The sequence below is a fragment of the Hyperolius riggenbachi genome, chromosome 6, assembly GCF_040937935.1.
Source record: "Hyperolius riggenbachi isolate aHypRig1 chromosome 6, aHypRig1.pri, whole genome shotgun sequence".
Taxonomy (NCBI): Eukaryota; Metazoa; Chordata; class Amphibia; order Anura; family Hyperoliidae; genus Hyperolius; species Hyperolius riggenbachi.
In genome coordinates this window covers 99,052,720-99,296,512 of record NC_090651.1, presented here as the reverse complement: position 1 = coordinate 99,296,512, position 243,793 = coordinate 99,052,720, and the positions used below count along the sequence as shown (strand labels likewise).

The window sequence follows — 243,793 nt, the reverse complement described above, 5'->3', positions numbered from 1 at the left end:
GTTGGTGTTGCTGTACACACACTAGATCCTCAAACAAGGTGACCCCAAGCGGCTGACTTGTGTGTGTTCATTCAGCTGTTTGACAAACAGTCCAGCCTGTCCTAGGCAGGGGAGGATGAGTAGGTGGTGTTCCCTGCCACTCACATTGGTTAATGAAGGATGCATGAACTTGGCAGGTTGCTGAGAAAGGGCTGATGTCATGGAACACCTGTGTGTGTCACCTGAAACCACTAGTCAAGAATGATAGTTTTGGGGCGATAAAAACCTAGGATGTGTACATGGCTTTAGAGGAGCAGTAAAGTGACTGGTCTCGTCTGATTACAAATTATTACCAGATGGAGGTAAAAATGGAGCATCAAAAAAGTGAGATGTTTGCTTACATACAATTTAACTATTTTTTTATTATTAGATGTGTTTAATGGCAAACACAGTGATAAAATGCTACATTTCCTAATATATTAGTCTAATACCTAAGGCTTTGTTTCTACAGTACTAATATTGAAATTTGAGAACTGCGGTTTAAACAGATGTCTCTCTATTTGAGTTGAGGATGTTTTCTGAAAGTTTAGAACTCGTGTTGTAATTATGTTATGCTTGTTTCTTCTCAACACCAAAAAGCACTGTAGAATATTGTGTTCAGTTATTTGAATCAAAATAAAGGAATTGTCAGTGCAAGTAAATTAGAAGTGCTGTGTGAATGCAAGTCTCATTGGAACTTTCGCCCATATAAAGTAGCAAGAACGAGTATGTGAACCCTTTGGAAATATATGGATTTCTGCACAAGTTGGTCATAAAATATGATCTGATCTTCATTTAAGTCACAATAGACAATCATAGTCTGCCTAAACTAATACCACACAAATAATTCAATGTTTCTGTGTTTTTTATTGAACACACCATGTAAACATTAACAGTGCAGGTGGAAAAAGTATGTGAACCCTTAGACACGTGGTCCTCAAACTTAGGCCCGTGGGCCGAATGTCGCCCCCTGAGGCTTTTTACTGGCCCCCACACACACAAAATGTATTACTTATAGATGCAACTACATCTTCAAATATTGGTGGTCCGCATATACAGGATCTTCTCAAAAAATTAGCATATTGTGATAAAGTTCATTATTTTCTGTAATGTGCTGATAAACATTAGACTTTCATATATTTTAGATTCATTACACACAACTGAAGTAGTTCAAGCCTTTTATTGTTTTTCTTATTGATGATTTTGGCATACAGCTCATGAAAACCCAAATTTCCTATCTCAAAAAAATAGCATATTTCATCCAACCAATAAAAGAAGTGTTTTTAGAACAAAAAAAGTCAACCTATAAATAATTATGTTCAGTTATGCACTCAATACTTGGTTGAGAATCCTTTTGCAGAAATGACTGCTTCAATGCGGCGTAGCATAGAGGCAATCAGCCTGTGGCACTGCTCAGGTGTAATGGAGGCCCAGGATGCTTCGATAGTGGCCTTACGCTCATCCAGAGTGTTGGGTCTTGCGTTTCTCAACGTTCTCTTCACAATATCCCACAGATTCTCTATGGGGTTCAGGTCAGGAGAGTTTGCAGGCCAATTGAGCACAGTAATACCATGGTCAGTAAACCATTTACCAGTGGTTTTGGCACTGTGAGCAGGTGCCAGGTCGTGCTGAAAAATGAAATCTTCATCTCCATAAAGCTTTTCAGCAGATGGAAGCATGAACCCACTTTTGAACCAGAAACGGCGGCAGAAGCGCCTGACCTGGGCTACAGAGAAGCAGCACTGGACTGTTGCTCAGTGGTCCAAAGTACTTTTATCGGATGAAAGCAACTTTTACATGTCATTCGGAAATCAAGATGCTAGAGTCTGGAGGAAGACTGGGGAGAGGGAAATGCCAAAATGCCTGAAGTCCAGTGTCAAGTTGTGACGGAACCACTTGCTAGACCCCGACCCGGGCCACTCCGTCAAGACAACGCTTCCAGAACCTCAGGAACCAACTCAGCTGCAGGACAGTACTGGAATAAACCCATGCATTGGGAAGAACCAATGTCATTAAGCAAGCCCGCACAGAAGCAAGAGACAGCACTCTGAACTTCTGTGATTCCAAACAGTAACTCCTTTATTTAGTCAAACAAGACAATTTATACACTTAACAACACCAGAGCCCCCACCTTTGGGAAGGATTGCCCATCCCATCCATGTGGTACTCACTATACAAGGTTAAACAGTTTATCTTCTCTATCTGTACACAACAAGGTCCAGCACCTGGAATACACTACTGTACACATCACAATGGCTCCCCACAGAGATAATTCAATCAGGTGATGATATTCCTGGACTGATAGTCTTTTGAAGACGTACTGTCTCTAAAGGTGTTAAATGTCTCCAGCCATGTGGGCACCTTCCAAGGGCCTGTGACATCACAGGGCTAAGTAAGTCCGAGATAGCCTGGTGCCAGTGTTTAAGTGAGGACACAGTCTATAATACAGTCTGTAATGTAGAAGCCTGCTTCTTTCCAACCCATGCATGCTTCTCAAATGCATGGGCTGGCCGGTGCATCAGAGGAACACTGTATATTTATGGGACCCCCAAATGTCCCCCAATCCATTTGGTCATGGCTCACGTGACACAAGTACTCACAGTCAGTGATGGTCTGGGGTTCCATGTCAGCTGCTGGTGTTGGTCCACTGTGTTTTATCAAGGGCAGGGTCAATGCAGCTAGCTATCAGGCGATTTTTGAAGCACTTCATGCTTCCATCTGCTGAAAAGCTTTATGAAAATGAAGATTTCATTTTTCAGCACGACCTGGCACCTGCTCACAGTGCCAAAACCACTGGTAAATGGTTTACTGACCATGGTATTACTGCTCAATTGGCCTGCCAACTCTCCTGACCTGAACCCGATAGAGAATCTGTGGGATATTGTGAAGAGAAAGTTGAGAGATGCAAGACCCAACACTCTGGATGAGCTTAAGGCTGCTATCGAAGCATCCTGGGCCACCATAACACCTGAGCAGTGCCACAGGCCGATTGCCTCCATGCTACGCCGCATTGAAGCAGTCATTTCTGCAAAAGGATTCCCGACCAAGTATTGAGTGCATAACTGAACATAATGATTTGAAGGTTGACTTTTTTTGTTTTAAAAACTATTTTATTGCTCGGATGAAATATGCTAATTTTTTGAGATAGGAAATTTGGGGTTTCATGAGCTGTATGCCAAAATCATCAATAAGAAAAACAAAAACGTTTGGGGACCCCTGGAACTTAGACTAATGACATCTCCAACAGCTAATTCAAGTGAAGTGTCAGCCAGCTGGAGTCCAATTAATAAGATGAGATTGGAGGTGTTGAGTACAGCTGCCTTGCCCTATAAAAAAAAACGCCAGTTTTTGGTTTGCTTTTCCCATAAAGCATTGCCTCGGGGATGATGCCTTGCACAAAAGAGCTCTCTAAGATTAAGAATTGTTGACTTGCGAAAACTGGAAAGAGTTATAAAAGTATTTTTAGAGAGAACCCGAGGTGGGTTCTGACAGTGCTATCAGCATACAGAGGCTGAGTCTGCTTATACTGCCCTGCCTCTGTTGCTATCTCGATCCCCCCTAAGTTCCCCCTGCGCTCTTCTATGCCCCCATAAATCATCAGCCAAGCTGTCGACACACAGCGTCTTGCAGCCGGCTGTTTACAACTGCAGCTGTCAGTCTCTAGCTCTGGTCCCCGCTCGCGTCTCTTCCTTCCCCACTGATTGGAGTGAAGGGACGCGGGCGGGGACCGGAGCTATGGAGGAGGCGGGGGAGTGCCGAGACTCACAGCTGCAGGTGTAAACAGATGGCCTGCGACACGCTGTGTGTCGCTAGCTCGGCTAATGATTTATTTGGGCATAGCAGAGCGCAGGGGGAACTTAGGGGGGACCGAGACAGCAACAGAGGCTGGGCAATATAAGCAGACCCAGTCTCTGTATGCTGATAGCACTCTAGCCTTGTAGCACTGGGCCTCTAGTTCCAGTCAGGCCCTGGATGCTAGCTGCATGGAGATTGTATGTTTTCCTTGTGTTTACAGATGTTTCTCCCACATCAGGGCTGTCCAACTGGTGACCCCTGGGCCACACTCACTTTCCTGGACTGTTTGTGTCAGGCCAACCTCTTGTTTGCATTTGGCTTCACCACCCGAAGCCAGGACATTGATGCTTCGCCCCCTCCAGCTGAAAAATCCAGTGCTACACACACTGCCCATGAAGTTGGATAGTACTGTCCCACATCATCAATTTATCTTGGTCTACGATAGGTACATAGAACTATAACTGGTAGAGAGCGAGCTCCCAGCAACATGACTATATAATAATCTCTAAAGCACTAACAAAGTTGCCAGTGCTATATGAATACACATTACTCATGACAATCACCTCATTGACCATTTACTGTCATAACTAGAGAATACCCAAGCAGGTTTGGGTGACACAAAAACACTATGAAAGTATAGGGGACTGAAAAGGCCTCCTACTAAAAAGCAACACTCAAGCCGGATCCACACTATACGGACTACATACGGTAATAACATTGCAATGCAATTTAATTATATTTGAATGGTACATATGACTACTTAATATGCAAATTATTTCTTTATGCCGCTTAAGCCAGGCTTACATCCAGAACTGCTGTTGTATAGCAAAGCTATGGCTTATACGTTTTTACAGAGCATGTTGGGTTGAAGTGATTCTGTAAAATGTATAAGCTATAGGCTTGCTATACACCAGCGGTCTTAATGTAAGCCTGGCTTCTGGGGCATAGAGATACATTTTTTTTTTTATTATTTTTTTTTTTTTTACAAGCGCTCATAAAAGTACTTATAGTGTGGATCCGGCCTCAGAGTGATTTGCCTTCTTAAAACACAAGGTATTTGCGATAACTTAAGTTTAAGTAAGCAAATATGGTTACCCACAATGCATCACAACTGTATATGCACATTATCTCTATGGCCCAGAAGCCAGACTTACATCCAGACTGCTGGTGTATAGCAAGCCTATAACTTATACATTTTACAGAATCGCATAAACCCAACATGCTCTGTAAAAATTATAAGCCATGGGTTTGCTATACACCAGCAATTCTGGATGTAAGCCTGGCTTCAGCAGCATAAAGAGATAATGTGCATGCTTAGTAGTGATATGTACCATTCAAATATAATTAAATTGCATTGCAATGTTATTACCAAATGTAGTCGGTAAAAAAGTCTATTCAGGCAGGCACCACCATAAAAATATAGCTCATTATTTAACTACTTCCCGACCGCCGTATAGACAAATGGCGGCCGGGAAGCTGACGCCGCAAGGACCGCCGTATAGACAAAATGCGGCGGTCCTTGTATGGGCGTGGGCGGAGCGATCGCGTCATCCGTGACGCGATCCTCCGCCGGGAGTCGGAAGCCTGGCATTTTGCCTCTGCTCGCCGGCCACTTAGCAGAGCCGGCGAGCGGAGGAATCCGTAACAATGGCCAATCAGAATGTATAAGGCACTTTGTTAAGTAAACAAAGTGCCTTATACGTGCTTCCTCCTCGCCTCGTGGTCTCATTGTTGCAGAGACCACTAGCGAGGAGGAAGCACTTTGTGAGTATACAGCACACACGTTTTTTTTTGCCTACAGCCCCCCTGATCTCCCACCCCAGGCCTCATACCCCCCCTGATCACCCCAGCAGACCCCTGCCAGCACCCTTGCACCCCTTTAAAAACCCCAACCCCCCCACCTATCACTAACTTTAAACGCTATCCCCTGCGTTAGGTCCCTAACTGCCTCCTAGTCACCCCTGATCCCCCCCCCCTACCTTTAGATCACCCCCAGACTCCATCCCAGACTACCCCCCTGTATACTGTATACATCTGTATACAGCTACCTTACCCTCTGATCCCCCTCTGATCCCCCTCTGATCACCTGTCTATCACCTGTCCATCACCCCTTGGCACCCCCACCCATCAGAGCAGACCCTAACTGCCCCGCGGGGGTAACCGATCACCTGCCCAGGCCCTCGATTGCCCTCATACCCCCCTTCTGATTACATCCCCTGCTCTTTGTTTACATCTGTCCTCCCCAGCAATCACTAACTGATCTGCGATCAGTAACCCCCTGTGTCTGCCTCTCATCAGATCAGGACTCAGTTTGCCCCGTGCAGGCTCCTGATCAACCCCCCACTCCCTCAAATCGCCCTCAGACCCCCCCCCTAATCACCGTCCAAGTGCATTGTTTTTGACTGTGCTGCGCTTGTATTCGATTGTGCTGCGCTTGTATTTGATTGGGCTGCGATTGTATTTGATTGTCCCGTGATCTGCTTCGATTGTCCCGTGATTGTTTGATTGCCTGAGACCCCACTTCCCACCACACCCTCCCCCCCCCCCCCCACCACACCCAACCCCACCCTCCCCCCACCACCTCCAACCACCACCTTCCGAGTGCATCAGATTTGCTTGTGCTGTGATTGGAGTCGATTGTGCTGTAATTGTATTTGATTGTCCCGTGATCGGCTTCGATTGCCCCGTGATTGTTTGATTGCCTGAGACCCCACTTCCCGCCACACCCAATCCCACCCTCCCCCCATCACCTTCCGAGTGCATCAGATTTGATTGGGCTGTGATTGGAGTCGATTGTGCTGTAATTGTATTTGATTGTCCCGTGATCGGCTTCGATTGCCCCGTGATTGTTTGATTGCCTGAGACCCCACTTCCCGCCACACCCAATCCCACCCTCCCCCCATCACCTTCCGAGTGCATCAGATCTGCTTGTGCTGTGATTGGAGTCGATTGTGCTGTAATTGGATTTGATTGTCCCGTGATTGTTTGATTGCCTCTGAGACCCCACTTCCCACCAACCCCAATACCTCTCAAATACTCCCTTTTTGCTAGGTAGGTGCTCTTTTTTTCTGGGTAGTCTCGGAGGAAAACCCCATAAATTTAGCAATCCAAAATGGCAAGAAGGGGGCTTTCCGATGACGAGGTATACAGGTATATGGACCAGTCGGATGAGTTCTTTTGGGAAGAATCATCCGTCGAATCTTCCAGGTCCAATTTTGAACCTGTAGAAAGCAGTGGTTCCCTGACCGATACTGATGACGAGGCTATGGTCCCGGCTACAGCCAGGCGTACCAGACCCCAAGTCGTTAGACCGCAGGTGGCGCAGGATCCGCCTCAAGGGCAGCAGGGTGGTGCTAGCGCTGTTGATAGTTTTCTTGGTGAGGCAGGCACCAGCAGCGCAGCATCTCCTGGACTTAGTGCCAGTGCTTCCGTAGACCCTGACGAAGTGGTGAGCGTCAGCATGGAAGTGGAAACTGGTACGGTGGCAAGTGCAGTAGTACCCCCGTCGCAGCCACCAAGAAGAAGACGGGCCCGTAGTACCCATAGACTCCCAGAGGTGCTGGCACAACCAGATTGGCAATCCCCTGATTCCGCCGCACCCGTAGTGCCCCCTTTCACCGCCCAGTCTGGAGTCCAGGTGGCGACAGCTCATCTAGGAACGGCCCTAGACTTTTTGCAGCTGTTCATCACCCAGGTTCTCCTGGACTTAATTGTGGTTGAGACCAATCGTAAAGCCACACAATTCATCACCGAGCACCCGGAGAGCATGTATGCCCAGCCTTTCGGGTGGAAACCAGTCCAAGTTTCCGACATTAAAATCTTTTTGGCCCTTATCCTTCACTTGGGACTAATGAAACAAAATGTATTGCGGTCGTATTGGTCTACGAACCCAGTACATCATGTTCCCTTGTACCCTGCTGCCATGTCCAGGACACGATTTGAGTCCATCCTGCGCTTCCTGCACTTCAACGACGACGAAACCTGTCTTGAAAGGGGAGACCCTGCTTATGACCGGCTCCACAAAATTCGGCCCCTCATAGACCACCTGTCCTCAACATTTGCAGATGCTTATATCCCTGAACAGAACATCTGCGTAGACGAGTCCCTCTTACGCTTTACCGGGCGCCTTGGCATCAAACAGTACATCCCAAGCAAGCGCGCCCGGTATGGGGTGAAACTGTATAAGCTCTGTGAAAGGGCCACAGGCTATACATGTCGTTTTAGGGTCTATGAGGGAAAAGACTCAAAATTGGAGCCGGTCGGATGCCCTGACTACCTGGGGAGCAGTGGAAAGGTTGTGTGGGACTTGGTGTCACCCTTGTTCCGGAAGGGGTACCATCTTTTTGTGGACAATTATTACACAAGTGTGGCCCTCTTTCAGCACTTAAAGTTAGAAGGAATCCGATGCTGTGGCACTGCGCGGCCTAGTCGCCAGGGCTTCCCCCAACGGCTCGTTACCACCAGACTTCAACGGGGGCAGAGGGCCGCCTTGCGTACTGAAGACCTGCTCGCGGTGAAATGGAAGGACAAGAGGGACGTTTACTTTCTGTCCACCATTCACACAGACACGACTGTCCAAATTCAACGGGCAACTAAGGTCATTGAAAAGCCCCTTGTCGTCCACGAATATAATGTCAACATGGGAGGGGTGGACTTCAATGACCAGAGGTTAGCGCCCTATTTAGTTACCCGGAAAACAAGACGCTGGTATAAGAAAGTGTCTTTTTATCTGATTCAATTGGCAGTTTACAACAGCTTTGTTCTCTACAGTAAGGCTGGGAGAACTGGATCTTTCCTCCAATTTCAGGAACAGATCATTCTGGACATCCTGTATCCAGGAGGTGCCAGGCCCCCCCCCCCAGATGCAACTAGCCGACTGCATGGTAGGCATTACGCCTATCAGATTCCGTGTGCCCCAGGTCAACGCATCCGAAGAAAACGTTGTCGTGTCTGCAGCAGGACTGGATGAAGGAATGACACCAGTTTTTATTGTCCCCGCTGTCCTGACCAGCCTGGCCTATGCGTAGGGCCGTGTTTTGAGAGGTACCACGAGCAGGTACACTATTAGAACCTAGGGAACTCCAGACACAGGAGTAGGCACACACTCAGTGGTCTTTTGCACATTGTCGCAGGGAGAGGAGAGGTAAGCTTGAAGACCAAACGGGTAAGCATAAAAGTCGGAAGAAGGATCGGTTTCCATGCTTGATATTGCTGATCTGTCCTGGGTTGGCGATATAAGACGGCATGTTTGAATTTCCCTTGAGTGTGGACACCCCCGGTTTATATGTGATTTGGGCCGATGATGATGCTTTAATGCCACACAGAGTCATCTCTATTGGCAGGCATATTGCTGTATCCTACAGGCATAATGCTGTATACTAAAGTTCTGAGGCCCAGTCACATAAGTTGGTGGCTCACCCTGAGTGCAGGGTGGCACGGGGTGTCTCTCTCCTGAGGTTATCACTGCCATTGATGTGGAGGAAGATCTGCCATTGATGGGGAGCAAGGTATGTTTGCCGTTCATTTTTCCTTTCAGCCCAGAGTGCATTACTTGTATACCCAATATAAGGAGTATAGCAGAAACTCCTAATACTGGCCATACATGTAATGATTGCAGAGACCCTAAAATGCCAGGACAGACTCCACAAATGACCCCATTTTGGAAAGAGGACACCCTAAAGTATTATGTGAGGTGCACAGTGAGTTCATAAAAGATTTTAATTTTTGTCACAAGTTAGCAGAATTTTTTTTTTTATTTTTTTTTAACAAAGTGTCATTTTCCGTTAACTTGTGACAAAAAATAAAATTTTCAATGACCTCACCATTACCCTCATGGAATACCTTGTTGTGTATTCTTTCCAAAATGGGGTCATTTGTGGGGTTTGTTAACTGTCCTGGCAAGTGGGCGGGGTGCTAAATTGTGAGCACCCCTGTAAAGCCTAAAGGTACTCATTGGACTCTGGGCCCCTTAGAGCAGTTAGGGTGCAAAAAAGTGCCACACGTGGTATTGCCGTACTCGGGAGAAGTAGTACAATGTGTTTTGGGGTGTATTTTTACACATACCCATGCTGGGTGGGAGAAATACCTCTGTAAATGACAATCTTTTGATTTTTTTACGCACAATTGTCCATTTACAGAGGTATTTCTCCCACCCAGCATGGGTATGTGTAAAAATACACCCCAAAACACATTGTACTACTTCTCCCGAGTACGGCGATACCACATGTGTGGCACTTTTTTGCACCCTAACTGCGCTAAAGGGCCCAAAGTCCAATGAGCACCTTTAGGCTTTCACAGGTCATTTTGCGGAATTTGATTTCCAGACTCCTCCTCACGGCTTAGGGCCCCTAAAATGCCAGGGCAGTATAGGAACCCCACAAATGACCCCATTTTAGAAAGAAGACACCCCAAGGTATTCCGTTAGGAGTATGGTGAGTTCATAGAAGATTTTATTTTTTGTCGAAAGTTAGCGGAAAATAGATTTTTAATGTTTTTTTCACAAAGTGTCATTTTCCACTAACTTGTGACAAAAAATAAAATCTTCTATGAACTCACCATACTCCTAACGGAATACCTTGGGGTGTCTTCTTTCTAAAATGGGGTCATTTGTGGGGTTCCTATACTGCCCTGGCATTTTAGGGGCCCTAAACCGTGAGGAGTAGTCTGGAAATCAAATTCCGCAAAATGACCTGTGAAAGCCTAAAGGTGCTCATTGGACTTTGGGCCCTTTAGCGCAGTTAGGGTGCAAAAAAGTGCCACACATGTGGTATCGCCGTACTCGGGAGAAGTAGTACAATGTGTTTTGGGGTGAATTTTTACACATACCCATGCTGGGTGGGAGAAATATCTCTGTAAATGGACAATTGTGTGTAAAAAAATCAAAAGATTGTCATTTACAGAGGTATTTCTCCCACCCAGCATGGGTATGTGTAAAAATACACCCCAAAACACATTGTACTACTTCTCCCGAGTACGGCGATACCACATGTGTGGCACTTTTTTGCACCCTAACTGCGCTAAAGGGCCCAAAGTCCAATGAGCACCTTTAGGATTTCACAGGTCATTTTGCGGAATTTGATTTCCAGACTCCTCCTCACGGCTTAGGGCCCCTAAAATGCCAGGGCAGTATAGGAACCCCACAAATGACCCCATTTTAGAAAGAAGACACCCCAAGGTATTCCGTTAGGAGTATGGTGAGTTCATAGAAGATTTTATTTTTTGTCGAAAGTTAGCGGAAAATAGATTTTTAATGTTTTTTTCACAAAGTGTCATTTTCCACTAACTTGTGACAAAAAATAAAATCTTCTATGAACTCACCATACTCCTAACGGAATACCTTGGGGTGTCTTCTTTCTAAAATGGGGTCATTTGTGGGGTTCCTATACTGCCCTGGCATTTTAGGGGCCCTAAACCGTGAGGAGTAGTCTGGAAATCAAATTCCGCAAAATGACCTGTGAAATCCTAAAGGTACTCATTGGACTTTGGGCCCCTTAGCGTACTTGGGGTGCAAAAAAGTGCCACACATGTGGTACCGCCGTACTCGGGAGAAGTAGTATAATGTGTTTTGGGGTGTATTTTTACACATACCCATGCTGGGTGGGAGAAATAACTCTGTAAATGGACAATTGTGTGTAAAAAAAATCAAAACATTGTCATTTACAGAGATATTTCTCCCACCCAGCATGGGTATGTGTAAAAATACACCCCAAAACACATTATACTACTTCTCCTGAGTACGGCAATACCACATGTGTGGCACTTTTTTGCAGCCTAACTGCGCTAAGGGGCCCAAAGTCCAATGAGCACCTTTAGGCTTTACAGGGGTGCTTACAATTTAGCACCCCCCAAAATGTCAGGACAGTAAACACACCCCACAAATGACCCCATTTTGGAAAGTAGACCCTTCAAGGTATTCAGAGAGGGGCATGGTGAGTCCGTGGCAGATTTCATTTTTTTTTGTCGCAAGTTAGAAGAAATGGAAACTTTTTTTTTTTTTTTTTTTTTGTCACAAAGTGTCATTTTCTGCTTACTTGTGACAAAAAATAATATCTTCTATGAACTCACTATGCCTCTCAGTGAATACTTTGGGATGTCTTCTTTCCAAAATGGGGTCATTTGGGGGGTATTTATACTATCCTGGAATTCTAGCCCCTCATGAAACATGACAGGGGGTCAGAAAAGTCATAGATGCTTGAAAATGGGAAAATTCACTTTTGGCACCATAGTTTGTAAACGCTATAACTTTTACCCAAACCAATAAATATACGCTGAATGGGGTTTTTTTTATCAAAAACATGTTTGTCCACATTTTTCGCGCTGCATGTATACAGAAATTTTACTTTATTTGAAAACTGTCAGCACAGAAAGTTAAAAAAATCATTTTTTTGCCAAAATTCATGTCTTTTTTGCTGAATATAATAAAAAGTAAAAATCGCAGGAGCAATCAAATCGCACCAAAAGAAAGCTTTATTAGTGACAAGAAAAGGAGCCAAAATTCATTTAGGTGGTAGGTTGTATGAGCGAGCAATAAACCGTGAAAGCTGCAGTGGTCTGAATGGAAAAAAAGTGGCCGGTCCTTAAGGGGTAGAAAGCCCTAGGTCCTCAAGTGGTTAACAGGATGAAAAAGAGCTTGAAACAGTGAGCTGTCGCTTGGGCCATTAACTTGACTGGAAGTCGTTTTAATGATATCTGAATAAAGAGCTATATTTTTTACCGAGGTGGTGCCTACCTGAATGGACTTTCCTGCTAAATCACTTGGTACAGTGACTTTGGGCATTGGCACACCTATATCCTGTGTTACACCAAGTGTCATATTGTCTGTTGCACTTCACCACAACTGATTAAATATGAAAGTACAGAGGCAGGGGTCACACTTGCAAAGATTTGCATGCATTTTTTGGAACACAAAAAATGCACATAATGCTTCCCTATGGAGAATCGCAGGGAAGTGGGGGGAAATGTGCGTTTTCCCACTGCGGGGAAAAATACTCATATATTTTCGCATACAGAGTGGAATTTCCTATTGCCAACAGTTGCTGTCGGCCAAAAGTGTACCAAGACTGCAGAATCGTATGTAAAAAAAAAAACAAGGCAGCCATTTTTTCTGCAGACTCAAATGTGACCCCAGCCTTAACCACTTGAGGACCCACCCTTTACCCCCCCTTAAGGACCAGCGCTGTTTGTTTGGATCTGTGCTGGGTGGGCTCTGCAGCCCCCAGCACAGATCCGCGGCCACACAGAGCGATCAGATCGCCCCCCTTTTTTCCCCACTAGGGGGATGATGTGCAGGGGGGGTCTGATCGCTCCTACCTGCAGGCATGTTGCGGGGGGGGGCACCTCAAAGCCCCCCCCTGCGGCGACATTCTCCCCCCTCCCTCTCCTACCTGCTCCCCCGGGTGATCTGGGCTGCACAGGACGCTATCCGTCCTGTGCAGCCAGTGACAGGACGTCCCCTGTCACATGGCGGCGATCCCCGGCCGCTGATTGGCCGGGGATCGCCGATCTGCCTTACGGCGCTGCTGCGCAGCAGCGCCGTACAAATGTAAACAAAGCGGATTATTTCCGCTTGTGTTTACATTTAGCCTGCGAGCCGCCATCGGCGGCCCGCAGGCTATTCACGGAGCCCCCCGCCGTGAATTGACAGGAAGCAGCCGCTCGCACGAGCGGCTGCTTCCTGATTAATCAGCCTGCAGCTGGCGACGCAGTACTGCGTCGCTGGTCCTGCAGCTGCCACTTTGCCGACGCACGGTATAAGCGTGCGGTCGGCAAGTGGTTAAAGTGAACCTCAGGACTAAAAATCTTAGCAGAACTGAAAAGGCTTGGTGTTTCTTTAACAGTTTCACAGCATCAGAACTGTGTTTTTCTTAACAAAGCATCATTTTTAGCTGCATTTTTAGTTAAGCTCCACCCATCAAAGAAAACTGTCCAGGCTTTTTTCCTTGATGCTGTGCAAAGCATGATGGGATTTCCTATGATGTTGTCCACGTTGCCTAGCAACTGGGAGGGGTGATCAGTAGAGTTGGGCCGAACAGTTCGCCTGGCGAACCTCTCTGGGCCTCTTACTACTTCCGGGTCGCAATGACCCGGAGTAGTACGCCTGCGCTGCCCGGCGGAGCGCGTCCTAGATCGCGCTCCTGTTGCCGGGCGCTCTCTGCGCATGAGCGTGACGTCACTCATGACGTCACGCACATGCGCAGAGAGTGCCCGGCAACAAGAGCGCGATCTAGGACGCGCTCCGCCGGGCAGCGCAGGCGTACTACTCCGGGTCATTGCGACCCGGAAGTAGTAAGAGGCCCATGAATTTAGAGATGTTCGCCGGCCACATCTCTAGTGATCAGCACACAGGACGGTTGGAACTTTGTCTCATGCTCCCTGTCACCTCCTTTCAACAAAAAAAGATGGCTGCCCTCATGAAATCAACATTTGCCTGTTCTTTTAAAACAGGGTGGGTAACAGATTATATTACCTATCTATTTTAATTAACTAATGTAACTTAATGACAGTATGTTTGTTTAGGCTGAAGTTCCTCTTTAACCACTTGATGACCCAGCCTTTACCTACCCCCCCCCCCCCCCTTAAGGACCAGCGCTGATTTCGCTGATCTGTGCTGGGTGGGCTCTACAGCCCCCAGCACAGATCAAACACCAGGCAGAGCGACCAGATCGCCCCCTTTTTTCCCCACTAGGGGGATGATGTGCTGGGTGGGTCTGATCGCTCATGCCTGCGTGTGGCTGGTGGGGGGGGGGGGCCCTCAAAGCCCCCTCTACCGCAGGATTCCCCCTCTCCTCCCTCCCTTCCCCGGAGATCGGAGGCTGCACAGGAACGGATCTGTCCTGTGCAGCCTCTAACAGGCTCCTGCCTGTCATGTGACAGCGATCCCCGGCCGCTGATTGGCCGGGGATCGCTGATCTAGTACAACGCTGCTACTGTTAGCAGCGTTGTACAAATGTAAACAAAGCGGATTATTTCCGCTTGTGTTTACATTTAGTGTGCGAGCCGCTCACGGAGCCCCCCGCCATAAATTGACAGGAAGCAGCCGCTCGCGCGAGCGGCTGTTTTCTGATTAATTAGCCTGCAGCCGGCGAATGTGCGTCGCCGGTCCTGCAGCTGCCACTTTGCCGACGCGCGTTATGAGTGCGCGGTCGGAAAGTGGTTAAGGTGCATACATAGTACAATTTTTCATTTTTTTTCCGATTAGATAATTTAGTTCGATTATCCCGTTAGATGGAATATAAAGATTTTTCCAACATGTCTGATTGGATTTTTATAGAAAAAAACGGGATAATCATTTGTTTTTCTTGATCGAAAAAAAAAATATTTTCAACTTCATTCCATTTGATCGTTTTGGGCGAAAAAAACAGGAAAGTTGTTGTTTTTTGTCAGCAACATTGAAATTTCATTTCAAACTTATACCCACACCACACCACACCACAACACCATAAATACTGTAATCTGCACAGAGCTCAGTGACTTGTAAAATACTGTACTTCAAAATTAAACTATAATTTTTGATATTTTTTTTATTTGGTGAAAAATTACTGACTGATATACATAAACTGATATTAAAACATTCACACTTTAGTTTTTTAATTACAGCAAAATAATTTATTTGTGATGTTTGCCTTTGCTGGATTTGGGCCTCTTCTTGGAAGGTACAGCAAGGCTGACTTCTTTGGTTGTAGCTTCAATGTGAGGCGGGACTGACCAGGAAAAACAATAAAAACAGAAACAAATGAGCTTGTAGCAAGTCACTCTTGATAAGAAAAATATGTCTTCTTATGCATAGCATCGAATTGCCAATGCACATCTGAATGATCCAGAGTAGAACTGGGTAAAAGTGTTGTGGTCAGATGAGACCAACTGTCAGACCATGTACTAATGCAGAGAAATTATCTCTACCTTGCTTTAGGTTGATAATGTTTAAAATGTTTTGCAAATTTAAGTGAAGTTCAAGATTTTATGATTATGAGTAGTTATTATTTGATCGAGGTTAGAGTAAGGCTAGGTTCACACTAGTCCGTTGCAGATCGTATCCATTTTAAACATATCCGTTTTTGTAAAAAAAAATGGGCTTCTTTCCCTCAGTTTACCCGTACTTAACCTCCTTGCCGCTTATCCCGAGCTCAGCTCGGGGTAACCTGCGCAGGAGGATTTCTCCGGCCCTGCTGGGCCAATTTGCATCATTTTTCCCCTCCTCACAGCTAGTACTTTGATAGCTGTGTGTGGTACACGATCGCCGCCGATTCGACGCTACCCGCCACGCCGTGCCACCCCCCCAGACCCCTGCGCAGCCTGGCCAATCAGTGCCAGGAAGCGCTGAGGGGTGGATCGGGATTCCCTCTGACGTCCCACGTCATCCCGCCCCGTCGCCATGGCGACCGGGGAAGCCCCAGCAGGAAATCCCCGTTCTAAACGGGATTTCCTGCTTACTCTGATCGCCGGAGGCGATCGGAGTGGGTGGGGGGATGCCGCCGCTCAGCGGCTATCATGTAGCGAGCCCTGGGCTCGCTACATGATTTTAAAAAAAAATAAAAAAGGTGCTGCGCTGCCCCCTTGCCGGCGGGAATTGGACCGGCAAGGGGGTTAAGTGAAATTGAAGCATACATTTCCAGTCCATGGAAACGGTATGCCCAGAGAGGAGGGGGCTGCCATGCTGGAGGTGGTAGCAGCCGGGATGGGGTGACAGCGGCTGGTGGGGAGGGAGGTCGCCCCTCCCTTTCTCACCTGGGTCCCTCGTCCCCGCTACCCCTCCAGCTACATGCGCAAAATTAATTAAAATGTATGTATGCGGGGAGCTTACCTTACTTTCTCCGCACGCTGCTGCACTTCCTGCAATGTCGCCCTCTATACTTCGGAGGGCGGCATTGCAGGAAGTGATGCGGCAAGCGGAGGAAGTAAAGAGGGTAAGCTCCCTGCATACATACATTTTAATTACTTTTGCGCATGTAGCTGGAGGGGTAGTGGGGACGAGGGACCCAGGTGAGGGAGGGGGGGTGACCATCCCCGCTGACTGCCCCCCCTTCTGGCTGCTACCACCTCCAGCATTGTGGCCCCCCTCCCCACCCACAGGATGTGACACAGAAACTGGTCCGTTTCTGTGTCCAAAACTGCCTGTGTAGAGGGGAATCCGTTTTCCTATTGCCCTTCAGTACCCCTGTGTGTATCAGGATCCATATATGGTCCGTGAAAATGCAGCAAATCTGGACCTTCCATTCAGGTTTTGAAAACTGGTCCCCCTAAATGCAGACGGATCCGTTTTTGGTTTGGGTAAAGACCTCTGCTATTTTTAACATTGCTATCCTGGACTTCGGTTTTGATCAGGTTTGAAAAACAGAGCCATGGATACGTTTCTGGACCTAGTGTGAACCTCGGCTTACCCTTCGTGTCATTTTCTGCAGTAAGCTGTCTGTTCTCTGTACAAGGTTATGTTTATATTTAGATAGCCCTGTAGAAATATTCTGACATTTCGAAGTTCTGAGTGTAATGCCTGCTTAGCAAGGCTTGCGCATCAGAAATATACACTGCAGAAGCTAAGCCTGCTATATGATGATATGTTAATCGTGTAGAGATCATAGAGTTATTAATGAATGAGTTGATCAATAACAGACCTATATATTAACCACTTGCCGACCGCACACTCATAACGTGCGTCGGCAAAGTGGCAGCTGCAGGACCAGCGACGCAGTACTGCGTCGCCAGCTGCAGCCTAATTAATCAGGAAGCAGCCGCTCGTACGAGCGGCTGCTTCCTGTCAAATCACGGCGGGGGGCTCCGTGAATAGCCTGCGGGCCGCCGATGGCGGCTCGCAGGCTAGATGTAAACACAAGCGGAAATAATCCGCTTTGTTTACATTTGTACGGCGCTGCTGCGCAGCAGCGCCGTAAGGCAGATCGGCGATCCCCGGCCAATCAGCGGCCGGGGATCGCCGCCATGTGACAGGAGACAGCCTGTCACTGGCTGCACAGGACGGATAGCGTCCTGTGCAGCCCGGCTTACCAAAGGGGGCCAGGTAGGAGAGGGAGGGGGAGCATTTCGCCGCGGAGGGGGGCTTTGAGGTGCCCCCCCCGCCAGCCACTCGCAGGCAGCAGAGATCAGACCCCCCCAGCACATCATCCCCATAGGGGGGAAAAAAGGGGGGCAATCTGATCTCCCTGCCTGCACCCTGATCTGTGCTGGGGGCTGCAGAGCCCACCCAGCACAGATCAATCAAACTAGCGCTGGTCCTTAAGGGGGGGGTAAAGGGTGGGTCCTCAAGTGGTTAAGGCAAATACATTTGCATTCTATATATTTTAGCATGTATTAAAACAGATGGCTGTTTGTTATGAAAATAAAGCATGTGATCAAGACATTACAACCTGTGACCACAGGGGGTGTTCAGAAATCCCCGTTAATTAATGATGGACCAGAGAACATATTTTTAGAACATAAAACAAGCTTGAACATACGCATATATCTTGGTGTACATCTAGAAAGATGTCATAAGATCTAATTAAAGAAAAAACGTAGATTGCTTCCGTTAATAAACCAAGTAGTTTCATATATGTACGCCCCTCAGATAACCCGATAGTTTAAAATATCACAAAATGTCAGAATGTACCAGTTAAAAATAAGTATGAGGCTAAGTTCACAGTGGGACGTTAAAGTCGCACGTTAAAACAGCATTTAACGCAGAATAACTCACTGCAATGAAAAATCAATGCCCCGTTCACAGTGCACACGTTACGTTAGTGACTAACGCGGCACGTTAAGTAAAAGTACTGCATGCAGTGCGTTATACACGTTATTAGCTGCGTTGGACTGTTTGCACATGCTCAGTAATGACTTGGATGTATACTTTTCATTACCTGTATTTTTTACTGTATCTGCTGTATGCGACGGTAACGCTGCGTTGCCACTTTTTGGGCGCGTTGCGTTGTAAGCTTGCGGTGCGACTTTAACGTGGCATCAAAACGCAACGTCCCACTGTGAATCTAGCCTGAATTTTGTGCTTGTGCGTCACCATAAAATCCCACAGACACCAGATCAGGGACACTTTGGCGCAGTTGGTGAGCTTAAACGCGTTAAAGCGTAACCAAGAGCCCCTATCACTGTTTTCCTGTTGTGTGCTGCGGCCCCTCTGTATTTATATATTTCTTAATAAAGATTGAGGTTCTCCAGTGCTGCGTGCATGCTTTGCATAGTATTGCACAAAATGTGGTTTACACCTCTAGCACAGTTAGGGCTGGTTCAGACGGACGCTTGCGGAGCGTTTACTGCAAGCGTTCGGACCGTCGCGGTAAACGCTCCCATTCAAGTGAATGGGAGCGTTTACACCGAGCTTTTGCGCGCTTTTACCCGAACGCGGCGTTCGGGTCCCGATTTTCGCGAGCGTTCGGGCTGCCCCTGGAAGCAACATGTAGCTTCCAGGGAGCAGCCAACCGCGACGGCTAATGTTCCCCTACGGAAAAAAAAACGCGACCGCATCACGACGCGACCGAAGGCTACTGAAAGCCTGACCGCGCAGCCGCCGCAACGCCCCCAGACGCGACGCCACGCAGACGTCCGTCTGAACCAGCCCTTAAGCATATAAATGAGCTGAGCTCATAGTTCAGTTAGTAGCTAGTAGAAGGTGAGGTATTTTTAATTTAATTTCTCCCATTTAGTTGACCCTTGGGCTTCTGGCACGATTCCCACTAGGACGCTGATAAAAACTAGCATTTTTGCCTGGTTAGAGTAGGACTCACCAAATCGGGGACACTTTGGCGCAGTTGGTGAGCTTAAACGCGTTAAAGCGTAACCAAGAGCCCCTGTCACTGGTTTCCTGTTGTGTGCTGCAGCCCCTCTGTATTTATATATTTCTTATGGAGATTGGGGTTCTCCAGTGCTGCGTGCATGCTTTGCATAGTATTGCATAAAATTTGGTTTGTGCTGCTCATCCCCTGACATATATATATATATGCGCTTTATTGTTTATATCAATATGATTTTATAAAATTCAACTGATGAGTATTGCATATTTTTTCCAGCGGTAAACCTGTATTCCGTTTATAGTGAGCTACACACCCACTACTGCCTAATATTGATTATGACAACTTTTAGGCTGGCCCTTTAGTTAATAATCATTTACGGCAGATATTGATAAGATATTTGACTCAACATTGAGCTCTTTGGCATCCATTCAATTTGTAGGAGGCGGAATGCTGCCTATGACCCCAAGAACATCATCCCCACCATCTACTATGGAGGTGTTCACATTATACTTTGCGGCTGCTTTTCTGTTAAGGGGGCAGGACACATTTACCACATGGATGGGGCTATGTGGTGTCAAATCTTGGGTGTTCACCTCAGTCCCTTAGCCAGGACAATGGGTTGCGAATGAGTATTTGACAAGGAAGGAGTGGCTCAGAAAGAAGCACATGAAGGTCTTTACCCAAAATAATATCTGTGAAAGGAAGCCTAAAGAGAACCGGAGATGACCAATTAAAAAATTCATACATACCTGGGGCTTCCTCCAGCCCTCTTCGGCCTGACCCGTCCCTCGCCACCATCCTGTCTGCTGGATATTCTGGATGCTCCTTTATTGCTCCAAGCAACTTCGGGAGTCGGGCTTACTGCACATGCCCAGCTGTCCCCCCCCCCCCCCCCAACACACACACACACACACACACACACACACACACACTGCACCCTTGCCAACTGCCACCGGAACCAATTATGTGAGGATCCAGGAGGCGGGAGACGGCGACGAGGGAATGATCAGGCCAAATGGGGCTGGAGGGAAGCCCCGGGTTTGAATTGCGAAACATCAGCTTCAAAACTTTACTGACTTAAAGTGAACCTCTGGACTAAAAATCGACTCAGCAGCACTGGAAAGGCCTGGTGTTTCTTTATCAGTTTCACAGCATCAAAACTTTGTTTCTCTTAAACAAGCCTCATTTTTAGCTGCACAGAAGAAAACTGCCCGGGCTTTTTTCCCCTTATGCTGTGCAAAGCATGATGGGATTTTTGATTTTGTTGTTCTCGTTCTGTTGTTTTGGTGCAATTATTTTTTTTTTACATTTTGAATTTGGCATTTGAAGCCTAGCGTGTGCAGCTGGGAGGGGTAATCAGGACACAGGACAGTTGGAACTGTGTCTCCTGCTCCCTGTCCTTCCTTTCAACCAAAAAGATGGCTGCCCCCATAACAAAGATGGCAGCTCCCATGAATCACAAACATTTGCCTGTTCTTTTAAAACAGGGTGGGTAAGAGATTATATCACCTATCTATTCTAATTAACATAACTAATGTAACTTGATGACAGTATGTTTGTTTAGGCTGAAGTTCCCCTTTAAAGAACACCTGCAAGGAGTAGTGGACCAAAATTCCTCCTGAGACGTTTGCAAACTTTGTGGCCGTATACAAAAAGTCTGATCGCAAACAAGGGTATTGCCACCAAGCAGTAAGTCCTCTTTTGACAGGGGATCAAATATTTATTTCACTCATTACAATGCACATCAAGCTCTGACTTGGGCGCTGGGTTTTGAGTGTTCTTAAAGGAACACTATCGATTAACATGTTTTTTTCAATTTAGATAGGAATAGCTTGGGAAGTGCTGTTGTATGGTGTATACCTTTAAATGCTTATCTCTTTGTTTACTGTTATCAAATTCCTTTCACAATTACTGATGGCATCTGAGGCAAAATCTGAAGGAACTACTCATTCATGAAGGGAGGGGGGAGTCCCTCACACTGCATCTGTTAACCTGTGTGTGAGAGAAAGCTCTCAGCAGCTGCCTGTCTCTCTGAATGAGCTGTCTGCACTCAGCACGGAGAGCAGAGGAAATGTAACTTGTTTGTTATTGTATGTGACACCCCTTTTCATATGCAGTCTGACATGCAAAGAACAGTGTACTATTGAAGCAAACCCTTGCAAATGAAACATTCCAACTGAACTAAAATCTACACACAGTGAATTACTTCTACATCTTGGTACACAAATAAAAGCTCACACGTAACGGAGCATAGTGTGGCTCCTTAATCATAACTTACAGATAAATGTGCTTCACAGGTTATATAAACCAGAATTCAGAAAATCCTGTAGGGGTCTAAGCATGTAAAGTACAGTTAATAACGATAAGCTTCTAGATCTAAGTATCATATACCACATTAAGGTCTAGCCTAGAGGTAAGCCCTAAGGCGGAGCTTGTCCCCAATTTCCAGATCGAGAAAGCTTCACATTTCAATTCAATAACAATTTATAATAACCTTCTTCTTTTGGGCTCCGCATGTAGGTCAAGGCAAAGTAAGGGGGTGTATTTTGTCACCTCATATAGCTTGGAATACAAGCAGATTATTATTATTAAGAAATATTTGCCTGTCCTCCATTCGGATCCTAAGCTTCGTGTTGTTCTTTCGGAGGGCTGTGTTTTTTCTTCACGGCGCGCCCCGACATTAGGCACTAGTCTTTCCTCTAGTCTTTTTCAGAGTAAAGAGACACATGCCCCTACTTGGCTCACATATATGGCTCACATATAATGGGTCCTTCAAGTGAGAGTATGGTACTTGTCGATACTGTGGTGTTCACAACCAGATGCCTGAGATTTTTTTCTCTTTCCAAACAACAACAAAAAACTACGATATTAGACAATATATTAATTGCAAATCATGTAATGTAATATATTTGATCACGTGCCTGGCTTGTGAACTCCAGTATGTTGACTGTACCACCCGACCTTTGCATCAAAGGGTCTCAGAGCATTACAATGGAGCCGGTAGATGTATTAGGAATAACGCCTACAACACTAACGTTTCCAGTGTGTCGAGACATTTTTTTGTATATACTGTACATTCGGGGGACATGTCCAGCTTCAGGTTACAGGGGGTGGAATGAATTGCACGCTTGCCTAGAGGAGGAGATCTATGGTATATAAATTGTTATTGAAATGTGAAGCTTTCTGGATCTGGAAATTGGGGACACGCTCCCCTTTAGGGCTTAACTCTAGGCTAGACCTTAATATGGTATATGATACTTAGATCTAGGAGCTTATCGTTATTAATTGTACTTTACATGCTTAGACCCCTACAGGATTTTCTGATTTCTGGTTCTTTTTTCTACATATATACTATATATATATATATAGAGAGAGAGAGAGAGAGAGAGAGAGAGAGAGTTCTGCATGCAATTATATATATTACTTGATGTACATCTTACATCTTATTGTTCTATACATGATTGGATGTTAATGCTACCTGGTGATTGTTTTGTGCTTTTATATTGTTTTTTATCTTTGCTTAAAAACAAGAAGAGAATCGAGAGCCCAATATGGAGCAGTGTTGTTAGGTAAAATGAAGAGTTCAATACAATTTTATGTATACCGTATATACTTGAGTATAAGCCGACCCCCCAACTTTTGCCCCAAAAAACCCAAGAAAAACGATCGACCCGAGTATAAGCCGGGGGTAGGAAAACCAGCAATAGTGAGGACCTCCTAGGGGTCTCTGATCATCCCATTTAGCCCCACAAACACCACATTTGATACTGGGAACCCCTTAATTGCATCAACTTTTCAACAGTGCACATATCTATGCCAATGGCTGTCAATTAGTCTTTAATATGGGCCTTTAGTTGACACCAGGCATTAAATGAACAGTTCCATAACTTAATATTAGTCCATCACATCAAGCAATAAAAGTGCATGCAGAAAGTTTAAGCTTAGGCAAATTATTAGCAGCAAAGCACTGACATTTGCAAGCTGGGTTATGCAGCAGTATTATTCCATACTGTATCACTTCTGCAAGTAATGCAAAAAATCCTTAGAGCTATATACAGTAATAAATGAAATGTTCAACATTATCTGCAGGCATGTGCACATTTGAACACACCTGGCTTCATTCTAATTTTGCACCTTTACCCCTGGCACATGCCCCCCTGCAGAGCTGTATGTCCAGTTACATCCCTCCACCGCTGGATCCGTATTGTGTGCTTATTGTTTCCCCCCCACCGGAGCGGTATTGTGGTTACGTTACCCGTCATATGTGTGTGAGCATTCACTCACCAGTTCCCGCCGCCAGGTTTCATCTTAGCTCATCAGATTCTCATCTCTATGATTTCCTCCAGTGGGCACGCAATGTCAGGCGCCACTAGAGGGCGTTATAGAGATGCGACTGATGGTGGACAAGCTAAAGATGAACCCTGGAGGTGGAACCGATGATTGAATGCTCCGTCACTCACACTGCACAACTACCGGGTAACGTAACTACAATACCGCTCCGGCGGGGGGCACATAAACACGCAATACCACTCCGCGTAGCTAGGGGGGGTCGGGGTAGGACACCTGCCCTTGGGCGCTAGGTCCCCAAGGAAGCCCAGGGTTTGGGGTTTTTTCAGGGAGGGGAGCAGCGCAGAGAAGAGGAAGAGCTGTGAGCAGCGGTGGAGAAGGGGGGCCATCTCCACCCCCTTCCCTCACCTTAGGGGGCTCTCCCTCCCTCGCTGTCCCCTCCACAACTAATGTCCGGGTGGCTGGCGCAGCGGGCGGGAGTTACCTCCGTCTCACTCCAGCACCGGAAGTTCGGGTCCTGCAGCCGCTGCTCTGATCTGGACCAGACCAGAGTAGCAGCAAATCCATCCCGCGCTGCGACGAGGCGCAGGTAAGTTCTGCCCGCCGCTGCCAGCCACCCGGACATTAGTTGTGGAGGGGACAGCGAGGGAGGGAGAGCCCCCTAAGGTGAGGGAAGGGGGGGGGGAGACGTCCGCCCTTTCCCACTGTACACATAGCTCTCCCTCCACTGCGCTGCTCCCCTCCTGCTGGGGGGACACCTGGCTACCTATTCTGGCACATATACCCCTGCCTACATATACTGGGACATATACACCTGCCTACATATACTGGGACATATACACCTGCCCACATATAACCCTGACTACATATTCTGGGCACATATACCCCTGCCTACATATACTGGGCACATATACCCCTGCCTACATATACTGGGACATATACCCCTGCCTACATATACTGGGACATATACCCCTGCCTACATATACTGGGGACATATACCCCTGCCTACATTTACTGGGACATATACCCCTGCCTACATATACTGGGGACATATACCCCTGCCTTCATATACTGGGACATATACCCCTGCCTACATATACTGGGACATATACCCCTGCCTACATATACTGAAACATATACCCCTGCCTACATATACTGGGACATATACCCCTGCCTACATACACTGGGACATATACCCCTGCCTACATATACTGGAACATATACCCCTGCCTACATATACTGTGACATATACCCCTGCCTACATATACTGGGACATATACCCCTGCCTACATATACTGGGGACATATACCCCTGACTACATATACTGGGCACATATACACCTGCCTACATATACTGGGAAATATACCCCTGCCTACATATACTGGGACATATACCCCTGCCTACATATACTGGGACATATACCCCTTCCTACATATATTGGGACAGATACACCTGCCTACATATACTGGGACATATACACCTGCCTACATACACTGGGACATATAGCCCTGCCTACATACACTGGGACATATACACCTGCCTACATACACTGGGACATATACCCCTGCCTACATATACTGGGACATATACCCCTGCCTACATATACTGGGACATATACCCCTACCTACATATACTGGGACATATACACCTGCCTACATATACTGGGACATATACCCCTGCCTACATATACTGGGACATATACCCCTGCCTACATATACTGGGACATATACCCCTGCCTACATATACTGGGACATATACACCTGCCCACATATACCCCTGACTGCATATACTGGGCACATATACACCTGCCTACATATACTGGAACATATACACCTGCCTACATATACTGGGACATATACCCCTGGCTACATATACTGGGGACATACAACCCTGGCTACATATACTGGGCACATATAACCCTGACTACATATACTGGGCACATATAACCCTGGCTACATATACTGGGCACATATACCCCTGGCTACATATACTGGGTACATATACCCCTGACTATATATACTGGGCACATATACCCCTGACTATATATACTGGGCACATATTATACCCCTGGCTACATATACTGGGCACATATACCCCTGGCTACATATACTGGGCACATATAACCCTGACTACACATACTGGACACATATACACCTGGCTACATCTACTGGGCATATATACCCCTGGCTACCTGTTCTGTGGACATCTCTACCCCTGGCTACCTGTTCTGGGGACATCTTTACCGCTGGCCACCTATTCTGGGGACACCTATAGACCTGGGGCTACCTACTTTTGGGGAACCACTGCTGTCGGATTGAGTGTATTTTGGGGAACTGCTGCCAGGTGAGAGGTGTCTACCATATTAAGGGGGCATTCTGCCTATTTATGTGAAATGCTGTCTATTTATATGCCTCATGGCTGCTGAATTTGTCTTGTTGGAGGTCTCATGGTTACTGAATTTGTCTTGTTGGGGGCCTCATGATTTGTTGGGGGCCTCAAGATCGCTGAATTTGTCTTGCTGGGGGCCTCATGATTGCTGAATTTGTCTTGTTGGGGGCCTCATGATTGCTGAATTTGTCTTGTTGGGGGCCTCATGATTGCTGAATTTGGCTTGTTGGGGGCCTCATGATTGCTAAATTTATCTTGTTGGGGGCCTCATGATTGCTGAATTTGTCTTGATGGGGGGGGGGGGGCTCGTGATTGCTGAATTTGTCTTGGAACATGCTGGAAGGTACATATTGAGGGAGGGTGGGTGAGCGTGAGCCTGCTAACTTCCTGTACATTTGGCTCCACCCATAACCACGCCCACATTTATTATGTGGCCACACCTCTTTTTTGGCAGTCTTCACCTAAGGGGGTGCATGAATAGTCTTTGTCCCCGGGCGCTGAAAGCCCTAGCTATGCCTCTGCAGCGGGGACCACATTAGCATACAAAACCGCTCCGGCGGGGGGCCACATTAGCATACAAAACCGCTCCGGCGGGGGGCCACATTAGCATACAATACTGCTCCGGCGGGGGGCACATTAGCACACAATACCAATCCAGCGGGGGAGCACATTAGCACACACTACCGCTCCAGCGGAAGGGGAATGTAATTAAACATACCGTCCTGGCAGGGGGCACATGTGTGCGGAACCCAGGCGTTATCTATGTATGCTGCTCTGGTGGGGGGCACGCAGTGATGCGAGTATAAGCCAAGACCCCCACTTTGGTACCACTTTTTAGGTCCAAAAAACTCGGCTTATGCTCGAGTATATACGGTATATACTCGCAAACACTGGTGAGCCATAGGCAACCACTTTAAATGCAGATGGGGAGCATTAGGACCTGACCCCACTCAGGTTAAGAAGTCGCTCTCTGTAGATAGTAGATGGGGATGCACCCCTCCACCCAGGGTGGACCAGAAGATCAACAAAAACTCGGTATACAGAGGTGCCAGAGTAGAGTAAAACGTTTTAAAAACCGCTTAAAAGCAGAGGGGTAAGTTAAGGTGGACTCCCCTCCCTCTTACAAAAAAAGAAAACTCACTTGAGTCTCGATAAAACAGAATTGACAGATAATTTATTCAACTCCACAAATGCAACGCGTTTCACGGGCGTGACCCCGCTTCCTCAGGAAAAAATGGGAGCACAACTCAGTGGGTGAAGCAATAGGTTTGAGCGCCACTGTGCGACAAAGCATATGTATGCTTTTTCAGGGTCTATGGCTAAAACTATTAGAGACAGAAGATCAGTGGGACGGACTGCCAGGCTACTAGTATTGTTTAAAATGAAATAAATATGTCAGCTCAAAATATCCATTTCACTCAGGTCGCATTCATGGTGGGACGTTGCATTGTAATGCGACATTAAAGTCACAACGCAGCATTACAAAAAAATTTGGTAACGCACATTAACGATGCGTTACCGTCCCATACAGTAGGTATAGGAGAGCATACAGGCAATGAAAAGTATGCTTTCCTGCACAGTACCTGGTAACATGTGTGTTTAGACGTAATGCACTGCAGGCAGTGTTACCATAATGCAACACGTCACAATGCAACTCTAACGTCGCACTGTGAATGTCCCATAGGATTAGCATTGCAGTGCGGTAAGCTGCGTTATAAGACTTTAAAACACAGTTCCACAACGTCCCACTGTGAATGCGACCTTAAGGTTCCTTTTAAAGTGAAATGTTAACAGGAAGAAGATAGATGGATTCAGGGCCGAGGCAGAGGCGAGAGAGGCTCCAGCCTCAGGGCGCAGTGTAGGAGGGGTGCACAACTCACTCAGCTATCATTCCCCTATTGTGTTTGAAGCAGAGAGAAATAAGAAAAGGGGATACATGGCAGTGACTGCAAGCCAGATACCGTATTTTTCGGACTATAAGACGCACTTTTTCTTCCACAAAAGTGTGTGTGTGTGGGGGGGGGGGGGGGGGGAGTCAGTGTGTCTTATAGTGCGAATAGTAAATTTTGACCAGCACCTGTTTGTCCTCCGCCCGTGTTCTCCATTCTATGCCATGTGCGTCCTCAGCGCAGTGTCTGCCCCCTTTCTATGTCCCCATCTGGACTCCTATGTCTATACTAATGCTGCAGCCAATCACTTTGTACAGTGTCCGGTGTCCCCGTGTCTTACCTCCCCATGCCCGGACTGCTGTGTCCATACTTACGCTGCAGCCACTTTGTACTGTATCTGGTGTCCCCTATGTGCAGCGTCCTCCTCCGTGTGTCTTACATCCCCATGCCCGGACTCTCTGTGTCTGTACTCGCCACAGCCACGCAACTCTGATGATAAGGAAGTAAGCAGGAGACATCTACCTACATCAGGAGGGGGGCGCTGACCCAGACCGCCAATCACTGCCGCTAATTGCTCCTGCTCCCTTTTTAATAGGTAGCGATGGTCTCGCCGGCGGGACCAAGGGGAGTGCGCTGATTGGCTCCAATGGTGGAGCCTTTGTCCCACCCTCCAGACTGCGTTCAAGGCAGAGAGAGAAGGGAGGAGGAACAGCAGTGATTGGCGGTCTGGAAAAGCGGGCCCCTTTCCCATTGGTAGATGGCTCCTCTGCTTACTTTCTTTTCATCGAAGCGTGGCTGCGGCGAGTACAGGCACAGGAGTCCGGGCATGGGGACGTAAGACACGCGGACGAGGACGCTGCACACATGGGACACCGGGCACAGTACAAAGTGGCTGCAGCGTGAGTATGGACACAGCAGTCTGGGCACAGGGACAAGGAGTGTATGCTGCACACAGGGACAGGGGGCACTGGGCACGGTATAAAGTGATTGGCTTCAGCTGAGTGTGGACACAGGAGTCTGGGGACATAAGACACAGGGAAAAGGAGAGGACGCTGCACACAGGGACAGGGGACATCAGCTGCAGTATAATTATGGACACAGGAGTCGAATGTAGGGGGATATTGGAAGGAGGACAACGGAGGACATTGGGACACTTAACACAGGGACAGGGGACACCAGAGGAGACAGGAGGACAGAGCAGGACACAGGGCAACTCCAGGGGACACAATGGAACACCAGAGGATGACATAGGGGGAAACAAGAAGCACAAAGAAGGCTCAATGGGGACATAATAGTTGGGGGAAAGATCCATAAGTCACCCCTGCACTATAGAGGCACCAGGTTTAGTATATTTTTTCCCCTAATTTTTGACCTCTAAACCTAGGCGTGTCTTATAGTCCGGAGCGTCTTATAGTCCGTAAAAAACGGTAACTAGATATTAAGGTGTTGGGGGCAGGGGGGTTGGAGGCCCTGGGGCACCTCTTAGTCTAATAGCAAGCAGTGTGTGACAGCTGGGGTGGTAGGGATGGAGGGGCGCACTTTGGTGTCTCAGCCTTAGGTGCTGGAGGACCTTGTCCCCACTCTGCTTGGATTGCAAAGATGATTCAAATTTTCTGATTGCCATTAGGAAACCATACTCTGGGGCTGATGTCCTCCACTGCAGCTTGCGTGCTGAGAATATATTGGGAAGTATTACCTTCCTCTTTTGGTTGTTCATCTTCTGGTGATGCTATCTCCAGCTCTTGTATCCTCTGCAGCGCTGCCTTTAATTGTTCATCCAAGTGTTCTGTTCTTTCTTCAGCTTTCTGAGCTCGTTCTTCTGCATGTCTGTAAAGAGGCAAAAGCCTAGATTGTCATCATCTCAGCTAAACCATATACCAATGTACATACAAACATACCTCCCAACATTTTGAGATAAGAAAGAGGGACACTTAAGCTATGCCCCTGCCACACCCCTAATCACCCCTTACGCCTAATCACACACCCGGCACATCCCTAGACACACATACCATGAAGAAAAAAATGTTTTATGATTAAAACCACACTGGTTCTTTCAATCCTGGTTCATTTTCCTTCATATTAACATTTAAAAATAAGAAATATATCCATTTAAAGGATTAGAATAAAGCTTAGAGTCAATTAACGGATTTCTGCCCCGAGCCTGACTCTTGATTACTGCTAAGAAGGTTAAACACATTTTTCTGTAGAAAAATACATATATTTACATTGTTCTGTATATGAGCCCTCAAAGAGGGACAAATGAGGAGGAAAGAGGGGACAGGGTTCCCAATGAAGGAACGTTGGGTGCTATGATGCAAAGGTTTCAGAAGGCCAGCAAAGATTGTTCATCTCTTCCTGTTCAGTGAGCCAGCACCTATTCAGTAGGTGAGACCTTGGGCAAGACTCCTTAACACTGCTACTGCCTATAGAGTGTGCCCTAGTGGCTGGAACTCTGGCGATTTGAGTCCGCCAGGAGAAAAGTATGATATACTGTAAATATTCTGTCTTATCTTGTCTCTTGTCAGTAAATATTTATTTTTTAACAAGTCAGTAAATATTTCTAAATCCAATCTCACGGCAGATTATTTTGGAACGAGGTATTCTAGTACAGTGTTGTCCATGTGACATACCTAAAATAGCTGCATCCATTTTACAATGGAAATCATCTTTTCTTGTGTGTTGATCTGACCACAGAGTTTTATTCTGCTTTCCTCGGGACTAAACTGCACTTGAGATGAACTTTATGGGCACTTGTCTTAATTGTTTTACACTCAGTACACCCGATGGTGCTAGAGGATAGGAAACAGGAATATAGCGCAATGTTTCAGCAAGCTGCTGAATGCAAATGGCAACTTCCCAAGTACTCTGCAATGGTGCTACAAGTTCAAATATTTTTATGCGAACACAACTTGGGCATGTAATCTGTAAATAACAGCATAACAACAAACCTCTCCTATAATCAGATAAATCTACTAAGACTAAAATGATTACTTCAAAGTTGAACAATACATTTTATAAACAGCCATAAATACAATCCAGCAATATTACACCCACACATCCAAACCAACATACCGGTACATTTGATGTCACCTCATATAATAAAAATGATCTCTACAAAAAAATTTTACTAAAAACTCTCCAAAAACAAATGGCATCCCATGCGCTCAAACTTATAAACAATCCTCAGTGTATCCCGGTTCTTGATTCATATATCCTATCCACAAGACTTGCATCCTTCAAAACAATTCTACACTATCCAATGTATCAAGCTCTACCAGTCTGCGCTACACCATGCAAGATCACTTAAAAGTCTAACGATTAAAACAGAGCAGATCACAAGGTTTGCACCACCTAGTCCAATGTTTCTGCAGCCAAGCGCTCAGTCACCAACTGCTTCTTCAGGTTTGTGATGCGGTCCTCCTCTTTTCTACAGCCTCAACACTAGTTTTGCAATTCAAATCAAGTGAGGCACTTCTGTTGTTCAACAACGAAACCACATCGAAAAGCCCAGTGTTTGAGGGTCACAGCTAGACAGTTGTTAGAATCATGCAACTGAAATCAGGAGTGGCTACTAGGGATGGTCAATTAGATGCAAAAAAAATCCGACTTGTACAGCCTTGAAATGGACAAATGGAATCTCGGTAAACTGGAATTCAACTGCTCCATTTTCAAGCTGCATAAATTTGCATAGAAAATTTGCATAATCCTGCATCAACTTGGAATTATTTGCATCTCATTGACCATTCTTAGCGGCTACATGGTAACAGATGAGGATTTCGGCAAAACGCTCAAGCACTAGCGCTTTTTAACGCGCTAGTGCCATCATACCCTATGGGTCCGTTCTCACTTGGGCGATTTGCGTTAATCACCGGCGATTAACGCAAATCGCCAAATGCAAATTTGTATCCTGCACCATTTTCAGGCGATTTCACGGGAATCGCGTTTAGTGCTATAGAAGTGCTAGTTGCGTTTGCGAAGAAATCGCCAAGTGTGAATGGCGAATTTTTTTGCGTTAATCAACAAAAATCGCCAGAGCAAATCGCTAGCAAAAGCGCTAGCGTTTTGCAAGTGTGAATGGGGCCTTAGGCTGCCACAGAACAGCAAGCAGGGGATTTAGTTGTCTAGTTACTGTGGGAAATGGGGTGGTGTTGGTGGCACTAAGTACTAAGACGCCCGGACTGTGATGAAATCTCATAGGCACCCACCTGGGACCCGTACATTGTTTCTAGCTGGTAGCTGCAATTGTGTGAAGAGTCCCGGAAAGAAAGATACTGAATCAGCACAGTCTACTACAGCTTCTCGGTATTGTAACCCTTCTGATCAACAGATGAGACAAATAACATTTATATTGCGCTTTTCTCCGGGTCAAAGCGCTTGAGCTGCAGCCACAAGGGCGCGCTCAGTAGGCAGTAACAGTGTTATGATGTCTAGCCTAAGGGCTCCTTACTGAATAGATGCTGTCATGTTACAGGACATTTACTTCAACGCTTTTACTGAATACGCCCATTTGAGTTTATACAGTTTTAAGAATTTACCCAACCGGTTATTTCTATTGTTATCATCCTCTTAGTTTTCTGTCTGGATCTCTCCTAATTTGGGTCACTCCCAGTGAACGCACTATAATATGGACAATCTCATTGTGTGTACTCACAAGAGTCTCTTCTCTAGTTGTTCCAAAGATGCCAAGGACTGGAATGCTTGCATAGATCTTGGGGTAGTTGGCCTGCTGGCACTTAGGGTATTCTGTGGAAAAGATAAACATAAGTAGCCTGACCATGGCACAACATGAAGTGACATAAAACACTAGATGGAAGCTCTCACCTCAGGAGAGACTGGAAGTTCATGTTCTTTCAAGCTCTGCTTATGAATGTTGCCATCATAGCCAATCACCTTCATCACATCCCATCCATAAGCCATTCCACTGTGAACACTGTCCTCTGAAGATTGTGTTCTAACCTAGAATAACACAACATTTTAGGGGGAAAATACACCAAGTTGTTTTAAGCAAACCTTTAAAATTAAAAAAATAAAATGATATACTTACCTAAGTGGAGAAAGGCCTCTGGAGGGTCCAGAGGCTTTCCAAACAACCCTTCAGAAATTTCTGGGCCCCATACTTAGGTAAGTATGTAACGTTTTTATTTAACTTACAGGTTTGCATTAAAGTGACCCCAAGGTGAAAATAAACAGATGAGATAAATAATATCCTCCTACTCCTTAAAATGACCTTTTTTGATATCCCACAATCTGAGACAATTGAAAGACTGTGTCATTGAGCAGAGACAATAAAACATTAAATCTATTTATTAACCCCAGTAGCTTTATAATCAAATCTGGAAAGCAGCTACCTATGTATATTTTCTGTAAGTTTATTCTAACCTCAGAATGAAAAGGAACAATTTCAGCATTACTGTGGAGTTTGCTGGTATTGGTATCATCATCTCCTGCCACCAGAGGGACTGTTGCTATGTCAGACTGTGTTTTGCTGCACTGAAAGGAAGAAAAAAAAAACACAAATGAAAAAAAACGTGCAGCATTCAGGAAAAATAGTGTCATGTAAAGTTTCCCTTTAACCACCCTGCAACAGGATTGTGGCCGCAGAGTGGCTTCCTTGTTCCTCAGCCATGCCATATGGCGTGATCTTATGAGGAGCGAGATTAGATGGGAGCCCATCAGTAAACACAGCAGGAAACAGTGATCAGCCTGCCAGCCGCAATCGGAGCTGGCAGGCTGATGTTAACATAAAAAATGCTAAAATGTATGTATGCAGCAATCGAATACCTCCAAAAGAAAGCTTTGTTAGTGGGAAGAAAAGTAGGTAAAATTCATTTGGGTGCTAAGTTGTATGACCGAGCAATAAACTGTTAAAGCTTTGAAGTGCTTAATTGGCCTGGTCACTAGGGGGGTATAAACCTCAAGAGGTTGAAGTAAACTGAGCAGCATAACACTATAATATATTAAATGAGCCTCCCCCTATGGGAAATTCATAAATTATGTGGGCTGTTGGGAGGGCAGCAAGCACTGTATTACCTTTTTTTTTTTTTGGGGGGGGGGGGGGGGGGCTGCTCCCTAGCCCCCCATCTGAATCTGGTTTTCCATCTTGTCTGTCCTTGATGCAGGTCATTGTGGTGAATACTGTACAGCCCCAGAGCCATAATGCATGCCCGGGAGATGTAGTCCATTTATGTGAGTACATCTCAAGGCCTAGTCACATTTATGGACTACATCTCCTGGCATGCATTGTGGCGGCTGGTGCTGTGTGATAAAGATGTGATGGCATTAATGAACTATATCTCCCAGCATGCATGTGATGGAGATTATGACATTAACCACTTCACCAGGGGTTTTTACCCTTGCAAATCAGAGCAATTTTCGCCTGTCAGTACTCCTCCCTTTCATTCGCCAATAGCTTTATCACTACTTATCACACTGAAATAATCTAGACCTTGTTTTTTTCATTACAAATTATGTTTTTTTGGAAGTGATATTTGTTTTCAGTAATTACTTTACTAAAATGGAAAAAAATACACTATTTCTCCAATTCCACCCCTATAGTTTTAAAATAGACAATACTGTAAATAAAACCCACACATTGTATTTGCCCATTTGTCCCGGTTATTACAACCTTTAAATTATGTCCCTAGTACAAAGTATAGCAACAAAAACAATATTTTAAAAAAAAAATGTATTTTTTCTGTTTTGTGTTTTTTTGTACCGGATAAATAGTTACAAGATCTTATTTGCAAAAATAACAGCAATATACCCTTATGACATAAATAGTAAGGCAAACACATAGAAATGAAAATGGGGTTTTGACAACACAAACACTGGGATAAACTAATCCCTATTAGCCCCTTTGATAATGGTAATGTAACATCTAAAATATACCTTTTATTAAGTCTGGCTCTGACTTGGGCTATATCTGTTGTGTCACTTTTCAATGCACTTTTGAGCACTGCACCTTTTATTATTTTCCTGACGAAGATTCAATGTAATAATTAAGCGAAACATGTTGATTATTGGGTGATTGTATGCTAGTGAGGGAGGGGGGGGGGGGGGGTCTTAGTGTCTACCATTATCTAGATAGCTAGCCTGCATATGATAGTGGAGTTCTTATATGACCCAAATTGCATAGACTGAAGTCTAGGTCTAGATTGACTGCTGTATGGTGGACCTAATTTACCTATTATTGAGTGTAGAGAGGAGTACGGGATTACGCTACACCTGTATTCCTCTGGGGGTGCCTCATACCCGTGGCAACCCATGAATTACAGGTATCATACACTCTTCATTTTGTTACATCCCCTCCTTTGATGTATGTTGCTGGTGATGGTGTTAGTTATAGCCCTACATTTTATACTTAACCACTTGAGGACCACCCCCAAACGACCGCAATACGCCCATCGGCGCGGCGGGCGTGGTTATGCGGCGATCGCGTCATTCGTGATGCGATCAGCCGCCAGCGACAGGCTCCGCCCCCCCTCGCACTGTAACCCGCCGGCTGTTCGGAAGCGCCGTCGGGTTACTAGCGTCCAGATCGCCGCATACAAAGTGTATAATACCCTTTGTATTGTATACAAAGTGTATTATACAGGCTGCCTCCTGCCCTGGTGGTCCCAGTGTCCGAGGGACCACCAGGGCAGGCTGCAGCCACCCTAGTCTGCACCCAAACACACTGATCTGCCCCCCCCTGCCCCCTGATCGCCCACAGCACCCCTCAGACCCCCCCCCCCCCCCGCCCACCCCACAGACCACTGTTTGCACCCAATCACCCCCCTAATGACCCATCAATCACTCCCTGTCACTATCTGTCAAGGCTATTTTTTTTTAATTCCCTAAACTGCCCCCTGGGGACTCCTGATCACCCTCCCCCCACCCCTCAGATTTTCCCCAGACACCCCCCCCCCCTGTGTACTGTATGCATCTATCCCCCCTGTATTAACCCACTGATCACCTGTCAACCACCCATCACTCACCCCCTGTCACTGCCACCCATCAATCAGCCCCTAACTTGCCCCTTGCGGGCAATCTGATCACCCACCCACACCATCAGATCGCCCGCAGACCCGACGTCAGATCACCTCCCAAGTGCATTGTTTACATCTGTTCTCTCCTCTAAACACCCACTAATTACCCATCAATCACACCCTATCACCACCTGTCACTGTTACCCATCAGATTAGACCCTAATCTGCCCCTTGCGGGCACCCAATCACCCGCCCACACGCTTAAATTGCCCTCAGACCTCCCCTTATTAATTCGCCAGTGCATTATCTACATCTGTTCTTCCCTGTAATAACCCACTGATCACCTGTCAATCACCTGTCAATCACCCATCAATCACCCCCTGTCACTGCCACCCATCAATCAGCCCCTAACCAGCCCCTTGCGGGCAATCTGATCACCCACCCACACCATCAGATCGCCCGCAGACCCGACGTCAGATCACCTTCCAAGAGCATTGTTTACATCTGTTCTCTCCTCTAAACACCCACTAATCACCCATCAATCACACCCTATCACCACCTGTCACTGTTACCCATCAGATTAGACACTAATCTGCCCCTTGCGGGCACTCAATCTCCTGCCCACACGCTCAGATTGCCCTCAGACCCCCCTTATCAATTCGCCAGTGCATTATTTACATCTGTTCTTCCCTGTAGTAACCCACTGATCACCTGTCAATCACCTGTCAATCACCCATCAATCACCCATCAATCACCCCCTGTCACTGCCACCCATCAATCAGCCACTAACCAGCCCCTTGCGGGCAATCTGATCACCCACCCACACCATCAGATCGCCCGCAGACCCGACGTCAGATCACCTCCCAAGTGCATTGTTTACATCTGTTCTCTCCTCTAAACACCCACTAATTACCCATCAATCACCCCCTGTCACTGCTACCCATCAGATTAGCCCCCTATCTGCCCCTAGGGCACCCAATCACCTGCCCACACCCTCAGAACGCCCTCAGACCCCAGCCCTGATCACCTCGCCAGTGCATTGCTTGCATCTATTCCCCCCTCTAAACACACCTTGAGACACCCATCAATCACCTCCTGTCACCCCCTAGCACACCTACTCATCAGGTCAGGCCCTAATTTGCCCCGTGTGGGCTCCTGATCACTCGGCCAAACCCTCAGATCGCCCTCATACCCCCTTCCGATCACCTCCCCAGTGCATTGATTGCATCCATTTTCCCCTCTAAACACCCATCAATCACCTCCTGTCACCCCCCTAGCACTCCTATCCATCAGATCAGGCCCAATACAACCTGTCATCTAAGAGGCCACCCTGCTTATGACCGGTTCCACAAAATTCGTCCCTCATAGACCACCTGTCATCAAAATTTGCAGATGCTTATACTCCTGAGCAGTCATTTTGAGACATTTGGTTTCCAGACTACTCACGGTTTTGGGCCCGTAAAATGCCAGGGCAGCATAGGAACCCCACAAGTGACCCCATTTTAGAAAGAAGACACCCCAAGGTATTCCGTTAGTAGTATGGTGAGTTTATAGAAGATTTTATTTTTTGTCACAAGTTAGCGGAAATTGACACTTTGTGAAAAAAACCCAAGCAAAATCAATTTCCGCTAACTTGTGAAAAAATAAAATCTTCTATGAACTCACCATACTCCTAACAGAATACCTTGGGGTGTCTTCTTTCTAAAATGGGGTCACTTGTGGGGTTCCTATACTGCCCTGGCATTTTAGGGGCCCTAAACCGCGAGGAGTAGTCTAGAATCCAAATGCCTCAAAATGACCTGTGAATAGGACGTTAGGCCCCTTAGCGCACCTAGGTTGCAAAAAAGTGTCACACATGTGGTATCGCCGTACTCAGAAGAAGTAGTATAATGTGTTTTGGGGTGTATTTTTACACATACCCATGCTGGGTGGGAGAAATCTCTCTGTAAATGGACAATTGTGTGTAAAAAAATCAAAAAATTGTCATTTACAGAGATATTTCTCCCACCCAGCATGGGTATGTGTAAAAATACACCACAAAACACATTATACTACTTCTCCTGAGTACGGCGGTACCATATGTGTGGCAATTTTTTGCACCCTAAGTGCGCTAAGGGGCCCAAAGTCCAATGAGTACCTTTAGGATTTCACAGGTAATTTTGCGACATTTGGTTTCAAGACTACTCCTCACAGTTTAGGGCCCCTAAAATGCCAGGGCAGTATAGGAACCCCACAAATGACCCCATTTTAGAAAGAAGACACCCCAAGGTATTCTGTTAGGAGTATGGTGAGTTCATAGAAGATTTTATTTTTTGTCATAAGTTAGCGGAAAATGACACTTTGTGATAAAAAAACAATTAAAATCAATTTCCGCTAACTTGTGACAAAAATAAAATCTTCTATGAACTTACCGTACTCCTAATGGAATACCTTGGGGTGTCTTTCTAAAATGGGGTCATTTGTGGGGTTCCTATACTGCCCTGGCATTTTAGGGGCCCTAAACCGTTAGGAGTAGTCTAGAAACCAAATGTCGCAAAATGACCTGTGAAATCTTAAAGGTACTCATTGGACTTTGGGCCCCTTAGCGCAGTTAGGGTGCAAAAAAGTGCCACACGTGGTATCGCCGTACTCAGGAGAAGTAGTATAATGTGTTTTGGGGTGTATTTTTACACATACCCATGCTGAGTGGGAGAAATATCTCTGTAAATGGACAATTGTGTGTAAAAAAAAAATATCAAAAAATTGTCATTTACAGAGATATTTCTCCCACCCAGCATGGGTATGTGTAAAAATACACCCCAAAACACATTATACTACGTCTCCTGAGTACGGCAATACCACATGTGTGGCACTTTTTTGCAGCCTAGCTGCGCTAAGGGGCCCAAAGTCCAATGAGCACCTTTAGGCTTTACAGGGATGCTTACAATTAGGCACCCCCCAAAATTCCAGGACAGTAAACACACCCCACAAATGACCCTATTTTGGAAAGTAGACACTTCAAGGTATTCAGAGAGGAGCATAGTGAGTCCGTGGCAGATTTCATTTTTTTTTTTTCGCAAGTTAGAAGAAATGGAAACTTTTTTTTTTGTCACAAAGTGTCACTTTCTGCTAACTTGTCTCTCAGTGGGATGTCTTCTTTCCAAAATGGGGTCATTTGGGGGGTATTTATACTATCCTGGAATTTTAGCACCTCATGAAACATGACAGGTGGTCAGAAAAGTCAGAGATGCTTCAAAATGGGAAAAATCACTTTTGGCACCATAGTTTGTAAACGCTATAACTTTTACCCAAACCAATAAATATACACTGAATGGATTTTTTTTATCAAAGACATGTAGCACAATAAATTTGGACAAAAATGTATACAGAAATTTTACTTTATTTGAAAAATGTCAGCCCAGAAAGTAAAAAAAACATTTTTTTTTACAAAATGCATGTCTTTTTTGATGAATATAATAAAAACTAAAACTCGCAGCAGCAATCAAATAGCACCAAAAGAAAGCTGTATTAGTGACAAGAAAAGGAGGTAAAATTAATTTAGGTGGTAGGTTGTATGACCGAGCAATAAACCGTGAAAGCTGTAGTGGTCTGAATGGAAAAAAGGCTCTGGTCCTTAAAGGAGAACTTCAGCCTAAACAAACATACTGTCATCAAGTTACATTAGTTATGTTAATTAGAAGACATAGGTAATATCATTTTTTACCCAACCTGTTTTAAAAGAACAGGCAAATGTTTGTGATTCATGGGGGCTGCCATCTTTGTCATGGGGCAGCCATCTTTTTGGTTTAAAGGAGGTGACAGGGAGCATAAGACACAGTTCCAACTGTCCTGTGTCCTGATAACCCCTCCCAGCTGCACGCGCTAGGCTTCAAATGTCAAATTCAAAATGTAAAAAAAAAATTGCACCAAAACAGCAGAACGAGAACAACAACATCAGAAATCCCATCATGCTTTGCACAGCATCAGGGGAAAAATGCCCGGGCAGTTTTCTTCTGTGCAGCTAAAAATTAAGCTTGTATAAGAGAAACAAAGTTCTGATGCTGTGAAACTGTTAAAGAAACACCAAGCCTTTTCAGTGCTGCTGAGTTGATTTTTAGTCTGGAGGTTCACTTTAAGGGGCGAAAAGACTGTGGTCCTCAAGTGGTTAAGACTTAATAAAAGTTATATTTTAGGTACTATATTACTATCATTAAAGGGGCTAATAGGCAGAGCAGGGACAAGGTCCTCCAGCACCCAAGGCTGAGACACCAAAGTGCGCCCCTCCGCCCCTCCATCCCTCCCACCCCAGCTGTCACACACTGATTACTGTTAGACTAAGAGGGCCACAGGGCCCAACACCTCCCCAACACCTTAATATCTATTTCTCTGGCTTGCAGTCACTGCTATGTATCTCCTTTTCTTATTTCTTTCTGCTTCATACAGAATTAGGAATGACAGCTGAATGAATTGTGTGCCCCCTCCTACACTGCGCCCTGAGGCTGGAGCCTCTCCAGCCTATGCCTCGGCCCGGCCCTGCTAATAGGGATTAGTTTATCCCAGTGTTTGTGACATAAATAGTAAAAAAGCTGAGTCCCAAATGTAACTATTTACACTTATTTTTTAAATGCGGTCACTTTTTTTTTTTACTGTTTTTAATGTATTATATTAAATTTGTATAGTGTAAAATGTGTTTTTTTTATTTACCACCAGATGCCCCCACACACACTATTCTGTGTGCTCTGAATAGAGTTCAAAACACACAGGTAGTGTTGTTACAGAAAAGATCATTGGCTTCTTGTTGAAGCCATGATCTTTCCCTTACAGGCACTTTGATTGGCTCAGAGAACATGTGTTCCCATTCACCAATACAATTTACAGAAAAGCTGGAATTATCTGCATTTCATTGACCATCTCAAGTCTTTAGTGTATCTTTACCAGTTCTGGTTGTTGGATGTTACCTGGGGATCTGTAGTGTGTGTTTCCCCTGTGAGCAACGCAATGTCTGGCTCCTCAGGTGCAGCGCTCGTTCCATCAGACATTGGTCTCTCATCCTGGAAACATGAAAAATCCATCAGCCAAGAGGTCAGAGTTCATTTCTTAGCAGGACAAACTCACTACTTTCCAAGAAAAGAAAAAAGTAAAGAATGTAAATGTTATCAATATTTAGTGAATACTCCCCAAGCTTTCTAAGCTATTTGATATGGATTTGACAAGGCCTTTGAGTGGATCAGGAACTGGTTATGCATTAAGGGCCCCCTCACATGGCTATCTTTTTTGACTGTCGATGTGTGTGAGTTTGTATGTTAGGTATATACAGCAGCTGGCAGTGGTCACTGGGAAGGAGGGCCATTTCTAGTTATAATGAGCCCTCCCTCCTCCCCAAGCAGCATTGTAGGCCCTTTTGTTTCATTCAAATTCATCCAGGGCCCCCGAGCTGGCTGCCAAACCCGCCCCCCACCCAAGTCTCCCCCTAACAATTGTGGTCCTCAGGGGCCCTGCAAAGTTTTTAGCAGTGTAGAGACTCTCTCCCGGCTGGCGCGCTCTTCCATTAGTTAGTGGCTCCATGCATTCTCGTCTTTATCCACACAGGGGTGCCTGTCCTTCATGACCCAGATCACGTTATTATGTAATATGCCACCAGGTCACTGAGAAGATGATGTCAGGAAGAAGACAGGATCACAAGGAGCCATGTACTAATGGATGAGCATGCCAGATGGGTCATTACACTGCAGAAAACTGAAGGAGCCCCGGGAACCACAATAAAGTTGGGAGGACACCTGGAGGTGGCGGGTGGACATATTACCAGTGTACTCTGTAACAGACAGTATCTGGAAGCTGTACCTTAAAGGGAAACTGAAGTCAGCACTGCGTAATATGTTGGCGCTTTATAAATACAATAAATAAATGAGTGTGAGGTATAAGGAGGCTGCCATATTTATTTCATAGTAAACAATACCAGCTGCCTGGCGTCTTTCTGATCTCTTTGGCTGCAGCAGTGTCTGAATCACACACCTGAAACCACCATGTTAGTAATCTTGTCAGATTGTAAGAAATATCTGATCTGCATGCTTATTCAGAGGCTGTGGCTAAGGCTCCCTTTACACTTGCAGGGTCAACTTGCACTGCATTACCCTATTTCACCACAAGGGGCCGAAAGTCTGTAGAGACTTTCACACTTGTTGTGTTCTGTAATGTACAGTGATCGGGGTAATGGAAGTCTATAGGCGACACACGTAGTGTAAACAACGGAGCGCAGTGCATCGCAGCAGGCCTGCACAGATCGTCAGGAATCCCAGCAACCCCAGTGACGTACTTCCTGTCCAGGGAGGGAGGCGATGCTATGCATATGACCCTGTTGGCGCAGGATTGTCTTTTTTGCATGCGGTGGGATGTGGCAGGAGCATCGCATCCCCATATATGCAAAACATATATGTAAGGCCTGGTGCACACCAAGCGTTTTTGGTAGCGTTTTCAAAACCGCTGCCGCCTGTGAAAACGCTTGGCTAATGTATTTCAATGGGATGGTGCACACCAGCGGTTTGAGGTTTTTAGCAAGTCGCAAACGTGCCTCCTGCAGCATTTTTGCGGTTTGCAGATGCGTTTCTGCCTCAATGTAAAGTATAGGAATAGCTCAAACCGCTCTAAAAAACGCTAGATCAGAGCGGTTTTCCAGGCGTTTTTGTTACAGTAGCTGTTCAGTAACGGCTTTACTGTAACAATATATGACATCTGCTACACAAAAACGCTCCAAAAACGCTAGGCATGTTTAGAAAACCTCTCTAAAGATGCCTAGAATCTCTCTGAAATCTGCTTCAAAAACCTCTAGCGTTTTGCGGATCTGCTAGAGCAGGGATGTCAAACCGGTCCTATGATTGCCGAGATCCTCACACGTTTTTGATACAGCTCAAATTACTTGATGGGTCTGAATCAGGAAAGGTGTGGTCCATCAGGTAGAACACATTCCTCTCTTTCTCAGTCCATCCTAAACACTGGCATGGATCTGGCCCTCCAGGCCTGGAGTTCGACACGTGTGCTAGAGATTTTTGGTGTGCACTGGGCCTCAAAGTAATAGAGGCAGAGGATCAACAGGGTGGCAGTCAACTGATAACGTTTAAAAAGAAATAAATAAAGCAGCCTCCATATACCTCATGCTATATTTCATGGAGTTATATGTGAATATGCTGATAGTCATTTCTTCTGTTATCTTTAAAAATAAAAGTAAAAAAACCACAAGGAAACTAGTCTGTTTCTGCATTCACCTCGTAACAATAGAGAGTCTGCTGTAATCATTATTCAGTAAATACAACCCTTACATGACTTATTACACAAGATATTCTACCTTACTTCCACTGAGAGGTTGCAGTGTCTCTGAAGGGAATCCGTTATCTGTGACTTTCGATAGAAGCAACTGGCAAGTTTCAATCCACTCATCACATGAGCTCTGGAGAGAAGAATCAATAATAGTGTAATAATGATACAGCATTTAATTGTTAAACCTAAAAAGAAAAAAAACTAGAAGCAGAAGTTGCTCCTGGGCTGAAACCAAATTACAATGAGCACCTGTAGTTTGTTTACTTTCCTCTGGATATTGCCTATGGCAGCTAGAAGGCACATGTTACTTTGTGCATAACTTCCTGTTCATTCTGACAAAAAGGTTGTAGACCAATAGTTGTTGCAGACAGAGAGAGTAAGCGCTCTCTAAGGTCTCTTTTCTACTAGCAGCTGAAGGTGGTGAATTCACCATCTGTCACTGTCAGCTGCTTCTGTTCACCGGCCGGGGGCTTGTGAGCATTTGGCACGGGTTGGGGACAGGCTTTCCTCCCATGAAGTACCGTAGTTAGATTTAACATTATAACTTAAACTGCAGTATAGTAAAGCAACCACATGTCACTGTGTATGTAAAGTGCTGCAATGATCTCTATGGTTTTGTGAATATCCTTTATTCATCATTATGTGTCTTCCTCTCTGTTCTAAATAAGCTGCATTCCCTGATGGTGGTGTATGATTCATGTCTGCTCATTTTCTTCAGTAAAGAGTTCTAGCTTGTTATACCCGGTGCCTATGTCTGTGTACAGACCACATTGCTCCATCAGAAGGTCCATCTGAGCATGGCGGTTGCTGACTTTTGTTGGCTGCCAGGTAACACCGCTGTCTGTCAAAGGTAACGCATGGTGTTACCAAATGCTGCCATCCATCCAGCAGCATGTACCTGCAGCCAAAAGGCAGTTGTGGCCAGCAGCCAGGAGGCTGAACTGCTTGACAAGCATGTGCAGTTCAGCCTTCTGTGGAAAAGGCGTCTAGTGAAAAATGGCGCCGGCAAAAAAATGGCGCCCCCTTCTGCCCGATATATGTTTAAAACGATATTTATCGTTTTAAAGGTTAAAATAGTGCAGACCTTTTGAATGAAATTTATCGTTTTAAAACTTTTTTTTTTTTTGTCCTGCCTGAATGATATTTATTGTTTTAACCTCTGCTTTGCTGCCGTTTGGAAAATATCTGCCCGCCGGCTTTAATGTTTAATAGCAAAGCCCCCTTAAAAGCTAAAAACACCAAATTTGCAGGGAATGTTAAGAAGAAAATTGTGAACAAGAGGAAAACATTTTTTTCAAAAAGACCTTATAGTTTTTGAGAAAGGTTAATAGCAAAGCCCTTTTAAATGACAGAAACACCAAATGTGTAGGGAATGTTAACCTCTTGACGACCAGCTAACGCCGATTGGCGTAAACTGGTCGTCTGCAGGTTACCATGGAAACGGCCTCTCGATAGAGCGGCCTTTCTATGTCAGTTCACGGAGGGTGTCTCCGTGAACAGCCGTAGAGCCGCCGAACGCGGCTCGCCGGCAAAATGTAAACAGGCGGGGAAGAAATCCCCGCTGTTTACATCATATGGCGCTGCTGCGCAGCAGAGCCGTAAGGCAGATCGGCGATCCCCGGCCTCTGATTGGCCGGGGATCGCCGGCATATAATAGGCTGAAGCCTATCCTTCAATGCGCAGGACGGAAATCCGTCCTGCGCAGCTCACAGGGGGAGGGAGGGAGAGGGACGGAGCGCCGAAAACGCTGCGGAGGGGGGCTTTGAAGAGCCCCCCCCCCCGCAAAACGCAGCAAGGCGGCGGCGATCAGACCCCCCCCAGCAGGACATCCCCCTAGTGGGGAAAAAAGGGGGGTAGTCTGATCGCCAAGGCTCACTCCTGATCGGTGCTGCGGGCTGGAGAGCCCACGCAGCACCGATCAGTGCAGAAAGCCCTGGTCGGCAAGTGGTTAAGAAGAATAGTGGGAACACGAAGAAAAAAAAATTGTTCAAAAAGACCTTATAGTTTTTGAGAAAATCGATTTTAAATCTTCAAAGAGGAAAATGTATCTATTTAAATCGCGCAATGACATTTCCGTGGAAACAATTCCCGCCGACTTTAGCAGTTAATAGCAAAGTCCCCTTAAATCCTAGCAACACCAAATTTGCAGGATATGTTAAAAAGATACTGGGAAACATTATTTAAAAAAAATTGAAAAATTGTATTTATTTATTTTTTTAAATTTAAATTTTTGGGATATGTTCAGAGTGTGGGAATTTTTTTTTTTTTTAAATGACGTGGGGTCCCCCCTCCCAAGCCTCTGTATCCCCTTGTCCCCCATGCAGTCTGGGATAGCCAGAATGCGGAGCCGTGGCCGACTGGGGTTTCGCACCCTGAGCTATACCAGCCCGCATGGTCCATGGTATGGGGGGGGGGCTTCAGGGGGGAGGGGCAGCCAAGCCTTCCCCTCCCCCCCTGGAGCCCTTGTCCAATCCATGGACAAGGGGCTCTTCCCCACCTCCGGTGCCCCAGGAGGAGGTGGGGGCGACGACTCCCTGGGGGGGAGGGGTTCATGGTGGCATCTGGGAGTCCCCTTTAAGAAGGGGAACCCAGATGCCTGCCCCTCTCCCAGGAGAAATGAGTATAGGGGTGCAAAGTACCCCTTACCCATTTCCATAAAGGGTTGAATGAAATAAAAACGCAACAACGAGAGAAGTCCTTTAAAGAGAATCTGTATTGTTAAAATCGCACAAAAGTAAACATACCAGTGCGTTAGGGGACATCTCCTATTACCCTTTGACACAATTTCGCCGCTCCTCGTCGCATTAAAAGTGGTTAAAAACAGTTTTTAAAAGTTTGTTTATAAACAAACAAAATGGCCACCAAAACAGGAAGTAGGTTGATGTACAGTATGTCCACACATAGAAAATACATTCATACACAAGCAGGCTGTATACAGCCTTCCTTTTGAATCTCAAGAGATTATGTGTGTGTTTCTTTCCCCCTGTTCTCATGCACTGAAGTTTCAGGCTGCTTGTTTCTTCCTGCAAACAGGCTTGCCCTTGTCTGTAATTCTTCAGTATGTGAAAGCCCAGCCAGCTCAGAGGACGATTTATCCAGCTTGTAAAAGATAAGAGAGAAGAGAGAAGCTGTACTAATCCTAAATAACACACAGGCAGTGTGCATTACAGGGGCCTGGAAGGGGGAGTTCATAGCAGAACCACAACACTGAAGAACTTGGCAGCCTTCCAGACACAGGCTGACAAGTCTGACAAGAGAGAGATAAGTTGATTTATTACAGAGATGGTGATAGTAGAAAGTGCTGCAGTAAGCCAGAACACATTAGAATAGCTTTTTGAACTTGTAGGATGATAAAAAACAGAATGCAATTTTTGTTACGGAGTCTCTTTAATGTTCTAAATTAACCAGAAATACTTACCTGTACCTTTAAGAAAAAATTGCCACGCCAATTAGGTCTCACGACAGTATCCTCCATTTTGCGATCTTCAGAAATACTTACCTGTACCTTTAAGAAAAAAATCCCATGCCATTATCCTCGGAAAAGGTCCCGCGCTATAATCTGTTATGTCCCACAACAACAGTATCCTCTGTCTTGCGATCTTCAGAAATACTTACCTGTACCTTTAAGAAAAAAATCCCACGTCAATTAGGTCCCACGACAGTATCCTCCATCTTGCGACCTTCTGATACATCTTGATTGAAGATCTCCGCCGCCCCGCCGCCACACACGCCGCCTCCGCAGCACTGCTCTCAGCTATACTTAGTATAGCTAAGAGCAAAAAAGCATCTTTAAATTTTAGCTCCAATGGTCCCCATTGGTTCCTTAACCTATTTTGGTTCCTGGACGTAGAAACTACGTCCAGGAACCATGCGCGCTACCGCGCGCTCCCGCTGCCGATCGCGCGCGTGCACGTGCACTCCCGGCCGCGGATTCGGTAGCCAGGGAATCAATGTATCGGGCTATGGTGCCCGATCACTGATTCCTCTCCCCCGCTGAAAAAGCGACAGCTTCTCTCGGAAGCTGCGCCTTTTCTGGCCGTTCCCTCCCCGATGCGTCACTCTAAGCGTGTGTTACGCTTAGAGTGACGTCATGTAAACAAACTCATGGCCGCCATCTTGTGGCCAAAAAGTAATACTACAACTGAAATTAAAAATAAATTAAAATGAACACACATTTACATTATAAATCTATTGTTTACCTCCCACCCTCCCAAAACTACCCAAATAAAATGGGTAGTTGTTCACAATTTTCTTCTTAACATTCTCTGCAAATTTGGTGTTTTTAGCTTTTAAGGGGGCTTTGCTATTAAACATTAAAGAGACTCCGTAACAAAAATTTCATCCGGTTTTCTTCCATCCTACAAGTTCCAAAATCTATTCTCATGTGCTCTGGCTTACTGCAGCACGTTCTACTATCACCATCTCTGTAATAAATCAACTTCTGGCTTACTGCAGCACGTTCTACTATCACCATCTCTGTAATAAATCAACTTATCTCTCTCTTGTCAGACTTGTCAGCCTGTGTCTGGAAGGCTGCCAAGTTCTTCAGTGTTGTGGTTCTGTGATGCATCTCCCCCCTCCAGGCCCCTCTCTGCATACTGCCTGTGTATTATTTATATTAGTGCAGCTTCTCTCTGCTCTATTATCTTTTACAAGCTGGATAAATCTTCCTCTGAGCTGGCTGGGCTTTCACATACTGAGGAATTACATACAGGCAGAGCTGTCTGCACTCTGCAGGAAGAAACAGCCTGACACTTCAGTGGAAGATAGCTGCAGGGGGAAAGAAACACACAAATGATCTCTTGAGATTCAAAAGGAAGGCTGTATACAGCCTGCTTGTGTATGGATGTATTTTCTATGTGTGGACATACTGTACATCAATCTACTTCCTGTTTTGGTGGCCATTTTGTTTGTTTATAAACAAACTTTTTAAAACTGTTTTTAACCACTTTTAATGCGGCGGGGAGCGGCGAAATTGTGTCAGAGGGTAATAGGAGATGTCCCCTAACGCACTGGTATGTTTACTTTTGTGCGATTTTAACAATACAGATTCTCTTTAAAGCCGGCGGGCAGATATTTTCCAAACGGCAGCAAAGCAGGGGTTAAAACGATAAATATCGTTCAGGCAGGACCAAAAAAAAAAGTTTTAAAACGATAAATTTCGTTCAAAAGGTCAGCACCATTTTTTAACCTTTTAAAACGATAAATATCGTTTGATAATGTAAATGAATGGGGCGCCATTTTTATCTAACGGTGCTGGGCGCCATTTTTCACTGACCCGGTGGAAAAGAGGCCTAACTGATTATGTTCCTGTTGCTATATGCAGATGGACCTTCTGTCCTAGGACGATATCAGCTATTGTCAGGTACAAAGGGATGATTGAGTAGGATGTGCAAGCACAGTTTACGGGTATATTGTTACCGCAACTACCTACCTGCTAAAAGAATTGTGTACCAGGATTTAAACTGCATTCAAAAGACAACTATTGCAAAAAAAAAAAGTAAAATGTATGCGTACATATATGTATTAAGCCCCTGACACACTAAACAGCATTTTGAGCGTCGTTTTTTTATGTAAAAAAAAAAGCCTCCATCGTCTTACATTAAAATTGCTGCAAAACTGCCGCATTCACGATTTTTTACCACAATTTTATTGTAAGTATAAGTCAGTCAACGGAAATGTCTTTCAAAAAATGAAAATAACCCGCCAAAGCTATTTGGTGTGCCAGGGCCCTAAAATGCAATTGTTTTCGAGAATAAAATACACTATAAATTATTTTTATACTGGGGTGTGTTACATTGGAGGACGGACACTAGTATTTGAAATTAGGTGTGGTGCTGCATTCAGTGGTCAGTTGCATAACACATGTGTATGTGAACTGCAATGGAGACTAGACAGACTTCAATACAAAGCCTGCATGCAGCGAGTTAGAATAACGTGATACCTAACTCAGTACTGTGAACAGGCCCATAGAATTGTATGGGCAGTGAGTTGTCATACATAATTATTCTTCAATGCAACACGCACTGTGAAGTAGGCCTAAGGCTAGTTTCACAGTGCTCAGTTGCGTTTCAGAAAAATTCTGCTTGTCAACTTACTGCCCATACAGCTCTATGGACTTGTTCACAATAATTGATTGTGTTAGTCTAAGGGCCTGTTTCCACTACACGCAGATTCTGCATGCAGAAAACTGACTCCAATGAATGCCTATGGGCCTGTTTCCACTGAACGCAATTTTTCTGATGCAGATTTCCCATAGGCATTCATTGGAGTCTGTTTTCTGCATGCAGAATCTGCGTGTAGTGGAAACAGGCCCTAACTCGCTGCTTGCAGGCTTTGCACTAAAGTCTATGTCCGGTCTCCATTGCAGTTCACACACATTTTAACGTGTTATGCAACTGACCACTGTGAATCCAGCCTAAAGCTGTATTCAGAGTGGTCAGTTGCATAACGCACATGTTAAAATGTGTGTGAACTGCAAAGGAGACTGGACATAGACTTTAGTGCAAAGCCTGCAAGCAGCGAGTTAGAATAATGGAGTAATTTACTGTGAACAGGCCCATAGAATTGTATGGGGAGTAAGTTGACAAGCAGAATTTTCCTGCAATGCAGCTGAACGCTGTGAACCTAGCTGTAAGGTTTACAGTGGGAGAAGTTTGTAGTGATACTGAGCAGGAATAGTATGCTGGGGAAAGGAGTGTTATAACTGGTGTAGGGGGCAAAACTAATTGTCACCTTAGCCAACATTTACATTGCACTGTTGTGTACTGTCAGCTCTGATGCTCAACTATCTTTGCCAAACTGTCAAACTCCAATTCACACACAGCCGTGAGAGACTGGTTTAAGTAAATGACAGCAGGAACCTTATGGTGCTGGCTGTTTCATCCACTTTTGTCAACCTATCCAAAGAATTTAGATGTAATGAAGTTGATGCATTAGGACAGGTCATAAGCATTGTATGAATATATAATTTAGACATTACACACCCTGATCATCTGTAGCTGCCTCAACTCATATCCACCATCTTCATCCACAGGAATATTCTCCACCATCTCCTGGCAACACCTGAATAATAGAACATCTAAAAGTTTACAGTGATAAAAGCAGTATAAATTAAAGTTTTGTCAGTATATAGATTTTCTGTGCTACTGTCATATATTTTTTCTATTAAAAATGTACCATTTTAGTGAGTCGTTGGTCTTTAGATTACACAGGACATCTATTGCGAAAAATGTAAAATACATACATATAAAAGTACATTTCTCCCAGAGTATAAATGCACTATACATGACCTTTTTCCTATGTCACTGTCACTTACAGTAGGTTGTAAAAATATGACAGATCTGTCTGTCTTGGACTAGTCCAACTCCTTATGGGGGATTCTCGGTTATTTCTTTATTTACAAAAGCACTTACTGAACTGCAGTTTCTCAGTCCAATTGCCAAAGTAGCAAGCAAACAAGTAAGGAAGCTGGCTGACATCTTTCTATAGATCCTTTCAAGCATTGCTTTTGTAAAGAATAAAGTTAACCTCCTTAGTGGTAACCATGAGCCAGACTTGGGGTGGAAAACCACAGCTCAGATCGGTAACCCCAAGCTACACTCGTGGTAGCCGCTGGAAGGTCCATGCAGCGCATTGTGAGCAGCGTGCGATTTCACTCACCTCCCGGGTGATCCAGAGACTGGCGGCCATTCCTCTTCCTCTCCTCCGAGGCTTCGCATTCCCCTGGTGAGATTTCGTCATGACGACAGCTGGCTATCTCACTATAGGGCTACAGCTCCACTCGGAGGACGGAGGGAGAACTGCAGCGCTGGATCCCAGGGAGGTGCGTAAGTGCAGGGGCTGCTCCAGGCTTTCTAATGGTATGATTCTTTTACTTACTTTTAGGGTCCAAAAGCACCTGAAAAAATGGTACCGCTTTTAGATCCTAAAATCAGGAAGGGATCATACCGCCAGGGAGGTTACTACTCAAAATTTCCCATGAGGAGGTGGACTACTTTAGCACATCATGATCATCACTATTATTAATACATAAACCTACCCAATAATGTAGTTGGAGAAATTGCTCAATTTGTTGGATAAGTCATTGGCTTGCTCCTGAACATTCTGCACAGGTACCGGAGCAGATATTTCTTCCTCACCAAAGTTAGCAGTAATTGAGGTTTCTGATGCATCTGAAGTGTAGTCTGGAGATAACAGGATCAGAACGTTCACCATGTACTGCACCATTGCGGTATGAAGGTTAGTAACCTGGAGGAGGAGATAAACTGATTCAGTTTGTTACAAGAGTTTTGTTAGATTACATTTATAGTGATGCATTTTGTGGCATGAGTATCAGTTGTAAATGAATATTAGCAACCACATATAATATTTTAAGATATATAAATGAGTATCAATTAGTCCAGAAAGTGAAAGGGCTATAAATTAGTAAATATGTAACTGCATAAGGAAGATTGAATCATTTTCTTTGTACAGAATATTAACTAGAGATTCTAATAACAAAAAAGCAGGACACATCAATCACTTAATAGTAAAAGCAATGTAAGCTTATAAAGAGCAAACAAACCTGCTGGTTAAGCTGCATATCATCCCTTTCTGTTCCATTGGTGACCGTCAGAACCCAGTGCTGCAGCATCTTAAAAACATCTTCTGGCTCTAATCTAAATATACATGCATCATTGTAATTAATAGAAAAAATGTATACAATAGCATTGTGTAACTACTCCAATTACGTGCATGAAAACATTGCTGAATACAAGGGAATTGTAACAATAGTGTCAGCAGGATAACAGGTTTCCGATTATGTGGTGATCTGCAGTATCACCAATAATACAGATACTATATCTGATTATATGGTGATTTGCAGAATCACCAATAATACAGAAATAGTTAGCAAATGGCGTGTAAGACGTGACAAAGTCACTAGCTTTATTGCACAAAGTGTAGTGATTGGTGCAAACAGTAATTTTCTGATAGATCCTCAGCGGTAACCTCACCAGTGGCGATGGAGGTTACAGATAGAACCACAGCGGTAACCTCACCAGTGGCGAGGGCCCACTGGTGAGAGAGAGTAGTCGGACAGATCAGGTAGACAACAGACGGGCAGACAAGGTACAGAATCGGCAGGCAGAATCAAAGTGGAGTTCAGGCAAAAGTCGGCAACAAGATCAGACGGGCAGAAGCACAGAATCACAAGGCAAAAGGATAGTCGAGAGTTCAGGCAAGGTTCATACACATAAAGACAATAATATCAATTATAATTATAGCTATCAAACAATTCCTATCTCTGTGTGAAATCCCCGGTTTCCTCCCGGATCAAAGCACACCGGAACTATGTAAGGTCTGAGTGCTAACACGAAGTATTCGCAACAACAGACAATGAGTAAATGACTTCTCCCAGCTTAACAGAAAGCAAACTCAAACCGCCCGCCCAGAGGGCTGGACCAATCAGCAGCGTGTGATTGGCAGGTTGGTGTCAGCTGACTGCAAGATCAGCTGACCCATCTCCTCAGATTATAAAGGTCCTGCTGCCCCGCCCGCGAGCGTGCTGACCTAATCTGATGTGCAGAGGAGAGACCTGTCCTTCCAGGGGCTATGCAAGATGACTGAGAGGATGCGGCCACCGCTGGGGCGACGCCAGACGCGGAAGCGGCGGCCACAGCACTCTCCGCTGGTGAGGTAATACTGCTATACCTGACAGGAATACATTTCTTATAATTCCCATTCTCCAGACAGTACAATGGGGATTGTATTATTATTATTATTATTATTAACTAGCTGGTTGCCCGGCGTTGCCCGGGAATGTATTTGGCTAGTGTTGGCTCCGCCCACTTTTTCTAACCCTAACACACAATTACTCACTGACCAAGTTTGTGAGCTTTGCTGTCTTTGGAATCAATAATTTGCATTGAAATGAAAAAAAAATCTGATTGGCTGTTTCTGGCTCCACCCCCTTTTCTGAATTTGAACCCCAGTCACCCAATGACCAACTGTAGCAGGTTTGAGGCCTGTGCCATTAACAGTGCAAGAATGGCAGCAATTAAATATTCCCCTTGAGAAGCAATAGGTGAAGTTTGATTCACTTTTGTAGGCTCCACCCACTTTTCTGAATATTGAACCCCAGTCACCCAGTGACCAACTGTGCAAAGTTTGAGAACCCTGCCATTAACAGTGTAAGAATGGCTGCAGTATACATTTTCCCAGTGAAATTTGTATTTGTCTCCGCCCACTAATGACCTGGAACTGCCTGCCCGTGTATGTATTTGACCGGTTTTGGCTCCGCCCACTTTTTCTAACCCTAATGCACGGACACTCAATGGCCAAGTTTGTGAGCTTTGGGCAGTGACGTAGCTAAGGAGCTGTGGGCCCCGATGCAAGTTTTTCAATGGGGCCCCCCAAACACTCTATACATAACAATTGATACGGCGCACCAAAACCTACCAATGGCAACTACAGTGGCAGAGGTGCAAGAAGGGGATGGAAGAGGTGCAAGAAGGATGGAACAGTTTGTTAATGATAACCACTATTCAAAGTATCCATAGAAGTCATTATTATGAGCACAGGAGCAATAGAGATCTAATACTGTAGTTGAGGGAGGACCCTTCGGGGCCCCTCTGGCCCAAGGGCCCCGATGCGGTCGCAACCTCTGCAACCCCTATTGCTACGCCCCTGGCTTTGGGGTCTTTGGCATCAATAATTTGTATATTCCCATAGGAATTAAACAAATCAGATAGGCTGTTTGTGGCTCCGCCCCTCTCCAGCATTTGAACCCCAGTCACCCAATGACCAACTGTAGCAGGTTTGAGGCATGTGTTATTAACAGAGCAAAAATGGAAGCAATTTAATTATACCCCTTGAAAATCAACAGGTGAATTTTGATTGGCTATGATAGGCTCCACCCACTTCCCTGAATATTTATCTCTGTCACCCAGTGACCAACTGTGCAAAGTTTGAGATCCCTGCCATTAACAGTGAAGAAGGGCTGCAGTTTATATTTTCCCAGTAAAATTTGTTTTTGGCTCCGCCCACTTTTTGTAACCTGGACACACAGTCACTCAATGACCATGTTTGTGAGCTTTGGGTTCTTGGCATCAATAATTTGTATTTTCCCAGTGAAATGAAACACATCTGATTGGCTGTTTGTGGCTATATCCCAGGCATGGGCAAACTTGGCCCTCCAGCTGTTAAGGAACTACAAATCCCACAATGCATTTGCCTTTATGAGTCATGACTGTGGCTGTCAGACTCCTGCAATGCATTGTGGGACTTGTAGTTCCTCAACAGCTGGAGGGCCAAGGTTGCCCGTGCCTGCTCTATCCCCTTTTCTGAATTTGAACCCCAGTGACCCAATGACCAACTGTATCAAGTTTGAGGCTTGTGCCATTAACAGTGCAAGAATGGCAGTAATTTTAATATTTCCCTTGAAAATCAACGGGTGAATTCTGATTGGCTTTTTTTAGGCTCCACCCACTTATCTGTATAATAATCTGTGCCATTAACAGTGCAAGAATGGCAGCAATGTAAATATTCCCCTTGAAAATCAAAAGATGAATTTTGATTGGCCGCTGTACGCTCCACCCACTTTCCTGAATATTAATCCTATTCACCCAGTGGCCAACTGTGTCAAGTTTGAGAACCCTGCCAATAACAGAATGGCTGAAATCAATCTAAGAAATATGATTGGCTGTTTGTGCCTCCACCCCCTTTAGTGAATTTGGTCCCCATTCACCCAATTACTGACTGTATCAGGTTTAAGGCCTCTGCCATTAGCAGTGTAAGAATGGTAGCAATGTAAATATTCCCCATGAAAATCAATAGGTGAATTTTGATTGGCTGTTGTAGGCTCCACCCACATTTCTGAATAATAATCCCAGGCACCCAGTGGCCAATTGCGTCAAGTTTGGGAACCCTGCCATGTAAAAAATTAAGTTTCTGGCACCGCCCACTTTTTGTAACCTTGACATATAGTCACTCAATTACCAAGTTTATCAGCTTTGGGGTACTTGTTATCAATACTTTGTATATCTGATTGGCTATTCGTGGCTCCACCCCTTTCTGAATTTGAACCCCAGTCACCCAGTAACCAACTGTACCAGGGTTGAGGCATCTGCTATTAACAGTATAAGAATGATAGCAGTTTAAATATTCCCTTTGAAAATCAAAAGTTGAATTTTGATTGGCTGTTGTAGGCTCCACCCACTTTCCAAAATCTTAATTTCATTCACCCAACGACCAACTGTGCAAAGTTTGACAACCCTGCCATTAACAGTGTAAGAATGGCTGCAGTTTATATTTTCCCAGTAAAATTTGTTTTTGGCTCCGCCCACTTTGTGTAACTTTGTCACACAGTCACTCAATGACCAATTTTGTGAGCTTTCAGGTTCCTGGCATCAACAATCTGTGAATGGAAGCAGTTTATCCAGCAAAGAAATCTGATTGGCTGTTTTTGGCCCCGCCCCTTTAGTGAATTTGGACCCCAGTCACCCAATGACTGACTGCAGCAAGTCTGAAACCTCTGCCATAAACAGTGTAAGAATGGCAGCAGTTTAAATATTCCCCTTTAAACGCAATAGGTGAATTTTGATTGGCTGTTGTAGGCTCCACCCACTTTCCTAAATCGTAATCTTATTCACCCAGTGACCAAGTGTGGCAAGTTTGAGAACCCTGCGATTAACAGTGTAAGAATGGCTGCAGTTTACATTTTCCCATTTAAAATGAATGGCTGAATTTTGATTGGCTGTTTTATGCTCCGCCCACTTTTCCTGGATTTGTAACCTCAGTCACCAAGTGACCAACTGTGCCAAGTGTGGGGACTCTGGCTTGATTACTGTGAGAATGGCAGCCTTTTACATTTTTTCCATTGACTTGAATGGGTGAAATCTGATTTGCTGTTTGTAGCTCCGCCCAGGTGTGCAGGGGGGCCGCAAGACCCCCAGAACATATCATCCCAGGTAGTAAGGGATCTGTATACCAAGTTTCGTTCAAATCGGTCCAGCCGTTTTCGAGTGATCGCGGCACATACACACATACACACACACACACATACATCCAATTTTATATATATAGATTGTATTTATAAAACACCAACATATTACGAAACGCTGGACAATAAATGGGGACAATAGACAATAAATAGGTAGGAGGTAGAATAAACAAGTTTGAGTGTGGCTGTGGCTTGAGATAAGTAAGGCTATCAATAGGGGTGGTGCTCAGTGCAAATATCCAGTGATTATAAGGAGGGAGAATGAATAAAAGAACTCCTCCATTAGTCAAACCTCCATGATACTGGTCCAATAGAGTCCATATACCCCAAAAAATACAATACCCTGTCCTCAAGTACCACCAGAGGAAGGTAATCAGCTCTGCTGAGACACTAATAATTACCTCACCTGTGAATGTTTGTGGTTTTCTATAAAACCTGCACTGTTGGTGGTACTTGAGGACAGGGTTGGGAAGCCCTGCCCTATAGGTGAATCTCTTCTGTGCACTATAAATACTTCATCCCCTCACTATATATAATGTATACTTTCTTATATTTTTTTTTTTTTGTATGAAATTACCCTTAAAGTGAATGGGAACCGGATTTAAAAAAATGAGACAGATATTTACCCAAGGAGAGGGAAGGCTCTGGGTTCTATACAGCCTTCCCACTCCTCTCCTGGTCCCGTCATTCCGGTGCTGGCTCGACCGGTAGCAGTATTTGACTAAATTAGTCAAATACTGCTTTATCCGGCTGTAGGAGGCTTCAGAAGTCTTCAGGGAGCCCGAGTGCTCCTGAAGAAGGGCGGCCCTGTACTGCGCCTGCACAAGCACGCTCTCTTGCACGCTCACGCCTGTGCAGTATGGAGCCGCATGTCTTCTGGAGGACACGGCTCCCGAAGACTTCCAAATACCCTTTTGATGGGGGAATGAAACGGGGGGGAGCCAGCACAGGATAGAGGGCACTGAAAGAGGAGACAGAAGGCTCTATACGACCCAGAGCCTTCCCTCTCCTTAGGTAAGTATTTGTTTAATTTTTTTTAAAATGCGGTTCCCATTCACTTTAAAGAGACTCTGTAACAATATTGCAGTGGAGAGCAGCAAAAATGTCACAGAGGGGGCTAGGAGATGTCCCCAAACAGGCTGATATGTTTATTTATATAACATTTCTTCAATACAGATTCTCTTTAAAGTGCTGCATTAAAGGGGAATTGATGTTTTCACTAAAGCATGTCGTATGCACAGGGCCGGATTTCTGGCAAGGCCACATAGGCCATGGCCTAGGGCACCAAAAGTTTAGGGGCGGCTCAGTGAGGGGCAGGAAAGCTGTTCTATGCAGTCATCCCTATCTACAAGAACAGCTTTAACCTTTGAATTCTCTGTCCTGTACTTGTGCCGTCCCTGCAAGACCTGTAAGCTCTATCCTGCAGGTATACATCAGTCTAACGCTCATGGTGACACAATGGATCCATCATTAATGAGATGGCAAGCATAACATAAAATTTTAAAACATAACTTCTAATCTATACACGTATTACTAAAATAGCTATTGTCTTTGACACCAATGATGGAAAGTAAGGTGAATTCTCATTGGGGCACACAGAGATAACAACCATACAGATGGTATAGTTGGCCTTGGGCGGTAAAAAGTACAAATCCGGCCCTGCGTATGCATGTAATTGAGGTGCTGAGAAATTTGGGCGCAGGACAAAGCTAAACAACGGCTCACCCTGCTCCTGCAAATGTCCTGGTTGTGTTCATTACTAATTCCCCTCCAGGCCTCCGTGGGCTCACGGGTAAGACGTCATTTGCTGTTTTTATAGTAATTTAGGCTCTGTCTTTTGATGGCACCCAAATTACTGTCTGAGTGAAACTAGACCTGTGATTTACATTGTGCTCCTAAATTTTCTGTGCCGTATTTTACTTCCCCTCATGTTTTATTACATCTAGATTATGATATAAACATGACACTGAAACCTGTGCTTTACACCACCACATAAGAACTTCTATAAGACCCCACTGTTAAAGAGGACCTGAACTCTTGCACAGGACAGAAGGAAAACAGAGAGAAATGAACCCTGTATGTATTTAGAGAGTTTAGCCTGTCTAATTCCCCCTCATTTGTGTCTAATCACAAGTTGTAATTTGATCTCTCCCTTGTCACATGACTGCCACGACACATATGGCAGATAAGCTCATTTGAAAGCACAGGGTGTTAACAATATGTCTGCTTCCGTGTATCAGGAAGTAGAAACAGTGCACATTTATTTTAGAAGTTGTATCACCTGTAACAAAGACTTATTCTTATGTTTAAAGGTTACTATGCTGTTGCATATCTTCTAGAGCAGATGTTCTGAGTTCAGGTGCGCTTTAAGCGACTCCATTACAAACCTCCCCTATGGTTAGGCTCATTCAAAAAAAATCCTGGTGCTCAGTTCCTTTTAAACATCAGGGACAATACGATAAAACGGCATGTTATGACCTGGATAAATAAGAACTTTCACAGAAACTTTTCTCATACTTTTCAGTGGGACTTAAGCTGGAGTTGTCTTCTGAAATGGAACTCCCAATTAACTCCAATGATGTTTCTGCTTGAGTAGTCCATTCAGGAAGAAGATGATATAGGTTTGACCAATCAGATTCTTTTATCTCATGAGGTGCACTTTTAAGTCCTTGTATTGGTAACGACCAGTTCTGCAAGCTGCTCGTCAATGCCAAGAGACCTCTGGCAACTCCTGGAGGGAGGGAGAGTGAACAAAACAATTAGGACTCTGGGTTTATCAATATACATCTTGTCATATATCTGTTACCTACTGGTCCTCAGCAAAGTCATTAGTATTAAAAGGAAACACAACGGGCAGCACGGTGGCGTAGTGGTTAGCGCTCTTGCCGTGCAACGCTGGGTCCCCGGTTCAAATCCCAGCCAAGTCAACATTTGCAAGGAGTTTGTATGTTCTCCCCTTGTCTGTGTGGGTTTCCTCTGGGTACTCCGGTTTCCTCCCGCATCCCAAAAACATACAGATACGTTAATTGGCTTCCCCCTAAAATTGGCCCTAGATTACGATACATACATAGACATAGGACTATGGTAGGGATTAGATTGTGAGCTCCTCTGAGGGACAGTTAATGACAAGACAATATATACTCTGTACAGCGCTGCGGAAGATGTCAGCGCTATATAAATACTAAATAATAATAATAATAGTGATTTTTTTAAATTAGTAATGTATTAAAACTAGGGATGTTCAATGAGGTGCAAATAATTAAGAATTGATGTAGTTCTGCACATTTTTAATCAACATGTATTCAGCTTGAAAACAGACCAATCACCACCTTGGCTTCCTTTCGGCCATTTTCAAGCTGCATTCATTTGCATTACCATTTACATAATAAGGCTTCAAGGTCAGGAACAAGCCAGGAGTCATACACAGGAGATCAGTCAGCCAGATGGATGAACCAGGGAGTAGGCCAGAACCGGATGTGTAGTCAGTCTAGCAGAAGTCAAAACAGGCAGCAATCCATAACGTAGTCAAGGGTCGTTAACAATCAGCAGTGCAAATCACACCCAGCAGCTATAGAACTAGCGACCAACCACTATCAAAGGCAAGGAACACTGGACAGGGGCAGGCTTTTATTCAGGTAGCCAACCGAGTGGGACTACTAGTCCTGGAAGCCACTGGCTGCTTTAACAACTTATTGTCCAATTGCCATTTTCCCAAAAACTCTTTCCTCCAGCGGCTAGTGGTGCTGCTGGAATAAATAGGTATGTGGCCACGCGTGCCTGTGGAAAGGGACACACCAAGCAGCAGAGGGAGCTGGCTGCTTGTGGCGGGTCCAGGAAGACTTGGAGTTACCTTGGGAACCCTAGCAAGGTAAGTTCCTGACAAGTTAGGCAAATAATAGTAATCTTTTGGCTATTCTACCTTCATCAGACCTAAATCCTGTATGATTACAAGATGTTGGAGCACACAGCTATATACATGCAACATAAAAAGGGGATGCTAGAATTTTTTTCGTCAGCTTACAGGATTCAATCTGGGCAGAATAGCAGAAAGCTTATCGTTATTTTTGTAACCACTTCAACCCTTAGTGTATTTTCCCCTTATAGACCAAAGCAATTTTCACATTTCAGTGTTCCTCCCATTCATTTGCCAATAACTTTACCACTATTTATCACAACAAAAAGATCTGTGTCTTGTTTGTTTCTGCCACCAATCAGGCTTTCTTTGGGTAGTACCATTTGCTAAAAATTATTTTTTTCTAAATGCCTTTTAATGGCAATATGAAGGAAAAAAACATCATAAAAATCATTATTTCTCAGTTTTCAGCCATTATAGTTTTAAAATAATACATGCTACAATAATTAAAGAGACAGTGAAGCGAAAAAAAATTATGATATTATGATTTGTATGTGTAGTACAGCTAAGAAATAAAACATTAAGATCAGATACATCAGTCTAATTGTTTCCAGTACAGGAAGATTTAAGAAACTCCAGTTGTTATCTCTGAAAAAGCCATTAAGCTCTACGACTTTCAAAGTCGTGGAGAGGGCTGTTTTCTGACTTTTATTATCTCAACTGTTAGTTAATTTTTTACTTTTCCTCTGCCAGAGGAGAGGTCATTAGTTCACAGACTGCTCTGAAAGAATCATTTTGAATGCTGAGTGTTGTGTAATCTGCACATATTAGAGAATGATGCAATGTTAGAAAAAACACTATATACCTGAAAATAAAAATATGAGAATATTTTCTTTGCTGCTAATCTTCTAGTAATTATTCATAGTACACAACCAAATCATTATATCATATATTTTTTTCGCTTCAGTGTCTCTTTAAAACTCACGGATTTTATTTGCCTATTTGTACTGGTTATTACACCATTTAAATTATGTCCCTATCACAATGTATGGCGCCAATATTTTATTTGGAAATACAGGTGCATTTTTTCAGTTTTGCGTCCATTGCAAAGGTGACTATTTATGTTTTGTTTTGTTTTTAATTGTAATTTTTTTATGTAAAAGTTTTATTTGGGTATTTATGGGAGAGTGTGGGAGGTAATGGTTTCATTTTAAATTATGTATAGATCTCTTTATTAAAATAAATGAATGTAGATGTAATTTTACTATTCGGCCACAAGATGTCCTCAGTTATTAGCTTCCTGCGCGTGCTTTTAGTATGCAAACAGGAACTAATGCGTTTAAGTGTAACTTACAGTGTTTACAAATGACCGCAGACATCTAATTGATGCCACGATCATTGACACGGGGAACTAGAACAATGAATGGGAACTATGTTCCCATTCATTGATCTCCAGGCTAACGTGCAGCGGTGAGAACGAGTGTGTGAGCGTTTGCACAAGTGAGCGAGAGTGCGCACAGCAGGAGTATGAATATCTACTCCCCTGGACTTTAGATGAAGTTTTTAGAGGAGTAGATATACTGTACTGTAAACATTAACTGGTTTATGTTAGCCAATAAATGGTATCATCCTGATTCAAATTTTCTTGCTTTTACTTATGGCTAACACGGTACAATACTCTACCGCTATTCCTGCCAAGAAGTAAGAAAAGGATAGTTGATACATCATATTTAGTATCGGATATATATTTAAGTATCACTTAATAAAGTAAAGAACTATTTAGTTAGTGGTTTGAAAACACTGTATATGACATTAAAATGAGCATTAAGTTCTGATCTGAGCATTTCCAAGGCCCAAAGATTCCCTTCACTGTTATGCAGGTGGGTTCAAAAGTTCTGGAAGATTCAGAAAGACAGTACGCCCTGAATATGCTGCCCTGAATATGCTGAACGCAAACAAAATGTATAAAAAGTCTTAAAAACAGTCTTTGTAAAAAAAAAAATCTTAAAACAGACAAATTAAGGTTGGCCATAAGGTCTGTGAAAATATCGAATATAATCTGGATATAATAGTCAAATATCTATAAACTGGATGTAATTATTATTTTTTGTTTGTTTTATTACAGGTAAACAGCAGCCTTTTAAATAATGGTTCTGTTTCTATACATTACGTCTTTCTACTTTCTACAGTGTGATCGATTGATTGGTGACTGTTTGTGTCTATCTTACCATTTTCCCCCTCCACTCTTGTCTTGTACTGCTGACATAGCAGTTCTATGGTGTTGTTCAAGTCATCCATAGCCTCTTGCTCTGGGGCAGGTTTGCCATCTAAGCCCTGATGTCGTCTAAGAACCTTTTCTCCAAGCTGAGTCCACTCCTTCTGAATGTCAGCAGCAGCCTTCAGAGACTCCTGATTGCTCAGAACCTTATTCCCCTCATACTGCTGCTGTTCTTCACTCAACATCTGTGGGTACATGTAGGGCAAAACATGAACAGAGTGAAAGTATTTCCATAAGGTCATTACATGTACTTTCATGACTGTACAATCTGGCATGTCAATTTTTATTCACTGTCATTTTTACTCACTGAGCACTTTATTAGGAACACTATACTAATACTGGTTAATGCCTCCCTTTGTTCTCAGACTAGCCTTAAAGTACATACATATGCACAAATTCTATCTCCCTTCCACAAGAATTGGGAGTCAGTTCCCTGGGCAACAGTTTAGGGCTGAGTTCTGAACAGATGTGCCACTAGCCTTAAGGCTAGTGATGAATTCTGTTGCTATAATGGGAAAGGAGGGGCTATGGTGCAATGTAGTGGCTTCAAGTGGGAGGGTTAAGGAGGAGAACAATTAGCTCAGCTAGTGTTCAACGGAGATGATTCTCAGCGATGCTCTGTGAGTATTGAGCAGAAATCTCTGTCTCTGCAGATTCATTTAATTTTCAAGTCGGGGTCATCAATACTGTAACCTCCAGGATGACAATGGATTTTCACAACAATGGGGCAAAAAATGGTGTATGAAAAACTGGAGTTAATCTAGTGCAAAATAAGCACAGAAGTGGAGCATTTGCTTTGAGCAACCAATCAGAATCCTCAATCTGGACATCTGCTCCATTTTTGATCAATTTTCACCATGTGTGGAGTAGTAGTTGTACTACTTGTTAATAGTGTTTGTGCCAGGCAGTCAGAGTCCTCTCTTTTTTCTTGTAATGTTCAAGAGGACCTCCAGCGTTAATAAGAAAATCCGGCAGCCTGCAAGTAAAAGAAAGTTATATTTGCCTGAGAAGTCTTGTCCTGCGATGCCGTCCCAAAGTCCCTGCATCACCCGACTTCTGGCGCCTGGCCCCGCCTCCTCTCTCTCCCCGGAGAAAAACACCAAGCTGTAAATAGCTTGTCGTGTTTCTCTGCGGAGAGAAAGGAGGCAGGGCCAGGTGCCGGAAGTCGGGTGATGAAGGGAGTTCGAGACAAGGCTTGTCGGGTAAATATATAATTTTCTTTTACTTGCAGGCTGCCGTGTTTTTTTTATTTACTTTGGAGGTCCTCTTTAACCACTTGAGGACCTAGGGCTTTCTACCCCTTAAGGACCGGCCACTTTTTTTCCATTCAGACCACTGCAGCTTTCACGGTTTATTGCTCGCTCATACAACCTACCACCTAAATGAATTTTGGCTCCTTTTCTTGTCACTAATAAAGCTTTCTTTTGGTGCTATTTGATTGCTCCTGCGATTTTTACTTTTTATTATATTCAGCAAAAAAGACATGAATTTTGGCAAAAAAATGATTTTTTTAACTTTCTGTGCTGACATTTTTCAAATAAAGTAAAATTTCTGTATACATGCAGCGCGAAAAATGTGGACAAACGTTTTTGATAAAAAAAAAACCATTCAGTGTATATTTATTGGTTTGGGTAAAAGTTATAGCGTTTACAAACTATGGTGCAAAAAGTGAATTTTCTCATTTTCAAGCATCTATGACTTTTCTGACCCCCTGTCATGTTTCATGAGGGGCTAGAATTCCAGGATAGTATAAATACCCCCCAAATTACCCCATTTTGGAAAGAAGACATCCCAAAGTATTCACTGAGAGGCATAGTGAGTTCATAGAAGATATTATTTTTTGTCACAAGTAAGCGGAAAATGACACTTTGTGAGAAAAAAAAAAAAAAGAAAAAAATTTTCCAAAAAAATGAAATCTGCCACGGACTCACCATGCCCCTCTCTGAATACCTTGAAGGGTCTACTTTCCAAAATGGGGTCATTTGTGGGGTGTGTTTACTGTTCTGACATTTTGGGGGGTGCTAAATTGTAAGCACCCCTGTAAAGCCTAAAGGGGCTCATTGTACTTTGGACCCCTTAGCACAGTAAGGCTGCAAAAAAGTGCCACACATGTGGTATTGCCGTACTCAGGAGAAGTAGTATAATGTGTTTTGGGGTGTATTTTTACACATACCCATGCTGGGTGGGAGAAATATCTCTGTAAATGACAATTTGTTAATTTTTTTTACACACAATTGTCCATTTACAGAGATCTTTCTCCCACTCAGCATGAGTATGTGTAAAAATACACCACAAAACACATTATACTACTTCTCCTGAGTACGGCAATACCACATGTGTGGCACTTTTTTGCACCCTAACTGCGCTAAAGGGCCCAAAGTCCAATGAGTACCTTTAGGATTTCACAGGTCATTTTGAGAAATTTCGTTTCAAGACTACTCCTCACGGTTTAGGGCCCCTAAAATGCCAGGGCAGTATAGGAACCCCACAAATGACCCCATTTTAGAAAGAAGACACCCCAAGGTATTCCGTTAGGAGTATGGTGAGTTCATAGAAGATTTTATTTTTTGTCAAAAGTTAGCGGAAAATGACACTTTGTGAAAAAACACAATTAAAATCAATTTCCGCTAACTTGTGACAAAAAATAAAATCTTCTATGAACTCGCCATACTACTAACGAAATACCTTGGGGTGTCTTCTTTCTAAAATGGGGTCATTTGTGGGGTTCCTATACTGCCCTGGCATTTTAGGGGCCCTAAACCGTGAGGAGTAGTCTTGAAACGAAATTTCTCAAAATGACCTGTGAAATCCTAAAGGTACTCATTGGACTTTGGGCCCTTTAGCGCAGTTAGGGTGCAAAAAAGTGCCACACATGTGGTATCGCCATACTCGGGAGAAGTAGTACAATGTGTTTTGGGGTGTATTTTTACACATACCCATGCTGGGGGGGAGAAATACCTCTGTAAATGGACAATTGTGTGTAAAAAAATCAAAAGATTGTCATTTACAGAAGTATTTCTCCCACCCAGCATGGGTATGTGTAAAAATACACCCCAAAACACATTATACTACTTCTCCCGAGTACGGCGATACCACATGTGTGGCACTTTTTTGCACCCTAACTGCACTAAGGGGCCCAAAGTCCAATGAGTACCTTTAGGATTTCACAGGTCATTTTTGTTTCAAGACTACTCCTCACGGTTTAGGGCCCCTAAAATGCCAGGGCAGTATAGGAACCCCACAAATGACCCCATTTTAGAAAGAAGACACCCCAAGGTATTCCGTTAGGAGTATGGTGAGTTCATAGAAGTTTTTATTTTTTTGTCACAAGTTAGCGGAAATTGATTTTAATTGTTTTTTTTCACAAAGTGTCATTTTCCGCTAACTTGTGACAAAAAATAAAATCTTCTATGAACTCACCATACTCCGTACGGAATACCTTTGGGTGTCTTCTTTCTAGAATGGGGTCATTTGTGGGGTTCCTATACTGCCCTGGCATTTTAGGGGCCCTAAACCGTGAGGAGTAGTCTTAAAACCAAATGTCGCAAAATGACCTGCGAAATCCTAAAGGTACTCATTGGACTTTGGGCCCCTTAGCGTACTTAGGGTGTAAAAAAAAGTGCCACACATGTGGTACCGCCGTACTCAGGAGAAGTAGTATAATGCGTTTTGGGGTGTATTTTTACACATACCCATGCTAAGTGGGAGAAATATCTCTGTAAATGACAATTGTTTGATTTTTTTACACACAATTGTCCATTTACATAGAAATTTCTCCTACCCAGCATGGGTATGTGTAAAAATACACCCCAAAACACATTATACTACTTTTCCTGAGTACGGCGGTACCACATGTGTGACACTTTTTTGCAGCCTAGGTGCGCTAAGGGGCCCAACGTCCTATTCACAGGTCATTTTGAGGCATTTGTTTTCTAGACTACTCCTCGCGGTTTAGGGCCCCTAAAATGCAAGGGCAGTATAGGAACCCCACAAGTGACCCCATTTTAGAAAGAAGACACCCCAAGGTATTCCGTTAGGTGTATGGCGAGTTCATAGAAGATTTTATTTTTTGTCACAAGTAATGACACTTTGTGAAAAAAAACCAATAAAAATCAATTTCCGCTAACTTTTGACAAAAAATAAAATCTTCTATGAACTCGTCATACACCTAACAGAATACCTTGGGGTGTCTTTTTTTCTAAAATGGGGTCACTTGTGGGGTTCCTATACCGCCCTGGCATTTTACAGGCCCAAAACCGTGAGTAGTCTGGAAACCAAATGTCTCAAAATGACTGTTCAGGGGTATAAGCATCTGCAAATTTTGATGACAGGTGGTCTATGAGGGGGCGAATTTTGTGTAACCGGTCATAAGCAGGGTGGCCTTTTAGATGACAGGTTGTATTGGGCCTGATCTGATGGATAGGAGTGCTAGGGGGGTGACAGGAGGTGATTGATGGGTGTCTCAGGGGGTGGTTAGAGGGGAAAATAGATGCAATCAATGCACTGGGGAGGTGATCGGAAGGGGGTCTGAGGGGGATCTGAGGGTTTGGCCGAGTGATCAGGAGCCCACACGGGGCAAATTGGGGCCTGATCTGATGGGTAGGTGTGCTAGGGGGTGACAGGAGGTGATTGATGGGTGTCTCAAGGTGTGATTAGAGGGGGGAATAGATGCAAGCAATGCACTGGCGAGGTGATCAGGGCTGGGGTCTGAGGGCATTCTGAGGGTGTGGGCGGGTGATTGAGTGCCCTAGGGGCAGATAGGGGTCTAATCTGATAGGTAGCAGTGACAGGGGGTGATTGATGGGTAATTAGTGGGTGTTTAGGGTAGAGAACAGATGTAAACACTGCACTTGGGAGGTGATCGGACGTCGGATCTGCGGGCGATCTATTGGTGTGGGTGGGTGATCAGATTGCCCGCAAGGGGCAGGTTAGGGGCTTATTGATGGGTGGCAGTGACAGCGGGTGATTGATGGGCGGCAGTGACAGGGGGTGATTGATGGGTGGCAGTGACAGGGGGTGATTGATGGGTGATTGATAGGTGATTGACAGGTAATCAGTGGGTTATTACAGGGGAGAACAGATGTAAATATTGCACTGGCGAATTGATAAGGGGGGGTCTGAGGGCAATCTGAGCGTGTAGGCGGGCGATTGGGTGCCCGCAAGGGGCAGATTAGGGTCTGATCTGATGGGTAACAGTGACGGTTGGTGATAGGGGGTGATTGATGGGTAATTAGTGGGTGTTTAGAGGAGAGAATAGATGGAAACACTGCGCTTGGGTGGTGATCTGATGTCGGATCTGCGGGCGATCTATTGGTGTGGGTGGGTGATCAGTTTGCCCGCAAGGGGCAGGTTAGGGGCTGATTGTTGGGTGGCAGTGACAGGGGGTGATTGATGGGTGATAGGTGATTGGCAGATGATTGACAGGTGATCAGTGGGTTATTACACGGAAGGCCAGATGTAATTAATGCACTGGCGAATTTATAAGGGGGGGGGGGGGGGGGGTCTGAGGGCAATCTGAGCGTGTGGGCGGGTGATTGGGTGCCCGCAAGGGGCAGATTAGGGTCTGATCTGATAGGTAACAGTGACGGTTGGTGATAGGGGGTGATTGATGGGTAATTAGTGGGTGTTTAGAGAAGATAACAGATGTAAACAATACATTTGGGAGGTAATCTGACGGCGGGTTTGCGGGCGATCTAATGGTGTGGGTGGGTGATCAGATTGCCCGCAAGGGGCAGGTTAGGGGCTGATTGATGGGTGGCAGTGACAGGGGGTGACAGGTGGTGATTGATGGGTGATAGGTGATTGGCAGGTGATTGACAGGTGATCAGTGGGTTATTACAGGGAAGAACAGATGTAATTAATGCACTGGTGAATTGATAAGGGGGGGTCAGAGGGCAATCTGAGCGTGTGGGCGGGTGATTGGGTGCCCGCAAGGGGCAGATTAGGGTCTGATCTGATAGGTAAAAGTGACAGGTGGTGATAGGGGGTGATTGATGGGTGATTGATGGGTAATTAGTGGGTGTTTAGAGTAGAGAATAGATGTAAACAATGGATTTTGGAGGTGATCTGATGTCGGATCTGCGGGCGATCTATTGGTGTGGGGGGGTGATCAGATTGCCCGCAAGGGGCAGGTTAGGGGCTGATTGATGGGTGGCAGTGACAGGGGATGATTGACGGGTGATTGACGGGTGATTGACAGGTGATGGACAGGTGATTGACAGGTGATTGACAGGTGATCAGGGGGGATAGATGCATACAGTACATGGGGGGGGGGGTCTGGGGAGAATCTGAGGGGTGGGGGGTGATCAGGAGGGAGCGGGGGGCAGGGGGGGGATACAAAAAAAAAATAGCGTTGACAGATAGTGACAGGGAGTGATTGATGGGTGATTAGGGGGGTGATAGGGTGCAAACAGGGGTCTGGGGGGTGGGCAGGGGGGGGTCTGATGGGTGCTGTGGGCGATCTGGGGCAGGGGGGGGGAAAAATCAGTGTGCTTGGTGCAGACTAGGGTGGCTGCAGCCTGCCCTGGTGGTCCCTCGGACATTGGGACCACCAGGGCAGGAGGCAGCTTGTATAATACACTTTGTAAACATTACAAAGTGTATTATACACTTTGTATGCTGCGATCGTCGGGTTAACATCCCGCCGGCGCTTTCGTATGGCCGGCGGGATGTTGCGGCGGGTGAGCGGCGCCAGGCGGAGGCGGAGGATCGCGTCACTGATGACGCGATCGCTCCGCCCATGCCCCTACAAGGACCGCCGCCAATTGTCAATACGGCGGTCCTTGCGGGGTGCACTTCCCGGCCGCCAATTGTACATACGGCGGTCGGGAAGTGGTTAAGTTCCTGGAGCTTGGTCTGTAATACATCCCTTATATGTTTGTAGAGCTTAATAAACAATGATGTCATCACATCATGCCTCCTGGACCTGTTGGAAAGGCTCTTTTGTAGAGGTAAACAGCATCATGGGAGGCCCTTTTTAAAGTCAGTAGAATAAAGTTTGTTTGTTTTTTAATTTAAAAAAAGCATAAACGCATATTTGTGTAGCATATTTTTGCATGTAATCAGAAAGTTAAACAAACCTAAACCAAAAATGCTTTATAAAGATATGTGAATGCGCTATTTAACTTTTAGCAAGTTTATGTAACAAGCATGGATATGGCGGCTGCTGACTCGCAGGGGGTGTCTGCAGCCGCCTCTCTCCCTGGCTCTCAGGTGTTATCCGTTCCCTTGGCGTCTAGCACGTCGGGAACGGTGTTGTCTCCAGCTCATAGGGTTTCTGTCTTGCGCGGGCGCGCGCGGAGACGGGACCTTTATGCGGGCAGTAGGCGCGTCAGCTGACCTGCCGGTCGGCTGACATCAGGGATGACTCTAGCTGCTCGGATTGGCGGAAATCCAAGGTGGGAGTGGCTGGGAGTCTCCCTCTGCTTCTTAAGCCTCTGTCCGGCATTTGCTCGGGGTCTGCTGTCGTGAATACTTTGTGTTACCTCTTAGACCTTAGACTAGTTCCAGGCGTTGAAACCAAGGACTTCACACCAAGACTAGGATTATTGTTGTTATATTGATTACCTGTGTACGATTCTGGCTATACCTCTGATCTTGCTTTCTGCTTAAACGTTTCTGTACCTCTGCCTATCTGACTAGTTGCTGAACCTCTGCCTGATTACTCGTTATCCCTCTGTCTCACGATTCTGTACTGATATTTCCCTCTCTGTTGCCGAACCCAGCCTGTCTGACCTCTCTCTACTCACCAGTGGGCCTTTGCCACTGGTGAGGTATTACTGGTTCACCAGCTCCTCTGGTGAGATAGTTCTTACTGCTCTATTAGTGATTGTTAGCACCTTCCTAGCCCCTCTGGGAAGGTCTGTTCAAGTCTATACAGTCACTTATTTTACTAGTACCTTGCCAGCTCCTCTGGTAGGGACTAGTTTGTATATTTCTGTACTCTCTCTGTTTGTACCTATTCCAGCCCGCTGGAAGGGTCTTGTCTATTATACAGTCAGTGTACTGATAGTACCTTACCAGCTCCTCTGGTAAGGTCTTGCAAAACTATTAAAGTTACGGTTGCACCAATACACAACTCTCTCTGTATCTTTACCCGCTATACTTGTATTATTGGTGATTCTGCAGATCATCACATAATCAGGTATAGTCTGGGCCGGATTTACCATTAGGAACTGTAGGCACGTGCCTAGGGGCGGAGCCGTTTGTGAGGGGCGGGTGGATCAGTGTCCGCCCAAAGTGCCTGTTTCTCTTCCTCCCTCCTTCCCTCCCTGCAATGTGGCAGCAGGCAGCGGCTCCATCGTTCGGGAGCGGTGCATGTAAAATGCTTCGTCGTGCGTTCCAGACCCAGCACTGATGTCACTCTTCAGCAGCGCCCCCTGCGTCCCCTCCATGTCACGCTGCATGTAACCATGGAGAGGACGCAGGGGGCGCTGCTCAGGAGTGACGTTAGCTGCCTGGAACGCATGGAGGATCTTTGAGCAATGCATCCTCCCTGTTACCACCGACACTTGGGCGGCTGCCGCTCCTCCGGATCGCATTCGGTCTCCTCAGTCCTTCTTCTGCCCCCAAGTTCCCCTCAGCCGCTGTCCTGAGCCGCGCAGCATAATTGAGTAAGGAGGGACTTGAAGTTTCTGTGGCTCCGCCCCCTCCGTCTCCTAGGAAAGCTGCCTGCCTGAACTCGTGCACAGGACAGAAGGTAAACATGAAGATGTGCACTGCATGTAGTAGAGCGTTCAGCCTATCTAATTTAGCCTGTCTAATTCTTGCTAATCTGTGTCTAATCTCAATTCTCCCCTGTGTCACCTGACTGCCAGTGTAGGAGTCATTAATTAGATAATGCTACCCCCAGTACTACTTACCCAGGGCTTCCTCCAGGCCCTGTAGCCGCCTTGTCCCTTGCTGCAGCTCCACTTTCTGCCGCTGGACCCCAGTCCCAGACCTCCAGATCGTCCTCTACTGCACCTGTGTGAGCGCCGCTGTCGATCACCTCCACGTGGCCTGGGGTGTACTGCGCAGGGTCAATAATTTTGCGCCTGCGCAGTACGCTCTGGACTATGTGGAGGTGATTGACAGTGGCACAGTAGAGGACGCTGGCGAGGCACCGTCAGGGACCACGTGCCAACTGCGAAGAGCGGAGCTGCGGCAAGGGACATAGCGGATGCCAGGGGCTGGAGAAAGCCTTGGGTAAGCAGTACTGGGGGTAGCATTATCTGATTGATGACTCCTTTAAGCTCATTTGAAAGCACAGGATGTTAAGCCTATGTCTGCTTCCATGAAAGAAGAAAGTAGACACAATGCAGATTTATTGCATGTTTTGTATCAGCTGTAATGAATCTTTAAATGTTATTATGCTGTTGTGTATCTTTTAGAGCAGAGCGGAAGTTCTTTTCAGGTCCACTTTAACCCTTCCACTGACTGCTCTCAGCATGTTGCTCTCTTCACCTACCTGGCCTGCTGTACTCTCCCACCTACCTACCCCCACTGACTCCTCTCTGTGCTCTCCCACCTACCTACCCCCACTGACTCCTCTCTGTGCTCTCTATACCTACCTACCCCCACTGACTCCTTTCTGTGCTCTCCCACCCACCTACCCCCAATTTCTACTCTCTGTGCTATCTATACCTACCTCTACTGTATTCTCCCACCTGCTTCCCCCACTGACTCCTCTCTGTGCTCTCTATACCTACCTGCTGTACCCTCCCACCTACCTATCTAGATATCTACATTACATTGTGTGGCTTTATTAAATAAGAAAAGGGGGCGTGACATTAGGGGGTGTGGTATGTGTTAAGGGGCGGAGTTTAGGGCGCCAGAGCTTATGTGCCTATAGGCTCCTGAGCTGTAAATCCGGCCCTGGGTATAGTGTCTGCATTATTGGTGATACTGCAGATCACCTAAAAATCAGACGTCTGAGTTGCAGCACCCAACCATTACAGTTCATTTTTACATGAATGCACTGTATTTGTATTTTCTACGCAAATTTATACATATTGAATTATGAAACCTACATACATTTTCCCAGGTCTTCAGGTCTTCCAGTGCTGATACAGCCACCTCTTCGGGCACTCTGGAATACTTCCAGTCTACACTGATGCAAGAAGAGAACCAAAACTGAAGCCATTGTCACCACTGAAGAAAGTAATCAACGTGAGAGACAAACTGAGTACATAATTTATCTCTTAAAGCGGGATTGTCACCATAGAAATCACATTTCAACAGCAACTGGTCTGAGTGTATTAAGTGATAAAGATGCTAATCCTGCATTTAAAATTTTCAAAAATGTTTCTGCTGTTATGGTTTGGGGTTATCACATACCTTAGAAGCACTGGCCCTTTAATTGCCATTGCCAAACAGTTGCATGCTGGGGGGATCTTTTTATCTATAATATATTCCTCCTCCTCCTCCCTTTATTTCCCTCCTCCTTCTAATGACATAAGACAGAGCACTTCCTAGTATAGACCTCAGTGGATGTGTCTGAAGACTCTAGGAGGAGGGCGGGTAACAATACACAATTAGCAAGAGGAGAAAAGAGTGAGAGTGAGTGAGAGAGGAAATGATGTCAGGATTAGCTTCATTCATAGGTAACCAAGATGGAAATTGTCTAGAATAGGATACTCTGCTTTTCCTTTATAGAATTCAAAGGAATCAGAACGTGGACAGTTCATCAGTATGTAAGTAGAACTGGTATTTATCTACTTATATATGTGTTTTTTATTTCTAGGTTAGCCTGGGTGTCACTTGTTCTTTAAAAGCAGAGAGAGAGGCTACATTCCACAATTATTTGCACTGCAATACCCCCTGTCCTCCCCCAGCCTATTCAATGACTTGCCATATTTGCTATGAGTCACTAAGTTTGCACTTGCAGATTAAATACTTTAAAGAGAATCTGTATTGTTAAAATCGCACAAAAGTAAACATACCAGTGCGTTAGGGGACATCTCCTATTCCCCTCTGTCACAATTTCGCCACTCCGCGCCGCATTAAAAGTAGTCAAAAACAGTTTTAAAAAGTTTGTTTGTAAACAAACAAAATGGCCACCAAAACCAGAAGTAGGTAGATGTACAGTATGTCCACACATAGAAAATACATCCATACACAAGCAGGCTGTATACAGCATTCCTTTTGAATCTCAAGAGATCATTTGTGTTTCTTTCCCCCTGCAGCTCTCCTCCACTGAAGAGTTACAAGCTGATTGTTTCTTCCTGCAGACAGCTCCAGTGTCTGTAATTCCTCAGTATGTGACTCCTCAGTATGTGAACAGAGGAGGATTTATCCAGCTTGTAAAAGATAAGAGAGCAGAGAAAAGCTGGCTAATGTAAATAAAACACACACGGGAGTGTACATAGAGGGGGCCTGGAGGGGGACGTGCATCACAGATCCACAACACTGAAGTTGGCAGCCTTCCAGACACAGGGCGACAAGTCTGACAGGGGACAAGTGCTGCAGTAAACAAGAGCACATTAGAACAGGTTTAGGAACTTGTAGGATGGTAGAAAACAGGATGACATTTTTGTTACAGAGTCTCTTTAAGCTACAGAACCAGAACGAGTATGCAGATCCAGGTGCCCAGAGTAAACTCTAACCACATGTATTATGGTAGAGAACAGAGGCGCCAAAAGGATAAAAACAATATTTAAAAGTTTTAAAATTATTGCTTAGGAGGCAGTGGTGGACTCACCTCCCACAAGCAGACACAACAACTGTGTATTCACAAAAGGGACATTTATTGGTATACTCCAAATAAGGTCGCAACGCGTTTCGCAGGTCAAACCCGCTTCATCAGGCAATTATAGGAAGGAGCACACAACAGCAGTATGTCCAGATAGCACCTGGCGCCTCAGGTGCTGAGGCGCCAGGTGCTATCTGGACATACTGCTGTTGTGTGCTCCTTCCTATAATTGCCTGATGAAGCGGGTTTGACCTGCGAAACGCGTTGCGACCTTATTTGGAGTATACCAATAAATGTCCCTTTTGTGAATACACAGTTGTTGTGTCTGCTTGTGGGAGGTGAGTCCACCACTGCCTCCTAAGCAATAATTTTAAAACTTTTAAATATTGTTTTTATCCTTTTGGCGCCTCTGTTCTCTACCATAATACTGATTGTATCCACCTTTGGTGGAGGGGGATACCCCTTCTTGTTTTTCAAGCCTACAGAGAGCGACTTCTTATTCCTGAGTGAGGACAGGCTAATCTCCTCACCTGCCTATACAGTGGTTGCCTGGAGGTAACCCTGGTTTGTGAGTATACAATTCATACTCTTTCTAATTATCCAATTACCTTGACATACTACACCATATCGGGCTCTCGGTTCTTCTCTTCTTCTAACCACATGCTTCTTTCAGGTGTGTGATTCAGACACTTCTGAGGTCAAATGTTTAGCAAGATGGCCGGACAGCTGACATTTTTAAAATGAAATTAATATGGCAGCCTCCATATCCCTCTCACTACACGGTCGCTTTCAGTACAGAGAGAAAAGGTAACAACTAGGGATGATCAATGAGATGCAAATATCTTCGAGTCCATGCAGATTTATATACATGTTTAGGCAAATATATGCAGCTTGAAAATGGACCAATTATTTTAAACCTGGGTGGGACTTGATTGGTTCGTTTTTAAGCTGCGCATAATCGCATAACCATTTACATAAATCTGTAGGAACTCAGAAATATTTGCATCATACTGATCATCCCCAGTAACAAACCTCTGGCTGTCACATTTTATGCTTCCTGGGTTCAAAATGGGAAGATTCATGTTGAAGTGACATTACTCAAAACAGAAATTTTAAGCCTGTCTGTGTCTACTAAAGCAAATCCTATGGAGAAATATTTTTGAGGTGGATGATGGTTGGTTCTAGGGAGGGCAGATGTTAAATTGCTTGGCTTTTTAGTATCCCTAAATAATGTATCATATTTTTTAAAGCTAGGAAGACTATTAATAAACAGCTTACAAGACTTTCTCTTGAAAATATAAGTGCCATTTCTTCAGGTCGGTACAGATGATTCGCAGTTTCTCTCTGCTCGACTCTTCACTGCGCTTCACCTCTTGGTCAAAGCGGGCCATGTGCTCACGCCACTTCTCTGTGGTTTGCTGGATTTCTGAAAGGTCCTTTGTGTCCTATATGAGGGCGATGGTAATTGTAAAAAAATAAGGTTTAACTGTAACCGTTGGCAAGAAGAAAAGATGATGCACAAATAACTGAATCCAATAAAAAAACGAAAGGGGACCCAAACCATTCAAAATAATTAAAAGTATTAAAAAGGTGGATAAAAGGGGTCTGTAGAAAGCTGTACTACACCACCACAGTATAACATAATGCAAGCTTTATTGAACAACATACATCTATAATCCATAAAAAACACAAAGCAAGATAATGTATGCGGTGGGAATCAATAACAGAATCAAGAATAGACGGTATAAAGGTGGTCACTAATGATACAATTTGCTGAACAATCGTTTATGAACGATTCTTCATATGAAAGTTCGGAAATCATCATTTGGGACCACTAATGGACAAAAACTTTCTAACCAATCCGATCATATTAACGGGATCAATCCAAAAATCGATCCCTGATCCTGGCGTATCTCAAAAGAAATCAGTGATCAGACAGGAAATTCCCACTTGGTTAATTGTTGTTTTCCTCCTGTCCAGGCTCATGCAATCTATATCAGAGTAAGGCGGTGCCACAGAAATATACATTCATAACATCAGTCTTAAGATGTCTCTAAAGGTCTTTGTGGTCGTGGACACAGCAGGTTTGCGCGGTAGCAAGCTGGGACAGTCCGGATATATTTTTAGTAGTTTAGCAGCTATTTACTGCTTACACAAGAACTATGCTTTAAAAATAATATAGTCAACTGTGTACCCATATCAAAGTATTTCATAGAAAATGAATGTCGATAATACTAAGAAACACTATTTATATTTTGTGTTTACATGCTGATAGATCAAACATTAACTCACATTTGATGCAAGAAGCACAAGGAAATGCCTGACAACCTTAGTCCAGGCCTTTTCACTCAAGTACATCTTGCGAGCCAGTTGTAGTTGGTTTGCTTCTATCACCTGGAAAAAGGACAGATGAAAGTTGTTAAACACCGATAGGGTCATTTATTAAAAACAAAGAAGTAACATTGCACTTCACATGACTACAATACTTCCTTCTTCATGTTTGGAAGGAGGAAGCATCGGAGTAACATAAAACGCAACGTGACTCGCAAGGCAGTGAACTCCTCCAGACCCTGTCCACCTGTCTGGTGCTGAACAGTAGCAGACAGGAGTATTGTAATGTACCTCAGCTTAGGCTTCATGGCTTCTGTTCATCTTTAAAGCAATTGCGAGCCGGAGCTCGGGATCGAAGTAAGATACTTACCTGAAGAGAGGGAAGCCTCAGGTCCTATTAAGGCTTCTCTTGGTGGTCCGATGTCCCCTTTTGCTGAGCACGGCCCATCTCCACATCGGGCCGCGCAGCTCTTGTTCTTGCAGCATGACCATGTAGTAGACACGTGAGCTCGACCTTGCATGCACAGTAGCACGGAGCCCACAGCACTAGCTTACTGCACATGTGCGGGCTGGCTCGCACGGTCACGCTGCAAGAAGAATGCCTTGTCGCTAATCTTCTGGGGTCCATGCTCAGGGACAGGGGACATCAGAGCAGGGAAGGAAGCCTCAATTGAATCCTGAGGCTTCCTTCTGTTTTGGAAAGTATCTCAATTTTTACCCGAGTTTTGGCTCGGGTACACTAAGATTATTAGAGTTGTGAGTATTCTTCAGGTAGCAACAAAAGCAGAGCTGTACCTCGCACAAAACTCAGCTGCCTGTGCTGACATTATACTATTCATATTATTATTATTATTATTTTTATTTGTATGTTAACACACATTTTATCTGTATATCCTCAGCTGTGATCATCTTGGGGAAGCATTCCTTCTCCTTGGCTGCAGTGTTTTGGCTTAGTGGTGAATAGGGAGTCCATTTGGGGAATTCGTTTACATTTGGCGAAAGATGATACTAAATGGCACTAGGTTCATTATGTTTGGCTTGAGGGGGATAATATTGCTAGATAGAGGGCGGGGTTATGTTAGGTGTGACAGCTGACAGTTCGTTCACAGAAATACATTGTGCTGAACCATCAGCACCAAAGCCCTATTCACAAGTACATCACACCCGCCTTGTTGTAGAATTGTGAAGAACAGGCACAACTGATGTTTCTCATAATCAGTGTTCATAAAACTATAATTCATGCTTGCCCTTAAAGAACAACTGAAGCGAGAGGTATATGGATGCTGCCATATTTATTTCCATTTAAGCAATACTAGTTGTCCGGCTACCCTGCTGATCATCTGCCTCTAATACTTTTAGCCATAGACCATAAACAAGCATGCAGCAGATCAGCTGTTTCTGACAATGTTGCCAGAACTGACAAGATTAGCTGCATGCCTGTTTCCGATGTGATTCAGACACTATTGCAGCCAAATAGATCAGCAGGGCTGCCAGGCAACTGGGATTGTTTAAAAGTAAATAAATATGGCAGCCTCCATATTTTCCTCACATCAGTTGTCCTTTAAGAAAAGTTACCCCAGACTGGTAGGGGTAACAGCTAGAGTAGCTTACTGAGTGTGCTCTTAGTGGCCACTGATCTTCACTTCCCATGAGATTAGAGTCCCCTAGCAACAAAGCCCTTTACAAATGTGACCTCATTCATTCCTGCTTGTTTTTTTTTACTATTACTAGTTAGTGGATGGTGTTATCCTTTGAGTGTTTTATAGATAGATAGATATGTCTAATCCTTGGTAGGGAGTCTGTTTTTCTATTCACCAATATATTACGCAGTGCTGTACATAGAGTGCATGTAGCCGACAGATGTGAGACTAAAAACAACATGATACAGAAGAAAAGGAAACTGCTGTTTGCATTACGTATGAGACGTTTCATTCGAGTGATAGATGGGACATGGTTGGATGTGTATTAACCAATGGTTTTCTGCAAGCTTTGTCTAGTCACCTTTCTAGCCAGCCGATAAGTGGCAGAACTCCACAGATCTCTGTCCTCTGTGAGATGAGTGACCTGCTTCTCCAGCCGACCCCTCTGTAGTTCATACAATTCCCGATACTCCTCCAGAAGGCTGCAGAATTGGAAATGTGAGTGAGGATATGTGCTTTTAAGACAGGGATCATGCTTAGACGTTTCAAAAAGCAGTGTGATTTTTCGCTATTAAAAAAATTATGTGATTCTTTGCAAGTGTGATTCTTTATGAGCAAGATCGCAAATACAGAATCGCACTTTTGAATACATGGAAATACATGGAAAACTCTCATTGCCATTACAGGAGGTAAAGAAAAATCTCCTCGCTGTTACAGGAGGTGAGGAAAATTCTTCTCGCTGTTACAGGAGGTGAGGAAAAATCTCCTCGCTGTTACAGGAGGTGAGGAAAAATCTCCCCGCTGTTACAGGAAGTGAAGAAAAAACTCCTCGCTGTTACAGGAGGTGAGAAAAAAATCTCCTCTCTGTTACAGGAGGTAAAGTAAAATCTCCTCGCTGTTACAGGAGGTAAGAAAAAAATCTCCCCGCTGTTACAGGAAGTAAAGAAAAATCTCCTCGTTGTTACAAGAGGTGAGGAAAAATCTCCTTGCTGTTACAGAGGTGAGGAAAAATCTCCTCGCTGTTACAGAGGTGAGGAAAAATCTCCCCGCTGTTACAGAGGTGAGGAAAAAATCTCCCCGCTGTTACAGGAGGTGAGGAAAAATCTCACCCCAGTTACAGGAGGTGAGGAGAAATCTCCTCGCTGTTACAGGAGGTGAGGAAAAATCTCCTTGCTGTTACAGAGGTAAGGAAAAAATCTCACCAGAGTTACAGGAGGTGAGGAAAAATCTCCTCACTGTTAGGCCTGGTTCACACAAAATGAATTTGCTTAGGCCTTGTTCACTTTATAGGCGTTTTTGTAAAATTTTAAGGACAGGCGATTTTCAAAATCGCCCTGAAAGCGCTTGTGCAATGATTCTGTATGAGAGAGTTCATATCTGAGTGGTTCGTTTGCGATCCATTTAGAAAAGCGGTGCTTGAGCCATTTTTGAGGCGCTTTGCCTCAATGGAATGTATTGGAAAAATGCAAAACACTCACAAAATCGCTTTGGCAAGCGTTTTAAAAAAAAAAAAAAAAAATACATTGTATTTATTTTTTCCAGGATTCTTTTCCCGGATCAATAGATGGAAGTGCCCTGCAAAAGCGCATACAAAAACACCCACAAAAACGTGCGAACATGCAGAAAATCACCAGAAAACGTTTTTAAAAAATACCGAAAAAAAGCCAACCGCGGACAGACATGCAAGCCGAACGCAACGTGAACAAGGCCTGAGCGACTGCGATTTTGCAAAGCAATTTTGAGAGTGATTTTTAAAGGAATGTGCAATTTTGCACATTCCTTTAAGAAAAACAACGCTCTAAAAATGCTTTTGTCAAAATGCTTTTTTGTCCAAATCGAAACTCTACAGTGAGTACACCCTCATAGGGTGGCACTCCTGTAGCGCTTTGGCAATCACTGACGATCTGCAAACCGAGCGCAATCACTCATAGTGTAAACTGTCCCTTACAGAAGGTGAGGAAAAATCTGGCTGTTACAGAAGGAGAGGAAAAATATCCTCTCTGTTAGGAATGACGGTATGAACATAGCAACCAGCAAAATCCAGGTGATTTCTAGACAAGCAACTCACTTAGCTGACATAGTTTACAGACCCCAGAATGCAAATTAAAACAACAGTCAGCAATTTGTAAAGGAATTTGTATGTGTCATCTTCAATATGTTTATTGCAAACAACGTGTCTTGCCTGCAGGTGGCACTGTTGCTCAATATTCTGTTTATTCATCTATCACTATCTAAACTCTGCTGCTTGTCATTAGTGTTGGGCGAACAGTGTTCGCCACTGTTCGGGTTCTGCAGAACATCACCCTGTTCGGGTGATGTTCGAGTTCGGCCGAACACCTGACGGTGCTCGGCCAAACCGTTCGGCCATATGGCCGAACTAAGAGCGCATGGCCGAACGTTCCCCGAACGTTCGGCTAGCGCTGTGATTGGCCGAACGGGTCACGTGGTTCGGACCCGAACGCGCTCTGATTGGCCGAACGGTCACGTGGTTCGGGTAAATAAATACCCGAACCACGTCATATCTCCGCCATTTGTCTGTGGGTTTAGCTTTGGGTAGGCAGGCAGGGTAGTTCGCGCTCCAGCCACGCTAGCCAGGGTCCCCCCTGTCATTGTGTCACTGCTGGGAACAGTAGTACACCGCTTGCTCAGCCACACTATATAGCATTCTGTTTACTGCCACTCTGTGTACCTCGCTCAGCCACACTATATAGCATTCTGTTTACTGCCACTCTGTGTCTGCTGGGAATAGTAGTACACCGCTTGCTCAGCCACACTATATAGCATTCTGTTTACTGCCACTCTGTGTACCTCGCTCAGCCACACTATATAGCATTCTGTTTACTGCCACTCTGTGTCTGCTGGGAATAGTGGTACACCGCTCGCTCAGCCACACTATATAGCATTCTGTTCACTGTTCTGTGTCTGCTTGGAATAGTGGTACACCGCTCGCTCAGCCACACTATATAGCATTCTGTTTACTGTTCTGTGTCTGCTGGGAATAGTGGTACACCGCTCGCTCAGCCACACTATATAGCATTCTGTTTACTGTTCTGTGTCTGCTGGGAATAGTGGTACACCGCTCGCTCAGCCACACTATATAGCATTCTGTGCACTGTTCTGTGTCTGCTGGGAATAGTGGTACACCGCTCGCTCAGCCACACTATATAGCATTCTGTTCACTGTTCTGTGTCTGCTGGGAATAGTGGTACACCGCTCGCTCAGCCACACTATATAGCATTCTGTTTACTGTTCTGTGTCTGCTGGGAATAGTGGTACACCGCTCGCTCATCCACACTATATAGCATTCTGTTCACTGTTCTGTGTCTGCTGGGAATAGTGGTACACCGCCCGCTCAGCCACACTATATAGCATTCTGTTCACTGTTCTGTGTCTGCTGGGAATAGTGGTACACCGCTCGCTCAGCCACACTATATAGCATTCTGTTCACTGTTCTGTGTCTGCTGGGAACAGTAGTACACCGCTCGCTCAGCCAGAGTATATAGCATTGTGTTTACTGCCACTCTGTGTACACCGCTCAGCCAGACTATATACCATTGTTTACTGACACTCTGTGTACACCGCTCAGCCAGACTATATACCATTGTTTACTGACACTCTGTGTACACCGCTCAGCCAGACTATATACCATTGTTTACTGCCACTCTGATTCTGCTGGGAACAGTAGTACACCGCTCGCTCAGCCAGACTATATAGCATTGTGTTTACTGCCACTCTGTGTACACCGCTCAGCCAGACTATATACCATTGTTTACTGACACTCTGTGTACACCGCTCAGCCAGACTATATACCATTGTTTACTGAAACTCTGTGTACACCGCTCAGCCAGACTATATACCATTGTTTACTGCCACTCTGATTCTGCTGGGAACAGTAGTACACCGCTCGCTCAGCCAGACTATATACCATTGTTTACTGACACTATATAGCAGACTATATAGCATTGTGTGTACACCGCTCAGCCAGACTATATACCATTGTTTACTGACACTCTGTGTACACCGCTCAGCCAGACTATATACCATTGTTTACTGCCACTCTGATTCTGCTGGGAACAGTAGTACACCGCTCGCTCAGCCAGACTATATACCATTGTTTACTGACACTCTGTGTACACCGCTCAGCCAGACTATATACCATTGTTTACTGCCACTCTGATTCTGCTGGGAACAGTAGTACACCGCTCGCTCAGCCAGACTATATACCATTGTTTACTGACACTCTGTGTACACCGCTCAGCCAGACTATATACCATTGTTTACTGCCACTCTGATTCTGCTGGGAACAGTAGTACACCGCTCGCTCAGCCAGACTATATAGCATTGTGTTTACTGCCACTCTGTGTACACCGCTCAGCCACACTATATAGCATTGCGTACTCTGCCAGTCAGTGTGTATATTGCTGGGATCAGTAATACTCCACTCACCGTCAACCACTATATGAGCTCAACATGAGTTCCCCAGAGACCTCCGCTGTGAGCAGCACTCCCAACAACAGCAACAGCCAACGCCCCACGCAAGCTATAACATCCACCCCAGCAGCCAGTGGTCAGCAGCAGCCCTCCCCGGAGGAGAACGTTGTGTCCATCAGTCCGTCGCCAGAGCGATTAATGAGGGCTGCCATTGAGGAGATGATGGGGCCTGATGTGGAGGAGGAGGTCTGGCTCAGGCCAGCATCCCAAGTTAATGTTGAGGACGATGAGGGGTCTGTGTCTGGGGATGTTGGGGTGGCAGAGGTGGTGGGTGGGTCAGACTCAGGAGAAGAGTTGTATGATGAGGATGATGATCGGGACCATCTGTATGTGCCTCAGAGTCCGACCCCGGAAAACATGTTGTATCGTGTGTTTAGGTACTAAAATCTGCGTTCCCTCCCAGTAGTGTTGGGCGAACAGTGTTTGCCACTGTTCGGGTTCTGCAGAACATCACCCTGTTCGGGGTGACTATATAGCAGACTATATAGCATTGTGTTTAATGCCACTCTGTGTACACGGCTCAGCCACACTATATAGCATTGTGTTTACTTCCACTCTGTGTCTGCTGGGAACAGTAGTACACCGCTCACCCGCCACTGTATAGCATTGTGCTCTGTGTCACTGCTGACAATAGTGGTACACCGCTCACCCACCACTGTATAGCATTTCTGTACTGCCACTGTACTGCTGCCAGTCAGCGTGTACTTTAAGGATAAGTGAAATGAGGAAGAAATCCGGTGAAAGAGGGAGGGGCAAGGGAAGAGGTGTTTCCCCTGACGGTTCACGTACAGGCCACAGGGGAGCACCCAAGAAAACCCACTCAATACTGCCCATGTTGTCCAGGACAACAACCCTCACAGATCCAAAAGAACAGGACCAGATAATTACTTGGATGACCTCTCAAGCGTCCAGCAGTGGGTTAAGCAGCACCAGCACATCACGCACGAGGTCCGAGTCCTCAGCCAGTTAAAGTCTGGGCTTTCTTTGAAGACTGCACTGAGGATGTTACCATGGCGATTTGCAAGGTGTGCAAGACCCGCCTGAGCAGGGGGAAAAGTATTAACAACCTCTCCACCACCAGCATGAGCCGCCACATTCTATCCAAACATCCCACTCTGTGGGCAAACGCGGCAGGACAGGGTACCACCAGCAACACTGCCTCCCTTGGGTTCACCAGACTCACCACCAGACCCGCCTCAGCAGCAGCAGTAGCCCAGCCATTGCGTGGTTCACAACATTCACAAACATCAGACGATGCTGACACTGTCACTTTCCGGACTAGTGCTCTTGAGGTCTCCCAGTGTTCATCAAACACAACAACCAACAGCCCTTCGGTGTGCAGCGCTACGGTTGAGTTGTCTGTCTCTGAGATGTTTGAGCACAAGAGGAAATTGCCAGCAAATGACCCCCGGGCCGTGGCAGTAACAGCCAGCCAGCATAGCCAAGCTTCTGGCCTGCGAAATGCTGCCATATCGAGTGGTGGAGACAAACAGCTTCAAGGGCATGATGTCAGTGGCCATCCCACGTTACGTTGTTCCCAGCCGCTACCACTTTGCGCGCTCTGCAGTGCCTGAGTTGCATGAGCACGTGGTCAGCTAAATAACCCGAAGCTTGAAGAATGCCGTTGCCTGCAAGGTTCACCTCACCACTGACACCTGGACGAGTGCGTTCGGCCAGGGTCGATACATCTCCCTTACCGCGCACTGGGTGAACCTTGTGGAGCCTGGCAGCGATTCCTCACCTGCTACGGCGCGGGTGTTGCCCACGCCGCAAACAGCTGGATAACAACAGCAGCACCTACCTCTCTGACTCCTTCTCCTCCAACGCATCTCAAAGCTGTACCTCATCCGGAAATGCTAACCCAGCACCAGCAGCAGTAGGATCGTGGAAGCAGTGCAGCACAGCTGTTGGCATGCGTCAGCAAGCGTTGCTGAAGCTGATCTGCCTTGGGGATAAGCAGCACACAGGGGAGGAAATTTGGAGGGGAATAAAGGAACAGACGGATTTGTGGCTGGCACCGCTGGACCTGAAACCGGGCATGAAGCTAGACACCTGGCACGAACTGGCAATGTACGCAATAGAGGTGCTGGCTTGCCCGGCAGCCAGCGTTATGTCGGAACGCTGTTTCAGTGCTGCCGGAGGCATCATCACAGATCGGCGTATCCGCCTCTCCACAGAAAATGCAGACCGTCTGACTCAAATTAAAATGAATCAATCCTGGATTGGAAACGACTACGCAACACTCCTGGACCCCAACCAAGTAACATGACCGATGAACATCTGGGATGGTTTAGCGTTTCCGGTCCCTGTTTATTGAACCTCTCATCTGTATTACATTTATGACTGCATGGCGGCAAAAAGCATTGCTGCTATATCCGCACGCTTTTTGTCCTCATGCAAGGCCTGGGTTGTTGTGTCTCACAAAGCGTGGCCTTCTCCTCCTGCGCCTCCTCCTGTTCCATCACGTGTGCTGCTGCTGCTGCTGCTGCTGCTGGGTTACCGTTGCCGCGTGGTCCCTGTTTATGGAACCTCTTATCTTTATTACATTTATGACTACATGGCGGTACAAAGCATGCTATCCGCACGCTTTTTCTCCTCATGCAAGGCCTGGGTTGTTGTGTCTCACAAAGCGTGGCCTTCTCCTCCTGCGCCTCCTCCTGTTCCATCACGTGTGCTGCTGCTGCTGCTGCTGCTGGGTTAGCGTTGCCGGTCCCTGTTTATGGAACCTCTTATCTTTATTACATTTATGACTACATGGCGGTACAAAGCATGCTATCCGCACGCTTTTTGTCCTCATGCAAGGCCTGGGTTGTTGTGTCTCACAAAGCGTGGCCTTCTCCTCCTGCGCCTCCTCCTGTTCCATCACGTGTGCTGCTGCTGCTGCTGCTGCTGGGTTAGCGTTGCCGCGTGGTCCCTGTTTATTGAACCTCTTATCTTTATTACATTTATGACTACATGGCGGTACAAAGCATGCTCTCCGCACGCTTTTTGTCCTCATGCAAGGCCTGGGTTGTTGTGTCTCACAAAGCGTGGCCTTCTCCTCCTGCGCCTCCTCCTGTTCCATCACGTGTGCTGCTGCTGGGTTAGCGTTGCCGCGTGGTCCCTGTTTATTGAACCACTTATCTTTATTACATTTATGACTGCATGGTGGTACAAAGCATGCTATCCGCACGCTTCTTGTCCTCATGCAAGGCCTGGGTTGTTGTGTCTCAAAGCGTGGCCTTCTCCTCCTGCGCCACCCTCCTCCTGTTCCATCACGTGTGCTGCTGCTGGGTTAGCATTACCGGTCCCTTTTCCTGGAACCTCTTATATGTATTACATTTATGACTGCATGCCGACAAAAAGCATGTTACCTGTGCAAAGAAAACAGACATTTCCCGCATTTAAAAGACAGTTTTCCCTTTGAAACTTTAAAATCGATTTTCTCAAAAACTATAAGCTCTTTTTGCTAAATTTTTTTTTCCTCTTGTACCCACTCCCAAGGTGCACATACCCTGTAAATTTGGGGTATGTAGCATGTAAGGAGGCTTTACAAAGCACAAAAGTTCGGGTCCCCATTGACTTCCATTATGTTCGGAGTTCGGGTCGAACACCCGAACATCGCGGACATGTTCGGCCTGTTCGGCCCGAACCCGAACATCTAGATGTTCGCCCAACACTACTTGTCATAGACTCCCCATCATTATACTTACTGGAAAAAAAAATATCTTGCTAAGAATGGGGCAATGGGCGTAACTAGACTCAAAAGGGCCCCCTGCAAAAATGATTGCATGGGTCCCCCTTTGTCCACGAGCCCCATGAAATTGGGAGCCGGTGAATGGCAGCAGAGTGTTCTGGTGTGAAGCAGCCTCTGGAAGCAGGAAAAAATTAGACACACTCCTGCACATGGTTTTCATGAGTGAATGGGGAGGTTTATTTGCTAATTGGCTGCACTTGAGGTTGGGGGGAAGGGCCCCTATAGCCTCTGGGCCCCCCTGCGATAGCAGGAGTCGCATGGGGTGATTGCTACGCCCATGAGGCAATCCTTTCAGTTCAGCTGCATACAGTGCAGGCATTCCTGGAAAATACCATAAACCATATTTCAGCTTGCACACTATTCCAGAAGGTTCCTAATGGGGATTGTGATACAAATGAGATTGTGGTACAGAGGTGTTGAGTTTTCTTACAATCAAGTGATCAGTGAAAATAAGTAACAAACCCCCTCTCTGCACAGCTAGCAAGTACTGAAGCAAGATGGGGAGTCTCTAGGTAGTCATTTTTCTGGCTTGATGCACAATTTGTTTGTATTTGTATGCAGCTTGAAATTGGTCCAATCAAAATAAATAGCTGTATTTGGCTGGTTCCATTGCAAGCAGCATATAAACTGCAAACGATCACACTGGAAAAATGCGTATCTTAATGAATAATGTCTACAGGTTGGCAGCAGAGGCATCTGCCTTGGGTAAAGTATTAAGAGGGGGCACCTTAGGAATGGACAACTCTAGGCAGCACAAAAGAAGGGGGACAGTTTGGACCTTTGCCTTGGATAACAGAAAACATTATTCTGACAGTGCTGTGGAGACGGCAAAAACTTCATGAGTGATCTTGTGACACCAGATCAACAAGGATTACAAATGTGAGCGTTGTTTTACATACAGAAAATTATGTATTATAAATGTATCATTTTTCTTACTTGGCATTTCTCTTTGCACTGTTCAAAGCTTTAGCCAGTTCGGCTTGTGCCCGCGTAGCATCTCTGCTGACACGAAGGTCGTGCTCTCTCACTTGGCCCAACTCACTACGATGCATAAAGGCAACGCGTGAATCAATATAAGAACTTGAGGCAGATATTTACTCTACAAATACAGTACAGCAGAATCTCGTTAAAGTAAACTCTAATATAATAAGCCTCTGGATTTAGTAAACTCAGTCCTCACATCCCAGCAAATACGTCTGTATGAATATACATTGGGCATGATTCACAAAGCTTTTTTTTTATCTGTTTTCCTCTGTTTTCACCTTATCTACAGTATATTCTACTGAAAATGTGTTTAATTGACTCTATGCTTTATTCCCATCCTTTTAATTGATACATTTCTTATTTTTAAATGTCAAAATTAAGAAGAAAACCAATGTGGTTTGAATTTATCAAACTGCATATTTTTCTTATGAAGTCTTTATGGTGTGCGTGAGTAGGGGTGTGGTAAGGGGCGTTACTAGGGGTGTGGTAAGGGGCATTACTAGGGTGTGGCATGGACTTGGCGTAAGTGTTCCCCTTTCTCATATCAGAAAGTTGGGAAGTATGTAGAAGGGAACATTGCTGACTCTCTTTTATAAAGATGAAACTCACTTTGCTGTTGTCCTGTCTATATTTGTCTATATTTAAAGCCACTAGCCCAGAACCAGTATACAGATAACGTGTTCTGACATTTCCAGCTTCATGCTTGTTGCAGATGTATCACCCAGTCTGTAGAAACCAACACTGTATATATGGTAAGCTTCTAAAAAACAGTTGATACATTTCGAACGTTCTTTCCATGTGGTACATACAGCACTGATGATCTTCATCATGATCTGTCACAAGCACCTAATGCACACACCATACACAGAGACCTGGGGCCCCTAAGCTGCTTGGTAAACTGCCCACCTTGGCCCTCTGGTAACACTTGACTCTGCAGGTTATAGGACCTTGAAGGTACAAAACGAGGCTTTTGTCAGCTGTGTGGCACACAGGTCCACATTCCACCAGAATCTACACATATTCTTAAACTGCTAATGTTGGAGACCAAGAAATAAAAAATATTTGAAAAGAGACATAATAGAAAATGCTGGTCCTAGACTACAAACATGCTCGTCTGATGGCCCCTTGGTGGCTAATGATTGGCAATTGCTGTGTGTATACATGTGAAATCCCCTCTAGACAAGACCAGATGAAGGCAACATGGTTCACAGCTTACTTGGTCAGGTCTTCAATAGAATGTTTGAAATGAATAATCTCTTCGGTGAGACATCGGTCCAGAGCACGCTGAGCCAGGAGGTCATTGTACAGACTCAGCACCTGGCGTGGTACCTTCTCCAGCAACATCACATACCGCTTTCTGTAAACACAACACCAAGCAAGATTACACAAAACAAAAACGTGGACACCATCCCTTCGCAAAGTCACCTCTCAGGGCCATTGTGGCTACACTGCCATTGCTTGACATACAGTAAGGACCTGTTCTCACTATAGCAGAAAATAGACTTTTTGACCATCTTACCGCAGTTGACGGATCCTATAGTTATTATGGAATTCTGCATTGGATCAGTTGCGGTAAGTAAAATTCAAAATTGGAAACTGCATGATAATTACCAGACAACAGATACATTTCCCATAGAAGTCTATGAAAACACATCTGCAACCGAAACCACAAAGGACCATCCAAGCGGACACTACACTGTCCGCTCCCGCTGGCCATTGGCGATTTGGTTCTAGTGGAACCAAGCCGTAGTCTTTGCACAGTAGAATCCTTATCTTGGGGTATTTTAAGTTTCTACACGCTTCCATCATGACAACTTTCATACAGGTCAGGTGATCAGCAGACTGTAAATTGTGGGGAGAGATAATTTAATCTGACTCCTACACCTACTATTATAATGACAACCATATGGTCAGCAGCGGTTATGTAGATTTAGTTGAGCAGTGAGTTGAGAAGTAAATTGTACATTTCAATAAATAGATATTACATCTAGTGGTTAGCGGTATATTTTTCTTATCACCATGGCTCTAGAGGCACAAGAGAGGTTCGGTAGCTACAAGTGATTTCTTTGTTAGATCGAGTGACATGCCACCGCTACAGAAGAGTTCAGTGATCAAGACAGGTGTGAAAAGGAGTAAAAGTGGACAGCTGCCAAGAGAGGTAACAGGTTTCAGCTGTTAAATGAAACTTGGCATCTCATAGTTGCTCTGAGCATCTGCTTTCCTTTGGCTTCAATTTTTTTTTTTGGTATTTGTCTTTAAAAGCTATAAATCAAGTTTAGAGTCTGTGTGTTTGTTAAAAATGGCAAATGTGCTCACGGCTATAATTGCAAAGAAACATATTTATAAAGAAGTGGGTATCTGGAAAAAAGATCGCCAATTTATTTTTCTTGTCATTGAAAAACCTGATTGCCAGTTTCATAAATCCATTTTTACAAAAGTGGGAACAGCTATTGTTTGGTAGTGATCAGGCCTCAGAACTGTGGTATAACTTTACTGTAATTACCCTAAACTCAAACAGTTCATCGCTCACAACCATTAGTTGTAGCTGTGGCCATTATCTGATAATTAGCAGATCACGGCCCATTGACTTTTGTTGCAGCCACTTACAGTGACATTACTTTCTGCAGCAGTGGCAACCTCCGACCACAGTGACATGAATGCTGTATAAAACAATTGTTCTCCACTATTTCCTATAGGGATTGATATTATCTGAACGGACCCTTAGTGGGTTATTAAAAGTGCTGAATATGCAAAGCAGGAAAAATCGGGAAAACCACGATATGCGGCGAACAAGGTAAATTTTGTCACTTGGAGGCTTGGAGGTGCCTGATTAGCAGTAATGATTTGAAATATCCGCGCCTGATAGAATCCCGGGCACTGGGGCTTGCAGAAAAGGTGCAGAGCTCCTGATATGCAATTCTGCTATTTGCATTTCTGAAATCCCCGACAACCAGGATTTTATCGGGCGCCGATATTTCAAATCATTAATAATCGTCCGCCTTCGAAATGTACCTTGTTTGCCGAACCCTTGTGGCTTTGTGGTAGAGAGGGAAGTGATGTTTGGGGGGGGGGTTTAGGGTTAGGCCCCACCAGGGAGAGTCTTAAGGTTATGCACCACAGTGGGGGGGGGAGGATTTTAGGATTAGGCACTAAGGGGGGGGGGTTTAGTGTTAGGAACCACCAGGGGGGCTCATAGGGTCAGGCACCACCAGGGGGGTCTTAGGGTTAGGCACTACCAGGGGGGGGGGAGTCTTAGGGTTAAGCACCCCCAGGGGTGGTCTTAGGGTTAGGCACCACTAGGGGGGCCTTAGGGTGGGACATCGGTGAAATATTACCTGCTATTCAGCTGGGTGTGACTTTTCTAAATATGTAAGTGTGTAAAAGCATTTTTCAGGTGAACATCCTGTTTTCCCCTTCATTAAAAGGGCTCAAATATATAGTAACTGCATCACATCTCTGGTCAAACTCTGGTCTACAAACATGTTGTGGTGATATTGCAGCTACAAAATCTCTGCAGTGTCTGGGCATCGGCAGAAAATTTTCCAGGGGGGGGGGGGGGGGAGGAAGCCATGTGGCACGAGTAGCCGCGCCGAAATACAGGGGAGAAACTTGCGCGTGCTGTAATCAAAAATTAGGGTAGTAGTGCGTGGCCATAGACCAGGATGTGGGTGTGGTCACAGGTGGAGGAAAATTTACTTGAACTTAGCAATGGTGGGACATTAGACTAGGACTATAGTAGGAATTAGATTGAGAGTGCCTCCGACACAGGTGCCCCCCAGTTTAGGTAGTGACAGGAGCCCCCAGTTTAGGTAGTGACAGGCTACCTCCAGTTTAGGTAGTGACAGGTTCCCCCAGTTTAGGTAGTGACAGGAGCCCCCCGTTTAGGTAGTGACAGGTGCCCGCCAGTTTGGGTAGTTACAGGGCAACCAGTGAGAGCAGGTGTATGGAACTCCGTGAACACCACGCTGCATATGCGGAAGTGATGTCACTTCCCCATATCAGTGTGGTGTCTGCGAGGTCCTAGTGTCCGCACTCACTAGTCGCCGGCTGATTGGAGGTCTGATGCTGGGCTGCTGCTGTCGCTAGGCAGCGCGGGGGGGGGGGGGGAGCCGGGGGAGGGGGCAGCTGGCGGCCAGGGGGGGCGTCCACCCCATTTTGCCCAACGTGAGGTCCTAGTGCCCGCACTCACTGGTCGCCGGCTGATCGGAGGTCTGACGCTGGACTGCTGCTGTTGCTAGGTAGCGGGGGGCAGCCGGGGGGAGGATAGCAGTTGGTGACCAGAGGCCAGAGGGGGGGACGTCCGCCCCATTTTGCCCAACGTGTGAACACCCATGGTGTCACTGTTACTGGCTATGGTACTGTATGTGAACATTTCCATCACAGATAAGTAGCAAGTAGTCTCATAAGTGGCCAAGGGCCTTTATTGGTTACTGGAACACTGACAGTAGTATCTGAGCTAGTAATGGAGCAATATGGGTCCTATCTCTAAGTAGACAGAGGACTGTCAAGCTCTGTATGCACAGTAGATTGCAGTAATCGGAAAACAAGCATTTCTACGAGGTTAATGACGAGCGAACTACATCAGCACACATTTGAATTCAACAATGGCTTGTTTGTCTTCCGATCAGATCTTTATCAGAAACTGGAATATTGGCACCCAAACGTATGCATATTGCATATTTTGAATGGACCAATCATTTGCCATTGTGCAGTACAAACAATTAACACTGATTATCATCCGAACCGATCTGCCAAGATAGATCAGTCTACTGTCTTTTACCATCGTTGTGACACAATTTTTAGGCGATTCTCAGCCCCGGTCAACGTGTGTAGGGAGCTTAGTATAACTCATACATGTCAAACTCCGTCCCGCGGGCCAAACCTCAGAGCCATTAAATTTGGCCCTCAAGGGGTTTCCCCACTTTGCATTATGTTTGGTCCACTATCGACCACCAGGGAAGCTATATTGGAGATGAAGCCCTAGATCACCAGGGAAGCCATATGGGGGAGGGAGGGGCAAAGCACTTAACTCCAGGGAACTGTATAGGGGAGAGAGGGGGCCACCTGGGAACTTTATAAGGGAGGATGGTGCCCAATAGACACCAAGATTGGCCCGCGACTAGGTCACTAGTGTACAATTTCAGCCCACTTTGTATTGGAGCATGACACCCCTGGTATAACTATGCAAGAGATGACCTACTAGTAAACCTATTGTCTGGCAAAGTGCAAGTGTATCATGGGTGAGACTTCCTAGCTCCAACATGTGTCTATAACTCCTCTGTACCAGGGACTTGTCACAGGTACAGAGTCTATCTTAAAGAGAACCTGAAGAGATAATGAATTGTATGTGTAATACAGCTAAGAAATAACATTAGTAGCATAGAAAAGAGTTTCATATTGTTCCCAGTACAGGAAGAGCTAAAAAAAATTCAGTTGTTATCTATGTAAAAGAGCTTCTCTGAGCTATTCGACCAACTTGGTTAAATACCATCCTGTTTTCTGAAGCACTTAAACAGCAGAGAAACAGTGAGAGGCAACTTAAGATAAGGTTTTATTGTAGGAAAGTTCAAAGGATCATTATGTTATGTTTTATAGCTTAAAAGACAGAGTGTGGTTTTAACACTGGAACTGTAACAGTATGATGCAATGTTAGAAAAAAAAGCTATCTAGCTATATAGAAAATACAAAGATGAGACTCTTTTCTTTGCTGCTAATGTTTTATTCAGTATCCATACTACACATACAATTCATGATATCATAAGGGTTTTTTTGCTTCAGGTTTGCTCCACTTAAGCCCACAGGGTTGACATTTTTTTGCATCTGAACATCTTTCACCTCCCATTCATTTGCCAATAACTTTATCACTACTCATCACAATGAATTGATCTATATCTTGCTTTTTCCACCACCAATTAGGCTTTCTTTAGGTGATACATTTTGCTAAGAATTAATTTATTCTAAATCCTTTTTAACAGGAATATTACGAAAGAAATGGAAAAAAATCATTATTTCTCAGTTTTTGGCCATCATAGCTTGAAATGAATACATGTTACCATAATTAAAACCCATGTATTTTATATGCCTATCTGTCCCGCTTATAACACCATTTAAATTATGTCCCTATCACAAAGTATGGCGCCGATATTTTATTTGGAAATAAAGGTGCATTTTTTTTTCGTTCATCACTATTTACAAGCCCATAATTTAAAAATGTATATTAATATAGTCCTTTGACATGCATATTTTTAAAAAGTTCAGACCCTTAGGTAACTATTTATGTTTTTTTTTTCCTTAAAGGAATACTATCGATTCACATATTTTTTTCAATTGACACAGGAATTGTTTGGGAAGTGCTGCTAAGTACTGGTGTATACATTTTAGTAGCAACTTCTTTGTTTACTGTTAGCAAAATACTTTCAAAGTTTACTGACGCCAAAACTGAGGGCTGACTGAGCCATGAGGAGAGGGGAAATTCCCCTCACACTTGATCAGTTAACTCTATGGGCCTGATTCACAAAGCGGTGCAAACTTTTTCGTGGACATTTGCGCGCGCAATTTGCCGCGATTCGCGCGATCGCTGACTTTTGCACGCGCAATTTGCCGACAAATTGCGCGCACAAAAGTCCGTGAAAAAGTTTGCACCGCTTTGTGAATCAGGCCCTATGTGTAGCTCTGTGTGTGACAGAGAAGAGAGCTCCCAACAGCTGCAGCTCCTGTGTCCTGTGTTTCTGACTGAAGTGTCTGAAGACAGCAGAGGAAATGTAACTAATTGTCACAGCTTTTTCATACTGTTTTTGCTTTCAGAGTTTGATATGTTTGATATTTGCTTTCTGTAGTCTGATATGCAACTCTGGCTGTGCATTGAAGCAGACACCCCTTCTGCAATTGATTTGTCCCAATATAGCTAAATCCTACCCTCAATAAATTACAGTTTTTGCCTCTGATATTTAACATGAAAAGTAGGAAAATGTTTACACAGCTACTTAGGCATTATTTGCACACTGTCATTTTAGAACACTTGGGTAGCGATAGTATTCCTTTAATTGTAATTTTTTTTATTTTTTTGTTATAAAAAATGTATTTGGGTAATTTTTGGTGTGGGGAAGAAAACAGCTAATTTTTTAATGTAATTTATTGTATTTATTTATTAAAAAATATATGTGGGTGTAGTTTACTATTTGGCCACAAGATGGCCACAGTCAAAAAAGTCCGGGAAGCGTACAATGACGCTTCCAGGAACTAGAATGAAGATGGGAACTTTTCTTTTTTCAAAAATAATGCGGTCTCTGATGAGAGACCGTCGGTTTTTCTGCGGGGGAATTAGATCGGTGAATGGGAAGTATATTCCCATTCACTGATTGGGGGACTAACGGCGGGCGCGTGCGCGAGAGCACTGGAAGGTGCACAGCCTATCTGGACGAACATATTCGTCCACATAGGCTTAAGTGGTTAAAGTTGCCATAGACGATTCAATCTCCCTAAGATTTTGATCAATTAGATTAATGTATCAAACCTACCCTACACTATTCAATTTTTAAAGCAATCAACCTGATTTTTCCAACACATCAGACTTTTATCGAAAAACATGAATAATTGATCGTTTTGTATCGATCGAAAAAAAAAATATTCCTTTCAATTCCCCCTCTATTGCATTGTTTTGGTCAAATAAACAGGAAAATCAAACTATTTGATTGTACGTGTATGGGCACCTATACTGGCTGGATAGTGTAATGGTTAAGGGCTCTGCCTCTGACACAGGAGACCAGGGTTTGAATCTCGGCTCTGCCTGTTCAGTAAGCCAGCACCTATTCAGTAGGAGACCTTAGGCAAGTCTCTCTAACACTGCTACTGCCTATAGAGTGCGTCCTAGTGGCTGCTGCTCTGGTGCTTTGAGTCCGCCAGGAGAAAAGTATATAAGTGTTTGTCTTTGTCTTTTTACTAGTAAGCGTCTATAGGTGTGAGGCTATTAGTTCCTATTATAGTGACACAAAATCTGAGGCTGAGACATTGCTGAAAAGGAGACAAGTCACAGATACAAGACTTTTCTGTGTAATAGCCCGTTGTGACACTTAGAGGATGAACTGGGTGTAAATCTAATTCATTTTGCTTTAATATGCTACTACTAACCTGAGCTTGGCAAGCAGCTCTCCTCGCTCTATGCACTCCACACTGACCTGACGAATTAGTTCATGAAACACAATATTGTAGATGTTCTGCTCAGTCTTCAGCAGTTCCAACAGATTGTGTATCTAAATTGATACATACAAAGATAAGACACTTAAAAAAAGTTCAAAGTTTCATTTTAATTTCATCAGTTGACATAAGTCTTTACTGGACCCAGTAACATTTGGCAACAGTAACCTGAGCAAGCCTAAAGCAGCGGCGGCTCCAGCTTCAGATTTTTGGGGGGGTTCAAAAGGGGCACAATGGCTGGCAGGTGGGGCTCATGGGGAAATTTGCGCCGCAGTGAAAAAATGGGCGTGGTCATGACATCATGTGGGCGGGGTTAACTGTAATGTAGTTATACCAGCTATTGTAGTTACATAAAAAAAATATGAAGTAAATTCATGTAATGACAGACAGCGTTTCCCCAGTAAATGCACGTAATGAGAGACAGTGTTTCACCACTAAATGCACATAAGAGACAGCGATTCACCAGTAAATGCATGCAATGAGAGACAGCGTTTTACCAGTAAATGCACATAATGACAGACAGCGTTTCCCCAGTAAATGCACATAATGACAGACAGCGTTTCCCCAGTAAATGCACGTAATGAGAGACAGCCTTTCACCAGTAAATGCACATAATGACAGACAGCCAGTGTCCCCAGTATAGGTAGCCAGGTGTATAGTTGTCCCCAGTATATGTAGCCAGCAGTATAGGTGTCTCCAGTATATGTAGCCAGCAGTATAGGTGTCCCCAGTATATGTAGCCAGGCCTATAGGTGTCCCCAATATATGTAGCCAGGCTTATAGGTGTCCCAAGTATATGTAGCCAGGTGTATAGGTGTCCCAAGTATACGTAGCCAGGCGTATAGGTGTCCTCAGTATATGTAGCCAGGCGTATAGGTGTCCCAAGTATATGTAGCCAGGCGTATAGGTGTCCCCAGTATATGTAGCCAGGCGTATAGGTGTCCCCAGTATATGTAGCCAGGTGTATAACTATCCCCAGTATAGGTAGCCAGGCATATAGCTGTCCCCAGTATATGTAGTCAGGCATATAGCTGTCCCCAGTATATGTAGTCAGGTGTAAAGTTGTCCCCAGTATAGGTAGCCAGGTCTATAGGTGTCCCCAATATAGGTAGTCAGGTGTATAGGTGTCCTCAGTATATGTAGCCAGGTGTATAGCTGTATATGTAGCCACCTGTATATGTAGCCAGGTGTATAGCTGTATATGTAGCCAGGTCTATAGGTGTCCCCAGTATATGAAACCAGGACTTACTGTGTCGCCAGGGCCCAGTATAGCCAGGTGTATAGATGTCCCCAGGTGGGGTGGCAGCGGAGAGAAGAGGGAGCGATGGACACAGCAGTGGGGAAGGGGGGAGGTCTCCCCCCCCCCCCACTCCCTCACCTTAGGGCTCCCCCTCTCTCGCTCCCCCCTCCAGATATGAGCAGCTGGCAGCGACAGCAGAACACTTCCTCTCTTCCCAGTGCGGGGCAGAGATCTGTGCGCCACTACTCTGGTCTAGACTAGACCAGAGTAGCGGCGCACAGATCTCTCTCTCTCCCGCACTGGGAAGAGAGGAAGTGTCCCCTCTTCCCCACCGCTGTGCCCATTGCTCCCTCTTCTCTCTCCGCTTCCACCCCACCTGCTGCTTGGCAACCCTGCCTGGGGGGCTTTTGGGGGGCTGACAGCCTGGGTAAGCCCCAGTGTAGCACCGCCACTGGCCTAAAGAGAGATTCCATGTGCTGTCCTGTTACCTGAGTTGGACCTTCTAGTGTGGTTTCTTTCTCATCCGCACCAGCTTCCTTTAACATACTGTCCATCACCTTCATCAGCTGGATAACCTCTGCCCTCCCGCTAGGCTTCCTATATAGACAGAAAATAATGGCATACGGGGGATGACATATTGCATAAATCACTATTACGCAAGAGTAAGTCCAGTATGGAATAAACTTACATAGATGGAAACAGTCGCAGCCTCTTCTCATCATCTTCAAGTAGGGTTGTGTATTTACTGGTACCAAAATAAAAGGAAATACATTTAATACTGAAAAAATTTGGATGGCTTATAACCTACACAGCACAGTCCAATAATGTATTGTCTGCACAGGCTACCCCAACATAAAATAAAAATCTTTAGGCAGTCAGGACAGTGGGTGTATGCAAGTCTAATGGCCATATGAGCCCTGAAGGAAATCAGGGAGGTGGAATAGCAGGACAGCTCCTTCGGTGTTGCTAGTGTGAGCCAAATCATCTCAGGTACCCCTTGACATGTATAATGTTGTAAGGAGTACTCCATATTTTTCTATAAATGCATCTTAAACATTGCTTTGTTTTTAATTAACTAAAACTACATACTCAGCCATATTTGGTTATGATTTACCATTTTCTTTATCCCATAATTTACTGTAATAGATTGACTAACACTAATTCAAGTACCCCCTAAAACTATCCCAAGTACCCCCAGGGGTAGCAGCAAACAGCAGATAACATGCCCAGGAGGCCAAAGGCACAGATGTCCTGGCACCCTAGACTTTTCCCTCCATTAAAGAGAACCCGAGGTGGGAATTACTAATACTATTGGGGCACAGAGGCTGGTTGCGCACACTAAGACCAGCCTCTGTTGCCCCATCATGTGCCTCCATGTCCCCCCTGCTCGCCGCTATAGACCCCGCAGTGCTGGCGACATGCAGCGTGTCGCCAGCACAATGTTTACCTTAGCGCTGTCAGTCAGCGCCGCTCCCCCGCCTCCTCCGCATCGCCACTACCCGCCCGCGTCACTTCCCTCCTATCAGCGGGAGGGAAGGGACACGGGCGGGTGCGCCGATGCGGAGGAGGCGGGGGAGCGGCGCTGACAGACATCGCTAAGGTAAACATTGTGCTGGCGACACGCTGCGTGTCGCCAGCACTGCGGGGTCTATAGCGGCGAGCAGGGGGGACATGGAGGCACACGATGGGGCAACAGAGGCTGGTCTTAGTGTGCGCAACCAGCCTCTGTGCCCCAATAGTATTAGTAATTACCACCTCGGGTTCTCTTTAAACTACAAACACCCGAACCGCACCACAAGTGGCCGAGCTGTCACTTCTTCCTTACCTCCCTTGTCCATCATAAGTAGCTACAGGTGTCCCTTAGCACTAGGTAGCCAGAGCAATCCTCAGTATTAAGTAGTTAGAGGTGCCCCCAAGTATTAGGTAGTTAGAACAATCCTCAGTATTAAGTAGCTAGAGGTGCCCCCAAGTATTAGTTAGTCAGAGATATCCTCCGTATTTAGTAGCTAGAGGTGCCCCCAACTGAAGGGAGATCTGGTCAGTGGAATGCCGAGGCCCAGGTGAGTGACCTCTCATTCACACTTCATATTTAGGACTCTGCATAGGTAAGGTGGGAGGGAGGCACTTGGGGAGGGGAGTGAGCCGCCTTTCCATCATCAGGCGCCTGAAGGTACGTGCCTACAGTGCCTTATGGTAAAGCCAACCCTGAGCATGCCAATCTTGTGGCTTGAGTACATAGAACAAGCATGAAGCCAGTGAGTCTGATAAACACTGCGCTAACACCTCTTGAAGAGGACTGCTCGATTTCTACATTAATATTTCATCCACGAATCCCGGTGTATACTCACTCTTCATAATACTCCAGTCCCAAAACACCTTTGTTCTTAACAACATAGAACTCCTTTGGTATAATACTCTCCTCGATGCTTCCTTCCTATGAAATGAGATAAAATGCATACTTTTTTAATACATCTGTAAAATGATGCTATATGTATTTATGGTGGAAAACTAGTGACAATTGATTTTACATCTTTGGATGGAATAAGAAGGTGGAGTATCAGTTTTTACTTTATCCCCCTATACATTCCTAGTGGTTTGGATCACCCTGAGCTGCTTGGTTACTCTGTTGTACTGGTCCAAGCCCTATCCCATACAGCCATATCAATCCCTGCCATGTACTGATGAGGGCCACAAGCCCGAAACAGGCTGTCTACATGTGGGGTTGATATGGCTGTGTAATATTTAAAGCTATAGGCTTGCTATACACCAGCGGTTCTGCTTACAAGGGCAAAAAGGGATAATTTGCATATTCAGTAGTGGAGCATTGTGGGTAACCACCAATGTTCACTTATAACTGAATTATTGCAAATTTCCTTCTGTTTTAAGAAGGCAAATTTCACCTAGCATTGCTTATTAGTAGGAGGGCTTTTCGGTCTCTTTTATCCCCTATACATTCCTAGTGGTTTGGGTCACCCTGAGCTGCTTGGTTACTCTACTTTATATAAACAAATGCCTGTAACCTATTTGGGGAGGCATCCTAGGGGTGGCTGGATAGTGTGCAGGTTAAGGGCTTTGCCTTCGACATGGGAGACCAGGTTTCAAATCCTGACTAGGTTCAGTACTTATTCATTAAGAAGTCCTTGGGCAAGAATTCCGAACACTGCAGGGCGGCCCCTTGAGCGCATCCTTAGTGGCTGCAGCTCTTGAGCGCTTTGAGTCCGACAGGAGAAAAGCGCTATATAAATGTTTGGATTATTATAACTTCCTGTACCTATAGCTTTTTTTGATAACATTGCATCATTCTGTAATATTTGCAATTTAGAAACCACACTCTATATTTTAAGCTCTGAGAGCAAAGCTAATGACATTGAGATTTCCTGCAGCAAAACCTTATTCCTTATTTCAAGCTGTCTCTCACTGTTTCTAGGCTGTTTAAAGAAAACCTGTAACTAAAAAAAATTGGGGGGGTACTCACCTCATCTCGGGTGGGGGAAGCCTACGGATCCTATGGAGACTTCCCCGTCCTCCTGTGTCCCACGGCGGTCTCGTTGTGCCCCTCCGAACAGCGGGGATGTAAATATTTACCTCAATAGCAGTCTTTTTACAAGAGGTGCCCCAAAGTGGTAGCTCTTTTGTTCTTCACTTGTCACAATGCAGCTACTGCAAAGGCGTATCCTTATCACCACATGCAATATGTATCAGTCACGCAGTAGCGCTATGTGATCCACATCAGGATGCTACCATATATTTCTTCCACCTCCAGAGATCCCACATAGGCTCTTTGAGTACCAGCCTTTACTGCACCTGCGCGAGCGGCGCTGTCAATAACCGCCACATGGGCCGGAGCGGACTGCGCAGGCGCAGAACTACTGCAAAAACCTACTACACCAAAAGTGTACATGTTAATGTGTGCAAAACAAGTGGGTACATGCACTGGTCAAAAAACAGGAATAACAAACAAACACACTACCAGTATATGCCGTTCAACCACCTGATATTTAATATAGATCAAAAAGTTTTTTCAACCCTGATTAATCGTAGTTGGGTCTGTGAAAAAGGTTATGTATATAGCACACCATTCTTATGCACAATTTCTCATTAAACTGGGTGTTACCCCACAATGTCTCAAACAGAAGGTCTCAGGGGACCGTACACAGACCAGAATATAACCAGTTAATCATGTCATTCCTGCACGTGGGGGGAGGCAGGCACGGACACCTACAATGCCAAAAGATTAAAGCATCTAATATGCTAATTGCCTTGTCAAACGTGTCCGCATCACCCCCCGCGCTAACATCACAGTGGTCAACAGCAATAAAAAATGTGCCCCCCCAAAGCCCCCCTATGCCCCCCCGCAATCACAACACTATGCCCTGCATACAGACAATCACATAAGGTTACTAAATTGCATGGGTCGTCAGCGTCACCCATAGAAAAAATGGCAAAAAATAAGAAAACACAGTCCACAAAGGTATAAGTGAACAAATCCCACAGCAGGTCCTGCTTCCAAGATTCAATTGCATGAAACAGAGTTCCACATCCAAAAAATCGTTCTAGAGAGACTGTAGTGAGACACTGTATTCTTCCAAGAGTCTTTTCAGACCATATGGGGCTGGTGCACCTAGCCAAATTGCTGTAGTGTAAAGTTGTAGGCCTATGCTGACAAGACAGTTCAATATTCCAGCCAAGCCATATATCACAACATCAAGGATTCCATGCATGTAGTGCTTCACCATAGATGGATATAAACATAAACTTTGTGGATATAGATGCCGTATGCACTCTTTCTCATAGTTACCACCTCCTCCGGTGATACGAAATGCAGTATTCGCATAGACTGTTTTTCGCCTGCCCAGCTAACCGCAATACCATTGATGTGTATCTGCGGGAGTGTCAAACTCAGGGCCTCCGACTTATGTTACCCCGACCGAGCGGGAGTCCAGTCATAGAAGGTATACGCCATAGTTCCGGGCACCGTGCTCCGATCTGGCGGGAGGGCAGAGGAGGGCAGAGAGGCACATCTCAGCGCGTGACGCAGGCCTACGTCCGCTCCAGGCCAAGGGGCCATCTCTAGATCCTACCACACTCGCCAACTACCGCCCAGTGTCACTTCTCCCATGTGCATCCAAACTACTTGAACGCCATATACATGCAGAATTAAGCCATTATTGATCTGCTAACTCCCTACTTGATCAGTTCCAGTCTGGCTTTCGCTCTAACCACTCCACGGAAACGGCCCTTACCAAAGTAGCCAATGACCTTCTTACAGCTAAATCCAAAGGTCAATTTTCCATACTCATCCTTCTTGACCTGTCATCAGCATTTGATACTGTCTACCGCACCTTACTCTTACAAATACTTTCAAATGTAGGAATAAAGGGCCTCGCTCTCACATGGTTATCTTCCTACCTCTCTGGAAGGTCCTTCACAGTCTCCTACTCAGATCAGATCTCTTCTCCTCATGCTTTGTCTGTCGGGGTTCCTCAAGGCTCTGTCCGTGGTCCCCTCCTCTTTTCCATCTACATGTACGGTTTTGGTGACTTAATCAACTCATTTGGGCCACCTATATGCAGACGATACACAGCTGTACCTCTCGGCCCCAGACCTTAAAGGGACTCCGAGCAGTGCAGAAACTATGGAAAGATGCATATCATTTTAAAGCTCTCTTTCTCTTCTTTCCAATGATATATAAACCGTCACCCTACGCCTTTTAGTTTTTGCTATTTTCGCGATTGAAATTGCCATGGCTGCGATTTTGATCACGAAAATAGAGAAAACTAAATGGCGAGGGCGGCGATTTATGTTTCGTCAGAAAGAGGAGAATGAGAGCTTTAAAATGATATCCATCTTTCCATAGTTACATTGTATTACACAGAGCGACTTTTTCCTAAAGTCAGCAGCTCCATTCAGCAGAATGGAGCTGCTGACTTTAGGAAAAAGTCGCCCTGTGTAATACAATGTAACTATGGAAAGATGGATATCATTTTAAAGCTCTCTTTCTCCTCTTTCTGCCGAAACATAAATCGCCACCCTACGCCTTTTAGTTTTCTCTATTTTTGCGATCGAAATCGCAGCTGCGGCAATTTCAATCGCGAAAATAGTGAAAACTAAAAGGCGTAGTGTGATGGTTTATATATTATTGGAAAGAGGAGAAAGAGAGCTTTAAAATGATATGCATCTTTCCATAGTTTCTGCACTGCTCGGAGTCCTTTAACTCCCTCCTCCTCCTGACTGCTTCTCTGCTATAACCTCCTTCATGTCCACTCGCTTCTTAAAACTTAATATGAGTAAAACAGAACTAATAATTCTTCCACCGTCTCTGGCCACCTCTCTGCCTGAAGTAACAATAAATGTTAATAACACTCCCATAACTTCAGTTCCCAAAGCACGGTGCTTGGGGGTAATATTCAACTCATCTCTCTCTTTTATTCCTCCACTAGCTGATTGCCCGGCGTTGCCCGGGTATGTATTTGGCTGGTGTCAGCTCCACCCACTTTTTATAACCCTAACACACAATTACTCAATGACGACGTTTGTGAGCTTTGTAGTCTTTGGCATCAATTTGCATTGAAATTAAAAAATCTGATGGGTTGTTTGTGGCTCCACCTCCTTTTCTGAATTTGAACCCCAGTCACCCAAAGACCAACTGTAACAGGTTTGAGGCCTGTGCCATTAACAGTGCAAGAATGGTAGCAATTACATATTCCCTTGAAAAGCGATAGGTGAAGCTTTATACACTTTTGTAGGCTCCACCCACTTTTCTGGATATTAATCCCATTCACTGAGTGACCAACTGTGCAAAGTTTAAGAACCCTCCCATTAACAGTGTAAGAATGTCTGCAGTTTACATTTTCCCAGGGAAATTTGTATTTGTCTCCACCCACTCATGACCCGGCGTTGCCCGGGTATGTGTTTGACTTGTGTTGATTCTGCCCACTTCTTCTAACCCTAACGCACAAACACTCAATGACCAAGTTTGTGAGCTTTGGGTTTTTAGCATCAATAATTTGTATATTCCCATAGAAATTAAACAAATCAGATTGGCTGTTTGTGGCTCTGCCCCTCTCCAGCATTTGAACCCCAGTCACCCAATGACCAACTGTAGCAGGTTTGAGGCATCTGCTATTACCATTATAAAAATGGCAGCAATATAAATATTCCCCTTGAAAATCAACAGGTGAATTTTGATCGGCTATTATAGGCTCCACCCACTTCCCCTGAATATTAATCTCAGTCACCCAGTGACCATCTGGGCAAAGTTTGGGAACCCTGCCATTAACAGTGTAAGAAGGCCTGCAGTCTACATTTTCCCAGTGAAATTTGGTTTTGGCTCCGACTTTTTTTTGTAACCTGGACATACAGTCACTCAATGACCAAGTTTGTGAGCTTTAGGGTCCTTGGCATCAATAATTTTGAATTTCCCAAGAAACTAAACTGTTTGTGGCTCTGTCCCCTTTTCTGAATTTGAACCCCATTGACTAACTGTACCAGGTTTGAGGCTTGTGCCATTAACAGTGCAAGAATGGCAGCAATTTTAATATTCCCCTTGAAAATCAACAGGTGATTTTGATTGGCTTTTTTAGGCTCCACCCATTTTTCTGAATATTAATCCCAGTCACCCAGTAACCAAGTGTGCAAAGTTTGAGAACCTTGCCATTAACAGTGAAGAAGGGCTGCAGTTTACAATTTCCCAGAAAAATCTGTTTTTGACTCCACCCACTTTTTGTAACCTTGACACACAGTCACTACTCAATGACCAATTTTTTGAGCTTTTGGGTTCCTGGCATCAAAATTGTGTGAATGGAAGCAGTTTATCCAAAAAAAAGCAAATCTGATTGGCTGTTTGTGGCTCCACCCCTTTAGTGAATTTGAACCCCAGTGACTTGATGACCGACTGTAGCAGGTTTGAGGACTCTGCCATTAACAGTGTAAGAATGACAGCAGTTTCAATATTCCCCTTGAAAATCAATAGGTGAATTTTGATTGGTTCTGGTAGGCTCCACCTACTTTTCCGAATATTAATCCTAGTTCCCCAGTGACCAACTGTGTCAAGTTTGAGAACCCTGCCTTTAACAGTGTAAGAATAGCTGCAATTTATATTTTCCCATGTAAAAAGTTAGTTGTTTTTGGCTCTGCCCACTATTTCTAACCTTGACATACAGTCACTCAATGACCAAGTTTATGAGCTGTGGGGTCTTTGGCATCAATAAGTTGCATTTTACCATTGAAATTAAACAAATCTGATTGGCTGTTTTTGGCCCACTCCCTTTTCAGAATTTAAACCCCAGTCTCCCAGTGACTGACTGTACCAGATTTGAGGCCTCTGCTATTAAGAGTGTATGAATGGCAGCAATGTAAATATTCCCCTTGGAAATCAAAAGGTGAATTTTGATTGGCTGCTGTAGGCTCCACCCACTTACCTGAATATTAGTCCCAGTCACCCAGTGACCAACTGTGTCAAGTTTGAGAACCCTGCCAATAACAGAATGGCTGAAATCAATCTAAAAAATCTGATTGGCTGTTTGTGGCTCCACCCACTTTAGTGAATTTGGACCCCAGTCACCCAATAACTGACTGTATCAGGTTTGAGACCTCTGCCATTAACAGCGTAAGAATGGTAGCAATGTAAATGTTCCCCCTTGAAAATCAATAGGTGAATTTTGATTGGCTGTTTTTAGGCTCCACCCACATTTCTGAATATTAATCCCAGTCACCCAGTGGCCAATTGTGTCAAGTTTGGGAACCCTGCCATGTAAAAAATTAAGTTGTTGGCGCCTCACACTTGTTCTAACCTTGACATACAGTCACTCAATTATCAAGTTTATCAGCTTTGGGGTCCTTGGTATCAATACTTTGTATATTCCCATTGAAAAATAAACAAATATGATTGGCTGTTTGTGGCTCCTCCCCCTTTCTGAATTTGAACCCTAATCACCCAGTGACAAACTGTACCAGGTTTGAGGCATCTGCTATTAACAGTATAAGAATGGTAGCAGCTTAAATATTCCCTTTGAAAATCGAAAGGTGAATTTTTATTGGCTGTTGTAGGCTCCACCTACCTTCCAAATTCTTAATCTCATTCACCCAGTGACCAACTGTGCAAAGTTTGAGAACACTGCCATTAACGGTGTAAGAATGGCTAGTTTATATTTTCCTAGTAAAATTAGTTTTTGGCTCCACCCACTTTTTGTAACCTGGACACAAAGTCACTCAATGACCAAGTTTGTGAGCTTTTGGGTTCCTGGCATCAAAAATGTGTGAATGGAAGCAATTTATCCACCAAGGAAATCTGATTGGCTGTTTGTGGCCCCACCCCTTTTGTGAATTTGGACCCCAGTCACCCAACGACCGACTGTAGCAAGTTTGAAGTCTCTACCATTAACAGTGTAAGAATGGCAGCAGTTTAAATATTCCCCTTGAAAATCAATAGGTGAATTTTGATTGGCTGTTGTAGGCTCCACCCACTTTCTAGAATCTTAATCACATTCACCCAGTGACCAACTGTGGCAAGTTTGAGAACCCTGCGATTAACAGTCTAAGAATGGCTGCAGTTTACATTTTCCCATTTAAAATGAATGGCTGAAATTTGATTGGCTGTTTTGTGCTCCGCCCACTTTTCCTGGATTTGTAACCTTGGTCACCAAGTGACCAACTGTGCCAAGTGTGGGGACTCTGGCTTGATTACTGTGAGAATGGCAGCCTTTTACATTTTTTCCATTGACTTGAATGGGTGAAATCTGATTGGCTTTTTGTAGATCCGCCCACGTGTACAGGGGGGACGCGAGACCCCCAGAACATATCATCCCAGGTAGTAAGGGATCTGTATACCAAGTTTCGTTCGAATCGGTCAAGGCGTTTTCGCGTGATCGCGGCACACACACACACACACACACACACACACACACACACACACACACACACACACACACACACACACACACACACACACACACACACACACACACACACACACACACACACACACACACACACACACACACACACACACACACACACACACACACACACACACACACACACACACGATTTTAAACATATAGATAACCAGCTCCTGCCATCTCCAACTCAAAAACATATCTCGCATCCGTCCTTTTCTCACTCAATCACTCAAGACACAATGAAAATGTTAATACATGCCCTTATAATTTCTCGTCTGGACTACTGCAACATACTACTTTGTGGACTACCTTCTAACAGACTGGCCCCGCTCCAGTCGGTACTGAACTCAGCTGCTCGTCTTATTCAGCTTTCTTCTCTATTTTCCTCTGCTGACCCTCTCTGTCAAGCTCTTCACTGGCTGCCAATTAACCAGAGGATCCAGTTCAAACTCCTAACCCTAACCTACAAAGCTCTCCACAATCTCTCTACCCGATACATATCATCACTAATTTCCAGTTACAAACCCAATCACAATCTCAGATCTGCACATGATCTTTTGTTGTCCTCCTCTAGCATCACCTCCTCACATTCACGTTTACAAGATTTTGCACGCGCTTCACCCCTCCTCTGGAATGCCCTCCCACAACACATCCATCACTCGCCAACCTTTGTTACCTTTAAACGCTCTTTAAAAACGAATTTGTTCTGACAAGCATATGCGCTACCTTAGGCCACTTCCCTTTGTCCTGAGACCAAATTGCACTCCTACTAGGTATCCTAAAACACAAATCCTCTATATATTTTATCGTATACTACCTCTCCTCTTGTTCCCCCCCCCCCCCCCATTCCCTTTAGATTGTAAGCTCGCAAGGGCAGGGCTCTCTCCCCCTTTTGTGTCTTGGAAATCATTATACATTTTATTCATCATGTTACTTTTATCACTGTCATTACCAAGTCTATATTTTGTATTCTGTATTTTGTATACATTTTTGTATTTTGTCACTAATTATGTATCTTGTATTTTGGTGTACACCATTGTCTATATTATTATGCACCTCCTGTTTGTTTCTTACATTGTACAGCACCACGGAATATGGTGGCACTTTATAAATCAATAATAAATATTTACCTTCCCAGCTCCAACACAGGCGCAATATCGGCTCTCCGCTCGGAGATAGGCAGAAATAGCCGATCGCTGACGGTCCGCTCTACTGCGCAGGCGCAATTCTCCTGAGCCTGCGTAGTAGACGGTACCTGACAGAGATCGGCTATTTCCGTCTATTTCCATGCTGAGAGCGGCAACAGCGCCACCCACTGGAGCCAGGGAAGGTAAATATATCAAGCCTTGTCAGGCTTGTCGAGCGAGCATTGCGGACAGGAATGGGGGAAGCCTCATTGGGACCCTGAGGCTTCCCCCTCCCGAGGTAAGTACTGCCCAGGGGACTTTTTTTTGATACAGGGTCTCTTTAAGCTATTTAGAAAACAGGACTATGTTCAACCAAGTGGTTGAGTAGCTCAGAGAAGCTCTTTTTGCATAGATAACAACTTAAGTGTTTTAACTCTTCCTGTACTGGAAAACAACATGAGACTTTTTTCTTTGCTACTAATCTTCTATTTCTTAGCTGTGCTACACATACGATTAATTATCTAATACGTTTATTTTGGCTTCAGATTTGCTTGAAAGAGAACCCGAGGTGGCATATTATAATCCTGATAGGACCTAGAGGCATGTCGAGTGCACAATGACATGCCTCTGGGTCATTTTATCGCCGCTGCCAGCCCCTCCCCTGGATCGCGGAAGAGACCGGCGGCGAGAGAGCAGCGCTTGGAATGCAGGGAGGTATGTTGTATACAGCGCTCCCTGCGCATTACTCTGCATCTGAGGGGGGAGCAGGAGGGCGGCCCGGGACAGGAGAGGAAGGGAGAGGTCGGGCTGCCCTCCCCGCGGCTCCGGCTCCCCCCTCCATTACAGCGCCCCCCTCCCAACAGCGCCCCGGGCGGCGGCACGCCCCGCACGGCCCAAGAAACAGGCCTGGGTAGAAACAAGGAAACAAAGGAAGAAGAAGCCATACGAGGCAAATGAAGGTCATTTAAACTAGAGACTGATGGTCAAGGGATGAGTTCAGAAATAATAAGTATATAAGAACAAAACAGGGCCAGTTCTAGCTACAGTAGGGCCCTAGAGCAAAAGTCACTTGGGGGCCCCCCTGATGCCCCCTTCCAACCAAATCACCCCCAGGGTCCCTGAGGCAGCTGCCAGGCCTGATCCAATCCTCCCACCCAATTACATTAGGTGTCCATCATATGTTCCATTTTTGGTGTTCCCATTATTCAACTCCTTTTCCTACACAGAGTACCCACATAGCTGGTGGGGGGGGGGGGGGGGCCTTGCTGGGCCCCCACAGACTCTGGGCCCAGGGGCAATTGCCCCCTTTGCCTCTGTGGAAGCTCCGGCCCCGGAACAAAATTAGCGGTGTCCACCTGTCCTTGACTTTCCTTTGTGCTACTGACATTATTGTTTGGTTCTGCCCATAATCAGTTGCAGTAGTAGGAAGGAAACTTTGTATACCTCCCTAACTATCTACCATAGTCTACAAAGATGTGGGAGGGGAATAATTAACCTACCTTTATGTTTTTGGGATATGGAAGGAAACTAGGAAACTAGAAACTGGTGTTTATGGCCTGCGTGCTAACTAATATGGCGCAATGCGATTATAAGTGATATTAATGTGAACCTGGACTTTACGTAGAAACCTCACTTTTGCTGAAAACACACAATCCACTATGTTCACTTCTAAGATGTATATCACAATTAACAGAAAAAATAAATTCAGGCCAACTACTTTGTTTTATGTGCACAGCCAACCCCTTTACAAAGGGTAAAGGTGGCAGCCTCCAATTCCCTCTCACATATACTGTAGACTCCTTTTAATATGTACAGCTAGTGAATAATTTGGCATCTGGTTACAGTTATAGGGGAGTGTGCAATGAACTGCCTTAAAGGGATCCTAAACTGAGAGGGATATGGATGTTTCCTTTTAAACAATACCAGTTGCCTGGGAGTCCTGCTGATGTCTTTGGCTGTAGTAGTGGCTGAATCACAGACCTGAAACAAGCATTCAGCTAATCCAGTCTGACTTCAGTCAGAGCACCTGATCTGCATGCTTGTTCAGGGGCTGTAGCTAAAAGCATTAGAGACACAGGATCAGCAGGAGAGTCAGGCAACTGGTATTATTTTAAATGGAAAAATCCATATCCTTCTCAGTTTACCGTAGGTTCCCTTTAAAGAAAACCTGAACTGAAAATTAAAAGTCAAAATAAGCATACACAAGTCATACTTACCTCCCATGTAGTCTACTCCTCAGTGTCTTTTTCCTCTCCTGCGTCCTGTTCGTCCACTGTGATCAATGGAATTCTCTGTCCTCCATTTTGAAAATGGCCATTACACCATAACAGCTTTCTGGTCAGCACACAGTTAAACTGTAACATCGCCCACTTGAGCCATAGGGAAACATGGACACATCAGTTCTCCTCTCAGCTGTAACTGACAGCAACTGATATATAACCGACAGCAACTGATATATTTCAGTTCTGACAAAATGTTGTCAGAACTGGAAGGGATCACTGTCAGAAGAAAATGGTGAGTTTCTGAGAGAAACTGATGGTAAGGTAACTATGTAATGTTCATTTGAAGTTACCTCATGTGTTTATTTTAAATAATTTTACTCAGTGCAGGTTCTCTTCAAGCAGAATTGCCTGCATAAAGCCTTACCCACCGTAATGCATTGCATGCAATGTATTAATTTCTGTTCTGCTTATCATGCTGTAAAAGTCTACGCACGTAATTCTGCTTAAAGCCAGTGGGTACCACTTTAAAAATCAAAAAGTCAGATACTCACCTAAGGAAAGGGAAGGCTCGGTCCTAATGAGCCTTCCCTCTACTCTCCCGGTGCCCTCGGTGCTGCGCTGGCTCCCCCGCCGCAGGGACTTCGGAGGTCTTCGGGAGCACTCGGGCTTCCGAAGACAGGCCGCTCCATACTACGCACGCGCGAGTGCGTCATAGAGGGAGCTCGTGCATGCGTAGTATGGAGCGGCCCGTCTTCGGGAGCCCGAGTGCTCCCAAAGGCTTCCAAAAGCTCCCTTCGGCTGCGGAAGTGGCAGTATTTGACCGAACTGGTCAAATACTGCCACGGGGGATCCTGCGCGGGACCGGGCACCGGGAGAGGAGAGGGAAGGCTCATTAGGACCGAGCCTTCCCTCTCCTTAGGTGAGTATCTGACTTTTTGATTTTTTAAATGGTAAACATTCACTTTAACGCAGTTTGTTGCACACACCCCTTAGTAACATGTTCTCACAGGGTAATCTATGCATCCAACATACCATGGTTCTTGGTGTCGAGTCACTTCGGCATGTTGCGATTGCTGCATTCTGTTTCTCCACTGCCAAAGCATCACAGAGAAAAGAAATGTCCCTGCAAAAATGAACATAAAATTATAATGACATCTAAAAACAATGACATATTGATATTTGCTATTGTGGTTAATGCAATATGATTTTACATGCATATGCATGAGTTCCAAGACCTTGTTTATGTCATGTGATGCAACATGTCAATGACAAATGAGCAGAGAAATGGAAGCAGAATAAGAACCGCTTAAAGAGAACCCGAGGCGGGGTTCTTCCATCGCAATCCTTATACAGAGGCTGGGTCTGCCTATAGAGCCCAGCCTCTGTTGCTAGTTAGTTCCCTCCAAAGCCCCCCCCCTGCGCGCTGTCAGACCCCATAAATCACAGCCGCGCTAACCTCACTACTGTCAGTCTCGGCTGCTCCCCCGCCTGCTGAATCGTTCCGGTCCCCGCCCGCGTCCCTTCCCTCCAATCAGCGGTGAGGGAAGGGATGTGGGCGGGGACCGGAGCGATTCAGGAGGCGGGGGAGCGGCGAGACTGACAGTAGTGAGATAAACACAGCCAGCTGCGACACGCTGCGTGTCGCCAGCGCGGCTGTGTTTTATGGGGTCTGACAGCGCGCAGGGGGGGCTTTGAAGGAAAAGAACTAGCAACAGAGGCTGGGCTCTATAGACAGACCCAGCCTCTGTATATGGATTGCGATGGAAGAACCCCACCTCGGGTTCTCTTTTAAGGCATAGGTAGGGAACCTATGGCTCGGGAGCCAGATGTGGCTCTTTTGATGGCTACATCTGGCTCACAGACCAATCAGTAGAGGTTGATTCACCCAGCTACACTGCTCAACCAGCGCAGCTTAGTGTGACAGTGCAAGTAGAATTTGCAAAGTAGGCACGATACTGCTGTAGCGTGCACCACTACCTTACTTGCGCTCCCCCTAAAATTAACGGCCGCTCCAACTGTCAGGCAGCCTATTGGGCCAATTTGCGGCATCTCGTCCTACAAAGTGAATCTACCCCCAAGACAGCTAGCTAATTGTACAAGCTGTTAGTCGGTATTTCTCCTGTCTAGCAAATTGCTGCTGTTGCGGAAACCCAAGAGAATCTGAAGACATGTCTGACACTTCCGCTGCCCGGAGGATCAACTGTGTACACAACACCATGGCAACAGGGACATGAGCCCTCTGCTGCGCATGCGCACTGTCCCAGTTTGAAACATATTGTATGGCTCTCATGGAATTACGTTTTAAAATATGGCTCTCTCAGCCAAAAAGGTTCCTGACCCCTGGCTTAAGGGAAAGAGACTATACAGAATGAAGCAGAATAGGGGAGAAATTCTGAGATCAGAAGGTGTAACGCAGTTGGAATTCTTTCACACTATGCCTGCACAAATGTGATTTCATAATTTTTACAAGCAGCTACAATTGTCTTTATATTTACACTGTTAATACATATAAATTTATATTGTGTCACATGACTTACTTCCCAGCACCTGTCAAGCAAACAGGCTGATCAGTCAAGTGTTTAAATTTGCCCCTGCGAAGTGGATGATGCCAAACGGGATCTGTGACCCGGAGCCCAGCCTGAAAGAAGAATACTTCGTGTGAAATAATAAACAGGAAAAGTATAGTTATAATTGCATTTAGGCCTCTTGCACACAACGGGCTTGATTCACTAAACCGTGATAACTAATATCACGGCCGTTTTCGCATGCATTTTTGTGTTTGCGCACGATCACAAATTTGTGCATGTAATCGTAAATTTTCGTGCAAAAAATCTGCCATTCTCACATGAAAATTCTTTATTGCGTACAAAAAATTTGTGATCGCGCGCGCAAATTCGCAATCACATGCAAACTCAAAAACGCGTGCGAAAAAGGCCGTGATATGAGCTATCATGGTTTAGTGAATCAAGCCCCTCATACGATTCCGATTTGCGATTTGACGCGACTTTACATCCGATTCTGATTTGCGATTTTTAATCGGTACTGCATGCTGCGGTTTTACTGCATTTTTCTTCTTGTTTTGATAGCATCCAGGGAAAATTGGAATCGCAAATCGAATTTGCAGTGTGCAGGGGGCCTAAATGTGATTCTGTTTTGCGATTTTTAACCGGTACTGCATGCTGCGTTTTTATTCTTGTGCTGATAGCATCCAGGTAGAATCGGAATCAGATTTGCGCTTTGCAGCGTGCAAGAGGCATAAACCATATTTATGTTTCCTTTTTAACTTGAACTAAGTGCTCCTTGAAGTGTGTACATTTAATAAAGATGCCCAGTAAAAAAGGGAGCGAGATAATGCCGATAGTAGAATAGGAGATGTTCTGCCACCTACTCCTAAGGCTCGGTTTACACTGGATGGATCAAACACAGATCCGTGTAAAAGCTGATCTTTGTAAAAACTGATCCACGAAACGTATCAGTTTTTATTTGGCATCGGTTTTTGATCCGTTAAGTTAGCCAGCAGCCAATGTATGGGCCGTCCCTCTGAAATTATCGCAGCCCCCCCAGACTTGCGGTCCGTTTGGCGGAACGTGCCAAACGGATCCATTGTAACTGAGCAATGTGAACAGATCCATAGGTTAACATTGGATCCGTACGTATCCGTTAGGATGCGTTGCCTGGCAGCCGTGCTGATCTATTGGGTTGCAGTAGTGTCTGAAGTACACCAGAAACAAGCATGCAGCTAATCTTGTCGGATCTAACAAGAATGTCAGAAACACCTGATCTGCTGCATGCTTGTTCAGGGTCTAAAGCCGCATCTACACTCGATTAGCCGCCGGATCGCCTCTTGCGTGTCCTGGCGCGTGCCCGCCGCGTTCCCGCTCGCCGGATTCGATTCCCCGCTCGTCCCCGCCGGCGCCGCTTATCTTCCGCTCGATTCCCTGCCATTGTCCCCTCGCGGGGAGCGAGCAGGGAATCGGCGGTGCGGAGATCCGTCCTGTCGGATCTTATCAATCGAGCAGCTTCAGCGGCTCGATTGATAAGGAACATCGGAGCCGCATCTACGTATGTAGATGCGGCTTAAGGCTGAAAGTATTAGACACAGAGGATCAGCAGGATAGCCAGGCAATTAGCATTGCTTAAAAAGTAATAAATATGCTCCATATAACTCTAACAGCAGGTTCACTTTAATGGCATCCATAAAATACCTGTATTGACTTGGTTTTACAGAAGACTTGGTAACTGACAGTCGTCACAGTTTCCCTTGGAAAACTCAAAGTGTCAACAGCACTCTCCACACCACACTCTCGGGTAGCTTATTAGTAACTTGTAAAAGTAAAGAATTAATGGCTCATTAGCAAAAGGTGGTGCATCAGGTTTCAGCCAACATAATTACTAAACTCTTTCTGCGGGAAGAAACTTATACGTGAGGAGGAATCTCATGCATAATGTCACTCAGTCGTTGTGACTCGTCCTGTGACACAAAGGATAGAAAACTGTTTATACACTCACACAACAGATCAGTATCTTGTTATAATAAAGCTACTGAAGCAAGAAGGCCTCACCTACTGTATCTCGTTACACTGAAGTAAGTAAATAAAAATTCCATAAGTATTACCTTTCAATGTGAAGATGTTTAGTATGGTGATCAGCAGGTGTAGAAACATTCTTAAAATGATTTTATGTTAAAGTGAACCTCCAGACTAAAAATCTACTCAGCAGCACTGAAAAGGCTTGGTGTTTCTTTTACAGTTTCACAGCATCAGAACTTTTTTTTCCTATATAAGCCTCATTTTTGGCTGCGTAGAAGCTAAGCTCTGCCCCATCAAAGAAAAGTGCCCGGGCATTTTTCCCCTGATACTGTGCAAAGTATGATGGGATTTCTGATGATGTTGTTCTCATTGCCTAGCAACTGGAAGGGTTGATTAGGACACAGAACAGTTGGAACTGCGTCTCATGCTCAGTCACCTCCTTTCAACCAAAAAGATGGCTGCCCTCATGAAATCGAACATTTGCCTGTTTTTTTTAAAACAGAGTGGGTAAGAGATCATATTATGTATCGATTTTAATTAACATAACTAATGTAACTATGTATCCCCTTTTGATGTTGCATGTACAAAGCTGTCTGTACCATCAGCCTGCAAGCAAACAGGATTTAAGCCCGACGAAGGCTGCGAAGCCGAAAGCTTGCTTATTCTTATTCTTTTTAGTTGGCCAATAAATGGTATCATCCTGATTTAAAAACGTCTTGCTTTTAATGTAACTTAATAACAGTATGTTTGTTTAGGCTGAAGTTTCTCTTTAAGGTGTCCATACATCAGAAGATGTATGGGCAGATCGACCAAGAGACAGATCTCTCTCTGATAGGAGATCTGTTCGGCACCATAAACTGCAGGCCAATCCCGGATTGATTTCAGCATGAAACTTTTGGGAATTGGCCTACTGATGCCGCCTCACCGCCCCCAGCGCTGTCCCCCTGGTGTAAAATGTGACCCGACCCCCCTGCTGGTGCATGAATAGTTCATCTGCCGACTGCCGGTGTCTGCCATTATCTCTGTCCTTTCCTTTACATACACGCGTCCCACGTGGTTGCCCGCGTATATATATGTGGCCGCATGTGATATCACACAAGCACCCACATGCAATACATCGGCAACCATGTGGGGCGCGTGTGTGTGAGGAAGAGGATGAAGACAGCGGCAGACACCGACAGGTACAGTATTCAAGTACATGGCACTTTAGGGGTGACAGTGCCGGGGGTTCCGTCCCATTCGTTACTGTCACAGGAGCCCTAGTGGTCAGACCGCAAATTGCCTTCCAATCGGTTTCAGCACACAGACCATGCAAGCTTTGGTTGCGATGTTTGCGCAGAAACAGACAGAAATTTGGGCAGCAGCCTGACCAGAAGGGAGCCTGTGAGGTACAGTAATTACAACTTTACACACTATTTCAGGGTATCTGCCACCACCACTGGTATGGGCCAGTGGACCTGACTGACTGACTGGTCCTGCGAATAAAAACGGTTAAACACACTCTATTCTGTCTAGATATCAACAATAGTAGCGTCTCTTCAGAGACCTGAGTTCAGTTTCTGTGTATGCTGAATAATAGGGTAGCGGAACAGTGAATGACTTTGATAAAGTCTTTTATTCACGGGCAATATAAATAATTAATATATACAGACAATTATTAAAATCAACAATTATTAAAACAGTAATAGCCAGTATGAAAAATAAAAGCAAGGGAGAAAAATACTTAGTTTCATGGAAAGGTGTCCTTTTGTGGGAAGAATCATAAAGTCCTTGGTAAAATCCTTTGTTTCAGATCAAAGTTCAGAGTTCAGACCAGGTGGATGCCAGCATATCCTCAAGATGGCACAGATGAGATCAAGATGATGTTTCAGGGTGGAGGACACTGAGTTTGTCTCCTCTGCCATTCTTATGCCCCTGATCCAGTAGGCGGGAGTGAGGGCGGGGGCCACACACCCCCTTAGAATATGAGATGAGTCCTCCCCTTGTCCTGGGGACCAGAAATCATATCTAACCATATATGGGCTCTATCTCACAGAACCGTACAGGTCAGGGCAGATTTACTAACATTCTCAGGTCTGTCTCGATTTACATCAATAGTAGAGAAGAGACGGCACACCACTGGCTCTGCAAATTTTGCTGTGTATTGGCGAACAAAACACTACATGTTACGGATCATTGATCCTTCATCAGGTGTATAACAGTGAAATGTGTACAACCGCATATAAATACACAATCAGGTGTGAACCACCACACCCTAATCAGCTCCACCCACCAAAACATTTAACCCACTGGTCCATAGTACATAGTTTCCATGAGATATTGTCCCATTAATGTAAGCAACCTGGTCATATGGCACTCCAATTTGGCTACCAAAAAAACATCCATCAAAACTGACCGTACTTTCTGGCACTTCCCCTCAAGGACTGCCACAGAACCACCTGTGAAAAAAATTATGGTCTAAAAAACGCATCCTCTGCATTACACATTATAAAAAGCCTAATAATAAAATGTGTTATAGAAAACATTTTAGAGGCAATCTTTCATTCATGCCTCTTGGAGTCACTACATCCAAATTGTGGATCCACCTCGCCTCACGTTGTTTTAAAACAATTGTGGATCCACCTCGCCTCACGTTGTTTTAAAATAACGTGAGGCGAGGTGGATCCACAATTTGGATGTAGTGACTCCAAGAGGCATGAATGAAAGATTGCCTCTAAAATGTTTTCTATAACACATTTTATTGATAGGCTTTTTATAATGTATAATGCAGAGGATGCGTTTTTTAGACCATAGGTTTGATAGTTGATGGATTGGTATATGCAGTACTTATAACCCCATGTTTTTTCACAGGTGGTTCTGTGGCAGTCCTTGAGGGGAAGTGCCAGAAAGTACGGTCAGTTTTGATGGATGTTTTTTTGGTAGCCAAATTGGAGTGCCATATGACCAGGTTGCTTACATTAATGGGACAATATCTCATGGAAACTATGTACTATGGACCAGTGGGTTAAATGTTTTGGTGGGTGGAGCTGATTAGGGTGTGGTGGTTCACACCTGATTGTGTATTTATATGAGGTTGTACACATTTCACTGTTGTTATACACCTGATGAAGGATCAATGATCCGTAACATGTAGTGTTTTGTTCGCCAATACACAGCAAAATTTGCAGAGCCAGTGGTGTGCCGTCTCTTCTCTACTATTGATGCTTTACGAGCTGTATGGGCAGTCCAGCTGGGACTAGGCACCGGCCAATGTGCAGGTAATGAGATACCGTTTATCCATACATTTTGACTCTTCTATCTGTCTCGATTTACCCAGCAGCCTGATACCAAACATGAGGGGTGGGACCCCTGTGGTATCATCAGGGCACTTTCGAACTGCCTAACTGGCAGTCTTTACCTCAGAATGTTCTGAAACTTCCTCAGAACCAGCGCCAGATAGGGCCAAGCATGCTCTGTTAGTTTGGAGGGTCTGCCAGCCTGGCAACACAGAAAATATGACACATATAGCAGTTTATGGAATATGAGATACATCTGGGATTTACAGCAGGTCATTCCCAGGCAAAGGCTCTTTGAAGTTTGGGGCAGCCAGCTACATGTCAGCTCCCCTGCTGGGAGGGAGCCGGAATGTCTGACTTTTCCCCAACTAAATTGTTTCTGCCATTGTGCTTATCAACTATACCTGATGGATGGGCCATCAGCACAGCTTGAAGCCAGGGACACTCTGCAGCAGGCTTGTGCCTTTTGGTGGAAGGAGGGAAAGGACTGTCTTTATTAAAAAAAACAAAAACCAGGGATGTCGGTTTCTGATTACTGCAATGGCTGCACAAATTTAGCCAGAGAGCGATCAGAAATTGGACTGTGCGGATCCTTCCAATTCGCCCGCGTTTCTCACGGCTGTTCCGTGACAGTTACTTGTCCCGATATCGCATGCCGTTACCGCCACACGCCCGATCAAGTATGTCGGCCTGACATCTTGCAGCATGTCCGATCGATACATGCAACCAATTTCGCACTAAAATTAATTTCAACGTGGATCAGGCTTGCTCTTGGCGGCACTGATTTTCAACCAATTTTATTATAATAATCAAATCAGATGGCCGATCGGCCACCAAGTTACCTTATGTATGGCCACCTTTATGTTGATCCAGTTTTGTTTTTCTTTGTTATTTACCAAAAATAACCTTGTAAGAAATGTGCAATAAATACTATAATGTAATTTAGTACTAAATTTATGTACATGTGCTTTCTCAATTTTTTATTTTAAATACATTTGCCAAAACCTCAAGTAAACTTTTTCACGTTGTCATTATGGGGTGTTGTGTGAAGAATTCTAAGGAAAATGAATTGAATCCATTTTGGAATAAGGCTGTAACATAAAATGTGGAAAAAGTGATGCATTATGAATACTTTGCGGATGCACCGTAGCAAACAAGGTCAGACAGCAAAGCATTAAACTTGTGTAGAGCAGCTTCTGGACAAAGTAAAATCCCATTAAAGAGACACTGAAGCGAAAAAAAAATATGATATAGTGAATTGGTTGTGTACTATGAATAATTACTAGAAGATTAGCAGCAAAGAAAATATTCTCATACTTTTATTTTCAGGTATATAGTGTTTTTTCTAACATTGTATCATTCTATAATATGTGCAGATTACACAACACTCAGCATTCAAAATGAGTCTTTCAGAGCAGTCTGTGAAGTAATGACCTCTCCTCTAGCAGAGGAAAAGTAAATAGTCCAGGAACAGTTGAGATAATAAAAGTCAGATAACAGCCCTCTCCACGACTAATGCTGGGAATACACGTTTCGTTTTTGCCTTCGTTTTTGCCTTCGTTTCAATTGTGCCTTTTGTCCTTTTCGTTCCCGAAATAATCTAACGTACGGTTAATATCACCACCCACGGTTTCGTTTTTTTTTTTTCGATTCTGATGGTTTTGTTTTTCCAATGATCGAAGGCTGCAAAGAAACGAAACGAAAATCCCTTTTTACAGGGACGGACTAACATAAACGAACATATAATCGATCTGAACAGCCATCAAGCCTACCAATGGCTCGATTAGATGGATAAAGAGAGATAATATCAAACATGTTCGATCACTAGTCGTTCGTTTTTGGGGTCTATTAATCGAAACTATAATGAGATTATGACTATTTTCACATACGTTTTCAACACTCGATTCGTTTACTGAACGAATCGAAGGCTAAAACGAAGGCAAAACGAAACGTGTATTCCCAGCATTACTTAGTCGGAGAGCTTAATGGCTTGTTTGCATAGAGATAACAACTGGAGTTTCTCAACTCTTCCTGTACTGGAAACAATTACACTGATGTATCTGATCTTAATGTTTTTTTTCTTAGCTGTGCTACACATACAAATCATAATATCATGATTTTTTTTTCGCTTCAGTGTCTTTTAAACAATCTCCCAGCCTGCAACACTGAGAAGTTGTAGATACACACCTTGCCATCTTTAACTAGCTTTCCCTTCCTTACAGGTCCAAGCTCAGCCGTTTCAGCAGCTCTTGCCGTAGATGTGAGGACCTGGAGAATTTCATCTGGGATGAAGTCAATCTGCTCATGCGTAGAAAGCTGCTGTGATACTTCCAATGTATTGCTTCTCTCCTGTAGAGCTCGAAGCAAGTCTGTAACACAACACAAGAGAAAAATTCATTTACATTTAGGCTGGGAACACACTTAGCAGAAACGCTAGCGTTGCATAAAACGCTGCGTTTTTGCCTGCAATGTCAATGGGCCACATCAAAAAACACATATGCGTTTTTTATGCGTTTTATAATATGCATTTTTAAAAACGCTGGGTTTGTTGCATGTTTTTAAAAAACACATCAAAAGCACACATAATGAAAGTCAATGGTGACGCAATGTAATGCGTTTTGTATGCATTTTTTTATGCGTTTAAATGTTTTCTGATGTATTTCTGCTTCCTGTTTTCTTCCTAGTGATTTGTGCAAAAGAAAAACGCATGGAAAACAAATAAAAAAACGCATATGAGTTTTGTATATGCGAACCGCAAACTCGTTAAAATGCATGCAAAATGCAAGAAAAACTGGTGAGAGGAGCCACTCGGGGACACAGCGAGGCACTAAGTGGCCTCAAGGGGGCTTAAGAAAGCCCCAGGTAAGTATGGAACCTAAGATGCTTCTCATCTCAGGTTCCCTTTAAGGCCTAGATGTAACTGAGTGCTGAGACGATACATAAAGTAGGAGATTGGTGCATAGGAACTGAAAAGAAGGAACTGAAAAAAAAAATATCAAGTACGGTAGGTGACTATAACCAACATGCTCATGCCAGGCTCTACAATGAGAGTGGCTGCACAATAATGAACGGCTGTGTAATTACAGTACAACAGGTATATATAGTAAAGTCCCAGCATATATAGTAAAGTCCATGCTACCCGGAACTCAGGCATCTGGATGTCTCAACCAACTGGTGGGCCTAGAGGGGAGAATGGGGGCCTAACTTTCCTGTTTTGCAGAGTGGTGCGCAGTGAAAAGCCTCCAGGCACAGTCTTCTACACTTCCTGCAGCTCCCAACTACTTTGCTGCGTCCATGTACGGCTTCTGGAGTGTCAATTGACCCGCTTCAGTTCACATACACGCTTCAGAAGCTGTACCTAGATGACGCAGCAAAGCAGCTGGAAGCATCAGGAACAGTAGAAGACTGCGCCCGGAGGTTTTGTGACTGAGTCGTTGTTGTCGATGCGCACTGCTCTTCACGATGAGGGGGAGGTTAGTGCTAGTTTAGGGCCGGTGTTCCAACATTTTAGCATACCCGACAAAATAGCATACAAATGCTACTGAGCATGTGCAAAGTCATGCAGGTCATAAATTAACCCCATAATCCCCATCAGCAGCACAAGCAACCAGCATGCACACATATCCAGCATCAGACAATTATTTGCCTGTGCCAGATACTAGGGACTTAACTGTATAGTTAAGAGGCACAATAACATGCATTTTATCACAAAGCTCATCAATGTTAAATCTATGTGAAGATGGTGATTGCTTTTGGTAACAATCCACAAAAAAACTACTGGCTAAGAATCTGAGCCCTATTGGTACTCTAAACCTATCATTGCCAACATGAATAAAGATTATTAAATTAAATGATGTGTCTAGTCTAAAAGCTATAGCTAAGCCATTGTATTGTGGGTACTTTATTTAATTTTTTAGAGAAACTGCAAACATTTATTAACCCTGAAACTTAAATATATATACAGGTAGCCCCCAACTTACGAACGCCCGACTTACAAACGACCCGCCGATACGAATTCAGTGTTTCCATGGGAACAAGCCAAAAAAGATTTTTCTAATTAGGCTTGTAGTTTTTGAGAAAATCGATTTTAAAAAAATTCAAAGAAAAAATGGCTTTTTAAACTTGTATAAGCAGGTACAGAAGGCAGAGGTGGCACAGAGGGTGACACTGGAGGCACAGGGGGGCACAAAGGAGGTGCAGGTGACAGAGATTGCACAATGTTCCGACTTAAGAACAGATTCAGGTTAAGAACGTACCTACAATCCCTATCTCGTTCGTTAACCAGGGACTACCTGTATATATACCGTATATTTATTTATTTATTTTCAGGAAAATACTTTACTAGTAATATCGGGTAGTTCAGATAGTGCAGGGGAGAGCAGAGGGAAGCTTCAGGGGGCTTGCATATGTGAGTTCCAGGCACTCAGATTAAAGAGAAGGAGAAGCATGAGTGCCGACAGCCCCACTGAACACCTGTTAAGACCTGGACAGTAGTATAAGCACCCTTCAAGGTCAACATGAACATCTATAAATCGCTGAAAAGCAGAAACCACTTGACAGTTTAGTGCCAAGTGCTGTACAGACACGTCACTAAACTACAGTACACCCAAGAAGCATGTTCTATTGCTATGGCGGGGGGGGGGGGGGGGGGGGGGAAGGGGTAATGGTGTAAGCAAGGTAATGAGGGGAACAAAGGATTCTCCTGAAAACATCTGGCACTCAGAATCTTTCGATGACACATTGAGGTGGCTGTACACAGGCCAGATTCTTGCCAGACACAGCCCAGAATGACTGCATCTGCCAAGTTCAGACTAATGGTGGCCACTAATGATCCAATCTTTTTCATCCAATCTTACCATTTCTATGCAATATATAGAGACTGCCTCAAGTATCAATTAAGTACAACGTGCCCCTCACGCAGCGCATGTAGGTTATACAATTGGACATTATTTTGTACTACGTTATGTGACTCTTGGTGCGCCATTTTCGTTGCATACTGATGGAACGAAAACGGCGCATACGTTACACTTTAAAAAAAAATTACTGAGCAGGTTCAACAAACATAACGCAGCAAATGTATTGCTAAGCGCACAGCATGCAGCACTCTCTAAATATTGCTACACGTTACACACAACGCAATGTGTGCACTGTGAATGTTGCTCAGACTTTGTATTGCTGTGCGTTAGTCTACGTATAAACGTATAAAACTTTAACGTCCCACTGTGAAAGAGGCCTTAAGGTGGCCACTAACAGTCCAATTTCCAGCGAAAAATCGTTTGAGCGATCACAAATTCTGATCGGATTGGTTGTAAATAATCTCAGTTGATGGGCACAATCTATTACAAATGATTATAAAAATAGTCATCCGATTGGATTTTCATCAAACCAAAATTTGGATTTTCTTGTTGGTTGTGATAGATAGGAAGCAAAGGCTGGTTCGTTGATGGTGTAGTGAACGATTTTTCTTCTGATCAGAATTATCTGATTGCTCGAACGATTTTTTGCTAGAAATTGGATCGTTAGTGGCCCCCTTTATACTACATAGATTTGGTAAAATTGGACGAAAAAGATTGGATCATTAGTGGCCACCTTAACGTGGGTGCAAGGCTTTAGTCAGCCGAATTAAATTCAAACCAAACTGAAGCAAATCTAACTTACACTGCACATGGCTGATTCAACTGTGTGTACATCTGAGAGCAATGCAGTTAAAGTTCATCTGCATTAAAACATTTGGAAAACCTTTTGTTTTTACCAAATACCGTGTTCCTAATTCTATTTTAGTGCAAAAAAAAGCCAAAAACCAGGACATCACAGTGGCAAAAGTGTTCTTATTTTATTCTAATCTATTCTCATATTCATTTTGTCCCCTCATTTTAACAAACAGCACAGATTTCTGATTGCAGTGCTGTATGTAAACAAACCCAACCTATAATCTTTGCTACTTTTTTCCTGTAGATGTAGGAGAAATTGAAAACAAGGCATTGACAGTCTGCAGAAATTAAATGTAAACGTAGTGAGTAATCAGCAATAAATCACTGTGCTGGCTGTGCTGCCTCTATGGTACACTGTGGTATACATGGTGTTCTTACCAGGACTTTTCTCTCCAGCTTCTAGGATGCCAGTGCTGAGCCCTCTCCTGCCTGATGGTCTGGGCCCCGCAGGTGGTGAAGGATACTCAGCCACTGACATGTTCCAGTTCTAATCCTAATATTATGTGGCACTCATGATGTGACACACGTGCAGCTGAGCCTGTGCTGTGCCCTTCTGTGCTTGGAGTATGCCACGATCACTGGTCAGCAAGAAATATAGGCAGAAAAAAAACTGATCTTCTACTTTCTCTCTACACTTGTATAACTTCTAAACACTGTGAAAGAACGCCATGGCTGTCTCCATAGCAACGCCCCGCCCTGTTCCCTTAGTCACACAAGTAGTACACAAAGCAGTGCTAAGTTACTATTCTATTCCTAGACTCCTGTTCACTCTAGTGTTGAATAAAGCTTATTGAAATAAAAAAATAACACATAGGTTTCCTAACGTTTGATGTAAAACGAAACAGAGCAGCTTGTGAAATCAAATGTACAAGAGGGAATGGAATATTAAACACAGTATTAAACGACATGTATGAAAATGTCAGTACAGGGGAGGAAAGAGAGAGATTAGAAATAGAAATCATTTTTGCTTCATAATAAAGCTAGTTTAACTTTAATCCCATGCAAATGATGGAACTACTATGCCCAGCATGCTCTTAGCTTTATAAAGCAGCAAACTATAACCAGCATTTCTAAATGCATGTATGTTGCTCAGACCTCTCATAATACTTAAAGTGAACCATTAGTGACATGATGTGACATGATGAGAGAGACGTGTATGTACAGTGCATAGCACACAAATATGCTGTGATGCTTTTCTTCTTTCTCTGTCTGAAAGAGTTAAGTGTACCTGAGATAGGGCCAAAGGAAAAAAAATATACATACCTGGGGCTTCCTCCTGGCTGATTGGTACCTCGCTGTCCTTCTGCACCACCTGGATCCTCCGCAATTTAGGACATACTGCGCATGCGTGCGCATCGCTGTTGCACTCCCGTTGCCAGGAGCAGAACTGGCTGCGTGGACTGAAGGAATTTCTGGGGGCCGGGGCCAATTGTGGAGGATCCGATTGCCGAGAGAGTTCATGCTGAAATCGATCAGGAATCGGCCTGCGGTGTATAGACAGCCAACAGATTTCCCTCTAATCAGATTCGATCATAGAGAGTTTTGTCTCTTGCTCAAATCTGCACATCATCACCAGATGTATGGCTACCTTAAACTGGTTGATTTGACATGATATCAGCCACTTTTTATCGATTGGGTACGTATACTGGAACACATTGATTCTCCCAAATGATTGAATCAAGACAAGTAACATTTATATCACACTTTTCTCCTGGCAGACTGAAAATCCCAAAGCTGCAACCACTCAGATGCGCTCTATAGGCAGTAGCAGTGTTAGGGAGTCTTGCCCAAGGTCTCCTACTGAATAGGTACTGGCTTATTGAACAGGAAGAGCCGAGATTCAAACCCAGATCTACTGTGTCAGTACACCAGTACGCTATCCAGCCACTGTGTATCAAAAAGTAAGTGGTAAATGATCAATCTTACAACCAAATCACTAGATGTACGGACACCTTTAATATTCTACTATGCAACTGACAGTTTTTCTCCAGTCGGGGACCCAGTCAGACTACTTGAATTATAGCCATAAAATACTTTTCTCTAGAAAGCCCAGTTCTATTACAGGAGAGGGTAGATAAAAAAGGTCAATAGTTGTTCATATATTTGAGTACATTGAGACACAGAGAGAGACAAAACAATAAATCTGCTTTTTTAAAGGGAACCTAAACTGATAAGGATATGGATTTTTCCTTTTAAAATAATACCAGTTGCCTGACTCTCCTGCTGATTCTGTGTCTCTAATACTTTTAGCCACAGCCCCTGAACAAGCATGCAGATCAGGTGCTCTGACTGCAGTCAGACTGGATTAGCTGCATGCTTGTTTCAGGTGTGAGATCCAGATACTACTGCAGCAAAGAGATCAGCAGGACCAACAAGCAACTGGTATTGTTTAAGGCTACTTGCACACCAAGACGTTGCGTTAGGTTCTACGTTAAGGTCGCATAACGTGCACCATAACGCAAGGCCTGGCGCTCTTCGATGTGGACGTCAGGGTGAGCTGCGTTGTGCAGCTCACTCTGGCGTCCGTGATGCGTACTCTTGGACGCATGCTGCATCACGTGGTCCCGACGGCCAATCGCCGCACAGAGCGACCGCACCAGGAAGTAAACACTGCACGTCACAACGTGCAGTGAATATTAATTAGCCATGTGCCTGGCCGCTCTCCGCTCCTCCCCAACATGACTGCGCATGTGCAAACAGTCTAACGCGGCTTAAGCCGCTGTAACGCTGTAGCATGTTGCACTTTCGGAAGAACGTGCAGCGTTACATGTAACGCAACGTGGGCAGTGTGAACAGCCCACTTGTGTTACATTACTGTACGTTGGGGGAGCGTTACAGGCTGCACTAACGTGCGCCTGTAACGTCCCTGTGTGTAAGCAGCCTAAAAGGAAACAGGCATATCCTTCTCAGTTTAGGTTCCCTTTAAGTTTTTAAACATAACCTAAAACTGTAGGACATCTAAAAGTCATTTTTAGGAGTAGGAGGATAGATACAATTGTTTATCTTTTCACTTTGTTTTCACTTAAGGTGACATCTATCCACATCTATCCACTTGGTGGCCAATCGAACATCTGATTTGATAATTATTATCAAATCGGATGAAAATCGGTGCCACCAAGTGCATGCCCGATTGGTATTGGGCCGTGCATGTATATCAGACATGCTGCAAGATGTCGGGCTGTCGTGGTTGAATGGGTGCGCGGTGGTATCGCACATTGGACATTAGGGGAGGAAGGCGCCGGGCAGGTGAGGCGGCGGATGTGACGTCACAAAGCCGATTCTGGATCGATTACAGCATTGGCTCAGGGCCGGGCCGAGGCATAGGCTGGAGAGGCTCCAGCCTCAGGGCGCAGTGTAGGAGGGGGCGCAGAATTCATTCAGCTGTCATTCCTAATTGTGTTTGAAGCAGAAAGAAATAAGAAAAGGGGATATATGGCAGTGACTGCAAGCCATATAACTAGATATTAAGGTTTTGGGGAGGTTGTGGGCCCTGTGAATAGTAATCAGTGTGTGATGGCTGGGGTGGAAGGGAAGGAGGGGCGCACTTTGGTGTCTCAGCCTTGGGTGCTGGAGGACCTTGTCCCGGCTCTGCTGATTGGCTGCTGTGTATGGGCAGCTGACAGATCTCTCTCTAATCAGATTCAAGTAGAGAAAGATTTGTCTCTCAGTCGTATCTGCCCGTCATCGCTAGATGATTTTTACGGTCTATACACTGTAAAGGATGAGCCGCCCCCTCTAGCCAATGTCTCCATTCATCTAGAGCCAGTTTAACCCCAATAAGCTCTCTGTTACCAATATCATAATTTTTCTCAGATGAAGAGAACTTCCTAGAAACAAAAAGTTCGGTTCTGGATGCAAGCCTGGCTTCAGGGGCATAAAGAGATAATTTGCATATTCGGTAGTGGTGCATTGTGGGTAACCACAGATGTTCACTTAAAGCTTAATTATCACAAGTACTTTCTGTTTTAAACAGAACCAGAGATGAAGCACCCTCTTGTATTTTACCTTAATAAATCAGTGGGAACATGACAGTAAACACCTGATTTGCTCTTTGTTTCATTGTTCTCAGTTTAAACTGACTGTTATCACCTCTGATAAGAATCCCCGACTGAGCACTCAGTCTAGCTTTGCTACGGAAAGATTATAGCTGAGTCTGTCTTCTCTGGTGTCTTTTCAAGCCCAAGCCTGCCCCCTTGTGGCTCTGCTATAATGACTCAGCTATAATTATTCCCTGCAAAGCCAGACTGAATGCTCAGTCCGGGATTCTTATCACAGCTGATAACAGACACTTTTAGCAGTGAGGATGAAACAGAGAGCATGGTAAGTGTTTTCTCTAATGTTCTTACTGATATATATATGGTAAAATACACAAGGGTGCTTCGTCTCTGGTTCCCTTTAAGAAGGCAATTCACACTCAGAAAAAAGCAGAAGGTTGGAGATGTTCAGGGGGTTTCCTTAGGATTGAGAAAAGACTTCTCCAACTCCTGACTCTGAGACATCTACCTCAGCAATAAATGCCCTCTGCACATCAGGATGCACCAAGATAGGGGCAGACAAAAAGGCTTCTTTCAAACTTTTAAAAGCAAGAAGTTTTAAATCAGGATGATACCATTTATTGGCTAACTAAAAATGAATAAAATTAAGCAAGCTTTCGGCCTTGCAGCCTTCGTCTGGCTTATATCCTTCGTCTGGCTTTTAAAAGCGTGATGACTCAAATTAGAGGGATCTGCACCCTTCTTCGTGAGATCTGTCAGTGATGCCACCTTAGGAGATACATTTTTAATAAACTTCCTTTAGAAGTTAGCCAGTGGTGTACCTACTATAGGGCTGCGGATGCTCATAGCACCAGGTGTAGCATGGCAAGGGGTTCCACTGTGGTGCTCCGCCACTGTGTTCTTCCACCTTGGACCTTTTCTCATAGTTTGGGCAACATTCAGGAAAATAGCAGCAGGCAGTGCATAGGATTGTACTATTTCCTGCACTAGATGTAGCACCCCTCCCCCTTCCAGTCCCATGGGCAATGTGTCTTCTCGCTCGCTACATACAGCCAGCAGTGAGGGAATGTGCAGAGCAGCAGGATGAGTAGAGAGAATGATTGCTGTGCTGCAGCTGGGACATTAGCAGGGAGAGGTGGCAGGATGTGTTTAGTGCTTCAGAAGTTGCCTGTCATTAGTAGCCATGTGCACTGGCTGCTGCAATACCAGAGTGCTCTGGAATATTGATTATTTATCCTGATCAGAGTAATTAATCAATAATGCAGGGCACTCTACTGTTGCAGAAGCCAGTGATACAGGTGCTGACAGATGACTTTTGTAGAAGCAAGCTCCAGGCAATTTAGATTAGCTTGATTGCAGGTAGTCTTATCTCTTTTTTTCAGCCCCCCTCCCACCCTGTTGTCTTCCCCATGACCCTTTCCTCTTTTCAGATTTTAATGGCTTCTTTTAACAGCATGGCCCTGCCAAACAGCACTGGTGATGTCTGCAGTCCTGGTGAGAGGTCTTCCTGCCATGTTTCCTCTCCTACCAGGCTCTCTGTCTTGTGCCTCTACCTCTTTATACCCCCTCCTCCTATGCATCCTCCCCTTTCGTATGTCCCCCTTTTCTGAGTGTGCGAATGGTTAATAGTTTTTTGCTATTTTTCTAGCCACAACCCCTTCAGCACCTCCCTTTCCTTAATAACTTATTTAATGTCCTAACTAGAGGCAATGTGCCTGAATATATGTGTTTTTTTCTGACTGTCCTCAGAGGAGCTTACAATCTAATCGTACCATAGTCATAGTCTAATGTCCAACCATATTATTATTGTGTATTTGTATAGCCCTGACATCTTCTGCAGCACTGTACAGAGTACATAGTTTAGCTCCATCCACATGCTGACGACTCCTTTTCCCCAAAAATCCCCCAAAATGTGCAGTGACACGCTCAGCGCCCCAATCCGTGAACCCTCCCATGAAAAAAACTGGTTGTTTTTTTTTTGTTTGTTTTTTTCGGGCAGGGAGTGTCTGTAAATAATCAGCACCGGGTGTCAAATCTCCTAGGTACACCACTGAAGTTAGCAAATCCCAAGAAGCATTGTTGGGATTTTAAGTCATTGGGTTGGGGCCAGTTCATAACTGCTGACACCTTCTCAGAGTCCATGGCCAGACCAGAGCCTGAGATAACATATATCAGAAATGACACCCTTGGGGCCTGATTCACAAAGCGGTGCTAACAGTTAGCACGCTGGTGAAAAGCCCTTTATTACGCCTAAACTCAGTTTAGGCATGATAAGTTTAGGTGTGATAAGTTTAGGTGTGATAAGTTTAGGCATGATAAGTTTAGGTGTGATAAGTTTAGACGTGATAAGTTTAAAGAGGAATTCCAGTGAAAATAATGTAGTAAAAATAGTGCTTCATTTTTTACCATAATTATGTATAAATGATTTAGTCAGTGTTTGCTCATTGTAAAATCTTTCCTCTGCCTGATTTACATTCTGACATTTATTACATGGTGCCATTTTTACTGTGGGCAGGTTATGTAGCTGCTCCTAGCTGTTTTGGCTGTTAGAGACAGCTATAAACAGCTAATTCCTGTCTGTGAACCTTGTTACATTGTAACAAACTGCCAAAAGTACCGCGGTACTCAGAGCTTCTTGTGGGAGGGGTTTCAGAACAAAATCAGTCATACAGCGCCCCCTGATGGTCTGTTTGTTAAAAGCTTTATATTTCTCATGTAAAAGGGGGTATCAGCTACTGATTGGGATAAAGTTCAATTCTAGGTTGGAGTTTCTCTTTAAGCACCAACTGGGTTAGCACCGCAGTGCACAGCTGATCAAAAGTTTTGCGCTAGCAAAGTCTGGTGCACTTCGTATAGAGTTTAATGGTGCTGCTTTGCGTGCAGGACTTTGCGCATGATCTAAACTAATCTAAACTTTGCATGCCTAAACTTATCACACCTAAACTTATCACGCCTAAACTGGCTTTTCACCAGTGTGGTGCAATGGTTATCACGCCTAAAGTCTCTAACTGGGTCAGCACCGCTTTGTGAATCGAGCCCTTTGAGTCTCAAAAAAACATTTTTCAATTTTTGCATTCAGTTTTCCCTTACTTTCTGTAACACCATCTTATCATGACTACGATGCTCTGGCACAGATAAAGTATATTAAAATATCATCTAAATAAACTACCACAAAACAACCTAGGAAATCACAGAGAATGTAGTTGAGAAAATCATGGAAGACATTACATAACCCGAAAAGCATCACCAAATATTCATAATGCCTGTCTTTGGTGTTAAAGGCTGTCTTCCACTCGTCCCCCTGACGGATCTGAATAAGGCGTACGTTAAAAAGGGGCGCTGGGAAAAAAGGGCGCCGGGTTTTTAAAGGGATACTGTAAGGGGGTCGGGGGAAAATGAGCTGAACTTACCCGGGGCTTCTAATGGTCGCCCGCAGACATCCTGTGCCCGCGCAGCCACTCACCGATGCTCTGGCCCCGCCTCCGGTTCACTTCTGGAATTTCTGACTTTAAAGTCAGAAAACCACTGCGCCTGCGTTGCCGTGTCCTCGATCCCGCTGATGTCATCAAGAGCGCACAGCGCAGGCCCAGTATGGTCTGTGTCTGCGCAGTACACTGCTGGTGACATCAGCGGGAGCGAGAACACAGCAACGCAGGCGCAGTGGTTTTCTGACTTTAAAGTCAGAAATTCCAGAAGTGAACTGGAGGCGGGGCCGGAGCATTGGTGACTGGCTGCACGGACACAGGATGTCTGCGGGGGACCATTAGAAGGCCCGGGTAAGTTCAGCTCATTTTCCCCCGACCCCCCTACAGTATCCCTTTAACGATAAGCATGGATAACGTTTAAAAATGTATTGTACTGTATTTCGTTTAAAATTAATGTTTTATAAAGTTATAAATCATTAAATAATGTGCATTAAATCGGCAATTGTAAAAACGTTAATCTTTCGTTTAAATAGTGAAACGTATAATAACGTTTAAAAAAAAAAATTACTAAGTAACCCTCCCTGTACCTACCCCTAACCCCTAGACCCCCCTGTTGATGCCTAAACCTAAGACCCCCCTGTTGGTGCCTAAACCTAAGACCCCCCTGTTAGTGCCTAAACCTAAGACCCCCCTGTTGGTGCCTAAACCTAAGACCCCCCTGTTGGTGCCTAAACCTAAGACCCCCTGTTGGTGCCTAAACCTAAGACCCCCCTGTTGGTGCCTAAACCTAAGACCCCCCTTTTGGTGCCTAAACCTAAGACCCCCTGTTGGTGCCTAAACCTAAGACCCCCCTGTTGGTGCCTAAACCTAAGACCCCCCTGTTGGTGCCTAAACCTAAGACCCCCCTGTTGGTTTTTTCGTTTAAAAATAATGTTAAAAAAAAAAAAAAAAAAAAAAAAATGTACTGTTTTTCGTTTAAAAATAATGTTTGAAAAAAAATATTGTACTGTTTTTCGTTTAAAAATAAAATTTAAAAATGTATAAATCATTAAATAATGTGTAATCATGAGAAACAGTAATAAAACATTAAGTCTCCGGGCGCCGCTTTTAAAACGTTATTTTTCTCCGGCGCCCTTTTTTCCTATCGGGCGCCCATTAAACGATATTTATTATAGGAGTGAATGGCGGCGCCCGATTTGTCCACTAGCCTCAGGCGCCCGAATTTACTGTTACTCTGAATAAGTATGTAAGAACCTCTTAAATCTAACTTGGTGAAAACCTTTGCACCAACCACCTAACTAAATAAATCATCAATGTGTGTTAAAGGATAGCGATTTTTGATGGTCATTTTGTTTAAACCCCTGTAATCAATGAAAGGCCTAAGACCTCCATCTTTCTTTTCAACAAAGAAGAACCCAGCCCCTGCAGGAGAAGAAGAAGGCCTAATATATTTGATATATTCTTTCACGGCCTTGTCTTCAGGAACTGACAAATTATAAAGGTAGCATAGTACCTGGAAGATTATCAGTAACACAATCATAAGGCCTGTGGGGAGGAAGCTTTCAGAAGTCTGCAGAGAGAATACATGAAAAAATGATTGATATAATGATGCAATATTAACTTTATCCACAACAACACAGTACAGAGAGGAAGACCTTTGAAACAGTTGTTAATACAATATGATGACCAATTAATACGTTTTTTGGTCTGCCTATCAAACACTGGATTATGTTGTTTTAACCAAGGCAGCCCCAAAATAACAAGACAAGACAAGATGGTATTCTTAACAAAAATAATTTTAGAGATTCAGATACGTTGATAGGCTGACAATTTTTTAAGGCAGTGTCGTCTATGACTATTACATAAATCTTTTCAGACAAAGCTGAAGCCGGTATTCCCAACTCTTATGCAAGAGAAATATCTAAAATATTCTTGGTCACCACACCATCAGCAAAAGCTTGACAGTTATGGACTTTATCACCCCAAGACATTGGAACACGCAACAAAATACGCTCATTCTTTAGAGGAAACAACTGTTCGCTTAGGTGACTTTCCTCAACCTCACCTATGCGCTGGCTTCTTTTTGGCTGGACAGGTTTGAGCGAAGTGACCAGCTTCTCAACAGTACAAGCATAGCCCTTCTGCACGTCTCCTTTTCACCAGAAGAGAGTTTGGAGGAACCTCTCTGCATAGGCTCTTCAAAAGAAGCTGCAACAGGAACACTGGCAGCAGAAGAAGGAAGAACTGACATCATTCTCCCTTGGCGTCACTGGCGAACCCACTGATCAATGCAGATGGCCAGTGTGATGGCATCTTCCAGAAAAGAAGGCACTGTATGACTGACCATGATATCTTTAATTGTATCAGATTATCCAAACAGAAATTGATCAAGGAGTGCCAGATCATTTCATTTAGTAGAACCAGCCCATCTATGGAACTCCTAAGCATATTCCTCAGCTGGATGACGACCCTGTCACAAGTCTCTTAATTTCTGTACCACAGTGGTAGTCAGGTCAGGATCAGATTAAAGGACTAACATGGCCTTAAAACATTCCTCCACAGAGGAAAGTGTCATATGATCTTGGGAAAGACCAAAGGTCCAAGACTGGGGATCTCCCTGTAGCAAGGAAATAACTAATTAGACTCTCTGGGCTTCTGACCCCGAGGCAATAGGCCGAACCCGGAAATACATCAAAAAGTTAATTGAATGACTGAATTAACTTCTAGAACCTGAAAATCTTTCTGGAAGAGGAAGTTTCGGCTCAGTGACAGGCATGACAACTGGAGATGCAGGTGGTACAAAACAAGAGGAGCAGTTTGACCAGCTTTCTGGTTGTGTTGGCTGATAATCAGCTGGGTAAGCTGATTAACAGCTACAGACAGTGAGGAGTAGGATCTGATGTTGGAAATCTTCCATAATGTTTAGGGTGGCCCCTACAATGTGAGGCCTATCAGCAGGGCCGGATTTACCACTAGGCACTGTAGGCACGTGCCTACAGGCGCCATGTGATCAGGGGCGGGAGAGTAGCAGCTGTGTACATGCCGCTGATGTCACTGGCCGTCCCGCTCTGCAGGATATCCGCCCAAACCATGCCAGTGAAGGAGCGATCGCATCTGCAGTCCTGTCTTGGCATCCGCCCGCTTCAGGCCTGCTTCAGGATGTAGGAGGAGCTGAAGCGGAGGGCAAGGAAGCGGAGCAGAAGGGGGAAGTGCCGAGTGGTGTGTGAGTACCATGTGCGCCACGTGGAGGAGAGGGGACCGAGGTGATCAGCAGAGAGTTCTAATGCAGATGCTGCCTGTGATTACAAGCATCCACCAGCCAGAGAGAAGCTGCGGGTCAGACAGTGACTGCAGCGATCAGATTTGCCTACTGTTACTCTACAAGACTGCCGCTCCTCATGTGAAGTGACGCAAACCCTGCCGCTGCAGTCTGAATCACCGCTTCTCTCTGGCTTGTGGATGCTTGTGCTCAGTTACATGCTGTATCTGTGTTAGAGCTCCGTGCCGTTCGTCTCCTCTCCTCTTACTGTGCACTGCCACTGCATTCTTTAAATGCCAACAGCTTTCCTGATAGCGTTCCTTGGAATCATCTTCTTTGCATGTAAGCACTGGCAATGCTTGCTTTATTCACTTACTTCCTGCTGTTTGGCTATATTCAGTTACTTCATTGCTGCACTGGTGTTTACAAATTTGAGTACACTCAGTTTTGTTAATGTTTTGTGCACCTTATAACATGTTTTGTGCATCTTTTAAGGTTTCTGTCTGTTATGTATGGTAATGGTCGTCCACGCAGAATTTTTGTAGGGACTACTTTTAATTCATGGTACTGTGGCATTTTCGACAGTGTTGTTCACTTTCATTATTAAAGCTGCTCAGCTTTGCAAGGAGTTGCCAGATGCTGTATAAATGTACCTAATTGCTATATTTATATATTTCCATGCCCTGGCACCATTGGTGACTTTTTTAATTGTTTTTACGTGGTGTATACTTTTTCCGTACAGACTAATTATGTAAGATTGTCCCTTAGATCCCTCTCTGATTGAATCTGATCTTTTCCTGCTCACACACTGCACACAGATTTCCAATTGATTTCAGCATGAAATGTATTGGAAATCACCTTGCTGCCACCCCCCTAGTGTAAATGGTCCCCCCACACCCCCATGTGCAGTGTTAAAGGGTCACCTATCACATTGCAGCACAAGTCCTGGCTTCCGCTGACTAGCATCACTGCAAGTGCCTGTACCACGTGACACCAGGAGCATGTAATGACATCCTGCATGTGGTTTCAGGCAGGTAAAGGTGACAATGGGCACTGGAGAAGGCCAGGATTTGTGACTGCATGACAGGTGAGCCTTCAACACTGGCACAGGGGGGCATATACATTTTAGAGGACTGTGGGTTGTCGGGATATTTCGAATGCCATTTGTCATTACCGCCGTGCATGCAAATTGAGCCCCTGCAACCAAGATTTTCCAGCATGATTGCATGATTCCAGCATGATCGATCCTTTTGACCGGAAACCGATGGGCTGACTGCATTGCGCTACAGATTCTGATTCTCCTTCGATCTGATAAAATTATCGGATCAAAAAGCTGATCAGCACGCAAGATCAAATAGAGTATGGCACCTTTAGATGAACTGATTTTTGGTTGATGGTGTTAGGTGAAAAAATAGTGTTTACAGGTGTACCCTAATGTCACTGACCTCTCCTCCAACAACAGATTGAAACTGGACCAATCAAATGCCATTGCAGCTGATTTTGATTGCTCCACTTTCAATCTGCAAACTTACTGACCATCCATATTACTGACCGCCACCTTCCTATCACTAAAATCTACTTATTACTACCTGCCTGTGATTAGACACTATCACATTTTTTTGTGTTAATGGTATCATTTCCTTGTGATTTGTATTATCTGTTGCTTGTTGGTAATATTGGCCTTTGGTTCTTCATACTGTCATTGACAATGTGTGCATACTGTTGGTATTCTATACTTGTCTTAGAAATATCTGCATTTCCTTGTGTGGTTTTATTTAATAAGAAAGGGGACTATAACAAGGGGGTGTGGCCTGTGCTGAGAGGCGGAGTTTAGGGCGCCAAAACTTTTGTGCCTATAGGCTCCTGAGCTGTAAATCCGGCCCTGCCTATCAGACTCTCCATCCTCGTATCAGTCCTTATGCGCCAATCTAACTCTGCAATCTTCACCTTGCATTCCTGCTTGAACAGGAGAGAAAGCAGCATCTACCTGACTTTGGTTACACCCCCCAGGCCTTAACCTCCCTGGCGGAGGTAAGAAGTAGATGCTGGAAGCGTTAAGCCTGAGCTATGCTTGGGCTAGCTAAAATTAATGCTGCTGTGCTTTACCTGGGTCCCGCTAACGATTAGCGCTGTCCAACGTAACTCTAGGCGTCCATTGCCGGCCACTGGGATCCCCATCTCCTCTCTTCTTCCTGGATCCTGGTGGCCAATCAGCGGCAGTGCGGTGGTACGTGAGCAGTGAGACGTCATTGGGGGCTAAAGTTTAAAGTGGACCTAATCTCTTGCACAGGACAAACAAAAAGTAGGGATAATAAAAATTGCACCCTGCAGAAAGAAAACACAGAGACAACAGGAGCCCAAATGGTGCAGTATGTCACAGTACCAGAAGTATGTAAAATATGTGGATGTATTATACTCACAAAGGTGGGTTGCAGAAGGGCAACCGACCACTAGAAGCAGGTGGAGATGTATAACCCCGACTCCACTCGGGTGACCAGACGGAGCTGGTGATGGTCGCACTCTTGATAAAAAGCAAACCTCAAATGACCTAAATTGGTCAAAGAGGGTTGATTCCCCTCCAAAAGGAGGGTGAAGGCACAGGATAAAGGGGAAAAAGGCACCCAGAGAGGATAAAATGCGTTAAAAACAAATAAAATGAAAAAAGTGAGGTGGATTACCTCAATGAAGACAAATTCACGTATTGATAGAATTTTATTGCACTGGCAATGCATTTCGTGGGTGCATACCTACTTCCTCAGGTCAAAGTGAAGGCCTGAGGAAGTGGGTAGCACCCACGAAACGCATTGCCAGTTCAATAAAATTCTATTAATACGTGAATTTGTCTTCATTGAGGTAAGCCACCTCACTTTTTTCATTTTATTTGTTTTTAACGCATATTATCTTCTCTGGGCGCCTCTTTCCCCTTTATCCTCTTGCACAGGACAGAAGGAAAACATAGAAAAATGCAGCTTGCATGTAGAGAGTTTAACCTGTCTAATCCCTGCATCTGGACCCAATCGCACAGGACAGAAGGTAAACATAGAGAAAAGCAGCCTGTATGGAGAGAGTTTAGCCTATCTAATCCTCCCATCTGGACCGATCGCACAGGGCAGAAGGTGAACATAGAGAAATGCAAGCTGTAATTATGGAGAGAGTTCCGCCTGTCTAATTCTACCTCTGGACCCGATCTCTTGCACAGGGCAGAAGGTAAATATAGAGAAATGCAGCCTGTATGTATGTTGAGAGTTTAGCTTGTCTAATTCCTCCTCATTTGTCTCTTATCACAAATTGTAATTTGATCTACATTACTGCCAAGGCAGAGATGGCAGATACGCTCATTCTAAAGCACAGGATGTCAATATAGCCCTTTGGTTCCCAACTGCTTCTGAGCGAAGTGCTTCTGCTGATCTGCCTTACTGTTACCTATTTTTGCCTGGATTTTGACTACTCTCTTGCCTGCCTCCTGCGCCAACCTCTGCCTGGATTTTGACTACTCTCTGCCAGCCGTCTGCACCGACCTCTGCCTGGATTTTGACTACTCTCTGCCTGCATCCTAAGACTGATAGCAAATGGAAAAAAAGTCTAAAAGGAATCACGCTTCCATTGCCCCAATTGTGATGTTGCCCTCTGTGCTATTCCCTGTTTCAAAATATACCACACACAGGAGGTGTATTAGGTATATACAGTATGTACATACTGTATAGTCTGGTGCCTTATTTGTACAGTTTCACTGTTTTATAAGTTTATTCATAAATGTAATTATTTCAACAATTTTGTGTTTTAGACTTTTGTTATACGCGGGATGTCTACAAGACCTTTATTCTGACATGTTTTGGTGAGTTATTATGACTTAAAGCGAGATTGTCACCATATTTCAACAGCAACTGGTCTGAGTGTATTAAGTGATAAAGATCCTGCATTCAAAACTTTAAAAACTTTTTCTGCTGTTATGTGTTTGGAGTTATCACATACCTTATGAGCACTGGCCCTTTAATAGCCATTGCTATTCAGTTGCATGCTGGGGGTTCTTTTTATGTATAATATATTCCTCCTCTTCCCTTTATTTACCTGCCTAGCTGAAACATGATCCTCTGCTCACTTGTGTTTACAAGCAAGGCTGAAGTGATTCAGCGATTGGAGGAGAAAAGAAAAAGGTAGGGGAAGAAATTATATCAGTATTTAGCCTCAAACTGTGGGCAAAAGACATGGTTCCCACTAGGAACAGAATTCTCTTCATTTACTATATAAAATTCACTGAAATCAAAACGTGGACAGTACGATGCATGTGTTATGTAAGTAGATCAAGTATTTATCTACTTATAAATGTGTATTTTTCCCTAGCATAGTATGGCTAATCCTCCTGCTTTAAGCATTGAAGGCCTTAAATTCTTGAAAAAAATGCACCGCTTTTACACCCATAAATCCAGAAAGAAATGAACCACCAGGTAGGTTAATGCACAAGGTATAAGGACTGATGGAGGGAGGGCTGAGATACCAACAGTACCCACAAAACAGAACGCAGACAAGAGAGGTCAAATGAGCCAGAAGTCATTCACAGAAGATGCTACTTGATAAAATGGCAATCCAATCTCGTTGTCAAAATACAGGCAAAGGGTTGGTCCAGGCAGCAAACACGGAAGCAAAGTTCAGGCAAAGGGTCAATCCAGGTGTCAATCGAGAATAGTCAGGTTCAGGCAAAAGGTCAAAATCCAGGTAATCAATAGCAAATGTGAGGTCAAAACAAAGACAGGTGAGAAATAATCCAGCAGCTAGCAACTTAACGCTGGGCAAGGAATGAATGAAACAGCAAGCCTTTTAACCAGACATCCTCCAATCAGTGGTTGGCCACACACACCAAACAGCCAATCACCTGACAGTACCTGCCAGACAGACGTAAGCCACTAAACCTGGTGGCCTCTGAGAGCATACTAGGGGAGCGTGACTATATGCGCCCGTCATCTGAGATGCAGAGTGTGCCCCACCAGGAGGAGCGTTGGAGCCGCCATGGGCCAACACACACAGTGAGAACCCAGAAGTGTCAGGTTCCAGCCCAGCCGCATCGGAGATGGCAGCATCGCTGGATCTTTGAGTTAAGTTTCTGACAACTGGAGATTTAATTGTTTGTAGAGTATACAAAAGAACAGAGTTCATTCTTTGTCAATATACCTACAGCTAATTCAGTAGAATGTTATGGTTAATAAAATATGTTAGCAAATATTTATTGTTAATGTATGTTATGTGAGATATGTTAAATCAGAGATTGGTGGTTACATTGAGTGCCTCTTATCCACAGGCTCTTTTTTTTTTACATGATGAAGTAGGTATTCAAGCCTACGAAAATGCATTTTTGATTGAGCCTACACATTTCGGATTGTGTGATCATTGGAGGTCCAGCTCTCTTATCCTTATCAGTGGTTTTTCAGAGATAAGAAGGATTTTCTATGAACCCAGAGTTCCTCTTTAACTTATTGAAATTAAAAAACAATCCTGTTCAGACTTTGGAGGTAAAGCAACTGTGTGCAAACCCAGTTAAGAAAGCACATCCTTATTTGAATTGCTATAAACCTATTCTGTAAATATCACCAGATTGTTTGTGAAACAATTATTGCAGTAAACTTTATGCAACATCAAGGAAGTCAGATTCTGGTGTGAATAAGCCTTTGTTTAATGTTCTTATGTAACCTACTAATTATAATGTCTGTTTTTTTCCCTTAAATTTTACGATGTTTGGTAAGTCACAGCAGCTAAGCAAACAGAGCATTAACCTTGTACAAAACACTTCACTATCCATGATGTAGCAGTGAACAAAATACAATATGTACTGTTTTTATATTGTAAAGAAAAGTGATACATATGCAAGTAGAGCTACATAAACATCAATCACAAAGAAAAAAAAGCAAGTGCACATCTAATATTGCTGCCTTTACTGATACATCATAGCGGTGCAATATCCGGAAGATAATATGCAACATTGATGCATTCACTGAAGGAAAGGAATCCAGGAGCAACTCGCCATGTTATTGCATAAAACCTTTGAATCTTTAAAGTGAATGGGAACCACATTTAAAGAAATGAGACAGATGCTTACCCAAGGAGAGGGAAAGCTCTGGGTCCTATAGAGCCTTCCGGCTCCTCTCCTGGTCCCGTCGTTCCAGTGCTGGCTCGCCCGGTAGCAGTATTTGACTAAATTAGTCAAATACTGCTTTACCCGGCCAAAGGAGGCTTCAGAAGTCTTCAGGGAGCCCGAGTCCTCCTGAAGAAGGGCGGCCCTGTACTGCGCCTGCGCAAGCACGCTCTCTTGCACGCTCACGCCTGTGCAGTATGGAGCCGCACGTCTTCGGGAGGACACGGCTCCCAAAGACTTCCAACTACCCTTTCGGTGGGGGATTGAAACGGGGGGGGGGGGGGGGTGGGGAGCCAGCACAGGATAGAGAGCACCGAGAGAGGAGACAGAAGGCTCTATACGACCCAGAGCCTTCCCTCTCATTAGGTAAGTATTTGCTTCATTTTGTTTTAAATGCGGTTCCCATTCACTTTAAGTCTACTCTTCAATAAAAATGCTCAGCAGCACAAAACATGTAACATGGATATACTTATCGACACATGCAGAATCATTGGAGGTGTGGAGGAGGCATTTTTATTTAAATCTTGATTAAAGGTTGAAAGGTTTTATGCAATAACATGGTGAGTTGCTCCTGGATTCCTTTCCTTCTGTGAATACATCAGAGCTACATAAACATGTGGGATAAATGATGCCCTAAAAGGTCTATCTTGATCATTTTTTGTGATAGTTTACCCCTGATCAGTGAATCCAACACACTATCCAAGGGGATGTCAGAGAAAATAGAAGCATACGTTTCCCCAAAGGGTGACTTGATCCCAATGACCGTTGATAAAAAGTATACTTTCAATGGTAAAATTAAAATATTATATTGAGGGCATACACATGACACACTTGAGTATCCCAGGCCTCAGTATAATCTACTGTATCAGATATCTTGCTGAGTCTGAAAAACAACTAATGGATGTAATGACACAAAGGAACAGCTGGTAGGTATCTGCAATATAAACCTCCTTTGTGAAAGACAGAAGTCAGCTTAATCTGGGCAAGTCTGTATAAATCTGTCCATCTGCCACTGTTCCGTTATAGCTGGAAGCGAGACCCCACTGTATAGTGGCTAAGAGGTGAGCGAGATAAATGTTTACTAAGTAAAGTACATGTGTGTATACAAAAAACTGTTACAACACCAACATGTTTTGCCTAGAAATAAGCTTCGTCGGGATGAATAAACCTGACAGCAGTATGCATAAATACAAAAAAATACACGTTTACAAGTCAGCGCTGCCAGCCGCAATCACTGCTGCAACTTAAAAAGTCTAGGTCAGACACTCATCAGTAGCAGGATAATGCCATACAGCCCCTCTTCCCTCTCCCACAGTACACTCCCCTATAAAAGGCAGATAATTGAGGTGATCTAACCCTTTATGCAGAACCTGCCTGTATGACTGCGCCTGCCAACATCCACAGTAAGAGATGGCCCGATGGTTTGCCAGCGGACAGTTCCCGGCGAATTTCTGCTGTTCGCCTTATCTGCGAACTGCGAACAAATGGCATGTTCGACCCGCCCCCTATACATCATAATGGAGCCAAACTTTTACACATTACCTCACAGTCAGCAGACACATGGAAGCAAATCAGCTAGCACCTCCTCCTGGACCCCCTGTCAAAAAGCAGTTGCAGTGTCCATTTTGGATTCATTCTATGCTGGCTGCTGACTGTTAGTGAGATTAGGGTCAGACTTGCTGCGGATAGGTAGGGAAAGCATTAGCTAGGCCTGTGTTCTTGTTCCTCACTTGCTGTGAAAGCACCTCAAACAGCCCTTTTGAGGGCTAGCACATTGGACACCTGTGTTTTGTTTGTGTATGACACTCCACAGCCCACTGACACCCAGAGCTGTGTGCACACTACTGCTGTTGCTAAGTTGCATGCACAGTGCCACTCCAGTCCATTATTATTTCTCTGTATTCTGATAGTACTATTGCATTTCTCTGTGTGTGACACTCCACAGCGCACTAACACCCAGAGCTGTGCATAATGTGATTTCTGCCCTTTAGGGATTTAAAACCCTACTTTGCATCAACTCCGTAATTTTTGGTGGGACTTTTGGCATGGATCCCCCTTCAGCATGCCACCGTCCAGGTGTTAGACCCCTTGAAACAACTTTTACATACTTTTTGTGACCAGAAACAGTCTTTGTAGGTTTTAAAATTTGCCTGCCCATTGAAGTCTATGGCGGTTTGCATGTTTGCGGACATTAGCGGAAGATCGCGTTTGCTGTTCGCGAATGGAAAATTCTATGTTTGCAATATAATCCACATCAGAAAAGCCCATATGACAAACCACTGTCACCAATATACAAAACCCACATGAGAGTAACACTGGCTTGAGAACGGCCAGGGGGCATGCTCTTCTTCCATTGCTACATTTTATTTATTTATTTAAAGTGTACCCAAATTAAAAACACAAGATTTCAGAAATAAAATCTATTTTCTAAATTATAATAATAAATAGCAGCCTTTTTTTTTAGCTGCATCATGACAAATATAAAATATTTTACATTTATTGGTGGAACCCCTCCCTTCCTTTCATATTGCCGGGACAGAATCATGCAAACTGGTGGAGTAGATGTCCAGCAAAGGAGGAATTGCTAATGGCTGCCACCTGTATAACCCTAGTTGTGAAAAGAGAAAAGAGAAGGGTGAAAAGCATGCACTGAAATACTCATAGGCTTAAAGAGGAGTGTTTATTTATCCTTGTATGTGTCAGAGTAGTGCAACTAAATATTTTGAATTAAAAAAAATGTTTGGTTTGGGTCTGCTTTAAGTATTTCTATAACACTGACATATTACGCAACGCTGTACAGAATATATATTGTCTTGTCACTAACTGCATCTCAGAGGGGCTCACAATCTAGTCCTTACCATAGTCATATGTCTATGTATGTATCGTGTAGTGCATGTATCATAATCTAGGGCCAATTTAGGGGTAAGCCAATCAACTTATCAGTATGTTTTTGGGATGTGGATGGAAACCGGAGTGCCCATGTGAGGAAACGCGGAAAAGCTGCCGCTAGTACTCAAAGTAAGGCGGCTGATTCTGCGCTCAACATGGCAGCTAGCGCGCAGTCGGAGCGCGGAGAAACCGCCGCATGCCCAGACAACAGGGCGGCGGATTCCACGTCCGACGCGGCAGGTAGCACGCATAGGCCTACTCTTGTCAGTGATGCTGTATGCGGAGAAAACGCCGCACGCACAGACAGTGGTGCAGCGGATTCCGCATTCAACACAGCAGGAACATTACAACACATGTCTGGTGTGGCTGGGACCGATAGTCCACACTGGTTCAGGAGGACGCGCGCGCGCGCAGAGAGGCAGGGCCTTTATGACAGTCAGAGGGGAGTCAGCTGACCAAGCTGGTCAGCTGACAATTTCAGCAACTTCCATTGGTCCAGCACTTAGGGGAGGCGCTAGAGAGTGCTGGTGTATATATACTGGGTGCTGGTCATTTCTCTGGTGTCTGGCGTTGCGATCAGTACGTGGTAGCACACAGACCTTGTCAGTATCTGTGTTTATTAGACAGTTTCGTAGGTGTTGATGATCACGGAGCTCACACCTTAGCCTAGGAATTGTATTCTTATCTGTGTTATTATCTAGACCAGTTTCCAAGGTGTTGATGGCCAAGGAACTCACACCTTAGTCTAGGAATTCTGTCCCATCTGTATCATTATTATTATCTAGTCTAGTTCCAGGAGTGTTGAGAATCTAGGAGCTCACACTTGTTATAAACTGTTCTTATCACCTTGCTTCGACACCATCGTCTCACAGACTGTGAGATCACTTGACTCTCCACACCGCAAACAGGATATAGACTTTCTCAGGCTTCTTCAATGTTTACGTTATTTATTCAAGTCACAGAAAGACAGATAGATACAGTCATCATATCCTAGCTATGCCAATCTTCATGTTGCGTTACAAGCTCGTGATGAGACTCCCTGCTGAAGTCTATCAGGTACCTTCTTCCTAACTACGTTACACTAAACTACCTATGTACAGCATACATTATATCAGATTACAGAAAGGAAGAACATGCTTAGAAGTCGTCCCAGTCAGCCTTGCTAGCTAGTGCGGAAGGAAGAAGCAGAAGTGAGCTCTCGTAGCTCCCTCAGCCTTTTATACCGACTAGGAAAGAGTTAAATATGACATCATCTTCGCCACCCCCTAGACCAGATTATTGGTGGACCCACTCGTGGTGTCATCATACACACCTACTTGATTAATAATCAATGAGGCATTTGACCCATATGCAGGAACGTGGATGTTTAGTAAATATGGCCAATGTTTTATGTTCCTGTGGTGTAGTGTTAAGGTCAGAGTAGTCCAATGGCCTTCTTTTAGGAACATGTTCTCAGTATCTGCGTGTATCCTCTGCTACACGCAGACCCTGAGATGCCTCTGCCTGCATCACAAAACCTCTATTTATTTTAAAGGCATACACTGCGGACAAGCCTTTTACATAAAACTCAGGCCAAGTAACTGAGGCCTACTTAAATTATAACAATCCCCCCTAAAATGGCTTGACCCGCAGATCCCAGCGTCTGAACCTCCCAGTACCTGGTTTCTTTTCTTTTATGTTTCACTTTTCGATGTTCGTGCTCACACAACTTCTCTGCTCTAGGCGATTACCCCTGGAAGAGAGAGAGCAAGACCTCTTGGTCTTCCTGTAACCAGGCTCTCTGGGGAGGCCCTACTTCTAAATCCCTCTATACCACATACTCAGCATTTGCGTCACTTACGTATCACTCACAAACTTGCATGACCACAGAAAAGTGAAACTCGTTTGGTTGTTACAAAACGGAGCAATGCCAGGTGCCTTCTAAAAGAGCGCCTTTATACAATCAGCTCCATCACAGGTACTACTAAACCTATACCCGTAACCCTGTATATCCCTTAATTTAAACTATTGGTTCAGGAGATTGTTTATGAGGCACCAATCTCTGGACCAGGTTAATTTGTTTTACGTAATTTTAACACGCAACCTCACCTGGATAATGATGCCTAACGTTGTCATCCCCATCCAGACGACCAGTGGGTGTAGAAAGAACTTTGGAACTGCAGAGGCCCAGTCCGAGTGTCCCTGGAACATCACCGGAACCTTTGTCCACCAGGTCAGACTGGAACTCACCTGCTCATTTTTGTGTTCTACCTCGTTAAGATCACCTGTATCATGGTGAAATCTTACCTCTAACCTAGTGTACTGTTTGTTTAACCTTTGTAACAAAATGTGGTCGTCTTGGATCAAAACCTGTTCCCCTTTGTCCCATGTCGTGTTCTCTTTCAGGACGGGAACTACCCGTGAAACTTTGAACTTTAGATTTTTCTTACCAATTTGAAACACAACGTCATCCAACCTGGATGACAGGATCCCTATGGGATCTCCACTCACCCAATATGTTCCCCTTGGAAACTCCCCCTTATCGGAACAATTATGAGAATATACCTTGAATGTATCATTAGAACTTATGTTAATAAACCAAACCTTTCCTTCAGCCACCGGAACTATCGGTTGGGCTTCAGGGTGGATCTTTTGAATGGTAGCCTCACATTCTGCGTTATTGATCCTGCAGGCTTCTTCACTAAATTTGACTTGCCCCGGCCAACGCAGGTACTTCTGCAAGAATTGCCCGCATGATGACAACTCTACTTGCTTCACCTCCCCGTCTAGCACCAAAAAAGGTTGACCTCTCAGGTCCTGGTGTAAGACCCGGGTTGAGGTGGGAACTAAGGAAGTGGCGGTGCCTAAAGGAATGTTGCACCGTTTCCATTTGTTCACCCAAACATCTCGAAGCTGCCATGCAAAAGATCCTTCTCCAGAAAAATTAATATACCTCCCCTTGTCCAATCTCTCGCTGACAAAATATGTCCCCAGCTGTCCTGATTGGACCTCTTCCCCCCCTTATGTCCTGAGGCACACTATATACCTGAGGTCGGGAAGACTGTACTCTCTGCAATAGTTCGATTAAGAGTACCTCTTCACTTACCCAACTATCATGTGGATAAGCTGTTGCATATGGACTGTGTAATATCGTCCCCTGTTGTGACCCATGTGGTGTGAATGGGGTTCCCTGTGTGGGCTTTCCCTCCCCCGGGACCGCTCTCCCCACCCTCTTTGTCACCTGGAAATGTGGCTTGATCTCGATTTTTACTTCTTGTTTCGAGAACCACCCACCCTCGGCTTTCCAGTCTTTACGTGTGTATAGTTGTTTCAGAGGCACTCTCTGTTGGTAGCTCCAGAGTGTGATGTTGTCCCCTGCGTCTCTCTGGTAAGAGAATTGACGCCTCCTGCTCGTTCCTCTCCAATCTGGAACCATCTCACTCTGCATAACCAAGACAAGGTACCCCCGAATCACACACTCCACCTTTTGCACGTACCCATTGTACTGCAATGTACCTTTTAACAAACCTTTGGATCGGTGCGTCGATTCTGGGAGTGTGGTACTCAATAGCAGATTTATACTGCCATTCAATTCCCACTGCCCGCACACCTGACCCTTCAGACCTTTCACCCACATTGTGCCATGAAATTTGTTTTCTCCTGGCACAAGTGCTCTTTCCCTCCATCCCTGCTTGGTCCATCTGTGCCAATCAGAGGGAGGTGTGAAAGGATCAGTACCTTTGTCACCCAACATCAACATGTTTGGGCCTTGCATTCTCATTAACCCCTTATTATACATGAGAATGTCCTCTCTTCGTTCTCCTAGGACGGAATGGCAACCTAGGATCACCATCAGCACGGTACTCTTCATTATAAAAGCACCACCTTGGGAAAGAAAAACATTAGCACTTTGCATTATGCTTTGCTCAGACAGTTTTGTTAGTCTCTTTCCGATCTCTGAAATCTCGTGTTTTAGTCTCTTTCCAATTTCAGGAATCTCGTGTTTTAGTCTCTTTCAAATTTCAGGAATCTCGTGTTTTAGTCTCTTTCCGATTTCAAGAATCTCGTGTTCCTCCAAGCTTAGATTGGCATCTGGAACCTTTCGCTTATCCGCCTGACATCTCCATCTTTGCTGCCAGCACTGCAGCTGTCTCAATTCCATATTGCCAAACACCTGAAATCGAAATACAAACAAATCAATTCTTATTAATGATTTGGGATTCGCCCTGCGGCTTGTACTCTTTACCCTTTAAAATGATCAATATATACCGTAATTGATCTCGTTGTTTTATGGTTCTCATGAACTCTGTTTACTCTTATTGGTAGATTGGAGTTAAACTTCACCCCCCTACCTCAGTACTATCCTCAGTACTTACCTGTTTAAAATATGCAACACTCAAGCCTAGGCATTGTTGATTATCTGTTATGACCTTCGGCTTTCCTGACTATTCTTCTGATCTCTGATTCTGTATCTTTGTTATTCTGATACTCTGTTGCCAAACTCTGCTGGTCTTAGGATTCTGCCCCTGTATACTGTCTCTGTACTTTATCTGTCCGTGTGTTAACGACCTGGCCTGTCCGACCTCGAGAACTCTCTCTCCTGTTAAGAGATAGTTCGCAGATCTGTCAGTGACACTTCCTCATTGGTGTCACTCACGTTCTGTCCTTCCCACTCTCAACCTAGCTCCGCCCCTCGGTAAGCTTCAGACCTGTGGAAGGAACCTGATCTCAAGCATTATCTCCCACTGTTTAGCACCCTTCTCTCGGGTGCTCTCCTCAAAGTATTACTGTTGCACCAAACACTCTTATCACTCAGGTGTCCAGAGGTTAGAGATATATCTGATTATCGGTGATACTGCAGATCATCAATAATCGGGTATATATCTGTATTCTCGGTGATACTGCAGATCGCCGGTAATCAGACCCTCTCTGTGTTACACCGATCGTTACAGCCCAGAGGAAACCCACGCAGACACAGAGAGAACATACAAACTCCTTTGCAGATGTTAACCTGGCTGGGATTCGAAATGAGGACCCAGCACTGCAAGGCAAGAGCTCTAACCACTACGCCACCGTGCTGCCCATGGTGCACAATCAATGGATGTGGTCCACCAACATGGCACCTCATAACTCTAGGGAGCTCTCTGTGTCATGCCCGCCAGCCATCACTTGGTCCTCATGTGATTAACTGCACGACCCCTGCAAGGTAATGGGCAGCATTATCAGTGTGGTTAAGTAGCAGGGCTATCCTCCCTCCCAACGGAAGGGAACTGCCCCCGTCTCCCAGAAGACTATCCACATTAGTGAACAAGCTGTGAGGTTGGGCAAGACTTAGTAAATATGCCCCACCAATGCATCTATCAAAGTACCACCCACAAATGGGCAGCACTGGAGGGGAACATGTCCTGCCATCTCTGTAACAATAGTGACAGGAATGCCATCAAGAATTAGGACACTGTGAAGCATGAACCCTATAGCCAGAACCTTTCTTAGGTAAAGCATTGTCAACAGGACATTTAGCAGCACTTTCATCTTTTGTAAAAGGATCCATCATAAGGAGGACTCTGCTTAGGTATTAGTTTGGTGATGATACAGGAAAAGGATTTTTTTAAACATGGTAACAAGACCCATCTTATTTAGGCTCCTGCTAAAGTTAAAAATTGGAAGCAAAACACCAAAAGCATCAGAAGTTTTGTGACTATTTGGTAGCAGGATCCATAATAGTTAGTGTGCTTACCTGAGGAAAATGTATGCGTGCTCTAACACCAAGTTTTAACCCTAGCAAGTCTGGTTCTGCAAATCTGGCTCAATTGGCTATTCATGAGGCAATGCTCATGCAATGCACCCCGGAGGGGGAGGCTGGGTGGCGCAGGCGACCCCCCCAAGCGTGGCCAGCACCAGGGGGAGCCGTCTGCTCCAACCTCCCAATATTAAAAGCTGGCCACGCTTGGGGGGTCGCCTGTGCCACCCAGCCTCCCCCTCCGGGGTGCAGCTGCGGTTCCCAGGCGGTGAGAGTGCCTGGGACCCCGCGGTCCCCCGGTTGTATGGGGGCATTGGGAAGCCTCCCCGTGGCGCTCCTGGATAGTGCTAATGTGGCATGAACTAATTCCCGCAGGGCGACCGCTTTGCGGTATTTGTTTTTTGACCCTGCATAGTTTGGCGTGCGAAAGCAAATGCATATTTGCATGAGCATTGCCTCATGAATAGTCAATTGAGCCAGATTTGCAGAGCCAGACTTGCTAGGGTTAAAACTTGGTGTTAGAGCACGCATAAATTTTCCTCAGGTAAGCATCCATAATAGTTAGCACAATTTTTAAAGTGACCCTGAAGCGAAAAAAAATATATGATGAGTTGGTTGTATAGTACAGATAACTAATAGAGCATTAGTAGCAAAGAAAATAGTCACATTTTTATTTTCAGTTATATAGTTTTTTTTATAACATTGCATCATTCTCTAATATTTTCAGTTTACACACTACACTCAGTCTTCTAAATTATTTCACAGAGCAGGCTAATGACCTTTTGAACTTTCCTCTGTGTCTTGCTTAAAAGGAACTTGAGGTGTGAGAACTATGGAAGCTGCCATATTTATTTTCTTTTAAACAATTCCAGTTGCCTGGCAATCCTACAGATCTTTCTGGTCAGTAGGGTCTAAATCACACACCTGAAACAAGTATGCAGCTAATCTTGTCAGATTTGTCATAGACATCTGATCTGCGTGCTTGTTCACATAGCTCCCAACTGTCCCTCTTTTGGAGGGACAGTCCCTCTTTGGAAGCCCTGTCCCTCTGTCCCTCTTTCCTCCTCATTTGTCCCTCTTTCAGGACTTTGTCCCTCTTTCTATGTAAATATATATATTTCTCTAGTAAAAAAATGTGTTTGATTGACTCTAAACTTTATATCCATCCTTTAAATTGATATATTACTAATTTTAAAATGTTAATATGATTGAAAATGAACCAGGATAGAAAGGACCAGTGTGGTTTGAATTATAAAAAAACATATTTTTCTTAGGAAATCTTTATGATATGCGTGACTAGGGGTGTGACGGGGCGTAATCAGGGGTGTGGCAGGGGCATGGCTTAATTGTCCCTCTTTCTCATCTCAAAAAGTTGGGAGGTATGTTGTTCATGGTCTATGGCTTAAAGTATTAGAGGCAGAGGATCAGCAGGACAGCCAGGCAATGTGCATTATTTAAAGAAACAAAAATGTCAGTCTCCATATCCTTCTCACCTCGAGTTCCCTATAAGTAGAAAACTGATAATAAATCATCAGTAGCAGCAGCACTTTTTTTAGTACCAGAACCCACTGTAGTCACTAGTGCCCCAAACTAAACAAAGGAGCTGTTTTTTTGGCTATTTGGTTACCCCATATAGTTAGAATACTGCTTAAATAGAAAATAGGTAGTGAGACACCAGCAGCAGCAGTTTCTTCTTCAGAATGTAAAAAAAAAAAGAAAAAACGTTTTTATAGAAGGGCATGTATTAGTCAGGTCCTCACTTGAAGCTGGAAAACTGACTGCACTTCAGCAGCAGTACAATTAATGTTAGCATTAGCATAACTAGCAGTAGTAGCAACGACTGTAGAAAAGTAGCAATATCCAAATTAGGGTCTATATTATCCAATTAACTTTTCACCAGACTTTTCTTCAAGTAGATACAACCAAACCCTTACTTATAAAATACATTTAAAGCTGCTATCATGTAAGAAATACTCAAAATACATTTACTTTTTAGCCTATTTAATACTTGTTAGTACTTTTTCAATTGCTCAAAAGTTATTCTATATTTTAGATGACGCATAAAGAAGGAAGAATTCTGGGCACCAGTCCAATAATGTCACCTTTACTGACCCTTCACACCTTCCAACATAAATTGCCATAAAAAAAAGGCCTGACAGCCGTTTCGCAGGCATACCCTGCTTCGTCAGAGGCAGCAATTACAATTTTTTTCTTATGCATAAATCACCTGTATTACAGGGAAATAGACTGTTGAGGCTTGGTCATCTCCTTCTTTTTCCTGCTTGATTCAAGTCAATTTCGTCTGGACTCTATACGAATATTTACGGACTGATCTGCTCCAGGAGCCACACATTTGTTATGTTTATTTCTCTATGAAGATCAGCCTGTGTTATGTTAATTTTTACTTTTATTGGTCACTTTTTGCTTGTACATTTTCCTGTTTCAACTTTTGACCTAATAACAAAGTTACAAAAAAAAAAAAAAAATACTCAAAATACTTTTGATAGTATTTTTTTTCAAAAGTCACATCATTAGTGAAATGTAGTCCACCTGTGTGCAGTCTAAGGACTTGATCCACAAAAGGGTCCTAACTTAGTTAGCACGCCTAAAAGCCCCTTAGCATGCCTAAAGCCCTTTAGGACGCGCAAAGTTTCTCGCGCTAACGTTTCGGGCGCACCCGGTGCGACGGTCTGATCGCACCCAGTGCGACGTTTTGCACGCACCGCGCACCTCTAAACTTTGCGCATGATCATTAAAAGTTCTGTTGGTATAAGCACACCTTTTCAGAAAGGCCCCAGTGATCTGTCAGTATAAACACACCTTTTCTGGAAGGCCCCAGAGGCTTCAACACCACACAAAGCATGAGGCATCACAATATGAAGACCAAGGAGCTCCCCAAACAAGCTAGAGACAAGGTTATTGACAAGTCAAAGTTGAGTTATAACAAAAAAAATATCCAATGCTTTGAATATCCTCAGAGCATCATTAAATCCATCAACTTCAAATGGAAAGAACATGGTACCATAACAAACCTGGCAAGTGAGAGCTACCCACCAAAACTCGCAGACCGGGCAAAGAGGGTATTAACCTCCTTGCGACCGCCTAACGCCAATTGGTGGTCGCAAGGTGGCTCCCCCAGGACCCCGTAACGTCAATTGGTGTTAAGTCCTGGGGTAGTGGTTTGCAGGGGATCGCATCCCTGCTTGAATGATGGAGCTTTGATTGAATGACGGCGAAACTGCAGTCTATTTACAATGTACGCGCTGCGATCTATGACAGTGCTGTACTGGGGACAGGCGTGACATTCTCTCAATTTAGTATAGGTGGCCAGTGTGCTTCCCCCCTCCCCCCGTCAGCATAGGTGGCCAGTGTGCTTCCCCCCTCCCCCCCCCCCCCGTCAGCATAGGTGGCCAGTGTGATTCCCCCCCCCCCCCAGTTAGTATAGGTGACCAGTGTGCTTCACCCCCTCCCAACATTAGTATAGGTGGCCAGTGAGCTCCCCCCCCCATCAGTATAGGTGGCTAGTTTGCTTCCCCCCTCCCCCTTTAGTATAGGTGGCCAGTGTGCCTCTCCTTCCCCCCTCCCCCCTCCGACCCTTTAGTATAGGTACCCACTGATCAGGGGGTTTTCTATCATTCCCTCCCCCCTCTGTTAGTATAGGTATCCAACAGTGTGTAACAAATAACTCACCTCTTGGGGCAGCTCCACCGTTAACCTATCGCATTCATGCATCATGTCTCCATGATGACAGCGCCCCTTTTCACCACATGGGGGGGGGGGGGGCACCGCGGGTCTCAATAAGTCCGGCAGAGGAACCCTTATCACCACCAGAGCCACACACTATGGGCCCCCAAAGCCCACTGGCTATAGCAGCTGCTCTTGCTGTTATGGTGATCCCTACGCCAGTGATTTAGAGAAGTAGCCAGAGACCTTAGGTAACCCTGCAGGAGTATCTGTCCATAGTACGGCAATAAGTCGTACACTTCATAGAGCTGGACTTTATAGAAGAGTGGCCAGTAAAAAGCAATTACTTGGTATTAAAAATAAAACGTCATGCCAAATATATGGAGGAAGATGCTCTAGTCAAATGAGACTAGAATGTAACTTTTCGGCACACTACAACATTAATACAGATATCAGAGCAAAAAGATGAAAGCAAAGGTAGAAAAATGCAAAGCAAAACTGAGCAAACTACCTCACACTACACGACAACACTAAGGCCAAGCTAACACTTATGGCCCACATGCAATTAACTTTTTTTTCCTGAGATATCTCCTTGGAGATTATTTTCATCTTCTCTTTTAATACATTTTTCAGCATTTTACATTTCAAAAAGTACCCAAAAGTTAAAAGTGCTATCAAAATTATTTTGAGTATTTACTTGCTTGGTGGTGATATAACCTCCTTGGCAGTTATGGTAGGAAAAAATAGCTCAGAGGGGTAATCCCGAGCTCAGCTTGGGGTAGGGAAATACCTGTTTTCTGCAGCTGTTTGGAGTCCCGCGTGTGATCGGCACTGCTCACCGGGACTCCAGCCTTCTCTCCCCGGCTGTTAGCCTTCTCTCCTGGATGCTGGTATTCCCATGTCCCTGCTCTTCATCCGGGGTCCCGGTGGCCAATCAGATCAGTGGAGCGGCGGTGGCGGTGGTGCGGCATAATGTCAGGGCAGCGGGACGTCATGGGGGAGCACCTTAAAAATGTTAAAGGTGATTGGCCCAATGGCCCAATTTCTGCATGTATTGTATACAAATGTGCCAAATACATTTGTATGCAATGCATTGTAGCCATTTGGTTCCAAGCTGCTTCTGAGCAAGTGCTTGTGTGATCTGCTGATCTGTCTTATACTTGGATTACCTGTTACCAATGTTTGCCTGGATTTTGACTCTCTGTCTGCTGCCTGTACTGACCTCTGCCTGGATTTTGACTACTCTTTTTGCCTGCCGCCTCTACCTACCTGTCACGGAATAGCCGTGAGAAACGCAGGTGAATCTAGAGAATTCACAGTCGCTTTCCTGATCGCTCCCTGTCGGATCTGAGCAGTCGTGCAAGCGATCCGAAAATGACATTTTGTGTTATTTTAAATCCAAAGATATGTTCCCCTGTGAGCCAGAGCAGTCCCCTCACCCTCATGAATGCCTCACCACTCAGGAATCTCGCACGTGGCAGGGTTCCCTGCAGGGCCTAGCTCATTCCCCCTACAGCAGATGTCCCCATGAAAAGGACCAGGAAACTGGCTCCACAGGGGGGCCATAGAAAGCCAGCCGATCCGGCACCGAGCATGGGCCATAAGGAAAGCATGGGTGATATGATTTCCTGTCGGCATACGAAAACCGTATGTCGCACAGCTATAAAATTCATATCGTCTTGTCCGGTAAAATCTGGCCATCGTGCTGATATGAAATTCCTTGGGATAGACCGTCCGGTTATCGAGATATTAATCTTCTCAGGAGCCTGACCCGCTGGCTTAGCCGTGTCTGATGTCATATTAATCTGTATTTTCCAACAAGTCTGAAGCTGTTACCCCCCTAAATATAACGTGTATGGTTCAGGAGTTACAGCATTTCATAAGTTTAGCCCTAAAATCTCTCAGAGGGAATGAACTGTCATTGGTGGGTGACTCAGAGGGGCGGCATTGCCACACCCCCAAACCAGCTTCATCAAAAGCACCTGGCCAGCAGGCGGGCGGGGAATTCCCCCACTTTCCATCATACCGAAAAGACTGCCACTGCTTGGGGAAATAGCAGTGGCCATCTTGCAGGCGGAGCAACGGCCATGTGGTTCGGCCATATTGCGAACTAACTGCAACAAAGGAACTTTGTCTTTTCCCGAACGGACTTTCCACAGAATCATAAGTATTCGTTCTTTTTATCCCTTTTTCTTTTATGTACTGTGTTATCACTGTCTCTCATCGTTTAATTGTTCACGATTGTCTGTATATATTAATTATTTATATTGTAACAAATAAAGGCTTTTTAAAAGGTCTTTACCTCTCAGTAAAACCTTCTATTCAGTATACACAGACGAGACCTAAACTTCCGAAGGGACGCTACTGTTTTGATAGATAGATAGGAATTGCACAGTTTTAACCGGTTGTTTGTTTCACAGGTCTATAGCCAGTTAGCAGTTATCTCTGGGCTGATAGAAAACAGAGATGGTGGCAAATCTACCCCTGGGTTGGAGTAAAAGTGTATTTTCGTAACCTCACAGGCTCCCTACTGCGTCGTGACGCTCAAACTCCGCCAATTCTACGCAGATTGCGTCCATAGCTCTCAATCTGTGTGCTAGAATCGGATCGGACGGTTTTGCGTGTTCACGGCCAGTGGGGCTCCTGTGACAGTGGTGGCAGTGGTGGGATCTGTGTGTGCTGATAGTATCTCAGGTAGGGCTATCGAATTAGCCCTATCGAGAAACGAACTAATTCGTTGGTAGTGACTGAGTGCAATATATTTTTCATATATACAGAGAGACTGTGTAACCAGTACCCCTTCCCCAAAGTTTTCTTTTATTTGGCATGGAAATGTCCGGGAATTACAAGGTCATGGTCCTATCCGACCTGCAGAGTCTGTGCGAGGCGAGAGGCATGGACATCCGCGGCAAGAAACAGCAGGACCTGATAACGGACTTGTACCGATGGGATAGCCAGAATCTGCGGACGCTGGAGGTGTCCACTGTGGAGGACACCGGCTCATCTAACGCAAGTCGAGGGGAACCAGAGACTGAAGATCCTGTGCGTACCGAGGTTGAGCAACCCGCGGGCAATGCGGCAACAGATACGCAGGAGGCTGTCAGTGTGATCCCCGACCCCAGAACCCCTGAAAGTACTCGCCTGGAACCGGCCAGTACTGGACTGTCCAGTTATGTTGATCCAGTAATGCAGCAGGCATTGCAAAAGCTGATGGAAACTGATGTGGACAAGTACCTGCAGTACATGGCGGAGCAAAAGCGAGAGGAACGCCAATCTGCAGAGGCGCGGGAGAGACGACAGCATGAGCTGAACATGGCGAAAGTGCAGCAAGCCAGCCGGAGTTCAACGCCCAGCCTCCCTGCTGAAGGGACTGCCGCTCCAGTAAGTGCAAAATTTAAATTTGCTATTATCGAAAAAGACACTGACATTGACTTGTTTTTGAGGTCTTTCGAAAAGGCCTGCCGTCAGTATCGTCTGTCCCAAGACCAGTGGGCCAGACATCTGACACCCTTGCTGCGCTACAAAGCGCTTGATGCTTTCTCAGAGCTGCCTGTGGAAAAGGACAATGATTATACCGCTATAAAGGAGGCTATAATCACTAAGTACCAGCTGACGCCAGAAGCCTACCGGAAAAGGTTCAGGTCCTGGCAGAAAAAATCTACTGATTCTTATCAAGATGTGGTCAGCAGTCTGCTCACCACACTCCGCCAGTGGACGCTAGGCCTCACTAAAGGGTCTTACGGTGTCCTGGAGGACTTAATCGTCCTGGAGCAGTTTCTGAACATTTGCCCGGCTGATGTACGCCAGTTTGTGCTGGAGCGCCGACCGGCGTCAGCGACGGTCGCTGCAGACCTCGCTGAGACCTTTGCAACGACCAGGGTGCCGGAGACCCGCAGGACTGCCCCATTTAGCTGGAGAGGAGGTCAGTCCCACAATTTTGCAGACTCTCCTACCTCTGTGAGCCGTGCGCCCCAGAGGCCCTCCAGCGCAGCTGCTGCGTCCAGGCCTGCAGTAACAGAGGGCATCACCTGTCACTTTTGCCGCAAGCCCGGACACATGAAGTTTAACTGCCCGGAGCGGAGGCAGACCGCGCCAGCTCCTGCACCACCTACACCTCGCCCACGGCAACTGCCGCCAGCCAGCGCACCCCAGCCGGGAGCACCCAACAACGTCATGTTCGCAGGTGGGAGAGGGATCCACTCCGCTACGAGCAACCACCAGCTGGTTACAGTGAACGACCAGCTTGTTACCGGTTTCCGCGACACTGGAGCGGATGTCACCCTGGTGCGTGCGCACCTGGTCCCGACGGAAAATATCCTCCCTGACAAATACCTTACCCTCACTGGAGTGGGGGGCACTCTTTCTCGCATTCCCCAGGCTCGGGTGTCCATCGATTGGGGGGTGGGGGTTCAAGAGAAGGTTGTTGGGGTCCTGGACCAACTGCCGGTCCCAGTTTTGTTGGGGACCGACCTGGGCAAGCTTGTGTCCTATTATGAACCTGCCCCAAGCCCCTCAGACTGCCAGGAGGGAGACGGACTCTCCGCCCACACTAAGGTACTTTGCACCAAGGGGCAAGAACAGGGGGGAGGTGGGTTGAATGTGCCCAGTCCAGGGGTACCGAGTCCAATAGTACCTGTGTCACAGGTACCTGTGTTTGATATACCGATTGTTTGTGATGAAAATGTTGTTGTACCTGTCACTGTAATTCATGCCTGCAGCCAGGATGTGAGTAATGCCAGTATGTGCCATTCTGACAGTGTACCGGTGCTAGCAGTACCGCGCAGCTGCACTGCTCAGAACCTGAGCTCAGGACAGGTGGAGGGGGTTCCGGCCTCCTCCCCCTCCTCTGACCACAGGGATGAGACCTTTCAGCCGCTGGCCTCGTGTGACATGAGCCAGTTGGCTGAAACTGACAGCGCCATATTCTCAGCCGCACTACAAAGTGACCCAAGCCTGGAGGTGCTCAGGCAGCAAGCCGCTGAGCCCCTCGCAGACGGGGCCGCTTTCAAGGTGTACTGGGAAGGTGGGAGACTGTACAGTGAGTCTGTACAGCCCCCTACAGGTAGATCCCACGCGAATACCAAATGGCTTGTGGTCCCGAGTGCGTTCAGGGGACATGTGCTGAAATCCGCACATGGTAATCCTCTGACAGGGCACTCAGGGGTCCGCAAGACACTTGCCGGTATTCGGAAACAGTTTTATTGGCCCCGGATGAACAGGGATGTAGCAAACTACTGCGGAGCATGTGCCGTCTGTCAGGAGCTGGGAAGGTCCAGGGATTCCCGCGGGGTTCCCTTAGGTCCACAGCCACTTAGCAGGGGAACCCTGCGTGGGCTGGCTGTTGACCTAACCAACCCACTGCCCGTTGTCAGCAGTCCCGGCAGACACCACGTCCAACTGCAGTGGCGCAAACGCCCTGTCCAGAACGGTCCATGTCAGGTCAACCCTGAGGGTAGCAGACCGCGACCGGTCCAGGGGAACCGAGCCACACGCTCCAATAGGTTTCCCTGCCGCACCGGCAACCCGAGACCCGTCAGCCAGGTTGGCCGACACTGGAACGCTGATGGGCTGTCCCGGTGTCAGGGGGAACTAGGCCCAACAGCGCCAATGGCTGCTACGACGGATGTCTTGCTGACAACCCTCTACACAGCGTCAGGAAAGGGAGGTGTCACGGAATAGCCGTGAGAAACGCAGGTGAATCTAGAGAATTCACAGTCGCTTTCCTGATCGCTCCCTGTCGGATCTGAGCAGTCGTGCAAGTGATCCGAAAATGACATTTTGTGTTATTTTAAATCCAAAGATATGTTCCCCTGTGAGCCAGAGCAGTCCCCTCACCCTCATGAATGCCTCACCACTCAGGAATCTCGCACGTGGCAGGGTTCCCTGCAGGGCCTAGCTCATTCCCCCTACAGCAGATGTCCCCATGAAAAGGACCAGGAAACTGGCTCCACAGGGGGGCCATAGAAAGCCAGCCGATCCGGCACCGAGCATGGGCCATAAGGAAAGCATGGGTGATATGATTTCCTGTCGGCATACGAAAACCGTATGTCGCACAGCTATAAAATTCATATCGTCTTGTCCGGTAAAATCTGGCCATCGTGCTGATATGAAATTCCTTGGGATAGACCGTCCGGTTATCGAGATATTAATCTTCTCAGGAGCCTGACCCGCTGGCTTAGCCGTGTCTGATGTCATATTAATCTGTATTTTCCAACAAGTCTGAAGCTGTTACCCCCCTAAATATAACGTGTATGGTTCAGGAGTTACAGCATTTCATAAGTTTAGCCCTAAAATCTCTCAGAGGGAATGAACTGTCATTGGTGGGTGACTCAGAGGGGCGGCATTGCCACACCCCCAAACCAGCTTCATCAAAAGCACCTGGCCAGCAGGCGGGCGGGGAATTCCCCCACTTTCCATCATACCGAAAAGACTGCCACTGCTTGGGGAAATAGCAGTGGCCATCTTGCAGGCGGAGCAACGGCCATGTGGTTCGGCCATATTGCGAACTAACTGCAACAAAGGAACTTTGTCTTTTCCCGAACGGACTTTCCACAGAATCATAAGTATTCGTTCTTTTTATCCCTTTTTCTTTTATGTACTGTGTTATCACTGTCTCTCATCGTTTAATTGTTCACGATTGTCTGTATATATTAATTATTTATATTGTAACAAATAAAGGCTTTTTAAAAGGTCTTTACCTCTCAGTAAAACCTTCTATTCAGTATACACAGACGAGACCTAAACTTCCGAAGGGACGCTACTGTTTTGATAGATAGATAGGAATTGCACAGTTTTAACCGGTTGTTTGTTTCACAGGTCTATAGCCAGTTAGCAGTTATCTCTGGGCTGATAGAAAACAGAGATGGTGGCAAATCTACCCCTGGGTTGGAGTAAAAGTGTATTTTCGTAACCTCACAGGCTCCCTACTGCGTCGTGACGCTCAAACTCCGCCAATTCTACGCAGATTGCGTCCATAGCTCTCAATCTGTGTGCTAGAATCGGATCGGACGGTTTTGCGTGTTCACGGCCAGTGGGGCTCCTGTGACACTACCTCTGCCTGGACTTTACCTATTCTCTTATCCTGCCACCTGTACCAACCTCTGCCTGCCTGTCACCTGCTATGGCACCAATCTCACGGCGTCACATCGGAAGCGCTGATGGAGTTTAAGGACAGTGATCCTGATCTGCAGTTGGTGGTGGACTTTAGTGAAAGTGACGCACCTGGAGATCTGTCATCTGACTCGGTTATCGAGAGCGACAGTGACTCCATCACCATGCATTAGTGAGGTACGCATTTGGTGCCCAAATGACACTAATCAGGCTCTGGCACCGCCCCCATGTTTCCCTTTTACTGGGGAGCCTGGCCTGAAGATAGACAGGGAACACAACCCCGGACTACTTGCAGCTCTTTTTCAGTGATGCTGTCATTGAAAAAAAAGGGTTGGAGACACACCGCTATGCTACACAACAACGAGCTGCTCCGCAAGAGCACTTTTCACGGACCAGGACGTGGGAGCTGGCCCCTAAGGAGGACTTGTGGCTTTTCTTTGGACTAATTATTCTGTAGGGGGTGGTGAGGAAGCCCCTGCAGAAATGGTATTGGTCAACTAGAAAGATAATTGCTACCCTTTGCTTTGGCACGGTAATGGCTGAATACCGTTTTGGACTCATAATGAAATATTCACACTTTTCAGACAATGACACCTTTGATGAGTCCACCCACCCTGCACCAAAGCTCAAAAAAAATTGGGAGGTTTTTCAGGTGGAATACTTCCAAAACACTTATGTACCCCAGAGGGAAATAAGTGTTGATGAAAGCCTGATGGCCTACAAGGGAAGGTTGAGTTAGATTCAGTACATCGCATCCAAAAGGGCCCGCTTTGGTGTGAAATCCTACATGATCATGTGAGTCAGCAATCGGATATATCTACACCATTCTTTAAATGGCAAAGGGACTCAATTCGACCCCACTTTCAACAACTACGGACTGACGACATCCTTTGTGCTGTCTTTGATTGAGCCTTTGCTAAACAAAGAGTACTGTGAGACCACAGATCATTTTTACAGTTCCCTGGAACTTTTTGAATTTATGATAAAAAATAAAACCAATGCCTATGGCACTGTTAGGCCTAGCAGGTGAGAAATGCCAACAACCTTCGCCAAGCAAAAACTGAAAACTGGGACATTATTGCTCGGCAGAAGAGGAAAATGCTGGCTCTCTGCTGGCGTGACAAGAAAGATGTCTGTCTCCTCAGCACAGTCTATGACACCTCAACTATCACCACCAGAACAAGAGGTAAAGTCATCAAAAAGCCCCAGGTCGTGGTGGATTACAACAACATGATGGGTGGTGCGGACAGAGCTGACCAGGTGATGACCTTTTACCCCGCAGTCCGCAAACAACAAAAAAAATACAAAAAATATTTCGGCATCTCCTGGAACTAAGCCTGTGGAATGGATACATCCTGTACAAACAGTGCAGTGACAGGTTAATAACGCATGCAGACTTTATCTGGAAGATGTGTTAGTGTATCTGCATGAAGTATCAGACCTCAGCAGAAGTTAGAGTTGGGCGCTGTGCATGCTACATAGTCAATCCCGAGCGCCTCATTGGTCATCACTTTATGGACTACATTCCACCCACTCCCCCAAAAAATGTACCAACCAGGATGTGTGTTGTATGCTGCAGCAAGACTGATGCCAAAGGGAAATCATAATAAGGAATCATAATTGTACTGCCCTGATTGTAATGTCACCCTCTGTACGGTTCCCTGCTTTAAAATATACCACACGTGGGAGGCGTATTAGGTATATACTATATGGACATACTGTATAATAATCTGGTGCCTTATTTGTAGAGTTTCACTATTTTCAGTTTATTCATAAATGTATTTCTTTCAACAATTTTGTGTTCCAGTCTTTTATTATACTCAGGAATTCTACAAGACCTTTATTCTGACATATGTTGGTGAGTTATGACTTAAGAATTGGAGTCCTAAAATCCTTGAAAAATATGTACCACTTTTAGACCAATAAATCCAGACAGAAATGAACCACCTGGGAGGTTAAAGGGTATTTTATAACAAGGTGTGAAAATATCACCTAGGTGAAAAGTCAGGAGAAAAAGTAAATTGCATATGAGCCAATGGCCCATATGCAATTCACTTTTTTCTTAAAGAGACTTTATAACAAAATTTTCAGCCTTATTTTTTCTATCCTATAAGTTCCTATACCTGTTCTAATGTGGTCTGTCTCTGTAATATATCTAATATTCTTTTCTTTGTCAAGCTTTATCGACCCATGGTGACTGCCTCTGTTGTAATGAACAACCAATCCAACATGTTTCGATTCCCTAATTGGAGTCATCGTCAGGGAAGAGTGCTTAGTGTAAAGGTTGTAAGAGCAAGACAGCACATTGCTCTCATTTGTTGTTTTTCTTGTCAGATGTATATATAATGCTTTAACTTAATGCACTAGCAACCTTTACACTAAGCACTCTTCCCTGACGACGACTTCAATTAGGGAGTTGAAACATGTTGGATTGGTGGGGGGTATTGTCTTATATGTAGTAAGTTTACAGCAATTAGTCAGAGTACAGGGTTTGAGCATTGTTATAAAAATCCTCTTCATGGTCACATGTGCTCTTTAAAGTACCGTTAACTCTACTCTGTTATGGGTGTATAATTGAAAATAAAAACAACAAAAATTAATGATAAGTGATTTTATATAAATCAATAAAAGTTATATTTTAATATACTTCTAAAAGGATCAAACATGTGTATTTTTCTGTTGTAATGAATACAAGTTATGCACACCCTCTGCAGGCTCTGTGTGCTTTGTTTACTCCTCACAGACAGGTCTCTGCTCTAAGTTTCAGCTTGTCTGTGATATGATGCAGTTTGTGAGGTTGAGGGAGGAGGGAGCTGTCTGTCACATGCTGAGAAACTGTGAGAATCCCAGATTGGGTTGCAGATAATTCAGTATGTTATAAAAACCTGTACTATACTGTAACATTATATATATATATATATATATATATATATATATATATATATATATATATATATATATATATATATATATACCAGGGGATGAGCAGCACAAAACAAATTATATGCAATACTATGCAAAGCATGCATGCAGCATTGGAGATCCCCAGTCTCTATAAGAAATATATAAATACAGAGCGGCTGCAGCACACAAAAGGAAAGCAGTGACAGGGGCTCTTGGTTATGCTTTAACGCATTTGAGCAATAGCAAGAGTGCTATTTTTAATCAGCGTTCTGGAACCATTTCAATAAAGTGTAACCAAGAGCACATGTCACTGTTTTCCTGTTGTGTGCTGCAGCCCCTCTGTATTTATATATTTCTTATGTAGACTGGGTATTGCATATAATTTGGTTTGTGCTGCCCATTCCCTGGTATCAGGCGCGGAGCTAGGGGGGGTCGGGGTAGGACAAGTGCCCCGGGGCGCCTGGTCCCCAAGGGCGCCCTCCGCCTGGCTGAGCTGCGGGGTTTTTTTTTTTCCGGCGGGTGAGGGGAGCAGCGCAGAGAAGAGGGAGAGCTGTGCGGACGGTGGGGAAGGGGGGCCATATCCCCCCTCCTTCCCTCACCTTAGGTGCTCTCTCCCTCCCTCGCTGTCCCCTCCAATGTCCGGGTGGCTGGGCTGGCAGCGGCGGGCGGAACTCACCTCCGTCTCGCTCCAGCGCCGGGCGGAAGTTCGGGTGCGCAGCCGCTGCTCTGGTCTGGACCAGACCAGAGTAGTGGCAGATCCATCCGGCGCTGCGACGAGACGGAGGTAAGTTCCGCCCGCCGCTGCCAGCCACCCGGACATTGGAGGGGACAGCGAGGAAGGGAGAGCAGCTCTTCTCTGCGCTGCTCCCCTCCTGCTGGGGAGGGGGACACCTGACCTGGCTACCTACTCTGGGCACATATACCCCTGCCTACATATACTGGACTTATATCCCTGGCTACCTACTCTGGGCACATATACCCCTGGCTACCTACTCTGGGCACATATACCCCTGGCTACCTACTCTGGGCACATATACCCCTGGCTACCTACTCTGGGCACATATACCCCTGGCTACCTACTCTGGGCATATATACCCCTGGCTACCTACTCTGGGCACATATACCCCTGGCTACCTACTCTGGGCACATTTACCCCTGCCTACATATACTGGGCATATACCCCTGGCTACCTACTCTGGGCACATATACCCCTGGCTACCTACTCTGGGCACATATACCCCTGCCTACATATACTGGGCATATACCCCTGGCTACCTACTCTGGGCACATATACCCCTGGCTACCTACTCTGGGCACATATACCCCTGGCTACCTACTCTTGGCACATATACCCCTGCCTACATATACTGGGCATATACCCCTGGCTACCTACTCTGGGCACATATACCCCTGGCTACCTACTCTGGGCACATATACCCCTGGCTACCTACTCTGGGCACATATACCCCTGCCTACATATACTGGGCATATACCCCTGGCTACCTACTCTGGGCACATATACCCCTGGCTACCTACTCTGGGCACATATACCCCTGGCTACCTACTCTTGGCACATATACCCCTGCCTACATATACTGGGCATATACCCCTGGCTACCTACTCTGGGCACATATACCCCTGGCTACCTACTCTGGGCACATATACCCCTGGCTACCTACTCTGGGCACATATACCCCTGGCTACCTACTCTTGGCACATATACCCCTGCCTACATATACTGGGCATATACCTCTGGCTACCTACTCTGGGCACATATACCCCTGGCTACCTACTCTGGGCACATATACCCCTGGCTACCTACTCAGGGCACATATACCCCTGGCTACCTACTCTGGGCACATATTCCCCTGGCTACCTACTCTGGGCACATACCCCTGGCTACCTACTCTGGGCACATATACCCCTGCCTACATATACTGGGCATATACTCCTGGCTACCTACTCTGGGCACATATACCCCTGCCTACATATACTGGGCATATATACCCCTGGCTACATATACTGGGCATATATACCCCTGGCTACATATACTGGGCACATATACCTCTAGCTACATATACTGGGGACACATACCCCTGCCTACATATACTGGGCACATATACCCCTGGCTACCTGTTCTGTGGACATCTCTACCCCTGGCTACCTGTTCTGGGGACATCTATACTGCTGGCCACCTATTCTGGGGACACCTATAGACCTGGGGCTACCTATTTTTGGGGAAGCACTGCTGTCAGATTGAGTGTATTTTGGGGAACTGCTGCCAGGTGAGAGGTGTCTACCATATTAAGGGGGCATTCTGCCTATTTATGTGAAATGCTGTCTATTTATGTGCCTCATGACTGCTGAATTTGTCTTGTTGGGGGCCTCATGGTTACTGAATTTGTCTTGTTGGGGGCCTCATGATTTGTTGGGGGCCTCATGATTGCTGAATTTGTCTTGTTAGGGGCCTCATGATTGCTGAATTTGTCTTGTTAGGGGCCTCATGATTGCTGAATTTGTCTTGTTGGGGGCCTCAGGATTGCTAAATTTGTCTTGTTGGGGGCCTCATGATTGCTGAGTTGGTCATGTTGGGGGCCTCATGATTGCTGAGTTGGTCATGTTGGGGGCCTCATGATTGCTGAGTTGGTCATGTTGGGGGCCTCATGTTTACTCATGATTGCAGGATTTGTCTTGATGGGGGGGCTCATGATTGCTGAATTTGTCTTGGAACATGCTGGAAGGTACATACTGAGGGAGGGTGGGTGAGCGTGAGCCTGCTAACCTCCATGTACATTTGAAGGGGCGTGACCAAATGTGGAGCACCCATAATCACGCTCACATTTGGTCACGACCCTTCACCTTAGGGGGCGCATTAATAGTCTTTGTCCCCGGGCGCTGAAAACCCTAGCTACGCCTCTGCCTGGTATATATTATTTTCCCCTGTGAGCATCCATGACCACACCCATCTCTAGCACAGTTAAGCATATAAATGAGCGGAGCTCAGAGTTCAGTCAGTAGCTATTAGAAGGTGAGGTGTTTTTAATTCCCTTTTCTCCATTAAGTTGACTCCTGGGCTATTGGAATGGTTCCCACTAGAACACTGATAAAAAACAGCATTTTTGCATGGTTAAAGTAGGACTCACCAGATTGGGGACACTTTGGCACAGTTGGTGATCTTAAACGAGTTAAATCATAACCAAGAGCCCCTGTCACTGTTTTCCAGTTGTGTGCTGCAGCCCCTCTGTATATATATATATATATATATATATATATATATATATATATATACAGTGGGTTGCAAAAGTATTCGGCCCCCTTGAAGTTTTCCACATTTTGTCACATTACTGCCACAAACATGCATCAATTTTATTGGCATTCCACGTGAAAGACCAATACAAAGTGGTGTACATGTGAGAAGTGGAACGAAAATCATACATCATTCCAAACATTTTTTACAAATAAATAACTGCAAAGTGGGGTGTGCGTAATTATTCGGCCCCCTGAGTCAATACTTTGTAGAACCACCTTTTGCTGCAATTACAGCTGCCAGTCTTTTAGGGTATGTCTCTACCAGCTTTGCACATCTAGAGACTGAAATCCTTGCCCATTCTTTTTTGCAAAACAGCTCCAGCTCAGTCAGATTAGATAGACAGCGTTTGTGAACAGCAGTTTTCAGATCTTGCCACAGATTCTCAATTGGATTTAGATCTGGACTTTGACTGGGCCATTCTAACACATAGATATGTTTTGTTTTAAACCATTACATTGTTGCCCTGGCTTTATGTTCAGGGTCATTGTCCTGCTAAAAGGTGAACCTCCGCCCCAGTCTCAAGTCTTTTGCAGTCTCCAAGAGGTTTTCTTCCAAGTTTGCCCTGTATTTGGCTCAATCCATCTTCCCATCAATTCTGACCAGCTTCCCTGTCCCTGCTGAAGAGATGCACCCCCTGAGTATGATGCTGCCACCACCATATTTGACAGTGGGGATGGTGTGTTCAGAGTGATGTGCAGTGTTAGTTTTCCGCCACACATAGGGTTTTGCATTTTGGCCAAAAAGTTCCATTTTGGTCTCATCTGACCAGAGCACCTTCTTCCACATGGTTGCTGTGTCCCCCACATGGCTTGTGGCAAACTGCAAACGGGACTTCTTATGCTTTCTGTTAACAATGCCTTTCTTCTTGCCACTCTTCCATAAAGGCCAACTTTGTGCAGTGCATGACTAAGAGTTGTCCTATGGACAGAGTCTCCCACCTGAGCTGTAGATCTCTGCAGCTCGTCCAGAGTCATGATGGGCCTCTTGACTGCATTTCTGATTAGCACTCTCCTTGTTCGGCCTGTGAGTTTAGGTGGACGGTCTTGTCTTGGTAGGTTTACAGTTGTGCCATATTCTTTCCATTTCTGAATGATCGCTTGAACAGTGCTCCGTGGGATGTTCATGGCTTTGGAAATCTTTTTGTAGCCTAAGCCTGCTTTAAATTTCTCAATAACTTGATCCCTGACCTGTCTTGTGTGTTCTTTGGACTTCACGGTGTTGTTGCTCCCAATATTCTCTTAGACAACCTCTGAGGCCCTCACAGAGCAGCTGTATTTGTACTGACATTAGATTACACACAGGTGCACTCTATTTAGTCATTAGCACTCATTAGGAAATGTCTATAGGCAACTGACTGCACTCAGATCAAAGGGGGCCGAATAATTATGCACACACCACTTTGCAGTTATTTATTTGTAAAAAATGTTTGGAATCATGTATGATTTTCGTTTCACTTCTCATGTGTACACCACTTTGTGTTGGTCTCTCATGTGGAATTCCAATAAAATTGATTCATGTTTGTGGCAGTAATATGACAAAATGTGGAAAACTTCAAGGGGGCCGAATACTTTTGCAACCCACTGTATTTACATACACACACAAACATCACTTACTGGTTAGCCGCCATGTTTTTAGTTTGTAAACATTGCCTAAAACTTGCAATTAAAAGCCAGGATCGCGGCGGGGAGCGGCGCAATTGGCAAAGGGGGATGCAGAAGATGATTATTAATAGCAATAGATTATAGCAATAGAAATTTCAAATTTGTGGTATGTTAATACTCAGACACACAATTGTACCACATCACTCGGTTATTAAGATCTAAAACAATCTGAAAGAACAAAGATCAAGAAAAAAGAAAAAGAAAGAAAGAGAATTAAGTCTGACCCACACCTCTCCCCCTTACACACACACACACACACACACACACACACACACACACACACACACACACACACACACACACACACGGAGCTGCAGAGAGCTTTCTCTCACACACTCAAGGTTAACAGTTGCACTCTGATGGATTTCCCCCCCCCCCCTTCCCCCCCTTATGGCTCACTTTGCCGTAAGATTAGAACAGACTTGCCTTTAGTTAGAGATGTGAACATGCCCAAAAAAACTGTACTTGCAGTGCAGTTGCTTGGGTCAGAGAGCTTTCTGATTCACCTAAATGACAGAAATGGGTTGAAATACTCATTTGATAATTTGTAATACTCATTATACTGATTGGCCAAATTTGTGTTAAGAAATTGACCAGCAAAATTCAACGACCATCCCTACCAACCACTTTCATAAATTATGGGATCTTTACTTTAATGTCCACCTCTCGCATTTGGCGATGGATGGAAAATCCCAGTAATTTAAAGGATACACATAAAACAAAGAATTAAATATTTTATTAGTATTTAACTTTAGGCTCAGACAGGTCAAGTGTATGTCTGCCAAGATATTTTATAGAGATTAGTAAGCGGGTTTGTTCTGTGGAGTTATTTTCCGATGCATGGCGATAGGGTATAAATATCCAGTGACTGCCGTACTGCAACACAAGTGATCTCAGCAATCTGCAAAATGAAGATTACAGCTGTCTTCCTGCTGATTGGACTCAGCCTCTGCTTGAATACAGGTGAGCAGAAGTAGTGTGATTTCAGTAAGAGCCTTAGTTATGAATGCAATATGTTTTTGCACTACTAATCCAAATATTTTCTTTCTGAAATAAAAATAAACTAATGTGAACATTTTCTTTATGATAGATTATGGAGCATGTGCTTTCAGGAGAAAGAAGGCAAACATCTTAGATAAACTCTGGTCTAATCTCGGATTACCAGGAGGAAAGCAACAACACCCGGTAATGTATTTAGAAATCTATAACTTTAAAGAAAAACAAATCCAAAATAAATTATACAACATGTTTTATAATAATAATTCCTATATTTGTTAAGCGCATTTCTCCTGGCGGACTCAAAGCACTTGCGAGGCAGCCACTAGAGTGCACTCAGTAGGCAGTAGCAGTGTTAGGGAGTCTTGCCAAAGAACTCTTTACTGAATAGGTGCTGGCTTACTGAAAAAGGAAGAGCTGAGATTTGAACCCTGGTTGCCTATGTCAGAGGTAGATCCCTTAAAGGAACACTATGAAACCAAGTGTTGTAAAATGACAATGTACAAATAATGTGGTAGTGTAAATTAGTAGTTGTGTAAACATTTTCCTACTTTTCATGTTAAAGAGAACCCGAGGTGGGTTTGAAGAATATTATCTGCATACAGAGGCTGGATCTGCCTATACAGCCCAGCCTCTGTTGCTATCCCAAACCCCCCTAAGGTCCCCCTGCACTCTAAAATCCCTCATAAATCACAGCCACGCTGCTGACAAACAGCTTGTCAGAGCTGGCTGTGTTTATCTCTATAGTGTCAGTCTGCTGCTCTCCCCGCCTCCTGCAGAACTCCAGTCCCCGCCTGCATCCCTTCCCTGCCTGCTGATTGGAGGGAAGGGACGGGGGCAGGGACCGGAGCTATGCAGGAGGCGGGGCAGCAGCTGAGACTGACACTACAGATGTAAACACAGCCTCACAGCATGGCTGTGATTTATGAGGGACTGCAGAGCGCAGGGGGACCTTAGTGGGGTTTGGGATAGCAACAGAGGCTGGGCTGTATAGGCAGATCCAGCCTCTATATGCAGATAACATTCTTTAAACCCACCTCGGGTTCTCTTTAAATATCAGAGGCAAAAGCTTTAATTCATTTTGTGTAGGATTTAGCTCTATGGGAACAAATCATTCTCAAAACGGGTGTCTGCTTCAATGCACAGTCAGTGTTGTTGTTTTGTTTTTGCATATCAGACTACAGAGCATTTTTTTCTGAAAGCAAAAAAAAAGTGTGATAAGCTGTGATGTCACAGACAATAGCAAATGTTTATAAAAAGTTACATTTACCCTGCTCTTTTCAGACACTTCAGTCAGAGACACAGGACACAGGAAGCTGCAGAGAGCTTTCTCTCTCACACACAAGGTTAACAGTTGCACTCTGAGGGATTCTCCCCCCCTTCCCCCCCTTATGGCTCACTTTGCCGTAAGATTAGAACAGACTTGCCTTTAGTTAAGAGTGAAATAAATTTGAGACAGTAAACGAAAGAGACAAGCAAGTGAAATGTATACAGCATTATTTACCAGCACTTCAGGAACTCCCTCAATCCCAGGTTAAAAAAACCATGATAATCGAAAGTGTTCTTTAAACCATTACACCTTACAGCCTCTATGCGACAACTGTTTTTTTTTTTATTAATTTTATTTAAATGTTTCCTTTTTTTATTTGTATTTGCAGCCAGCTATCATTTTCTTACATTGCAAGGATATTACATTTCACCTTTTTGCAACCATGGCAACATCATTCACTTTGGAGTACAGCTAAGTCTTTTAGGTGCACAAAACACCCTCAGTTTACCAGCTTCCAGCTGGAGTCATTTGCTGTGCAGAGCAGAAATGACATGGTAATCGTCTCTTAACCTAATTTCTGGTTTAGTAGATCGCCCTAAAGAGTTCCCACATCTAAATTAATTTATAGAAAAATGGGCTGTCTAAAATATTAGCGGCAACCTGGCAACCGGAGGCGATCAGAAGAACGCCTCCGGAGCGCCCTCTAGTGGGCTTTCATGCAGCCAACTTTCAGTTGGCTGCATTAAATAGGTTTTTTTTTATTTAAAAAAAACCCTCCCGCAGCCGCCCTGGCGATCTTAATAGAACGCCAGGGTGGTTAAATTTAGGCTGATAGTAGCACGAGTCAGTGGCTGTAGGTGGGTGGGAGAGCACCGCAGGTAGGTGTAGAGGGCGAAGAGAGGAGTCAGTGGGGGTAGATCGGTGGGAGATCGTACCAGGTAGGTATACAATGCAGAGAGAGGAGTAAGTGGGGGTAGGTAGGAGGGAGAGTGTAACAAGTAGGTATAGAGAGCAGAGAGAGGATTCAGTAGGGGTAGGTAGGTGGGAGAGTGTAACAGGTAGGTATAGAGGGCACAGGGAAAATCAGTAGGGGGATAGGTAGGTGGGAGAGCGCAACAAGTAGGTATAGAGGGCACAGAGAGGAGTTAGTTGGGGTAGGTAGGTAGGAGAGCACAGTAGATAGGTTTAGTGAGTAGCAAGAGGAGTCATTGGGGGTAGACAAGTAGGTAGGTTGGAGGGTAGAGCAGATAAAGAAGAGCAGTCAGCAAAGAGATAAAGCGGACAGGAACTTAGAACATCCTCTCTGCTTTAAAAGATACGCAACAGCATAATAACCTTTAAAGAAAAACATTCCTTTGTTACCGCTGATACAAATCCTGTAATAAATCAGCATTTTGTCTACTTACAGCTTGCATGTCACAGATGAGGGGAGATTAGACAGGCTACAGGCTTCATTTTTCTCTGTTTACCTCCTGTTAGATTTGGTCTGCGGCAGTGACACCCCAAGTGTCGTAGTGGGCAGTGTTTGGGGTGGAGGGGGCGAACCTGCAGCATGTTCAAGTCCTTTTCTCAAATGCCCCAAGCTGCTCCAGACAGCATCTGAGGAAATCTCTGTGGGCAGAAGAAGGAAGAAGAGGAGACCTGGATCTGAAAAAGTAGCAGCAGCATTCTCCTTCAACAGCAGCGAGCGGCTCTGTATCAAAGGATGCTCGCCTGCTCCATGCGCCCAGCATTGACGTCACTCAGCAGCGCCCCCTGCGTCCTCTCCATGGTCCCCCACAGAATCATGTGCTGGTTAGTGACGTCAACGCTGGACGCATGGAGCCAGCGAGCATCCTTTGATACAGTGCTGCTCGCTGCTGTAGAAGATTGGAGCCGCTGCTGAGATGGAGGGAGTGAGAAAGAGAAGGAGGCACATTGGGCGGCAAGGGAGCCGCCCGCTCCTCACAAATGGCGCCGCCTGTAGGCAAGTGCCTACTTTGTTTAATGGTAAATCCGGCTCTGACTACAGGACACCAGGTGTCATCACGCAGTGATGACATGATGATGACTTGATGTCGGACGCAGGCAGCCCAGGTGGAGTCAAGGAAGGTAATTGCACTGGTAATCTTCTTCCTCCATTTGGCTGCACCACGCATCACCAGCTCCCTAACGGTTATGTCATTCTGCCGGCGCCCCCCTTCTTCTACTTGTTGGACTGCACCTAGTGTGGTCGCTCTGCCTGCACTGCCCAAGAAACGGCCCTGTATTCTCAACATTGCAGCAAAAGGTGGATCAGCGCATCACCAGGCCGCCTCCGAATGGCCTCCAATCAGAGGTGCGCTGAGCCCTCCCAGAAACTGCAAATGCACCTTGAACCCAAACAGAAGCTCTGCATATACACCAAAAGCAAAGCTGTTAAATGGGAGCAGCTGACCAAAAATGAATTAAATTAGTACATGGCAAAGAAATGAGCAGTGCTACTTAAAAACAGATAAGTGCCTACCTGCAAGAGAGTGCAAGCCCCACTTATGGGGTAAAATACACACCTAGCATACACATGACCTGTCTACCACTGGAGGATGTCGGCTTCCTGTAACAGCCTGCATGCAACCTGTCAAGTACTCGTCCCTCCCACCGCAGAGAAGTCATCCCCCATGGGAGGGGACCCAACACCATCCACATCCTAACCTATGCACATGCATAGCCTGGGTGCGCCACCAGGTTGCATGCAGGTTAGGATTTGGTTGGTATTGGGTCCCCCCCATGGGGGATGACTTATCCGCGGTGGGAGGGCCGAGTACTTGACAGGTTGCATGCAGGCTGTTACAGGAAGCCGACATCCTCCAGTGGTAGACAGGTCATGTGTTAAGCTAGGTGTGTATTTTACCCCACAAGTGGGGCTTGCACTCTATTGCAGGTAGGCACTTATCTGCTGTATTCTCAACAGCCAATCAGATTTGTATTTTTTTTCTTCTTGTGCAGTACCATTTAGAGAAAGTGAGGATACTAAGTGGATGTTAGGGGCAATGGGGACTGCACAATGCCATGCTTTAATGGATCAACAACTTAATTTGCTGTAACCTTAATGTAGTATTCTGTTTACCAAGATAATATTAATTGAATGTGTTCTTTTTAGACTATACAAGTAACTCTTGATTCATTGTATGGCAGAATAATGACAAGAAAGGAGATGGCAATCATGCAGGCAAAGGTAAGAAGCAGAGTCCTCCAAATGAAACTTCCCAATCAGGTTCAAGTGCATCTGGTGACAATGACGAGAAGAAAAAAGTTGATGAGCCAAGTTCAGCTGGTGAAGGCAACCAACATCAACAGAATCCTGATAAAGGTTCAAGCAGTTCATCGGAAACAAAGGAAACTCAGACAACAGATAATAAACCAGACATCCCAGCAAATCCTAAGGATGGAAGTTCAGAGCCATCTATGGAAGAAAGTAATGCGAACACAGGTGGCTCCACTAGCAATTCTTCAGGTTTGAAAGGTGATAGTTCAGAAAACCCTGAGGATAAAAATAAGGAAGATGCAGATGACTCCCCTAACAGTTCTTCAAATGTGAAAGAGGAAAGTTCAAAAACATCTGGGAATGAAAGTACAGAGAACAAAAATGACCCCGGAAGCAGTTCATCAGATGTGATGGATGGAAATTCAAATCCACCTGAGAATGAAAGTAAGGGGGACACAAGTGACTCCACTACCAATTCTACTAGTCCTGATAATGAAAATCAAGACACACCTGTTAATGAAAATCAGGACAATACAGGCAAGACTGATAACGAGTCAGGTACTGCAGAGAAAGAAGATACAGCATCACCACAGGATGCTAGTGAGCAAAGTACATCAACAGATGCTTCCAAAACTCCAGAAGAGTCCAAGGATGTAGATCAGGAGAGCCCAGGTGACTCTGCAAAAAAATCCGATGAAACTGGAGTTGAAAGTGCAGGGGGAACAAATGATAATGCCAATGATGTATCTAAATGAAAACACACTGGGAATTAACTATAATTTGTGTAAGTAAATGTGGAACCTATTAATGCACCAGCTCTTACAAGTTATCAGCTGAATCGCTTTAGTAATTAGGTTTAAAGGATCACTATCGCAAGAAACTGTGAAGTTTAAAACACTTTCTTGGAAGGTAAAATGCACTATAAATTACTTAGCCAAGAGATCTGACAGAGTTTAGACTAGTTCATCCCCTCATAGAAGATCCTCAGTATTACTTGTATTATTTACCAAAGTACTCCATGGAAAGGATACATACAAAGATGCAGACTGACCTCCCCAGTCGACTGCACATTATTTTACCAGTTGGAATGAGTAACTGCTGTTCAGTAAGGGTTTTTGTAAATAAAGAAATAAGTGAGAATCCCCCACAAGGAAAAGGACTACTCCAAATCCTATCACTTCTGTTAGATTTTCACTACCTACTGTAAATAACAGCAGCAATATAGGAAAGAAAGTAATTTATGGTACATTTTACTCAGGGAGAAACCTAAATTTTATACCCATGTGTTTAAAATGTTACATTTTTTGTGATAGTCCTCCTTTAAAGAAAACCTGTACTGAAAATTAAAAGTGAAATAAACATACACAGGTCATACTTACCTCCCATGTTGTCTACTACTCAATCTCTTTCTCCTTTCCCACGTCCTGTTTGTCCACTGGGATCAAGGGAATTCTATGTCCTCCATTTTGAAAATGGTCATTACCCTATAACAGCTTTCTGGTCAGCACACTGTTAAACTGTCATATCGCCCACTTGAGCCATAGGGAAACATAGACATTACTTGGCATATCAGTTCTCCTCTCAGCTATAACTGACAGCAACTGACAAAATGTTGTCAGAACTCGAAGCGATCACTGACAGAAGAAAATGGTGAGCTTCTGAGAGGAACTAATAGCAAGGTAACTATGTAATGTTCATTTGAAGTTACCTCATGTGTTTGTTTTAAATAATTTTACTCAGTACAGGTTCTCTTTAAGTTCACAAATGAATAATATGATTTCTGTGTAACACGTATACTTATGTTGGCCATGCAGCAACCCATCTTGATTGTACGTTCTTTATTCAATTTTATCACATCATTTAAGTACTTGGACCAATCTTAACAATATATCTAAAACGCATTCAGTCTGGACCCACAATGTGATACAGATAAATGCTGCAGGCTTGGCCAGTGATATGAAGAAGCATATGCTCAATTTATTACTGCCTTTACTTCTATTCATTGAGAGGAAAGAAATCATACTTGCACAGAGATTTTCTAATATGTCATAATCATAACATTTAAAATACATACAGTATAAATGCATACAAATAAGAAGTACATTTCTTCCAAAGTAAAATGAGCCATAAAAGACATTTCTTCTATGTTGCTGTCACTTATAGCAGGTAGTAGAAATCTGACAGAACCGACAGGTTTTGCACTAACACATCTCCTCATGGGGTTTTTCTCAGGGTTTTGTTTATTTTCAAAAACACTTGGTGAATGGCAGTTGCTCTGACCAACTGCTACAAAAAGTGTGCAGTGAGCAGGGAGGCTGGCCAGCGTCACTGTATAAATCCTTTTCAGGGAATGTCTGTATAAAGAATAAAAACCTTGCTGAGAATCCCCAATGAAAGATGGACTAGTCAAAAACCTGTCAGTTCTATTAAATTTAACCTGTCAGTTAAATTTCTACTACCTTCTGTAAGTGACAGCAACATAGAAGAAAAGTAATTGATGGCTCATTTTCTCTAGCAGTGACTAAAAACAAAATGTAAACTTACCTGGGGCCTTCTCCAGCCCACCGTAGGTCGGGAGGTCCCTCGGCGTCCTTCTGGCTCCTCTCCCGGTCCCTCCGCAGAAATGATACCCTGTGGCACCCGGACCGAGTGTCGGGCTCCCTCTTCCTGAAAGACGACGTTAGTCGTCATCACGCAGGCAGTCTCGCGTCATCAGGGCGGCCGGTGTGACAGTACTGTGCATGCGCTGTTTAACCGTAATGACGCGAGGCGGCCCGGCGTGATGACGACTAACGTCATCTTTCAGGAAGAGGGAGCCCGACACTCGGTCCCGTTGTCGCCGGGTGCCTGCCGAGTGTCATTTCTGCAGAGGGACCGGGAGAGGAGCCAGAAGGACGCCGAGGGACCTCCTGACCTACGGTGGGCTGGAGAAAGCCCCAGGTAAGTTCAGATTTTGTTTTTAATCACTGCTCGGAGTCCCTTTAAAAGACCACTATCGTGAAAAATCTTAAAATGTTAAATGCATGTAAACACAAATATATAATAAGTATGTTTTTCTAGAGAAAATGAGTTCAGATTTTGTTTTTAATCACTGCTCGGAGTCCCTTTAACTACTTAAGGACCGCCGTAATTGAAATCTATGCCCTGTTTTGATGGCTATCTGGCTGCCAGGGTGTAGATTTCAACTCACCGCCGCTGCGCGCATCCGCCGTTTTCATTGCTCCCGCCGATCTCGGCACTGAATCCCCGACCATCTCCCGCTGCAGCTCACTCGCTCTGCCTGTCTCTATGACATTGGCTCCTGGCCCTGTCTTTCGATGTAAGCAACTCCCATTGGCTTACATTGAAAGACAGGGTCAGGGGCCAATGAAAGCGGCTCCTGACCGGCTCACAGGAACTCTGCCATCATAGAGACGGCAGAGTGGGTGGCCCAGGTTCCCAATGTGCGGTAGTGACGGCAGTTGCGGCTGTGCGGCGATTCATCGGGATTCAGCCGTTTCTGTGCCAGCGGTCTCTGGTCCTTAAGGGGGCAGAGACCGCTGACACTTAAGTGATTAAGCTCTATGTGGGATGTGCATAAAAGTAAAATTTGTATACTAAGTAAATTTTGATCCTATGACATACAGTAGAATGCAATAAACTATTCAGGATACTAATTTTTACCTTAACCACTTCGCATCCAGACCTTGTTTTCCCCTAATGGACCAGAGCAGTTTTGACGCTTTAGCTGTGTCCCTTTTTAATCAGCAATAACTTCATCTGTACTCATGCCACTTAAATTATCGATATATCGTTTTTTTTCAAGACAAACTAAGCTTTCATTGGGGGTATCTGATTCCAAGTAAAATGTTCTTCTCTATGCATTTTTATGGGAAAAAGTAGAAAAAAATGCATTATTTCTCTATTTTGACCAATTCCTGTTTAAAAATAAAAAGTGCTACTGTCATAAAAACTGTGCCACCAGTTTATGTCCCCCCAGTATAGATATCCAGATGTGTCCCCAGTATCACCCCCCCCCCCCAAGTATAGCCGGATGTGTCTCCAATATCAGCCTCCCAGCATAGCCAGTTGAGTCCCCTGTGTTTGCCACCCCCAGTATAGATGGACAGATGCACCCCCAGGAATAGTGCCCCTCTTTATAGCCAGATGTGTCCCCGACTTTATAGCCAGATGTATCCCCGACTCAGGATCAGCATTACCCCATTATAGCTAGATGTACCCCCAGGATTAGTTTGAATGATTTGTGCACGGAGGGGGACAGATGACGGATCGCTGCAGTTGGCTACTGCAGCGATCGTTCATCTGTGGGGGTTGGACTAATTGGCTATAAGGGAACATGCCAATTAGTACTACAGCTGACAGTTCTGGGGGTGTGCTCAGGAGCACGCCTGATCGGGCACAGCTGGGGTAGAATGTAATATCATATATCTACGTCCTTGTGGCTTTGATGAAGTGGAAAAAGTGGTTAATTATCCTGGTTTCAGTGTCATACATGCTTCCTATATTCATATTTTGCTGTACATTGGTATGTAGCCTCAACCTCCTAGTGTTGTTTAGCCTAGGCCAGGCATTGGCAAACGTGGCCCTCCAGCTGTTAAGGAACAACAAGTCCCATAATGCATTCGCCTTTATGAGTCATGACTGTGGCTGTCAGATTCCTGCAATGCATTGTGGGACTTGTAGTTCCTTAACAGCTGGAGGGCCAAGTTTGCCCATGCCTGGCCTGGCCTATGATGTCATGTAACCTTCTACCCCAGGGCACTCTGAAAGAACATGCAATGTTCCTGCTCAGAGGACGTGAAGAATATCCCACAGTGTTCACCTGGCCAGCAGTAAAAATGCCAGCCCAGCATTACTTATACATTTAGTAAGTAAGTTAGGATCAGGTGAGATTTTACAATGAGCAAACACTGGCAAATAATTTATAAATTAAAACTGTAAAAAAAAAAAGATGAGCACTAAAGTTGGCCATAGATGTACATGAACAGTTTCAAGATGTCATTTAGCCCAGCTTTGACCATCCTTCCTAGAATCATTGCCTTTCGCTAACCTGGAATATGCCCAAAGGCACGTATTTGCTAGTAAGAGAAAAAAAAAGAACGAATAAACAATGAGGAAAGTCACATTCAAATGCATATAGACAAAAATATTTTTCTAATGGATGTTTTTATGAAATTTTTACTTACTCCGTTCAGGGGCAAAATTGTCCCTCTCTTCTTCATAGCAAAAGTTATTCTTACTCAACCACGTCAAACATGTTTATAGCTAGATCCCTAACTGCAGTACCCTTAGGATAGCAAGACTGGACCCGTACATCAGACTTTTCTTCAAAATGTGCACCTTGCTCAATGAAGCACTGTCGCGAAAAATTGTAAAATTGAAAAATATTTATAAAATGTTTCTCCCAGATTAAAACACACACAATTTATATTTTTTTCTATGTTGCTGTCACTTACAGTGAGTTGTAAAAAGCTGACTGACCTGACATATTTTGGACTAGTCCAACTCCTCATCGGAGATTCTCAATATTACCTTTAGTCTTTACAAAAACACTCCCTGGAAAGGATATATACAAAGATATCAGCCACCTACTCATTTGCATACTATTTTGACAATTACACTGAGCAACTGTAATCCAGTAAGTGCTTTAGTAAATAAAAAAATAAGTGAGAAGGGGAGATGAGCTAGTCCAAAACCTGACAGATCTGTCAGATTTTTACCAACTACTCTAAGGGACAATGATATAGAAAAAAGTGATTTATAATACATTTTCCTATGTAAAGTACATTTATATGTACTGTATGTATTTTACATTTTACTATTTACTGTTTTTTATGATATTTATCCTTTTACATGAAAAACACCCTCTGGGTTCTACAGCTATTGATCTTTAGAGTCTGAGGTCATCTGAATTCATAAATTATTTAGAGCACCATATTTATTTAGAGCAGTCTGTTTAACCCATTCAGGTTCCGTGGTTTTCACGTGAGAAATGTTCACCTCCCATTCATTAGCCTATAACTTTATCACTACTTATCACAATGAACTGATCTATATCTTGTTTTTTCCGCCACCAATTAGGCTTTGTTTGGGGGGGTACATTTTGCTAAGAGCCACTTTACTGTAAACGCATTTTAACAGGAAGAATAAGAAAAAAATGGAAAAATTCATTATTTCTCAGTTTTCAGCCATTATAGTTTTAAAATAATACATGCCTCCATAATTAAAACTCACGTATTGTATTTGCCTATATGTCCCGGTTATTACACCGTTAAAATTATGTCCTTATCACAATGTATGGCGACAATATTTTATTTGGAAATAAAGGTGCATTTTTTCCATTTTGCATCTATCACTATTAACAAGTTTAAAATAAAAAAAATATAGAAATATTTCATCTTTACATTGATATTTAAAAAGTTTAGACCCTTAGGTAAATATTTACATTTTTTTTTTATTGTAATTTTTTTTTTTTTATAGTAAACATTTTATTTGGGTAGTTTTGGGAGGGTGGGGGGTAAACAATAGATTTATAATGTAAATGTGTGTTCATTTTAATTTATTTTTGTTTTCAGTTGTAGTATTACTTTTTGGCCACAAGATGGCGGCCATGAGTTTGTTTACATGACGTCACTCTAAGCGTAACACACGCTTAGAGTGGCGCATCAGGGAGGGAAACGGCCAGAAAAGGCGCAGCTTCCGAGAGAAGCTGTCGCTTTTTCAGCGGGGGAGAGGAATCAGTGATCAGGCACCATAGCCCGATACATTAATTCCCTGGCTACCGAATCCGCGGCCGGGAGTGCGCGTGCACGCGCGCGATCGGCCGCGGGGGCGCGCGGTAGCGCGCATGGTTCCTGGACGTAGTTTCTACGTCCAGGAACCAAAATAGGTTAAACAGTTTAAGTGTTTGTTTTTTTAAATATGTTGCACTTTTTTTTGTAGGATCACTGGAACCTAGACCTATGGCTGCAGAAAATGGATGAAGATGATAAATATAACAGTTTCTGTTTAATGATTATGGCAGTTAACTGTAATACAAAATAATCCTTAATCACTATTTGAATATGCTTTCACTGATGATTAAATTTACTGCAAGATAATATGAAGGTGTCTTTGCATTCTTTGAATTTACTCTTTTTTAACACAAAGCTGTTTTTTTCATTATTGTTTTTATTATTATTTTATGCAGTTGGTGTGCTTGTACACAATTTAGCAGCCTCTTTATGCCTTTCTACAGTAGTAGGCAGAGATAAAAGAAGTTTTAATGGTGATGTATATTTCCACGTGTTCTCTGCCAGATAACAGGAATAGCTGAACATTGGGACTGAATTAATTTATTTCGCAATCTCTCAAAGGAAATGCGAAAAAGGGTTTTAAAGAGGAACTCCAGTGACAATAACGTAATGAACAAAAGTGCTTAATTTTTACATTAATTAATAATTTACAATAATAACTGCTGGTAGGTGATGTCATTTGAAGTAGCTACTAGTTGCTTTTTTGGCAGCAGGAAACAGCTGTTATTTCCCATAGTGCAACAAGGCTCCCACAGTGTGATGTCAGCACCAGGGTCCTGACATCACACTGTGGGAGGGGTTTCAACACACTATCAGCCATACAGAGCCCCCTGATGATCAGTTTGAGAAAAGTAAAAGATTTCTCATGGGAAAGGGGGTATCAGCTACTGAATGGGATGAAGTTCAATCCTTGGTCATGATTTCACTTTAGATAATATTCAAAGGTCCAATGAACACCAGCACTTTCATAAAATCAATCTTCTTTATTAAAGCGGAATATAACCCTGCATTTCAACTTTGCTCATTATTTACAGTATATTATATGCAACCAGCATTTTTTGAGTGTTGAATGTGACTCACTCTCTCTGACTGAGCTGGAGGACAGCCAAAGTGTGTAACATTCAACACTTAGATACATTTATGTAAACAAAATGTATCTATCTAAGCTTCGGTTGCGTCTGCAGAAATCTCCTGGAATTTTAAAACTCTGTGTAACCCTTTCAATGCTGGTCTAGTTAAAAAAAATGCTGGTTGCATATAATATACTTTAAATAATGTTTTAGAGCAAAGTTGAAATGCAGGGTTATATTCCGCTTTAAATGTTAGTTAAAATCTTCACAGAAGGCTTTGAATCAGGATGATACAATTTTTGGCAAATTTTAACAGATTAAAAGTGTAAGTTTTCCAACTAATATATAGCACTTATTCAAACTCTAGGGATTAGCAAGCAACTTAATGATGTTTATGTACTGCATATTAGTAAAAAAAAAAAAAACCTGTGTACCTCTTTCTGCTTTTAAAACGTATATATCCTAGGCTTAATAATTTTTAGTCCGTATATCAGGAAATAGTTTACAAAAAGACATATACTGTATATTGGGTTGAAAGCTTACTCTTTGAAATATTTTAAATAAGTTAGCCAATAAATGGTATCATTCTGATTCATAACTTTCAGCTTTAACTGATGCCTAATATGGTAAAATACTCTAAAGCTGCTTACATCTTCATGTGTAGAAATACACCAAGGCAAGTAACTTAATCTTCTGAGTTTTCTCAAATGTTTCCTTTTCACAACTTGTAGTACTTGTAGTACTCAAAGTACTCAAAATAATTTTGTTAGTACTTGTTCACCTACGCTTTAATACTTTTTCAGTTCTAAAATGCTGAAAAGTTATTTCAAATAGAAAACTCAGGAGAAAAAGTCGATTGCATATGGGCCTAAATGTGGTTGTAAAAGAGAATCCAGTGCAAAGTTGAAGTGTACCTGAGATGGGAATACAAAAAATACACATACTTGGGGATTCCTCCAGCCCCCTCCAGGCTGCCCACTCCATCGCCCTCCTCCTCCACGGCCTGGTTCGTCTGGAACTAGCCCAGGAATGGAGCCTGTTGGGGCAGCTACAGCCCGGCAGTGTGCACTCCTCCTTCATACTCCTACCGCCGGGAGCGTTCTGCACCTGTACAGTAGTACTATGCAGGCACAGAATGCTCCCGGTGATGGGAGTGTGGCAGGAGCACATGCACGGTTGGGCCATGAATGCACAGTTGGCTCTGGACCAGAAGACTTTCTTGCAATTGCAGAAGAACCAGGAGGCCGAGGAGGACAACAAGGGAGCAATAAGCCTGGAGGGGGCTGGAGGAAGCCCCAGGTATGTATATTTATTTTTGCTGCCCCATCTCAGGTTTACTTTAACCTTTACAGGACCACTCCTTGCCAATTGGCATGAATGCGGCGGCAGCCCCAGGACCCTCTAACGCCGATCGACGTGCAGTCCTGGGGGCGGAGTTTGCAGGGGATCGCGCGTGCCGATGCGCCCGCATCACCGATCGCCACTAGAAGACTATTAGACGTTGAAACCGCCATCTAATAACAATGTACAGCGCTGGGATCTAAAGCAGCACTGTACTGGGGACAGCTGTCCCACTGGGAGACACTGGAGTGATCGGCTGTCATAGGCTGAAGCCTATGACAGCTGATCATGGTGACTGGCTGTTGGGGGGAGGGAGGTTTGGGAAAAACTTGTAAAAATAATAGTAATATTTATTATAAAAAAGGGGGGGGGGGATCACTTGTGTGCTGAGTTGTGCAGTGAGGCCTTAAAGCTGTAGTGGCCTATTTTGTAAAAAATGGCCTGGTCTTTAGGGGGAGTTTAAGCCCGTGGTCCTTTAGTGGTTAAAGCGGAATATAACCCTGCATTTCAACTTTGCTCTAAAACATTATTTACAGTATATTATATGCAACCAGCATTTTTTTCATCCGAAGCTGAAATAGATACATTTTGTTTACATAAATGTATCTAAGTGTTGAATGTTACACACTTTGGCTGTCCTCCAGCTCAGTCAGAGAGAGTGAGTCACATTCAACACTTAGATACATTTATGTAAACAAAATGTATCTATTTCAGCTTCGGATGCGTCTGCAGAAATCTCCAGGAACTTTAAAACTCTGTGTAACCCTTCCAATGCTGGTCTAGTAAAAAAAAATGCTGGTTGCATATAATATGCTGTAAATAATGTTTTAGAGCAAAGTTGAAATGCAGGGTTATATTCCGCTTTAAGTATGTAATTAGCACAGTTCTATACATTTACGCAATGTACCTGCCTGAAGATGGGAAAATGTCTGAAACAGCGGTCTGTCAGGATTGTTTTACCAGATGCTGACTTTAGATGCTGACCTCCCTGGCAGTATGATTATTTCCTGATTTTAGGGTCTAAAAGCAGTGGATTTGTTTGCATGCTTTTAGGCCCTAAAGCCTTGAAACAATCATGCTGCCAGAAAGCCTGGGGCAGCCCCTGCACTTACTCACCTCCAGCGCTGCAGTGCTCCCTCTGTAATCCCGGTGGCTCTGTAACCTTATAGTGAGATTGCCATCTGTCGTCCTGCTGACAACAGGCATCAATCTCAGCAGGGGGATGGAGAGCTTTGGAGGGCAGGAAGAAGAATAACTGCTGGTGTCTGGATCCCTGGGGAGGTGAGTGAAAATGCCCGATGCATGCTATACTCTGCATAGACCTCGTAGGGGTCATCACAAGTCTAACTCGGGCTTACCACTCTGGGCTGTGCATTTCCACCCCCTGAGACTAACTCGGAGTTACCGCCAGGGAGGTTAATATAGTTAAAGGTCAGGTCACATCAAGTCTATATCTCAAATATATGCAGGAACAATAGTGATTTTCTAGATCAGTCATGATCCTGGTGTGAGAAATCCCAACACACTTAACAGGCCTTAGATTCACTAACATGTGACATGTGACAATTATTCTTTGTTATGTTTAATCCTAACAAAATATTTTTCAAATGTTCATCCAGTAAGGGAGATATTACATATATGATTAAATAAATACCCTTTATTGTGACCGGGTTGACACAATAGTTACAGCAGTGGGGGGAGAAAAGTTGTCTGACAGCTGTTTCGCAAGGGTTAACCTTGCTTCATCAGAGATGGTCTCTGATGAAGCAAGGTTAACCCTTGCGAAACAGCTGTCAGACAACTTTCCTCCCCCCACTGCTGTAACTATTGTGTCAACCCGGACACAATAAAGGGTATTTTATGCAGTGGTGCCCATCTTTTTCTTCTTTTGACCTGGACTGTGTACTGCATTGGAGCACGCCGCAGGTAAGCCCAGTGTGACCTGAGATCCATCCCTGCCGCATTTAGTGCCAGTTTTTTGCTCTCCTTACATTTGAAATGATTAAATAAATGTTTGAGTCTCCCCCCGCCCCCCAGTTTGACTAGAAACTGTTGAAAGCTTAAAGAGAAACTCCAACCAAGAATTTAACTTTATCCCAATCAGTAGCTGATACCCCCTTTTACATGAGAAATCTATTGCTTTTCACAAACAGACCATCAGGGGGGCGCTGTATGACTGATATCGTGGTGAAACCCCTCCCACAAGAAGCTCTGAGGGCCGTGGTACTTTTGACAGTTTGCCACAATGTAACAAGGTTCACAGACAGGAAATAGCTGTTTCCAACAGCCAAAACGGCTAGCAGCAGCTACATAACCTGCCCACAGTAAAAATGTCACCATGTAATAAATGTCAGAATGTAAATCGGGGATACTAAAGATTTTACAATGAGCAAACACTGACTAAATGATTTATAAATAATTATTGTAAAAATGAAGCACTTTTTTTATTACATTATTTTCACTGGAGTGCCTCTTTAAGAAAGGTCTTGTTCTATTGCTGTATATTAAAAACAAAAATCCATAGGGAACAGCTCCCAGTCCGTGCATGCAGTTGCATAAGACATTGTATTGTAGACCTGAGGAAGCAGACACCTCCTGCGAAACGTGCTGGCCTTTCCTGTGTCCAATAAAATTATTATCATGTTTCATTACACACACTTACCCATTGCATCCTAAATTGGGGCACCTCCTCTCATGAGGCTTGATTCACAAAACAGTGATAACTAAGTTAGCAAGCCTAAAAGCTTTGCACGTGCATACGTGCACGCAAGTCATTTTGCGCGCGTGTTGCACGTGCAAAGTTTTAGCGCTTGTGTGTTAACATTGATCGTGTGTATGGCGTTACGCCGTACGCACAATAAGTGCCCTTTGCACGTGATAACTACGGTGCTTCGTGTGTTAACCTACTAGAGTGTATGCTTAGCACGTCCGTGCTAAGCTGGTTTGCACGCGATGTCATGCGTACAAAACTTTACGTGCGAAAACTAATGACTTCAAGCTAAGTCATTAGTTTGCACGTGTAAAGCTTTACGCGCATGATAACACGTGCAAAGCTGCAAGTTTTGGCACTTTTTTTGTGAATCAAGCCCCTTATGTGTATACAAAAAATAGATCCTCTTGAACATAAGTCTGTCACAATTAAAACTGAAATTCAGCATTGCATCTTCAACACTGCTACTGTTGAGTGTTTACACCTTTCTTTATTTCCTTAAAGTGAAGATGGATTTACATACTTTATATACTGCTAGGGGAATGCTACTGACAACTTCTACGTATACAAATTATTCATCATATTATCATAAAGACATAGGCAGGTGCAATAAATTATATTGTTTACAATATCTCAGTTAGTTCTTTAAGAAAATAAGCTTACAAAATGTGTTAAAGAGAAACCGTAACCTAGAAACCCTTTTACATGAGAAATCTATTCCTTTTCACAAACGGATCACCAGGGGGCTCTGTATGGCTGATATTGGGGTAAAACTCCTCCCACAGGAAAATGCGAGGACCATGGTCCTGGCAGTTTCCTGTCTGTGAACCTTGTTGCATTGTGGAAAATAGCTGTTTCCAGCTGTTTCCAACTGCCAAAAAAGCAAGCAGAAGCTACTTCCACTGACATCACCTGCCAGCAGTAAAACTGTCACCATGTCATAAATGTCAGAATGTACATCAGGGAGAGGAAAGATTTTACAACCACTGACTAAATCATTTATACATAATTATTGTAAAAATGAAGCACTTTTTTATTACATTATTTTCACTGGAGTTCCTCTTTAAGACAGTTTTAAATAAACTATACCTGTAAAGGTTCAGTTAGCATAAGGTAACGCAGGGTATAGTTGGAAAAACAAAGAAAGAGGCACTGTAATAACACAGTAGAATGCAGTAAATTATTTAGGATACTCACTTTTCCAGTAATTGTCCTGGTTTCAGATTCAGAAACCCTTAAAGAGACTCCGTAACAAAAATTGCATCCTGTTTTTTATCATCCTACAAGTTCAAAAAGCTATTCTAATGTGTTCTGGCTTACTGCAGCACTTTATACTATCACAGTCTCTGTAATAATTCAATGTATCTTTCCCCTGTCAGACTTGTCGGCCTGTATCTGGAAGGCTGCCAAGTTCTTCAGTGTTGTGGTTCTGCTATGAACTCCCCCTTCCAGGCCCCTGTATGCACACTGCCTGTGTGTTATTTAGGATTAGAGCAGCTTCTCTCTTCTCTCTTATCTTTTACAAGCTGGATAAATCGTCCTCTGAGCTGACTGGGCTTTCACATACTGAAGAATTACAGACAAGGGCAAAGCTGTTTGCAGGAAGAAACAAGTAGCCTGAAACTTCAGTGCATGAGAACAGGGGGAAAGAAACACACAAATGATCTCTTGAGATTCAAAAGGAAGGCTGTATACAGCCTGCTTGTGTATGGATGTATTTTCTATGTGTGGACATACTGTACATCAACCTACTTCCTGTTTTGGTGGCCATTTTGTTTGTTTATAAACAAACTTTTTAAAACTGTTTTTAACCACTTTTAATGTGGCGAGGAGCGGCGAAATTGTGTCAGAGGGTAATAGTTAGGTCCCCTAACGCACTGGTATGTTTACTTTTGTGCGATTTTAACAATACAGATTCTCTTTAACATATCTATATATTGCTGTATATTTGTATGTAACCCCACCCTCCCAGTGATGCTTAGCCTAAGCTATTTAGATATGCAGAATTTTCCTCCCAGGGCATTCTGGGAGACCAGGTATTATTTCCACTGCCTTTGAAACTAATAATAAACAAACATCCCGCAGGGCTAAAATGTTGCCGTCTGTGATAAATTTCAAAATGTAAAACAGGACAAGGAAGGATTTTACAATGTGCAAACACTGACTAAATAATTAGTAAATGAAAATTGTAAAAAAAAAAAATAAGCAATTTTATTCATTACATTATTTTCACTACAGTTCCTCCTTAAAGAGAAACCGTGACCAACAATAGAACTTCATCCCAATCAGTAGCTGATACCTCATTTTACATGAGAAATCTATTCCTTTTCACAAATGGATCGTCAGGGGGCTCGGTATGGCTGATATTGTATTGAAACCCCTCCCACAAGAAACTCTGAGGACCATGGTCTTGGCAGTTTCCGGTCTGTGAACCTCGTTGCATTGTGGGAAATAGCTGTTTACAGCTGTTTCCAACTGCCAAAAGCAGCAGCTACATCACCTGCCAGCAGTAAAAATGTGATGATGTGATACATTTCAGAATATAAATCAGAGATTTGAAAGATTTTACAATGGGCAACCACTGACTAAATCATTTATACATAATTATTGTAAAAATGAAGCACTTTTTTTATTACATTATTTTACATTATTTTCACCAGAGTTCCTCTTTAAGCAGTGCAACTGCTACGGTGCTTGCTTTTCTGCCAAGCTCACCATACATTATCAGATGGCTTGAGTTAAGGTAAAGTATAGATACCTTACTAGTATTGATCATATTAAGTGGGTGCTGCCTTTTGATCATTTACTTGGGTACTGCCATGAACCACTCCATGTTTAATCTGATGTCAGAAAACATCTGATGAAGTTTTGGCCTGACTGCTGCCACTGCTAGCTGTTATAAACTGTTCTTATCACCTTGCTTCGACACCATCGTCTCACAGACTGTGAGATCACTTGACTCTCCACACCGCAAACAGGATATAGACTTTCTCAGGCTTCTTCAATGTTTACGTTATTTATTCAGGAAACAGGAATACAGATAGATACATTCATCTCCTGGCAAAGCAGACTTCCATGTTGCGTTACAGCTGCTTGAGTATCTTCCTACTGAAGATACCCAGGTCTTCTTGTATCTACTCTATGTTACAGCTAGACTACCTATGTACAGCATACATTATATCAGATTACAGAAAGGAATAACATGCTTAGAGGTCCAAGTCGGCCTTGCGAGCTAGTGCAGAAAGAAGAAGCAGAATGCCCTCTCCATTGCTCGCACCAGGTTTAATACCGACTAGGAAAGAGTTAAATATGACATCATCTTCGCCACCCCCTGGATCAGTCTATTGGTGGACCCACTCGTGGTGTCATCATACACACCTACTTGATTAATAATCAATGAGACATTTGGCCTATATGCAGGCCTGTGGATATTTACATAACATGGCTGATGTTTACTGTTCTGGTGGTGGTACATGCCCAGGTCAGGAAGACCTGCGGCCTTGTATTAGAACAGCTTCTTGGTATGTTCTAGTTCTGCTGACAGAACTGCAGATTTTCTCTCTCTCAGAGAAAATCCCCTTAAAGGGCCGATCTGCACTCCAAGCCTTTTTGACTAACTCAGTCCAAATAACTGAGGCCTACTTAAATTATAACAATCCCCCCTAAAAAGGCTTGATCCGCAGATCCCCACTTCCGAACCTAACCGTACCTGGTTTCTTTCCTTTATGTTTCACTTTTCGATGTTCGTGCTCACACACCTTCTCTGCTCTAGGCGGTTACCCCTGGAAGAGAGAGAGCAAGACCTCTTGGTCTTCCTGTAACCAGGCTCTCTGGGGAGGCCCTACTTCTAAGTCCCTCAATACCACATGCTCGGCATTTGCGTCACTTGTGTATCACTCACAAACTTGCATGACCACAGAAAAGTGAAACTCGTTTGTTTGTTACTCGATGGAGCAGTGCCAGGTGCCTTCTAAAAGAGCGCCTTTATACAATCAGCTCCATCACAGGTACTACTAAACCTATACCCGTAACCCTGTAGATCCCTTAATTTAAACTATTGGTTCAGTAGATTGTTTATGAGGCACCAATCTCTGGACCAGGTTAATTTATTTTACGTAATTTTAACCCGCAACCTCATCTGGACAATGATGCCTAAAGTTGTCATCCCCATCCAGACGACCAGTGGGTGTAGAAAGAACTTTGGAACTGCAGATGCCCCGTCCGAGTGTCCCTGGAACATCACCGGAACCTTTGTCCACCAGGGCAGACTGGAACTCACCTGCTCATTTTTGTGTTCTACCTCGTTAAGATCACCTGTATCATGGTGAAATCTTACCTCTAACTTAGTGCACTGTTTGTTTAACCTTTGTAACAAAATGTGGTCGTCTTGGATCAAACCCTGTTCCCCTTTGTCCCATGTCGGGTTCTCTTTCAGGACGGGAACTACCCGTGAAACTTTGACCTTTAGAGTTCTCTTAACAATTTGAGAAACAACGTCATCAAACCTGGATGACAGGATCCATATGGGATCTCCACTCACACAATATGTTCCCCTTGGAAACTCCCCCTTATCGGAACAATTATGAGAATATACCTTGAATGTATCATTAGACCTTATGTTAAAAAACCAAACCTTTCCTTCAGCCACCGGAACTATCGGTTGGGCTTCAGGGTGGATCTTTTGAATGGTAGCCTCGCATTCTGCGTTATTGAGCCTGCAGGCTTCTTCACTAAATTTGACTTGCCCCGGCCAACGCAGGTACTTCTGCAAGAATTGCCCACATGAGGACAACTCTACTTGCTTCACCTCCCCGTCTAGCACCAAAAAAGGTTGACCTCTCAGGTCCTGGTGTAAGACACGGGTTGAGGTGGGAACTAAGGAAGTAGCGGTGCCTAAAGGAATGTTGCACCGTTTCCATTTGTTCACCCAAACATCTCGAAGCTGCCATGCAAAAGATCCTTCTCCAGAAAAATTAATATACCTCCCCTTGTCCAATCTCTCGCTGACAAAATATGTCCCCAGCTGTCCTGATTGGACCACTTCCCCCCTTATGTCCTGAGGCACACTATGTACCTGAGGTCGGGAAGACGGTACTCTCTGCAATCGTTCGATTAAGAGTACCTCTTCACTTACCCAATTATCATGAGGATAAGCTGCTGCATATGGACTGTGTAATATCGTCCCCTGTTGTGACCCGTGTGGTGTGGATGGGGTTCCCTGTGTGGGCTTTCCCTCCCCCGGGACCGCTCTCCCCACCCTCTTTGTCACCTGGAAATGTGGCTTGATCTCGATTTTTACTTCTTGTTTCGAGAACCACCCACCCTTGGCTTTCCAGCCTTTACGTGTGTATAGTTGTTTCAGAGGCACTCTCTGTTGGTAGCTCCAGAGTGTGATGTTGTCCCCTGCGTCTCTCTGGTAAGAGAATTGACGCCTCCTGCTCGTTCCTCTCCAATCTGGAACCATCTCACTCTGCATAACCAAGACAAGGTACCCCTGAATCACACACTCCACCTTTTGCATGTACCCATTGTACTGCAATGTACCTTTTAACAAACCTTTGGATCGGTGCATTGATTCTGGGAGTGTGGCATTCAATAGCAGATTTACACTGCCATTAAATTCCCACTGCCCGCACACTTGACCCTTCAGACCTTTCACCCACCTTGTGCCATGAAATTTGCTTTCTCCTGGCACAAGTGCTCTTTTCCTCCGTCCCTGCATGGTCCATCTGTGCCAAGCGGAGGGAGGTGTGAAAGGATTAGTACCTTTGTCACCCAACATTAACATGCTTGGGCCTTGCATTCTCATTAACCCCTTATTATACATGAGAATGTCCTCTCTTCGTTCTCCTAGGACGAAATGGCAACCTAGGATCACCATCAGCACGGTACTCTTCATTATAAAAGCACCACCTTGGGAAAGAAAAACATTAGCAATTTGCACTATGCTTTGCTCAGACAGTTTTTTTAGACGTTTTCCAATCTCAGGAACCTCGGTTTTTAGTCTCTTTCCCATTTCAGGAATCTCGTGTTTTAGTCTCTTTCCAATCTCAGGAATCTCGCTGTTCTCCAAGCTTAGATTGGCATCTGGAACCTTTCGCGTATCCGCCTGACATCTCCAGCTTTGCTGCCAGCACTGCAGCTGTCTCAATTCCATATTGCCAAACACCTGAAATCGAAATACAAACAAATCAATTCTTATTAATGATTTGGGATTCGCCCTGCGGCTTGTACTCTTTACACCTTAAATTGATCAATATATATCGTAATTGATCTCGTTGCTTTATGGTTCTCATGAACTCTGTTTACTCTTATTGGTAGATTGGAGTTAAACTTCACCCCCCTACCTCAGTACTATCCTCAGTACTTACCTGTTTAAAATATGCTCCCGCGGACTTCACCTTTGGAAGCTCTCACCTCATTGCAGCTCACTCCACATCCCCCCCCTATCTGTCCATGCGCGGCCGTCGCATGCACAGATTACGGATGCCACACCTGTTGCTGCTTTGCAGGTGAGCCTGCAATGCTCTTACTCATTATCGCATTTACTTATCTAGAACTTCATTGCGATACCAGCTCTGCTAGAAGTTCTGTGTGTTGTACCCTCTGATCAATGTTTGCCGTGCCACCACCTAGACTACCAAAAAAAAATTGCTGCCTCCCTGTAGGAAGGAGCACTTTGCACTTAAACTACACAGGGTGCAGGGCTAAGCATACCAGCGTCACATGCCTGTATGCAGATCCCTGAATGCCCACTTGGTAGGTAGTCACATGGCAAACACCGTACTTATACACTGTCACTCTGTAAACGGCAATTCTATCATCTGTATAATTGCCCCATGAACTGCTGTCAGTCCTTGTTCTTTGTGCTACAATTGATAGGAGCTGGAAAAAACACATTTGACCAATCAGTGGACGAAAAAAACGCACCGAAAAACAGCCCCAGCCCAGCATAGACCTCTCAGTCAAGCTCTGGCCCTGTCCACGACAAAAACCGGAAAAAAACGTTACCGCTCTGCAGCCGCGGCGACGGGAACCCGGATTGATCAACTCCCTTTTTTCCACCTCTGGCACCCCCCTGATGCACTGTCCCCCTTTCCTTCTATTGGGAACTCATGCTGCACCACCCATTAAGGTGCCCCACTTACAGGAATAATCCCATAAGCAACTCAGTACAGACACTTTCCTGACCTGCACTGCTACGTGTGTCCCTGCACCTAGCTGGGACACTTTTCCTATCGTGCTCCTGCTAATCTTACAGTAATAGCTTGGCGCACGTATCCTGGCATTCCTTTCCATGGACTCAGGGAAAAACTCTGGGAAAATACTTCGAGACCCGAGACACACAGTAGCAGGTCTCTGTATTTCTACCCCCCTCCCTTTCAGCTGCTCTGCCCGGAGCCGCGAGCACAGCCTGACGTGACGTGGATCCCCCAGCCCCTCCTCCCCCCTGCCATGACGTGTGGGGGCCATGACTCTCGGGGGCGGGCTCTCTCCACTGCCGCCATTTTGAGTCCTGGACTGCCAGCTAAGATGGCTGCTCCCATAGCAGCCTCTCGTTTCCTATATCTTAGGAGAGAAAACAAAATACACGCAGAACAAACTTTTTTTTATGCATAGTTACACACAGCATCTATCCACAGTGCACAAAAATCAGCCTCAGCATTCCTTCACGTCTCAGCTGTAATCCGAACTGCAATCCGACATACGGATCCCCAGAGACGTAGGAATCTTTCTCACTCTATCACAGACATCACTAAGAACCGCCCGAGCGAGCTATATGACTCCAAACCACTTTAACTGTTTTAACTGTTAACATCCCAGCTAGAACTTCAACACAATACAGACATTGAAAAAACATGTTAGCAGCAGCACCGACTGGAAATGCGAGAAACGTGCAGAACATCTCACAAACAGAAAGACACTCGCTTTCCTCTTCTCTCCCTCTATCCCCTCTCTCCACAACTCATCTGCAGCTTATCTCAGCCATAACTCAGAACTATTACAGCACTATTACTGAGACGAACAACAGACGAGCTGGCTGAACAACATAACAGATGCAGATATTTACAAGCATGTTAGCAACTCTGACTGGAAACGCGCGGAGGAAAGACAAACAAAAACCTCACCCATTATCTCAGCTGTCCCTATGCGAACTTCCACAGCTACCCAGAGACAAGGGCTGTCCACCCAGCTCCCCGAGAAAAAAACTTACTTCTAAGTTTTACAACTGTTCTCTCCTGTCTACTCTGCTACCTCTCCCCCCTGTCCACCACTAACACTGTTGGTTTCCCTCTGCCGTGGGGGACCCCCCCCCCTTATCTATCATCCTGCCCAGTCTCTGGACAGGGAGAGAAGAACAAAACAAAACCCAGAGAGAGAGAAAACAAAACATCTGCCACACAGGAACATCGAATCCTAAGAAACAATCAAAGCGCATAAACTCTGAAAACACGTTCTGTATTTACATCGGAGCTGCACCTCTCCTCACCCCTCCCTTCACGCACAGGAGAGATGAGAAGCCCGCAGCCTCCACTCTGCAATTAACACAGAATGTACACATTAACACAGATAACGCCATATAACAACGTAAATCAAACTTGCCTGAGAGGACTTCGTACGCCTGCCAATTCGACCAGCTTTTGGCAACTCCACGAAACTGAGTGGATCATCCCTGGAACTACTGAGCGTCATCTCTGTGTACCCACACTGGCTCAGCGGATCAATCTCCAGCGGCAGCTGCCAGCCGGCCTTGGAGCGTTCCAGTCACCTGCGATCCGGGTTAGGCTATGACTGCGTGCACTTACAGCCAAAGTTTAACATCCACGAGTTTCGCCGCTGGTTCCCTCGAATTGCAGCGCGTGTGTGCTCGGCTCCCACACACTCACACCAGCTTATCAGCATCAGCTTGATAAGCTTTACAGTCCGTGTCCGTCTATTCCGCTTGTTTTGCTGTGGAATATCTTGAAACCACTTTCGGCCCCTGGCCTCGACTGCCTGTTTTGCTAGGCAGGGAAGGATTTCGGGCACCACTGTTATAAACTGTTCTTATCACCTTGCTTCGACACCATCGTCTCACAGACTGTGAGATCACTTGACTCTCCACACCGCAAACAGGATATAGACTTTCTCAGGCTTCTTCAATGTTTACGTTATTTATTCAGGAAACAGGAATACAGATAGATACATTCATCTCCTGGCAAAGCAGACTTCCATGTTGCGTTATAGCTGCTTGAGTATCTTCCTACTGAAGATACCCAGGTCTTCTTGTATCTACTTTATGTTACAGCTAGACTACCTATGTACAGCATACATTATATCAGATTACAGAAAGGAATAACATGCTTAGAGGTCCAAGTCGGCCTTGCGAGCTAGTGCAGAAAGAAGAAGCAGAATGCCCTCTCCATTGCTCGCACCGGGTTTAATACCGACTAGGAAAGAGTTAAATATGACATCATCTTCGCCACCCCCTAGATCAGTCTATTGGTGGACCCACTCGTGGTGTCATCATACACACCTACTTGATTAATAATCAATGAGACATTTGGCCTATATGCAGGCCTGTGGATATTTACATAACATGGCTGATGTTTACTGTTCTGGTGGTGGTACATGCCCAGGTCAGGAAGACCTGCGGCCTTGTATTAGAACAGCTTCTTGGTATGTTCTAGTTCTGCTGACAGAACTGCAGATTTTCTCTCTCTCAGAGAAAATCCCCTTAAAGGGCCGATCTGCACTCCAAGCCTTTTTGACTAACTCAGTCCAAATAACTGAGGCCTACTTAAATTATAACACTAGCTTTGTACTGTTCAATGCAACACATAGTTATGGTAATATCACTCAGATGCCAAGTATGTCTGCTCCTCCCCCTTTGCCTACTCATGTCAATCTGAAAAAGAGTGTCTTTTACCAATCAATATACATAAATATACATTTAGAATCTAGCAGTGTACAGCAGTCCCGTGGACTTTTTTTTTAAACAGCCTTTATTAACAATAAAGAAAAAACAACAGGGTTGTACAATACATCCAAAATGTGGTTTAAAAGCATTTAACAATGATCATTATACATTAAACATTAAACAGCAGCAGTGCGCAGCAAACAAGATTGTTGACCCGGAAGCTATTACAGGGTCATCACTATTTTTAAAATGGAGGACAGAGAATTCCATCGATCACAGTGGAAAAACGGAATGCAGGAGAGGAGAAAGAGGTTGATGATGAGCAGACTATGCAGGAGGTAAGTATGTTTAAGTGGGTACGTTAATTTAGATTTTTATTTTGCAGTTCAGGTTTTCTTTAACTCTTTTAGCCGCATGGACATGAGTCTCACATCCACAGCTGCTGCTGCTACAGCCACAGGGACGCAAGACTCACGTCCTAGCATTTAGTGGGGGTGCACAAGCGATCACCCGCGCATATGCGCACAATCGCGATGGTCATGCTGACAGGGGGGATTGGTGGCAGTAGACAGAACTCCCCTGAGCCAATCCATGCATGTACAGTGAGAATGATCACTGTTTTGTTCAAAAATAGTGATCATTCTCAGATTTGGTAGCAGTAGTGCTGACGCACTCCCTCCCGCTTGCTCGGTCCTGCCGCTAATCATTAGATTAATGAATGGGAACTTCATTCCCATTCATTCATCTCCCCTCAGGTCTCTGTGACACTTACAAACATTAGGGACTGATTTTTTTTTTTAATATATATGTCAAAAGGGTCTATATTGTTAAATTATGGGCTTTCAAATAAAATATTGTCACCATACATTGTACTGGGGCTATAATTTAAAAGTTGCAATAACTGGGACAAATGGGCAAATAAAATGTGTGGCTTTTATCTACAGTAGAACTACTGTTAAAACTATAATGACAGAAACTGAGAAATAATGATTTGTTTTCCATTTTTTTCTTATTATTCCCATTAAAATGCATTACCACCCAAAGAAAGACTAATTGGTGAAGATCAATTTTTTGTGATAAGTAGTGAAAAAGTTATTGGGAAATGAATGGGAGAAGCGCTGAAATGTGAAAATTCCTCTCGTCCACAAGGTGAAAACAACCTGCAGGCTGAAATGGTTAAGGGACTTTCAGCAACAGAGTCTGTTGTTCATTCACAGAAGCTGCTCCGTCCTTCCGCTCTGTTTATAGACACAGAATGCGTTGCTGAGCAACATGTTTATACAGCATTAGGGTCTCATAGTGTCACCTACAGGAATTGAATTCGATCCTAGTGGTACCTGGCTACCTATATTGGAGACAGAAATGGAGTGAAAATTGTGCATGTGTAGGCACCTTTAGAATAGCACCAACATTTATTTTGGAATGACAACAATAAAAATGGTTTAAATAAATTGTTTCTAGAAATGAAAAAGAAAAACCTCATGTGCCACTTCAATAGAGTAATCACATTTGTGTGTGTATTCATAGTTCCCAGTTTCCTTTAGAACAGTGTTTCTCAACATTTTATTGGTGTGTACCACTTTTAAAACCCTGTACTCACCAAGTACCTCCTAGCATAGTAAACATTATCACAAGTATCACAAGTAAAAATATATATTAAATCGTAGTACATTATAATTGGTTGTAAACCCATTACTATTGCTTTTAATTAGCTAAAAATACTAATTTGGTGTTTAAATAAGATTTATCATTTTCTAAAACTCTAAATTTGTTATTCTTGGCTAAGTATATCAAGCACGAGTACCCGCTGGGACCATCAGAAGTACCCCTGGGGTACGCGTACCACACGTTGAGAACCTAGGCTTTAGAATACAAAGAGGGCACAGAATGATGCACATCAGCCTTTGCCTCAAGTACACACTTAGGTAAGGCTTTCTGCATTCTGGTAGGTTGTTTCTGCATTGACTGACAGGCAATGAAAGGTTTTCTCCAATACTAACGTCTGACAAAAAACAGCACAAACACCCCTTCCATGGATTTTACTAAAATAAATACTTAAATCTTAAAGAAAACCTGTACTGAAAAAAAGTTCCCCTGGGGGGGTACTCACCTCAGTAGGGGGAAGCTTCCCCCGTCCTCCTGTGTCCCACGGCGGTCTCGCTGCAGCCCACGGAACGCACAGCCGACAATTTGTCAGGCTGTGCAATATTTACCTTTTCTGACTCCAGCGGGGGCGCTGTTGTGGCTCTTCCCACGGAGATAGGCGAAAATAGCCGATCTCCGTCGGGTCCGTTCTACTACGCAGGTGCAGGAGACTTGCGCCTGCACGGTAGAGCGGCCCGACGGAGATCGGCTATTTTCGCCTATCTCCGTGCAGAGAGCGGATACTGCGCCTGTGCTGGAGCCAAGGAGGTAAATATTTACATTGCGCCGCTCCGGGAGGATTTTCGCCGCTGCCATGGGACCGAGGAGGACGGGGAAGCCTCAATAGGATCCGGAGGCTTCCCCCATCCCAAGTGAGTACCTCCCAGGGGAGGTTTTTTCATTACAGATTTTCTTTAAAGGAAGGAACAGTCACATGACCTTTTAGCATCTGCCCTCATCATTCAGAAAGTGTGTTGGTACATGTGTTCCTAACAGCACAATTCCCTGTTAATTTCAGGAAAAGGGACCAAGGTACTACCATGCATAGGGTAGCCTGTGATTGCACATGATAACCACTCATTTACGGCTTCTCTTAAGCAAGAAGCAAGGCAATTCTCACCTTTCCCCCACTCCCACTCCCTCACTTCCTCTGGGCTGCAGCCGTGGCCTACAGAGTCGGAATCCTCTCTGCCTCGCTGGCGCTGCACTGTCCAGTGTGGCAGGCGGTGGCAGTACTTCAGTCTTCAGACCAGTGGTGATCCACACTATAGACACAGGAGAGCGGTGTCCTACTTACTGACAGCGCGTATACAGGAAGTGACATCTTACTTTCTGTATACATGCACTAGCAGCGACACTGCTCTCCTGTGTCTTCAGTGTGGGTCACCACCGGTCAGAAGACTGAAGTATTGCCACCGCCTGCCACACCGGACAGTGCAGCTCCAGCGAGGCAGAGGCTACCTATACTGGGGACACCTATGCTTGGCTACCTATACTGGGGGCACCTATGACTGGCTACCTATACTGGGGACACCTATGCTTGGCTACCTATACTGGGGCACCTATGCCTGGCTCTCTATACTGGGGCACCTATGACTGGCTACCTATACTGGGGGCACCTATGCCTGGCTACCTATACTGGGGGCACCTATGACTGGCTAACCTATACTGGGTCATCTATGCCTGGCTACCTATACTGGGGGCACCTATGCATGACTGCCTATACTGAAGGCAGCTATGCCTTGCTAACCTATACTGGAGCACCTATGACTGGCTACCTACACTGGATGCACCTATGCTTGGCTAGCTATACTGGGGGCACCTATGTCTGGCTACCTATACTGGGAGCACTTATGCCTGGCTCCCTATACTGGGTTAGCCTATTCTTGGCTACCTATACTGGGGACATCTATGCCTGGCTACCTTTACTGGGGCACCTATACCTGGCTATCTATACTGGGGACACCTATACTGGAGGCACCTATGCCTGGCTACCTGTACGGGGGCACCTATGTCTGGCTATCTATACTGGGGGCGCCTATGTCTGGCTAGAATTGGGACCCTGTATGTATATCTATAAAAAAAAGCACCATCCAACTTCACAAATTTGCCTCAGGCAGCAAAAAGTCTAGAACCAGGGCCCTGTATGTATATCTATGAAAAAAAAACACCTTTTAGACTATCACATTGTTAGGGGGTGTGGTTATAAATAATGGCAGTTGGTGCTGTCTGTTTTTTCATGTCTGCCAGAAGTAAAGATGATGACATGCAGGCTGAATGTGGATCAAGCAGTATGACAAATTAAATGCTGAATAGTAATACTTTATTGATCTCTCTTTTATTTTTTAACCCTCATAGATTTATTTTTCCCTTTTTGCTAAAGTTCCTCTTTAAAGGACAACTACATTTGGAAAGTGTTAAATATATATATTAGTTGTACATTTTTCACAGAGTAAAATGCACAATAAATGTATTTTTTTCTTATGTAGCTGTTACTTACATTGCTAGTAAAAATCTTCAGAGAGAAGAGAAAAGAAAACAGACTAGCCCATCTACTCATGGGGAATTTTCAGTATTTTCTTTAATCTTCTAAAAAGCACTATTCTGGCAGTTGGAGTGTGCCACTGCTATCCAGGGAGCGTTTAAAAAATAAACTAATTCCCAAGAATCCGTCCTGATGGGATCCCTATTGAATGGTACCAGAAAAATAAAGCTTTAATGATCCCCCACTTGATATCCCTCTTCAAACACATATTTGACACTGGAATTCTCCCTACATCCATGTATGAGGCATTAATTACGGTCATCCTTAAACCCAACAAAGAACCATCAAAATGCGATTCATATCGCCCAATCTCACTTATCAATACCGACATTAAAATCCTAACTAAAATCTTAGCCAATAGACTTAATACCTGCATATCAACTATAATTCACCCAGATCAGACAGGTTTTATCCCAGGCCGCTCCACTAGGATGAATATCAGACGCCTATTCTCTAATCTACATTACCCCCATAAAAATGCTAATTCAAGAGTAATTCTTTCACTAGATGCCAATAAGGCATTTGATTCAATAGAGTGGCCCTATGTGGAGGCAGTATTAAAATACCTTGGGTTCGGTGGGGCCTTCCTAGAGATGGTTCCGGATCCTATATTACAAACCCACAGCAAAAATAAGAATCAACACAATACTCTCCGATACTTTTAAAATTACCAGAGGGACGAGACAAGGATGCCCCCTCTCCCCACTTCTTTTTGCTATAGCAATAGAACCCCTTGCCCAAGCCATTCGTATCTCCCCTAACATCCAAGGTCAAAAAATTAACCACATAGAAGAACGCATATCCCTATATGCGGACGACATGCTAATATATTTAGCCGATCCGGGCCCATCTTTGGAGGCCACTTTACAAATATATGACAGATTTTATCATATTTCAGGATTGTCAATAAACTGGTCCAAGTCCTACCTATTCCCCATAGATCCCCTTAACCCACAACTCATCGCAAAAAATTCGCAACTTCAAATAGTTTCAAGCTTTAAATACCTAGGTATAACAATACACCCCCCTGCAGTGTCCTTTGTTAAATCCAATATCCTGCCACTATTAGATTCAATCGAAACAAAACTTAAAAAATGGTCATCACTACCTCTAAATGTCTATGGTAGAATTTGTGTGATCAAAGCAATCATGGTACCAAAGATCCTCTATGTCCTGCAAATGGCTCCATTCTGGGTTCCGAAGCCTATATTCAAACGTATAGACTCCATTATGATTTCCTTTATCTGGACGGGCTCCTCACCCCGAATATCTTTAGCAAAATTACAACTCCCCACTTCACTGGGAGGACTGGCACTTCCAAATTTTTTCATATACTTTCTAGCCTCACAATTACTACCAATCCAAGGATGGCTCAGTGGTGATAGATCGGATTCCAGTATGAAAACGGAGGCAGACATAGCTGGATCATATGAAGCACTATGCGCCGCAATCTATAGATATAATATACCTACCCAAAACCTAGGAACAAATCTAATATCCAATACCATTAGAGTATACAAAAGTACTAGAAAACTCCTTGGTGAACCGGTACGTTACATCTCGTACAGTTCCCCCCTTTGGGGCAATAACAACCTACCAGAGCTAAATTCAATTCCGGATATAGCCTTTTGGTATAAACATAATATTAAATATCTTTCACAACTATACTCAGACGGGGCTTTTAAAGACTTTTTAACCCTCAGATCTGAGTTTAATCTTCCCAAACATGCATTATTCCGATATTTCCAACTAAGACACGCGCTGAAAGCCCAAATTGGACTAGGAAATGTAACACTACTTCCCTCAGAATTGGAAAAACACCTCCTAGATAAAAGTAGAACCAAACAGATATCTACTCTTTATAACTTCCTAATGACACACAACACCTCCTACAAACCATACGCTATCAGAGAGAAATGGCTAGCAGCTGAACCTACTATAACCCAGGAACACTGGGCAGAGCATATGGACTGTTATGCCAAAACAGTCATAGCCTCCCAAGACAAACTCATAAACGCTAAGTGGTTTCATATGGCATACCTCACCCCACTGAGATTATCCAAAATGAGTCCCCTGTCAGATGGTAGATGTTTTAAATGTAAAGCCACCAATGCCGATTTTATACACTGTACATGGTCCTGTCCTATGGTCAATCATTACTGGAAGTCTGTGATGCACTTTCTCAGAGATTCTTTAAATCTACCAGTCATGCTGGATCTAAAACTTTGCTTATTGGGTATCACAGGAAACACCCCCAGCTCCAAAAACCAACTGTCTCTGACCCGTATCCTACTATTCTATGCTAGAAAATTGATAGTCCTTAAATGGAAACATCCTACTGCCCCCACTCTGTCCAACTGGAAAAAACTGATTAATGACGCCCTCCCCTTATATAAGCTTACATATCAATCAAGAAACCAATACACAAAATTTGATAAAATATGGAGCAGTTGGGTAAAAGCTGTACATACTGTCATACCCAATCTTGATATCACTGCCTCGGTACAGGACCTTGTACAAATGTAACCTTTCCCATAACTATAGAAGCTAAGGATGTATCAGACACTATATTGATATGTATTATGATATGTATACCCTTGATCTACGTATAATTTATGTATTCCATTCTACAATCCCGTATGATATATATATATATATAGATGTATATCTGTTTCTGAGTCACGTCACGATAACAGCACTAACTGGTATAATGATGCTGAATTGCTGATTTATCTGTTCTTTGTTAAAAACTTCAATAAAAATTCTCTTTAAAAAAAAAAAATTCCCAAGAATCCCCCATGAGGAGATGGCTAAGTACAAAATCTGCCAGATCTGTTATATTTCTACTGCCTACTGTAAGTGACAGGAAGATAGGAAAAAGGTAATTCATAGTGCATTTTACACTGGGACAAAGGTGCAACTAATACCGGTATATTTTATATGTTACAAATTTTCACTATGCTGGTCCTTTAAGTTTGACTAATGATAAGTCCAATGTAAAATTGTGTTGCATGCTAAAATGATTTCAGTAATTAGAGGAAAGGCTCCTACAAGTGCCATATGTTGGCATGGTTGGGGGCTAGAGTAGATATGTAAGTAGTTTCCCTGTCCAGGCTTTTACAAGTACTCCTGGCCATAAATCAATGGTTCCTGGTGCCTTCGTTTTCTTCCATTCTTCCTACTGCTGCACAGCCTGGTGGTAAATCAACATCATCTCCTATAGACTTCTACTGGTGGACAACTTGTGATACCATTAGGTTGTAAGGACTGAAGACCAGGACTGTGTTGGGGGTGTCCAGGAAACCAGAAATCAGCTATTTCTAGATAGGAAAGCTTGTGAAGGCATGCACTGGGATAGGTACTACTTACATACCTTCATTCACACGGAACAATGTGCTAGGTGCTCTCCCAAATTATTATTAGCACCAGAGTAACATTACATTCCTATTACTAATTGCATTTAAAATTCTGGCTTTTGTTTGTTTCACACTTTATTTCCCGGTGGCTATTCTGTAATTTCAAACAAAGTTTACTTTGAAAACTGTCTGCCAGGCTATCCTGATTATACATTTGCTCTGGTCCTATGCGTATGTAAGGAGAATCTATAGTCAGTTTTACACTTGTAGGAGAAAAACAGAAAAGGACACCGAGAGCCCAACATAGTGCAGTATATAGTATAACCAGGTTATGGAGAAAGCCAAAATGTGTGTTGTTATACTCACAAGTGTGGGTTACCTCAAAGGCAACCACTGTATAGGCGGGTGGGGAGCATTAGGGCCTGACCACACTCATTTTGGAAGTTGCTCTCTGTAGATAGGAGACAAGGGAAAACACCCCTCCACCGAAGGTGGACTCGAGACTGTAGCAAGGATGGGACAGAGGCGCTAATAACAGGATAAAACAGTTAAAAACTGTTTAAAAGAGGAGGAAGTGGTGGACTTACCTCACCAGTAAGTAGACTCTGAATTGTTTAATTTAATAGTCAACAATGAAATGTATTTATACACTCCACAATGCAATGCGTTTCGCAGGTTTAAACCCACTTCATCAGGCAATAAAGGAAGCAATGACTAGTACTGGTCAGTGTAGCTGCCAAGCGCCTCAGCTACACTGACCAGTACTAGTTATTGCTCCCGTTAATGCGTGATGAATCGGCTCTTATGCTATTAAACACGTTGCATTGTGGAGTGTATAAATACATTTCATTGTTGACTATTAAATCAACCAGTCTACTTACTGGGGCGGTAAGTCCACCACTACCTCCTCTTTTAAACATTTTTTAACAGTTGTATCATGTTATTGGCACCTCTGTTCCATCCTTGCTAGTTGCTACTATAGTTGGCTTCACTGACTTCTGTTTGCTTTGTAAGGGCAGCTTTCTAAGGGTGGAATATCATATTAACCAGAATTCACCAGCAGTTAAGCACAATTCAGCTTTACGCCAAGGTAACTTCATTGACCTTTTAACTTCACCTGCATTTCTGAACACTATCCCAGCCTAGAGAGATTCATCCTTCCTGTTTCCTACTCCATGCTTCCTCTACCATTCTCCACTCATCTACATCAGTCCATACCACTGCCCACATTATCCCTGCACAATCGAATGTACTCTTTCCCTCCCACCCACTATCTGGCTCCCACAACTTTCCCCAGCTCACTTCCTCCCGACCCCTTGTCCCACCCTAACTATTACCATATAGATGAGGCTGCCCCCTCAACACACTAATAAGCCCTGCAACCCCCAACCCTGGTACACCACCCACACACGTAACCTCAGAAAAGTAACTCAAGCAGCTGCATGGAAATGGAGGAAATCACAAAAAATAAAGGAATAAATGGCAGGCACACCGTGGGTAAAGAAAAAACAATGCTTTACTTGTGTTCTTTCCAATGACACAGTTCCACAAGCTGCGCATGCAGCATCTTGAAAACCATGTCAGCATAACACAGTCAAAACGTGCATGTTTCACAGTTCTCTTGAAGCAGAAAGAAAAGCAAAGCATAGAAAACATAGACAGTTGGAGCAGGCTGGCAGTGCAGGCTAAATATACTTGCACATCCTGATCAACGATGGTAGTATGAACGTAAGATGCTGGGCAACGAGGTGTGTGGCATCACTCCTGGGAGTCCCAAGGCCTGCTGTCCTTACAGCCATTTCGCCACGTTTTCTAGAACCTCATCAGAGGATTGTGTATGGCATGCCATCCCATTGTGTCAGTGGCTGCATCAGACCTCCAAGTAGCCGCCCGCTCTGCGCTCGTTGGCTTCTAATGGAGGAAATCATGTTTTAATCCTGATTTCCTAGAATATAATGCCAAGCTGCTACTCTTTCACACTGCCTTCTCTGAAACCAAGCAAAGTTACTTTGCAGCCCTGATCGAAACCCAAGCTTCCAACCCTAAATGGCTCTTTGCCCCTTTGAATTCCCTACTCAACCCCACTACCCCTCCTCCCAGCTCCTCCCTCTCAGCCAATGATCTCGCCACCCACTTCATCACTAAAATTGCAACAATCTCCTCTCAGGTCATTTCCTCCCCCCCCCCCAGCCACTCCCTAGTCCCCCCCTCCCCCCCAGCCACTCCCTTGTCCCACCCACCCCTCAACCCCTTTGTTCCTGCCACCATTGACAAAGTCCTAGCACCTTGATCCTGTACCCTCAAACACCTTTTGCCCCCACTTACCTTACCTGGCCCCAATCCTCACCTCCTTGCTCAACCTCTCCAGGCACCTTCCTCAAAGCCTTCAAACAGGCCTCCATACTTCCCCTGCTGAAAAAAAACCCTCACTTGACCCATCCCTACCCTCAAACTATCGCCCAATTTTCCTCCTTCCCTTTGCCTTTAAACGCCTCAAACATCTGGCCCACCAATGCATTATTACCCAATACCTCAACACCAATTCCATACTTGACCCCCTACAGTATGGATTCCCACCTGCACACTCAACAGAAACAGCCCTCGCCAAGGTGATCAGTGACCTTACCCTTGCCAGAGCCCAAAGCACTTACTCCATCCTGTTCCACCTTGTCCTCTCCTCGACATTTGAAACGGTAGACTATTCCTGCCTCCTCCAATCCCTACAGTCCTTGTTCATCCATGGGCTCACCTTGGCTTGGATCTCCTACCTCTCCAATCGCTCCTTCACAACCTCTTTCAATGGCTTTCAACTCCTATCCCCTTCACAGTCGTGGTCTCCCAGGGCTCTGTTCTGGTCCCCCTTCTGTCCTCAATATACACTTCCTCAATTGGCAAACGACTTACCTCCCTGTGCTTTAAATACCATCTTTATGCCGATGACACTGAGATTTACCTCCATACCCCTGATCTCTCCTCCACCACTGTGGACAAGGTCTCCTTATGTCTCTCAGCTATTTCCTTTTGGATGTCAGCTAGGTTCCAGAAGCTTAACCTGGACAAAACTGAGCTCCTCATCTTTCCTCCCCATCCTGCTGCTGTTCATATACCCTTAGGAGGAAGATATTCCGTAATATTGCGCAAATAAAGGAGAGGTGAGGGGAGCCTGGGAATTCCCAATATGCACTACAGATCATTGGCAGCGGTGGTCCATCAAATTTGATGTGTTGCTATCCAAGGAGTGCTGGTGGTGGAGCGTAACATCAGTTGTTTCATGCAGGGCTGGTCAAGAATTCTTTGCATATCATAAAGGGGTTTGATTTGGCCTATGTGACCTAAACACTCCAGTTAACAGAGGCTTTATTGCATATATTGCAGGATGGGGGGGGGGGGGGGGGGGGGCATACTACTACCTCACATATCCAATGAACTGTTTTTGCAAACAACCTGATCAGACTAATTGGGGAGTGCATAGCTTGAAGTAACTGCAGGCACTTTTCCATTTCTAAACAGTGACCAAGATGGATTGTGATGCCATAAGATTTTATGCTTTTAGACCAACTATATTGTGTGAAGGTTTATGTGCAGTGTGGTAGCCAGTTGTTTCTGTCTAAAAAAATATATCCAGTCGGCACAATAACATTTAAAATAAGAAAAGAATATTTGATTTGGACTTATCGGTGGTGAGGTAACAAATTCCTAAAATGGCAGCTGTGAATAACTTCAGTTTTTTTTTATAGCGCCAGCAAACTACTGCTTGTGGTCCATTTAGACCCCAGTAGGTAGGATGAGCGGTAAGCAAGTGGATACATACCCAGCACCTGTTCAGACTGTAATGTCAGAGCTATGACTTGGGCTATTTTTTTGTCACTATAATGATTACACAAAATTGTCATGCTATTGTTGTATGGGGGGGGGCTCTTTGTGCTGGATAAATTACTTTAAATAGATCAGGGGGGTAATTTATTACCCTCTGGTTAATTAGTTAGAGCAGTATAGAGCAGATATTTATTATATTGTATGTATATGGTAAATATATAGTATATATATACTGTATATATATACTGTATATATATATATATATATATATATATATATATATATATATATATATATATATATATATATATAATGTATATTGTATATGTATATTTACAGTCCAGCATAATATCCAATAAAATGCTCTTTACCATACTCTTTACTGCACAAGCAGTTGTGATTTTTACTTAGATAACATTATCTGCAGACAAAAGCAAGTACACCCAGCTCACATACAGCATTTCAAGGAAGAGTCATTGCACTGAACCAGTACATAAATAAATTAATTTGTAATTGTTTTTGGTGGAAAAGGTAAGCTTCCATGATTATGCAGAGCTGTTCTGATGCTGATTTTTTTTAGAAACAAACTCTGCAGTTTATTTAACAGAAATGATAGTGTTCAAAGAATGCAGTATATTTTCATGTCTGTGGCAGCAATCAGATAATCACCCTACTCAATTACATTTTCTCCTGATTTTTCTCCCAGGAAATAATTTTTCATCTTACGTTCAAAATAACTTTCTTCTTTTTAGCTTGGTGTATTTGCCTTCTTAAAACAGAAGGAAATCTGCAATAGTTCTGCTATAAGTGAACATTTGTGGTTACCCACAATGCACTACTACTGAATACGCAAATTATCCCTTATCACCCTTGGTAAGCCAAGCAAGCATCCAGAACCGCTGGTGTATAGCAAGTCTATAGCTTTAAATTTTACACAGCCATATCAAACCCACATGTAGACAGCCTGCTTCAGACTTTTGGCCCTCATCAGTACATGGCAGGGATTGATAAGGCTGTATGAGATAGGGCTTGGACCAGTACAACAGAGTAACCAAGCAGCTCAGGGTGACCCAAACTACTAGGAATGTATAGGGGGATAAAATGGACCAAAAAGCCCTCCTACTAAAAAAAGCAAAGCTTGGTGTATTTGCCTTCTTAAAACAGAAGGAAATCTGAAATAATTCCGCTATAAGTGAACATTTGTGGTTACCCACAATGCACTACTACAATGCACTACTACTGAATATGCAAATGATCCCTTTTTTTTATTAATTTGGACATAAAGAAGAACAGAGCAGTTGTTTATTATACTGCACACGTAAGTAGGTCTATTTTCTAAGGTCATACATCACTGACCACATTCTTATGTGACGATATTTTATTAATCAAAGCTTTCAAATCCAAAAACTAAACACATTGAATCCCTCCCCTTTGAAAGGGACTGACAGTACCAGTAAAATGAAGTAGACATATAAAAAAAGACTTAAAGATTTTGCTAATATTTAACTTCAGGCTTAGACAGAACATTGTAGACTGAACTTGCCAAAATATTTTATAGAGATTAGTGTATGGATTTGTTTCGTGGAGAGATTTAGTGAGATTTTGTGATGTGTGGTGAAAGTATATAAATCTGTACTTGTGACTGCCATACTTCCATAAAACTGAACTCTGCAACCTGTGAAATGAAAATCTCAGTTATATTCATGCTGATTGGATTCAGCATCTGCTTGAATACATGTGAGTATACGGACAAGACTTCACTTAGATTCTTAACCACAAATACTATATGTTTTAGTATTACCAAACAAAATGCTTTTGTATTGAAATGTAATGACACTGCATTTAACATCTTATATGTGATAGATTACGCAGCATGTGCCAGCCAAAAGAAGGTAAAAGAGATGACTGTCGGTATCTGGAATTTTGAAAAGGTGTCAAATGGAGGAAAATACCTGCCGGTAATATATTTAGAAATGTGTACTTAAAAGGAAATATCTAATTAAAATGACTATATAAAATATGCTAATGCTGTCATTCTGTAATTTAATACTATTAAAAATCACCGTAAAACTTTAGTTTGCAGTCAGCTATCATTCTCTAATATGCTACTCTGTTTGGATTGTTTTTTGTTAGATTGGTTTCTTAGGTGTATAAAACATCCCCAAATCCCTGTCTCCCTAAATCTTGAATGTGATGCTCAGAGGAGAACAGAGCAGTCTGTGAGCTAACTTCTCATTTATTAGACCAGCCAGGAGATAAAAGGATGCCTTTTCTTCCCATATTAGCATGCATTGGGTTGCTTAAACACTTATAATAGACTGACACAGCCATATTATTTTTGCTGAAAAGCACTGCAATAATATTTTTTTTTTTAAGCAAACGTGTATATTTAGAACACATAGGGCCAAATGCAATTCACTTTTTCACCTGAGTTTTCTCCCAGGTGATATTTTAAAACTTGTCTTTAAAATCCGTTGTAAACCACCAGCAAGCAAGAAAATACTCAAAATAATTTTGCAAGTGCCTTTTCATCTACTTTTTAGTACTTTTTCATTTGTAAAATGCTGAAAAGTTATTTTAAAAAGAAGTTGAAAAATTATCCCCTAGGAGAAAACTCAGGTGAAAAAGTGAATTGCATATGGCCCATAATGAGGAAATCTTGTGATAGAGCTCAGTACAGTTTACTTTTATATTTACAGTCCAGTGTAACACACATTGAATTTTTTTTTACATGCTCTATATTGTCCATACAGTTGTGATATATACACAGATAACATAGTTTGTGGACAAAAGCAAGTCCACGCAGCTCATAGAACAGTATTGCTAGGAGTGGTCACTGCATGGATACAGATTATAATTATATTAATTTGAAGTTGTTTTGGTGGAAAATCCACACAGTTCATAGAACAGTATTGCTAGGAGTGGTCACTGCATGGAAACAGAATATAATTACATTCATTTGCTGTTGTTTTGGTGGGAAATGGACCCTGTTAAAAACCCTGTTAAAGTTAAAGGGACCCTGAGCAGACTGTGTGGGCATGCATTTAAGCATACCCAGGAATACTTAAAGTGAATGGGAACCGCATTTTTTTAAAAATGAAGCAGATACTTACCTAAGGAGAGGGAAGGCTCTGGGTCGTATAGAGCCTTCCGTCTCCTCTCTCGGTGCTCCCTATCCTGTGCTGTCTCCCCCCCGTTTCAATCCCCGGCCGAAAGGGTATTTGGAAGTCTTCGGGAGCCGTGTCCTCCCGAAGACATGCGGCTCCATACTGCACAGGCGTGAGCGTGCAAGAGAGCGTGCTTGCGCAGGCGCAGTACAGGGCCGCCCTTCTTCAGGAGCACTCGGGCTCCCTGAAGACTTCTGAAGCCTCTTTCGGCCGGGTAAAGCAGTATTTGACTAATTTAGTCAAATACTGCTACCGAGCGAGCCAGCACCGGAATGACGGGACCAGGAGAGGAGCCGGAAGGCTCTATAGGACCCAGAGCCTTCCCTCTCCTTGGGTAAGTATCTATCTCATTTTTTTAAATGCGGTTCCCATTCACTTTAAGAATACTCCCTCACTTACGGCCCCTGACCGATATAAATTACATTAGGGCCGGCGAATCTCAGCAAAGTCGCGCTGTGACCCCAGAAGCGGAAGTCAGTTCATGCGGAGTGTGCATGCTCCAGCCTCCGTCATCCTCCTCTAAGTCTATCCCTGCACGAGCAGCACGTCATTGCAGGAGAGGAGTTTCGGGGTCACAGTGCAACTTTGCTGAGAGTCGCCGGCCCCAATGTAATTTACAACGAACAGACCAGTGGGCAGAAAGCTTTACTACAGGGGCCGTAAGTGAGAGGGTATTCTTAAGTATTTGTGGATATGCTTTATTGTATACCCACACAGTCTGCTCAGGGTCCCCTTAAGCGTCCATGATTATGCAGAGCTGTTCAGGTGCTGAATTTTGCAGAATTTTTACAGAAACAAACTCTGCAGTTTATTGAACAAACACAGAAATAATAGCATCCAAGGAAAATACATTCACGTCTGTGACAAAAAATCAGATAAGCTTCTGCATTGTAAAACAAAGGCCCACATGCAATTCACTTTTTCTCCTTAGTTTTTTCCTAGGTGATATTTTCAGAACTTGACAATAAAATTCATTTTAAGCCACCAGCAAGTAAGAAAGTACTAAAAATAACGTTGACAGTACTGTTTTAGATTTTTCACTAGTACGTTTTGGGACTTTTTTCTAATTGGAGAGTACTGAAAAGTTATTTTAAAGAGAAGATGAAAAAAAATTATATCCCAGGAGAAAAAGTCAATTGCGTATGGGCCACAGGATCCTATTCAATTACCTTGTTTCTGATCATTCTCTAAGGAAAAATTTTTTTCATTTTACCTACAACATAACTTTCTAGCAGCTAACAACTGAAAAATACTAAAAAGTAGGTAAAAGCTAATATCATACTCATCTTGAGTATCATTACCCTCTCTGAAACTTTTAATTTAATAAATGTTTGTGTATAAAGGTTATTGTGGTGTGGCTAATTTCTTAGAGCAGAGAAGGAAATTTAGACAATACTGTATATACTCGACTATAAGTCTAGAAATGTAGGTCAGACTCACTAAATAAAAGTATAGGGTCGACTTATACACGAGTCACGAGCAACCTAGCTATAGCAGCAATCATTCACTTTTACAAAGGACTACACAGGTGCACGTGTGGGAGCACACACACGTATGCAAGGTGGCGGACATAGGTTCTACTGTACATCCTAGAACCCACACCAGCACTTTTTAGGACATAGACATATTTACTGCATCAATGCAGTATGTTTGTAATCGTGTGTTCTAAAGTGAGCAGAAACAACACCTGGGCCCATATGCAATTTACTTTTTCACTTTAGTTTTCTCCAAGTTAATATTATCACGCCTTGTCAATAAAATGCCTTTTAAAGAGAAACCGTGACCAAGAATTGAACCTCATCCCAATCAGTAGCTGATACCCCCTTTTACATGAGAAATCTATTCCTTTTCACAAACGGATCAGGGGGCTCTTTATGGCTGATATTGTGGTGAAACCCCTCCCATAAGAAACTCTGAGGACCATGGTCATGGCAGTTTCTATCTGTGAACCTTGTTGCATTGTGGGAAATAGCTGTTTACAGCTGTTTTCAACTGCCAAAAAAAAGCAAGCAGCAGCTACATCACCTGCCAGCAGTAAAATGTCCATATGGTAAATGTCAGAATGTAAATCAGGGATTTAAAAGATTTTACAATGGGCAAACACTGACTAAATCATTTATACATAATTATTGTAAAAATAAAGCACTTTTTTATTACATTATTTTCACTGGAGTTCCTCTTTAAACCCCCAGCTAGCAAGAAAATACTGAAAATAATTTTACTAGTACTTTTTTTTTACTAGTACTTTTTCAATTATAAAATGCTGAAAAGTTATTTTAAAGAGAAGATGAAACATTTTCACCTGGTATAAAACTTTGGAGAAAAAGTGAATTGCATATGGACCCTGGTTTCCCACTGCACTGTAAGGAAAATGCTTTATGATATCCAAGTATAGGGGAGGGTGGGTTTCATACCAATATACAACAATATATAGATATAGGGAGTGTTTATGCTGCTGAAATCAGGATAATTAACCTAAAATTGGGTATCCTGACTAATGTATTACATTCTTCTATATGTCATTGTGTTGCCTCTTCAAGGAGCTCTGCACTGTAATGCAAATCACATCCTCCTGTTATATTCCCAACTGCCAATCAGATGTTCTCTTTTTTTCTGTCGGTGCAGAGCCAATAGAAAAAGCCAGATGTGATCGGAAGCTCAGTCATGGCAACAGTGACTGCTCCCTTTGAAGCTTTGATAAAGTAGCATATTTTATTGTTGTATTCTAATGTGCACATATATTTTATGTGGTGGTTTGATATGAAAGTAACATGTAAGTAATTGTATACCAGGATACTGGAAATAATGGAGATGGCAATAAAGCAAACAATGATGAAAGAGATCAGCCAAGTTCAAATGAATCTGGAAAAGGTGTACCCCCCACTGATTCAATCGATCCTAATGATAATGGCTGGGATGAAGATGAGGATGACGATGAGGACACATATTTGTATGAAATGCTTACAGATGGTCCCATCGGTCCAGGTAAACCTGAGGATGAAGATGAGGGAAACACCAATGACTCTGTAGGTGGTTCTGATGAAGCTGATGGTGGAAATACAGAGGATACAGGTGATAATATCATCAGTTCTGATGAAGAATGAAAGCAACAAGAAATGAACTGTAATTGAAGTAAGTAAATCGAGAACTCATTGTTGTGAATTGTTTAGCAATGGTCTTAACGGTTATCTCAGTGTCTTACAAATTTAAAGCGGAATATAACCCTGCATTTCAACTTTGCTCTAAAACATTATTTACAGTATATTATATGCAACCAGCATTTTTTTTTTTTACTAGACCAGCATTGGAAGAGTTACACAGGCCTTTAAAGTTCCTGGAGATTTCTGCAGACGCATCCGAAGCTGAAATAGATACATTTTGTTTACATAAATGTATCTAAGTGTTGAATGTGACTCACTCTCTCTCACTGAGAAGGAGCTTGGAGGACAGCCAAAGAGTGTGTAACATTTATCAATAGATACATTCAACCAAATAGAATGTAACAATCTGAACTTCTGCATATCTCTCCACGGAACTTTAACCACTTTACCTCTGCAGTGCTAAATTTCTCCGTCCCTCTGTGCACTGCTTCACCCCCAGGGACGGAGAAAGGCGTATGTTCCTGTTTACATGCTGGGAGAGGGCGGGGCAACACGCTCGCACACTGCAGCCAGCCCGCACAGCAGTTGACTAATTGGACATTAGGAACGAGTGTTCCTAAATCCAATTAGTGTCCCCGATTGATGAATAAAGGCTGCTTCAAACAGGAGCAGTCTTCATTCATAACAAAACAGCAGGCACATTGTTTTTGTTGCCGTGTGCGCGCGATCGCGCGTGCACGCACCCACCCGCACAGCCCTTGCAGTCCATTGATTGGTTATTGAGGACTGAGGTCCCCAAAACCAATCGAACCACATGACAAATAAATGAATGGAGACTGCCTCTGCTTGAGGCAGCCTTCATTCATAAGTTGTAAACAAAGGTGCAGCGCGCGATCGCGCGCCCCCCGCGCCGTGCGTGCGCATGTGCACACCAGCTCCGCAGAGCTATGATTGGTTTTGGGGACCCCAGTCCCCAATAACCAATCATGCTGCCTGACAAATAAATGAATGGAGACTGCCTCTGCTTGAGGCAGCCTTCATTCATAAGTTGTAAACAAAGGTGCAGCGCGCGATGGCACGCCCCCGCGCCGTGCGCGCGCACGTGCACACCAGCTCCTCAGTGCAATGATTGGTTTTGGGGACCCCAGTCCCCAATAACCAATCATGTTGCCTGATAAATAAATGAATGAAGACTGCCTCTGCTTGAGGCAGCCTTCATTCATAAACATGTTCCCCTATGGGTATGCGGCGATCGTGCACGTGCACGTGCAGGCATGTGACCCTATGACCCTGTAGAGCACCTGGATTGGTTTTGGGGACACCAGTCCCCAATAACCAATCATGTTGCCTGCTAAATAAATGAATGAAGACTGCCTCTGCTTGAGGCAGCCTTCATTCATAAACATGTCCCCCATGGGTATGCGGCGATCGTGCACAGGCATGTGACCCTATGACCCTCTCGAGCACCTGGATTGGTTTTGGGGACCCCAGTCCCCATTATCCAATCACAGTGCTTTGTCAATGATTGACAGCTGCCCTTTCATTACTGTATTACATGCACACATCCCCCTAAGTTACAGATCACTGATTGGAGACTGGGAAACGATTTTCTGATGAATGATTGACGGTTGCCACAGCCAGTGGCAGCCTTCATTCATTGTGATGTATATAAACATATATACACACACTAACTCCCCCTAAGTTACAGATCACTGATTGGATACTGGGAAAAGAGTTTCCCAAATCCAATCAGAGTTTATAATAAATGATTGACGGCTGCTACAGCCAGTGGCAGTCTTCATTCATTCTAAAGTTTACAAATAGAGACACAGTGTAGATAAAAGTAAAAAAAAAATCAGATCACTCTGCTCCTGTGATCTGAGGTATGTGTTACTTTTATCACATTGCTGAGGGGAAATCTATTTTGTTAGATTTGCTGATTCTGACAGCTTTTCAGTACCAGCTTTTCAGTAGCTGATTAAGCTGATTAACCCTTCCCTTGCCACACCACTTAACCTCTCCTTTCCTCCTTTTTTTGTTAGGCATTTCAGGCCCATACATTCCTTTTTTCATACACTACTATATAGTGTATACTATACTATATCCTATACCTTTTTTACCCTACTCCTTACTAGCTAACTTCCCTTTTTATATAAAAAAAATATACCTACCTACCTGCCTGCCTAACTTAGTCATTAAGATGGCAAAGAGGCTATTTACGGCAGAAGAGGCCTGCGCCATTCTGCAGTATAGCGACAGCAGTGAAGAAGACCTATCTGATTCAGATGAAGAGTGGTGTCCCCAAGAAGATTCGGATTCGCTGTCAGAAAGCGACACAGATTCTGACTCCGCTGGGCCACCACCAGCTCAGCCAGCTAGGACAGAAGTGCAGGCGAGGGGCACTGATCCTGATCCAATGAACAGTGACACCGATTCTGCTGCTGAAGGGGGATCACCTCACCCAGATGAGATGACAGCACCCAGCGCAGCTACTACCAGCAATGCCAGTCAGAGAGGTCAGAGGGCTGCCAGGCCAAGTCAGAGGCAAGAGCTACCTTATGAGCTTCGCCACCCACAGTGGGCACCCTCTAATTTGGAGGTCCCTAGCATCCATCCCTTCACAGCCAGTAGTGGTATACAAGTGGCCACTGAGAACATGCAGCCACTAGATTTTTTGAGTCTGTTCATAACAGACACATTTCTGCAGTTTGTCTGTGAACAGACAAATCTTTATGCCCAGCAAAAAATAGCGGCTAATCCCACCTCACCATTTGTGGGAAAGTGGAACCCCACAAATGTTCCTGAACTGAAATTTTTTTTAGGTTTGACCCTCAATATGGGCATTACAAAAAAACCAGAGCAAAACAGGTACTGGAGCAAGGATTCAATTCACTACATGCCCATTTATTCTGCAGCAATGCCCAGACACCGTTACGAATTGATTATGAGTTGCTTGCATTTTAATGACAATGCCAATAATCTTTCCCATGATGACCCTGACCGTGACCGCCTTTTCAAAATACGGCCCCTCATTGACCACCTGAATCAAAAATTTGGAGAGCTTTACATCCCAAATCAAAAAATCGCAATTGACGAGTCCCTTGTACCTTTTCACGGAAGACTGGGAATAAAGCAGTATATCCCCTCCAAACGATCCAGATACGGGGTCAAATTATATAAATTATGCGAAAGCGGGACGGGCTTTACCTATACTTTCAGGGTATACGAAGGAAAGGACAGTGTAATTGAACCTCCTGGATGCCCTCCTTACATGGGTGCTAGTGAGCGAATTGTCCTGGATCTCATTAACCCATTACTCCACCAAGGGTATCAGCTGTATGTGGACAACTTTTATTCTAGTGTCCCACTGTTCAAATTTTTGCATACAGCTCAGACTGGGGCCTGCGGAACTGTTAGAGCTAACAGAAAGGGTCTGCCACCACAGGTCTTGAATAAAAAACTGAAAAGAGGGGAGTGTTACAGCAACCGAAACGATGAACTGCTTGCCCTAAAATACAGGGATAAAAGGGATGTTTTGCTTCTGACCAACATACATTCTGAGGCGACTACATCAGTGACGTCCCGAAGACAAGAAGTGACAAAACCTGTGGCCATTGCTGAGTACAATAAGCACATGGGGGGTGTGGACTTGGCAGATCAGATGCTTGCTCCTTACCGCATCGATAGAAAACGCAGGGCTTGGTACAAAAAAGTATCAATTTATTTAATGCAGGTGGCCCTTCACAACTCTTTTGTCATCTATAAGAGATCATCATCACGCAACAAGGCCAGGTTTTTAAAATTTCAGGAGCAAGTCATCAGAACACTCATTCACCGATCTGTACAACCTGAAAAGAACCCAGTGCAACTTGTTTCGGAGGATGTCATCAGACTCCATGAAAGGCATTTTCCTGCAGTACTCCCCCCTACTTCATCGAGGCTATATCCCCAAAAGAGATGTAAGGTTTGCCGCAAAAATGCAATTCGATCGGAAACCCGATATTACTGTGCAAAATGCCCTTCAAAACCAGCACTATGCGTTATCGGGTGTTTCGAGAGCTACCACACAGACCTGCAGTATTAGAGGTTTTTTTTTTTTTTTTTTCTTAATTAAGCTGGTTCACACTGCAAGAGCTTTTTTTTAACACTAGTGACTTGAAAAGCACTTGCTAATGCATTGCTATGGGTGATTTTTTTTAAATCACATTGCTCACGTGAGAACACACACACAGGATTACATTAGCTAGAGCTCTTAAAATCACAAGCAGTTTGAAAAAGCTCTTGCAGTGTGAACTAGCCTTAGGGCTGGTTTACACTGTAAGAGCTTTTTCTAAGCACTTGCGAATTTAAAAACTCTCACTAATGCAATGCTATGAGTTTGTTCTCACTTGAGCGATGTGATTTTATAAAAATCCCCCATAGCAACGCATTAGCAAGAGCTTTTCAAACCACTAGCGTTAAACTCTTGCAGTGTGAACCAGCCTTTAGGGATTTTCTTTTTCACTTTTTCAGTTCACAATTTTTTACTTAAACTTTGGCCTATACTTGGACTTCCCGGATAGCAGACAACCACACTCTGGAATCTGACCACTGGCATGGCTATCAACCACCCTCTGACGTGGCTGCTAAAGACCCTCTGACCTCTGACATGGCTGCCAAACAAACTCTGACCTCCGACATATCTGTCGAACACCCTCTGACTTCTACCATGGATGCTGTACACCCTCCGACCTCTGGTATGGATTCTAAACACACTCTGGCTTCCACATTTCTACAGCTTCTACAATGGTGAGTTTTTATTTTTATAGTCTTTGCTGTGCTCCCATGTACACTATCTGTTCATAATATTGAATATGTGTTGACTCTCATACTACATGGAGGTAGAAAAATGTGTCAGTGATTGGTCAATAATAATTAAAAGTGTGTACCAGGATTAAAAAATAGAATTACACTTTGGTGAGAAAAATAGCCCTTGCAAAAGCTGTTGGTACTACTTGTGGTTAACAGTCTGCTGTGTGCCTAAAACGTTATCTGATTTGGTATGTAGCGTATAATGTTAACCATGACAAGCGAGAGAATATAATTTAGAGTGTTTGAGGGCTGAGGCCTATGTCATGGGATATGTTTTTTGTGCCAAAGTGAAAAAAACCGTAAAAAAATACCATTTTCAAAGTTGTGGTGCAATTTCAGCAAAACCTCATAAATCCAAATGTTACACAATAGGTATATCTGAGTAGGCCCGGGTCTCTAGTTTTCAGAATGGTGACATTTATGACCTGTATCGAATGTTCTGAGACTCCAGGGGCTTTGCTAAGAATCAATGACTGCATGACTTTTGCTGCAAAAATTGGCCTTGAAAAATCCATTGGCGCTGCTCATGGTTAACGTTGTATTGCGAGGCCAAAAAGCTATGGGATTATGTGTAGAGGGTGTCATTTTAACCGTGACAAGCGAGAGAATATAATTTGGGGTGTTTGAGGGCTGAGGCCTATGTCATGGGATATGTTTTTTTGTGCCAAAGTGAAAAAAATGGTAAAAAAAATACCATTTTCAAAGTTGTGGTGCAATTTCAGCAAAACCTCATAAATCCAAATGTTACACAATAGGTATATCTGAGTATGCCCGGGTCTCTAGTTTTCAGAATGGTGACATTTATGACCTGTATCGAATGTCCTGAGACTCCAGGGGCTTTGGTAAGAATCAATGACTGCATGACTTTTGCTGCAAAAATTGGCCTTGAAAAATCCATTGGCGCTGCTCATGGTTAACGGTGTATTGCGAGGCCAAAAAGCTATGGGATTATGTGTAGAGGGTGTCATTTTAACCGTGACAAGCGAGAGTATATCATTTGGGGTGTTTGAGGGCTGAGGCCTATGTCATGGGATATGTTTTTTTGTGCCAAAGTGAAAAAAACGGTAAAAAAATACCATTTTCAAAGTTGTGGTGCAATTTCAGCAAAACCTCATAAATCCAAATGTTACACAATAGGTATATCTGAGTAGGCCCGGGTCTCTAGTTTTCAGAATGGTGACATTTATGACCTGTATCGAATGTTCTGAGACTCCAGGGGCTTTGCTAAGAATCAATGACTGCATGACTTTTGCTGCAAAAATTGGCCTTGAAAAATCCATTGGCGCTGCTCATGGTTAACGGTGTATTGCAAGGCCAAAAAGCTATGGGATTATGTGTAGAGGGTGTCATTTTAACCGTGACAAGCGAGAGAATATAATTTGGAGTGTTTGAGGGCTGAGGCCTATGTCATGGAATATTTTTTTTTTGTGCCAAAGTGAAAAAAACCGTAAAAAAATACCATTTTCAAAGTTGTGGTGCAATTTCAGCAAAACTGCATAAATCCAAATGTTACACAATAGGTATATCTGAGTAGGCCCGGGTCTCTAGTTTTCAGAATGGTGACATTTATGACCTGTATCGAATGTTTTGATACTCCAGAGGCATTGCTAAGAATGAATGACTGTATTACTTTTGCTGCAAAAAATGGCCATGAAAAATCCATTGGCGCTGATCATGGTTAACGGTGTATTGTGAGGCCAAAAAGCTATGTGATTATGTATATAGGGTATAATTTTAACCGCAACAAGTGGGAGAATAGAATTTGGGATGTTTGAGAGCTAAGGCCTATGTCATGTGAATTTTGTTTAGCCCCAAACTGAATGAAAAGCAATAACATTTTTATTTTACTATACTGTGTACCAAAATAAAACATTTGTAAAAAAAAAAAAAAGGGACAGAATTGAAAAAATAATGCAAAAATAGTTACCTTAGAGACTCTGCTTTATAAATAGGTATGCCATGAGGGTGTATTACTGTTACGTTTGCATATAAGGGCTTGTAACTACCAATAGAGTACAATTAGAAAAAAAATAACACAGAATTGAAAAAATACACCTTTATTTCAAAATAATATATTGTCGCCATACATTGTACTAGGAACATCATTTAAATGTTGGAATAACCAGGACAAAATAGCAAATAAAATGTGTGGGTTTTACCTATGGTAGCATTGTTTATTCTAAAACTATAGTGGTTTTAAAATAGAGAATTTGTGTATTTTTCATTTTTTTTTCTTTTTTCACTTTAAAATTCATAGAGAACAACATAATTACTCAAATAAAGTATTACCCCTGAAAAGCCTACTTTGTGGCGAAAAAAACAAGATATAGATAATTTACTTGTGTGAAGTAGTGTTATAGTTATTGGCAAATAAATGGGAGGAGTGCAAAATGTGAAAAATGCTCTGGTTTTTAAGGGGAAAACCCCTCAGTTGTGAAGTGGTTAAACCTCTGTGTTTAACCCTTCCAATGCTGGTCTAGTAAAAAAAAAATGCTTTTTGCATATAATATGCTGTAAATAATATTTTAGAGCAAAGTTGAAATGCAGGGTTATATTCCGCTTTAAAGAGGAACTCCAGTGAACATTTTACTGTTGGCAGGTGATGTAGCTGCTGCATGGTTTTTGGCAATTGGAAACAGCTGTAAACAGCCATTTCCCACAATGCAACAAGGTTCACAGACAGGAAACTGCCAAAAGTTCGAACTTTTCTTGTGGGAGGGGTTTCTTGTGGGAGGGGTTTAGCGCAATATCAGTCATACAGCGCCCCCTGATGGTCTGTTTGTGAAAAGGAATAGATTTCTCATGTAAAAGGGGGTATCAGCTACTGATTGGGATAAAGTTCAATTTTTGGTCGGAGTTTCTCTTTAAGTTAACCACCTTCACCTGCTAGTTTTAAGTTGTTATTATTATTATTGATTTATAAAGCGCAATGATATACATCAAATATGAACACTGGTACAACATACAGAACTGGTAATTACAAAGACAGATGTAACATGATGAATAAAATGTATAACAAGCTATGAAATGAACAACAAATTCCTAGATACAAAAGGGTGAGAGAGCCCCGCCCTTGGGAGCTTTCAAGCTAATGGTGTTCTTACAGTGTAGTACAGATGGGTATGCTGGCCATGCACTAAACATTATTCATTGTGCAATATTTGATCAATCTCACCACATTTTGCAGTATGAAAGCTAATCTAAGTACATTCAGTTTCTTCACCAGTTGGAGCCAGAATGCTGATTATTCAGTATTGAAAGCAGGCAACCTTGTCTATCTGTTAAACCACATGTTGTGGAAGTAAGACTTAATTGTGAGTAGTGTACAGTGAGGGAAAGGAAGTATTTGATCCCCTGCTGCTTTTGCTCATTTTCCCTCTGACCAAGAAATGACCAGTCTGTCATTGTAATGGAAGAATTTTTTGAAGTTGAGAAAGACAAAATAACAACAAAAGAACCCTCAAAATCCTGGTGCCCCAAAGTCAGAGCTTGATGTGCATTGTAATGAGTGAAATATGTATTTGATCCCCTATCAAAAGATGACTAGTACTTGGTGGAAAACCCTTTTTGGCAAGCACAGAAGTCAGACATTTTTTGTAGTTGGCTACCAGATTTGCACACCTCAGGAGGGATTTTGGCCCACTCCTTTTTTCAGATCCTCTCCAAACCATAAAGGCTTTGAGGCTGATGTTCGCAACTCAAAGCTTCAGCTTCCTCTACAGATTTTCTGTTGGATTATGGTTTGAAGATTGAACCTTCAAGTGCTTCTTCCTGAGCCACTGCTTTGATGCCTTGGCTGTGTGTTTTGGGTCATTGTCATGCTGGAAAACCAATACATGACATATTTTCAATCAATTCCCTGGATACAATAATACAATACAATAACATTTCTATAGCGCTTTTCTCCAATTCTCCAATAGGACTCAAAGCGCTTACAGCCTTAGAGAGCAGCAGCACCAGGGAAGGCCCCTCCCATTGTCCCTTTGCTGTAGTGAAGGTGTTCTGGCCCCTTAGCAGAACCCCCCCCCCCCCACCAAAGTATAATGTGTCTATCTCCATGTTTAACAGTGGAGATGGTGTTCCAGGGGTCATAGGCATCATTCCTCCTCCTCCAAACACAGCGAGGTGAGTTCTGATGTGACCACGATACTTTATCCCAGTTCTCCTCTGGATCATGTGCCGTCTCGAGCAGGGGTACCTTGGTGACCTTTCTTGGTGACTATGATCCCAGCTGCACTGAGATCATTGACAAGTTCCCCCTGTGCTTCATCTTTATTCTCATGATCATTGCTAATCCGTAAGGTGAGATAGTGCATGGAGCCCCAGACCGAGGGAGATTGACAGGGGGTATTGTGTGTTTCTTCCATATTTGAATGATCGCATCAACTGTTGTCAACTTCTAACCAAGATGCTTGGTGATAGTCTTGTAGCCCAGTCCAGCCTTGTGCAGGTCTATAATCTTGTTCTTTACATCCTTGGACAGCTTTTTGGTCACAGTGGCTAGTTTGGAATCTGTTTGAATCTGACTGATTTATTGCTTCGGTGGACAGGTGTCTTTTATTTAAGGTCCTGCAACAAGCTAGGATTAGGAGCACTCGCTTTCAGAGGGCGCACCTAATCTTAGCCTGTTACCTGTATACAGTGAAGATACCTGGGAGCCTGAACTCTTGATCTTTTGAAATATTTATTTAATTGATTACAATGCACATTAATCTCTGACTTTGGGACACTGGATTTTGGGGTTTGGGGGGAGGGGGGGGGGTCTTTTGTTGTTGTTCTGCCTCTCACAGCTACAATAAACCTACAATTAAAAGTATAGACTGGTCATTTTTGGTCAGAGGGCAAATGAGCAAAAACAGCAGGGGATCAAATACCTCTTTCCCTCACTGTATTTGGTTTTACCCATACTATTAAAAATTGGAAATTGTTATAACCGAGCACATCCCTCTGTTTGTTCACATCTTACTAGAGTGGATCACAGGACAGACCCAGAGAATTGTTTCTATTGTAAAAAACAGGATTCTGGTTCCACTTGGTGAAGATTATATCAGAATATATCTTAAATACAGCACTACAGGATTATAAAGAAGTTATGCAAGTGATTGCATTGTGGAGCTTTCTGATGGCTGCTGTTGTTATTTAAATTTAGCTATATGTGCTGTCCTTGTTTTCCCTTCACTTACGGTCTGAACAAACTAGTGCTCTCCTGTCCACTTTTCAGCACCATGCAATCATCAGTCTTTAACATTGATGTGTTGCTAAATAGTGGACAGAAGCGTGCTAGTGCGTTCAGCCCCTTACCAGTATGATATATGAGAAAGCTGCAGATTCACTAAGGCCTATTGCATACTACATGCGATTCTGATTTTTTATACGATCTAATTTTTGATTCCGATTAAAAAACGTAGCAGCCTGCAGTACTTTTTTAATCAGATTCAAAAATAGGATCTTATAAAAAAAAATCGGAATCGCATGTAGTACAAAAGGCCTAAATAATACAAAAAGGAATATTTATGCATTTTATTATTTTATTACTTGTTCTAAATGAGAAGGTGGAATGATAGACTCCATTGCATGCAGATTTTCTAAAAAGTTGATATACAGGTAGTCCCCGACTTATGAACGCCTGACATACGAACGGCATGGATTCTGTGTTTCCATGGGAACAAGTAAAACAAAAATTCAAATTGGACTAGTTTTTGAAAAAATCGATTTTAAAAAATTCAAATTAAAAAATGGCTTTTAAACTTGTATAAGCAGGTACAGAGGGCAGAGGTAACACAGAGGGGGACACTGGAGGCACAGAAGAGGTACAGGGGACATAAATGGCACAGTGTTCCAACTTAAGAACAGATTCAGTTTAAGAACGAACCTACAGTCCCTATCTCGTTCTTTAACCGAGGACTTTCTGTACCTGAAACAATACTACATGATAACAAGCAAGCGTTTCTGATGGATGAAAGTGCTCCCTAAGGATTCCCTTAACAGCCTCACCAGTGGCCGCAATACCCGAGTCTTTCTTGAGAAGGTATCAGTTATGGTTGCCCTAAAAGCAGTTGAACACATCCAAAGTTTCATTATAGCTTCACAACTTTGAGAGAAGGCGGAATAAAGCAGGTGACAGACATATGAGAATGATCTCAAAATGCCCATTGGCCCAACTCTGGAGACAGGAAGGAAGGGGGAAGTCTATACTCAATACAGCCCAAGATTTTAAAAGGGAAGCAATGACTATCTACTGAGATACTCTAAAATAAGCTATACACATTAGATGCTTTTCAAATGGATATCTTTACAGGTAACTTCTGACAATTTACTGACCCCAAACAGGTATAAAACCGGGTTGGATTTTTGAAGTCAGTTGCTATTATACTTCCCAGGGGGGGTCATCACCAGGGCTAGCTCCTACACCCACCCATTCTATACTTAATAGGAATGAACATGAACACGCAGCCAAGCCAATCATGTACAGTATGTTCATAACTAGGTAACCAGTTCAGTGCTCTGAGAGTCACATTGTTCATGCGGATCCTTCTGTCCTCCAATGTGTGCTCCATGAGTGTCCTAAAATAGGATCCAGATCAATGGAGGTGGGCAAAATATTTTACTAACCTTGTTCCATTTACTTAGGGAGGTGATTACATTTACCCAATCCAAGCATGTAGTTGCTAGTTTATAAGCTAGCTGCCAGATAAATGATCTGCTTTGGTCATAACAGGCTCATTTTTTTCTGATTAAAGTTGCTATCAACAACTAATATAACTTAAACCTGTTTTACTGGTTCTCATTACTTTGTTTTCATTCGTTATGCTTTTGTTTTTTAGGATCACTGGATTTCAGAAATACTACTGTGGACTGGAACGGGGATATGGATTACTCATTTTAATGTATTTCTTTGTTTTAATTTAAGAAATCCAAAAAGACCAGTCATCGGAAATGGTGTATGATTTCACTACTGAATAAAACGACAACTAACAGCTATGAAAGTGATTTGCTATTTTTTGAATTCACTGGATTTAGCACTGTAACTGCTGTGCTTTTGTGAATAGAGATGAATCTTGGTAAAGAGAATTAGTTATTTTAGTTAACTAACTATAATGGCTTCAATTCAATAAGACAAAAACAAATGGTCAGTAAAATACCGCATTCAGTGTTTTAGAGTTTGCTTTTCAAATTCACTACGATTTTTTACGCATGTGGTAATAATTCGGTAATTTACAACAACAAAAAAAAACTGCATGACAATTCACAAAGGTTTTTTACCTCATGCGGTATTTCATTTGGTATTTTAAGGAATCATGCAGTATTTCATTCAGTATTTGATGCATTATTGCAGTACATGGAAAATGGATGAAAGATGTGATACAGAAAGCATGCAGTATTTTGTATTACAGTGCCACGTAACGTGCAAGTCCAAGCTGCATAAAGTTAACAAAAAATCTGTAGCAGCTCAAAGCCATTAGTATTTTATAAACCATTTTTAATTACTACATAATAATATTGTGAAATTGGGAAAATATGTTTTTTTTATTAACTTTCTTATTTTCTTAAATAGTTTAATTATTTTTCACCTTTTCTCTTCTCTGCTTGCTCCCTTTTATAACTTTCCCAATGGCTGTTAGTCAGTTACTGGAGATGAAATACCTAACACCTCACTTGCTTTAACGCATGCTCTAATCTTTGTGAATTTACATTTATTGAGGTATTTACCTCACAAATTGGTAATTTACCTAACTAGTCAGTCATTTTAGTTTTCCATATAGTAACCTTCTTCTTAGTGAATTGACATTTCACAAAATCTTTAGGGAGCGCTCCTACTTCCTCTTTCTTCTGTGCTTAGCTGGGGCAGAGCTGCAGCACTGGTTTGCAAGTCAACTTAGGCCCCGTTCACACTTGCGGTTGTCTGCCAAACGGACCGGATGACCTGACCGGATCCGGACCGGATCCGGATCGGATCCGTACGGTTCTGATCCGGATCCGATCCGGATCCGGTCAGGTTGCATCAGGTGTTCATCAGGATGCGATCCGGATCCGTTTGGCAAAAGTTACGTAAAAAACAAAAAAAATGTTGGGGTCTGGGAGGTCAGCAGAAGGGGGACCTGTGGAATCAGGCCCTCCGCTGTTTAGCACTCACCTCCACCTCCAACATGCTGCCAACATCTCCAGCTCGTGCTGCTCCACTCCAAAATGCTTGCCCATGTGTCCCCGATCCAATATCGCCGCAACAATCCTCATAGGAAGTGGGGTAGAACATCCGGATTTTTAGCCAGTGTGTTGTGCGCTATCCGGTTCTCATTGATTTGTATTGGCCGGATGGTGCAGTCCGGCTCCGCCCCGGATACGGCTGCCGGAGGAGCCGGACCAAAAAATAGCGCATGTTGGAACGGACGCCGGAGTCCGGATCCGGTCCGGCTCCGGTCCGGACGAAACGGACGCATGTGAACGGTGGCATAGACTTACATTGCTATGCCGTGCGTCCGTTTCGTCCGTTCCGCATGCGGTGTGGCTCCGGCACGGCGATTCCGGATAGCCACCGCTAATGTGAACCGGGCCTAAACATTGCTCAGTGCAGTTTGCCAACCTCACAACCACAGCATCCTGCCCATCTGTCTGTTAGTCTGACTAAAGTTACAGATTGCCCAGCAAGCTCATGGTGAAACAGAACTCCTAGGAGTGTGTAAGGGGCTAAAAAGTATTATTTTTTACAAAACGTTGTTTTTTTCTACCTATATAAGGGGCTAAAAGAGACCAAAAAGCCTCCTTACTAAAATGCTATGCAAAACAGGAGTTTTCCTTCCTAAAACATAAGGTATTTGCAATTATTCAGGTTGGAGTGAGCTCGGAGGTTTACCATAATGCATCACTGCTGAAAATAAAAATTATTTTTATAATAATTGATTTATAAAGCGCCAACATATTCCGTGGCGCTGTACAAAGTAAGAAACAAACATGTGGTACAAAACAACTCAGACAATGGTGTACAGAAATACACGACATACAGAGTTGGTACAAAATACAGAATCGTTACAAAATACAGAATTGGTATTTACAGTGACAAAAATAATAGAAATAAACTGTGTAACAAATTCCAAGACACAAAAGGGTGAGAGAGCCATGCCCTTGCATGCTTGCAATCAAAATCATCTCTTGGCTGTCCATGATAGCTAAACACACCTCCAGAACCTCTGAAATGCAACAATGTTTCAGCTTGTTAATATTACACAGCAAACTAATCCAACATGCAAACAGACTGTTTTGCACTGATTGATCCTCATCAGTGCATGGCATCATGACATGGACTAATGTGGCTCTATGTGGTAGGACTTGAGACACCCAGAGTTACAGATTGTCCAACAAGCTCATGGTGAACCAGAACCCCTAGGAGTGTGTAAGAGGAAGTTATCCTTCTTAAAATAGAAGGTATTTGCCAGGGGCGGACTGACAACTTATGGGGCCCCCGGGCAATAGGAGATTATGGGGCCCCGTACCAGTGTCGACCGCATTTCATGTTATTTTTTACAGAGTAAGATCTAATAATTTACTGCTGACAGATATTTTATACTGATAAAAAAAAACAAAAAAAAAACCTGCGCCGCCGAAAAATGGGTGTGGTCACGCAACAGAATGTGGGCATGGTCATGGGTGGGGCAAAATATACATGACCTTGGCAGTGGTGTAAAAGGTCTGTCGGGGAAGTTTGAGCTCTGCCTTAGTGTTTCCCCCCAAAATACATGTAATCTGACCGAATTTCACCAAAAATCTACGCCATTTGGCAGAGGTTCCTCCAAAATACAGATAGTATGGCAGTTGTTCCCCCAAAATAGACGTATTTTGGCAGCAGCAGTTTCCCTAACATACACAAAATTTGGCAGCGGTTGACCAAAATATGCATAATCAGGCAGCGGATCACCCAAAATACATGTAATCTTGCAGCAGTGGTTCCCCCAAAATACACTTAATCTGGAAGCAGCGGTTCCCCCAACATACACAATCTGGCATCGGTTCCCCAAAAATACACATAATCTGGCAGCTGTTCCCCAAAATACACTTAATCTAGCAGCAGCGGTTCCCCAAAAAATAGTTAATCTGGCAGCAGGTACCCCAAAATAGGTGCCCCCAGTATAGGTGACAGGTCTAAAGGTATCTCCAGTGGAAGTAACCAGGTGTATTGGTGTTCCCAGTACAGATATCCAGGTCTATAGGTGTCCCCAGTATAAGTAGCCAGGTCTATAGGTGTCCCCAGAATAGATAACCAGGTCTATAGGTGTCCCTAGTTTAGATAGTCAGGTTTATAGGTGTCCCCAGAATAGGTAGCCAGGACTATAGGTGTCCCCAGAATAGGTAGCCAGGTCTATGGGTGTCCCCAGTATAGATAGCCAGGTCTATAGGTGTTCCCAGCATATGTAGCCAGGTGTATAGGTATTCCCAGTATATGTAGCAATGTGAATAGGTGTCCCCAGTATATGCAGCCAGGTGTATAGGTATCCCCAGTATATGCAGCCAGGTCTATAGATGTCCCCAGTAAAGCCAGGTCTATAAGTGTCCCCAGTATATAGCCAGGTGTATAGGTATTCCCAGCAAAGGTCTTAGGTGTCCCCAGTATGTAGCTAGGTCTATAGGTGTCCCCAGTATATGTAGCCAGGTGTATAGGTGTCCCCAGTATGTAGCTAGGTCTATAGGTGTCCCCAGTATATGTAGCCAGGTGTATAGGTGTCCCCAGTATGTAGCTAGGTCTATAGGTGTCCCCAGTATATGTAGCCAGGTTTGTAGGTGTCCCCAGGAGGGGAGGAGCGCAGTGAAAGGGAGCGGTGTGCATAGCAGCAATGAAGGGGGGACATCCCCCCCTTCCCTCACCTTGGGGACCCCCTTCCTGGCTCTCCCCTCCGGTAACTTGGCGGCTAATAGCGGTCAGCGGGTGGAGCACTTACCGCTGTTCCTGCATCCAACCGCAAGGGACGCTCTGCTCTGTGCGCGGCTAGTCTGGTCTACTAACGACCAGACTAGCCGCGCACAGAGCAGAGCGTCCCTTGCGGCTGGAGGAACGGCGGTAAGTCCCCGCCCGCTGTTAGCTGCTCAGTTACCGGAGGGGAGAGCCAGGAAGGGGGGCCTTAAGGTGAGGGAAGGGGGGGAGACGTCCCCCCTTCTCCACCGCTGTGCACACCGCTCCCTTTCACTGCGCTCCTTCCCTCCTGCTCAGGGTGCTCTGGCGTTCCCCCCATACCCTTCCCGACCACGAGCCCTTGGTCCATGCCCGAGTGCCCGAATGGTCAGTCCGCCCCTGGTATCTGCGATTATTTAGAGTTATGAACCCAGTCTGACTAAAGCAATAAAAAAGAAGATGTGTGCGATGGAGTGTGCCTGTCTGATTGGCAATGGTATTTGGAAATCACTGTGCTACAATACGGTAAATCTTGAAGGGGTTCTTTTGATAGTAAAAACAAAAAACAAAAACAGACACTTACCTGGGGCTTCTATCAGCCCCCTGTAGCTGTCATGTCCCGTGCCATCCTCCTATGATCCACGACGCCAGTCCCAGTCTGATTATTCCTGTAGCAAGACTGCGGCTCCGGGAGCTTACTGCGCAGGCGCAGTACTAGAAAATCTTGTACTGTCCTTGTGTAGTAAGCTCCCGGAGAAGCAAGCGGGAACGTGCACTATTCGTCTTGTTAGACAAATAATTGACTGGTGGCGGTGAATGGAGGATCGAAGGAGGACAGCGCGGGACATGACAGCTACAGGGGGCCGATAGAAGGGTGAGAGGGAGAGAGCAGGACCACTATGTTAGGGACCAGAGGGAATTACTAAAGGGAGGGGCCCAACAGAGTTCAGAAGTTGCATTTGGTGTGGGGAGTGGGGTAGGGGAACCCCAAGATTACCTTTGCTGCAGTGGAGGGCCCCGGGATTACCTTTGCCCCGAGGCCCCAGCGGAGCTTGCACTGGCCCTAGCTCTGATGCCATGAGGATCTCCTTTTTCTTTGTTGGTCTCTTTATCTGCTGGGCGTTTTGCCACTCTGCAGCAGGAAGAGGCTACAGAGTAGATCCAGACGCTGGCTGCATCCCAGCAATGCTCAACTTTCTAGCAGTTGTTCCCAGAAATGTTCCAAAACCTTGCGCTCCTATCCTGGGGATAACCGGCTATTGTGGAAACTCCTTTGACTCGGTGCACTGTGCTGCTCCAATGGAAATTGGCAAAGGGAAACGTTCTAAAAAAGATGAAGCGCTCTATAGTGCATTATCCAAAGGGTAGTTTATTCGCAAATAAAAATTCTACTTAAAAGATGTAGAATGACAACTCGCTTCTCAGCGGTATAATCCACCGCTACACACATGGGCAGGAAGGCGACAACGCGCTGTGGCCGGTAGCACGTTCTCCGATGTCCGGGAGAGCAGTAGCTGCTGTAGGTGTGGGCGTGGTGATGGATCAGCGTGCGTATGGCGTCATTACGCGTTTCGGCGCTCTGCGCCTTCGTCAGATGACGCCCATACGCACAGCACGCTAGTTTTATCTATCCCAGCCGCCGTGGTCATGGCTGCATGGGGAGCTATGTCTATATGTTGTCTAGCAGTAGCATAGTTTTAATGATGCACAGAAAAGACAACATGTTTCATGAGTACTGGCCCACTTCCTCAGGTCAATAACAAAAGTGCCTAAGTCTGTAGCAGTCACTGGTGTGGGTGTCTCTTTTTCTATGGGCCAGTACCCTATACTTTCCCATAGAGCCATTCCTTGACGCTTCATCCTGAAGTCAAGTGGGACAGGAAGGCCACATTGGCCTGATCACGACCCGGGCCCCTCCCCCCATAAAAGGAACGATTCTGGTGGCCTTTTTTGCTCTGCCTTTAGTCAGTGTAGGGAGAGGAACTGCTGCTGCAGATACAGGGACAGTGTCCGATAGGCTGTATTGTGATATTACTGCTACCCGTAGTGCAACAGTTAGGGACCCTCAATAGTCCTTTTGAGGACTCTTCCTGACCACATAGGCTGTATTTATATTGTGCTGTGTAGCTGCTTCCTATGTGCACTGCTACTTGTAGTGCACCAGCTAGAGACCTCCCAATAGTGTGTCTGAGGACTTATCCTGATCACAAAAGCAATTTTGTGTACTGACATTGGTCCTGCTGTGCAGAGCTGGGACATGGTCCTCTGACACCCAAGGCTGAGACACTCCATATCTCCCACCCCTGCTGTCACTACTGAATGCTATAATTAGACTAAGAGCAGCCCCAGGGCCCCCAACCCCCCAACACCTTAATCTCTAGACATCTGGCTTGCAGTCACTGCCATGTATCCCCTTTTCTTATTTCTCTCTGCTTCAAACACAATAGGGGAATGATAGCTGGGTGGGTTGTGTGTCCCCTCCCACCAGGGGTGCCTCTAGCCATTTTCTCACTCCAGGCGAGAAAACCTGTGGCTGATACCCCCCCCACCCCCCCCCCCACCCCGGGTGGCAGCCCCCCCCCCCGGGTGGCAGCCCCCCCCGGGTGGCAGCCCCCCCATTAAAATAATTAAAATGTGGCAGTGTTTCACCAAACAATAATCGTAAGGCAGCAGCTTTTCACCACAAAATACACATATTGCGGAAGTGTTTCATCAGAAAATAACCGTATTGCAGCAGCATTTCACCAGAAAATACACTTATTGTGGCAACAATTCACCAGAAAAATACACGTCAATGTGGCAGCATTTCACCAGAAAATACACAATGCTGGCAGCATTTCACCTGAAAATACACAATGCGGGCAGTGTTTCACCAGAAAATACACAATGCAGCAGTGTTTCAACAGAAAATACACATAGGCAGGGCTCCACTTTCATGAGGCACAAAGTGGGACAGAAGGAGGCACAGGGGGACTGGATAAGGCAGATAGGGCGATATAGGGCGGCACAGGGGGACAGAAGGAGGCATGAGGGTCAGAAGAAGTCACAAAGGAGGACAGAAGGAGGCACAAGGGAACAGAAGGAGGCACATAGGGGGACACAAGGAGGCACAATGGGCAACAAAAGGAGGCACAATGGGGGAAAGAATGAGACACAAAGGAGGACAGAAGGAGGCACAGGATAACAGAAGGAGGCACAGTAGGACAGAACGAGGCGCACAAGGAGGCACAATGGGCAACAAAAGGAGGCACAATGGGGGACAGAATGAGACACAAAGGAGGACAGAAGGAGGCACAGGATAACAGAAGGAGGCACAGTAGTACAGAACGAGGCACACATGGGGGCACAAGGAGACACAATAGGAGACAGAATGAGGCACAAAGGAGGACAGAAGGAGGCACAGGAGGATAGAAGGAGGTCCACAGAGGGGCAGCGGGCATGAGGGCCAGAAGGAGATAAGAAAAAGGACAGTGGGAGGCACAGGGGGACTGAAGGAGGCACACAGGGGGACAGAAGGAGGCACAAAGTGGGGCAGAAGGAGGCACAATGGGGGACAGATTGAGGCACAAAAGGGGACAAAAGGAGGCACAGGAGGAAAGAAGGAGGCACAGAGGGACTGAATGAGGCACACAGGGGACAGGAGGAGGCACAAAGGGGGCAGAAGGAGGCACAATGGGGGACAGTAAAAGCACAAAGGGGCCAGAAGGAGGCACAGGGAAACAGTAGGAGGCACAGAGAGGAACAGAAGGATGCACAAAGGGGGACAGAAGGAGCAACAAAAGGGTGACAGAAGAAGGCAGAGGGGGATGTAAGGAGGCACCGGGAGACGGAAGGAGGCAGAGGGGGAAAGAAAGAGCCACAGGGGGATAGAAGAAGGCACAAAGGGGCACAGAAGGAGGCACAGGAGGACAAAGGAAGGCGCAGGGGACAGTGGTGGCACATGGGGACTGAAGAGGCACATGGAGACAGAATGAGGTACAAAGGGAGACAGAAGGAGGCACATGAGGACAGAAGAGTGGGACTGAAGGAGGAATAGGGGGGCAGAGGTAGCACAGGGGGACAAAAAAAAGGCACAGACGGACAGAAGGAGGCAGAGGTGGCACAGGGGGGCTGAAGGAGGCACATGGAGACAGAAGGAGGCACAAAGGAAGACAGGAGGCATAAAGAGAGACAGAAGGACAAACAGGGGGTAAGACATGGCACAAGGGACTGCAGGTGGAACAACGAAACAGAAGGAGGCACAAAAGGGATAGAAGGAGGCACAAAGGGGGGGGGGGAGGATGTACAAGGCATAGAGGGACACAGTGGCAGCTGCCTGCAAATTACGCTAAGCAGATGCATTAGAAGCAAGTGGGGGGCTGGGCTTAGTCGAGGCATGGCTTCATCAAGGGGGCGTGGCTTAATCCAGCAACATGCCGCCCCCAGGACCAATGGCACTCCAGACAATGGCCTGTACTGCCTATGCCTAGAGGCTCCCCTCTCTCCTACACTGAGCCATGGACAGAAGGAGGCAGAGGTGGCACAGGGGGGCTGAAGGAGGCATATGGAGACAGAAGGAGGCACAAAGGAAGACAGGAGGCATAAAGGGAGACAGAAGGACAAACAGGGGGTAAGACATGGCACAAGGGACTGCAGGAGGAACAAGGAGACAGAAGGAGGCACAAAAGGGATAGAAGGAGGCACAAAGGGGGGGGGGGAGGATGTACAAGGCATAGAGGGACACAGTGGCAGCTGCCTGCAAATTACGCTAAGCAGATGCATTAGAAGCAAGTGGGGGCGGGGCTTAGTCGGGCATGGCTTCATCAAGGGGGGGGCTTAATTCAGCAACATGCCGCCCCCAGGACCAATGGCACTCCAGACAATGGCCTGTACTGCCTATGCCTAGAGGCTCCCCTGTCTCCTACACTGAGCCCTGATGCTGGAGCCTCTCTTGCCTCTGCCTCGGCCCGGCCCTGTTGCGTGCTGTACTGATATTTTATTGTTGCATTGTGGTGTGGTGTGTTGTAGTAACACAACACCTGTATACAGTTATAGAGTGTAGTGTGTGGCTGGCTGTATCACCATTCTAGCCCACTGTAACTGTGCATAAGTAATTGGTTGTTACTGACCCCCACACAGCATCACCCGTGTCACATGTGTGTTACTTTCATTCATATCAGAAAGTCAGTGTGTGGTAAAAAAATAATAATAATTTACAGTGTCTTTCACATTTTTGTTCTCACTGATTGCTGATTGACATACGTAGTTACAACTAGTGTTGGGCGAACAGTGTTCGCCACTGTTCGGGTTCTGCAGAACATCACCCTGTTCGGGTGATGTTCGAGTTCGGCCGAACACCTGATGGTGTTCGGCCAAACCGTTCGGCCACATGGCCGAACTAAGAGCGCATGGCCGAACGTTCCCCGAACGTTCGGCTAGCGCTGTGATTGGCCGAACGGGTCACGTGGTTCGGACCCGAACGCGCTCTGATTGGCCGAACTGTCACGTGGTTCGGGTAAATAAATACCCGAACCACGTCATATCCCTGCCATTTGTCTGTGGGTTTAGCTTTGGGTAGGCAGGCAGGGTAGTTCGCGCTCCAGCCACGCTAGCCAGGGTCCCCCCAGTCATTGTGTCGCTGCTGGGAATAGTAGTACACCGCTCGCTCAGCCACACTATATAGCATTGTGTTTACTGCCACTCTGTGTACCTCGCTCAGCCACACTATATAGCATTCTGTTTACTGCCACTCTGTGTCTGCTGGGAATAGTAGTACACCGCTCGCTCAGCCACACTATATAGCATTCTGTTTACTGCCACTCTGTGTACCTCGCTCAGCCACACTATATAGCATTCTGTTTACTGCCACTCTGTGTCTGCTGGGAATAGTAGTACACCGCTCGCTCAGCCACACTATATAGCATTCTGTTTACTGCCACTCTGTGTACCTCGCTCAGCCACACTATATAGCATTGTGTTTACTGCCACTTTGTGTCTGCTGGGAATAGTAGTACACCGCTCGCTCAGCCACACTATATAGCATTCTGTTTACTGCCACTCTGTGTACCTCGCTCAGCCACACTATATAGCATTGTGTTTACTGCCACTTTGTGTCTGCTGGGAATAGTAGTACACCGCTCGCTCAGCCACACTATATAGCATTGTGTTTACTGCCACTCTGTGTACCTCGCTCAGCCACACTATATAGCATTCTGTTTACTGCCACTCTGTGTCTGCTGGGAACAGTACTACACCGCTCGCTCAGCCACACTATATAGCATTGTGTTTATTGCAACTTTGTGTACCTCGCTCAGCCACACTATATAGCATTGTGTTTACTGCCACTCTGTGTACCTTGCTCAGCCACACTATATAGTATTGTGTTTACTGCCACTCTGTGTCTGCTGGGAACAGTAGTACACCGCTCGCTCAGCCACACTATATAGCATTATGTTTACTGCCACTCTGTGTCTGCTGGGAACAGTAGAACACCGCTCGCTCAGCCACACTATATAGCATTGTGTTTACTGCCACTCTGTGTACCTTGCTCAGCCACACTATATAGCATTGTGTTTACTGCCACTCTGTGTCTGCTGGGAACAGTAGTACACCGCTCGCTCAGCCACACTATATAGCATTGTGTTTACTGCCACTCTGTGTACCTTGCTCAGCCACACTATATAGCATTGTGTTTACTGCCACTCTGTGTCTGCTGGGAACAGTACTACACCGCTCGCTCAGCCACACTATATAGCATTGTGTTTACTGCCACTCTGTGTACCTTGCTCAGCTACACTATATAGCATTGTGTTTACTGCCACTCTGTGTCTGCTGGGAACAGTAGTACACTGCCGCTCACTCAGTCACCCCATTACTATATAGCATTGCTGGGATCTGTAGTACTCTGCTCACCCACCCATACCATTGTACTGCCAGTCACTGTGTATATTGCTGGGATCTGTAGTACTTCACTCACCGTCAACCACTATATAGCATTGCGTACTCTGCCAGTCAGTGTGTATATTGCTGGGATCAGTAATACTCCACTCAACGTCAACCACTATATGAGCTCACCATGAGTTCCTCAGAGACCTCCGCTGTGAGCAGCACTCCCAACAACAGCAACAGCCAACACCCCACGCAAGCTATAACATCCACCCCAGCAGCCAGTGGTCAGCAGCAGCCCTCCCCGGAGGAGAATGTTGTGTCCATCGGTCCGGCGCCAGAGCGATTATTGAGGGCTGCCATTGAGGAGATGAGGGGGCCTGATGTGGAGGAGGAGGTCGGGCTCAGGCCAGCATCCCAAGTTAATGTTGAGGACGATGAGGGGTCTGTGTCTGGGGATGTTGGGGTGGCAGAGGTGGTGGGTGGGTCAGACTCAGGAGAAGAGTTGTATGATGAGGATGATGATCAGGACCATCTGTATGTGCCTCAGAGTCCGACCCCGGAAAACATGTTGTATCGTGTGTTTAGGTACTAAATTCTGCGTTCCCACTTCCCAGTACTGCCCGGGTCCACGGATCCATATAATTTTTTGGGCAGCACTATCAAACTGTGGTACTATGAGTGAGTTGCCATGGTCCTTCTGTGCTGTCACACTCACCGTCTGTCTGCAGATGGATTGTTCAACACAGCTACGCCATCTGACATGTAGTCCTTGACCATCTTCTCCAGGCGATTGGTGTTGGAGGACGTGGAACTGCCCAATTGCTGTTCTGTGGGCTGCTGCATGGGTGTCAGAAAATGTTCCCACTCCATGGACACTGCCAATACCATTCCCTTTTGGGCACTAGCAGCAGCTTGTGTTCTTTGCTGCCCTCCTGGTCCTCCTGGGTTTGCTGATGTCAGTCTGTCGGCGTACAACTGGCTAGAGAAGGAGGAGGATGTCAATCTCCTCTCTAAAGTCTCCATCCTCAAGGGCCTGCTGGAATTGTTCCATTTTTGACCTGTCTGACACTTTCTTCAATCAGTTTTTTAACATTGTGTTTGTATAAACTGGGTATAAACCCAGTAATTGGTGTTGCCCAGAATAATGAATAATAATGAATAGTGAATAATGCGCGGGCCGCGTTCAATGCAGTCTAGCATGAATTGAGCCATGTGTGCCAGAGAATCCTGCCAGACTCCTCTGTCTTCATGTTCTTGTGAGCGTTGTGATTGTTGTGATGCACCATATTCGTCACCAGCATCACTTTCTTCCTCTTCTGCTGTCCATTCCCGCTAAATTGTGGAAGTCCAACGTGCACCGCTCTGTCCCTCGGCAGTGGGGGCATCCAATTCCTGCTCAAACTCCAGCTGTTCCTCGTCCTGTTCTTTGTCATAGCTGGGACCAGCGTTTCCTGGGGCAGGTTGCCTGATGTTGGTATCATCACGCTGATCGTTTTCATCTTCAGATTCCCCCACTTGCATCATGCCAGCGGTTTCCATCTTCAACATTGATTTCTTCAGTAAACACAGCAGTGGTATTGTAATGCTGACTGTAGAGTTGTCACTGCTCAGTCACAAGCAACGTGGATTGCTCAAAATTTTGGAGGACTTGGCAGAGATCCAACATGGTGGCCCAATCAGATCCACAGAAGCTTGGTAGCTAGCTGCTGGAATGCGCCTCGGCACTGCGCAAAAGCGTGCTAGCATGTGCAGCGTAGAATTCCAGCGCGTAGGGAGGGACATCACCCAGCGAGCGATGGTGCGCTAGATTGAAGCGCTCCTGCATCTCTTGGTGAGTCTTTCAGAAGCGGTACTGGACTTTAAAAAATGTTTTTTTTTTTTTTCCTTCAACAGAAGATCTGCCACGTTGGAGTGAGGAGGACGCCGCCGACCCGACACCAAGCTGAACCCCGGCGAACTCCAAGCAGAGGTTCTTCAGGAACCCTCAAGGCTTTGAGCAAGCTGAGGAGGATCAGCAGTCCCGACGAGACCTCTCCTCATATGTGACTGTGTGCAGTGGAGTAGAGCTCCCCAGAACAACCTCTCACTTGTCACTTTGTCACTGGTCACTTTGTCACTTTGTCATTTTGTCACTTTGTCACTTGTCACTTTGTCATTTTGTCACTTTGTCATTTTGTCACTTTGTCAGTCACTTTGTCACTTTGTCACTGGTCACTTTGTCACTTTTCACTTTGTCACTTGTCACTTGGTCACTTGTCACTTGGTCACTTGGTCACTTGTCCAGATGATCTCGGACACCTCCTGCGATTCAAATTCCTGCACACATTGCTCTGGGATTTGGGTGTGATGAATGATGCATCTAACTAGCCACCGGAGGCAATTAAGGCCTTCAAAACATTGAAAGCAGCTTTCTGTTCCGCCCCCATTTTGCGTCATGTTGAGTTGTTGACGTCATGTTCATCCTCGGCCTCGCCTTGCATTTCAGTGCGAGGTGCATTTTCCACAGAAAAAGGTTGTGAATCCGGGCACAACATTTGTGGCTGTTCCATTGACCTTTCACAGGTAGAAGATTGTGGGGGTGGGAATAGCTCCTCCGAATAGCCCATTGTGTCCTGAAAACTACTCATTGCATTGCTTTGCGCACGCATTTTTTTGTCCTCATGCAAGGCCTGAGTTGCGCCTGAAAGCGTGGCCTTCTCCTCCTGCGCCTCCTCCTGTTCCATCACGTCTGCTGCTGCTGGGTTAGCGTTGCCGCCCGGTCCCTGTTTATTGAACCTCTTATCTTTATTACATTTATGACTGCATGTACAAAGCATGCTATCCGCACGCTTCTTGTCCTCATGCAAGGCCTGGGTTGTTGTGTCTCAAAGCGTGGCCTTCTCCTCCTGCGCCTCCTCCTGTTCCATCACGTGTGCTGCTGCTGCTGCTGGGTTAGTGTTGCCGGTCCCTGTTTATGGAACCTCTCATCTTTATTACATTTATGACTGCATGGCGGTAAAAAGCATGCTATCCGCACGCTTCTTGTCCTCCTGCAAGGCCTGGGTTGTTGTGTCTCAAAGCGTGGCCTTCTCCTCCTGCGCCTCCTCCTGTTCCATCACGTGTGCTGCTGCTGGTGCTGGGTTAGCGTTACCGTTCCTTTTTCCTGGAACCTCTTCTCTGTATTACATTTATGACTGCATGGCGACAAAAAGCATGTTACCTGTGCAAAGAAACATGACATTTTCCACATTTAAAAGACAGTTTTTCCTTTGAAACTTTACAATCAATTTTCTCAAAAATTATAAGCTCTTTTTCAAATATTTTTTTTCCTCTTGTACCCACTCCCAAGGTGCACATACCCTGCAAATTTGGGGTATGTAGCATGTAAGGAAGCTTTACAAAGCACGAAAGTTCGGGTCCCCATTGACTTCCATTATGTTCGGAGTTCGGCGCAAACACCCGAACATCGCTGGTGTAACAGGCCACTTTTTTTTCAATCAATTTAGCAGATCCGCAAAACGCTAGAGGTTTTTGAAGCAGATTTCAGAGCGATTCTTAGGCATGTTTAAAGAGGTTTTCTAAACATGCCTAGCGTTTTTTGGAGCGTTTTGGTGTAGCAGATTTCATATACTGTTACAGTAAAGTTGTTAGTGAACAGCTACTGTAACAAAAACACCTGGAAAACCGCTCTGATCTGGCGTTTTTCAGAGCGTTTTGCGTTTTTCCTATACTTAACATTTAAGGCAGAAACGTCTCAGAAATCCTAAAAATGCTGCAGCCCGGGAGTTTGCGTTTCTGGAAAAAATGAGCCGCTCTGGTGTGCACCGTCCCATTCACTTTCATTAGCCAAGCGGTTTTCCCCCTGCAAGCGCTTTAAAAAACGCTGCAGAACCGCTCTGGTGTGCACTATCCCCAAAATGGGATTTCTGGCATGTATGCATGAAAAAAGCAGATTTTTTTTCAGAATATTTCACCTTTGATCCACCTTTGCCATGCCACTGCCTGGATACTGGTCCACTTTGTAGACCTTTCTTAACCTCTTGCGGAGCCCCCTAGTGACCAGGCGATTTTTTCAATTTAGCATTGCGCAGCATTAGTGCGCAGCCATACAACCTGGCACCCAAATTAATTTTACCCCCTTTTCTTGCCACCAATAGAGATGTCTGTTGGTGGCCTCTGATTGCTGCTGTGATTGTCTTTTTTTTTTTTATTAAAAAAAATAGCGATTTTTTTAACATTTTGTATAACCCCCCCTTAATCCCCCACCTCCAAATTGGCCCTACACTACCTAACCTAGACTATACTACGATAGCCATATGGCTGTGTCAGGGATTACATTGTGAGCCAAAAGGACAGTTAAGTGACGAGAGGTTACTCTGTACAGCGCTGTACTAGACCAAAGCGATGTACAAATGCTTTTTAGGTGTTTTTTTCTCTGCTCAGCCTGCCAGCACCCATCATGGCTGGCAGGCTGTTTGTGACTATCTCCCATGTCCCCCTGCAGGGAACATGCACTCGTGCGAGCGCTCGTACCCTGCTAATCTTGGGAGGACCGCCATGATGCCAATTGGTGTTAAGCGGTATTGGGGGAGCCACTCTGCGACCACCCATCAGTGTTAGCCGGTCACAGAGCAGTTAAAGAAATTGTGGTGGCAGAGATGCCATGAATGGTTCAGAAGTTTGCCTTTGCCTACCATAAAAGTCAACGGGACTCACGTTAATGTTCAAAAACTTCCTTTGCAAACACAAAGTCACAATGTTCGACTATTCCTACTATGTGTAGATATAGTTAATTTGATTTGAGAAATAATTAAAAGATGTTTTAAAAATGTCCTTTTATTATTAGACATAGTAAGTGATTTAAAAGCTAAAAAAGTACCTGGTGGATGTTTTAGGCCCATGGTGGATTTTTTAGGCCCCTTTCACAATGGTGCGGTGTGTTATGCTGTTTTTCCGCAGGGTTACGCTACACCAATGAAAGTCTATGGGGCATTTCATACCTGGTGCATTGCGTTGCGCCGGAAGTCCTCATTTTGCCACCGACTGACTCTGGAGCATCAGTGCGTTGATGTCCAGCATGTGCAGTGACATGCAGCAACTGAAAGTCATGTAAGTCTATGAAGCCACACATATTTTAAAAGTGTTCACCCCATGTATTCGTGTCGTGCATGCGCGGAAGCGTATGTTGACAATACACTTCTGTGCAATTCTACCATTGGCTACAGGAAGTAAGCACTACCTCCCTTCCTACTTGGATTGCAGCCAGATGGAAGATTACCACGCATTAATCACGATTACCACGCAGTAATCTTCAAGGCTATTTTTTAGCGTTGTGGTGCTATGCTATCATCGCAATGTTAATTATCAGTGTGAAAAAGGCTTTAAGCTGCATATGTTTTTTTTTGTTTGGTGTGTGACTCTAAACCTAGTGTAGTTTAATTCAAATATGTATTAGGTGGAATGGTTATTGTTGTTTTTTTTTATTATTTGTTTACTAGCTGGACGCTCGGCGTTGCCCGGGTATGTATTTGGCTAGTGTTGGCTCTGCCCACTTTTCCTAACCCTAACACACAATTACTTAAAGAGAACCCGAGGTGTGTTTAAAGAATGTTATCTGCATACAGAGACTGGATCTGCCTATACAGCCCAGCCTCTGTTGCTATCCCAAACCCCACTAAGGTCCCCCTGCACTCTGCAATCCCTCATAAATCACAGCCGTGCTGTGAGGCTGTGTTTACATCTGTAGTGTCAGTCTCAGCTGCTCCCCCGCCTCCTGCATAGCTCCGGTCACTGCCCCCGTATCTTCCCTCCAATCAGCAGGGAGGGAAGGGATGCAGGCGGGGACTGGAGTTCTGCAGGAGGCGGGGAGAGCAGCAGACTGACACTATAGAGATAAACACAGCCAGCTCTGACAAGCTGTTTGTCAGCAGCGTGGCTGTGATTTATGAGGGATTGCAGAGTGCAGGGGGGCCTTAGGGGGGTTTGGGATAGCAACAGAGGCTGGGCTGTATAGGCAGATCCAGCCTCTGTATGCAGATAATATTCTTCAAACCCACCTCGGGTTCTCTTTAATGACCAAGTATGTGAGCTTTGCGGTCTTTGGCATCAATAGTTTGCAATGAAATAAAATTAATCTGATTGGATGTGGCTCAACCCCTTTTCTGAATTTGAACCCCAATCACCCAATTGCCAACTGTACCAGGTACAGGTGATTAACAGTGCAAGAATGGCAGCAGTTAAATATTCCCCTTAAAAATCAATAGGTGGATTTTGATTGGCTTTTATAGGCTCCACCCATTTTTCTGAATATTAATCCCAGTCACCCAGTGACCAACTGTGCAAAGTTTGAGAACCCTACCATTAACAGTGTAAGAATGGCTGCAGTTTACATTTACGCAATGAAATTTGTATTTTTCTCCACCCACTTATTTCCTAACATTGTTCAGGTATGTATAACCAAGTTTGTGAGCTTTGCGGTTTTTGGCATCAATAATTTGCATTGAGATTAAACAAATCTGATTGGCTGTTTGTGGCTCCACTCTTTTGTCTGAATTTAACCCCAGTCACCCAATGACCAACTGTACCAGGTTTAAGGCTTGTGCCATTAACAGTGCAAGAATGGTAGCAATTACATATTCCCTCTTGAAAATCAATAGGTGAATTTTGATTGGCTTTTGTAGGCTCCACCCACTTCTCTGAATATTAATATCAGTCACCCAGTGACCAATTGTGCAAAGTTTGAGAACCCTACCATTAAAAGTGTAAAAATGGCTGCAGTTTACATTTTCTCAGTGAAATTTGCATTTGTCTCCGCCTACTGATGACCCGGCATTGCCCGATTATGTATTTTGCAGGTGCTGGCTGTGCCCACTTTTCCTAACCCTAACACACAATTATTCAATTAATCAATGACCAAGTTTGTGAGCTTTGCTGTCTTTGGCATCAATAACCTGCATTAAAATGAAACAACTCATATTGGCTGTTTGTGGCTCCACCCCCTTTTATAAATTTAAACCCCAGTCACCCAATGATCAGCTGTACCAGGTTTAAGGCTTGTGCCATTACCAGTGTAAGAATGGCAGCAATGAAATATTCCCCTGAAAAATCAATAGGTAATTTTTGATTGCCTTTTGTAGGCTCCACCCACTTTTCTGAATATTAACCCCAGTCACCCAGTAACCAACTGTGCAAAGTTTGAGAACCCTACTATTAACAGTGTAAGAATGGCTGCTGTTTACATTTTCCCAGTAAAATTTGTATTTTTCTCCGCCCACTTATGACCCGGCGTTGTCCGCTTATGTATTTGGCTGGTGTTGGCTGTGCCCGTTTTTCTAACCCTAACGCACAATTAATCAATTACTCAATTACCAAGTTTGTGATCTTTGCGGTGTTTGGCATCAATAATTTGCATTGGAATATAACAAATCTAATTGGCTGTTTGTGGCTCCACCCCCTTTCTGAAATTGAACCCTAGTCACCCAATGCTCAACTGTACCAGGTTTGAGGCTTGTGCCATTAACAGTCCAAGAATGGCAGCAATGTAAATATTCCCCTTAAAAATCAATAGGTTAATTTTGATTGGCTTTTATAGACTCCACCCACTTTTCTGAATATTAATCCCAGTCACCTAGTAACCAACTGTGCAAAGTTTGAGAACCCTACCATTAACAGTGTAAGAATGGGTGCAGTTTACATTTTCCCAGTAAACTTTGTATTTGTCTCCACCCACTTATGACTCGGCGTTGCCCATTTATGTATTTGGCTGGTGTTGGCTGTGCCTACTTTTCTAACCCTAACACACAATTACTCAATTACCAAGTTTGTGAGCTTTGCGGTGTTTGGCATCAATAATTTGCATTGGAATATAACAAATCTAATTGGCTGTTTGTGGCTCCACCCCCTTTCTGAAATTGAACCCTAGTCACCCAATGATCAACTGTACCAGGTTTGAGGCTTGTGCCATTAACAGTGCAAGAATGGCAGCAATGTAAATATTCCCCTTGAAAATCAATAGGTTAATTTTGATTGGCTTTTATAGACTCCACCCACCTTTCTGAATATTAATCCCAGTCACCCAGAGACCAACTGTGCAAAGTTTGAGAACCCTACCATTAACAGTGTAAGAATGGCTGCAGTTTACATTTCCAGTGAAATTTGTATTTGTCTCCGCCCCCTTTTTGGTTATGGGAATAAAAAGTATCCTATACTTTATTCCAGGTAATGTACTATGTGTGTGCCAAATTTCATTCAAATCCGTTCAGCCATTTTCGCGTGATCGAGTAACAAATATCCAAACATCCAAACATCCGAACTTTCCCATTTATTATATTAGTAGGATTACATTTTTCTCCATTATGTTGGTTGGAAACTTTGGTTAGTTGGATAAGCATATGTACTATGCATATGTACACTATGCTGTTTTTCTATTGCTATGCTGATGTGAGAGTCAAGTGGGTTTAGTCAAGCCTATCTGGGTCATGATTACTGGCTGTGCAAGAACAGGAGCTAATTCCAGTATTCTAAGCCCTAGGTTCTCAATGTGCGGTTCGCGTACCCCAGGGGGTACTTCTGATGGTTCCAGGGGGTACTCGGGCTTGATAGGCTTAACCAAGAATAACAAATTTAGAGTTTTAGAAAATAATAAATCTTATTTAAACAACACCAAGTTAGTATTTTAGC

The 243,793-nt window shown here is 44.4% G+C and overlaps 3 protein-coding genes across 4 annotated transcripts; 2 read left to right on the top strand and 1 right to left on the bottom strand.

Annotated features, from left to right (window-relative positions):
• Positions 1 to 15,314: 15,314 nt before the first annotated feature.
• AXDND1 (axonemal dynein light chain domain containing 1) lies at positions 15,315 to 124,230 on the bottom strand. Its single transcript, XM_068239732.1, has 26 exons — positions 123,903 to 124,230; positions 120,001 to 120,182; positions 112,547 to 112,647; positions 111,042 to 111,132; positions 99,110 to 99,195; positions 97,450 to 97,506; positions 97,250 to 97,358; positions 95,456 to 95,577; positions 88,545 to 88,685; positions 87,281 to 87,385; positions 78,479 to 78,599; positions 76,439 to 76,540; positions 75,425 to 75,591; positions 72,490 to 72,565; positions 62,426 to 62,660; positions 58,862 to 59,075; positions 51,929 to 52,022; positions 51,404 to 51,612; positions 50,349 to 50,427; positions 43,391 to 43,492; positions 41,010 to 41,102; positions 33,485 to 33,595; positions 32,927 to 33,061; positions 32,757 to 32,848; positions 29,802 to 29,932; positions 15,315 to 15,512 (listed from the first exon to the last, which is right to left on the bottom strand). The coding sequence occupies exons 1-26, from the start codon at positions 124,000 to 124,002 to the stop codon at positions 15,418 to 15,420; spliced, it is 3,150 nt and encodes a 1,049-aa protein (XP_068095833.1). The 5' UTR covers positions 124,003 to 124,230; the 3' UTR covers positions 15,315 to 15,417.
• A 44,269-nt stretch (positions 124,231 to 168,499) lies between these two features.
• LOC137522498 (dentin sialophosphoprotein-like) lies at positions 168,500 to 180,193 on the top strand. Of its 2 annotated transcripts, none has more exons than XM_068242568.1 (4): positions 168,500 to 168,567; positions 168,695 to 168,789; positions 173,024 to 173,877; positions 180,036 to 180,193. In XM_068242568.1, the coding sequence occupies exons 1-3, from the start codon at positions 168,513 to 168,515 to the stop codon at positions 173,846 to 173,848; spliced, it is 975 nt and encodes a 324-aa protein (XP_068098669.1). In that variant the 5' UTR covers positions 168,500 to 168,512; the 3' UTR covers positions 173,849 to 173,877; positions 180,036 to 180,193. The 2 variants fall into 2 exon arrangements, with proteins under 2 accessions (XP_068098669.1, XP_068098670.1); XM_068242569.1 differs by having other exon boundaries at positions 173,024 to 173,881.
• Positions 180,194 to 208,153: 27,960 nt separating this feature from the next.
• LOC137522497 (uncharacterized) lies at positions 208,154 to 224,352 on the top strand. Its single transcript, XM_068242567.1, has 3 exons — positions 208,154 to 208,228; positions 212,230 to 212,569; positions 224,214 to 224,352. The coding sequence occupies exons 1-2, from the start codon at positions 208,172 to 208,174 to the stop codon at positions 212,539 to 212,541; spliced, it is 369 nt and encodes a 122-aa protein (XP_068098668.1). The 5' UTR covers positions 208,154 to 208,171; the 3' UTR covers positions 212,542 to 212,569; positions 224,214 to 224,352.
• Positions 224,353 to 243,793: the final 19,441 nt, after the last annotated feature.

Coding starts and splice junctions, on each gene's coding strand:
- AXDND1 (XM_068239732.1), bottom strand. CDS start 124,002: ATGTCAGTGGCTGAGTATCCTTCACCACCTGCGGGGCCCAGACCATCA. Junction 88,686..95,455: donor GAGCTGCTTGCCAAGCTCAG/GTTAGTAGTAGC, acceptor TTGTGTTTACAG/AAAGCGGTATGTGATGTTGC. Junction 75,592..76,438: donor TTGTGCTTCTTGCATCAAAT/GTGAGTTAATGT, acceptor GCCCTCATATAG/GACACAAAGGACCTTTCAGA.
- LOC137522498 (XM_068242568.1), top strand. CDS start 168,513: ATGAAGATTACAGCTGTCTTCCTGCTGATTGGACTCAGCCTCTGCTTG. Junction 168,568..168,694: donor CAGCCTCTGCTTGAATACAG/GTGAGCAGAAGT, acceptor TCTTTATGATAG/ATTATGGAGCATGTGCTTTC. Junction 168,790..173,023: donor GAGGAAAGCAACAACACCCG/GTAATGTATTTA, acceptor ATTGTATGGCAG/AATAATGACAAGAAAGGAGA.
- LOC137522497 (XM_068242567.1), top strand. CDS start 208,172: ATGACTGTCGGTATCTGGAATTTTGAAAAGGTGTCAAATGGAGGAAAA. Junction 208,229..212,229: donor ATGGAGGAAAATACCTGCCG/GTAATATATTTA, acceptor ATTGTATACCAG/GATACTGGAAATAATGGAGA.